The sequence below is a fragment of the Balaenoptera borealis genome, assembly GCF_965194805.1.
Source record: "Balaenoptera borealis genome assembly, chromosome: 3".
NCBI lineage: Eukaryota > Metazoa > Chordata > Mammalia > Artiodactyla > Balaenopteridae > Balaenoptera > Balaenoptera borealis.
In genome coordinates this window covers 66,902,712-67,191,069 of record NC_138866.1, presented here as the reverse complement: position 1 = coordinate 67,191,069, position 288,358 = coordinate 66,902,712, and the positions used below count along the sequence as shown (strand labels likewise).

At 36.3% G+C, this 288,358-nt stretch overlaps 3 protein-coding genes across 8 annotated transcripts in view; 2 read left to right on the top strand and 1 right to left on the bottom strand.

Moving 5' to 3' along the window:
* Positions 1-24,510: 24,510 nt before the first annotated feature.
* G2E3 (G2/M-phase specific E3 ubiquitin protein ligase) lies at positions 24,511-82,913 on the top strand. Its single transcript, XM_082384111.1, is given in 16 exon segments — positions 24,511-24,653; positions 40,971-41,011; positions 46,069-46,166; positions 48,822-48,923; positions 51,561-51,685; positions 52,717-52,882; positions 61,438-61,544; positions 62,233-62,349; positions 65,257-65,381; positions 65,488-65,617; positions 66,554-66,861; positions 68,696-68,877; positions 72,352-72,524; positions 80,923-81,113; positions 81,983-82,234; positions 82,237-82,913. Coding segments are annotated over 16 exon segments (2,220 nt in total). The 5' UTR covers positions 24,511-24,582; the 3' UTR covers positions 82,269-82,913.
* Positions 82,914-87,448: 4,535 nt separating this feature from the next.
* SCFD1 (sec1 family domain containing 1) lies at positions 87,449-226,172 on the top strand. 6 transcript variants are annotated; one of them, XM_082384117.1, is made up of 25 exons: positions 87,449-87,582; positions 90,556-90,626; positions 99,124-99,212; positions 102,116-102,206; positions 112,596-112,718; positions 113,987-114,074; positions 118,516-118,605; positions 120,727-120,782; positions 121,924-122,009; positions 124,352-124,451; positions 141,847-141,986; positions 145,048-145,138; positions 146,057-146,130; positions 146,819-146,900; positions 173,051-173,147; positions 183,455-183,525; positions 186,503-186,582; positions 195,467-195,529; positions 197,556-197,631; positions 205,715-205,768; positions 209,583-209,635; positions 211,832-211,865; positions 212,367-212,432; positions 220,072-220,140; positions 225,945-226,172. In XM_082384117.1, the coding sequence occupies exons 1-25, from the start codon at positions 87,525-87,527 to the stop codon at positions 225,966-225,968; spliced, it is 1,926 nt and encodes a 641-aa protein (XP_082240243.1). In that variant the 5' UTR covers positions 87,449-87,524; the 3' UTR covers positions 225,969-226,172. The 6 variants fall into 6 exon arrangements, 2 of the variants coding, with proteins under 2 accessions (XP_082240243.1, XP_082240244.1); XR_014242310.1 differs by having other exon boundaries at positions 87,474-87,582; positions 220,072-220,343; XR_014242311.1 differs by lacking the exons at positions 183,455-183,525; positions 186,503-186,582; positions 211,832-211,865; ... (1 more) ...; positions 220,072-220,140; positions 225,945-226,172.
* A 43,064-nt stretch (positions 226,173-269,236) lies between these two features.
* Positions 269,237-288,358, bottom strand: part of LOC309625854 (uncharacterized protein) — a gene marked incomplete at its 5' end in the record, with an annotated part of 100,260 nt that continues 81,138 nt past the window's right edge. Inside the window, 2 exons of the mRNA XM_082385912.1 lie at positions 269,237-273,815; positions 276,136-276,194. Of these exons, the coding sequence (XP_082242038.1) occupies positions 273,725-273,815; positions 276,136-276,194 (150 nt within the window). The 3' untranslated portion in view covers positions 269,237-273,724. The remainder of the gene's footprint in view (positions 273,816-276,135; positions 276,195-288,358) is intronic.

Sequence of the window (288,358 nt, the reverse complement as noted above, 5' to 3'; positions counted from 1 at the left end):
TACAACCTTTTATATAAAACAATAATCTAGTGAGTAAACAGGTGCCCTGAGTTCTGTGAGCCACAGGAACCTCTGATTTATAACCAGCTGGGCAGAAGCACAGGTGATAACCTGGACTTGGAACTAGTGTCTGAAGTTGGTGGAGGGGCACAGTATCAAGGAACTGAGCCCTTAATCTGTGGAAACCGATGCTCTCTTCATGTAGATAGTGTCAGAATTGAGTTGAATCGCAGGACACCCACCTGGGTCTGAGAGTTGCTTGGTAGTGTCGGAAACCACCACCACCACATACACACGCACATTGGAATTGGGTCCAGAACCTTTAGACCCCTTTGGACATCCTTTATGTCTCATTTTACATCCTCCCGCTCACTTTTTGGTTCCAGAACTGTTGCCACAACAAAATGTAGGAAGGCGTAGCCTGGCAGCTCCTTGTCTGGGCTGCAGCAAGTGTCTCTTTCTTTCTATGAGACTTTTCTTCTGTCACCACATAGGATGCCTTTGGAAGCACTCTCAGCCATTCTGGCGCACCTGAAAGAACCCTTGATAAATGGGAGGACAGTAGTTTGAAAATAAATATCCTCCTCTTCTGTCTCTCCAGCAGGTAATTTTAAGGCACATTCTCCACAGTTCTTATCTCACCTGCCACATGATGGAGAGAGAAAAATCTCAGAGAAACTACAGCTCAGGAAAACTTAGGTGGAGTAAGGAATGAAGATGAGGAAGAGGAGAAGAGCCTGGCATTCTCTCTAGGCTATGCCCAAATTTTACACATCTTCATAACCCTCCAATGTTCAGCTGAATGTAGCTGGTTAATAGCTGTGTTGAAAAAATGAGTATGTGTAGTACAGTAGGGGAAAAGTAAAGAAATACTTTTCTGGCATATATTTGACTAAATTCCTATGGATAATCTAATGTATTAGCAGTCTAGAAAAATCAGCTTTAAAATTTTCATTTAAAATCAGGAGCCTTAAAGTCCTGCAGCCTGTGAAAGGAAAATCACATTCACAGAAAGACAAATGAAAAAGGAGAGGGCTATGTACCAGATGAAGGACAAAGATAAAACCCCAGAAAAACAACTAAATGAAGTGGAGATAGGCAACCTTCCGGAAAAAGAATTCAGAAAAATGATAGTGAAGATGATCCAGGACCTTGGAAAAAGAATGGAAGCAAAGATCGAGAAGATGCAAGAAATGTTTAACAAAGACCTAGAAGAATTAAAGAACAAACAAACAGAGATGAACAATACAATAACTGAAATAAAAACTACATGAAAAGGAATCAATAGCAGAATAACTGAGGCAGAAGAATGGATAAGTGACCTGGAAGACAGAATGGTGGAATTCACTGCTGCGGAAGAGAATAAAGAAAAAAGAATGAAAAGAAATGAAGACAGCCTAAGAAACCTCTGGGACAACATTAAACGCAACAACATTCGCATTATAGGGGTCCCAGAAGGAGAAGATAGAGAGAGAAAGGACCCAAGAAAATATTTGAAGAGATTATAGTCAAAAACTTCCCTAACATGGGAAAGGAAATAGCCACCCAAGTCCAGGAAGCGCAGAGAGTCCCATACAGGATAAACCCAAGGAGAACCATGCCGAGACACATAGTAATCAAATTGGCAAAAATTAAAGACAAAGAAAAATTATTGAAAGCAGCAAGGGAAAAACGACAAATAACATACAAGGGAACTCCCATAAGGTTAACAGCTGATTTCTCAGCAGAAACTCTATAAGCCAGAAGGGAGTGGCATGATATACTTAAAGTGATGAAAGAGAAGGACCTACAACCAAGATTGCTCTACCTGGCAAGGATCTCATTCAGATTCGATGGACAAATCAAAAGCTTTACAGACAAGCAAAAGCTAAGAGAGTTCAGCACCACCAAACCAGCTCTACAACAAATGCTAAAGGAACTTCTCTAAGTGGGAAACACAAGAGAAGAAAAGGACCTACAAAAACAAACCCAAGACAACTAAGAAAATGGTAATAGTAACATAACTATCGATCATTACCTTAAATGTGAATGGATTAAATGCTCCAACCAAAAGACACAGGCTTGCTGAATGGATACAAAAACAAGACCCATATATATATGCTATCTACAAGAGACCCACTTCAGACCTAGGGACACATAATAGACTGAAAGGGGATGGAAAAAGATATTCCATGCAAATGGAAATCAAAAGAAAGCTGGAGTAGCAATACTCATATCAGATAAAATAGACTTTAAAATAAAGAATGTTACAAGAGACAAGGAAGGACACTACATAATGATCAAGGGATCAATCCAAGAAGAAGATATAACAATTATAAATACATATGCACACAACATAGGAGCACCTCAATACATAAGGCAACTGCTAACAGCTATAAAACAGGAAATCGACAGTGACACAATAATAGTGGGGGACTTTAACACCTCACTTACACCAATGGACAGATCATCCAAACAGAAAATTAATAAGGAAACACAAGCTTTAAATGACACAATAGACCAGATAGATTTAATTGATATTTGTAGGACATTCCATCCAAAAACAGAAGATTACACTTTCTTCTCAAGTGCACATGGAACATTCTCCAAGATAGATCACATCTTGGGTCACAAATCAAGCCTCAGTAAATTTAAGAAAATTGAAATCATATCAAGCATCTTTTCTGACCACAACACTATGAGATTAGAAATCAATTACAGGGAAAAAAACGTAAAAAACACAAACACATGGAGCCTAAATAATACGTTACTAAATAACCAAGTGATCACTGAAGAAATCAAAGAAGGAATCAAAAAATACCTAGAGACAAATGACAATGAAAACACGACGATCCAAAACCTATGGGATGCAGCAAAAGCAGTTCTAAGAGGGACATTTATATCTATACAAGCCTACCTCAAGAAACAAGAAAAATCTCAAATAAACAATCTTACCTTACACCTAAAGGAACTAGAGAAAGAAGAACAAACAAAACCCAAAGTTAGCAGAAGGAAAGAAATCAAGATCAGAGCAGAAATAAATGAAATAGAAACAAAGAAAACAATAGCAAAGATCAATGAAACTAAAAGCTGGTTCTTTGAGAAGATAAACAAAATTGATAAACCATTAGCCAGACTCATCAAGAAAAAGAAGGAGAGGACTCAAATCAATAAAATAAGAAATGAAAAAGGAGAAGTTACAACAGACACCGCAGAAATACAGAGCATCCTAAGAGACTACTACAAGCAACTCTATGCCAATAAAATGGACAACCGGAAAGAAATGGACAAGTTCTTACAAACATATAACCTTCCAAGACTGAACCAGGAAGAAATAGAAAACATGAACAGACCAATCACAAGTAATGAAATTGAAACTGTGATTAAAAATCTTCCAACTTGGACCACCCTGGTGGCACAGTGGTTAAGAATCCGCCTACCAATGCAAGGGACACGGGTTCGAGCCCTGGTGTGGGAAGATCCCACGTGCCGCGGAGCAACTAAGCCTGTGTGCCACGACTACTGAGCCTGCACTCTAGAGCCTGTGAGCCACAACTACTGAGCCCGCATACCACAACTACTGAAGCCCATGCACCTAGAGCCCATGCGCCACAACAAGAGAAGCCACTGCAATGAGAAGCCCGTGCACCACAACGAAGAGTAGCCCCTGCTCGGCGCAACTAAAGAAAGCTGACGTGCAGCAACGAAAACCCAACGCAGCCAAAAATAAATAAATAAATAAATTTATTTTTTTAAAAAAATCTTCCAACAAACAAAAGTCCAGAACCAGATGGCTTCACAGGTGAATTCTATCAAACATTTAGAGAAGAGCTAACACCTATCCTTCTCAAACTCTTCCAAAAAATTGCAGAGGAAGGAACACTCCCAAACTCATTCTACGAGGCCATCATTACCCTGATATCAAAACCAGACAAAGATACCACAAAAAAAGAAAATTACAGACCAGTATCACTGATGAATATAGACGCAAAAATCCTCAAGAAAATACTAGCAAACAGAATCCAACAACACATTAAAAGGATCATACACCATGATCAAGTGGGATTTAGCCCAGGGATGCAAGGATTCTTCAACATACACAAATCAATCAATGTGTGATACACCATATTAACAAATTGAAGAATAAAACCCATGTGATTCTCTCAACAGATGCAGAAAAAGCTTTTGACAAAATTCAACACCCATTTATGATAAAAACTTTCCAGAAAGTGGGCATAGAGGGAACCTACCTCAACATAATAAAGGCCGTATACAACAAACCCACAGCAAACATCATTCTCAATGGTGAAAAACTGAGAGCATTTCCTCTAAGATCAGGGACAAGACAAGGATGTCCACTCTCACCACCATTATTCAACATAGTTTTGGGAGTCCTAGCCAGGGCAATCAGAGAAGAAAAAGAACTAAAAGGAATACAAATTGGAAAAGAAGAAGTAAAACTGTCACTGTTTGCAGATGACATGATACTATACATAGAGAATCCTAAAGATGCCACCAGAAAACTACTAGAGATAATGAATTTGGTAAAGTTGCAGGATACAAAATTAATGCACAGAAATCTCTTGCATTCCTATACACTAATGATGAACATTCTGAAAGAGAAATTAAGGAAACACTCCCATTTACCATTGCAACAAAAAGAATAAAATACCTAGGAATAAACCTACCTAGGGAGACAAAAGACCTGTATGCAGAAAACTATAAGACACTGATGAAAGAAATAAAAGACGACACAAACAGATGGAGAGATATACCATGTTCTTGGATTGGAAGAATCAATATTGTGAAAATGACTATACTATACTATACTACCCAAAGCAATCTACAGATTCAATGAAATCCCTATCAAATTACCAATGGCATTTTTTACGGAGCTAGAACAAAAAATCTTAAAATTTGTATGGAAACACAAAAGACCCCGAATAGCCAAAGCAGTCTTGAGGGAAAAAAATGGAGCTGGAGGAATCAGACTCCCTGACTTCAGACTATACTACAAAGCTACAGTAATCAAGACAATATGGCACTGGCACAAAAAACAGAAACATAGATCAATGGAACAAGATAGAAAGCCCAGAGATAAACCCACGCACCTATGGTCAACTAATCTATGTCAAAGGAGACAAGGATATATGATGGAGAAAAGACAGTCTCTTCAATAAGTGGTGCTGGGAAAACTGGACAGCTACATGTAAAAGAATGAAATTAGAACACTCCCTAACACCATACACAAAAATAAACTCAAAATGGATTAGAGACCTAAATGTAAGATTGAACACTATAAAACTCTTAGAGGAAAACATAGAAAGAAGAAGAATACTCTTTGACATAAATCACAGCAAGATCTTTTTTTTTTTTAATTTATTAATTTATTTATTTATTTTTGGCTGTGTTGGGTCTTCGTTTCTGTGTATGGGCTTTCTCTAGTTGTGGTGAGCGGGGGCCACTCTTCATCGTGGTGCATGGGCCTCTCACTGTCGCGGCCTCTCTTGTTGCAGAGCACAGGCTCCAGACGCGCAGGCTCAGTAGTTGTGGTTCACGGGCTTTGTTGCTCCGCAGCATGTGGAATCTTCCCAGACCAGGGCTCGAACCCGTGTCCCCTGCATTGGCAGGCAGACTCTCAACCACTGTGCCACCAGGGAAGCCCAGCAAGATCTTTTTTGATCCACCTCCTCGAGTAATGGAAATAAAAACAAAAATAAATAAATGGGACCTAATGAAACTTCAAAGCTTTTCCACAGCAAAGGAAACCATAAACAAGACTAAAAGACAACCCTCAGAACGGGAGAAAGTATTTGCAAACGAATCAATGGACAAAGGATTAATCTCCAAATATATAAACAGCTCATGCAGCTCAATATTAAAAAAACAAAAAACCCAGTCCAAAAATGGGCAGAAGACCTAAATAGACATTTCTCCAAAGAAGACATACAGATGACCAAGAAACACATGAAAAGCTGCTCAACATCACTAATTATTAGAGAAATGCAAATCAAAACTACAATGAGGTATCACCTCATACCACTTAGAATGGGCATCCTCAGGAAATGTACAAACAACAAATGCTGGAGAGGGTGTGGAGAAAAGGGAACCCTCTTGCCCTGTTGGTGGGAATGTAAATTGATACAGCCACTATGGAGAACAGTATGGAGGTTCCTTAAAAAACTAAAAATAGAATTACCATATGATCCAGCAATCCCACTACTGGGCATATACCCAGAGAAAACTATAATTCGAAAAGACACATGCACCCCAATGTTCATTGCAGCACTATTTACAATAGCCAGCTCATGGAAGCAACCTAAATGCCCATCGACAGACATATGGATAAAGAAGATGTGGTACATATATACAATGGAATATTACTCAGCCATATAAAGGAATGAAATTGCGTCATTTTTTGAGACGTGGATGGATCTAGAGACTGTCATACAGAGTGAAGTAAGTCAGAAAGAGAAAAACAAATTTCGTATATTAACGCATATATGTGGAACCTAGAAAATCAGTACAGATGAACCGGTGTGCAGGGCAGTAACTGAGACACAGATGTAGAGAACAAACGTATGGATACCAAGGGGGAAAGCGGCGGGGGTGGGGTGGGGGTGGGGGTGTGATGAATTGGGCGATTGGGATTGACATGTATACACTGATGTGTATAAAATTGATGACTAATAAGAACCTGCTGTATTAAAAGTTTTTTTTAGTAAAAAAATATTAGGAACCTTAGACGCAAGAGGGAGGAGATATGGGGATGTATGTATATGTATAGCTGATTCACTTTGTTATACAGCAGAAACTAACACACCATTGTAAAGCAATTGTACTCCAATAAAGATGTTAATAATAATAATAATAATAAATAAATATATGGGAGCAGATATTCAAAGAAAAAAAAATTAGGAGCCTTGAAAAACACCATGTGTAGTATTTGGCTTCTGATCAGAATTTTTATTGGAATAGGCCTATTATTTCTTCTACAATGAAAATTTTTACTTACATCTTCTTTTTGCAAACAAAACGCTAGCAAGTGTTAGCATGGGTTGATTGGAGGCAAGAGAAGGAAAGCAGGAGGGAACCTGAATAAATGCTAGCAAGGACTTTCCTCCTGCTGATTTTACTATTTTCAAAAAGCAGATGAGGAAGTATGGAATTTATTTAGTGGAATGTTTAATAGTTTTTAAAGAGCTTACTTTCAGTTTAAAAACATTGACAAGGGCTACTGACATTAATTTACTGGAATAGATAGAAACATACTGAATCTTTTATTCCAGAATGTTATAAGCAATAAATTTCATGTGTATTTATTGCAAAATCTGCCAAATTGTAATTCTTTACAGTGTATTGTTCACCTAAATTTTCACTGTCATAAAGTCATAGCACAGTAAGAGTCTGGAATGCCTGGTATAAATATTTACTAAATGAATTAGAATCAGGGGTAGTTTCCTAACCATTCTGACTCCCTCTGATTCCACCAGGGCTTCTCCAGCTATACCATCACACCCAGAGGAACTCTAGGAGGTAAAGGACCCATCTTACAATACAGGAAGGAGCTCACTGGTGTTTTGTTAACAAGAGGTAAGTGTTCATTCAGTGCATTAAATTGGATCCTCAACAAAGTCTCAGGGCAGAAGTAGGTGTCCTGAGGAGGTGGCAAGGGGCCTTGGAAGGGATCAAGTATATCTGTATATACTTTAGTCTCTTATCTTTGATTTGGCACTAATTATGTATGTCTATCCTTTCAGGACCCTAATATTTTATTCTTAAGAGACTTAGCTGAAGTCTTAAAAATAATAAAACTTGCATTAATTTCTGCTATAACAGTTTTAGTTTTCCCCCAAGGTAATAAAGATAACACTGTCAACTAGATAGAGAACAAGTTGGAAAGTTCAAGAAAGAAAGAAAAGCACACGGAAAGAATGGATAGGTCAGAGAATCATAAAATCTTAGTGTTGGAAGATGCTGTACAATAGTGGTTCCTAACTACCGGTCAGTGGGCCAATGCAGAAGAGTGAGAGAGTTTTTACCAACCTTTGGTTAATGAGAGAGAGAGGGAAAGAAATAGAAGGAGAGCATAAAGAGGCGTCACTTTATTTAGAAGGTTTCTTTTCAGGTAATCATAATGTCTTAAAAAATGGACTATAGTGATTTTTGAGCAAATCTGTAAATATACTGTCATTACACTGTTTACCTAACATGAGTAAATTTTACAGCATGTGAATTACTTTTAAAAATAAAGATAATTTTAAAAGTTAAAATAAAAAGAAAAAAGACTGATAAATTCAAGAGTTTGCTGAGCACTGACAAAGTAGAGAAATGCATTGTTCTGCTGTCTGGAGAGATGAGTGGATTTCGAAGAGTTGATTTAGGGTTTTAGAGACATATTGACTAACAAATAGACCCCCACTTGCACTAGCTTTGCCGGAATGCTTTTCCCATTCTCCCACCCACCTCCACCTCCATATTCACAAGGCTGGCTCTTCTTTATCATTTGTATCTCTGGTTTAATATCACCTTTTCATAAAAGTCTTCTCTGACTGCTTAATCCACACTAACTACCATTCATTCTCTATCACATACTATATTTTAATTCTTGCACTGCTGTTTTAACTATCTAATGCGTTTGTGATTTTAAAAGATAACTATTGGTTTTAAAAATTGAAACCATATACAGCCATAACTTACCGTCTACATAAATATGACTTTACTATTCTGCCGTCTTCACTAACAAAACTTTATTCCTCCATCTTCATTGACATGGTTTATTTTTTCAGGAAACTCTTATCCAAAAAGATAAAAGTTACAAACAATATTTGTAAAGTGGCTTTATTGAAATATAATTTACATACCATAAAATTCACCCTTGCTAGATCTATAATGCAGTAGCAGTTATATTTATAGACTTGTACAAAAATCATCATCACAATCTAATTTTAGGATATTTTGGTCACTCCAGAAAGAAACCTTGTGCCCAGTCAATCTCCCTCTCCTCGTGACAGCCTTAGGCAACCACTAATCACTTTCTGTCTCTATAGATTGGCCTATTCTGGACATTTCATATAGATGGATTCATATAGTATGTGATCTTTTGTATCTACCTTCTTTCATTAAAGATAATGTCTTTGAGTCTCATCCATGTTGCAGCATGTATCAGTGCTTCATTCCTTTTAATTGCTAAATAGTATTCTTTGTGTGGATATACTAAATTTTGTTTATCCATTCACCAGCTGATGGACATTTGTATTGTTTTCACCTTTTAGCTATTATGAATAATACTGCTATGAACATTTGTGTAAAAGTTTCTATGTGAGCATATAATCTCACTTCTCTTACAGAAATTCCTAGGAGTAGAATTGTCAGTAACTCTGTTTAACGCTGTAGGAAACTGCCAAACTCTTTTCCAAAAAGTTGCACCATTTTACATTCCCACCAGCAATGCATGAGAGTTCTCATTTCTCCACATCTTTGCCAACACTTGTTATTTTCTATTTGTTTGTTTGATTATCACTATTCTAGTGGCTATATTTCTTGTGGTATCTTTTGAGGTTTCAATCAACATTTCCCTACTGCCTGATGATATTGAGCATTCTTTCATGAGCTTATTGGCCATTTGTGTATCTTCTTTGGAGAACTGTTTGTTCAAATCTTTTGTCCGTCTTTTAGTTGGGTTTTTTGTCTTTTTATTGTTGAGTTATAAGTTCTTAATATATTCTGGATACAAGTCCCTTATCAAATTATATGATTCATAAATATTTTCTTCTAGTTCGTGGGCTTGCCTTTTACCTTTCTTGTGGTGTTCTTTGAAGTGCAAATGTTCTTAATAATGATGAAGTTCAGTTTATCAAATTTTTCTTCTATCACCTGTGCTTTGATGTTGAATCTAAGAAATCATTGCCTAACCTAGGTAATTTTATAAGTTTTAATTTCTATTTATTCGTTGCTAGTATATAAAAATACAGTTCATTTTTGTGTACTGATCTTATATGCAAAGATCTTGTTAAATTCATGTATTAGCTCTAGTTGCTTGTTTATAGATGCCTTCAGAACTTTAGGCAATCATGTCAATCATGTCATCTGTAAACAAAGTTTTACTTCTTTCTTTTCTATCTAAATGCCTTTTATTTTTCTTTAAAGCCCTTCTTCTTAATATTAGTTTTTGTGCTTTTAGTCACTTGGTATGAATCTAACACCTGGCTGCAATTTACTCGTGAATTGACTAAAGTATACAATCTTCCTGACTCTTCGGTTTGTATACATTTTCCTTTGCGAGACACTCAGCTTTCCTTGGCACCAGTTTATTGTAATGAATCAGTTGGTTTCCTGGGCAACTGGACTCAATCATTATGTGAATATTTACATGGTAAACAACATAATAGGCCAGACAGCCATAAATCTAAAATCCCCCATCATACTGTCCCTACGATAGGAATGGAGTTTTGTATCTTTGCTGAAACAATAATTGGGGTGCTTTCATACGAGTTAGCTTTTGTAGTCAATTGTTTACAGAAAAAGAACTTCAAAGAGCTTTAAGGAGCAAGGAGCATACTACCTCTTTTTTGCTTTAGATCTATCTCAGCATCTTAGCACTACAAATAGCATTGCTTGGTACCAGACCATGAGTGATGCCAAAATGTTACCACAGTAGTTGACAGCTCCTCTGGGTATTTTGCCAGAAAACAGATCATCAAGTGGCTCTCAATGACTGGTATAGGGTTTGTGGTACAGAAGCCTACGGGCTTTTACCTAATAAATGGGCAGACATTGTACCTTGGTAAAATGATGTCAGACATCATTTGGGGTTCATTTTAGACATCAATACTGCCTCTTGGAAAAGGAAATCTTTAGATAACAATTAAATGAAGAGAAAAACTGGGGCTTAATTTGAGATCCAAACCCTATCTAATCAAGAGGAATTCTGGACTGCTCTCTTTTCACCTCAATTCTCTTGAATCTGTGCTTTAAAAAAGACCAGAAAGTTGGGAGGATTTTACATGCTATGAGTTGGAGAATAGTGAAAGTGTTAGACAATGCCATCTGGACTATTGAACTCCTCACTTTAGAAGTTCATAAAATTGGACAGGCGGTACTTCAGAATAGAGCCACACAGATATGATATTGGCCTCTCAAGGGGAAACAAGTGCTGTTTTAAGGGAAGAATGTTGTGCTTACATGCTTACAGATATCTGTTGAATCTTTAATATTACAAAAATGATCAAGAAAGTAAACAAACAAATCTGTGATATCTTCACATTAGGGATGAGATCTAGTCTCCTGGGTTAACTGTGGCACTTTTGATTCTTGATGAGAAGTGGACTTCAAGCACTGATCATGTGTTTATCCATGATGTAGAGTTCATATGTGTTGTCTGCAGTGTATTAAATGATGCTGCATAGCCAATGTGTCATCACATGATTCAGTAAATAATCATGCTAAAACAAAACAAAAACAACAGGGAACCCAGGTATTTATGGAGGTTGAAAAACCAAAACCACACCAGAAACCTAATTTGCATGCATGACACCTCAAATAGAGTGGAAAGTGTGGACTGATACGTCCCCAAATGTGAATGCTCTACCCTTCAGCTTAGACTGAAAATGACCACAAGGGGGGGATATTGAGAACAGGAACCATCTACCCAGCTTACTGTCTGTCTACATTAATATGACTTCACTAATATAACTTAACTTTTCCACTGTCTTCTTCAACTTGATTTTACAATTTCAGGAATCTCTTGCCCAGGAAGAAAAATATTACAAATGACTTTAATTTTGTTTCAGAAACTTTCCAGAAAAATCCATCTAAATGAAATCAAACTCTTCAAATTTTCAATAGATAGCATCAAATAACTATTAACCCACCAAATCTATTTGAAACCCTTGTTTCAACATCGTCGCCTTGCTTTATCCACCGGTCTTAAACTGTTACATTATGATCCTTACCGAATCTTAACCAAGTCTCCTCACCGCCATTAAAAGACCTCCTTTTTTTTTGTTTTAATATTTATTTATTTAGTTAGTTAGTTAGTTGTGCCAGGTCTCAGTTGCAACATGCGGGATCTTCCTTGCGGCGTGCGGGATCTTTTAGTTGCAGCATGTGGAATCTAGTTCCCTGACCAGGTATCAAACCTGGGGCCCCTGCGTTGGGAGCATGGAGTCTTAACTGCTGGACCACCAGGGAAGTCTGAAAGACCTCCTTTAACACATCTCTAAAACCTCTTGCTGTCTTCCTGTGGAGATGGAATGAAGACTCAGTCAAGGTTGTGCTGTCCCTTACTATGGTAAAAGTAAATCCAGTTTTGTCCTATCAACAAGTTGTTTCGCAATATTTGAGGCGAGCCTTTCAACAGTTTGAGCATAGTCTTTCTCTTTCACTATTATGTAGCCATGACAGTAGAGGCCTTGCCTTGCTTGTTAATTCTGAATCTACAATGCCTAGAATAGGCCCAGCAAATAGGGGAGCTGACTACTGTATATATTATTCATTTATATATTCATATTACTGTACTTGGGAATTAATGGGAATTTTTTAGAATAATGTTTACTATGCTTAATCTTAACCTTCTGTGCTAAATTTAAAACCTAATTCTCTTATGAAATATGATTTCACCAAATTGAATTTTTGCTAAATGATAAGCCTATCGAAGTGCGGTCTTCTTATTTCTTTACAACTTTTTTGATGGTAAAATACCCTATATTTTGTTTAAAAAATGCCCCTGATAATGACGGAAGAAGTTTCTTAATGTTCTTACTTGGTGTTATGGGTCGAATCATATGCCCCCCAAAATGATGTGTTGGAGTCCTAACTCCCCATACCTCAGAATGTGACTTCATTTGGAGCTAGGATCTTTACAGAGGTAATCAAATTAAAATGAGTTCATTCGTGTGGGGCCAGATCCAACATACCAAGTGTCCTTATAAAAAGGGGAAATTTGGACACAAACAAGCACACAGGGAGAATGCCATTTGAAGATGAAAGCAGAGGTGCTTCCACAAACCAAGGAATGCAAAGATAGCCAGCAAATCACCAGAAAAAGGGGTATAGTCATAGAAAAGATTCTTCCTCACAGCCCTCAGAAGAAACCAACTCTGGCAACACCTTGATTTCAGATTTCTAGCTACCAGAACTGTAAGACAATAAATTTCTGTTATCTGAGCCACTCAGTGTATGGTACTTTGTGAGCCACAGCGCTAGGAAACTCATAACACTTGGAAAAATAAGGAGTGTTGGTTCTCAAAATTTGGGAAAGACTTACTGCTTCTTTTTAGCTTGTGTTTATTGGCCCTAAAAATCGAAAGCCTAGAAATTATGCTTTAGATATTATGTAATTCTTCAGCTTTCAAACATTTTGGATTTCTTTTTGCTTTTAAAAACTGGGGGCCCCAAAAGTTTTTTGTTTATGTGGTTTACATCTAATGACATTTACCATATTAGAAATTTAAAAATGGATATTTAATTCATTTAATAATAGTAAACCCATTACATGTTAACATAAATATTTTTATTTTCCAGAACAAAAATAATTTAGTAAGAAGCATGGCATTGTTTTATATTTATGCATTAATGTATGACTTAATAAAAATAATTAGATCATTATATCAGTTATTGCATTCAATCTGTCACAATATTACACCACAGGTAGCCTCCAGAAAACTCAACTGTACACTTATGACAGAACTCAAGTGAAAAAAAGCAAAAAATCTTAGCATTATTATGTAAATGGTTTGATCTCATGGACCACATTTTAAGAATTGCTCTAACCTGGTACTGAAATCTTCTCTGTACTAATATTAATAATGCTTTTACCTATATATAGATTGCTATTTATATACCTCATGGTAACCACAAACCAAAAATCTGCAATAGATACAAGCACAAAAAAGAGAAAGGAATCCAAACATAACACTAAAGATAGTCATGAAATCACGAGGGAAGAGGACAAAAGAAGAAGAAAGGAACAAAAAAGGGCTACAAAAACAATTAACAAAATGACAATAAGTTTATACCTATCAATAATTACTTTAATTGTAAATGGATTAATGCTCCAATCAAAAGCACAGAGTGGCTGAATGGATACAAAAACAAGATCTATATACATGCTGCCTACAAGAAACTCACTTCAGATCTAAATACACACACAGACTGAAAGTGAGGGGATGGAATAAGGTTTTCCATGAAAATGGAAACAAAAAGAAAGCCACAGTAGCAATATTTATACAGACAAAACAGACTTTAAAACAAAGACTGTAACGAGACAAAGAAGGGCATTACATAATGATCAAGGGATCAATACAAGAAGAAGATGTAACAATTGTAAATATATATGCACCCAACATAGGAGCACCTAAATGCACAAAGCAAATATTAACAGACATAAAGGGAGAAATTGACAGTAACACAATAATATTAGGGTACTTTAGAATCCAAGGCAATCTACAGATTCAGTGTAATCCTTATCAAAATACCAATGGCATTTTTCACAGAAGTAGAACAAATAATTCTAAAATTTCTATGGAAACAAAAGACCCTGAATAGCCAAAACAATCTTGAGAAAGAAGAACAGAACTGGAGGCATCTTGCTTCCTGACTTCAAACTAGACTACAAAACTACAGTAATCAAAACAGTATGGTACTGACACCAAAACAGACACATAGACCAGTGGAACAGAATAGAGAGCCCAGAAATAAACCCACATGCTTATGGTCAGTTAATCCACAACAAAGAAAGCAAGAATATAGAGTGGGGAAATATAGTCCCTTCAATAAGTGGCACTGGGAAAACTGGACAGCTACATGTAAAAGAATGAGATTAGAACATTTTCTCACACCATTTGCAAATATAAACTCAAAATGGATTAAAGACCTAAATGTAAGACAGGAAACCATAAAATTCCTGGAAGAAAATACAGGCAGAACACTCTGACATAAATCGTAGCAACATTTTTGGGTCTGTCTCCTAAGGCAAAGGAAACAAAAACAAAAATAAACAAATGGGACCTAATTAAACATAAAAGCTTTTGCTCAACAAAGGAAACAAATGAAAAGACAACCTACTCAATGGGAGAAAATATTTGCAAATGATATGACCAATAAAGGGTTAATATCCAAAATATATAAACAGTTCATACAACTCAATATAAAAAATTAAACAACCTGATTTAAAAATGGGCAGAAGACCTAAATAGACAAAGAGGACATACAAATGGCCAATAGGCACACGCAATGATGCACAACATCTCTATCATCAGAGAAGTGCAATCAAAACCACAAAATGTCACCTCACATCTGTCAGAATGGCTGTCATCAAAAAGACCACAAATAATAAATGTTGGCGAGGATATGTAGAAAAGGGAAACCTCTTACACTGTTGGTGGGAATGTAAACTGTTTCAACCCCTATGGAAACTGTATGGAGGTTCCTCAAAAAACTAAAACAGAACTACTCAGGATGTATGAATTAAAATATTGTGAAGGAAAAAGAGCAGGCTTTATATACAAACAAGCTGGAATTAAAATATCAGTTCTGCCTACTGTGGCCTTGGGCAAATTACTTAGTCAAATTAAATCCTGGTTTCATCACCTATTATATTAGTCAGGATTAAGTAAATCAACTTTTGGATAGTTTTAGCACAGTGTTTGGAATACAGAAAGTATTGAACAAATGTTAGTTCCCTTTCCCTTTTCCAATTTCCTTTTGTTAGTTTACATTTACAAGAAATCTGATTGCCATTTATGATCTCTGTCCACATACTGAAATTTAATATCTGTTACTGTACAAATATCAAAGAAGACACAAGCCACTTCTGAGATACTAGCGTTGCAAACTGAAGTTAGTGAAAAGAAGAGGACGTAGCGATCATAACATCTGACTCCCCCAAATTCTCACTATCTACTTGAGCTGCAGATATAGCTTGTTAAAGCTAATCTATTATTAGCTCTGTATATGAACGTGGTTAACATTTTCAGGTTAGCTGCAAAGGTGGAAAGTAGAGAATGAGTCACTGAGGAATTTATTGTAGGCACTGAAGGGAAGAAGAAAGGAGTGAGGCTAAGATCCACTTGGGAGGAGAGTCCTGGGTGACTCTAAAGTGGACCACCAGCCGAAAGGAACTGGACATGGAATGCCACATGCCACCAAGAGGAGAAGGAAGGGGATGTTGACTGTATGGTTTGCCTAATCATAATTATCATTAAAAATATTCTCTCATTTCCAGTTCACAACATTGCTCATAAAAAAGAATGAAATAATGCCATTTGCAGCAACATGGATGGAACTAGAGATTATCACACTAAGTGAAGTAAGTCAGACAAAGACAAATATCATATGATATAGCTTATATGTGGAATCTAAAATACTACACAAATAAACTTATTTACAAAACAGAAACAGACTGACAGACATAGAATACAAATTTACAGTTACCAAAGGGGAAAGGGGGGGAGGGATAAATTAGAAGTTTGGGATTAAAATATACACACTACTATATATAGAATCGATAACCAGTAAGGACCTACTGTATAGCACAGGGAGCTATACTCACTATTTTGTAATAACCTGTAAGGGAAAAGAATCTGAAAAGGAATATATATATGTGTGTGTGTATATGTACGTATAACTGAATCACTGTGCTGTACACCTGAAACTAACACAATATTGTAAATCAACTGTATTTCAATAAAAATTAAAAGAATAAAGTTCACAACAAACCTGTGAGGTAGTTATTATGATTTACATTTTTTTTAACCAATAGTGATGCTCAGAGGGTCGGGTTGGGTTCTTCATACTTAGCTTGCAGGTAATAGTGCTAGCATTTAAATCCCAGCCTGTCTAGATCTAAAGTCCAGGCTCTTAACATTGTACTCTGGTGTCCTTGAAGAATTTTCCCTAAAGAACAGCCATAAAGGTCTAAGCCAAACTTTAAGCAATTGCCTGCTTCCTAAATGGTAATTCTATGTCCTGGACTTTTGTGAGAATTTGGTCTTTTTCCACCTTCGTCAAGATATGCTGGTGAGAATCGGGCTCATTATAACTGAATCACTTTATCGACACACTTGAGAGGTCATTTTCCTGGAGTATTCTGTCAGGGATTAAAAAATCAAAGTACACAAAATAAACTGAAAACAGTTTTGATTGCCAGCAATTGTATCCAAGAATTTTTAAGATTCTCTTCAAACATGTTGTTCATGACTTGATTTTTTTCTGGGTGGCATTACCAATGTGTATGCCTACGTTTGGAGTTACTCTTAACTGGAAAGAGGCTCTGATTTCTGTGCAAACACTTCAAGCCGAAAGACAGCAATTAAGAAAAGCAATCCGGACAATCATTTGTTTGAAACACCAACGTGGAGAGGAGGAAAGTTAACATAAACATATCATACCTTAGACCTATATTGGAACACCGTGTTTCATATTGGCTACAGGCAATCTTTGAGCCCTTTTTGCTAAAAATCATGTAGTTACCCAGCAGGAACGGTATCATTCCAAACACTGCTGTTAATAAACCTGCTTATTATCCAAACAACCCTGAAACAAGAGACCTGAAATTGATGTTTTGGGTGGTGCTTCCTGCTGCCAGGAGGTGGTGTGTTTGATTTAAAAGACACTGAACCAGGGTTAGATTAAAAATTTAGATCAAAACATTCATGTGAATGGGACATTGAGAAAAAGAATTCTGTTTGGCAGGAAACAACAACACACGTTTCCTAAAATCTATTTTGATTCAAGTTCAAAATTGATGTAAAAAGACTGGTCAGGCAAACTAATATAAGGAACATTTTAGAATACACTGTGAAAGCTCCATTCACAAATTTATTAACACTGCTGATAGCATAGAACATGCTTGACAAACACTTCCTGATCATGGAGCCATACACTAATAATGGTCATATGCTTATTTTGTACAGTATTCTCATTATGACCTGTACACGAGGTGATCAATTAAATCAACTAATTTGTTTTGCAACCATGGGATGGAAACTCTGTAGCACTAATGCCATAATTATAGATGTTAAATATATTCCAAAGTATTCAAATACTTTGCTGAGAAATAGAGAAGAAAGCTTTAGGAATAGACAAGGAGAGTGAGAATAGAGAGGGTAAGAAAAAAATTCATTAAAGGAGGAAGTGAAAAATACAAATCTGAGGAAAATATGGAAGCAGTGACAAGATCATGGTAGAGTAGGAATAATTAAAGCTGGGGGAAAGATAATTACTTCTATTTCATGCTTTCAAATGTTTGTTAGAAGTTGGTGAAATAGAATTTTGGGAACAGAGTCCCATGTTAGCCTGTATTCTTAGAAGGGAAAAACTGTGACATATTTTAAACTGTGCTGGCCAGTATGGTAGCCATTACCCATGTGTGGCTAATGAACACTTGAAATGTGGCTAGTACAAATTGAGATGGGCTGTAATGTAAAACATATACCAATTTCAAGACTTAGTACAAAAAAATGTAAAATGTCTCAATAATCTATTTCACTGATTGCATGTTAAAATGATAACATTATAGACATATTGGGTTAAATAAAATATATTACTTCAATTAATTTCACCTATTTCTTTCGATTTTTTAAAATATGACTACTAGAAAATTGCAAACTATATACGTGGCTAACACTTGTATTGGGCAGTGATGGTCTAAAGAATTGCTGAGGAGAGACTAGACGGACTCTATTCTAGAGTTCCTGAAAGGAGAACAGTCACCTTGCCTACCTATTGTTTTTACCCCTGTCTTTTAGTTGTTTTAGCACCATTGCACATGGTAGACTAGTAAGTGGAACAGAGAAAAACTGGCATGTAAGGGACAGAAGTAGGAGGGAGTAGGGAAGCTATTTGTTGCTCCCCTTGCATAGCCTCCAAAAGAAGTACTTTTTTGTAAGGCAGTATGTTGACATTAGACTTAAGTCTATAATGATATAATAAAAGATATTGAAGAAAGATGTGTAAAAGCCAAAGTGGGAAACATAAAAGTGTTTTTACATGTTTGCTCACTTCCTCAACATCTACCAACAGCCCCCTCCCTGGCCCCCTCCTCCTTCCCAACACACACCCACGCTCCATTTCTAGGTCAAGTAACATAAGAACCTGACTAGGCCGCTAATTAGACTTTTTTGAATGCTCCCTTTTAAAAGTGTATTTCTCATTGTGTGCCTCTGCTAGGGTTCTGAGTAGCAGGAAAATTAATATAATAAAAGTTTTGTTCCAAGATCTCAGGGATGATCACTAGTTAGGGGAGCAGATAGATGAGGTGACGTTGGGTGCTAGACAGAATGTTGACAGGAATTGATAAGGAGTGCTTTAAGGGCAAAAAGCTAGAAATTTATCCTCAAGGTAGACACACATTCAGGGACCTATCCTGGTAAGCAGGTAAGCAGATGAGACTAGGATCTGCCAAAAATATGGGTCAAGTATTTGTTTCAAGTGTGGGTAGGAGATGAGGATCAAGAAAATCTGCCCCATGTGAAAGACAAAAAGGGTTAGCAGAACTTCAGTAGGGCTAACCAGGGGAGGAATGGGTTGCTGTAAAGGACAGTTTAGTCCAACAATGTGAATTGATTCTAGGTGAGTGGTAATGTAAGAATTAGTGCCATGGTGCAGGGCCAGGCCTATCAGCATTATTGTATAGCAGAATATTGTTACTTTTCTAATTAAATAGTACCATTCTTCATTTTCATTTGTATGTCTTTGGGGGTTCAACAGCCCTAACTTTGGAGGCAGCAGTTTAGGGGGCAAAGCCACAGAGCTTTGTGAAGTCTCCTTAATAGTAGGGATGTACCCTAACTTATTCAATCACCTCCCTCCTGATAGACAGTTGTTTTTAATTAGAAGTGCTTCAAAAGCACTAGTATGTTTATTTCTATAGGAGAACCCCAAAGTTGAGAAGACTTGGTCAAAGAGTTCGTTTCCAAAAGAGTTGTAGCAGTGCATGCTCCCAGTATATGAGTATGTATATTTTACTACTACACCCTCCTGGTATTGGATGTTGTAAATTTAAAAAATTTTTGCCAATCCAAGAAAGGAAAATTAGTTTTTAGGTTGTGTGGTAGTGAGGTTGAGTATTTTTTTGTTTATTGTCCTTTCTCATTTCCTCTTCAGTGATTACTTGTTTGTTTCTTTTGATTATTTTCATTACTTTTTGAAAAAAATCAATAAAAATTGTTCACATTAGAGTTGTTAACCTTGTATTGTATGTACTATAAATATTTTCTCATGATCTCTCATTTATCTTTTGATGTTTTATGGTGAGTCTTGCCAAAGAAATACTTTAAACTTTAACATAGTTCTATGTCTTTATAGGGGAGGAAAATTTTTTACCTTTACCTTCTTATGTTCATTACTTGGAGTTCTGCAAATTAAACTGACAAATTAACAGGAGAAAAGTTATAAAATTTTTCTTTGTAATTTTACAGACACAGGGGGTCCACAGAAGAGTGAAAACCCAAAAAAGTGGTTGGGCTTGAGTGCTTATATACCATTTTAACAAAGGGTAATAAATTGTGGAGTGACTAGACAAAAGAGGAAGGATTTGGGCTTCTGGGAGTGGTAAATTGTGGGAAGGTAAATATGTGGGAGAAACTAATGGTAGACAAGGGTTATTTAGTAGGGCTTTTTTATGCAGACCCATCTGAGTGTCATCTCCATCACAGTGATAAGGGGTGTGAAGGAGGGGGACAGCTTCACAAAGGGAAATTTATGCCCTGCTTCTGGTTAGACAGGGGGGCAGAGAGTTCTTCCTGTGTCTGCTTTTTCTCAATTGTCTTCAGCTCAAAATAATCTTTATGCCAAAGTGGCATATTTTGGGGTGGCATATACACATCTTTCATTTTATGGCTTCTAAGTTTCCTTTCTTCTGTAAGAAGTCCCTTCTAACCTAAAGTCATAGTTATTCTTCTAATTTTTCTCCCATTTCATTTTAATTGTATTTTTTATATTTCAATCTATAATCCTTCTAGAATTTATTTTGGCCTATGGTGCAAGGTGGAGGCCTAACTCTGTATCTTCCGTATAGCCAGTTATTGCCATTTGTTGTTAATTTATGAACAAAAACATCCTTTTCCCACTAAACTGAAATGTCACCTTTGTATCAGCGTACAACTGAATTTTTCTGATTCTCTCTGCATTTGAATTTTTTTTCACTATCACTCTTTGATTATAGTAGCTTTGTGGTAAGTTTTTCTATTTAGTAATATAAATTTTCTACTCCCAGCTTTTGCTAATCTTCTTTTTTAAATGTCTTAACGATTCTTAAATACTCATTCTCCATTTACAAATACTGAAATTAGTTATGTTCACCAATTATATTTTTTAAAACATCAGGTCCTATACTTTTCTTTAAAATATATTTCTAGCCATTTTATTGTTATTGTAACTCAGTTGGTTGTAGTAAGAACCTTTCAAAGTAGGGTCCAGGAGTGCTTCTGCCAAAGTATTTTGTATTGGCTCTTGTGTGTGAGCTGAGGACCACTGGTCCCAGGAGTGCTTTTGTTTCGTTTTCTGCTGCCTAAGGAGTGAATAGAAGGAGAAAGGCAGGGAAGAGAGAAAGTTCCATTAGCTATGATTCAGATTTTCTATGAATTCAGTTCTCAGCTAGCTCAGACTCCTGAAGGGTTATCAGAAACTACATAAAATTCTTTGTTCTTTTTTTTTTCAGTTTTTGCAGCTTTTATTAAGTGCAATATTCACATCAATATATTTCAGTTAATTAAAAAAAATTATTAGCTATCAGAATGTCCAGTCCAATGGCCATATTTGTTAGATTTAAATATGTCCTGTAGTGAATATTTTCTTTAAAAAGTTCTTAAGTCTGGATTTACTCAGGCTCCTTGAAATAGTCAGTGGGTATTTATTGCAGATCTTCTTTGTTCATGAAATACTGTAACATTACTTGAATACTGATTGTATTCAAATTCACCTGCACTCACTCTTGGTAAAAAAGGGAATAACAGTTTAAATATGCAAATACCTTGATATTCCATTCAATAAACACTAGCCCTAGGCAATTTATACATTAAGCCTGACCAGTCCTACAAGAAAAATATGTCAGTGACTTTAAGGCGCTCTCTATTGCTGAGGAAAAATTAATCTCATTGGACTGACTGATGGCAGGGCTGCTGGGTGATGATAACTTTGTCAACATTTTGGTGGAAAAAACTGAAGAATTCATTAAGGGTCCTAAAGAAGGACTGACTAAAAAAAGAAAAACTCAGAGGACAAACATTAAAAAAACAAAACAAAACCTGCTTATATAGTCATATTTAAAAAATCATATATCTAGGGCTTCCCTGGTGGCGCAGTGGTTAAGAATCCACCTGCCAAGGCAGGGGACACGGGTTCGAGCCCTGGGCTGGGAAGATCCCACATGCTGCGGAGCAACTGAACCCGTGCGCCACAACTACTGAGCCTGCGCTCTAGAGCCCGTGAGCCACAACTACTGAGCCCGTGTGCCACAACTACTGAAGCCTGCGCGCCTAGAGCCCGTGCTCCGCAACAAGAGAAGCCACCGCATGAGAAGCCCATGCACCTCAACGAAGAGTAGCCCCCGCTTGCTGCAACCAGAGGAAAGCCCGCACGCAGCAACAAAGACCCAACACAGCCAAAAATAAAATAAAATAAAATAAAAAAATAATGTATCTATATATTCTATCTATATATACTATACATATTTTTATGATTGTTTGGGGAGTTTTTCAAGGGCACTTTGAGTACATTTAACTTTTTTTTTTTTGGCTGCACTGTGCAGCTTGCAGGATGTTAGTTCCCCGACCAGGGATTGAACGCTGGCCATGGCAGTGAAAGCACCCAGTCTTACCTAGTGGACCACCAGGGAATTCCCTGAGTACATTTAACTTTTGCTTGCAGATTAACTTGAGAATTTAATTCCTGTGAAGGATGGAACTTAATGGTGGGAAGGTGCCAAGAATTATGAAAAATATAGGAAAATATATGACATAGTTTCTGCCTTCAAGGAACTTGAAACAGCAATATATTTAATGGGGCAGTATTAAAAATGTGGGACATTAAGTAATACAGCATATCATGAATGACAAAATGTGTGGTCAAACCATTACTATGTAACTGCTGAATGAATTGATGAATGAATGAATGGACACAGATTATTCAAACATTATACATTTCCCCATTTATTAAACCTGATTCTTCATCTAGAATATACTCAATTTCTAGCAATCTTCTTTTAAAAGCAATTAAAATTGCAAGAGTAAAACATGCTTATTTAAAAAATTCAGCTGGTTATAGAGCAAAAGTTTCTTCCCGTCCCCATTCACCAATGGGGTAACATTTTACAGTTTATGTATCCAAATTTTGTATGCCATACACATACACATACTTTAAAAGGATGCTACATATATATATATATATATATATATATATATATATATATAGTCTTTCTGAAGCTGATTTTCAATTGAGTACCTACTGATCTACATCATTATTTTTAGTGCCTGCACAGTGTCAGTATATCAGCTACTAAATTATCATAACTTACAGTATTTAATCATTTCCTTATTGGTAAACACGTAAGTTATTTTCTACTTTCCACTGTTAAAAACAGTACATCACTTAATAGCTTTACACACCCTTATGTCAGATTATCTATAAAATAAATTCCCAGAAATCTAGTGAATCTTTCAAATTTCAGTTTGATAGAGTCTGAAGATGTTCTGTTATGGTTTGGTTTGAACTGATCAGTTTAGGTCAATCGATGCTCTTAGATGTGAGGATGATCTGGTGGTAACGTCAAGATCAGAGTTAGAGGGTTTTTTTGTTTGTTTGTTTTTGCCTAACAACATGTTGTCTGTCCTTCCTTTCCTTTCTGTACACTTTTCGGATCAAGGATACATTCGCGGTCCTTGGCAAAGGAAAATGACACTGTTGTCCCAAGAATCTCATAGGACAACCACATAGTAATCTTGTAAAATGGTCTGTAAGAGGGGGAAAAAAAATTTGTCGCTTTCTAACACTTATCCTCAAAAATGTTATTTGGGACCAGGAACCTTTCCGACCACTCCATTTTCAGTCTGTTGCTGGAATAAGGTGATTGGAGCACTTGGCTTTTTGTCTCCCTCAAACAGGGGAGGGAAAGAGGTTAAAAGCCCTGACTGTGCCGCGACAGGTCTCAGGAGACCCAAAGAAACCCCGTACTAAGTATGCGGAGGGTTCGTTTCTTCCTTCCGGCTGTAGCTCGTGTTTAAGAGACGGCAGAGGGGTAAAAACGTCCGGACTCGGTTAGTGCTTTTATTCTCTCCTTTCCTGGAAGTGAAGAAAATTCAGCATGTCTCGATCCACTTCAGAAACAAGAGGATCCTCTCACGAGCCACCCGGCAGCAACACCAACCCCGCTCCCGCACTTCTCTCTGGACCTAAGTAGGGAGAGAGACAAAAGAAACTGAACGGAAAAGGACCGAGCAGAGACGGCACTCCGCGGAATAACAGCGGTGGGCGCCTCGCCCTTCCACAACTCCCGCGTCGCCGCGGGCCCCGCCTTTGAGGGGCGGAGCTGAGCCCTCCTTCCGGGTTGCAGGCGGAAGTGGACGAATTTGAATTGTGTGGGCCGTTGGATGGGGCAGCTCCCGGATGGCGTGTGGCGCAGCGCGAGAAGGGAAAAGTGACACGGCCGCTCTGGAACTTCTGCCCAGCGCGCCTCGGTGAGTGGATGGCGAACGGCAAGGAACTGAGTATTTCAGGGGGAGAAGCGGAACCCTCGGATGGCACAGGGGGTCAGGAGGCGGGACAGTATAGCGGGGGCCTCGGAGTGCCTTTGGGGGTGCCGGGTTGTGGGGCCGGACGTGGGGACTTTGGGAAGTCGGGGCAGACGGTTGGCGCACACAGGCCAACTCTATAGAGTACTGAGGATTCAGAAGCCAGACCACCCCCGAGATTAAACCTTGTTTAATCTCTGACTTTCTGGTAATCGCAGTTCAGTATTTCCGCCAATTCGTCTCGAACGCTGAAGCTTCAACAGTAGTTATTGCGAAAGCTTTACCGTAAGCAAAAGAATCTTTCTTTATTAAAGATGGAAGGTTGGGGGCAGGTTTAGAATGAAGAGATCCTCTGGGGGAATCCGAGTACCTCCGAAGAGGAGTAGTCTTTATTACTCTGGACCGCAGGTAATTGACAGCCTTTGAAATGCCTGGTGGGGATTTAAACTGAAATCTGAGTATCCTTTGTGTTCAAAACACGGATATTTTTCTTTCACGGTTGACGTTTTTCACGTAACGCAAAAATCCGAGACTCTTGCTCATTTAAACTGGCTATGTTGTAACAGCGGTGATTCACAGGGGTCTTAGTTTGCTAACAATAGGGATGAGGTTTAGTTCCACAGACCTGCCTTTTCACCCCCTTCATTCATTGGCCAACTGGGTTATTGGGGAGTCATTTTGAAAGTACTCTACTAATGTTTCCAGCTTCGGGTTTTCTCTTTTTCGGTTTTTTGTTTTATTTATTTTTAATGACTAACTACCTCAGATATCAAACTCTAACCTTCTAACAAAGTCATGCTTTCTGGAATAATTTAAATGTTTATCCTACATGTAAACTATAAGTGAGCATTTAAGTGTGTAGAAATTTTATATCTTGCCTTATTGAAAACTGTCAGAGTAATTTTGTTGCTTTATAGGATCAGATATTTTATGCTTCTTTTAAGGTTTTAACACCAGGGTATCTTACCATATAAATGTATAAATTTCTTTTAAAAAGTAGGATTTAATAATATTCAGAATAAACGTTCCTTCATCCATGCTGGCTACTCCTACTCCCCCATCCCTGGTAATGAACTTTTGTTTCGTTATTAGCCAGGAAAAATAAATTTAAATATTCAGTAGTTATCGTTAAAATTTAAACATTTTGTGTAAGACTGCAGCAAAGATATAAGCTATACTTTGTTAAGTTTTGCTTATTCAAACCTTAAGGTTCTGTTTATTTCATATAAGCTACCAGCAAATGGTAATTTCCAAAAAAGGTTAGTCTCTACATTTTAATCTGTTCCTTTTCCTTACCTGGACTCTTTTCTTTGGATTTTTGCTCTATCTACCTAAATCAGTGAGTTTCAACTTTTATTGTGTACACATTACCTTGAAGGGTTTGTCAAGTGCTGATTCCTGTATTTCCGATCTCAGAGATTCTGATCCCATAGGTCTGGAGGATGGGGTTCTGTAAATTTAACTTGAAGGTTAGAAAACTTGACCAGAATTTTTAAAACACTGACTTGATCTTTCTTAGAGAGGCATTGTAATATGTTGGTTAAGGGCATGAAACTGGACCCAGATTGCTTGCATTTGAATTTCATCTCCACGACTTGGTAGTTGCCTGACCCTGAGGAAGCTGCTTAACCTTTCAGTGCTTCCGATTCCCTCAACTATAGTGGAGATAATAACAATACCTATCTTGTAGGGCTGTTGGGAGAATCAAATGAATCAGTACGTATTAAAATCTTAGAATAGTGTGTGGCACATAGTAAATGATACATATATCTCCTATTATATTGGGTAACTAAGCATTGTGCAGTATTTACATACATTATCTCATTAATCTTCGCAAATAACACTGAGATATGTACTGGAATTTTCACATAAGAAAACTGAGGCTAAGAGAGGTTCTGTAATTTGTTCTCACACAACTAGTAAAATGTTTAACTGGGGTCAAAAACTAGATTTAGTTAGAAAATTTATAACTCTTACTGATTGATTGATTGTAATGCTTCCTGCCCCTGTCTGCAATCTCTCCTTCCAAATGTTGCTCTATAAAAATCTCTGATGGCTTCCCATTGTCTACCATATATATTTCAAATTTCTTAGCTTTTTCTTTTTTCTTTTCTTTTTTTTTTTTTACAAAGCCCTTCTCAATCTGGTTCCAACCTCTGTTTTTAAGAATCAGCTTCATAATATTCCACCATTTTTTTCCAACCTGTGATGTTCTGTCATACTACCACAATTCTCCAAATCTATTCTCTATCATGTTTATGCATACTTAGCCATTGACCTTTTTTATTTCTCCTTAAAATTTTATCCAGTGGGTTTCACGTACTTTCCTAGACTTCCCCCAGTAGAGTGCTTCTTCCTCAGTGCAGTTTAGTTGCAAACAAAATAGCACTAGACTGAGAGCTCCCATCTTCTTTGTCTCTGTATCTGCAATTCTAGGTGCAGAACAGTAAGTATCCTTACAGTCTGAAACTGTGTATGTTCAGGGTGTGTAACAGTTTTAACACATTGTATCTTATTAAGCTGAAAAAGTTAAAAATTAAAAGATGACAATATAATTCTGTGTAGGTTAGTAGAGGGATTTTAGTGATAGCATATAGTTTGTAAATTTCACAACTATGGAAAAATAAGTATTGAAATTGTAGGCTCAGAAGACATGTCATGTGGGAAAAAATTTAGAGCAGTATTTGCTAATATTCACAGAACTCCAAATGCTTTATACATATTTCTCACTTAGCCTTTACAGCCGTTTTATTATTATCCCTATATTAAGGTGAAGAAACTGAAGCACTGAAAGATTTAGTAACTTTAAAAAAAAAAGCTTTTTTTTTTTTTGTCTGTTTGTTTTTGGGTTTTTTTTGCATTTAATTTCCTCCTGTGCAGGATTTTTTTTTATTATAAGAATGATATATGTTAAGTGTAATTTAAGAATTAACTTTATAACAGAGAATTAGCCTCATTTGTACATGAATGTTCACTTCTACAGTAATTCAATTCTATATATATATATATATATTTTTTTTTTTTTTTTTTTTTTTTTTTTTTGGCCACACCACACAGCATGCAGGATCTTAGTTCCCTGACCAGGGGTTGAACCTGCACCCCCTGCAGTGGAAGTGTGGAGTCTTAACCACTGGACTGCCAGGGAAGTCCCAACATTAATTCAATTCTAAATTAAGGAAATATTGGGAAATTAAAACCAGAAACGTTTGCCTTTCCTTTTCAGTTTGAACAGTTAAGACTGTTACCTGACCTCCTTGCCCACAACCTTTTCTTTAAAAACCTGCCAACGTTGTAGGCACATCATTCTAAGGACCAGTGGGCAGTGGGTAAGGGGTTGGACTAAGGAGCATATGATCCTAATAATGCTCTCATCCCACATACCTTCTCCAGCCAAAGTAGCACCATGTATTTGAATCAGAGCTGAATATCTGATGCAGGCTAAACCATTCACATTGTTTCTTCTTGAATTTGGAATTGGGATACCAAGAAACTATTGGTAACCAAGCTGGAAAGGTCTTTATGTGCTGAGATGACAATGGAGTGATGAAGAAACATGAACAGTGGGCACAGGGAGCCAATATATAGAGAGGGAGGGAGGGAAAACCTATTTCTGGAAGACTAGCTATAAAGTAAGTCAATATAAACATAACTTTATTGCTTTTCCTTTTTTTAAGACTATATTTTTATTTTTTAAGACAAAACATATAACTTTCGAATATTTTTTATAAACACATTTTACATGAAGCAAAAAAGTTTATTCATTACTGTATTAACTAATTAGGGTTTTCAACTGTTTTTTTTAAATTAATATTTATTGGAGTATAGTTGCTTTATAATGTTGTGCTAGTTTCTGCCGTACAGCAAAGTGAATCAGCTATATGTATACGTATATCCCCTCTTTTTTGGAGTTCCTTCCCATTTAGGTCTCCACAGAGCATTGAGTAGAGTTCCCTGAGCTGTACAGTGGGTTCTCATTAGTTATCTATTTTATACATAGTATCAGTAGTGTATTTATCTCAATCCCAATGTCCCAATTCATCCCACCCCCCTTCTTTCCCCCCTTGGTGTCCATATGTTTGTCCTCTACATCTTTGTCTCCATTTCTGCTTTGCTAATAAGAAGGAGTATATTTTTATAGGAGCAGTTTTAGGTTCACAGCAAAATTGAGGGGAAGATGGTAGAGATTTCCCGTGTACCCCACCCCCACACATGCATAACCTCTCCCATTATCAACATCCCCCGCTAGGGTGGTACATTTGTTATAACTGACGAGCTTACAATGACACAAGGTAATCACTCAAAGTCTATAGTTTAAATTATAGTTCACTCTGGCTGTTATACATTCTATGGGTTTGGACAAATGAATGATGACATGTATCTATTATTATGGTATCATACACAGTATTTTCACTGTTTTAAAAATCATATGTGCTTCACCTACTCATCCCTCCTTTGCCCTTTGTAACCACTGATCTTTTTACTATCTCCATAGTTTTGCCTCTTCCAGAATATCATATAGGTGGAATCATACAGTATGTAGCCTTTTCAGATTGGCTTCTTTAACTTAGTAATCTGCATTTAGGTTTCCCCCATGTCTTTTCATGGCTTGATAGCTTTTTTTTTTTTTTCTTAGCACTGAATAATATTTCATTGTCTGGGTGTACCATAGTTTGTTTATCTGGTCATCTACTGAAGGAGATCTTAGGTGCTTCCAGGTTTTGGCAATTATGAATAAAGATGCTGTAAACATCCGTGTGAAGGTTTTGATGTGGACATAAGTTTTTACCACCTTTGGGTAAACACCAAGGTGAGTGTTGTCCTTACTGATTCTCTTTGTGCCGGATCTATCCATTTCTGATAGAGGGGATGTTGAGGGCTCCAACTATGGTTGTGTATTCATCTGCTTCTCTTTGCAGTTCTATTAGTTTTTGCCTCATATATTTTAACATTCTGTTGTTAGGTACATACATGTTAAGTATTTTATACCTTCTTGGGAAATTGACCCCTTTATCATTATGTAATGTCCTTCTTTATTGCTGATAAATTTCCTTACTTTGAAGTCTGCTGTTTCTGAAATTAATATAGCTACTCCTGCTTTCTTTTGATTAATGTTAGCATGGTATATTTTCTCCATCTGTTTACTTTTAATCTATGTATAAAGTGGACATCTTGAGACAACGTATAGTTAGGTCTTATTTTTTGATCCACTCTGACAAATCTTTTTTTTTTTTTTAACATCTTTATTGGAGTATAATTGCTTTACAATGGTGTGTTAGTTTCTGCTTTATAACAGTGAATCAGTTATACATATACATGTATCCCCATATCTCTTCCCTCTTGTGTCTCCCTCCCTCCCACCCTCCCTATCCCACCCCTCTAGGTGGTTACAAAGCACTGAGCTGATCTCCCTGTGTTGTGCGGCTGCTTCCCACTAGCTATCGGTTTTACATTTGATAGTGTATATATATATGTCCATGCCACTCTCTCACTTTGTCCCAGCTTCCCCTTCCCCCTCCCCGCATCCTCAAGTCCATTCTCTAGTAGGTCTTCGTCTTTAAATCTGTCTTTTAATTGGTGCATTTAGACCATTGACGTTCAAAGTGATTATTGATATAGTTAGATTAATAGCTACCATATTTGTTACTGTTTTCTATTTGCTACCCTTGTTCTTTGTTCCTATATTTGTCTCTACTCTTTTTCTGTCTTTTGTGATTTTTTTTAAACAAGGATCTGTCTTTTCATTTATTTATTTTTATTTATTTATTTATTTTGGCTGCATTGGGTCTTTGTTGTGGCATCTGGGATCTTCGTTGCAGCATGCAGGATCTTTTTTTGTTGTTGCAGCACATGGGCTCTTTGTTGCAGTGTGTGAGCTTCTCTCTAGTTGTGGCCTGTGGGTTTTTTCTCTCTAGTTGTGGTGCACGGGCTCCAGAGCGTGTGGGTTCTGTAGGTTGCGGCATGTGGGCTCTCTAGTTGAGGTGCACGGGCTCAGTAGTTGTGGTGTGCACGGGCTTAGTTGCCCTGCGGCATGTGGGATCTTAGTTCCCCAACAAGGGATTGAACCTGCGTCCCCGGCATTTGAAGGCGGATTCTTTACCACTGGACCGCCAGGGAAGTCCCTGCTTTTTGTGATTTTAACTGAGCATTTTATATGATTTTCTCTCCTTTCTTAAGATATCAGTTATACTCTTTTAACTTTTTTTAGTGGTTGCCCTAGAGTTTGCAGTACACAACTAATACATAATCAAATACATTGGTGCTATTGTTATTTTGAAAAACTGTTAACTCATTATTAAGAATAAGAAAAATAAAACAGTTTATTTTACCTTTACTTATTCTTTGCCTGATACTTTATGTAGATCTGAATTTCTGATCTATATCATTTTCTTTCTCTCTCAAGAACTTTTAACATTTCTCACAAGGCAGGTCTACTGGCAAAATATTCCATCAGTTTTTGTTTGAGGAAGTCTTTATTTCTCTTACATTTCTGAAGGGTAATTTCACAGGATACAGAATTCTAGGTTGGTTTTTCTCCTCCCTCCCACCCCCCAATGCTTTAAATATTTCACTCCACTCTCTTTTTGCTTGCATTGTTTCTGAGAAGTTGGATATAATTCCTGCCTTTGTTCCTCTATAGGTAAGATTTTTTTTCCCCCTGTAGCTTTTTTTCAGGATTTTTTTCTTTACCGTTGATTTTCTGTAGTTTGAAATGATAGACCTAGGTGTAGTTTTTTGGCAGTTATCCTGCTTGGTTTTCTGGAACTTTCTGGATCTGTGGTTTGGTGTCTGACATTAATTTGTTATTGTTTCAAATATTTCTCCTGTTCCTTTCTCTCTTCTGGTATTCCTAGAACACTTTTGTTACACTCTCTGTGGTGTCTCACAGTCCTTGGATATTATGTTGTTTTTTTTCAGTTTTTGTCCTCTTTGCTTTTTAGTTTTCAAAGCTTCTGTCGAGTTATCTTTACGCTCAGAGGTCTCTCCTCAGCCTTGTCCCATCTACTAGTAATCCTATCAAACAATTCTTCGTTTCCATTAATATTTTTGATCTGTAGCATTTCTTTCTGATTCTTTCTTAGAATTTCCATTTCTCTGCTTACATTGCCTGTCTGGTCTTGTGTATTGTCTACTTTATCCATTAGCGCCCTTAGCATATTAATCATAATTTCAAATTCCTGTTCTGATAAATCCAACATCCCTGTCATGTTTGGTTCTGATGTTTGCTCTGCCTTTTCAAATTGTGCTTTTTGCTCTTTGATATGTCTTGTAAGTTTTTTCTTGATAGCCAGACATGAGGTACTGAGTAAAAGGAATTGTAAATAAGCCATTAGTACCATGGTGGTAAGGTGTGGAAGAAGGGGAAGTGTTTTATAGTCCTGTGATTTAAGTCTCAGTCTTTTTGTGAGCCTATGCCTCTGGACTTTGAAGTTCACAAGTATCTCAGCTTTTTTCTCCCCTCTTATGTGGGATGGCTACATTATGCTGGAGTTGGGTGTTTCCTTTCCCTGGGTCATTTAGGCTCTGATAATACCCCAGCAGCTTAGGCTCTGGTTAACTAGTTTCTCTTGAGGGCAGGCCTTATTAAGAAGAACAGAGTGCTTTGGTGTATTTCAAAATGGCACCTTTTCCCCTCCCCTTGCCAAAATCACAAGGGGATTTTTCTCTGATATTTACTGTGGACCCTCGCTGAGTTCCTGGTGATAAATCTCACAGTATTGTGAGAGGCCCCATGATTGGATGCCCCTTGAGTTTTTAACTCTCAAAGTTGTCCACACTGAGCCTCCAGCAATCAATTAGTCAATTATAGTTCAGGTTTTCCCACTGCAGTGCTGGATCCTACAGCAGTTTCAGCTGGTAACTCTGCTCAGGTAAGCTGTGACTCCCTGTATTCACCTTTTTCTCCAGTCTTGGAGGCAGTGGCTTGCTGTGTCCTCCCTTCTTACAGATCCAAGAAGTGTTGTTGGTTTTTCAGTCTTTTCAGCTCTTGCTCTTTGGATGGAGGGGTGACTTACAAGCTTCTTACCTGGTGCTTTTCCTTTTAATTTAAATAAATATCTTTATTTTTTAATGGTGGTTGTTAACTTTTAAACATCTGTCTGGTAATATAATAGTATAGAATAAAATTAACCCATTTTAAGAGTATATAGTTCAGTGAGTTTTAGTAATTGTATTTCATTATATGAATATTCCACTATTTGTTTTATCAGTTGTCTGTTGATGGGCATTTAGGTTGTTTATAGTTTTTGGCTATTACAGGTAAAACAGCTATGGACATTTGTGTACAGTGAACATATATGCCTTTATTTCTCTTGGTTGCGTCATATGGTAGGTGTCCATTTAACTTTTTTTATTGTAATAAAATTCACATTCATAAAATTAACCATTTTGAAGTATACAATTCAGTGCCATTTAGTACATTCACAGTGTTGTGCAACCATCACCTCTATCAAGTTCCAAAACATTTTCATCACCCCAAAAGGAAAACTCATACCCATTAGGCAGTCACTTCGCATTTCCTATTTCGCCATCCCTAGGAACCACAAATCTGCTTTATGTCTCTATGGATTTACCTATTCTAGATATTTCATATAAGTGGGATTATACAATATCTGACCTTTTGTTTCTGGCCTCTTTTACTTAGTATGTTTTTGAGGTTCATCCATGTTGTCGCATAAATCAGTACTACATATTTTTTAATAGCAGAATAATATTCTATTGTATGGATATACCACATTTTGTATACCTGTTAATCAGTTGACAGACAAATGAGTTGTTTCTGTTTTTTAGCTATAGTGAATAGTGCTGTTATGAACATCTTTGTACAAGTTTTTGTTTGAATACCTGTTTTCAAATCTTTTCAGTAAGTACAGGTTTCCCCAGCCATCTGAAAGTAGAACATTCCTGTGGAACCTTTTGTAGGCTGAAATGGCATAGAGTGAAGAAGTAATTATCTTTTTTTATAAAGGTGAAAATCTTTTTTTTGATTTCTTTGGTTAGCAAAAACAGGTATTAATATAGGTCTTTTGTAGAAGTGAAGTGGCATAAAGGGAACGTTTGACAAGTGGGGAATACCTGTACCTAGTGTGATTGTTGGGTGATGTGGCAACTCTCTGATGTGTTGAACAACTGCCAAACTGTTGGTCCATAGTAGCTGTACCATTTTACATTCCCATTAGCAATGTATGAGGGTTCCAATTTCTCCATATCCTTTGCAGTGCTTATTTTAAAAAATTATCATCACCTTAGCAGGCATCAAGTGGTATTCTCATTGTTGTTTTCATTTGCATATCCCTAAGGAGTAATGATGTTGAGCATTTTTTCATGTGCTTGTTGACCATTTAAGTATTTTCTTTGGAGAAATGTCTATTCAGATCCTTTCCCTATTTTTAAGTTCTGTTATTTGTCTTTTTGTTGTTGAGTTCTAAGAGTTTCTTACATATTCTGGATATTAGATCCTTATCAAGTATATGATTTTCAAATATTTTCTTCCATTTTGGGGATTGTGTTTTCACTGTCTTGATTACGTAGTCCAATTTATTTATTTATTTATTTGCTGCTATGATTTTGGTGTCATACATAAGGAACCGTTGCCAAATCCAAGGTCATGAAGATTTACATAATACTATGTTTTCTTTTAAGATTTTTATAGTTTTGGCTCTTACTTACTAAATCTTGAATCCATTTTGAGTTAATTTTTGTATCTAGTGTGAGGTAGAGGTCCAACTTTATTCCTTTACATGAGGCTACCCAATTGTCATAGCACCATTTGCTGAGGAGACTATTCTTTCTCCATTCAATGGTTTTGACATCCTTGTTGAAAATTAATTGATCATATATGTATGTGTTTATTTCTTGACTCTTAACTTTTTCTCTATGTTTTTCCTTATGCCAGTCCCATCCCACCTTTTTTAAATTACTGTAGCTTTGTAGTAAGTTTTCAAATTGGGAAGTATGATTCATTCAACTTTTTCTTTTTGCATTGTTTTGACTATTCAAGGTCCCTTGTAATTTCTTATGAATTTTAGGATCAGGTTTTCCATTTCTACAAAAATGGCCATTGGATTTTGATAAGGATTACACTGAATCTGTAGATTGCTTTGGGGAGTATGGCCATCTTAACAATATTAAGTCTTTCAACCATGAACAGAGTTCTTTCCATTTATTTGGGTTCTTTAATTTCTTTTTGCAATATTTAATGGCTTTCAGTGTACAAATCTTGCACCTCTTTGTTACATCTATTCCTAAGTAGTTCATTCTTTTTGATGGTATTGTAAATGAAATGGATTTCTTAATTTTCTTTATGGATTGTTCTTTGCTATCGTGTAGAAATTTGTCTGATTTTTTTGTGTGTTCACCTTGTGTCCTGCCACTTTGCTGAATTTGTTTATTAACTCACAGTGTTTTATGAATTCATTAGGATTTCCTGCATATAAGATCATGGCTTCTGCAAGAAGAGCTACTTCTTGCTTTCAGTTTGGATGCTTTTTATTTCTTTTCTTGCCTAATTGTTCTGGCTAGAACTTCTAGTACAATGTTGAATAGATATGGTGAGAGTGAACATCATTGTTTTGCTCTGGATCTTATGTGGAAAGTTTCCAGTTTTTCACCATTGAGTTTGATGTCAGCTGGGTTTTTCAAAGATGCTCTTTATCATGCTGAGGAAGTTGCCTTCTATTCCTAGATTGATGAGTATTTTTTATCATGAAAGAGTGTTGGATTTTGTCAAATGACTAGTCTAGCTAAAGGTTTGTCAATTTAGTTGATCTTTTTAAGGAACCAACTTTTGATTTTACTCTCTTTTTCTTTTCTTTACATTTATCTCCACTCTAATCTTTATGAATTCTTTCCTTCTACTAGGTTTGGTTTTAGTTTGCTCTTCTTTTTCTAGCTCCTTGAGGTATAAAGTTAAGTTATTGTTTTGGGATCTTCTTTTTCAGTGTCTGCATTACAGACATAAATTTCCCTCTGATCACTTTTTGCTGTATACTGTAGATTTTTAGTATGTTATGTTCTCATTTTCATCGGTCTCTAAGTATTTTCTAATTTCCCTGTGGTTTCTTCTTCCCTCTTTTGCTTGTTTAAGATTGTGTTGTTTTATCCCTACATTTTTGAGAATTTTTCAGTGTTCCTTCTTTCATTTGCTTGTTGGCCATGTCCTATTTCTTTTCTGAAGTGTATGTTCAACTCCCAAGCTCATTTTTTGAGGCCAACATTACCCTGATACCAAAGCCAGCTAAAGACACTACAAGAAAAGCAAACTATAGGCCAATATCCCTGATGAGTATAGATGCAGAAATTCTCAGCAAAACACTAGCAAACTAAATTCAGCAGCACATTAGAAGGATCATACATCATGACCAACCAGGATTTATCCCTGTGTGCACACTAATGGAAGGAGAAATAAAAATCAAAGTCATCTCAAAAGGTGCAGGAAAACGTTTAACAAAATTTAACATCCCTTCATGATAAAAATTCTCAACAAATTGGGTATAGAAGGGATGTACCTCAACATTATAAGGGCCGTACATGACAAGCCCACAGCTAACATCATACTCAACGGTAAAAGGTTGAAAACTTTTCCTGTAAGATCAGGAACAAGATAGGGTACCCACTCTCTCCACTCCTATTCAGTATAGTACTGGAAGTCCTAGCCAGGGCAGTCAGGCAAGAAAAAGTTATATCCATGAGAAAAAGAAAGTTTTTATCCATGTCGGAAAAGAAAGTTTATATCCATGTCGGAAAAGAGGAAGTAAAAATGTCTGTTTGCAGAGGACATGATCTTATTTATTGAAAATCCTAAGGATCCCACCAAAAAAACTGTAAGAACAGCCATGCAGCTAGAATGAGAGGGAGTTTGGCTTACTTTATTGTGTTAGTTATCTATTGCTGTGTAACAAATCACTCCAAAACTTGGTGCCTTAAAACAACAGACATTTATTATCTGACAGTTTCTGTGGGTCAGAAATTTGGGAGCAGCTTAGCTGTGTGGTCTGCCTTAGGGTCTCCCATGAAGTTGCTCTCAGGCTGTCAGCCAGGCTGCAGTCTTATGAAGGCCTGAGTGGGGCTGGACAATTTACTTCTAAAACGGCTCACTCGTATGATGTGGGTAAATGCCTCAGTTCTTTGCCAAGCAGACCTCGCCAAGCAGCACCTTAAAAGAAAGCCTTTATGACGTGGCAGCCAGTTTCCACCAGTGCAGGTGATCCATGACAGAGAGCAAGGAGAAAGTCATGATGCCTTTTATAACCTGGTTACACTTTGTCATTTCTGCCAGGCTTTTTGGTGGAAGTTACTAAGCATAGCCACAGTCAAGGAGAAGGAAATCAGGCTCCACATTTTGAAGGGGGAGGAGTATCAAACAGTGTCACTGACCAAGTGGAGGTAAGCAGTGCAAGAGACTCAGAATACCTCTTGATAGCGGCTTCCTGGAGCTCTTCATTAAATTGTTAATGATTTCTCAAGGAAGGGGGGAATGCTTTGATATTATTTCTAAGACCAAGACTGTTGTTAAGACTTGGGCTGTTATTGAGATATATACTTACCTAGCATTGTTTTCCTCCTTCCACTTAGGAAGTCTTAAAATTCATGTACTGGGAAGAAAACAAATGATAAAATCCAACTAAAAATATGTGAATTTTTTTTTTCTGAAGTTTTGGTTTGGAGACTGTTGATTGAAATAAAGAAATTCATCACCAGGATTTAGCAACAAAAGTTTTATTTCGGATGCTGTGGATTAGTAAGAAAGCTGATGTGAACCAGTCAAAAATATGAATTTTGTAATATCTTTAGAACATTATCCGATTCGGGGATAACTTTTTTTTCTTTTAATTTATTTATTTAATTTATTTATTTTTGGCTGCAATGGGTCTTTGTTGCCACGCGCCGGCTTTCTCTAGTTGTGGAGAGCGGGGGCTACTCTTCATCGTGGTGTGTGGGCTTCTCATTGCGGTGGCTTCTCTTGTTGCGGAGCACAGGCTCTAGGCGCGTGGGCTCAGTAGTTGTGGCTCTCGGGCTCTAGAGCGCAGGCTCAGTAGTTGTGGAGCACGGGCTTAGTTGCTCCAGGGTATGTGGGATCTTCCCAGACCAGGGCTTGAACCCGCGTCCCCTGCATTGGCAGGCGGACTCCTCACCACTACACTACCAGGGAAGCCCTCAGGGGTAACTTTTAATTTGATGTAATCTTTTTTATTTTAATAATTTATTTATATTTTTGGCTGCGTTGGGTCTTCGTTGCGGTGCGTGGGCTTCTCACCGTGATGGCCTCCTCCACTGCAGAGCACAGGCTCCAGGCGCACGGGCTTCAGCAGTTGCAGCACTCAGGCTTCAGCAGTTGTAGCACGCAGGCCCAGCAGCTGTGGCTCGCGGGCTCCAGAGCGCAGGCTGAGCAGCTGTGGCACATGGGCCCAGCCACTCCACGGCACGTGGGAGCCTCCCAGACCAGGGCCTGAACCTGAGTCCCCTGCACTGGCAGGGGGACTCCCAACCACTGCGCCACCAGGGAAGTCCCTAATTTGATATAATCTTAAACTTAGAAAAAAGTTATATGAATAGTAAAAGGAACTCCTATATACCCTTTAAACAGGTTCACCAATTATTTATGTTTTGTGACATTTGCCTTATTCTTTCACCTCTCCTAGCCTAGTCAGCCTAAAACCACCAGGGATAAATCTGTAGTCTGATAAAATTAGGTTTGTTGACTCATTGCAATGAGAGAGGTCGCAGACCCGAGGAACCACAAGACTTCGCACCAAGCAAAGGGTAAAATAGATTTCTTATAACATATTGGAGAAGGGTGGCATTGACGTGAAATTTAAATGAAGTAGTGTTTTAATGGGGTCAAAGCGAAGCCAAGGCTGTGTGTAAAAGAGTCAACATCAGATCTGAGCTACGAAGTGGGCCTAGGGTGTTTCCTTGAAAACTACAAAAGTAAGAGGAGGACTGTTGTGTTCAGAAAGCTCTTATCTGTAGTTCTGTACCTCCGTTAGAAACCGAGATTTTTTCTCTCTATCAAAGTTGCTTACTTAGATCCTCTTAGCAAAAGTAGGATATTTCAGAAAGTTTACTTAAGTCCCTTCCAGTCATCTTCCCACTTGAGAGACAAACACTAATATTTTTCATGATAGATTAGTTTTGCCTGTCCTAGAACTTCATATGAATGGAATGATGTGGATAAGAATAGTGTACAGTTTCTTTCACTTAGCATAATATTTATAAGATTCATCTGTTTTGTTGCATCCTGCAGCACTTGTTACCTTTTCATTGCTAAGTAGTATTGCATTTTATTAATATACTTCAATTTTTTTATCCATTTTCCTGTTGATAGACTTCTAGGCTGCCAGTTTTGGAGTATCATGAAGGTGGTTACTATGAACTTTTTTGTATAAAGTTTTTTGTCTATATGTTTTTTATTGCTCTTGGATGTATACCTGGGTGTGAAATTCCTACATCAAAGGCTAAGTTCATGGGCATATATGTTTAACTTCTATGAAACTACTAAAACTTTTCAAAATGATTATTCCATTTTGATTATTGTTGATTATTCACATCAACAGTTTATGAGAGTTCCCCAGTTGTTTCATATCCTGTCCAATGTTTGGTGTTGATAGTCTTTTTAATCTTAGCCATTATTACAGGTATAAAGTAGTCTTTCATAGTGGTTTTAATTTTTATCATCTTAACTACCAGTGATGTTGAGCATCTTTTCATTTGTTTATTGGCCATTTGTATATTTTCCTTCATGAAGTGTCTGTTCATGTCTTTTGCCCATTTCTTTAAATGTTTGCTTTATATTATTGTAGGAGTTCTTTATGTATTCTGGGTATAAGTCTTTGTCAGACACATCTTTTACAAATATTTTCTCCCAGTGTGTGGCATACATAATTCACTTTCTTAATGGTATCTTTTGATGAGTGGAAGCTTTTAGTTTTGATGAAGTATAATGCATTACTTTTTCTTTTAAAACTTTTATAGTTTTAGCTTTTACAGTAAGGTCTATGATCCACTTGAAATTAATTTTTATTTATGGTGTAAAGTGTGAATCTCAAGGTTCATTTGTTTTCCATGTGGAGATCCATTTTTTTCCAGCATCATTTGTTGAAAAGACTTTTCTTTTTCTCACTGAATTGCTTTGGTACCTTTGTTAAAAATCAAGTGACTGGAAAAGTCTGGGTCTGTTTCTAGGCTCTTTATTTTTGTTCCATTGGTCTATGTGGAATACTGTATATTAATACACTTTGAAAAACTATACAGAATACTTATTAGATTGGTACAAATAGGAAAAACCTTTCCCGTTCATGTTTTGATAGCACTGGAGAGCTTTCGTATGATCATCTTGTAGCCAGTGATATTTGGAGGCTTTTCAGCATGGTACTCTATATATTCCTATGCTACTTTTTTTGTGACATGCGAGATTGATGTTCACTTTTATTCTCTTCTATTGTAAAGATGAGAAAACGCTTGTGTAGTACAGAGTTCTGAGGCTAGTAAGTAAGAAACTTCAGGTACCTTTCTTTAAGTAGCATAGCTGTCTATACATATATTATAAAGATCTAGACAGAACTTCATTGCACTGTCCAACCAAGAGAGATGCCTTGGGTCCTTGTATTGATAGTTTGAAGGGAAAGAGGAGGAGAAGACAGAGCCACATAGAAATTGTGATTTCCTTATAAAGCAAAATTAGTCTATAACCGTGTAAGTTACCTATATTTTGGACCTCAATCATTATTCTGAATTACAGTAAACTTAAAAGTAAGCAGTAGTTGCAATTCATCTGCACAGGGGAGAGGGGTAAGAAATTAGAAGCTGGAGAGATTGGATCTCAAATATAAATCTGTGTTGTTGGGATACTAACTAAATATTATTTATAAGTTAAAATGTTTATGTTTACTCTAGGTGAAGGACTGTTATCGTGTGTTTATGGAATTTTCTGCAATAGATTTGTGAAACTGCTAGAAATTAGAAAGTGTAGGTCTCTTTGTTCCTGGTATGTCCTGCAGTCCTGGCTCCTTTCCACTAAATGCCAATAGTCATCTTAATCTTTTTGGTAACTAAAAAACATTCCCTCTAATTTCAACACTGTCCCCAGAATTTACCACCCTTGTTGAGAATTACTGGTCTTAGATCTGGAAAGGTGAGAAAATTAAGTACTAGAGTAAAAAATGATGCAACGTATTTGTAATCATACACTGACTAAATCTAATTAAAATGGATAATTTGAGAATTTTAAAATTAAAATGGCTGATTGTATATTCTTATTTTTCCTAGTAAAATGAATGAAAGTAAGCCTGGAGGCTCACAGAATCCCAGTAAGTAACCATATTTAAAATATTTTCAAATTTAATTTAAAATGTTAAGATATTTTACTCTTGCTTTTTTATTACAATGAATCTTTTTAGACTGGTACTCAAACAATAGGAATGAATTTCCTGATATTCTTAGTTCACGTTTCTGTATACTAAAATATAATGTTGTGTGTATTCATTTCAACAAAAATCTGCTAGAAAAGGATAATTTGCCAAATATTATTTGTATTCTCTATGTGTATTTATCAAGTATGGTTTGTATCTGAATAAAACAGTATTACTTATTTAATAAATATGATTTTTTTACCTTTTTGTGTGATTTTTCTTCTTACAAAAGATAAAATGCAGATGAGAACAATTTAAACAACGTATGAAAGTTTAACGTGAAAAGGAAAACTTGCCTATTAGCGCCCACAACAGCCTCCTCAAACAGATGTAGACCTTTGCTTTTAGTTGTTTTCTTCATTTATTAGTTATAAACAGTACATATTGATTAGCTACTATGGAAGATGAAAATTTTAAATTGTTACTTTATACTCCTTTGCCACTACTTCTCCTTGATCTACCCTTTATAAAATTTATTTTTTGATTCCCTCTCAAAGTATTACACTTAAAACTCTGTATCTTGACTCTCACTTATAGAGTATCTGTTAACTCCATATCATGTTGGATAAGGAAATTTGTGCTCTTAAACCTCCTCTACTTTGCTTTCCTGCTTTTACCTACAGACTTCTATCAACTGTGCTAATAGTTCTGAAACTTAGTAATTCACGGACTACCTTCATATATTTGCCAAATGGAAATACAACCTATTACTGTTATTAATATTTTTCTTAAGATTGACTCAGTTTTTTACTTACATGAATGTGTTCATTTTATTATTGTAACATAACCAGTATCATTTGCTGGAGTATAGTAGAAGATGGTCTTAATAAATATAATGAAGTCAGAACAATTTTACTGAATTTTAAACATTAAAATTAAACAACAGCAAAGTACAAATAAAAAGAAAGGTAACCTGCATGCCTGAAACCTAGTCTGTTCTGTGTCCAAGGGTCTCGGTACTGGGCAAAGGGAGGAGGAGAACAGATGGAAAGCACAGGTCCACAGCATATAGCAGATGCAGCTCCATCCAGCATTCACCTTAAGGACTCCTCTTATGTAATCTCAGCTAATTCCTTGTATTCCTCTTCCTCTTGATAGCTGCATGCACACTTACAGCTGAAAGTATAGGCACTGGGGATGAAGAAGTTAAGGCGGGAGCTACTGGTGTAAGATGTCCAGTAAACAAATGGCAATTTGCTGCAATTAATGTGGTCAGGTACTCTGTATGGGGGAGGAAGGGGAGCTGAAACCTTTTAAAAGATTGAGGGAAGGGCCTTTCAGTTATTGCTTATTAAGCTGGAGTGAGGGAGGACAAATATAGGGGGGATGTTTCACAATATTAAGTATTAGCTCATGCTGTTTCTTTCCAGTCCTGCAATCTATTTTCTGAGTAGCCTATTAAGAGATACAGTATATTTTCAACACATAACATCCATTCTTGATTACATGTATTAGTTAAGGTAAATAAGATTAGCTGCTGTAATAGGTAAACCCTGAAGTTTTAATGGTTAATACAGTAAACATTTATTACTGGCCATGTTACAGTTCAATGTGGAGTGGCTAGGGGAGATTGGACAGGTAGGGAGTTTCTGCTCCATGCAGTCATTTAGATTCACGTTCATTTCATCTTGTATTGGTTTGCCGCCTTGAGATGCTCAGAGTCTTTGCAGCTACTGATTTTCTTATTGTTTTATTAGTATGGTATTAGAAATTTGCTGAACAGGTAAATATCATAAGATAGAAAGGATTGGTAATTATAGTACTAACATTCAGTGCTATCTGTGTGCCATACCCTTTTAATTATATTGCTGTATACTCTCTCATTTAATCCTCATTAAGGCATAGTTTGAGGTAGGTGCTATTGTTGTCCTTATTTTTAAGATGAGGAACTGGAACGATAAAGTGTTTATGTGACTTGTTCAAGGTTACACAGCAAGAGTGTGGAGCCCAGTCTTAACTCAGATCTCCCTGGCTCTACAATTTGCCTTTAAGAAATTTTTTTTATTATTGTGGTAAAATACATATAACATATCAATAGAATTCATCATTTTAACTATTTTGAAGGGTACGATTTGATGGCACTTCATACATTCACAGTGTTGTGCAACCGTTACCACTATCTAGTTCCAAAACATTATCTTTCCCCCAAAAGAAAACTCTATCCATTAGGCAGTCACTTCTCATTTCCCCTGTCCTCAACCCGTGGAGACTACCAGCCTGCTTTTTGTCTGTCTCTGTGGATTTACCTATTTTGGATAATGTATCTATTGTATAAATGGAATCATATAATATGTGACCTTTTGTGCTTGTATTCTTTGACTTAGCATAATGTTTCTAGGCTCATCCGTGTTGTAGCATGTATCAGTATTTCATTGCTTTTTATAGCTGAAAGATACTCCATTGTATGGATATGGTATATTTTGTTTACCCATTCATCCATCCATTGATGGAAATTTGATTTGTTTTCCTTTTTGGCTATTGTGAACAGTGCTAATGTGAACATTAGTGTACAAATATTTGAACATCTGTTTTTAATTCTTTGGTATTATATATACTCAGGAGTGGAATTGTTATATCACATGGTAACTGTGTTTAACTTTTTGAGGAACTGCTGACTATTTTCCAAAGTGGCTGTACCATTTTACATTTCAACTAGCAGTATATGAGGGTTCTGATTTCACCAGCTCCTTGCCAGCATTTGTTATTATCTGACATTTTTATTGTAGCCATCTTAGTGGGTGTGAAGTGGTATCTCATTGTGGGATTTACATTTCCCTGATGACTGATGATATTAAGCATCTTTTAATGTGCTTATTGGCTATTTTATATCTTCTTTGGAGAAATGTTTATTCAGATCCTTTGTCCCGTTTTAAAATTGAGTTGTGTGTTTATTGTTGGGTTGTAATACTTATATACTCTGGACATTAGACCCTTAAAAGGTATATGATTTCCAAGTATATTTAACCATTCTGTAGATTATCTTTTCACTTTGTTGATAGTGTTCTTTGATGCACGAAAATTTTAAACTTTGATGAAGTCCAATTTATCTATTATTTTTAATTTTTTTTTTAAAGATTTATTTATTTATTGATTGATTGATTGCTATGTTGGGTCTTCGTTTCTGTGCTAGGGCTTTCTCCAGTTGTGGCAAGTGGGGGCCACTCTTCATCGCGGTGCGCGGGCCTCTCACTATCGCGGCCTCTCTTGTTGCGGAGCACAGGCTCCAGATGCGCAGGCTCAGTAGTTGTGGCTCACGGGCCTAGTTGCTCCGTGGCATGTGGGATCCTCCCAGACCAGGGCTCGAACCCGTGTCCCCTGCATTAGCAGGCAGATTCCAACCACTGCGCCACCAGGGAAGCCCCAATTTATCTATTATTACTTTTGCTTTTGGTGTCACGTGATATCTGAAAAACCATTCCCAAACCACGGTTTTGAAGATTTACCCCTGCATTTTCTTCTAAGAAAGAGTTTTATAGTTTTGGCTCTTATGTTTAAGTCTTTGATCTATTTTGAATTAATTTTTGTATAAGGTATGAGATAGGGATTTAATTTATTATCTTGCATGTGGCTATCCAATTGTCCCAGCCCCATTTGTTAAAGAGTCTATTCTTTCCCCATGGAATGATCTTGGAATACTTGTTCAAAATTAATTGACCATAGATGTATGGTCATTCTGGATTCTTTTCCATTGATCTATATGTCTATCTGTATGTCATTACCACACTTGATTTCTGTAGCTTTGTTATAAGTTTTGAGTCTTCTCTCTTTGTCTAGCTAAAGGTTTGCCAGTTTTGTTGACCTTTTCAAAGAACCAACTTTGTTTATATTTATTCTATTGTTTTCCTATTCTCTATGTCATTTATCTCTGTTCTAATCTTTATTATTTCCTTTCTTCTGCTAGTTTTGGGTTTAGTTTGTTCTTTTTCTGGTTCTTTAAGGTTAAAATAAAGTCATTGATTTGGGATCTTTCCTTTTTCATATAGGCTTGTTATATGAGTCTACAAGCCTAAAGATCAGCCAGAGGTGAAAGCTTGGAGTTTCTAGGGTCATTTCTGAGCATGCGTCCAGTCCTGGGCATGTGGTGTCCTTCTAGATTCCCTGGTATATTTGGGAGCTTGTCAAAGCCCTTATTTTCCTATGTATCTTCCTTTTCCAGACTCTTCTTTCCTAGCCTTTTTGGTCTGTGACCTGCTTACCCTGTCTGTTATCCTTTGCTTCAAGCTGCTGCCTCTAGTATATTTGTCTTAAATGTTTTTGACAGTCAGACTCCAGCCCTGAGAAAGTTCTGAGGCAGGTGGAACAAGGGCAGGCATCTGAGCCGGTCCCTTGGGGAGCCACCATACAGGTCAGAACACACAATCACATTTCTTTGACAAGGTCCATATTACCTCCTCTTAGACAATCCACACCAGGAACATGGGCCTAAGGAACAATACACATTGAACATGGGCCTAAGGCCATTGCCCAGCTGGAGAGTGGGGGATGGTTGGCAGGTAAGTTAAAATGCCACAAATCTCTCATCAAATTTTGGCAGCTTGTTTCTTTATTAAGCATTCTTTTGATTATTTTAAGTTTTTAAATCAGATTTCAGATTTTCTGAAAAGTTAATTCTGATGGTTTTGGCAGCATAACCAAATGCACAACCAGCATTTGGCAGGTTTTATTGCTTTAGAGAGATGGAGGAGTTTCAGAGTTTCCTAATCGGTTGTTTTCAATGAGTTGCCATTTTAACAACACACTGGGATTCATCATTAAAGATTAATGAAAAAAATGTAAAGTCACATTATTGTTTTAGAAGTACGTATTGGAAGTTTTACTTTACTGATAACAATATAAAGTGATTTGCTCTCTCAAAAAGAATTGAACACATCAATTGAGAGAAGCACCAATTCCATAGGGTTTTTTTTTGTTTTTGTTTAAAATATTTTTATATCTATTACTTTTTTCACTGTTAGCGTGTGTTTTCTGTCGAAAAAATGATGACTGTCCTATTAAATATGGAGAAAAGAAAACTAATGAGAAATGGAATCTCACTGTACATTACTATTGTTTGGTGAGTATAATTTTTAATTAAATCCTAGCAATCTGATATTCTTCTAAAGAAGAGAATTCGATCCTGATGGCTGGTTTCTGAGAAATGGATAAGTCATTTAACTTTTCTGGATCTCCTTTTGCTTATATGTAAAAATAAGATTTTTCATTTATCAAATTCTAAGATTCTGAAATTACTTGGTACGTAGAAATACCTGTCATCATTACCTGCTTATTTTTGTCTAACCCTTTAGGGCCTCAGTGGAAAAAAGGAGAAAATGGTTAGGTCTCTAAGGGAGTTGTTCATTTTACTACTTTGTTTTCATTGTTGCTAGTGATAAATCTCAGAAAAGACTTGTTTGAAGGCTTAAGAAGTAAAAGAAAAGTATTTTATTTCACAGAGAACCTGGAAAGAAAAGTTCTGACTAAAGGTAATAAATATTTGTGTAAAAGGAAATAGGTTAATTTATGTGTCACTCAGAAGAAAGAAAAATTGATGTCATATTGAGAATTAGTCTCTCATTTGTTCCGCATTCCCTCTACCAACTTCTCACCTCACTGAATCTGCCTTAAGATATTAGTGGCACCATGAGCACATGCAGCATTTCTTGGCTCTTGTATTAGTTATATATTGCTGCTTAACTAATTATCCTGAAATTTAGCAGCTTAAGCAACATTTATTATCTCAAATGGTTTCTTTTTTTTAATTAATTTTTATTTTTATAGTTGATTTACAATGTTGTGTTAGTTTCTGCTGTACAGCAAAGTGAATCAGTTATACATATACATATATTCACTCTTTTTTAGATTCTTTTCCCATATAGGTCATTACAGAGTATTGAGTAGAGTTCTCTGTGCTATGTGGTAGGTTCTTATTATCTATTTTATATATAGTAGTGTGTATGTGTCAATCCCAATCTCCCAATTTAGCCCTCCCTCCCCCCCACTTCCCCCTTGGTAACCATAAGTTTGTTTTCTACATCTGTGACTATTTCTGTTCTCAAATGGTTTCTGAAGGACGGGAATCTGGTATTGGCTGAGCTGGGTGGTTCTGACTCAGGGTCTCTCATGAGGATGCAATTGAGATGTCAGCTATGGTTCAGTCATCTGAAAGCTTGACTGGGCTGGAGTATCCATCTCCAGTGGCTCACTCACGTGGCTTTTGGCCTCAGTTCCTCCTAACTGTTGGCAGAAGGTCTCAGTTCCGTACTTCCTGGGCTATAGGGCTGCTCACAGCACGACATCTGCCTTCTCCCAGAGGAAGTGATAAAAGAGAGAGACAGAGGGATAGATATACACCAAGATGGAACCATATGACCTAGTTTTTACAGTTGCATACCACTGTTACTTTTGCTTTATTCTGTTAGAGGTGAGTCGTTAATTCTAGCCCACACTTAAGGGGAAGGAATTGGTTCCCACCACTTTAAGGAAGGAGTATCAACAAATTTGTGGACATATTTTTATACCCGCAACAGCATCCATGTTAAAACTCTTTAGATGCTTCCTTGAGAAATCATCTAACATAAATTCTTGGTGGTTCTCTAAAATTTGTAGACTGGTCTAGGAACCTACCTACTTTGTACCAAGATTTAAGGGACCATGAAGTTGACATTCCAAACGTATTTGTAAGTTAGAGCCTTATAGTTTGCATCACAAAAGAAAACCTTTTCATTTTTCTAAAGAGTGTATTTTACTTTTTATGTAGTAGAGTTAGGAGAACTATTTTATTAGTCAGTGGGTTATTTTTTCAGAATTCTTACGTAACATATATCACTTTTGGGTTTTTTTAAGGATATATTATACTGATTAAAATAAAACTCTGATCACACATCTGAAGTATGTTGGAGTTATTTAATATGCTTAAGTTGGTCATATCAAAATTTCCCTTATTTATTAATGAGTATATTAATCCTGAAACATACTGACCCTAGGCTCAACACTTATAAGATTCTATTTCATTGTGAACACGAAAGTATAGTAATGTTATAAATGGTAATGGAATGTTAGAGCTGAAAGAGACTTGGAAACAACCTAGTCTGTTGTTTTTATTTCTGTGTTTAATGTCAGAAACATTAAATTACTTGCCTAGGCTTTCAGAAAGTTGAACACAGAGCCTCGTTTGCAAAGTCAGGATTTCTTATTCACAGTCTCATGCTTTTTCTTGATTCATGTTCCTTTAACATATTTAAATTGAAGTTAAAACAGATTTTTCAAAATTCGTTTGCATTAACTACAATTCAGTAGATTCCCTATAAATATGCCTTTTATGATTCAGAATCCAGCGAGATTTCAAGTTAACCTGAAATATCACTGATAATTATCTCCATAGTATTCATTATTATTACATATACACCTTTAAGTATTTGCCACTTTTTTTTCCCCTAAAGCTTGATTATAAGTGTTTTTTGTTGTTTTTCTTCCTTTGTTTTTCTGTTATTTTCTGTAATACTTTTTAGAAACCAGTTTGGTTACATGAACTGTTAATATACAGTGTCTTCCAAATCAAAGAATGTGAGTAGCCTCTTACTTTGACCATGAAAAATAACTATTATAGGTAAGAGATACTTAAAATTTGAGTTGTTTTATGCCCATTTTTTATTGGAATATTATAGGTATATATTTTTTATTCCAAACTAGTTTCTTAGAGTTTATTTTCTAATTGAGAATATATTCATAGCTGATGTCAAGTGGAATTTGGCAGAGGGGTAAAGAAGAAGAAGGAGTTTATGGTTTTCTAATAGAAGATATCAGGAAAGAAGTGACTAGGGCTTCGAAACTGGTAAGTAAATTATTTTACTCATTACACCTAATACCATAAATATTGTCAATACTAAGGAAGTCTATTCTATCACTTTCTTTACTAGAAATCTGTAAGATATTGTTTTTACATTCCAATGCTTATTTTTGTCAAATACATTAAATCTTAGAAGAACATTTTGCTAAACCAACCCTGGATAAGATATGTGATGATACTGATTTCACTTCCTTATCTTCTTCCGACCTACCCATCATTTCATCCACTCTTACCATCAGAATTATGACCATACTTCCACTCAGCTGTTATTCAGACCTTCAATCCTGAGGCAACCCAACTATTCACTTTTCATTCTTATACCTCATTTGTTGGGTTGGAATGAAAGATTGACATGGAAATTACACAACTATACAGACTAATAATTTATGATCTCCACATCTCTTGTGGCTCTTCTGTGACATGGTGTTCTTGTGTTCCATGCCTTCTGTTCTCCAAGATAGATACTCTAAACCTTAACTCCTTACTCATTCAGTTATAATTTGTGAATCTTCTGTGTGATAGCTTACTATATTATGTGCAAGGAACAGACTATAGGTCTCCATGTGGCCTGAGTAGAAATAATGAGAGTTAAGAGAATGAGAAGATTGGAAGTACAGTGGCATCTGTTCAGAGAATGTGATAATGGAATTGATGATTTCCATGGTGGAGCAGTTTTGGGTGATGAGAGGATTCTTCGTTACACTGGAGTGGTGATGAAGTGCATTGACACATTTTAGTTGAGGAAGTCAAAGAAAGGTTGTCCCATCAGTGCAGAAGTCATTTAGAATGACAGCAAGAATTAAAATACAGAGAAAGGTGCCAAAGTCTGGAGGTGGAGAACTGACCAGGAAATTATTAGATGGCAGAGAGTAGATGTCATTAGGTTCAAAGGACCAGATCTTTTTAAGTCTGATAGAGTAGTGGCCTACAATCTGCAACACAGAACTAAAATAATGTTCTGCTTGTCCTCCTTCCTGCCTCTATCCATATCCCACTCCCACTCCTTGCCAAGTCTGGAAATTAAGGAGGATGGAAAAGTAAGCAGCTTCATTCAAGAGATTCTATAAGGGAAGCATGCAGAGACCTTTATTTTAGTTGAGACAAAGAAATGGAAGCAATTATTTTTAAAGATGTTGAAGATGCAGAGGAGTTAACAGTAAAATAGAGGTTCTAAGGCACAAGGGAAAACCTTGGGAAAAAGGTTAACAGTGGCATTTATCTAAGGGCCATGTGGGAGTATTAGTATCAAAATTTCTCAATCTTCTGGTGATAGTGAACTTGTCATGAAACATGGCCTCTAAGGGTCCCCTTGCAGTTTGGAAATGTTTTCTTAAGACATCTGTAACCTCTCTGAGTATACTGTGAACCTTTGAGAATATCTTGATACTGAAGAGGCGTCTCTATTTGTGACCTTATAGTAGAATTCCATACGTCAGTTTACAGGGAGAGCCTCAGGTTGGCAAAGTATACAACCTGGTGTTGCTTGACGGGTCAGCAGTATAATCCCTCCATCAGTGGCCATTATAATTGTCATCTCAAGGGTTCCAAGATATTTTAGGTACTGTTCTGTTTTTTACTAATGATTGATTCATCTAATAGTCTTTCTCTTTATATACCACCGTTATATTTAAGTTAGTGGCAGTGGTATTGTATTTGTTTGCTAGGGCTGCTGTAATAGATTACCACAGACTGGGTTGCTTGAAACAGAAATTTATTCTCTCACAATTCTGGAGACTGAAAGTTCCAAATCAAGATGTTAGAGGGATTGATTCTTTCTGGAAGCTCTGAGGGATAATCTGTTCCATGCTTCTCTTCGAACTTCTGATGCCTGCTTGGCAACCTTTGGCATTCCTTGGTTTGTGGCAGCATAACTCCAATCTCTGCTTCCATCTTCATGTGGCCTCCCCTTGTGTGTGTGTCTTAAATGTCCCTCTCCTTTTACTTATAAGGACACCAGCCTTTTGATTGAGGGACCGCTCTAAATCCAAGATGAACTCATCTTGAAATCTTTAGCTTTCAAGATACTTGTAAGCTAAAGATAGCTTTGTAGATACTTGTAAATCAAGTATCTACAAAGACCTTGTTTCCAAATAAGGTCACATTCAAAGGTACCAGGAATTAGGACTTGAACATATCTTTTGAGGGAATCACTACTTAACCTACTGTGGGTATCTAACACTTTTTCATTTGGTTAGGATAGAGTGATCCTAGCCAATATCTTACAGATTGGTTTTTAGTATTGTTTTGATGTTGTCCTTAATAAATATTTCCTAACTATGTGTTTTCTATTGAAATTTGAATGACACTTTCATGTATAACCATTATGTTTGCAAACCCTTCAGTTTAAAATATTTTAGCAGATAGGAAGGAAACGAAGCTTCTTGGGTTAGAGGTTTCCTTTACCAGAAATTGTTATGGGAGTGAATCTTTAGTCCCTTTAGATTGTTTCTGGGTAGAACAGTTTTTTTCAGGAAATTTCTTTAATATAATATCTTCACAGCTGTTGTATGATGAAAATAATTTTCAGACTCTCCACAAAGAATATACATTTATACCTCGGTCTTATCTATAGTACTCAAGTTTTGTACATGTTATAACTCCTATTCTTATACTTTCTTTTAGAAATGCTGTATTTGCAAGAAAACCGGTGCTTCAATTGGATGTGTCGCACCCCGATGTAAACGAAGTTATCATTTCCCATGCGGACTTCAGAGAGAATGTATTTTCCAGTTCACTGGCAATTTTGCGTGAGTTAATTAACTGTTGAATATGAAAGAAAATGTAAAAGAAAAATGGAAAATGGGTATGGATCTCCCAATTATGTAATTCCTTTGTCAAATTTCTTTTCAAAGCTGCATTGAGGTTATATGTATACTTTAGATATGTGTGTGTGGGTGTGTGTACATATATATATATAATTTCTGTCCCCTTCCTTTATGATCATTTCTATTTGCAAAGTCTGGAGAATTGCAATATCTGTAATGGACTTAATGATTAATATTCACCTCTAGCTTTCAGCTCTAGGATATAATATGGAACTGTTAATATACTCATATTCAGTGAAAATTTCCACCTTACATAATTCTAGATTTCATGTCATTCTTTAGATTTAATAGTTTACTTTTCTTTCACAGGGACATATGTGTTTCTCATTGAGTAAAGTGAAGGCATGTAAATTTGGTGGAGTCCAAAAAATAAATATTATGCCCTGGGATGCCCCTAAAAATATTTGCTTCTTGACTTCAGCTCTAAGCATCAAGATTTTATGAATTTTGGTATTTGGTATCATGAGTGCTCTATTTCTTTTAGTCTTTGTGCTCTTGACCTATTTAATGTATTGTTATCTATGAAAATTGCAGTTTAGAAAATACAAATGGAAATACATTTAGTGGGTTAAGAATAAGTTATTATTTGCATTTTATTTGTTATATTATTAATATATTATTTTTAAGTTTAAGTTCCTTCCTTTGATTTTGTGCAAGGTTGAGTACAGTGGTGTGTATACTCTGTTGCTAACAGTATTACATAGGATTCTCAACATAATATTAGTTACTGAAATTCTGTGAAGTAAATCTCACCAGCAAAAGGTTCACATTTTGAAAATTCAGCTCTCCTTAGTTATAGCTTATGAGACTGATTTATAGTGCCGTTGTTCCAGTCTGTTGTAGGTTAATTACGAGAGAGACGAATGAATTTTCTCTTATAAATGTGAATTGTAAAGCTAGTCTAGTTGTGCTGTATAATTTATTAGATGTTTTAAAATAATATATGTTTTTAGGTCATTTTGTTGGAACCATCGACCTGTTCAGATAATTACATCTAATAATTATAGAGACTCCTTACCATGCACCATTTGCTTGGAATTTATTGAGCCTATTCCAACTTACAGCATATTACGAAGTCCTTGTTGTAAGAATGCTTGGTTCCATAGAGACTGTTTACAGGTAAGATGTTTTGTCAGCTTTTTCTGGTATAAAATTTGTTGCTTGCTGATTTGAATTTTAAATTAGAAAAAATTGATGTGTATTTTAGCTCTTACTACTTGTAACTTTTTAAAACAGCTTTATTGAATCAAATTTTACATATAAAATTCACCCTATTGAAGTGTACAATTAATGTTTTAATAAATACTTTAGATACTACCTTTTAATGTATATTTACACTTTTAAAATTTTGTTTTTACCCAAGGATTTTGTTGTATTTCACAATGAATAATACACAGATTTTAATTCCCAAGTTCATTTATATATTTAAGCTTAGAAAACCAAGATATGTGAAATAATTAACTGTAAACTAAGATAATTTAATGTTAAGAGGTCTGTTTTTTTAGCTGTAGTAAACACTTTATCATAACTTTTTGACAGTAAACTGATTACTGTCTAATGAATTGATATTAATATTAGTTCTTTGAGAGCCACCTTGTATGTCAAACCTGACGACAAGTTTTCAAGTAAATGAAATATCATAAAACGCACATTAAACAATTTAGTTTCTTCAATTCAGAAGATAATTTAAAATTTTAAAAAGATCCCAGTTATTAATAATGTCCAATATATAGTATAAATGTGTGAAAGTGCCAATTGATAGACAATTATAGTTGATAGAATGCCAAGTGACAAAGGGTTCACTTAAGTTTATACTGTTTTTTAAAGCTTGGCTTTTATTATTGTTCAGTAAAATGAAATGTTATTATTGATTACAAATTAACTACAAAAGTTCTTTTTTTTAAGTTAGGAGATGTAAATCCTCTTATATTTCAACAAAATCTTAAAAGTACTACCAGTAGTCAAAGTAGTAAAGCTTGATTACTTTCTGTTTTTTTGTATGAGCCTTGAACTCTTATTCTTAGTATTAGTTAGTTATTATTAGTTATCAGTTAAAAGTGGTAGGATGAAGCCTATTTTGTTGGGTAAATATTAGAAATCCTGTTCATTCTTACAAAGAAGTGTTTGTAAAGGGATCTAGAGAGTGCAGTTCATAAACATCATGAAGTGCTATCTTTACCTATTGAGGAAGAATTTCACATTATGTGAGAATCTTTAAAAGGTAATTTATCTTAATTCAGGGTTTGTATTTGAATGAATTGAATGTAATTGCTGCCAAATGTATCATCTTGTTAACTTTGTAATAATAGTATGTTATTTTTCAGGACAAATAAGATTTGCCTCATTATGCATTAATAATGAAACAGAGAGAGGTTCTCAAATTTGACCTAGTATTCATAGGACTTTTTGTGAACTCCAAAAATACCAAGTTTCTAATTCTGTCATTAAAAACTAGAAATAGTACTACTAACAAAAATGTAGGTCTACTTTATGCAGATATAAGGTCATGGCCCCATGGACACCTGTCTGTGATATAAATATTAACAAGCAAGCAATTATTACTTGGTTAGAGCACACCAGGACAGAGCTAATTCTTGAGTCATGTTCCTTAAAGGAACTCCAGTGGCTTTTCCACTCTGATACAAGTCTTAACTGAAATAGTAAATGGAGTCTACCCTGTTTAGGTAGGTATAATAATACCCAAAGAAATTTTTTTTTTTAATCTCTGAACTCTATTAATATAAAAGAGTTGAAGGAAGAACAAACCTATGCAGTAGGATGAGAATTGTATGTGGTTAAGCAAATTTCATTTGTGATCACTACAAATGCTATATACATTGGGATTTTGTGAGGAGAGACTATAGATTAATAGCAAAGAAATTGATTTTTCACTCTGTATGCAGAGAATTGTCACTATTCTTGTTTAGTTTGGATGTCTCCATCATTGCTGTGGCCTTGTTGGTATCTTTCGTATGTCCTATGCTGTTTTTCTTTTCTCCGTGCTAGACACTTCCTTGTATCATATCCTATACTTAGTAAGATCTTGGTATCTGTGTACAATTGCTCAAAGATCCTTTAGGTTCAGCAGAGATTTCATTAACTTGTTGCTTCCCTCTCACATGTTATGTGTGTGCTACCTGCTAGTTGTTTGAACCTGGATTCCTCTTTGTCCACTTCTTTCTTCACCATCCACAAATCATTCTCCAAGTCTGTCAGGTCTGCTTAATATTTTTGGTGTATCCTTTTTTGTTGCTACCCTCTGCCTTAAACCCTTTGTGATTTCACTAAAGACACTTTTTTTTTTAAACTAGACTTTTGCCAGAGGCCACTAACTCCTGCATGCCTTATTCTCTGTCAATTCTTCACACTACTGACTTTGATTTACCTGTCTATTTTAATTACCTAGTTCAGTATGATCAGCATGTAATTTCTAAGTATATTATTATTAGTTCCCCAATCACATGTACTCTTTTGCCACTGAGACTTGATATATGCTATTCCCTCTCCTTGTATCGTCTTTTGTCCTATTTTCCTGGCAAACCCCTACTTCTTTCAAACTTAGCTTTGACCGTACCATCCCTGTGACATTTTTGTCAGGCTCTTACATAAACTTAAGTACTTCTTCCTTTCTCTTCTGTATATACTTTTTATTTTTTGTTTAGTTATTTTAAAATAAATTTATTTATTTATTTTTGGCTGTGTTGGGTCTTCGTTGCTGCGCACGGGCTTTCTCTGGTTGCAGTGAGCAGGGGCTACTCTTCGTTGCAGTGCGCGGGCTTCTCATTGCGATGGCTTCTCTTGTTGCAGAGCACGGGCTCTAGGCACGCAGGCTTCAGTAGTTGTGGCTCGTGGGCTCTAGAGCGCAGGCTCAGTAGTTGTGGCGCATGGGCTTAGTTGTTCTGCGGCATGTGGGATCTTCCCGGACCAGGTCTCGAACCCGTGTCCCCTGCATTGGCAGGTGGATTCTTAACCACTGCGCCACCAGGGAAGCCCTCTCTTCCATAGATACTTTTTTTTTTTTTTTTAAAACATCTTTATTGAAGTATAATTGCCTTACAATAGTGTGTTAGCTTCTGCTTTATAACAAAGTGAATCAGTTATACATATACAATATGTTCCCATTTCTCTTCCCTCTTGCATCTCCCTCCCTCCCACCCTCCCCATCCCACCCCTCTAGGTGGTCACAAAGCACCGAGCTGATCTCCCTGTGCTACGCTGCTGCTTCCCACTAGCTATCTATTTTACATTTGGTAGTGTATATATGTCCATGACACTCTCTTACCCTGTCACATCTCACCCCACCCCCTCCCCATATCCTCAAGTCCATTCTCTAGTAGGTCTGTGTCTTTATTCCCGTCTTGCCACTAGGTTCTTCATGGCCTTTTTTTTTTTTTTTTTTCCCTTAGATTCCGTATATATGTGTTAGCATACTGTATTTGTTTTTCTCTTTCTGACTTACTTCACTCTGTATGACAGACTCTAACTCCATCCACCTCATTACAAATACCTCCATTTCATTTCTTTTTATGGCTGAGTAATATTCCATTGTATATATGTGCCACATCTTCTTTATCCATTCATCTGTCGATGGACATTTAGGTTGCTTCCAGGTCCTGGCTATTGTAAATAGAGCTGCAATGAACATTGTGGTACATGACACTTTTTGACCTATGGTTTTCTCAGGGTATATGCCCAGTAGTGGGATTGCTGGGTCGTATGGTAGTTCTATTTGTAGTTTTTTAAGGAACCTCCATACTGTTCTCCATAGTGGCTGTATCAATTTACATTCCCACCAACAGTGCAAGAGTGTTCCCTTTCCTCCACACCCTCTCCAGCATTTATTGTTTCTAGATTTTTTGATGATGGCCATTCTGACCGGTGTGAGATGATATCTCATTGTAGTTTTGATTTGCATTTCTCTAATGATTAATGATGTTGAGCATTCTTTCATGTGTCTGTAGGCCATCTGTATATCTTCTTTGGAGAAATGTCTATTTAGGTCTTCTGCCCATTTTTGGATTGGGTTGTTCGTTTTTTTGTTATTGAGCTGCATGAGCTGCTTGTAAATCTTGGAGATTAATCCTTTGTCAGTTGCTTCATTTGCAAATATTTTCTCCCATTCTAAGGGTTGTCTTTTGGTCTTGTTTATGGTTTCCTTTGCTGTGCAAAAGCTTTTAAGTTTCATTAGGTCCCATTTGTTTATTTGTGTTCTTATTTCCATTTCTCTGGGAGCTGGGTCAAAAAGAATCTTGCTGTGATGTATGTCATAGAGTGTTCTGCCTATGTTTTCCTCTAAGAGTTTGATAGTGTCTGGCCTTACACTTAGGTCTTTAATCCATTTTGAGTTTATTTTTGTGCATGGTGTCAGGGAGTGTTCTAATTTCATACTTTTACATGTACCTGTCCAATTTTCCCAGCACCACTTATTGAAGAGGCTGTCTTTTCTCCACTGTATATGCTTGCCTCCTTTATCAAAGATAAGGTGACCATATGTGTGTGGGTTTATCTCTGGGCTTTCTATCCTGTTCCATTGATCTATATTTCTGTTTTTGTGCCAGTACCAAACTGTCTTGATTACTGAAGCTTTGTAGTATAGTCTGAAGTCAGGGAGCCTGATTCCCCCAGCTCCATTTTTCGTTCTCAAGATTGCTTTGGCTATTCGGGGTCTTTTGTGTTTCCATACAAATTGTGAAATTTTTTGTTCTAGTTCTGTGAAAAATGCCAGTGGTAGTTTGATAGGGATTGCATTGAATCTGTAGATTGCTTTGGGTAGTAGAGTCATTTTCACAATGTTGATTCTTCCAATCCAGGAACATGGTATATCTCTCCATCTATTTGTATCATCTTTAATTTCTTTCATCAGTGTCTTATAATTTTCTGCATACAGGTCTTTTGTCTCCTTAGGTAGGTTTATTCCTAGATATCTTATTCTTTTTGTTGCAATGGTAAACGGGAGTGTTTTCTTAATTTCACTTTCAGACTTTTCGTCATTAGTGTATAGAAATGCAAGCGATTTCTGTGCATTAATTTTGTATCCTGCTACTTTACCAAATTCATTGATTAGCTCTAGGAGTTTTCTGGTAGCCTCTTTAGGATTCTCTATGTATAGTATCATGTCATCTGCAAATAGTGACAGCTTTACTTCTTCTTTTCTGATTTGGATTCCTTTTATTTCTTTGTCTTCTCTGATTGCTGTGGCTAACACTTCCAAAACTATGTTGAATAATAGTGGTGAGAGTGGGCAACCTTGTCTTGTTCCTGATCTTAGTGGAAATGGTTTCAGTTTTTCACCATTGAGGACAATGTTGGCTGTGGGTTTGTCATATATGGCCTTTATTATGTTGAGGAAAGTTCCCTCTATGCCTACTTTCTGCAGGGCTTTTATCATAAATGGGTGTTGAATTTTGTCGAAAGCTTTCTCTGCATCTATTGAGATGATCATATGGTTTTTCTCCTTCAATTTGTTAATATGGTGTATCACATTGATTGATTTGCGTATATTGAAGAATCCTTGCATTCCTGGGATAAACCCCACTTGATCATGGTGTATGATCCTTTTAATGTGCTGTTGGATTCTGTTTGCGAGTATTTTGTTGAGGATTTTTGCATCTATGTTCATCAGTGATTTTGGCCTGTAGTTTTCTTTCTTTGTGACATCTTTGTCTGGTTTTGGTATCAGGGTGATGGTGGCCTCGTAGAATGAGTTTGGGAGTGTTCCTCCCTCTGCAATATTTTGGAAGAGTTTGAGAAGGATAGGTGTTAGCTCTTCTCTAAATGTTTGATAGAATTCACCTGTGAAGCCATCTGGTCCTGGGCTTTTGTTTGTTGGAAGGTTTTTAATCACAGTTTCAATTTCAGTGCTTGTGATTGGTCTGTTCATATTTTCTCTTTCTTCCTGGTTCAGTCTCGGCAGTTTGTGCATTTCTAAGAATCTGTCCATTTCTTCCAGGTTGTCCATTTTATTGGCGTAGAGTTGCTTGTAGTAATCTCTCATGATCTTTTGTATTTCTGCAGTGTCAGTGGTTATTTCTCCTTTTTCATTTCTAATTCTATTGATTTGAGTCTTCTCCCTTTTTCTCTTGATGAGTCTGGCTAATGGTTTATCAATTTTGTTTATCTTCTCAAAGAACCAGCTTTTAGTTTCATTGATTTTTGCTATTGTTTCCTTCATTTCTTTTTCATTTATTTCTGACCTGATCTTTATAATTTCTTTCCTTCTGCTGGCTTTGGGGTTTTTTTGTTCTTCTTTCTCTAATTGCTTTAGGTGCAAGGTTAGGTTGTTTATTCGAGATGTTTCCTGTTTCTTGAGGTAGGCTTGTATTGCTATAAACTTCCCTCTTAGCACTGCTTTTGCTGCGTCCCATAGGTTTTGGGTCGTCGTATCTCCATTGTCATTTATTTCTAGGTATTTTTCGATTTCCCCTTTGATTTCTTCAGTAATCACTTCATTATTAAGTAATGTATTGTGTAGCCTCCATGTGTTTGTATTTTTTACAGATCTTTTCCTGTAATTGATATCTAGTCTCATAGCGTTGTGGTCGGAAAAGATACTTGATACGATTTCAATTTTCTTAAATTTACCAAGGTTTGATTTGTGACCCAAGATATGATCTATCCTGGAGAATGTTCCATGAGCACTTGAGAAAAATGTGTATTCTGTTGTTTTTGGGTGGAATGTCCTATAAATATCAATTAAGTCCATCTTGTTTAATGTATCATTTAAAGCTTGTGTTTCCTTATTTATTTTCATTTTGGATGATCTGTCCATTGGTGAAAGTGGGGTGTTAAAGTCCCCTACTATGATTGTGTTGCTGTCGATTTCCCCTTTTATGGCTGTTAGTACTTGCCTTATGTATTGAGGTGCTCCTATGTTGGGTGCATAAATATTTACAATTGTTATACCTTCCTCTTGGATCGATCCCTTGATCATTATATAGTGTCCTTCTTTGTCTCTTGTGATAGTCTTTATTTTAAAGTCTATTTTGTCTGATATGAGAATTGCTACTGCAGCTTTCTTTTGATTTCCATTTGCATGGAATATCTTTTTCCATCCCCTCACTTTCAGTCTGTATGTGTCTCTAGGTCTGAAGTGGGTCTCTTGTAGACAGCATATATATGGGTCTTGTTTTTGTATCCATTCAGCCAGTCTGTGTCTTTTGGTGGGAGCATTTAATCCATTTACATTCAAGGTAATTATCGAAATGTATGTTCCTATTCCCATTTTCTTAAATGTTTTGGGTTTGTTATTGTAGGTGTTTTCCTTCTCTTGTGTTTCTTGCCTAGAGAAGTTCCTTTAGCATTTGTTGTAAAGCTGGTTTGGTAGTGCTGAACTCTCTCAGCTTTTGCTTGTCTGTAAAGGTTTTAATTTCTCCATCACATTTGAATGAGATCCTTGCTGGGTAGAGTAATCTTGGTTGTAGGTTCTTCTCCTTCATCACTTTAAGTATATCCTGCCACTCCCTTCTGGCTTGCAGAGTTTCCGCTGAAAGATCAGATGTTAACCTTATGGGGATTCCCTTGTGTGTTATTTGTTTTTTTTCCCTTGCTGCCTTTAATATGTTTTCCTTATATTTAATTTTTGACAGTTTGATTAATATGTGTCTTGGCGTGTTTCTCCTTGGGTTTATCCTGTATGGGACTCTCTGTGCTTCCTGGACTTGATTAACTATTTCCTTTCATAGATACTTTTTAAAAAATACTTTTAGGACTTCCCTGGTGGCGCAGTGGTTAAGAATCCACCTGCCAATGCAGGGGACACGGGTTCGAGACCTGGTCCGGGAAGGTCCCACATGCCGCAGAACAACTAAGCCCATGTGCCACAACTACTCAAGCCTGCACGCCTAGAGCCCATGCTCCGCAACAAGAGAAGCCACCGCAATGAGAAGCCCGTGCACCGCAACAAAGAGTAGCCCCCACTCGCTGCAACTAGAGAAAGCCCGCGTGCAGCAGCAAAGACCCAATGCAGCCATAAATAAATAAATAAATGCATAAAAAAACTAATAATACTTTTATAGTATATGCCTACTCACAAGAATTCCTTGAAACAGGATCTAAGTCATTTTATGTTTCTATTTTTGGTACTAGCATAGTGTTTGGCGCCTATATAGTAGGGATTAAATATTTATTAAATGAGTGTGTGCTACTAGCTTTTTAAACTGGTGATTGGCTACTCTTTCTCTCTTTCTGCTGCTTCTGTATTTTTATTTGCTGAAGCAGTGAGAATAGGTTTTATGCTTCTCCCCCTTAGGAAGAAAACTTACAGAGATTGAGTTAAAAACAGAACTAATGATGCTTTATATGTAACATTTATTTAAACGTCCTTCCTAGATGAAGTAACTGAAGATGTTTACTGTTTTATTCACAGAGAGTGATGGACAACACAATATTTGGGAACAGAAATGACATTAGATACAAAGGGTTGAGAAACACATATGGGTGATAGATGTAAAGAACAGTCAATTCATTAGCTTACTTTTTTTTCCCATTGGGAGAAATATCCCCAAATTTTAGCAGTGGGGTAACTTAGTTTATCAAAGTTTATGAACCACAAACATAAAAAATAAGTTTCCATAATATATATGTGAAAAGTAGCACACACGTTCTATTAGCTATATAATTCATAACCTGATAACCTGTTAAATTATTAATCATATATTTTCTATTTTCCACTATAGGTTCAAGCAATAAATGCAGGAGTGTTTTTCTTTAGGTGCACAATATGCAATAATAGTGATATATTTCAGGAAGAGATGTTGAGAATGGGAATTCATATTCCTGAAAAGTGAGTAACATTTAGCCTTTTGATGAAAAGAGGTTTTAAATATAGGATTTAATAACAATGGAAATAATCATTTATGTCTGATTAATGACTCATGGACAAGCAGCCATTTCAAATAGGGAAATGTAAAACCATCCCCGCCACCTTTCCTCCTCCCCAGATTGCTAGTTCTTGAGAACCAGGTACTGTGACTTAAACGTCTCATTAGTTGTTTATAGTCTCTTAATAATTGTACACCTCACTTGTGTACAATATTGATTGATTGATTGATACACAAGTATAATAGGCTTCAAAATGGTATGTATAAATTATTTGAGAGAATCAAGATGTGGTTTAAAATGTATAAGAAGAATTTTCTTAATACTTAAAGGTGAGGAATCCAGAAATATGGTACTAAACTTGAAATTCAAAAAATTGGAAGTAAAATATTAGGAAAAATGTAAGTTTCAGAAAATTTCTACTTAATTTTTCATTTAGCATTTGAAATTCACTGTGAGACTAATTAACTGTAGGATAAAATGACACTAAGGGATTTATATCTTGAAGTGAATGATTAATCCTAAAAAGAACAAGTTTTATCCTTGTTCCTAAGTTTTTATTTTTAGAAGAGTTTTTATTTTTAGATTCATTATCAGTCCTTATATGTAACATTTTAGGCCAAAGTATATCTTATATCTTGCTTCATTTACAGAGATGCATCTTGGGAATTAGAGGAAAATGCTTATCAAGAGCTTCTGCAGCACTATGAGCATTGTGATGTCCGAAGATGTCGTTGCAAAGAAGGGCGAGACTATAACGTGCCTGACAGGTATATGGGGAAGTTCAGTTGTGCTTAGTGTCCTTTTTTAAACCTTCAGCTTGAGAAAGTAGGTTTTCTAGTTACTGAAATGTACTTTTGCTCTTAGGATGTTTGAAATTTTAACTTGAGATGAGGTATATTTATTAAGTGTATATTTGCATCTGTTTACAGAGAAATTATTGCAGTTGGCATAACTGTAACTTTTGTGGTGTGTTTTCATGAGGCTCTGTTTTCTAGAGCTCTACTGTGGTAGCCAGTAACCACAGGTGGCTGTTGAGCACTTTAAATGTGGCTATTCCAAATTGAGAGGTGTCGTAAGTGTAAAATACACACCAAAGACTAATGTGTGTCTGAGTTTACTAGGACTGCCATAACAAAATACCACAAACCGGGTGGCTTAAACAACAGAAATTTTTCTTCTCAGAATCCTAGAGGCTAGACATCCAAGATAAAGACATTGGCAGGTTTGATTTCTTTTGAAGCCTCTCTCCTTGGCTTGCACATGGCTCCCTTCCAGCTGTGTCCTTCTGTCTGTGCCTTAATCTTTTTTTCTTATTAGGATACCAGTCATATTGGATTAGGACCCACGCATATGGCCTCATTTTATCTTAATTATCCCTTTAAAGGCCCTATCTCCAACTACAGTCACATTATGAAGTACTGGGTGTTAGGTCTTCAACATATGAATTCTGGGCGTGACAGAATTCAGCCCGTAACAGTAAGAAAAAAAGACCTTAAAATATCTTGTTAATAATTTTTTAAATTGATTACATGCCAAACAAAATGACTATGTTTTGGAAATACTCAAATTTATTTCACCTGTTTCTTTTACCTTTTTAAATCTGGTTACTAGGAAAGTTTAAATTACATATATGATTTACATTATATTTCTATTGGAAGACACTGTTCTAGAGGTTAAGAAACTAGATTAATCTATCAGTGTTTGTTTTGGATCACTATAAAAAGGATTTGGCATTTGAAATTTATTGATTACTCTTTTGTAGTATCCGTAGACATTGGCTATAATGTTAACAATCGTTTTTTGCCTTCTCTGTACACTATACTGTGTGGGGTATTAGAAATCAAGAGTATCTTTATTTTTTAAGATGCAGGATAAAAAGTAACAAATCTAATTTTGTTGAAATTTTTATAGGAAATTTTGATAAATTTTTATCCCTGTTATATAGTCTTAATGAATATGACAAACTGAAACTTAAAGTGCAGAGCAGAATATTGGGAGCCTTATCTCTTATGGAAAGTGATTTGGCTAGGTGAGGTACTACTTATTTTGGAAGACTCAGCTGAAGTCTTGTAAGCTTTGGAAAGTTTCCCCTAAGAAACTCTTACTATTCCTGATTCCCTGTTCTGGGCTGGGTTTTCCCTTCATTGTGCTTGTTACAATAGAGTTGACATTGTTTAAATTTGTCTTTGCCATTAGCCTAAAGATTCATTAAGGGTGGAGGTCTCATTGAAGATGTCAAGTAATGTGTATTCTTGCCTAAGTTACTTGATCTGGTGACCCTGATTATTCATCTGTAAACACTAATAATACCCTGCTCAAGGGTTGTGCTGAGGTAGAGATGAGATTAATGTATATAAATGTGCTTTGTAGACAGTAAAGCACTTTAGAGTTCTAAGAAGCAATATATTCATTAATAATGATATTTTCTAAATTCATTTTAGGCTATTTTGATTAACTAATATACATATTTCTTGTATACCTCTGGTCACCTAATCATTTGCTACCAAACTCCCTTTTCTTTCTGGCAGCTACTTTGCCTTTTCTCCTAGGACACGGAGTCCTGCTATCTGAATGCTTTCTTTGCAGTCTCACTCCCTCTCATCCTAGTGATAGGAAGGTAATTTTGCTGAAAGGCAGCATGGTGGAGTGGTTAGGAGCATGGGTCTGAAGCCAGGTAAACTGGATTGGAAGCCTCACTCTGAGACTTACTAGCAGTGTGAACTTGTTTGGGCAAGCAATTTACCCCTCTATGCTTTGGTTTCCTCTTCTTCAAAATGGAGGTAACCTTCTGAAATTTTCCAACCTTCTGAAATTTTTCCAACCTTCTGAAACTTTACATGTAAAGAGTGAGAACTGGGCCTGGTGTATAAGCACTCGTTAGCTGTCATCTTTCTTTCTCTTCATCATCAGTTGGCAGAACTGTCTGGGGAAGAGAGGGAGACACATAGAGGACATACCCCTACACACCCATACCCACACAGAGGGAGATTCACCCACACCTTCCAGAGGTGAAGTTATGCAACTAAGTCTCCTATCACCCACATATCCACACACTCAGGGAGTATATCCATTTCTGTACAGACGGATGTATTCATAACCAAACAAAGAGGAGGCTGCACGCTATAACCCACACCCGTACAGAAAATGTGAATGCTGACTGGCACGTGTCACACAACACAGTGAGGAAACATTGGGAGTGGGGGATTGAGGGGAAAAGATGAGAGAGAATATGAATGCGGGTCAGGTAGTAAGTCTGGATCCTGTTGAGCTGCACAGTACTTGGGGTGTCTGAGCAAGCTTGTTACAGGAAATAATTCCTCACCTTGAATGGGAAAGATAGTATTTTAGGTAAGATAATGTACTTACTGAATGCTTCTTCCATTTCAGACATACTTTGGGTATATGTGCATGTACATGCTGATATTTAGTTTAGGTATTTTAAGATAGAGAATATTTAAAGAAAGAAGTTACCAACATAATAAATGAAATGGGGAAAAAAACTACTTTAGGAAAAAGTAATGCAGTATCAAAGCAAATAATTTATTTTCCTTCCTTGGGTAAAAGGGTTGGTTGTGTGTGTGAGGTGGCCAGTGAGGTGTGCAGTGGTGCTGATGGTCGGAATTAGACTAAGTTAATACCACATGTAAATAATCTGCTTCTCTTTATGTCCCCAGCAAATGGGAAATAAAGCGCTGTCAGTGTTGTGGTTCTCGCGGAACACATTTAGCCTGTTCCTCACTACAATCATGGGAACAAAATTGGGAATGTTTGGAATGTAGAGGTATTCTTTACAATTCAGGTAATATTTTGTCATTTTGAATAAAGATGTTTTTATTTAAATGCATATTATTAAAAAGTTTCTACCTATATTCCTATTATACTAACATTGGGTTTTAAATCTGTAGGTGATTTCCAAAAAGCCAAAAAACACACATTACCCAACACTAATGTGGGAATAACTGATTGTTTGTTGGAGGAATCCTCACCTAAATTACCCAGACAGTCTCCTGGAGCCCAGCGTAAAGATCTGCTGAGGTGTGTATTTTGAATTGGAGAAAAATATAAAACTCTTGTTTTGAGAAAATTATAACAGGAAGTAGCTATATACACTTAGAGTATTAGCTGTTCTCAGAGTAGTTTGGAAGGGTATTTTTCAAACTGCAGTCCCTAATCTGATGTAGAAGGATGATCCATGGACATTGCCCCTAACAGGTTTATTTTGAGTACATTAATTCCAATTACAGATGGAGAAACTGAGGCAGGGAACAATTGAGTTAGCCCCGATAATTGTCTGGAGGTCTTGTTAGGACACAGGTTGCCTGGCCTCATGCTCAGAGGTTCTGATTCTGTGTATCTGCTGCGGGGCTTAAGAAGCTGCATTTCTGACAAGCTTCCAGGCGCGGCAGCTGCTGCTGTCGCTGGTCTGGGGCCACACTTTGAGAATTAATAGTATAAACTGAAAAGTACTATTTAAAGGAGTGTGAGTTCTGTTTAAAATATGTGACCTCTTAAAAATATAGTTCTCTCATACAGTAAGCAGAGATTACATTTGCTCTAGTTTTAAAGGATCTGGTGAAAATGAAATAAGATGCAGTTAAAAGCAGAAACTAACACACCATTGTAAAGCAATTATACTCCAATAAAGATGTTAGGAAAAAAAAAAAAAAGATGCAGTTAAGCAAGTATGTCCAGAGAGCTAAGAGTTTGAACTTTTGACTCTTATACCTAAATCCAGTGAATTGTATAACGTTAGGTGATTTTAATTTGGTAGAAGATTGGATAGAGGGAATCAAGAATTTAGAACTAAGGTTATCAAATAACTTTTTGGTTCCACTGGCGGCCATTGTTTGCTTTTGGGTGGGAGTTGGGGAAGAACTTCTTTCTATTCTTTTTTTATTTGGCTGTGTAACTGCTGTGACACGTAAAGTACTTTAGAGTACTTACCTCTATGTTTAAATTCATGTTTTATAGGCAAGGCAGCAAATTTAGAAGAGATATTTCGACTCTAATAATAGAGCTAGGATTCCAAATTAAAAAAAAAACTAAAAGATTATTTATCAACAAAGCCAATATCTGGAATAGTGCCTTAGATGGATTCAGAAATCAAAACTTTAATCCTTCATATACAATTGAAATAGCATATGTTAATGAAAATGATCATTTTGGAAAAGAGCAGCCTGGATCAAAGCAAGAATTCCTAAGTCTCTTAATGCAGCAACTTGAGAACTCACCATTGTTTGAAGGGTCCTTGTCAAAGAACTTGTCTCTCAATTCTCAAGGTAACTATTTTCTTTATTATTGTACATACTGAATACACCATGTGTTAAGAAAGAGATAGCAGGTTAGAATCGATACTCAATACCTGTGGTCAAAATGTATAATCACTTTGTTACTAAAATAATGATAGAATCACAGAAAAGGGGGGAAGTGATGTTTTTTAAAATAAATTTTTTAGTGAAACATTTTTTATTTTAGAATATCCTTAATTTCTTTATGACAATATCCTCCTTAAAGTGATTCCATAATTAAGTATAACTTCTTAAAAATGTACTTTATTTTAATTTTAATTCATTTGAATAGAGTGGCCAAATGGGATGAATGAGTTTTTGAGCTCTTCTTGTTCATATATTTGAAATTTGCAGTTGGCATGTTTCTTCACAACCTAGGATTTGTATAACATATTTTTTGGTTCACATATAACAGATTTTTAGCATACTTTTGCTTTCAAGAGTTTTTTTTTATTATTTAACAGAATTATGTATATGGTACTTTTCTGTCTTTACTTCTGGTAAGGAATTAATGTGGTTAAAACAGGCATCTCAAAACACTGGTTAATTCTAGCATTCTTTTTTTAGGAGTTTTTATAACCGCTTTTGCTGTAATAGGAATTTGAGAGAGAGTGAGAAGACATATCATCCCATTTGACTTCCTTCTATGTTTTCTTTAGAACTTCCTCACCATTGCCTGAAGTATCATTGAAATAATTGAGAAACTACCAAGGATCATTAGTACTATGTATAGTACACACAGTTTAATTCTATACTCCCTTTAAAAAAAAACAAAAACGCTCCAAGTAATCAGTATGTTAACTCATGGCAGTTTTGGTACAGTGGAGAGAGTACATGGAATTTAAGTCACAAAATCTGAGTTCAGTTTGTACACATCTACTTCAGTAGCTTTATTTCCCTAGATTAATTGCATAACCTCTCTGGATCTCAGTTTCTTCATCTGTAAGATGTGACTACTAATATGTAGTATATAAGGTTATTGTTGAGGAGATTTTATTATTATTTCAGGTATTGTTAATGTTACTTATTAATAAATTACTTTGAATTTTTAGAAAAAATAAAGGAAAATTTACATGATATCTTTTGACTTATCAAAGTAGCTAAAACATTTTAAATGACAGATTGAAAAATATTGTGATGATACGGTAAGATAGCATATAGTGTTGAGAGTTAATTTGTATCATTTTGTATATCAACAACCTTAAAATTGTTCATATCCTTTGAACCACTAATACCGTATGTAGGAATCTATCCTAATATTTGAAGATATATAAACAAGAATGTGTAAATAGATGTTGAATGTAACATTGTGTCTCATGTAGTTGAAACTGGGCTAGCCAGTAATAAGGGGATGGTTTACATTGCAGCACATCTGTAAATTAGTTTGAATGCATTCATTAACTGTATATTTGAATAATTTCAAGTATATTTTAAAAATTTACAATACGGTAAGTGGAAAAAGACAGAAGCCAAACTATTTATGTATATATTTATATGCACATGAGACATATTATAAATACACCAAAGTGTGTACACTTGTTATTATGGTGGTAGGATTATAGGTGATTTTATAAAAAGATTTTCTGTATTTACATATTTTTCTACAATAGATTATTACTTTGAATTCAGAAAAAAAATTTGTAAAATTGTATATTTTAGTTGAAATTTATATTTTATACATTATTATACCTTCTATGAATTAGGTTATTTTACATTTGTCTAATGCTTGGATTTTTTAATTTTTAATTTATTATACATGTATTAATTACATATGATGGTTATATAATAATGAAGTGTATTTGATATATTTTATCTGTATTTACAGCTCTGAAAGAGAATCTTTACTATGAAGCTGGCAAAATGCTTGCCATTTCTTTGGTTCATGGTGGTCCTTCACCTGGTTTCTTTTCTAAAACCTTGTTTAACTGCCTTGTTTATGGACCAGAAAGTACCCAACCAATTTTAGATGACGTCTCAGACTTTGATGTGGCACAGATTATAATCAGGGTAAGAAATGTACCTGTCTGTTCAGATGTAGACTATGTTCTAGGTGTATTTGAATATAAATGATGGATCTGCAATAGAATAATACTCTTTGTGGAGTAGTTAAGAGGTGTCAATATTTTTGTTTACCAACAAAGTTAACAACCATTTAAGAGACAGATGTAAAGGGCAGGCAGCTAGAGATCAAAGTGCCGTGTTTAATGTTGATAAAATCAATTGGATAATGTGACTTAGATCTGTGGTCAGAATGGCTTGCTAACACTCCTCAGAACTAGATGGATTTATCTGCCCTGCCAGGGACAACATAAGGCAGGTTCCTTGTTGCATGCTCAAGAGCAGATGAAAGTGCACTTTCCTGTCGTCAGTGGAGCTGAAGAAAGGATGGTTACCAGCAGAAAATTTATCCTTCCTCCTACAGGGAGATATGAGTGATGGGTGGAGAGAAAGACCAGGCTGAATTTTCTTCTCTGTGGAAACAGTTGGGGAGACTCAGTGTTCCTCCCCTCAAAATAGTTACCATTTATTAAGCCCTGTACTACACGTTATCTGTACAAACTCAGTTTACTTATCATAATACCCTATAAGTAACATTGCCCATGTGTTACTGATTTAGAAAGTAATGAAACAGTTGAGAAAATGAAATCCAATTCAACTTTTCTTCCTTTAACTTGTCCCATACTTAAGCCTACTCTATCCATTGTCTCAGTTAATAGGCAGTATAGTTAAATGGTTAAAAACAAATGCTCAGAAGTCAGATTTTACTTTGAAATAACTGATATAAGCTATGTGACCTTGGGCATGTTGGGTTAATCTTGTTAAGCCTCAAGTTTCTAAACCAGAAAGTAAGAAACCTCGAAATGTGTTATTTTAATAATTCTATGTATTTTGCCCAAGACTCCTCATTCTAAAATGGTATTTTAAACTGACCCTTTAACCCTTCAATCTAGTTTTTCTTTTCTCCTCTTTACCAGAAAAAATGTACTTTAACTTCATTGTCTCCACTTCCTCTTTCCTACTCATTTAACTTGCAGTCAGACTTCTGTTCCCACCACTACTCTTCTGAGTTAGCTAGTTCATTGCTGATATGCAGGGATCTAAATCTCCACATGCAAAGGCCTTTCTTTCCTAATTCCTCATCTCCTCTGACTTCTGCAATCACCACTGTATTTGAATTCATCTCTATTGTTTTCTATAATATCTACTCCCTCCTACTTTCGACTACTACTGTCTTTTTTGATGCTTCTTCCTCCTACCCCTAAAACTTAGGTAATTTTCAGTGTTGTCTTAACAGTCCTCCTTCTATACTATTTGGAAAGAGTTTCCTCATCTATAACCTTTCTGATGATTTCCAGACCTGTATTTTTGAGCCCCTAGATGTTTATATCCAGATAAGATCTGGGTCTTCCTACCAAACTGAGCACAGCATGTTTAGGACGGAACTAATTTTTTTCCCAGAATTTGGTTTTTTGCCTGATTTTCCTTTTCTTTTCAAGAGATTTCTTATTTCCAAGTTATTCTGGAGACAGGGTTGTTTTCATTCTTCCATACTCCATTTATCAGTTTGTGTCAAGTCATCTGTCTCTAACAGTGGCCTTTCCTTCTTATTTCTAGTATGCTTACTATACCAAACTCAGATTATATCTAAGTTTAAACAATTAAGATATTATTCTAATCATCTTCTTCAGTATGATTCTTTCACCTGATTCTCTATTGAATGGAGTTCGAGTTCTTCATTAGGGCACTTAGAGCTCTCCTCATGGCTTTACTAACTCCAGTTTTTGTACTCCTAGCCAGTGTTCTTTCACTGATTTAGTCAACAGATATATCTACAAGGTGCTATGTACCCCATACGGTTTTTTGTTTGTTTTTATTATTTATTTGGTTCTGCCAGGTCTTAGTTGTGGCAGGCGGGCTCCTTGGTTGCAGCCGGTGGGCTCCTTAGTTGTGGCATGGGAACTCTTAGTTGCGACATGCATGTGGGATCTAGTTCCCCGACCGGGGATCGAACCCAGGGCCCCCTGCATTGGGAACGCGGAATCTTAACTACTGTGCCACCAGGGAACTCCCTGTATCCCATACTGTTTTATCACTGAAGATAAAGTAGTGAACCAAACAAAGCCCCTGCCTTCTTGGAATTTACATATTAGAGGAACGACAAGGTAAATAAATATATAATATACTGTCATGTAGTAAAATATATTATAAAAATAGAACAGAATAAGAGGAAGGATATCTTTTCCAAGATAATGCTTGGGGTATAGTAAGTTAAAGCATAGGCTAAGCTTCTGTAACAAAGAGACCCAAAAGACAATGGCTCAAAAAAGGCAGATATTTATTTTTTTCTAAAATCTAGATTTTAGATTAGGGGTTGGTAAACTATAGCCGTAGGCCAAGTCTTGCCTGCTGCCTTTTTAAAGTTTTATTGGAACACAAACACACCCATTTGTTATGAGTCTGTGACTGCTTTTACACTACAGTTGTGGAGTTTAGTAGTTGTGACAAGCACCATATGGCCCACAAAGCATAAAATGCTATCTGGCCTTTACAGAAATGGCTCCTGTTTTAGAGGTACAATTGTGATACACCAAGTCACCCAGAGAATTGGATTCCTTCCTCTTGTTTTGTAACCATTTAGGATATTTTCTTCACAGCTGAAGTTTGCTGTACAGGGAGAAAGTGGAAGTAAGAGTGCAGGAAAATTTGACACATTTTCACTCATGTCCCATTGGACAGCTCTTAGTCACATAAGGCCACACTAGCTTTAAGGAAAGTTTGACCATATGCCCAGCTAAAACTTAGGGTGATGGGTTTGGGAGGATGAGAACATATACCCAACTATTAGAGTGTGAAGGTAGTTTGAACAAGGGTAGTCAGGAAAAACTTCTGAGATCACAGGAGAGATCTGAAATAATTGAGGGAATCATGTAAATACCTGGAAGAAGAGTTTTTTGGAAGAAAGAAATACCAAGGAGATTTTCCATTCAAATGGACTTTGACTGCCTTCTAATTTTATCTTTCTCCCTCTGTAACTTTGTTCAAGAGCTAACCTATGTGGAAGTGTCTGGCACATAAATGGTTAAGTATATCTTTGTTTATGCTGTTCCCTCAAATACTCTTGAGTGTATCCATTTTTTTGTCTCAGCTATTCTTTCTTTCATGAAATCTCTGCAGGTCCTCTTTCTTGCCTCTCTAGTGCTATGTAACTGTTCTATGTCAGTTACCGCCTTTTATGGAAGTAATTTCCTATATTAAAGTGGCATTATAGTCTAGATTTCTTGAAACCTAGGTTTTGGCAGAAATATACAGTATTTATTAAACTGGATTATCAGACATTTATTCTAGGAAAATAATTCTTAGTATACTTTCACTTCACCCAGGTGTACTCAAGAATTGAGTATAAAGTAATGTGTCATTTGAAATGTAAATATCTTTCACAAGTAAATGAGTCAACTGGGTGTATTTTCTTCTTCATTACAGATAAATACTGCAGCAACTATGACTGACTTAAACTCTTTAATAAATGAATATTATAACTACCTAGAGCTTATTGGATGCCTAAGACTTATAACATCATTAAGTGATAAATATATGTTGGCAAAAGACATACTTGTTTATCATGTAATTAAGAGAGTCCAAGCACCTTTTGAAAGGTAAGTTGTTCATATGTTAAGGATTCTCTCAAATTACACGTTTAAAGTGGTTAATTGTCTTACAATGTGAGATATATTTGATAAAATGTAAATGCTATTTTAAACTAGTGCTTTAAAACTAACCTCTTAAGGATGAATACTGTTCTTACCATTCTACACAGAATTGCTTAAATGTATACTGCTTAGGTAGGAAAAGTAATCGTTATCTCAATTTATAATTAATTTTTCTAAATAAAAATTATTTTTATGTCCTCACACGCTATTTTTTTAATAGTGGGAAATCTAAAATATATATGAAAGTAGGCAGAGTGATACACCATGTAATCACCACCCAGATCTAACAGTTATCAACCAACCGGTGGCCAGTCTCGTTTAGCTAGCCTTCCCTTGTTATTGACTCCAGTTTTATTTTCAAGCAAATTTTAAAATTTCAGTATCATTAATCTATGTATTTAATGTATTCAAAACTGTTATAGTTGCTATCCTTACTGAAGTTCAGAATGTCTCATCTTTAACCAGTATAAACCTCTTTATGTTGTTTCTTTTGAGTTCTTTTGATGTTGACCCTTAATGGTCTTTGATAGCCTTCTTGCTATATGGTATGACAAGGTGTTTCATGCTCCTTTTGTACATTCTGACCTAATGAGCTTTGTTTCTTTGAATGGGAAATGGTATTTCAAATCCACAATCTGGATGCTAGGGATGCTTGTTTTTGCCATGTTGGTCATAGTTTCTAGGCCTTTTCAGTGGACTAAAAGAAGAAATATAGAGGTTTTTTGTTGGGTTTTTTTTTTTATTTTTTTAAGGTAAAATACATCATGGGTTTCTACTGATACTTCAGATTCACTACTACAAGATTTTTGACTTTTTCTTTGTCCCATGTTCATAATCCCAGTTCTCAAAGACATTGGTGAATTAGAGTATGAAGTAATTCCTTGATTTATTCCACATTTCGTAAATAATAGTCACAGAATAATAATGCCAACATTATCATCAGTAACATAACATTATTAAAAATAGGTTAAACTTGTTTTTCTAATTCTTTTTGTTCTAGGGCTATGCAGTCAAATTACTGTGTTTTAAAGTCATTTGGCATAGTTATTTTCTTTGTTGTATATTACTAACTGGGTATACATTTTATTTTCATTTTTTATCTTATTTTTTCTTTTTACTGACTTTTATTAAAGTTTGATTTTATTTTAAAATTATATAAAATGTTTGTATGATTCCAAAGTCAAATCTATAATGAAAGTACATTGAAAGAACTCAGCTCTGTCATACAAATTATATTAAGATAAGTATAGCTTTCATCCTTATCACATCTACCTTCCATCCCCTATGAAGTAATTATTTTAGTGGCTTTTACTGTTTATCCTTCCATTATTTTTTTTAAATGATAGCAGATAAATATATGAGTATATGTGTGTGTGTATATTCATTTCTTTTATTAGATAAATAGTAACATACCATCCACCCTTTTTCCTCCTCATTTTTTACTTGACAGTATATAGTCCTCATTCTTTTTTTAGAGCTCTACAGAACTTTAGCACTCTTCCAAATTAAAATTTAATATGACATCGTAAGCTTAAACAGTTGTAAAGGATATAATTTCCAATACATATATTATTTTAATAAATTTATTTATTTATTTATTTTTGGCTGCATTGGGTCCTCATTGCTGTGCGCGGGCTTTCTCTAGTTGCGGCAAGCGGGGGCTACTCTTCGTTGCAGTGTGCGGGCCTGTCATTGCGGTGGCTTCTCTTGTTGTGGAGCATGGGCTCTAGGCGTGCGGGCCTCAGCAGTTGTGGCGCACAGACTCATCAGTTGTGGCTCGCAGGCTCTAGAACACAGGCTCAGCAGTTGTAGCACACAGGCCCAGCTACTCCACGGCAATGTGGGATCTTCCCAGACCAGGGCTCAAACCCATGTCCCCTGCATTGGCAGGTGGACTCTTAACCACTGAGCCACCAGGGAAGCCCTCCGATGTATTTTTAATACTGCAATTAAAGTAACAGTGTTACATAACTGTTTAAAATATATCCAAGTGTCTTCTGACTATAAGACTCTTACATAACAAAATTTTCTTACAGTTAGAATTACCATTCATAATTATGATTAATACACAGAATAATCCAAATATACTATAAATTTTGATACAGTTATTTAAAAACTTATTTGAAATGTATCTCTTAATGACATAGATGTACAAAATATTTTTTCCCAAGGAATTCATATGTCTACAGATGTATTTTTTCTCATTGCTAAGTTAGATAATTCATTGCTGTTTGTTTATTTTGTGTGTGTGTGTGTTTATAGGTATGAGTAGTCTAGTTGTCAGGAAAGGCTTCCCTATCTGTATAAGTGGTGTTTAAATTAAACCCTGATTTATAAACAGGAGTTAGGCAGATCAAGATGAAGAGGGCAAGAGAAAAGAAGCTGAAGACTGATCCCTCCTTTTATGTGAAAGATAAATCATATAGCAAAAAACAATGTTTTAAATATATCTGAGCTCAAGAGTCCTGTAGATGTCAGAAATAACAAGGAAATCAAAAGCCATAGTACCTCTTTATTCCTGCCCTGCAACTAGGTTCATCATGGGGTAGGAGGGCGAAGTTGTGGGGGAAGTGAGAGTAGCATCGACATATATACACTACCGAATGTAAAATAGTTGGCTGGTGGGAAGCTGCAGCATAGTACAGGGAGATTGGCTCAGTGCTTTGAGATGACCTAGAGGGGTGGGTTAGGGAGGATGGGAGGGAGGCTCAAGAAGGAGGGGATATGGGGACATGTGTATGCATATGGCTGATTCGCTTATGTTGTGCAACAGAAACTAACACAGTATTGTGAAGTAATTATACTCCAATAAAGATCTATTAAAAAAAAAAAAGCCATAGTACCCTAAATGTCATATGAAATCAGAACCCTCAGTTTGCCCCAAACTTGGGTTTGGCATTCTGAATGGACCCCCCAGTCCGAACCAAAGACATTAACAAAGTAATCGGTCTTAGGATTCATAGTACTTATAGAGTGCCAGGCAAAAGCAAATACATAACAGTGTTTAGGGAAATTTCTACATCTGAGCCTGATGGGAATGCTAAAGTTACATTGCTAAAGAAGAGGAGGTTCCAATAAAAGACAAAACACAACCATCCTAAACAGCAAGTATTGGGAATAGCACATCAAGGATTTAAATAACAGGACAAACTGAGACATAAAAAGTGTTATTACAGTGATTTAAAAGAAAAAAAAAACCCCAAACATAAAATGTGAAATGAATCAAATAGTGCTTCTAAGTTGAAAAATGATCATAGACTTCCAGTTGTGGATAACATGGAATAGACACTCTTCTCTCTATTCTTCCTGATAAGTACAGTTAAAAACCCTGAACAGTGTTTATAAAACAAACTTAAGAAGACTTTTGAAAGGTAGAGAGATGAAAGCAGACCAGCTGGGGATCTCAGCAAGGACACAGCAGAGAGAAGTCTGGACATTCTTATTTGAAGGAAAACTAAACGATCTGTCACCAGCAGATCTACCCTAAAAGAATGCCTATGGGAATTTTTTGAAATAGAAAGCAAATTATTAAAGGTGGAATCTTGGAACATCAGGAAGGAAGAAAGAATAATTAAAAGAATAAAAGCATGTTTCCTTCTCCTCTTGTGTCTACTAAATTATGTTTGACGGTTGAGGCAAAAATTACAACATTCTCTAATGTGGTTCACAATGTATATAAAAGAAATACTTAGGAAATTATAAACAGCAAAAGGCAAAGGGACATGAAGGGAAGTAATGTTTCTATAGTTGAACTGATAAAATGTTGGCAGCAGTAAATTATTACATTTTTTTAAAAATCTGCTCATAGAGATACACTCAAAACACTATAGATAAAGATGGAATCTAAAAAAATATTCAAGCAGCCAACAGGAAAACAAGGAAAATGAAACAGAAACAAAAATGATCATGGAAATGAAACTTGGTGGTTGTTAAATGCTAGGCCATTGAAGAGAAAAGAGAGAAAAAGACTGAAACAAGAAATGTCATGAAAGTTAGAATAAGAGCACCCACATATATATTTGACAAAAGAGACGGAGGCTGGGCAATATTATAGAAAATGCTGCTTGAGAAGTTCTTCAGGTTCACAGGGTTTAACACGCTGAAGTGTAGTGTACTTTGTGATGAAATAGTGTTCTGAGCAAAAAGACATTATTGTAAAAATGAGCATCAATTATACTGGACGCCTTTTTTTCAGTGACATCAACGTTAAAAACAGACAGCCAAGATAGTAACTTCACAGAGCTAGTTACGTTATCATTCAAGAGAAAGGAGGAAATAAAGACATTTTGAGACAGATTTACTTCTCTCCTGAAGAGATTAATAAAGTACCTACTTAAGGAAGAAAGAAATTGAACCCAGAAGGAAAAAGTAAGATACAAGCACCAGGAGTAAGCAAAGAAATGAAAAAACCTGAATAAATAAAAACAAGCATTGGCCATTTAAAAGACAACTAAATTTTGGTAAGAAATGGTTAAAATAATTAAAATACTAGCTAAAGGTTCATCTGTAAGAAGAGAATGGACATTGTATTTATTGTTTTAAGGAACTTGTATTCTTGAGGTAGTAGTGGGGAAGCATTAATTACCTTTAGATTGTTAAGCCAAGTATATATATTTTAAGGGAAAACTCTAAACAGGAACAGAGTGTGTAACTTCCAAACCAGTTTGATGGGGGTGGGGGTAGAAATAAAGAAAACATATTTAATCATACAGTGAACAGAAAAAGAGGGATGAAAACAAGCAAGGAAAAACACATGTTCAAAGAAAACATAAGACAGAAAACATATAGGTAATTATATTACATGTAAATAGCTTAGATTCATATTAAAAAAACAGAGGATCTTAAATTGCATTGCAAATAAATGACTTTAAAGCAAAAAAAGAGAGAAGGAAATTCTAATAATCTTTTTAAAAAGCCTTGTCCTTAAATGACCCTAATAGTGTTAAAAAGAACAAATTCTTTAGGATTCAGCAGTCTTGAATCTATTTGTACCTAGCAACATGGCCTCAAAATTTACTAACAATTCTGAGGACTGTTTATAAAAGGAAGCAAGGCAGGTAGAACATCAAAAAAAAAATCTTGCTTTAGTGCACTCCACTAATAGATTAAAAGAGAAAAATCAAACAATCTTCATACAGTTATACATGCGAAAAAAGCAATTGCTACATTTAAACATTTATACATAATTTTAAACTAACAATTTGAAATATCCTTATAAAGATTATCTAGTAAAGATTCAGCAAACATTATCCTTAATGAAGTGTGATAGACATTCCTCTTAAGGCCATGACAAGCCTGGGATACATATAATTACCCCCTTCATTTCTACAATATGCAGGAGGTCCTAGTAGAGCAGCAAGACTAAATGAGTAAGTGAATGTTATTAAGGATTGGAAGAATTAAAATTATCATTGGTAGTCTACATGACTGTCCAACTAAAATAATCTTAGAACTTCTTCTGTAAAGAGTGTAGCAAGGTTACAAGAGGTAAAGGACTCTAACAGGGAGGTGTGCAAGTGAGAAGGAATGGTAAAGAAAGTTGTTAATTTTAGAGTAACTAAACAGTGATTGTACAAAAAATTAATGTTTACTTTGGGGATTTATGATACAAGGTGGAACAAAATGTTTAAGTAGCATAGGAAGAGAGAGCTACCAGAATTGCAAGTGTTCTAAGGTCTTTGTATTGTTCAGGAAGAGGGTAAATACCTGATTCACTTTAGATTTCAAATATGCCAATTAAAATTTTGAGGTAACCATTTAAAAAATAAGAACTAGTATAACTTTTTAAATAGAAGGTAACTTGGAATTTTTTTTAAAAAATACAAAAATTGGCAGGAAGGAATAAAATATTTTTTTGTAATTCAGTACAGTTGCCCAAAATAAAGTGACAGAACTAGTTTCCTAAATGTAGTAATAACTATTACTATATAACAATTAGAAAAAATTACTCTCAAAAAAGCAAATTGCAGAAAAATAAGTATACAGTATGGTACCATTATTGGAAAGTTTCAAAACAAGCAAACCAATACTAGTTATTTTTTAGGGATACATATAGAGTGAAACTAAAATGAAATGCAGGCTATAGTAAAAATTTCAGAATAGGTAAATAGCAGTTTCAGATAGTTTTCTTTGTAAAAGGAGAGAAGGGAAACTGATGAATGGGCAGATTTAGTTGAGTGAATAGAATGTTTTCTTAAAAATAATCTGAGCAAATATAAAATGTTGATGTCTTTCAAAATCAAGTTACAGTCGTGGTTTTCTGTTATTTCCTGGATTTTTATATAAGCTTGAAATATTTCATTTTAATTAAAAGTAAAATTATAAAGGTGAACTTAAGTTTGGCTGAAATTTGCTTCAAAGGTAGGTGTAAGGTGAAAGTTAAAAGCAAGCAAGAAAGGCAGCAATTGTATTGTGGAGGACCTTAAAAGCCATGTTAAGGAGTTTGGACTTTATTTCATGTGCAGAGTGTGTATTATTAGTTTTCTATGGCAGTTGTAAAAAATTATCACAAACTGAGTGGCTTAAAACAACAGAAATTTATTCTCCCATAGTTTTGGAGGCTAGAAGTCCAAAGTCTTGGTGTTGGCAGGGCTTCATTCTTTCTGGGAATTTAGGAAGAAAATCCATTCTTTGCTTCTTTTAGCTTCTGGTGGCTTGTGGTTGCATAACTCCAATCTCTGAATCTATATCACATGGCCTTTTCCTCTCTGTGTATCTTTTATAAAGACAGTTGTCATTGGACTTAGGGTGAGCCCAGATAACCTAGGTAGAATGATTTCAAGATCGTTAACTTAATTACATCTGCCTGGACCCTTTTTCCAACTAAGATCACATTCACAGGTTCCAGGGAATAGGATGTGGACATATGTTTTGGGGGCCTCCATCCAACATACCTAAGGATGAATGACAATATGGGGGTTTACATGGAAAATCAACTTGGAAGCTTACACACCTGGTACAACAACAGTTCCACTGGTATATGGAGAAATGAGCAGATAAAAGGGATTTCAAAAAAGGAAATTCATAGGATTTGTAATTAGGAGTGGCAGAGGGAAGAGTTAAGAATGACTTTCAGATTTAGCTACACTAATAGGATGAATAATGGAGGCATTTGTTGTCACTTAACGGTTCTGATTTTGGTAGTAAGGTAATTAGCTTTCTTTTGGACTTAATAAGTTTGGGTGCTTGGAATATGTGGTACCCAGTAGTCTGTTGGGTATATATTCTGGGCTGGAAATAATAGATTTTATAGTTAATGAACATAAACCTGCTTAAATAAACCCATGGGATATGGTAAGAAAAAAGAGAAATTTGCCTTGTTACAGATCCATGAGGGACAAACAGTAACATTTAAGGCAAAGCAAAGAAAGAAGAAGCTTTGTAAGAGACTCGGAAAGTCTGGCCAGAGATATAAGGGGAAACCAGGAGACTGGTCCCATACGTCATTCATGCACTTAGGGCAGTTATTCCTGAGATGTAGAAAGGAGTGGAGGGAAAGTGAATAGGAAATTTAAAAAAGGAGACAGTAAATGTAGGTAAGTCTTTCACATAGGTTGTCTCAAAGGAAAGCAGATGGGATTGAGTGAATTTTTTCCCTTATTCAAAAATGGGAAAGATAGGCATGTTTTTGTGCTCTTGAGGAAGAGCTAATAGAAGGGAAGATGAGTCAGTGTAGCAGGGTACCTGAGGAGGTGGATAGGGAATCCAGAGCCACAGTTAGGGCTTAGTCAGTCTGGTAGGCAAAAATGGTATCTTCTTCATTCTTTGCTTATTAGTGAGAATGTGCATTTTTAAAAATTCATTTGTTACTTGTATTTTCTTAATAATGCATTCATATTTTGTATTTCCTATTGAGTTCTTGTAGAAAAATGATTTGTATTTTTGTTATATTAGAGAAATTAGTGCTCTATCATGTATCAGTGTTTTCCCACTTTGTTTTGTCTTTGTTAATTTCTTTTTAGCAATACATAAGTTTTAAATTTTTATGTGGCTCAAGTTTATGATTCTTTTTCTTTGCAGTCTTTCATTTTATACTAACTAGCTTTGAAGTGTAAAATTTTAGATATCTACTTTTTTCCTCTTAATAAAAAATTGTTAGCTTAATTTTAAAACTATTCCATAAAGCCGAACAATGTAGGCATGTAAAATATTCATTTTATATTAATACATTTGCTTGTTATTGATTTGAAAATATCATATCACATAAAGTGTATCCATAGTTTTCTGTGTTTTTCCTTTTTTTTTTCTGTCTTTTTCACACATATATGTGATAGTAAATTAGCTAGAAATGTTCATTCCAAACATATGTGTATGAATGTTGGCTCATTATTTTTCTTCTCTTAAGTTTTAAACAGGGTCTGAAAACTCTTGGTGTTTTGGAGAAAATTCAGACTTATCCAGAAGCATTTTGTAACATCTTCTGTCATAAACCTGAGAATCTTTCCACAAAAATTCTTAGTGATCTTTTTACAGTACACACATTATCTGACGTACAGGCTTTGGGGTTTTGGAACAGTTACTTACAGGCTGTTGAGGGTATGTTGATGTTTTATTTTTATTTAACTGTCTTAGAAACTTTGTTTTGGGATATTTATTTCTTTGAGTTTTGCTTTTTATAGTAAGACTTTAACTACTTATTTACAAAACTTGTTTCAAAACAAGTTTATATGACTGAGTTGAAAGTGATAGGAAAGGTTACATAGTAAAGTTATATTTTTCGGTTGTTTTCCTCTAGGTAATTTGAAGTGAGAGGCATTCTTCCTAGAAAACTTTAAATATACGGGTGATTGCCACAGCACAGGATAGTCTCAAAGCTAGTCATTTACTTCACCTTTTTAAATTTTAAGTTAAATTGAATTATTCCTCATCCATTGGTCAGCATGGTAATGATATTTATCATCAAGCCTTAGCAATGTAAATTCATTCTGTTTAATATGGTATAAAACAATTTAACTTTTAGTTGAAAATTTTTTAGCTAGGTTGTTTGGGTGTTTTATACCATCTTAGTTTTTCCTTTGTTGAAATAGTTTATCAAATAGCAATGGTCTAGAAGTGGTTTAAAATTGTTTGTAGGATCATATCCCCGAAAGATGGAGGTTCAAAACCTACTGAACCTCTTGGACTATATGATAATTTTATATTAAGGAAGACATTTAAATATACAGTGAGTAGGTCAACCAAATGATTGTATGAGTCCTACTTTGAAATTCAAATAAACATGTATTCAGTATACCATTTTCCTATTACTACACTTAGTGATTTAGTTTGCCTCTTATGCATCTACTGTTAATGTGGGTGTCTCTGCCTTTCAACATGTCTAGTCTAGTTGGGGAAGAGTCTATGATGGTAGCAATATATAACATGGATTTTTTTTTCTTTTTTTCCTTTTTTGGTATTCTTTTCAGATGGTAAATCTACAGTAACAATGGAAGACATTCTTATTTTTGCTACTGGTTGCAGTTCCATTCCACCTGCTGGATTTAAACCCACTCCATCAATTGAGTGCCTTCATATGGATTTTCCTGTTGGAAACAAGTGTAATAACTGCTTAGCTCTTCCTATCACCAGTACATATAAAGAATTTCAAGAAAATATGGACTTTGCCATAAAAAACACTCTAAGATTAGAAAAGGAAGAAAATTCTCACTTCATTGGACATTAACTGTTTTGAACAAAGAGACGCTTCTTTAAAAGCTGCTGTTGATACTTTTTGTTTCAGAAATCTGTCCATCATCACTTTTGAGCAAACTTGGCCCAATAAAATATATGATATGAACATAAAGGAATATTTTGGCTACTTAAGCTAAAAAGTTTTTTTGTTAAGGTGTACCAGAGTTGATACTTTTCTATTTTCTTAATATACATGCTTCATAAACCTCAATATAAATACTTTTAGAATGGCTGTACAGACTTTCAAATATAGTGGCATGCTATATATAAGAAGAAAACTTGTACTCACTGTTTTTGTAAATTGGGATTAGCTATAGGATGCCACAGTGATTTTTCTAGTTTTATGCAATTTTCAAATTATTACTTATTTTATTTTAAAGCATTAAATAGGAAAGCTAAATGATAAATCTTGTTATATAAATCAAAGGCATATATTTTGGGGTATGTGTTATATGTATCCTTTTCTAGGATGGCACTAAATTCGTTGTTAAAAATGTTTTTAGATTATTAAGTTATGTTAAAATAGATCCACACTGCAATTAGATTATGCCTAAGGGGAAGTATTATATTAAAAAGCAGAATTGCACAAATATTCTAGAATCTATGGACATTCCATAGTCTTAAAACACTTCTGAGGTGGATTAAAATACAGTTGAAAATCCCTAAGTAAGTGTCTTCTTTAAAGCCTTTGGCTTTAATCATAGGAATTTTTTTTTTTTCCTGTATCCCATGTGTGGCATTAGACCACATTATGTCTGATCCACATTTTAGGTTATCTGAATAGAATGATCTCTGTGGATTGCCATTTGGTAGGTTTGGCTATTTGACATTTATTATCAAGATGGTTGTATGAAAGGTAAGCTGGCACCATTGCATTATATAGTTATCTTCTTTGCTTTTGAAAGACCTGTTATACAAACAATGTAGAAATGTGTAAGAAAGAATTACAAATAGAATGAAAAACCCACTCTAATCTCAACCATGCAGAATTAACTGTTATCCTTCTATAAACCTTCCATTTCCTTTCTTTTTTAACTTTATTAATGCTACTAAAAGTCAAAGAATACCTAGAAGTAACAAGGGATTATGTAATAACAATTTGAAGATACCTAATCCCGTAGTTGTGTCACCATATTTGTACTCTTGCAAAAGAAGAAACTGGAAAAGTCTAATGTCCCTAATCTGTTACTGAATATAAATGGGTTTTTCACCAGAATAAATCGTATGAGAGGTAAAATGCTTGATTTTAAGCACATTTTTCTTGCTACATAAAGCAGGTATCAGCCATCATATTCTCATCCTCTCTAAGAAGCATCCTTAAATTATTGATATTTTTAAAGACAAATGACAGGATTGGTTTGATACTGGTAATAAATCTCTTATTAATACCAAAGGAAAACTAAAACATAATCCTAGTATAATTTTGTTACATTTTCTAAGAGACCCCGCAAATTAAAGTTTAACTTGAAGGTTTTAAAACATTAAACAAGGCATTTCTTTGTCTTGTGTTGAATTCTGTTAAATTATCAAAAGTAATTAAAGGATCAATTATCAAAAAAGGTTTAACCTCACCATACAGCTTTTATTCCAAATGTGTTGATAAACTGGATATTTTATTTCTTAACCTACCTAGTTTTTATAAAATTTTAAAAGCCATTAAACCAATACAAACCAGAAAACCTAATTAAAGCTATTTTCTGGTTATCTGTAGTTTGAATTCATTTAATTACAGTGGTAATTAAAGCTGTTAAAGCTCACATGCTTTTTGGGTGGGGAGGGCTGGTGGGGAGGCAGTGTGCTTGGGTTGGCTACAATTAAAAACAGTGTTTCAGTTCTTTTATGTGTAGACAGGGCCTTAGGGATAAGGTGATGTAAATTACTTAGTATATTCACATTTTAAAGTGAAGTGTAAATATTCATATTGCAAAATATTTTCTGGCTTTAAGGATGTTCCATCAGTATGATTTTAGATTAATCTTTACAGTCAAGATATGTCAGAGAAACCTGTAGGTTATTTTCTGCATTGTTACTATGTCAAATGGTTGGTATTATGTTTGTTCTTTTTCTGTTCATTGTTATAGCCAATGCATAGTTCCTACTGACAGATTTTAAAAAGGAATTATGCTATAAACCTTTATAAATGTGTATATGTATTTCTTAAATATTTCAATGGTCTAAATGCCATATATTTCAAGCTTGTTTTCTGTTACTCTCATTATCAAGAAAAAGCATAAATTCGCCTTGTATGCATCTACTGTTAATGGTCTTAGGTTAGTTTTATACTCATTTTTTTTAAACAATTTTAAATTTTTTGGTGTGAGAACTGCATCTGAAGGCATTTTATACAATTCTCTACTATTCTTGTACTTAGTCATTTTACTATTTTAGTATTTAAGGTAAAGATTCTTTAAAATATCTCATCAGAAACTAGCTCATGACTTTATACTTTGTAATATTTAATTTCCATATTATAAATTAGTCATTATTTGTTTGGGTCAAGTAAAAAGCTTTCATTTGATTACTAACTTGAGAATTTACTTTGGCTTCTGCTTTATTCCAAACTTCTTATAATTTTTTCCCCTAATTATATGGAAGCTCTTGGAACTTTTGTACTCAATGCTAAATGTGCAGTAAAGGAGAATGTGATATAATAGGTAAGTTTTCTCGGTGACTTTGCCTTTTACATTCAGTCATTATAAGAAAATGATTAGAACAAGATTCTATTTATAAATGTGTAATTCTTATATATAGTGCTTATCACAGCTTTGTTGCTAATTTTACAATAAGCTATTAAACTAGGTTTATGCTCTAAGTGATGCAATGTAAAGCATAAAACACATTGATGGATTACTTGAATGTGTATTATGTATAGTTCAGGAAAATTTGGATTGCTTTGAAGAAATCCTATTTTCAAGTTCTCATTTTGACTGTTATCTTTTCAAATTGCCAAACATATTCCAATGTCTACTGTATGCCAGGTATTATGTTAGGTGATAGTTTATGTCAGCCTAGTTTCCCTTTTTTTAAAAGACTTCAGATACAACAAAAAAAATGACACTTATAATGAAGTTTTCTAAATAAATGTGTTTCTGCTACTAAATGTGAAGTGCTTATATAAACTAAATCAAGTAACTTGTTAGGATTTAACAAGGTTAAGATTCTGACAATACTGTGTAGATAATAGATCCTTTCCCCATTTGAGAGATCCTGCAAGCAGTTATTGGCTGACACCTAGGAACCTCTCTTGAATGAGCTGTCCTGAGGTATTCTCTGTTAAAACTATCCCCTGATGTAAAATAATAGTTTGCCAGAATAATTATATTATTTTAGCCAAAAATCTGGATAGGTAGAGTCAGTTAAATGGCTAAAAAAATTAGGTTAACTAACACTCTAACAGCCATAGTTTAATCCTTTCCTTATTCTAATAACACATTACAAATACCTTACTCAGTCTTAGCATTACAGGGACTGTTTGTTTACTGCCACTGTTCTGTGGGACATATATTTCCTGTACATTTGTTTGCCCACACTATGTGCACTCCTTGGTCAGGACAGTTTTTATCATTTCAAATGTATATACTGTACACAAATGTTAAACATGCCTTAGTGTTCTATGTCATATGAGTCATATATTTTGGGAGGTCTATGCTGGAGCTCTGAAATGGTTAGATAGATTTGCATTTGAAAGTAGAAGTAACCAAATGAACAAGATTGGGCTCTCCGATGTTGACAGTGGGAAAGCCTGTTTATTTTATATTCCATGAAGACAAAAAATTAAGTAGAACTTTCCCATAGGGCAGGAACTGTCATCTCTGTTTAAATGCAACACACCTAGTTCATTGGTGATTCCACTTTTTTTTATTCCACATATAGGAAGCAGTAAAAAATCAGCTATAAGATGAGTATGGTCTGAGGATCTAATATATAACGTGACTGTAGTTAACTGTACTGTATAATTGAAATATGCTAAGAGAGTAGAATGCAAAAGTTTTCACCAAAAAATAAATATATATATATATGTGTGTGTGAGATGATAGATGTGGTAAATAACTAAGTGGGGGGAATTCTTTCACAATGTATACATATATATCATATCATCACAATGTACCTTTCAGATATGTTGCCAGATTTATCAATTATACCCTCAAAAAAGGTGAAAAAAATTTACAGAAGGAAAAAAAAAGAATGTAGGTCCAGTTCTAGGGTGTTCCCTAATGGCATTAAGAATGAGATCACCTGTCTTTAAGTTTCATAAAAATAAACTTTTGTGTTTTGTTTAAAAAATTTGCTCTTTATGTAATTGTTGGGGTAACTTAATTTCTCATAAATTCAAAAAGTTAAGTTTTCAGACCAGTTTTTGAGGCACAGGGTCTATAATTTCATTTCAGAATTTGGTGAAGCTTCAGAATGAACATATTCAATAACTAATGCAATATCCTAAGTGAACTCTGTTGACCATATGGGAAATGAGTTGTGTCCATTTTTGACATCCAGTAAAAAAATCTATGGATTAAATTAGAAATCATTAATATTGGATACATTTTGTCATCACATGGCTTTGTGTACATTAAGACACCTGCACTATCCACTTACACCCTCTGCCAAAGTAATGTTTTGTGATTTTGCAGTTACTAAAAGGAGGAAAATACGAACTGCCATTTTGCGCCTTCCTGGCTTCTGTGTCCATGCAGGCAAAACAACCCCATGCAGCTAGACCATTATGCCTAACAGATGAGATTAAGAAACCTGCCTGATTAGAGCAATGCTCCGAAGCCGCCTGTTTCCCAGAAAAGGAGCAAACGGGAGACCCCTCCTGCTGCACTGGGGAAACAGAAGGGAGCTAGCATTTAAGTGCCAATTTTGTTCCAGGAGCTTCATTTACTTTAGTCCTGTGATCCTTAAGCTCCTAGATTATTATCACCACAAGAGATCTGTAGACGACCAAACTAACAGTTCAGTACTTAGGTCCTTAGCACTACAACACGCTCCTGCCCTAAGAGCTCACTTTAAAGCAGCTACCCTTTGAGCAGCTGTGGCTTGATTAGACAGGATAAAAATTCCTACTATTCCGCCGCTGGAAAGTAAACACTGCCAGGTGTTCGGGTATTATTCCCACGTTGGGTCTCTAAGTTTTGTGGAGAGAGCTGAGAGTATGGGAGGGTCACCCTGGAGGAGGCGGGGTTCGGCCTTCTATGGTCCCGCCCCTCCGATCTTTGCTTCCGGGGCGGTCGGGGAGGCCACGTCAACATCGGGCTCTGCTCTCAAGCCGGGCAGTGTATGGTGGGAGTCAAGATGGCGGCGGCCGCAGCAGCCAGTATCCGAGAGAGACAAACAGGTACCGACTTATTCCCGTCTCTTCCCTGCGGTTTTGTGCTTGCCGTGAGGACATATTCCTCCTCTTGTCGCCCTCACTTGGTCGCGGTGCGTGCAGTTCGGAGACGGACCTCCAATAGTTTAATCCCGTTCACAGACCATCGAGAGCCCTTCCCCTTTTGAGTTTTTAGGGAAGAGATGCCATTAGCTTGAGAACTCGGCTCTCAGATGTGGTGCCGGAGAGGGGGCTTCAGGGGTGAGCGGGTTGCTGCGGTCCTGCTCTTGTCTCTTTCCTACTGGGCCTCAAAAGGCCATGGCGACCAGATCTGGCACCTGGCATTTCCCACCCCGTGTTGCCACTTATGAGGTCTTCAGGTTTGTTTCTGCGCGTGGTTAAGTTCTCTCCCATTTTAATGTTGAGAGTTTCATTTTCCGGCACTTACACCACAGTTAAAAATTTAGATGCTCTTTTCAGAGCAGATTACATTCTGCCATTTCTCTCCTGTGGACCAGTCTTTGGGGGTACCTGAAGAGAAACGCCTTGTGATAAAGATTTCCGTCTTCAGCATGCTGGAATGGGATATAAGAATGGCAAAACGCATGAATTAATACCTTTCCCATTTTAATTATTTGGCAAATTAGTGTTTTTAAACTACGCATTATTAGTTTCATGTTTAGCAGAGCATGGTTATATAGCTTCCATTTATACCGTGAAGTATAGTTTTTAAAAATACATATTCTTTCCCTTGAGCTTTGATATTTTTTCCACCTTAGATAATTTTAGTTTTGCCTTATTTTTTGGAAACTTCTGATGGCAACTTGGTTTATACCTGTTAGCTAATTGTCTTGAAAGCTGGCAAACTGTTAATTCTGAGAAGCTAATAGAGATAAGCCATTAAGAATTTGCATATTTGGAAGTTCTGTCTCTTTTAATTATGTTCTTTTGCATATAAATCGGAATAGGAATATAACTGGTTACAATTAATATGACCTACAGAAAGGATTTTGGCTGTACTTGATTCCTTCCTTTGGAATTCAAAGAAAAATTAATGATAGACTTCAATCTACTAACGACACACAGTGCATAATGAGTTGTGTTCTGCATTTCCCCAATAGATAATGTAGTGTAAGCTATCAGATGAAGTCAGGTGTAACTTAAATATATGAAAGTCCAAATAAAATTTGGGAAATAACTGCCATTCATTACATCTGTGTAAACAAATAGAAGCCCCACTTGTCTTTGCACTATGGTTCTGACAGCTTAATGAACCTCAATGAATTAGGTCATACTACATATTAAAATAAAAAATAACATGTTAAGGGAGACTCTGTACCAATATAAGGGAGCTTTTTGAAAAATGAAGTTTGGGTGGTAGTAATTTTTATATGCAGAAACTTTGTAGAATGTTAAAGTCTAGTAGTATAATATGGATTTCTGCAGAAATAAACTTCATTGTAGCAAGATTTCACATCATTACTACATAGGTTATGCCAGGTTTATCAAATTAGTACTCCAGTTGAGTTCTGTCTTACTTTGGGAGAAAGGTAAACTATGTTCTATAGTAGGACAAGTAAACATTTCCCTGATGCCTATTGAGAATGTTTTGGGAAATAAATCACAATTGAGTCTTAGACCATGTACTTTATTAACAAATCCATTGTGTCAAAATCCCTGTTAACAAGTTAGCCAAGGCTCAGAAATGGGGAAATTCACCAAGATGGAGCTGAGAAGGCAAGCGTGGGAATACCTGCTGATAGGGGCTTCTTTCAGTTACCGAAGCTCTGGAGAACACCATGTACCTGGAACTCATATGTACCACAGGCTGTGATTCTTCCTAGGTGTCCTCTGTGAACTATTGTCACATCTGTGAGCTTCTGAAGTAGGTCTAAATTATGGGCGATGTATATTATTGGCTGGACATTAGGTACTAACATTTTACCAATAAATCACCTCTGTATCTCTACACATATATAAATATATCACTGAAGTGCAATCTCTTATTATTTTAACCTGCTTCAGGAAATAAGCATTGAATAGAAGTTTTTCTAGTGAGTGAATATGCTATAAATTGATACGCAGGTGATTTGAGTATTATAATCTTCTCTGGTAGGTGTTTAGCTTGTAGATTATTCTGTATTACTTAATAAAACCTAATCCAAATGCTTTTTAAAAATCAACCAAGTAGATTTTAGGGTTACCAATCATTTAAACATTTAATCAGATAACTACTACCCTCCCTTGAATATTTGGCCGTCTCAACTTCACATAAAAGTGTATCAAGATTTTTATTTCCCTTAGAAAATATTTGAGTCTGCTGTAACACATGAACAGATGAGCAGTAAAAACCACAAAATACTGTAAGACATAGAGTGTAACTGCTATGATTATAGAATTGTATATTTTTTAAGCAGGAGTTATCAGTTACCTACCACATCTATAGGAAAGTCTCACTAGTGAATCTGACAGGATAAATTGGCCGTAGAATGCACTCCAGGATAACTAAAAAATAGATCTGCTGTATTTAGGTTTTAAACCATTTAAATATGAACCAATTAAATATATCATAGAGGATTTTGGGTTTTAGAAAAACTTATCTTAATCTATGCTTTCAGCCACACAGTAAATAGACAACAGCACCAGTTATCTATCGAGGCCACTGCAAGGTCGTGATTGACAATTTCTTTTTGCATCTATATAAAATGTAGTGTAGTATCATCAGGAGACATGGAAAAGACTTCTTCCTGAACATTTTTCACATTTTAATCTGGGCAAAGACGCTTAAATTAGAAAATCTCCCAGACAACATCCCTTTAGTTGTTGATGAAACTGTCTTACAAAGTCTGATCCTACTTCTACATATGCATTAATATTGATTAATCAGTTTTACTAGAGTGATTTGTGCATTTTGTTTTGAGGTAATAAGTAATAAGTGTGGTGGAAAAATGAAATCCTAAAAACATTGGTAATATTTAATAAGACTGTTTTCATTTCCAGTGGCTTTGAAGCGTATGTTGAATTTTAATGTGCCTCATATTAAAAACAGCACTGGAGAACCAGTATGGAAGGTAAGAGACTTTATGTTAATGGGGATTATTTTCTTTCTCTCAGCCCTTATTGGTGGTGATTGGAGGGAATTTCTTGTTAATACTGAACAGTAGCACATTTTAGTTGTAATGCCTGAATATTTTACTTTTACTTAGCATGGCTTATTAATGTGAATCTTTTTTTTTAAAACTGAAGTATAGTTGATGTACAATATTGTGTTCATTTCAGGTGTACAGCAAAGTGATTCAGTTATACATATAGAATTTTTTCAGATTATTTTCCATTATAGGTTATTACAAGATATTGAATGTATTTCCCTATGTTATACAGTAAATGCTTGTTGTGTATCTATTTTACATACAGTAGTTTGTATCTGTTAATCCGTACTCCTGATTTATCCCTCCCCCCCTTCCCTTTCCCATTTGGTAACCATTAGTTTGTTTTCTATGTCTGTGAGTCTGTTTCTCTTTTTTATATAGATTCATTTCTATTATTTTTTAGATTCCACATATAAGTGATATCATATAATATTTGTCTTTCTCTCTCTGACTTACTTCACTTAGTGTGATATTCTCTAGGTCCATCCATCTTGCTGCAAATAGCATTATTTCATTCTTTTTTATGACTGACTAATATTTCATTGTATACATATACCACATCCTCTTTTTGTTTTTCCTAGTATTGGGAAAATTTTTATTTTATTTTTGAATTTAATTTTATTTATTTGTTTTTTATACAGCAGGTTCTTATTAGTTCTTTATTATATATATATTAGTGTATATATGTCAATCCCAATCTCCCAATTCATCCCGCCACCACCACCACCTCCCTCCCCACCTCGCTATCCCCCCTTGATGTCCATACGTTGGTTCTCTACATCTGTGTCTCTATTTCTGCCTTGCAAACCAGTTCATCGGTGCCATTCTTCTAGATTCCATATATATGCGTTAATATACGGTATTTGTTTTTCCCTTTCAGTCTTACTTCACTCTCTATGACACTCTCTAGGTCCATCCACGTCTCTACAAATGACCCAATTTCGTTCCTTTTTATGGCTGATTAATATTCCATTGTATGTACGTACCACATCTGCTTTATCCATTCTTCTGTCGATGGGCATTTAGGTTGCTTCCATGACCTGGGTATTGTAAATAGTGCTGCAATGAACATTGGGGTACATGACTCTTTTTGAATTATGGTTTTCTCTGGGTATATGCCCAGTAGTGGGATTGCTGGGTCATATGGTAATTCCGCTTTTAGTTTTTTAAGGCTGTCCTCCATAGGGGCTGTATCAGTTTACATTCCCACCAACAGTGCAATAGGGTTCCCTTTTCTCCACACCCTCTCCAGCATTTGCTGTTTGTAGATTTTCTGATGATGCCCTTTCTAACCAGTGTGAGGTGATACCTCATTGTAGTTTTGATTTCCATTTCTCTAATAATTAGTGATGTTGTGCAGCTTTTCATGTGCCTGTGGCCATCTGTATGTCTTCTTTGGAGAATTGTCTATTTAGGTCTTCTGCCCAGTTTTTGATTGGGTTTTTTTTTTTTTTTTATATTGAGCTGCATGAGCTGTTTATATAGTTTGGAGATTAATCCTTTGTCCATTGATTCATTTGCAAATATTTTCTCCCATTCTGAGGGCTGTCTTTTTGTCTTATTTATAGTTTCCTTTGCTGTGCAAAAGCTTTTAAGTTTCATTAGGTCCCATTTGTTTATTTTTGGTTTTATTTCCATTACTCTAGGAGGTGGGTCAAAAAGATTTTGCTGTGATTTATGTCAGAGAGTGTTCTTCGTATGTTTTCCTCTAAGAGTTTTATGGTGTCCAGTCTTACATTTAGGTCTTTAATCCATTTTGAGTTTATTTTTGTATATGGTGTTAGGGAGTGTTCTAATTTCATTTTACATGTAGCTGTCCAGTTTTCCCAGCACCACTTATTGACGAGACTGTCTTTTCTCCACTGTATATTCTTGCCTCTTTTATCACAGCTTAGTTGACCATAGGTGCGTGGGTTTATTTCTGGGCTTTTTATCCTATTCCATTGATCTATATTTCTGTTTTTGTGCCAGTACCGTACTGTCCTGATGACTGTAGCTATGTGGTATAGTCTGAAGTCAGGGAGCCTGATTCCTCCAGCTCCGTTTTTTTCCTTCAAGGCTGCGTTGGCTATTCAGGGTCTTTTGTGTCTCCATATAAATTTTAACATTTTTTCTTCTAGTTCTGTAAAAAATGCCATTGGTAATTTGATAGGGATTGCATTGAATCTGTAGATTGCTTTGGGTAGTATAGTCATTTTCACAATGTTGATTCTTCCAATCCAAGAACATGGTATATCTGTCCATCTGTTTCTGTCATCTTTGATTTCTTTCATCAGTGTCTTATAGTTTTCTGAGTACAGGTCTTTTAGGTAGGTTTATTCCTAGCTATTTTATTCTTTTTGTTGCAGTGGTGAATGGGATTGTTTCCTTAATTTCTCTTTCTGATCTTTTGTTGTTAGTGTATAGTAATGCAAGAGATTTCTGTGCATTAATTTTGTATCCTACAACTTTACCGGATTCATTGATTAGCTCTATTAGTTTTCTCGTGGCATCTTTAGGATTATCTATGTGTAGTATCATGTCATCTGCAAACAGTGACAGTTTTACTTTTTCTTTTCCAATTTGTATTCCTTTTATTTCTTTTTCTTCTCTGATTGCCGTGGCTAGGACTTCCAAAACTATGTTGAATAATGGTGGCAAGAATAGACATCCTTGTCTATTTCCTGATCTTAGAGGACATGCTTTCAGTTTTTCATCATTGAGAATGATGTTTGCTGTGGGTTTGTCACATATGGCTTCTATTATGTTGAGGTAGGTTCCCTCTATGCCCACTTTCTGGAGAGTTTTTATCAGAAATGGGTGTTGATTTTTGTCAAAAGCTTTTTCTGCATCTGTTGAGAGAATCACATGGTTTTTATTCTTCAATTTGTTAATATGGTGTATCACATTGATTGATTTGCGTATGTTGAAGAATCCTTGCATCCCTGGGCTAAATCCCACTTGATCATGGTGTATGATCCTTTTAATGTGTTGTTGGATTCTGTTTGCTAGTATTTTCTTGAGGATTTTTGCGTCTAAATTCATCAGTGATATTGGTCTGTAATTTTCTTTTTTTGTGGTATCTTTGTCTGGTTTTGATATCAGGGTGATGATGACCTCGTAGAATGAGTTTGGGAGTGTTCCTTCCTCTGCAGTTTTTTGGAAGAGTTTGAGAAGGATAGGTGTTAGCTCTTCTCTAAATGTTTGACAGAATTCCCCTGTGACCATCTGGTCCTGGACTTCTGTTTGTTGGAAGATTTTTAATCACAGTTTCAATTTCATTACTTGTGATTGGTCTGTTCATATTTTCTATTTCTTCCTGCTTTGGTCTTGGTAGGTTATACCTTTGTAAGAATTTGTCCATTTCTTTCAGGTTGTCCATTTTATTGGCATAGAGTTCCTTGTAGCAGTCTCTTACGATGCTTTGTATTTCTGCGGTGTCCGTTGTAACTTCTCCTTTTTCATTTCTAATTTTATTTATTTGAGTCCTGTCCCTCTTTTTCTTGATGAGTCTGGCTAAAGGTTTATCAATTTTGTTTATCTTCTCAAAGAACCAGCTTTTAATTTTATTGATCTTTGATATTGTTTTCTTTGTTTCTATTCCATTTATTTCTGCTTTGATCTTTATGATTTCTTTCCTTCTACTAACTTCGGGTTTTGTTTGTTTTTCTTTCTCTAGTTCCTTTAGGTGTAAGGTTAGATTGTTTATTTGAGATTTTTCTTGTTCCTTGAGGTAGGATTGTATTGCCATAAACTTCCCTCTTAGAACTGCTCTTGCTACATCCCATAGACTTTGGATCGTTGTGTTTTTGTTGTCATTTGTCTCTAGGTATATTTTGATTTCCTCTTTGATTTCTTCAGTGATATCTTGGTTATTTAGTAATGTATTGTTTAGCCTCCATGTGTTTGTGATTTTTACGGGGTTTTTTCCCTGTAATTTATTTCCAATCTCATAGTGTTGTGGTCAGAAAAGTTGCTTGATATGATTTCAATTTTCTTAAATTTACCAAGGCTTGATTTATGACCCAAGATGTGATGTATCCTGGAGAATGTTCCGTGTGCACTTGAGAAGAAAGTGTAATCTGCTGTTTTTGGATGGAATGTCCTACAAATATCAATTAAGTCTATGTGGTCTATTGTGTTATTTAAAACTTGTGTTTCCTTATTAATTTTCTGTCTGGATGATCCGTTCATTGGTGTAGGTGAGGTGTTAAAGTCCCCCATTATTATTGTGTCACTGTTTATTTCCTCTTTTATAGCTGTTAGCATTTGCCTTATGTATTGAGGTGCTCCTATGTTGTGTGCATATGTATTTATAATTGTTATATCTTCTTCTTGGATTGATCCCTTGATCGTTATGTAGTGTCCTTCCTTGTCTCTTGTAACATTCTCTATTTTAAAGTCTATTTTATCTGATATTAGAATTGCTACTCCAGCTTTCTTTTCATTTCCATTTGCATGGAATATTGTTTTCAATCCCCTCACTTTCAGTCTATATGTGTCCCTAGGTCTGAAGTGGGTCTCTTGTAGATAGCATACATATGGGTCTTGTTTTTGTATTCAGCAAACCTGTGTCTTTTGGTTGGAGTATTTAATCCATTCACATTTAAGGTAATTATTGATATGTATGTTCCTATGACCATTTTCTTAATTGTTTTGGGTTGTTTTTGTAGGTCCTTTTCTTCTCTTGTGTTTCCCACTCAGAGAAGTTCCTTTAGCATTTGTTTTAGAGCTGGTTTTGCAGTGCTGAATTCTCTTATCTTTTGCTTGTCTGTAAAGCTTTTGATTTCTCCTTCGAATCTGAATGAGATCCCTGCTGGGTAGAGTAATCTTGATTGTAGGTTCTTCCCTTTCATCACTTTAAATATATTGTGCCACTCCCTTCTGGCTTGTAGAGTTTCTGCTGAGAAATCAGCTGTTAACCTTTTGGGAATTCCCTTTTATGTTATTTGTCGTTTTTCCCTTGTTGCTTTCAATAATTTTTCTTTGTCTTTAATTTTTGCCAATTTGATTACTATGTGTCTCGGCATGTTTCTCCTTGGGTTTATCCTGCCTGGGACTCTCTGTGTTTCCTAGACTTGGGTGGCTATTTCCTTTCCCATGTTAGGGAATTTTTTGACTATAATCTCTTCAAATATTTTCTCGGGTCCTTTCTCTCTCTCTTCTCCTTCTGGCACCCCTATAATGTGAATGTTGTTGTGTTTAATGTTTTTCCAGAGGTCTCAGGCTGTCTTCATTTCTTTTCATTCTTTTTTCTTAATTTTGTTCTGCAGCAGTGTATTCCACCATTCTTTCAGGTCACTTATCCATTCTTCTACCTCAGTTATTCTGCTATTGATTCCTTCTAGTGTATTTTTCATTTCAGTTATCATATTGTTCATCTCTGTTTGTTTGTTCTTTAATACTTCTAGGTCTTTGTTAAACATTTTTTGCATCTTCTTGATCTTTGCCTCCATTCTTTTTCCGAGGTCCTGGATCATCTTCACTATCATGATTCTGAATTCTTTTTCTGGCAGGTTGCCTATCTCCACTTCATTTATTGTTTTTCTGGGGTTTTATCTTGTTCCTTCATCTGGTACATAGCCTTCTGCCTTTTTATTTTGTCTGTCTTTCTGTGAATGTGGTTTTTGTTCCACAGGCTGCAGGATTGTGGTTCTTCTTGTTTCTCCTCATACCACATCCTCTTAAACCAGTCATCTGTTTATGGGCCCTTGGGTTGTTTCCACATCTTGGCTATTGTAAATAGTGCTGCTATGAACATTGGGGTACATATATCTTTTCAAATTAGAGTTTTCATTTTTTCCAGATATATACCCAGGAGTGGGAATCCTGGATCATATTGTAGCTCTATTTTTAGTTTTTTAAGGAACCTCTGTACTGTTTTCCATAGTGGCTGTACCAGTTTACATTACCACCAGCAGTGTATGAGGGTTCCCTTTTCTCCACACTCTCTCCAGCATTTATTTGTCGACTTTATGATGATAGCCATTCTGACCAATGTGAGGCGATACCTCATTGTGGGTTTGATTTGCATTTTTCTAATGATTAGTGGTGTTGAGCATCTTTTCATGTGCCTGTTTGCCATCTGTATGTCTTCTTTGGAGAGATGTCTATTTAGATCTTCTGCCCATTTTTTGATTGAATTGTTGGTTTTTTTGATATTGAGTTGTATGAGCTGTTAGTATATTTTGGATATTAACCCACTGTTGGCCGCATTACTTGCAAATATTTTCTCTCATAACATTTTTCACAGAACTAGAACAAATAATCCTAAAATTTATATGGAACCAAAAGACCCAGGATTGCCAAAGCAATCCTGAGAAAAAAGAACAAAGCTGGAGGCATAACCCTCCCAGACTTCAGACAATACTACAAAGTTACAGTAGTCCAACAGCATGGTATTGGCACAAAAACAGACAAATAGATCAATGGATCAGAATAGAGAGCCCAGAAAGAGACCCACACACCTACGGTCAATCTATGACAAAGGAGGCAAGAACATACAATGGAGAAAAGACAGTGTCTTCAACAAGTGATGGACAGGTATATGTAAATCAGTGAAATTAGAACATTCCCTCATACCACATACAAAAATAAGTTCAAAATGGTTTAAAGACCTAAATGTCAGACATGACACCATAAAACTCCTAGAAGAGAATATAGGCAAAACATTCTCTGACATAAATCATAGCAGTATTTTCTTATCAATCTCCCAAGGCAAAGGAAATAAAAGCAAAAATAAACAAATGGGACCTAATCAAACTTAAAAGCTTTTGCACAGCTAAGGAAACCATCAACAAAATGAAAAGACAACCTGCAGAATGGGAGGAAATGTAAATCCTTTTTGATAAATATTTTATGGAATGACACAGGCAATGATAATAATATTCATCTAGAGAATCCAGCTGATTTCTTAGGTGGGGCCTCACTGATAGGTCTTTATTCCAGTTGAAGTTTTGTTCCTTAGCTTTACAAATCCAGAATTTTGATCTTGCAAGCTTTCTTAAGGTTACTCAGACTTAGGGATACTGGTCCATTTTAATCAACTAATGAGAGAGTGATCTGTAAACCAGAATGCATTTTATTAATTTATGATATATAAAACTGTCAGTAAAAATGTTAATTGGACCAGAAAGCAATCTATAATCTTTTTCCTTTGAGAAATGCTGGAGAATCTTTTAAAATTCCTATTCTTTGAGCTCCTTCATTCTAAACTTCATGATCACTGTTTCTTTTTCTTCAAAGAGATTATAATACAGTTGATTAGGTCTAAACTTGTTAGATTATAGTCAGTTTATACTTCTCTCTTTGTAAGAATCAACAACAGATCAACTTGGTTACAGTTTGGGGTGTTTTGAAAACTCTCATGAGTCTTGCTAAGTCCTTTGGATTAACTCTAAAGGTGATTAAAGTCATCTGAAAAATGATTTATAATTTAAGCTTTAGCGTGTCCCCTCATTTTCCTCTTCCTTCCTGTTTATTTGTAGTCATCTTCTTATTGCCCTTTGCGTAAACTATACTTGTTTATTCTTTCTAGTGCCTATGTTCAGCATTTGAATTAAATAACTTGAGAATTTCTGGGGTATAGATTTGTGTCAGATTCTTTCCCTACCCATCACTTCTCTATCACAAGATTAATAATACAGATATATTGAGGTGTAAGGAAGGAAGATTTTTGAAGGATATAACATCCAGCCTTTTGTAACTGGAGCAGGAAGATTTTTAGCTTTTCTATCCTTTGTTTGAATGCTGGCATTCAAACAAACCATGTTTTTGTATGACAGTATGTTTCATCCTCTCATTAGCAATTTCTTACTCCATTAAGAATTATTGATTTAGTAGTGGAAAACACCTATTAGTTGAAGGGTCTCTTTTATTTGCCTAAACTCTAAAACTAATTCTGAGTTAGAAGACCCAGTTGGAATACTTACTACTCATTAGAGGTGTCAGTTTTAACACTTTCAGAATGTGAGGAAATGCATGAGATACTTAAATTACTAAATTTTCTTTACAGTCTTGGAACTTGTTAAGCGTTAGTTTTGAAAGTGACTAATTTTTACTTCTCTTTTTAGAAAGGATATATGTGAATGGGATAGGGGAGTGTAAGTGAGTCTGCTGTATGTTCCAAGTCCTTTATTATAAACTAAGATGAAGATTTTATAGTCTCTGGTATGTTTTTTAACTTAGAAAAAGTATTTTATAAGAAAAAATTTATATTATAATAATTTATTTTAGCCCAAGTAATAATGCTTTTAAGAATGGATTACTAGATGAATGGACATTTTGGTAAATAATTATGGAAAATATTAAATTGAGGTAAGTATAAGAATTCAGTATATTAAAATAAAATGTACTTGAACATAATCTTAATATTGGGTTCTCTGTTGACTGTTCACTGATAATAATGTTTAAAAAAACGCATGACTTTTGTTTCTGCTAGGTGCTCATTTATGACAGATTTGGCCAAGATATCATCTCTCCTCTGCTATCTGTGAAGGAGCTGAGAGACATGGGAATCACTCTGCATCTGTGAGTTTTAACGTGTTTCTAGTAATGGCATTTGTTTTCAAATACATTGTTTTGTTTTCTTTTGTTTTAATAAATGTATTTATATCTTATTTATTTTTGGCTGCATTGGGTCTTTGTTGCTGCACACGGGCTTTCTCTAGTTGTGGCGAGCGGGGACTACTCTTTGTTGCAGTGCACGGGCTTCTTACTGCGTTGGCTTCTCTTGTTGCAAAGCACAGGCTCTAGGCACATGGCCTTCAGTAGTTGTGGCCTGTGGGCTCTAGAGCGCAGGCTCAGTAGTTGTGATGCACGGACTTAGTTGCTCTGAGGCATGTGGGATCTTCCCGGACCAGGGCTTGAACCCATGTCCCCTGCATTGGCAGGCGGATTCTTAAGTATTACACCACCAAGGAAGTCCCTCAAATACATTTTTAAAAATGTCTTTAGCCACCCTGAAATCAAATTACTAAGGGACATTTATCAAGAAAATAGTATTAGGTTATAGTACTTGCATATAGAGAACATTTTTTCCATTATCTTGTTTTATTTAACCCTTTATTTCTGAAGTTAAAAATAATCCTCAGTCTGAGAATTTGAAATTTCATAATTTAAATTTTCTCTCTTGTGTCTTTTCCTACAGACTGGTTTACTCTCTTATGTAAAGGAAAATAACTGGTTGTTTCAAGGTCTCTTTCAGCTCTGAAAATTTTTTATTTCTTTAATTCAAATACACTTTTTAAAAAGAGGAATACCTAAATTAGTATATCATTAATATGAAAAATTTAAGTAACTAGGAAGTAATGACTTAATCACCATAGGGAACTATCTATGTTGTCTTCTTAACTACTAAATTTATTTGATTATATTCCTTATGGTACGTCTCATAAATAAAACAAATTGCATTACTTTGTAGACTTGGCCTAATAGAACAATAGAGCATTTAAAGAGGGGCTGTATACATGAATAGGTACTAATACTTTTATGTACTGAAGGAGTCCAGTTTTACGGTGTTCTAACTTAGCTGCATTTTGTTCTTTTATGACGTTATAATCAGTTTTCAGTCTGTGATATTTTAATATATTGAATTATAGTCTGCTCTTTTATTGGGAATGTGGTTTTAGATTTCCAGTGAGTAACGTATCAGAATCTTGTTAAATTCTTCAATTCTTCAATTTTATATTGAATATTTGTTTTAAATTAATAGAATATTGCATTAATTCTAAAATATACTTTTTACTTTTTAATTTAATATTTCTGAAATTAAGGTCTACTTAATAATGCCATGACATAGTTTAATTGGCAGCATTTTCTGCCTGTTTTAATAATATGTTTTAAAATTGATAGCACCTTAGGTTTGATGAAACGTGGTATTTGGCAGGTTCTTCCTCTCATTTTTATGTCAGACTTAAACTACACATTTGTTGGTGGTGACATGTTAATGCTTATGACCTAAACTGGAGTTAAGCTTGATGCCATCCTTGAAAATGATGGTTTATTATAAGCATTGGTTACTATTGCTACCTTACTATTTAACTCCTTTATTTTATTTTACTAATAAAAAGACTAAAGTTTGTAGAGTTCGAGTGATTGTCCCATGATTGTACAGGTAATTAATAGCAGAGTCGTGGCCAGATTGCTTGACCACTGTTTCTGGGCTGTTTGTCTACTGAACCATAGTGACTCAGAAACAGTGACTAATAACAGTGAGGCCTCAGAACTTCCTTAAGGAGTGACAAGATATTCTGCCAGTTTGAGAGTTGTGCATTCTTGCTGCCCACCTGTTGCTATTGCCATCAGAGCATGAAAGGATTACACAGCTACTCTGGTAAATTCCTGTGCACCTTGCCTCTGACTATTCTTCCTTTTTTGCTGGAGAATACTTCATCAGTTACTTTATATTCTGCAAGCTGGTTTAGGCTGATTTGTAGGAAACAATAATTACAGTTTCCAGAACATGAATTGGTGGTTGTAGCCCTTTAGGTAGTTGGACAGCCAGTGTAAGAAGACAACAAACAATGGCTGCCAGCACATTATAATCCTTCTGGTGTTAGCAGCAGCCAAACAGAGGGAAAAAAGTTATCAAATGCAGGCTCACTGGCAGCATGTGCCTCTTTGACTCTCTCCTTTATAAGGATGACTGAAATAATTGTATATATAGAAGGATGTATGTAGATTGTGTATGGAATATTGCGTATAGAAGGATGACTAGAATATTGTAGAAATAGAACATTTCTCATATTTCCTGATATAAGCATGGTGAAATCTTACAGTGGAGAATAAAGATATTTTCTCAGTTGATATTGGGATATTTGAATGAATATACTTCCTGAACTGTAAAAGAGAAAACTATCAAGTGGTACAATCTATAAGATGCTTAGCCGATCTCTTATGCATTCTCTTACGAAGCAACAAGTAGAACAATATAGATTGTCTTAAAGTTTTAAGGAAGCATTCGTATACCTTTCATTTAAAAAATATATTTGATTTTATTTATGGTTAAATTTTTTCATTGCTTCTAAAGATAGTTCCAGCTTTCTGTTTTCCCTCTCAGAGAACTGTACTTTCCTCCCTCTTACCTCCCCCCACCATATTTCTATGAAAAATGGGAATAAAATTGATTTTGAATGTGCTTTAGTTCTCATTCAAGGAGAATATTGGTAGAAGAGACTGACCATAAGAGGTATTAGAAATAAGGTGATTGGAATACAAGAAATGAAGACTGAGATTAGGATCTTACTAATAAATAATATTAACATTGATATAAGGAGAAAGCTGGGTTAAATAATTAATTGCATCAAGAGCTTTTAGAGTACTGGTCACTGTCCTTGAACTGGTGAACTAGTTTGAGAAATACTGTAAAATTTTTAGCTATCTTTTTAGATAAGTGACTAAGAAAAAAGTTTTATATTCTTTATGTGTCCTAGGCTTTTGCACTCTGATCGAGATCCTATTCCAGATGTTCCTGCAGTGTACTTCGTAATGCCAACTGAAGAAAATATTGACAGAATGTGTCAGGTAATATGAGTTCTTATTTTCCTTATTCTTGAAGGTGGAAACAGATTTTTTTTTCAAAAAAAAAAATCTTAGATATCCAGTGCGAAAAATCAGAAATTTCCTTAACCCAATTTCCCACTTCGATTTTTGAGACTATCTTTGAATTTTAAATAGACTGAAAGATTTAAAATTTTTTGGCTGAGGAAACATTATTTTGATTGAGACTGAGTCTGGCTTTAAAAAACAGAAAACCTAACTATATGAGCTTTTAAAAATAAGGTTTTATTTTTCTAAGATAATAGAAAGTCTGAATAGGAAGTCCAGCTTGGTATAGCAGCTCTTTTAAGTAATCAAAGATCCAGGCCCCTTCTGTCTTTTTGAGCTGTCATCTTTAGTTTGTTGTTTTTCACTGTCTTGCTCCTTGCTTCACGGATGCAAGATGGCAGCTGCAACTTTAGACATCACAATATATGTTCAAGGCAAGAAGAAGGGAGAAATTAACTATGCCATCCCTGACTGTTGATTTTGGTCAGGAAAGCTAAGCTTTCCCAGAAGCTCCCAGAAGACTTTCATTTATGTCTCACTGGATAGAATTAGCATCAAGGGAGGCCACAAAAGTTAATATTTAGATGAGTGTATTGTCACCCCCAAATAAAATCTGTATTCTTTTAGCAAGGAAGAAGGGGAAAATAGATATTGGATAGGTAGCTAACGGTGTCTGCTGTAAGTCACAAGCATCTTTACTTGTTATTGACCGTTGAATCAAATTACTTTGTTTGTTAGTGAAGGTCACAAATTTTGTGTCCTATAGAGCTAATAATGCCCAGCTTTCTCTTTTACCCTGCATAAACCCAACTATGCCATTTTTAAAAGAAGTACGATTTACCAATCCCTTCTTCTTTCCTTGTTTTAAAACATCTTTATTGACATATAATTTACATACCATACAATTTACCCAAAGCAGTTCATTGGTTTTTAGTATATTCGCACAGGTGTGCAGCCATCACCATAATGAATTAAAGAACATTTTCATCACCTTAACTATTACATCCCCAACCCCTGAACCCCCATCCCTAAGGTACTATTTGTTTCTGTATATTTGCCTGTTCAGCCTATTACATATGAATGGAATCATATACATGGTCTGTTGTATCTGGCTTCTTTCTCTTAGCATAATGTTTTCAAAATTCATCCATACTGTAGATGTTATCAGTACTTCTTTCCTTTTTATTGCTGAATCATATTCCATTGTATGGATATACCAAATTTTGTTTATCCATTTATCATTTGGGTTGTTTCCACCTTTTGGCTGTTGTAAGTAATGCTACTATAAACATTTGTGTACAAGTTTCTGTGTAGGCATATGTTTTCATTTCTCCTGTGTGCATGAACACCTAGGAATGGAATTGCTACGTCAAATGGTAACACCATGGTTAACCTTTTGAGGAATTGCCAGACTATTTTCTGAGGTGGTTGCATCATTTTCTATTCCCTCCAGCAGTGTTTGAGTGTTCCAGTTCCCCCAGATCCTCGCTAGTACTTCTTATTATCTGACATTTTGATTGTAGTCATCCTACTGGGTGTAAAATGGTATCTCGCTGTGGTTTTGATTTGCATTTCCCTGATGACTAGTGATATTAAGCATCTTTTCATGTGTTTATTGGCAGTTTGTATCTTTGGAGAAATGTCAATTCAGATCCCTTGTCCAGTTTTAAATTGGGTTGTCTTTTTATTGTTGTTAGAGTACTTTATATATTTTGAATACTGGACCTTTATCAAGTGTATTATTTGCAGATGTTTTCTCCCATCCTGTGGGTTATCTTTTCACTTTCTTAATAGTATCCTGTGGAGCACAAAAATTTTTAATTGTGGTTTTAAACTTAATTTCATTTTTTCTTTAGTTGCCTGTGCTTTTGGTGTCATATTTAAGAAACCATTGCCAGCTCATAATTGCTACTGAACTTGCGGTATTGAAAATACAAATAAATGTGTATTTCTTAGAAAAAGAAAAAGAAACCATTGCCAAATCTCTGTTTTGTTTGAAGATTTTTATAGTTTTGGGGCTTGTATTTAGGTATTTCATACTTTTTGAGTTAATTTTTATATGTGCTATAAGGTAGGTATCCAACTTCATTCTTTTGCATGTGGCTATCCAGTTCTCCCAGCATCCTTTTTTGAAGAGACTGTTCTTTCCCCAATAAAGTCTTGGCAGCCTTGTCAGAAATTAATTAAAAATAGATAAATTGGTTTATTTCTGGACTGTCAGTTCTTTTCCATTGATTTCTGTGTCTGTCCTTATGCCAGTACCACCCTGTCTTGATTAGTCTTGCTTTGTGGCAAGTTTTTTATTTTTTTGTTTTTGTTTTTTTTAGTGTGAGAGAAAACAGATGGAAATAGAAAATCAGAGGTTAAGAAATAACCCTATACTCTTAAACTTGAATTGGAAATATCAGTATGAACTCATGATATATTATCTCCTTAAAAAAAAAAAAAAAAGGATTTCCTTACTCTGCCCACTGAAAAAGCATAGAAACAGTGACAAACCCATTAACAGTGCACATGCTAGCACATAGACTGCTGTTGACCTGAGACAAAAACACTGCCAAATATTTCTCCAGCAAAGATGGGTTTATTCAGTATTAGCAGAGAATTGCAATTTGGGGTCTGCAACCATGCCAAACCACATGCAAGTCCCGGCATGGCGAAGGAAGGAGAGCACATATATAGAGAGGAAAAGGACTTGTCAAAAAGCACCTGGCCAGTAAGATGGGTACCTCAGAGTTCTAGAGGAGTTCCCCAGGTAAGGATAACCTTTTCTAAAAAGACTTTAGCCAAAAAAGAGGTAGTCTGTCTTCAAGGAAAGTCGTCAGTCCGGTGTGAAAATATACAGACCATAACTAAAACAAAGAGCTCATGGCTTTGCATTGGCTGAGTCCTTGCCAGGAAAGGAGTCTGTCTTCTTCCTGTTAGGTTCTATCATCACACGGTGTGAGAGCTCCCCCTTCTGGTCTCCCAACTCTATTTAATTGAGATTTTTGTTTATTAACTTATTACATTTTCCTTTTTTTAAATTTAATTTAATTAATTTATTTTTTATACAGCAGGTTCTTATTAGTTATGTATTTTATACATATTAGTGTATATATGTCAATTCCAATCTCCCAATTCATCCCACCAGCACCACCCCCCACCCCACCCCCACTTGCCCCGCTTGGTGTCCAAAAGTTCTCTACATCTGTGTCTCTTATTTCTGCCTTGCAAACCGAATCATCTGTACCATTTTTCTAGATACCACATACATGCGTTAATGTACGATATTTGTTTTTCTCTTTCTGGCTTACTTCACTCTATATGATGGTCTATAGGTCCATCCAAGTCTCTACAAATGACCCAATTTCGTTCCTTTATATGGCTGAGTAATATTCCATTGTATATATGTACCACATCTGCTTTATCCATTCGTCTGTCAATGGACATTTAGGTTGCTTCCAAGACCTGGGTATTGTAAATAGTGCTGCAGTGAACATTGGGGTGCATGTGTCTTTTTGAATTACGGTTTTCTCTGGGTATATGCCCAGTAGTGGGATTGCTGGGTCATATGGTAATTCTGTTTTTAGTTTTTTAAGGCTGTTCTCCATAGTGGCTGTATCAGTTTACATTCCCGCCAACAGTGCAAGAGGGTTCCCTTTTCTCCATACCCTCTCCAGCATTTGTTGTTTGTAGATTTTCTAATGATGCCCATTCTAAACAGTGTGAGGTGATACCTCATTGTAGTTTTGCTTTGCACTTCTCTAATAATTAGTGATGTTGCACAGCTTTTCATGTGCCTGTGGCCATCTGTATGTCTTCTTTGGAGAATTGTCTATTTAGGTCTTCTGCCCATTTTTTGATTGGGTGGTTTGTTTTTTTCATATTGAGCTGCCTGAGCTGTTTATATATTTTAGAGATTAATCCTTTGTCCATTGATTCATTTGCAAATATTTTCTCCCATTCTGAGGGCTGTCTTTTTGTCTTGTTTATGGTTTCCTTTGCTGTGCAAAAGCTTTGAAGTTTCATTGGGTCCCATTTGTTTATTTTTGTTTTTATTTCCATTACTCTAAGAGATGGATCAAAAAAGATCTTGCTGTGATTTATGTCAAAGAGTGTTCCTCCTATGGTTTCTTCTAAGAGTTTTATAGTGTCCTGTCTTACATTTAGGTCTCTAATCCATTTTGAGTTTATTTTTGTGTATAGTGTTAGGGAATGTTCTAATTTCATTCTTTTATATGTAGCTGTCCAGTTTTCCCAGCACCACTTATTGACGAGACTGTCTTGTCTCCATTGTATATCCTTGCCTCCTTTGTCATAGATTAGTTGACCATAGGTGTGTGGGTTTATCTCTGGGCTTTCTATCTTGTTCCATTGATCTATGTTTCTGTTTTTGTGCCAGTACCATATTGTCTTGATTACTGTAGTTTTGTAGTATAGTCTGACATCAGGGAGTCTGATTCCTCCAGTTCCATATTTTTCCCTCCAGAGTGCTTTGGCTATTCAGGGTCGTTTGTGTCTCCATAGAAATTTTAAGACTTTTTGTTCTAGTTCTGTAAAAAATGCCATTGGTAAATTGATAGGGATTGCATTGAATCTGTAGATTACTCTGGGTAGTATAGCAATTTTCACAATATTGATTCTTCCAATCCAAGAATGTGGTATATCTGTCCATCTGTTGGTATCATCTTTAATTTCTTTCATCAGTGTCTTATAGTTTTCTGCATACAGGTCTTTTGTCTCCCTAGGTAAGTTTATTCCTAGGTATTTTATTTTTTTTGTTGCAATGGTAAATGGGAGTGTTTTGGTAATTTCTCTTTCAGATTTTGCATCATTAGTGTATAGGAATGCAAGAGATTTCTGTGCATTAATTTTGTATCCTGCAACTTTACCGAATTTATTGATTAGCTCTAGTAGTTTTCTGGTGACATCTTTAGGATTCTGTATGTATAGTATCATGCCATCTGCAAACAGTGACAGTTTTACTTCTTCTTTTCCAATTTGTGTTCCTTTTATTTCTTTTTCTTCTCTGATTGCTGTGGCTAGGACTTCCAAAACTATGTTGAATAATAGTGGTGAGAGTGGACATCCTTGTCTTGTTCCTGATCTTAGAGGAAATGCTTTCAGTGTTTCACCATTGAGAATGATATTTGCTGTGGGTTTGTCATATATGGCCTTTATTATGTTGAGGTAGGTTCCCTCTAAGCCCATTTTCTGGAGAGTTTTTATCATAAATTGGTGTTGAATTTTATCAAAAGGTTTTTCTGCATCTATTGAGATGATCATATGCTTTTTATTCTGCAATTTGTTTATATGGTTTATCACATTGATTGATTTACATATATTGAAGAATCCTTCCATCCCTGGGATAAATCCCACTTGATCATGGTGTATGATCCTTTTAATGTGTTGTTGGATTCTGTTTGCTAGCATTTTGTTGAGGATTTTTGCGTCTATATTCATCAGTGATATTGGTCTGTAATTTTCTTTTTTTGTAGTATCTCTGTCTGGTTTTGGTATCAGGGTGATGGTGGCCTCATAGAATGAGTTTGGGAATATTCCTTCCTTCGCAATTTTTGGAAGAGTTTGAGAAGGATGGCTGTTAGCTCTTTAAATGATTGATAGAATTCACCTGTGAAGCCATCTGGTCCTGGGCTTTTGTTTTGTTGGATGATTTTTAATCACAGTTTCAATTTCATTACTTGTGATTGGTCTGTTCATATTTTCTATTTCTTCCTGCTTTGGTCTTGGAAGGTTGTACCTTTCTAAGAATTTGTCCATTTCTTCCAGGTTGTCCATTTTATTGTAATAGAGTTGCTTGTAGTAGTCTCTTTGGATGCTTTGTATTTCTGCAGTATCTGTTACCTTTTCCTTTTTCATTTCTAATTTTATTGATTTGAGTCCTCTCCCTCTTTTTCTTGATGAGTCTGGCTAATGGTTTATCAATTTTGTTTATCTTCTCAAAGAACAATCTTTTAGTTTTATTGATCTTTGCTATTGTTTTCTCTGTTTCTATTCCATTTATTTCTGCTCTGATCTTTATGATTTCTTTCCTTCTGCTAACTTTGGGTTTTGTTTGTTCTTCTTTCTCTAGTTCCTTTAGGTGAAAGGTTAGGTTGTTTATTTGAGATTTTTCTTGTTTCTTGAGGTAGGCTTGTATAGCTATAAACTTCCCTCTTAGAACTGCTCTTGCTGCATCCCATAGGTTTTGGATCGTTGCGTTTTCATTGTCATTTGTCCCTAGGTATTTTTTGATTTCCTCTTTGATTTCTTCAGTGATCTCTTGATTATTTAGTAACATATTGTTTAGCGTCCATGTGTTTGTGTTTTTTACTTTTTTTCCCCTGTATTTCATTTCTCATCTCATAGTGTTGTGGTCAGAAAAGATGCTTGATATGATTTCAATTTTCTTAAATTTACTGAGGCTTGATTTGTGACCCAAGATGTGATCTGTCCTGGAGAATATTCCATGTGCACTTGAGAAGAAAGTGTAAACTGCTGTTTTTGGATGGAATGTCCTTTAAATATCAATTAAATCTATCTGGTCTATTATGTCATTTAAAACTTGTTTTTCCGTATTAATTTTCTGTTTGGTTGATCTGACCATTGGTGTAAGTGAGGTATTAACGTCCCCCACTATTATTGTGTTACAGTCAATTTCCTCTTTTATAGCTGTTAGCAGTTATGCATTGAGCTGTTGCCTTATGTATTGAGGTGCTCCTTTGTTGGGTGCATATATATTTTTAATTGTTATATCTTCTTCTTGGATCGATCCCTTGATCATTATGTAGTGTCTTTCTTTGCTTCTTGTAATAGTCTTTATTTTAAAGTCTATTTTATCTGATATGAGTATTGCCACTCCAGCTTTCTTTTGATTTCCATTTGAATGGAATATCTTTTTCCATCCCCTCACTTTCAGTCTGTATCTGTCCCTAGATCTGAAGTGGGTCTCTTGTAGACAGCATATATATGGGTCTTGTTTTTGTATCCATTCAGCAAGCCTGTGTGTTTTGGTTTGGAACATTTAATCCATTCACGTTTAAGGTAATTATCGATATGTATGTTCCTATTACCATTTTCTTAACTGTTTTGGGTTTGTTTTTGTAGGTCCTTGTCTTTTCTTGTGTTTCCCACTTAGAGAAGTTCCTTTAGCATTTGTTGAAGAGCTTGGTTGGTGGTGCTGGATTCTCTTAGCTTTTGCTTGTCTGTAAAGCTTTTGATTTCTCCATCGAATCTGAATGAGATCCTTGCCGGATAGCACAGTCTTGGTCGTAGGTCCTTCCCTTTCATCACTTTAAGTATATCATGCCACTCCCTTCTGGCTTATAGAGTTTCTGCTGAGAAATCAGCTGTTAACCTTATGGGAGTTCCCTTGTATGTTATTTGTCATTTTTCCCTTGCTGCTTTCAATAATTTTTCTTTGTCTTTAATTTTTGCCAATTTGATTACTGTGTGTCTCGGCATGTTTCTCCTTGGGTTTATCCTGCCTGGAACTCTCTGTGCTTCCTGGAGTTGGGTAGCTATTTCCTTTCCCATGTTAGGGAAGTTTTCAACTATAATCTCTTCAGATATTTTCTCGGGTCCTTTCTCTCTCTCTTCTCCTTCTTGGACCCCTATAATGCGAAAGTTGTTGCATTTAATGTTGTCCCAGAGCTCTCTTAGGCTGTCTTCATTTCTTTTCATTCTTTTTTCTTTATTCTCTTCTGCAGCAGTGAATTCCACTATTCTGTCCTCCAGATCACTTATCCGTTCTTCTGCCTCAGTTATTCTGCTATTGATTCCTTCCAGTGTAGTTTTCATTTCAGTTATTGTATTGTTCATCTCTGTTTGTTCTTTAATTCTTCTAGGTATTTGTTAAACATTTCTTGCATCTTCTCGATCTTTGCCTTCATTCTTTTTCCGAGATCCTGGATCATCTTCACTATCATTATTCTGAATTCTTTTTCTGGCAGGTTGCCTATCTCCACTTCATTTAGTTGTTTTTCTGGGGTTTTATCTTGTTCCTTCATCTGGTGCATAGCGCTCTGCCTTTTCATCTTGTCTATCTTTCTGTGAAAGTGGTTTTTGTTCCACAGGCTGCAAGATTGTAGTTCTTCTTGCTTCTGCTGTCTGCCCTCTGGTGGATGTCGCTATCTAAGAGGCTTGTGCAAGTTTCCTGATGGGAGCGACTGGTGGTGGGTAGAGCTGACCTTTGTTCTGGTGGGCAGAGCTCAGTAAAACTTTAATCCGCTTGACTGCAGATGGGTGCGGCTGGGTTCCCTCCCTGTTGGTTTTTTGGCCTGAGGCAAGCCAACACTGGAGCCTACCTGGGCTCTTTGGTGGGGCTAATGGCGGACTCTGGGAGGGCTCATGCCATGGAGTACTTCCCAGAACTTCTGCTGCCAGTGTCCTTGTCCCCATGGTGAGCCACAGCCACCGCCCGCCTCTGCAGGAGACCCTTCAACACTAGCAGGTAGGTCTGGTTCAGTCTCCCCTGTGGTCACTGCTCCTTCCCCTGGGTCCTGATGCACACACTACTTTGTGTGTGCCCTCCAAGATTTGAGTCTCTGTTTCCCCCAGTCCTGTCAAAGTCCTTCAATCAAATCCCACTAGCCTTCAAAGTCTGATTCTCTAGGAATTCCTCCTCCTGTTGCCGGACCCCCAGGTTGGGAACCTGATGTGGGTCTCAGAACCTTCACTCCAGTGGGTGGACTTCTGTGGTATAAGTGTTCTCCAGTCTGTGAGTCACCCACCCAGCAAGTATGGGATTTGATTTTACTGTGATTGTGCCCTCCTATTGTTCCATTGTGGCTTCTCCTTTGTCTTTGGATGTGGGGCATCTTTTTTGGTGAGTTCCAGTGTCTTCCTGTTGATGATTGTCAGCCATCTTAACAATATTAAATTTTCTGATCTGTGAGCATGGGATATCTTTCTATTTATTTCAATCTTTTAATAATATTTTATACTGTGCAGAATGTAAGTTTTGTACTTCTTTTGCTGAATTTATTCCTTTGTATCTTTTTAATGCTATTGTGAATGGAATCGTTTTCTTAATTTCATTTTTAGTGTTGCTCATTGCAAGTGTGTAAATACCCAGTTGACTTTTATGTATTGATTTTACATTCTGCAACATTGCTCAACTTCTTTTGAAATGTCTCCCTCATTCTTTGATCACTTCCTTACTTTTTTCCATAATAAAATATTCCAGTCTCATCTTGTACTTTCTCTGTCCGACCCCAAGTTTCAGCCATTTGTCTAAGGAGCCCTGGTTGCTTTTTGTGGAGAATGGTGTTTAGAAATCAGTGTCTGAGCATTAGGTACTCATTGCTGCTAGGATGTCACAGTTCTTGGGTCCTCTCAATGGACAGAGCTGAGAAATACATGTATATCAATATTTATACCAATATTTAATGCTATAAATCTTCCTGCTTATCTCTCTATTTAGACAGATAGATAACCTCTGAAATTGTTTCAATTCAGAAATACAGGATTCATTCTAGCTTTTCCTTCTCCCTTTAAAAATTTATAATTTCTTTTGCTGACAGTGAGAAACATGGCTCCCAACATCCTCAACATAATTACTTATTTATCAATTCTCAATTCCTTAACCAATCTCCCAGTCTTTGTTGAACCACTGCTCTGCTCAGCCACCTTCCTCACACAGGCTCCAGACCCTCAGGTTTTCACATTTCAGCATCTTTGAAATCATATGTATCTTAAAATTGATGGTGTGTTACAGAATTTTATTGGCAGCATTCATTCTTCCTTAGTGCTACATAAAACAGCAGTGCCTGTTATAATGACATTATCTTAGATTTGAAGAAATATGCTTATTTAGATATTTAGTTGCCTAGAGTTTAAGAATCTAAGTAAATTTGATTTAAGAATTAACATAAGTTTAAATGACACTGTTTTTGGGTGATTGAGAAGGAATAGTTCTAGAATTGGTCATTAGAATTATAACATGTCTGTGTACAGTGAAGGAAATATTTGTTGTATCATCACATGACTAGAAACAGTAGAAGGTAGTGTCTGCCAATTATAATAAGCATTTAAGCTATATAAGAGAGCCACTTCTGGATTTTTTTTAAGAAGAATACAAGTATGGTAATTCAAAGCAGTTTTGTATACTACTGTAATGAATAGGATTTTATTGATAATATAATTATAGTATCATAACTTTAATTATGAAAATACATGTCAGTTATATCTGGTAATCAAGTAACCAGTACCTCTTCATAACTTTATTCTCCTGAGATACTTTTTTTGTATCATTTGTATAACCTGTCTTGTAAATATGCATATTATCCTCTAAAACCTTGCTCTTATTGTATCTAAAAGATTTGCATTGGTCATCATCCTTTATACTATCCTATAAGAATGAAGTATTCATTGTATTCATAGGATCTTCGCAATCAACTCTATGAATCATATTATTTAAATTTTATTTCTGCTATTTCAAGAAGTAAACTGGAAGATATTGCAAATGCAGCATTAGCAGCTAGTGCAGTAACACAAGTAGCCAAGGTAAGAGGTTTTGGTTGGCTGATAACATTTTGTTAATGTAAAATTTAGTAATATTCTGAAACCTATAAATCAACATTGGTGTCTAATTTACAAAGGACTGGAACAACCTAAGGAATATTTAGACCCAATACTTCTAGAAAGAGTTCTGATAGTGTAAATTATCTTCAACTTGAACTAGGCAAAATAAACCAAACTAAAGGAACTTATTACTTAATTAATTTGAAAGACATAAATAAAAAGCTGAATCAATTTTTGTTTTGGGCTGGGATTTGTATAATTTTTTTAGCTGAGCTTAGAAATAGTTTGACAGTTGTGTTGTCACAAATTATACCCAAAATATTTTGACATTGTTTTATCAGTGATCACTATAGTCACCATACTATCTTCAGATATTTTGTTAGTTAGGAGAGAGTATCCAAGGGGGCTATATTGCATATTATAAGAAAGAAGGCCAGCAATTCTATATCATAGTCACTTTTAGTCATGTTCGGCTTAATTATAAATAAATCTGTAAAATATTTTCTTGGTTGTAGCCCTGTTTTGCCCTTTGTTTCTTGAATTTGGACAAGATATAACTGAAAATTCTACAGAATGATATAGGGCGAATAAAAGACTAAACAACCATGCATTTAATTCCCATTCTTTCATACTAATAGATTTTTCATTCTTAGATAGTCCACTAACTACTTCTGATTAGTTTTTAAGGCTTGTGTCTTATTATTCTTTCTCTTCCAAAATTTATCATTAGTTTTACATGAAATAATAGGAACAGTTTTCGATTTAACTACATTTAACATATCTCAGATAGTTTTCTTCATTTTTCTCCTGATTTACACTTCTAAAGAACTAGTGTAACTTTTCCCCACCTATAAATATAGTTCACAGTGTAAAAACAGTTACTATGACTTTCTTAGAGAAGTATGATTAAAATGAATATAAAAATTATAATTGTGGTGTTTCTTCATATTTGATATCCATTCCCATCCCAACCACAATTTGCTTTAAAATTTTATATCTTCTTAAATTTTGTTTTCAGAAACTGTTACTCTCCTTGATAATTTATTGCCCAGAGTCTTGTTTTTTTTATTGCTTTTTAATGTTAATTTCTCATTCTTGCCCAATTAGGCAATCTACATGCTACATGGTATAATTTTTAGTTATTGAATATAATTATAATTTTTTTCATTTTATCATTAGTAGATTAAATCAAACTAAATGTGCATTCAATATTGTAAAATTGATTTGAAAACCTTTTCTTTTGTTTCTAGGTTTTCGATCAGTATCTCAATTTTATTACTTTGGAAGATGATATGTTTGTATTATGTAATCAAAATAAGGAGCTTGTTTCATATCGTGGTATGTAAAAATAGGAATTTTATAATTCATTGTTAACAAAATGAACAGTGTACTGTAAAAAAACAATAGTAAACATGTTTAGTGCACTCCAAAACCAGCTTTGTTTACAGTACATGAAGAAAACAAGTCTCAGACTGAGTTCTGTCACATGTAGACAACACTTACTAAATCTGTTTTGTAAGCTCAGTGAAGGACCAATTATCTGACCTTTTAGTTACCCCACAGCAACTTGCATGAATGGTTCACTCATGGTGAGTAAGACAGTATTTTAGTAGTAAGATTCAGTTAATCTTTTAGTACTTTGACCCTTGGACAAGAACAAGTTTACTTTGCTTCTCTGTGCTTTAGTTTCCAAATCTGTAAAACGGGAATAATAATACTATCTACCTCAGAGTTTTTATGGGAGTTAAATGCATTAGTGTATGTAAAATGCTTGGAAAAGTTACTGGCATATCGTAAGTACTCAGAAAAGGTTGGTTAATGTTGCTATTTGTCAAGATCAGACAACAACAAAGAGTCAGCAGCTACTAATGTCCTATTATGGAATGAAGTATTGATGTAAGTACCATTCTCAAATATAGGTTGTTAGACACCCTTGATTCTTACACCCTGTTCATGCAGTGGTAGGATTGAGTATTGGTATTTGATCAAATGCTATCTAACCACCTCTGAAGTTTGTATTCCCAGCTTTGATTAACTGACCATTCCTTGGATGTAGATTAAACTTAACAGACGCACACGCATACACACAGTTAACAGACACACATGCATACACACACACACATGCACGCACGCACACGGACACCCACACCATGTTTTATTGTCTATGCTGATTCTTTTTCTTCGTAAAAACACTTAACATGAGATCTACCCTCTTAACATTTTTAAGTATATAATACAGTATTGTTGATTTAGGTACAATGTTGTATGGCAGATCTCTAGAACTTATTCATCTTGCCTAGCTGAAACTTTGTGCCCATTGATTAGTTATGTCAAATATTTTAAAGAAAATTGCAGACTATAGAAGATGTGATTAGCCAATTCATAGAAATAATTATTAATTTGATACCTAAGGATTGAGATGTTTGGGGATGACTAGAGTTTCAGAGGTTCTAAAGTAGGGGCCTCCCATGGGGGCATTTGGAAATGTGCAAGGACATTTTTGATTGTCACAATTAGCACTAGCATTTAGTGAGCAGGGACTAGGGATGCTAAATCTTCTGCAGTGTGTAAACCATACTCACACAGAAAATTGTTCTGCTCAAAATGCTAGTGGTATCCTATCATAACACACTGGACCAGGTGGTAAGCTCCCAAGAGAAGAGAGCATGAATCTTTTGGTTTCACTGAGCTCCATAGTATGCCTTCTTGTTGAAATTAAGCAACATCTCTAAATGGGTGTAAGTATTTGCTGAATTGCCCATGTAAGAGATTTTTGACACTACTCTAGTTATTTACAGAAGTCTATTTACATTTAACTGACCTTTAACTTAATTAGCTACTTAAGTTCCATGTTTAAAACCTAGTTTCCCTTAAGCCTTTAAGCTAAACTTGTAAATTTTGTTTATAAATCTGTTTATTTGAAAACAAGCACCTTTACTTTTTCTTTGATTAACTCAGATTGAACTGACTAAATTCTAATCAGTCTCATTTAACAAACTTAGTCAACAAACTTAGTTTGTTAAATTTCCTTAAACAGTTTAAGTTGCATTTATAAATTCAGCCTATTAATTTTTTAATTATTTGTTTTTTAATTGATGTATAGTCGATGTACAATATTATGTAAGTTACAGGTGTATAATATAGTGATTCACAATTTTTAAAGGTTGTATTCCATTTATAGTTATTATAAAATATTGGCTGTATTCCCTATGCTGTACAATGTATTCTTGTAGCTTATTTTATACATAATAATTTGCACCTCTTAATCCCTACCCCTAAATTGCCCCCCCTTCCCTCTCCCCACTGGTAACCACTTATTTGTTATCTGCAGCTGTGAGTCTGCTTCTTTTCTGTTACATTCACTAGTTTGTTGCATTTTTTAGATTCCACTTATAAGTGATACCATGCAGTATTTGTCTTTCTGTCTGACTTATTTCACTTAACATAATACTCTCCAAGTCCATCCATGTTGCTGCAAACAGCAAAATTTCATGATTTTTTATGGCTGAGTAGTTTTAAGTACTTCAAACACCAGACCAGGCAACTTTATAAATCTAACAAACAAAATCTGCCCCAATGTTTAAATAATTATTAAAAATAATTAAATTTATAGGGAGTCTAAATTCATTAAACATTCAAGTGTTTATAAATTTGTTTTCTTATATCTCTCAACTTAAAAATCACAAGTCTGAAATTAATAATTATTGAATTAAAAGTATAAATTTAGTTTATTAATTTTAAAGTATAATCACATGCATAATCACCCAGATTCTCAGTAGTATAATTATAATTATTGGGCTAATAATTATTATATTAATAATATAATTATTAATTATTATAATATTACAATTATAATATAATTATAATCTATATAATAGATTGCCCTATACACATTTTACAATATAAGCTCATTTACTCCTCAGAATAACTTAATGAAGTAGGAATTAATATTATTTCTGTTTTCTAGATGAAAAAACTGAGGCACAGATACTAAGTAACTTGATAAGGAAATGGCAAAACCGGGTTACTAAATCCAGGCACTCACTCCAGAGTTAGTGCTCTTAATTATTATGTAATTATGTGGCAAATCCTCTCAAACATTACAAGTGCTTTAATTAATAATCTAAAACAGATTATTCAAAACATAAATCAACCATATTGATATCATGGATTCAATTTTTATCACCTGTTTTCCACGGATTGGGAATTTATCCAATAAAGGACGCAGACTTGTCACCTTAGTTAGACTTAGGCTAATGTCTCAGACCAAGTTGTTGTTGAAAGTGAGTTGAAGTTAGTGATGGACAGTGTTTTGACTGTTGAGGTCAGTTGTTTCAGAGGTGTGGGACTGAAGGGTATGAACCTGAAGGATGGAGGCTTCATATAGATTTTACCTGAACCAGTGACTGGCAGAATGAGCTGAGTATTTCACTGGATTGGTATCCCCTGAATTTACATAATTCACGTTGTATCTTTATGCCATTTCTGTCATCTGATTTGGATAGATGGCAGTCTGCAACACTGAATAGCAGCACGTTTCCTCATCCAGATTATGGTTAAAGTCTTTGTTATTTTTATGTTCTCTGCATGTACCATACTTTCTTTGAACACTCTGATGTATCCAGTTGGATTCTGATTTCCTCTTATGCTGATCACAAGTTGTATTGAATTTTATATTTGTTTTCACATTCAAGATGCTGGGAAATTAAACATATTATATAGATAATATTTTAGTCCATTCAGTCTTTTAACAAATAGTTACTGAGCACCTACTTGTCAGACACTGAGCCTAGGTACTCTGAGAGATAGGAAGATGAATAAGGCAAGGTCTTTGACTGTCAAGGAAAGTCTTCACAGCGATGTTTCTTAAAGTGTAGCCCCAACAACCTGTTTTTCAAATGTGGAAGCCATCGCGTAGTAGAGCAGCCAGGATAGCAAAGTCACTGGTTGTCAACCTAGTGAGTAGGCTTGCCACCTTTCCGTTTATTCTTCCCTCCTGGCTAGGGACCATTATTACTCTTACCTTTTAAAAACATTTGACATGTTGCTTCTTAAAGTTCCAAGAAAGAAATGGGACAGAAAAGAAAAAAACGTGTAGCCGCAAGTATCACCTGAGGTGTTTGTCAGAATTGTAGATTACCTAGAATTATCCCAAATCTATTGAATTGAATCCCTGAGGGAAAGGGCTAAGAATCTTTCATTTTTAATAGCTTCCAGAGAAACTTCTTTCTCTTCTCTCCTATTCTTAGAATGATTCTTCTATCCACTGAAGTTTGAGAACCACTTAAGTACAGTCTAGTAGATCAGAAAAGAAATTTATATAATTTGTTATAATACAAAGAAAATGTATGTGATGTTGGTCTTGCCGTAGTTGATTTATTGATACATTGTCCTTTTCTGGCAGTATTTGGATAGTAAGATCAGTAGTTTCTTGAGGCCATTTAATGTTTGTGAATAAAATTATGGAAGACGATATTTATTTTCCTATTTGCTCTGGCAAAAATTTTGTATAATTTATGTGGTGGGTTTTTTCTTCTTATTACTGCTCTAATATTGATACTACTCATTACTACTACTGATATTGAGGTGGTATTTTTTTTGAAGTATTATAATTTTTGTGGATACTTCTTCACTTAAAATTTAAAGCATAAAAATTTTTACTTCTTTAACTATTACAAATATTATCAAACTGAATATTGATAGGTGTTGAGTAATAATTTTAACAAAAATAAGGGGTAAATTTTGGTCGCTTTCTTCTCCTTTATCTATGTCATTTTAGCCATTAACAGACCAGATATCACAGACACGGAAATGGAAACTGTTATGGACACTATTGTTGACAGCCTCTTTTGCTTTTTTGTTACACTGGGTAAGTTTTCAAACCTTTGTTTATTTCTTGAAAGTAAATTAATTATTTAACAGCTCATTTTAACCTGTTACACTGCAATATGATCCCTTATTATCTATCTAGATCTCTACAGTCCCTCTCTCCAGAGTTGAGATAAAATATACATTCTGTACTATATAAAACCACAATTCTTCTAATAATTTGATGAAGTTAGCATTTAGCAGCTCTCTTGAGTTGTCGCCTTAGATGTCTTTGGTAATTGTAACCTCCTAATATATTGTTTGAATGTTTGCTGGTGGCTTCACCTATGTGCCTGATAATTTTCTTTTAATATTTCATTTTGAAAAATTTCAAATGCACTTCTAATTGGAGAGATATATGCCTGGTAAGTATTAAGGCAAACTCCCAAGGCTCCAGAAAACATTAAATTTACGTAAAACACTTATCCAACATATTCTCAAAATTTTAAACATTTCTTTGGAGTATCTAAATTTACTTACAGCTACATTGTGTTTAGTGTCTAATGTATGATTTTATTCGTTACTATTAATAATGGATATGTTTAGAAATCCTCTAATTGCAATTTTAATTTTGCAGACACTGAAAACTTTTCAGTTAAAATGATCCTCACACTACATTAATAAAATTTCTCTCTTTTTCACAAATGAGAAAATTGAGAGATACATGCATAGTTTAGGATATAGACAAAAGCTTGAGGAGAATTTGCATACAGATTTCACAGGTCCCTCCTTTCAGGGATTTTTCCCTTTAATTTCCAGCCCTGAACTCCAGGCTTTGATTTCCCAGCTCAGTGAGTCGTCTGTTTTCTGCTTGAGCTCTTTCTCCTCTGTGCCATGCAAACTGGAAAGTACCCTCAAGAGGAAAGCTGGTTAAAAGTGTCTCTCATTGTTCAAGTATTTCTCTTCTTTCAAGAGTTTTACCCTCCTCCACTTTCTGCTTGCTCTCGATTGCTCTCAGTACCTTCAAATGGAGTTGTTGGGTCTTTTTTTGTTTGTTAAAGAACGCACATGTATAACACTTTTAGTCATTAAACAGACATAATTAATCTTTCTATTTTTGCACACAGTCTCCAGAATTTTGCTGAATGCTAGGGTTATTGTGGACATTAAGGTTATTTTTGCTTGATGATAACTATATTTTCAAGGTTAAGGTAGATTGAAAAAGAAGTGTACAGACCACTGAAGTATTAGAGCCACTTTTATTATGTAGAGTATCAGAAAGTGATTTTTCTCAAAGGAAAAGTTGAAATTACTGCCAACCTGATATAGAAAGATATCAACAGTAAATTAAGTGGAAAAAAAGCAAATTTAAGGATGGTATGCAAAGTATCCTATTTTTGTTTTTTATGCACTCCACACACACACTTATTTAGACTATATGTAGAATATAACCTGGAAACATTCATATCTAATTCTTAATGGGGATTATTTTGGGGTGCTTGAATCAAGAGGATTAACTTTATACATTTCTAATATTATTTGGATTTTCTTAGGACAGACATGTATAGCTTGCCATCAGAAGAAAACAAAGTTTTAAAAAATGTACTAATATTTCACGTTTTTACTTTTACAACTGACTGAGCATGCTTTGTATAGAATCTAAAATGTAAGAATTTCAGCATATAAATATTACAATGTTCTTTGTTTTATGAGATTTTCAGTGCAGTTTGATTTTTTTTCTCATTTTAGGATTTCAGCCTCCAATAAAACTTGGAATAATAGAGAGAAATTTAGAAGTCTAAAATGAGTTGATTTGATAATAAATTGAGACCAACTTTTAGGAGCATTTTACATTATGCAAAGAATGTGTTTTCTATTGATATTATCTTTTAAATTAGTCAGAGTGCTGATTTAGTCAGTCCATTGAAAAAATATCGTCACACTGATTTACCCACACAATATAAAAACCATGTTTTTCTGACTCCCTCATGTTGTCTTTATAAATGGTAAGGTCTATTTCTGAAACCTTGCTTTTATTCTCAAGATTATAAATCCTTTTATGTTTGTAGCCTGAAATTGTATATATCTATTGTATGTTATTATTTGATGCTGATGTATTTTATAAGTATCCATTTTAATTATTAAGAACTGAAATCATTGCTAACATCTGTTGTTAAAATAGGTGCTGTCCCTATAATCAGATGTTCAAGAGGAACAGCAGCAGAAATGGTAGCAGTGGTGAGTTCATGCAAATATCCATTGGGGATAAATAATGTGTCAGTTGTTTTCCCTAAATACCTCAAGTATTTTTGTTAATATTAAGTATATATACTAATACAGTTGTTATGGGTTATATATTAAGTGCCAAAGGCAAATATTTTTATTTTATAACATTGGGATTCCACCAAAAATAAAAAGTAATCATTGTGATCATGTGATGAAGTAAAATGATTTATTCCAATGTGAATGTGCTATTCCAGCCCTGTTTCTTTTTTACTCAAATAAATATTCCTCATTTAGCTTTGTCTCTCTAAGTAGTATTTTACACTTATTTGATTCCCCAAATCATTTAATATTTAACTTCATTTAGCAAACATTTATTAACAATTATAATCATTTTTAACATGATGAAGTGTATTTTGCTCTCCCAAAATACTGGAGTAGAACATTCTGTGTAAAATGAGCATTCAAGAATTTGCTTTAAAGATTGAAAAATAATATATTAGAGAAATTACAGAGTTACTGAAAAGAAGGTAAATGGTATGGAAAGATGGAGGAAGATACACTAACATTTTTGAGTTTTAGTAGCCCAAATGAATCATTGACAGATGGAAGGCTAGTTTCTTTCACATATTCCATTTCTATTCTGGAGCCTCTTGTAACCACCACTATTGAGATAGCTTCCTCGGTGCAGCAAGTTATGCTTTGGGAGAGAGTGTGGGTTATTACTGCAAAACGTTTCCCATACCTAAAGTAAAAATAGTCAACAAAAGTGATTATTAGTGAAATCAGGTCTGAGTCACAATAGAAAAAGCATTGGTCTTTTCAAGTCCAAGTTAGGATAATATTGAATAGTAAAGAAGCTAAAATGTGAGAATTGCTGTTTTGTAAAGGAATTCTAAATTTCTTAGTTCCAAAATTAAGAATACCTTGTGTATTACCAACTGTTCTTCAAGAGTTAATGTAGCACAGGGAACTCTACTCAATATTCTGTGATAGCCTATATAAGAAAAGAATCTAAAAAAAAGATGAATATATGTATATGTATAACTGAATCACTTTGCTGTACACCTGAAACTAACACAACATTGTAAATCAACTATGCTCCAATAAAATTAAATATTTTTAGAAAAAGTTAATGTAAAATTTCGTTTTTCAGAAACTAGATAAGAAACTTCGGGAAAATCTGAGAGATGCAAGAAACAGTCTTTTTACAGGTGACACACTTGGAGCTGGCCAGTTCAGGTATTATGTTAGTTAATACACCTTATATGCTTGAAAATGAAACATTTTTAGAGTTTTTTGGGTTGTTTTTCCTTGTCTGGTAGAATACCCTTATACTGGAAAGTCTAGATCAGGGTTTTGATTCAAATCGTTCTTAAAAATACAAATGGAATATTTTATTTAATTTAACTTCTTTTGTTAGAATTTTCTGTTTTTCATTTTTATCATCTGTAGGATAAATTTTTCTGTTTATACGGCTTTTGAAGTGAGAAGCCACTTCCTTTTAATTATCATTAAGTCTCTTGGTAATGAAAAAAAGTAAGTTGAATAACTTGTGATGCCTATGTCTATTTCTACCTGTCTATTAACTGGTTTCCATTTTTACATTAAAATACTGGCAAAGTATTTTTGTCTTTGTTACCATGTCTAGCATGAGTAGATAATGCCAAAGTTACTGACTGCTCAATTATTATTGAATAGAAATATTTTTTTCAAACTGTCCATTATAGTGTATTTAACTTTTGTTTATTAAAAATAATGGACAGTTTTGGGGGGAGGAAGTAAAGAAACCCACACCAATGGCTGAAAATTATTTCAAGGGGAATAGACAGTATTTTGGAAAATTAATTATTATCCCTAGTTTTAGGTGAATTAATAAGTAAAGCCTGTGAAAATAAACTGATACTCAGTATAACTGCCTTCCAGGAATTATACTCTTATGGTAACCTTTCATAGACTTCATTTTAAGTCAACTTGATGGCTCTTACAGTTTTATATACTATTCCTATAATTTGCAGTTGATACTAACATTGTGTTTCAATTGTTTGTTCAACTGTTTGACCTCCCATGTTACTTTAAACTGTTTTGCAATTTCATTGCTGGTCTAAATATTCTTCTAAATAATGATATTTCTTATTAAGTAGAGCAGAGACATCAAATTCTCATCTGATTTTTTTTTCAACAGAAGCAACCACTATGTCATACCTTACTGAACAGTTTCTTTTTTATTGTGCTCTGGTATAAGCCTTAGAAACCAATATAAAGGCACTGTTTTATTTAGATAAATTTTTTTTAGTGTATTCACATAATCATAATATAGTTGTCTTACTTTTAGTTTGTTGTATGCATTTCTAAATTACTTGAATTAGGGGTCAGCAACCTTGTCAGACTATTTATTGTTAAATGTATTTGAATCCAATTGTAGGCTAATGATTCTCAACGAGAATTTGGTAATGTCTAGAGACATGTCAGTCGTCACAACTGGTTAGTTGCTACTGGAATCTAGTGGGGTGCATTATGGGATGCTGCTACACATCCTACACTGCACAGGACAACTCCCCATAATAAGAAATTATCCAGCCACAAATGTCAGTAGTGCTGAGTTAAGAAACCCTGCCGTAGGCTATCCTCCCTGCCCTCCACCTAGCTCTGGAATAATAAACGATAGTAGGTGGTGGTAAGGGTGCCACTCCTACCTTTTTATCGCCAAGTCTTATAATTAATGCAGTTGGGAGTTCACTGTCTTACACCCAGTAGGGTGTAATGAGTTACTGAAATTGTCAGAGGTCTTTCAGGAGAAAATACATATAGTAAATAAAATCAGATAGCAATGCCTATTGAAAATTGACGTGTACTCTTGATACAGTAGTGCCTCTAAAGCGAAATCTCTATGCCTTTTGGAGACACATGGTAACCAGATGACTTTGTGCCTCAATTTGCTTTAAATGTAGTTTATTTCATATCTAAATGATAGTGATGGAGTTAAACAATATATGACGTGTCTGGTAAGTGAGTAATTATATAATTAGTTACTGTTATAGTATAATGTTTTAGTTTCATATCTTATAATGGGATAGGGTTTTGTGAGCCTCTTCTCTTGAGTCTGCTTTTTTGAATTTGTGTTTTCAGGAAAAAATTGGAATTTGTAATTTATGAAACTGTTGAACATTTGTATAAATTCGTAAGATCCTACTCTCTGTAATTGTTTTCCCTGAACCTGACAAAGGGTTTTCTTTTTTTCCTTTTATTCAAAAATGTAAAACATAAATCTGAGCAAAAGGAACTTATTCTTACTTTGATAACTATAAAAATTATTCTGTAGAAGTATTTGTATAGATTTTTTCCTTTAAGAAAGTTCCCTAAGTAAGACTTATAATCTAGCATTATACACAGGCTCTAGGTAGTACAAAACATTGCTTTACTTGATTGTACTAGAAAATTTTTTAGAAAGCAAAGTATTATGGAATGTCAATATTAGTATACTTATTGTTCATATGAAAATGACATATACTGAAAGTAGTAGAAGAATGTAGATGTATACACAGGTATTAAGAGTTACATAATTTTTTTTAATATATTTACAGCTTCCAAAGGCCTTTATTAGTCCTTGTTGACAGAAACATAGATTTGGCAACTCCTTTACACCATACTTGGACATATCAAGCCTTGGTGCATGACGTACTGGTAAGAGGCTAAATATTACCACTTTTTGCTAGAATGTAGTAACATTCAATGGTCTTAATTTAAAATTAACATCATGGCTACAGAAATACAGATGAGAAGGATGGAGCTGACAAATAGAAACAAAAAAGGTGATGGAATTTGGTATCACTAGATGTGGATGCTGGAGAATAGTGAAGCCTTGAGGTTTAAAGTTCCAAATTTATGGTCTTTAAATTACAGGATAAATCAGTGGTATTGTTGGAATGATGGGGAACAAAAGAATGGAGGAAAATGAGTGGCAGGGTTTTTTTTTAATTTTTCATACTGAGTAAGTAAATAAATTTGTTCTCCTTGGGAGAAAAGATGTAATTTCTCCTTTTTTTCCTGGGAATCTGTTAAGCCTCATTTTATGGTAAAAATAAATAGTATTTTTTATATTACATCATACGTTTTTTGAAGTAATTCCACATAGGTAATTTCATGCTTAAAACTAAAATCTGTTTTATCCATGCATATATTGATCTACTAAACATTGTAAATAGCATGTGATATACACAGATAAATAAAAACAGCCCCAATCTTCAAAGATAATGGAAAGAAAAGATGTATACAAATAATTTCTGTATAAGACACTATGTAAAAGGGCCAGAATGGTCCCCATTTGTAAGATAGAAAAATTCAGACACAGAAGTTAAAGGATATGAACCTAAATTACTGGCTTTGCCAAGACCAGCACTCTAATTTACTAAATCCTAGCCCAAGCCTCTAGGGATTATAGTATATAATAGCATCATTATTGCAAAGATTGCCTGAAATGTCATACAGAAAGGAAATGAAAGACATGCAATAGATGGTTTTGGTTTAATGGTTTATTTCTTTAAAACACAGACTCTAACTGTAAAGTATTTCTTTTAATAAATCAGATTTTAGGATTACTGATGGAAATTGGCAGTTCTGCACACTTCTCTATCCTAGAGTCCTCTGCGATTCTGGACTCAAGGATAAGTGTCAATGATAGTAGTCAACTCTGATTCAGTAGAGAGAGTGAGAAGAATCAAAGGGACACTGGATCCAACCCTGAGTAACAGAACATGGAAAGTAGTTTTCATAGGTCAATAAGAGGCTGAAGGACCACTATTGGAGTGCCTACTCTTTTTTTTTTTTTTTAATTTATTTATTTATTTATTTATTTTTGGCTGTGTTGGGTCTTCGTTTCTGTGCGAGGGCTTTCTCTAGTTGTGGCAAGCGGGCGCCACTCTTCATTGCCGTGCACGGGCCTCTCACTATCGTGGGCTCTCTTGTTGGGAGCACAGGCTCCAGACGCACAGGCTCAGTAGTTGTGGCTCACGGGCCTAGTCGCTCCGCGGCATGTGCGATCCTCCCAGACCAGGGCTCGAAGCCGTGTCCCCTGCATTGGCAGGCAGACTTTCAACCACTGCGCCACCAGGGAAGCCCTGGAGTGCCTACTCTTTGACAGAACATTCTAGACCCTGGTTTTAGCAATAAATAAAGCAAATGAAAATATTCCTTTCTTCCTGTATCTTACATTCTAGTAGGAGGGACAGGCAATGAATAAAATAAAATACATAATATTTCCTAAGGTGAAAAATACTCTCGAGAAAAGTAAAGTTAAGTAATGATGAACAGGATTGCAGTTTTTTGTTTTCTTTTTAACATCTTTATTAGAGTATAATTGCTTTACAATGGTGCGTTAGTTTCTGCTTTATAACAAAGTGAATCAGTTATACATATGTTCCCATATCTCTTCCCTCTTGCGTCTCCCTCCCTCCCACCCTCCCTATCCCACCCATCTAGGTGGTCACAAAGCACTGAGCTGATCTCACTGTGCTATGCGGCTGCTTCCCACTAGCTATCTATTTTACGTTTGATAGTGTATATGTCCATGCCACTCTCTCACTTTGTCCCAGCTTACCCTTCCCCCTCCACATATCCTCAAGTCCATTCTCTAGTGGGTCTGTGTCTTTATTCCTGTCTTGCCCCTAGGTTCTTCATGACATTTTTTTTCTTTTTTTTTTCTTTTCCTTTAGATTCCATATATATGTGTTAGCATATGGTATTTATTTTTCTCTTTCTGACTTACTTCACTCTGTATGACAGACTCTAGGTCCATCCACCTCACTACAAATACCTCAATTTCGTTTCTTTTTATGGCTGAGAAATATTCCATTGTATATATGTGCCACATCTTCTTTATCCATTCATCTGTTGATGGACACTTAGGTTGCTTCCATGTCCTGGCTATTGTAAATAGAGCTGCAATGAACATTTTGGTACATGACTCTTTCTGAATTATGGTTTTCTCAGGGTATATGCCCAGTAGTGGGATTACTGGGTCATATGGTTGTTCTATTTTTAGTTTTTTAAGGAACCTCCATACTGTTCTCCATAGTGGCTGTATCAATTTACATTCCCACCAACAGTGCAAGAGTGTTCCCTTTCCTCCACACCCTCTCCAGCATTTATTGTTTCTAGATTTCTTGATGATGGCCATTCTGACCAGTGTGAGATGATATCTCATTGTAGTTTTGATTTGCATTTCTCTAATGATTAATGATGTTGAGCATTTTTTCATGTGTTTGTTGGCAATCTGTATATGTTCTTTGGAGAAATGTCTATTTAGATCTTCTGCCCATTTTAGGATTCGGTTGTTTGTTTTTTTCATATTGAGCTGCATGAGCTACTTTTAAATTTTGGAGATTAATCCTTTGTCAGTTGCTTCATTTGCAAATATTTTCTCCCATTCTGAGGGTTGTCGTTTGGTCTTGTTTATGGTTTCCTTTGCTGTGCAAAAGCTTTGAAGGTTCATTAGGTCCCATTTGATTATTTTTGTTTTTATTTCCATTTCTTTAGGAGGTGGGTCAAAAAGGATCTTGCTGTGATTTATGTCATATACTACCTATGTTTTCCTCTAAGAGTTTGATGATGCCTGGCCTTACATTTAGGTCTTTAATCCATTTTGAGTTTATTTTTGTGTATGGTGTTAGGGAGTGTTCTAATTTCATACTTTTCCATGTACCTGTCCAGTTTTCCCAGCACCACTTATTAAAGAGGCTGTCTTTCCTCCACTGTATATTCTTACCCCCTTTATCAAAGATAAGGTGACCATATGTGCGTGGGTTTATCTCTGGTCTTTCTATCCTGTTCCATTGATCTGTATTTCTGTTTTTGTGCCAGTACCATACTGTCTTGATTACTGTAGGTTTTTAGTATAGTCTGAAGTCAGGGAGCCTGATTCCTCCAGCTCCATTTTTCTTTCTCAAGGTTGCTTTGGCTATTCAGGGTCTTTTGTGTTTCCATACAAATTGTGAAATTTTTTGTTCTAGTTCTGTGAAAAATGTCATTGGTAGTTTGATAGGGATTGCATTGAATCTGTAGATTGCTTTGGGTAGTAGAGTCATTTTCACAATGTTGATTCTTCCAATCCAAGAACGTGGTATATTTCTCCATCTATTTGTATCATCTTTAATTTCTTTCATCAGTGTCTTATAATTTTCTGCATACAGGTCTTTTGTCTCCTTCGGTAGGTTTATTCCTAAACATTTTATTCTTTTTGTTGCAGTGGTAAATGGGAGTGTTTTCTTAATTTCACTTTCAGACTTTTCATCATTAATGTATAGGAATGCAAGAGAATTCTGTGCATTAATTTTGTATCCTGCTACTTTACCAAATTCATTGATTAGCTCTAGTAGTTTTCTGGTAGCATCTTTAGGATTCTCTATGTATAGTATCATGTCATCTGCACACAGTGACAGCTTTACTTCTTCTTTTCTAATTTGGATTCCTTTTATTTCTTTTTCTTCTCTGATTGCTGTGGCTAACACTTCCAAAACTATGTTGAATAATAGTGGTGAGAGTGGGCAGCCTTGTCTTGTTCCTGATCTTAGTGGAAATGGTTTCAGCTTTTCACCATTGAGGACGATGTTGGCTGTGTGTGTGTCATCTATGGCCCTTATTATGTTGAGGGAAGTTCCCTCTATGCCTACTTTCTGGAGGGTTTTTATCATAAATGGGTGCTGAATTTTGTCGAAAGCTTCCTCTGCATCGATAGAGATGATCATATGGTTTTTCTCCTTCAATTTGTTAATATGGTGTATCACATTGATTGATTTGCGTATATTGAAGAATCCTTGCATTCCTGGAATAAACCCCACTTGATCATGGTGTATGATCCTTGTAATGTGCTGTTGGATTCTGTTTGCTAGTATTTTGCTGAGGATTTTTGCATCTATGTTCATCAGTGATATTGGCCTGTAGTTTTCTTTCTTTGTGACATCTTTGTCTGGTTTTGGTATCAGGGTGATGGTGGCCTCGTAGAATGAGTTTGGGAGTGTTCCTCCCTCTGCTGTATTTTGGAAGAGTTTGAGAAGGATAGGTGTTAGCTCTTCTCTAAATGTTTGATAGAATTCTCCTGTGAAGCCATCTGGTCCTGGGCTTTTGTTTGTTGGAAGATTTCTCATCACAGTTTCAATTTCAGTGCTTGTGATTGGTCTGTTCATATTTTCTCTTTCTTCCTGGTTCAGTCTCCGCAGGTTGTGCATTTCTAAGAAATTGTCCATTTCTTCCAGGTTGTCCATATTATTGGCATAGAGTTGCTTGTAGTAATCTCTCATAATCCTTTGTATTTCTGCAGTGTCAGTTGTTACTTCTCCTTTTTCATTTCTAATTCTATTGATTTGAGTCTTCTCCCTTTTTTTCTTGATGAGTCTGGCTAATGGTTTATCAATTTTGTTTATCTTCTCAAAGAACCAGCTTTTAATTTTATTGATCTTTGCTATCGTTTCCTTCCTTTCTTTTTCATTTATTTCTGATCTGATCTTTATGATTTCTTTCTTTCTGCTAACTTTGGGGTTTATTTGTTCTTCTTTCTCTAATTGCTTTAGGTGCAAGGTTAGGTTGTTTATTTGAGATGTTTCCTGTTTCTTAAGGTAGGCTTGTATTGCCATAAACTTCCCTCTTAGCACTGCTTTTCCTGCATCCCATAGGTTTTGGGTCGTTGTGTCTCCATTGTCATTTGTTTCTAGGTATTTTTTGATTTCCTCTTTGATTTCTTCAGTGATCACTTGGTTATTAAGTAGTGTATTGTTTAGCCTCCATGTGTTTGTATTTTTTACAGATCTTTTCCTGTAATTGATATCTAGTCTCATAGCGTTGTGGTCGGAAAAGGTACTTGATATGATTTCAGTTTTCTTAAATTTACCAAGGCTTGATTTGTGACCCATGATATGATCTATGCTGGAGAATATTCCATGAGCACTTGAGAAGAATGTGTATTCTGTTGTTTTTGGGTGGAATGTCCTATAAATATCAATTAAGTCCATCTTGTTTAATGTATCATTTAAAGCTTGTGTTTCCTTATTTATTTTCATTTTGGATGATCTGTCCATTGGTGAAAGTGGGGTGTTAAAGTCCCCTACTATGACTGTGTTACTGTCGATTTCCCCTCTTATGGCTGTTAGCATTTGCCATATGTATTGAGGTGCTCCTATGGTGGGTGCATAAATATTTACAATTGTTATATCTTCTTCTTGGATCGATCCCTTGATCATTATGTAGTGTCCTTCTTTGTCTCTTGTCATAGTCTTTATTTTAAAGTCTATTTTGTCTGATATGAGAATTGCTCCTCCAGCTTTCTTTTGATTTCCATTTGCATGGAATATCTTTTTCCATCCCCTCACTTTCAGTCTGTATGTGTCCCTAGGTCTGAAGTGGGTCTCTTGTAGACAGCATATATACGGGTCTTGTTTTTGTATCCATTCAGCGAGTCTGTGTCTTCTGATGGGAGCATTTAATCCATTTACATTTAAGGTAATTATCGATATGTATGTTCCTATTCCCATTTTCTTAATTGTTTTGGGTTTGTTATTGTTGGTCTTTTCCTTCTCTTGTGTTTCCTGCCTAGAGAAGTTCCTTTAGCATTTGTTGTAAAGCTGGTTTGGTGGTGCTGAACTCTCTCAGCTTTTGTTTGTCTGTACAGGTTTTAATTTCTCCATCGAATCTGAATGAGATCCTTGCTGGGTAGAGTAATCTTGGTTGTAGGTTTTTCTCCTTCATCACTTTAAATGTGTTCTGCCACTCCCTTCTGGCTTGCAGAGTTTCTGCTGAAAGATCAGCTGTTACCCTTATGGGGATTCCCTTGCATGTTATTTGCTGTTTTCCCCTTGCTGCTTTTAATAATTTTTCTTCGTATTTAATTTTTGATAGTTTGATTAATATGTGTCTTGGCGTGTTTCTCCTTGGATTTATCCTGTATGGGACTCTCTGTGCTTCCTGGACTTGATTAACTATTTCCTTTCCCATATTAGGGAAATTTTCACCTATAATCTCTTCAAATATTTTCTCAGTCCCTTTCTTTTTCTCTTCTTCTTCTGGGACCCCTATAATTCGAATGTTGGTGCGTTTAATGTTGTCCCAGAGGTCTCTGAGACTGTCCTCAGTTCTTTTCATTCTTTTTTCTTTATTCTGCTCTGCAGTAGTTATTTCCACTATTTTATCTTCCAGGTCACTTATCCATTCTTCTCCCTCAGTTATTCCGCTATTGATCCCGTCTAGAGTATTTTTAATTTCATTTATTGTGTTGTTCATCATTGTTTGTTTGCTGTTTAGTTCTTCTAGGTCCTTGTTAAACGTTTCTTCTATTTTGTCTATTCTATTTCCAAGATTTTGGATCATCTTTACTATGATTTTTCTGAATTCTTTTTCAGGTAGACTGCCTATTTCCTCTTCGTTTATTAGGTCTGGTGGGGTTTTACTTTGCTCCTTCATCTACAGTGTGTTTTTCTGTCTTCTCATTTTGCTTAACTTACTTTGTTTGGGGTCTCCTTTTCGCAGGCTGCAGGTTCGTAGTTCCTGTTGTTTTTGGTGTCTGTCCCCAGTGGCTAAGGTTGGTTCAGTGGGTTGTGTAGGCTTCCTGGTGGAGGAGACTAGTGCCTGTGTTCTGGTGGATGAGGCTGGATCTTGTCTTTCTGGTGGGCAGGTCCACGTCTGGTGGTGTGTTTTGGGGTGTCTGTGGCCTTATTATGATTTTAGGCAGCCTCTCTGCTAGTGGATGGGGCTGTGTTCCTATCTTGCTAGTTGTTTGGCATAGGGTGTCCAGCACTGTAGTTTGCTGATCGTTGAGTGAAGCTGGGTCTTGGCGTTGAGATGGAGATCTCTGGGAGATTTTTGCCGTTTCATATTATGTGGAGCTGGGAGGTCTCGTGTGGACCAGTGTCCTGAAGTTGGCTCTCCCACCTCAGAGGCACAGCACTGACTCCTGACTGCAGCACCAAGAGCTTTTCATCAACACGGCTCAGAATAAAAGGGAGAAAAAATAGAAAGAAAGAGAGAAAGAGGATAAAATAAAATAAAGTAAAGTAAAATAAAATAAAGTTATTAAAATAAAGAATAAAAAATAATTATTACGAAAAAAAATTTTTTTAATTAAAAAAATTTTTAAAAGACAAAAAAATGGACAGACAGAACCCTAGGACAAATGGTGAAAGCAGAGCTATACAGACAAAGTCACACACAGAAGCATACACATACACACTCACAAAAAGAGAAAAAGGGGATAAAATAATATATCTTTGCTCCCAAAGTCCACCTCCTCAATTTGGGATGATTCGTTGTCTATTCAGGTATTCCACAGATGCAGGATACATCTCGTTGATTGTGGAGATTTAATCCTCTGCTCCTGAGGCTGCTGGGAGAGATTTCCCTTTCTCTTCTTTGTTCGCACAGCTCCTGGGGTTCAGCTTTGGATTTGGCCCCACCTCTGCGTGTAGGTTGCCTGAGGGCATCTGTTCTGTGCTCAGACAGGACGGGGTTAAAGGAGCAGCTGATTCAGGGGCTCTGGCTCACTCAGGCCAGGGGGTGGGAGGGGTATGGATGCGGGGCGAGCCTGCGGCGGCAGAGGCTGGCAGGACGTTGCACCAGCCTGAGGTGCGCTGTGTGTTCTCCTGGGGAAGTTGTCCCTGGATCACGTGACCCTGGCAGTGGCGGGCTGCACAGGCTCCTGAGAGGGGCGGTGTGGATAGTGACCTGTGCTTGCACACAGGCTTCTTGGTGGCGGCAGCAGCAGCCTTAGCATCTCATGCCCATCTCTGGGGTCTGTGCTGATAGCCACGGCTCGCGCCCATCTCTGGAGCTCGTTTAGGCGGCGCTCTGAATCCCCTCTCCTCGCGCACCAGGAAACAAAGAGGTAAGGAAAAGTCTCTTCCCTCTTCGGCCGTTCCAGACCTTTTCCTGGACTCCTTCCCGGCTAGCCGTGGTGCACCAGCCCCCTTCAGGCTGTGTTCACGCAGCCAACCCCAGTCCTCTCCCTGGGATCTGACCTCTGAAGCCGGAGCCTCAGCTCCCAGCCCCGCCTCACCCAGGCGGGTGAGCAGACAAGCCTCTCGGGCTGGTGAGTGCTGGTCAGCACCGATTCTCTGTGCGGGAACCTCTCCGCTTTGCCCTCTGCACCCCTGTTGCTGCGCTCTCCTCCATGGCTCCAAAGCTTCCCCCCTCCGCCACCCACAGTCTCTGCCTGCAAAGGGCCTTCCTAGTGTGTGGAAACCTTTCCTCCCCAACAGCTCCCTCCCTCTGGTGCAGGTCCCGTCCCTATTCTTTGTCTCTGTTTTTTCTTTTTTCTTTTGCCCTACCCAGGTACATGGGGATTTTCTTGCCTTTTGGGAGGTCTGAGGTCTTCCGCCAGCGTTCAGTAGGTGTTTTATAGGAGCAGTTCCACCTGTAGATGTATTTCTGATGTATCTGTGGGTAGGAAGGTGATCTCCGCGTCTTACTCTTCTGCCATCTTGAAGCTGCCCCCAGGATTGCAGTTTTAAAATTGGGAAGACCTCGCTGAAAAAGAGACATTTGAGGAAAGATCTAATGGAGAGAAGGTAGTGAATTATGTAGCTATTTGGGAGAATAGCATTCCAGGCAGAAGGATGCCTGATATGTTTAAAAGATGGCAAGGCAGCCAAAGTGGCCAGAGCAAGTAAGGCAGGGAAAAGTAGCAGGAGATGAAGTTAAATAGAACACGGGATGCAATGTAGCATAGGACATTAAAGGCCACTGTAAGGATATTGATTTTAATTTGAGGGAAGCAGAGAGCCTCACATAGTTTTGAGTAAAGGAATGACATCTGATACACATTTTAAGAGTATCATCCTAGCTACTATATTGAAAAAGACTCTTTGGGGGCATAGGAAGAGTCAAGGAGACCAGTTAGGAGTTGCAGTTATCTTAGCAAGAGATGATGGTGTTTTACACCAAGATGGAAATGGTGAGGGTTGTGATAATCTATTGAATGTAGAGTATAGGATTGACCGATGAATTGGATGTGAGATGTAAGAGAGAGGAGCCAAAGATGACTCCAAAGTTTTGGCCTTTGCAAATGGACAGATGTTCTTTATTGAGATGGGAAAGACGTGGGAGAAGCAGTTTTCGGAGGAAGATCAGAGGTTGAGTTTTGGACATGTTAAATGTGAGATGCCCATTAAGATATTCAAGTGTAGATATCATTAGATAGTTAGATATATGAGCCTGGAGTTAAGGAGAAACATCTAGTCTAGAGAAATAAATTTAGAAGTAGTTCATATATAGATGGCATTTAAAGCCAAGAGGTAAGATGAGATCACCAAGGGAGTGAGTATAGATAGAAGAGAGAAGAGGTCTGAGAACTGATCTCTGAGGCATTTCAGCATTTAGATATTGGCGTGGTGAGTAGGAATGAGCAATATAATATAGGAAGTAGCAGCCAGTGAGGTATGAGAACTAGGTCTGTGTTGTTTTGGAAGCCAGTGAATTAAATGTTTCAAACAGGAGACAGAAATTAACTTGTACAAATGCTGAGGACTAAGAAGTCACCATTGCATGTGGCAGTGTCAGGGTTATTAGTGAATTTGGTAAGAGTGGCTTCTGATCACTCTGATACCAAAACCAGACAAAGATGTCACAAAGAAAGAAAACTACAGGCCAATATCACTGATGAACGTAGATGCAAAAATCCTCAACAAAATACTAGCAAACAGAATCCAACAGCACATTAAAAGGATCATACACTGTGATCAAGTGGGGTTTATCCCAGGAATGCAAGGATTCTTCAATATACGCAAATCAATCAATGTGATACACTATATTAACAAATTGAAGGAGAAAAACTATATGATCATCTCAATCGATGCAGAGAAAGCTTTTGACAAAATTCAACACCTATTTATGGTAAAAAACCCTCCAGAAAGTTGGCATAGAGGGAACTTTCCTCAACATAATAAAGGCCATATGTGACAAACGCACAGCCAACATCGTCCTCAATGGTGAAAAGCTGAAACCATTTCCACTAAGATCAGGAACAAGACAAGGTTGCCCACTCTCACCACTATTATTCAACATAGTTTTGGAAGTTTTAGCCACAGCAGTCAGAGAAGAAAAAGAAATAAAAGGAATCCAAATTAGAAAAGAAGAAGTAAAGCTGTCACTGTTTGTAGATGACATGATACTATACATAGAGAATCCTAAAGATGCTACCAGACAACTGCTAGAGCTAATCAATGAATTTGGTAAAGTAGCAGGATACAAAATTAATGCACAGAAATCTCTTGCATTCCTACACACTAATGATGAAAAATCGGAAAGTGAAATTAAGAAAACACTCCCATTAACATAGCACCAAAAGGAATAAAATATCTAGGAATAAACCTACCGAAGGAGACAAAAGACCTGTATGTAGAAAATTATAAGACACTGATGAAAGAAATTAAAGATGATACAAATAGATGGAGAAATATACCACGTTCTTGGATTGGAAGAATCAACATTGTGAAAATGACTCTACTCCCCAAAGCAATCTACAGATTCAGTGCAATCCCTATCAAACTACCAATGACATTTTTCACAGAACTAGAACAAAAAATTTCACAATTTGTATGGAAACACAAAAGACCCTGAATAGCCAAAGCAACCTTGAGAAAGAAAAATGGAGCTGGAGGAATCAGGCTCCCTGACTTCAGACTATACTACAAAGCTACAGTAATCAAGACAGTATGGTACTGGCACAAAAACAGAAATACAGATCAATGGAACAGGATAGAAAGACCAGAGATAAACCCACGCACATATGGTCACCTTATCTTTGACAAAGGAGGCAAGAATATACAGTGGCGAAAAGACAGCCTCTTCAATAAGTGGTGCTGGGAAAACTGGACAGCTACATGTAAAAGAATGAAATTAGAACACTCCCTAACACCATACACAAAAATAAACTCAAAATGGATTAAAGACCTAAATGTAAGGCCAGGCATCATCAAACTCTTAGAGGAAAACATAGGCAGAACACTGTATGACATAAATCACAGCAAGGTCCTTTTTGACCCACCTCCTAGAGAAATGGAAATAAAAACAAAAATAAACAAATGAGACCTAATGAAACTTAAAAGCTTTTGCACAGCAAAGGAAACCATAAACAAGATGAAAAGACAGCCCTCAGAATGGGAGAAAATATTTGCAAATGAAGCAACTGACAAAGGATTAATCTCCAAAACATACAAGCAACTCATGCAGCTCAATATCAAAAAAACAAACAACCCAATCAAAAAATGGGCAGAAGACCTAAATAGAGATTTCTCCAAAGAAGATATACAGATTGTCAGCAAACACATGAAAGAATGCCCAACATCATTAATCATTAGAGAAATGCAAATCAAAACTACAATGAGATATCATCTCACACCAGTCAGAATGGCCATCATCAAAAAATCTACAAACAATAAATGCTGGAGAGGGTATGGAGAAAAGGGAACCCTCTTGCACTGTTGCTGGGAATGTAAATTGGTACAGCCACTATGGAGAACAGTGTGGAGGTTCCTTAAAAACTAAAAATAGAACTACCATATGACCCAGTAATCCCACTACTGGGCATATACCCTGAGAAAACCATAATTCAGAAAGAGTCATGTACCAAAATGTTCATTGCAGCTCTATTTACAATAGCCAAGACATGGAAGCAACCTGAGTGTCCATCAACAGATGAATGGATAAAGAAGATGTGGCACATATATACAATGGAATATTACTCAGCCATAAAAAGGAACAAAACTGAATTATTTGTAGTGAGGTGGATGGACCTAGAGACTGTCATCCAGAGTGAAATAAGTCAGAAAGAGAAAAACAAATACCATATACTAGCACGTATATATGGGATCTAAAAAAAAAAAAAAAAAAGATTGTCAGAAGAACCTAGGGGCAAGACAGGAATAAAGATGCAGACCTACTAGAGAATGGACTTGAGGATACGGGGAAGGGGAAGGGGAAGCTGGGACAAAGTGAGAGAGTGGCATCGACATATATACACTACCAAACGTAAAATAGATAGCTAGTGGGAAGCAGCCGCATAGCACAGTGAGATCAGCTCGGTGCTTTGTGACCACCTAGAGGGGTAGGATAAGGAGAGTAGGAGGGAGGGAGATGCACGAGGGAAGAGATATGGGGACATATGTATATGTATAACTGATTCACTTTGTTATAAAGCAGAAACTGACACACCATTGTAAAGCAATTATACTCTAATAAAGATGTTAAAAAAAAAAAGAGTGGCTTCTGTAGTGTAGGGGTTAAACACTGAAGTGGGTATAAGAGAGATTGGAAGAAGAGGCATAGGTGAGAGAATATAGACAAACCTTGAAAGAGTTTTACTGTATAGGAGAGCTGAGAAAAGGGGTGACTGCTGCAAGGGCACGTGAAGTCAAAAAAAGATTTTTAAATGAGAGAAAGTACAGCATGTTTGTGTATTCCCTATTGGGGAATGATCGAAAGAGAAGAGTTGGTTGTGGAGATAAGAGTGTCCTGCAGGTCTGTATGAGGCATTAGTGACCAGGATGACTACAGACCAGGATTTCTCAACCTTGGCATTATTGACATTTTGGGCCTGATAATTCTTTGCTGTAGGGGGCTGTCCTGTGTATTGTAGGATGTTTAGCAGCATCCCTGACCTCTACCCTCTAGATACCAGTAGCAATCCTTAGTTCTGGACAACCAAAATGTCTTCATTGTCAAATATTCCCATGGGGTGGAGAGGGGCAAAATTGTCTCTGATGAAGAATTACGGTTATAGGCTGATGATGGGAGTTTCAAAGCTGGAGTTGTTTTAGGGAAGAGGACAAGTGAAGAGTCTGGGAGTAACAAGGACGACACCTAGCCCAATCCTGGGTCCAGTGGTTTGAGATGTGTGACAAGTAAAAAAAAAAAAAAAAAGGTTGTGGTCTGAGAAGGCTACAGGGGATAGCCAGTTGGTGTTCAACTAGAGCAAGAAAGTGTTCAGTGGAAGTTGAGAGTAGATGTTCAGAATAGGAGATTTTGCTGATGACTGAGTATGAGTTCCAGAGGGTAGACAGAATGGTTTCAGGAATCCAGTAAGAATGAGAGATGGAATCTGAAAAGGGGTGGCATGATGAGATAGTTTTGGTAGTCTCAAATTAGATTTGGTTGGTGGGGCCCTGCCTGTTGGGTGGGAGCAAGGATCTTAGAGCATACACATCAGGGGTCACCTCTTCATTCCTGCCAGTGGTGTGTGGAGGCCATATAGCGCATCAAGATACCGGGATCCTTTCTAATTCCTAAACTTGAAGAGTTCCTGGGGGAAATTAAAGTACATGATGCTTTGAGTGCAGGCGATAAGATGTGTGTACAGGTAATTGCAATGTAAAGGAATATGCTGAGTCCCCATTGTCAGAAGAGAAATTGGGAAACATAAGTTATGGCAGACATTCCCCAAAACTAGACAAGGCTAATACTGATTTTGAGGGTTTTACTATTGCAGAGTGAAATGAGAATAATAAGGAATATGAAATGAGTTTTTACAACTGACCTTGTATCCTTGTGAGATATACTAATTTTTATTTTCTACTATTTGAAGTTAAAATATTATTTTAAAAATACAAGACGGTAAAAGTATATGGTAGGGGTTTGGGGGGCTTTGTTCTAATCTTCTTCACTTCACAGAATAAAAAGTTGGAAACCATGTGTTTCCAAGGAATTCAATTCAACAAATATTTATTAAGTGCCTCCTCTGTACCAGACACTGCTGGTCACTGGGCTACAAGGTAAACAAAGGAGACATGATCCCTGCTTGCGTGGAGGTTACAATAGTGGATTCCTGTGGACATTTGGGTTATTGTTGTTTTTATTTTTTGTTATAAATAATAGAGCAATGCACATCTCTAGTTAACTTTCTTTCTTAGACGAGGTTCTCAGATTCCATATTACCCTTTAAGCCGTCTTTTCTCAGTAACATTATTATTAGAATATTTAGGTCTTGTGAAAATAGTCTCTGAGAAAATTGGATATAACAACCTATACAACTTACAATGAGTTAATCCTGTTCATTAATTTTAATACACTTTCTAGATGTGAAAAAACTACAACTGAGATATCATAACCAATTGTAAGCAAGCCATTTTTTATTGATTGTTAAAACTGCAGCTTTTTGAGGTTTCTTCCGAGTTTTCAAAATTCTTAATAGTTATACCCTCCACCTCCACAAGATGGAGTAAAAGTTGTAGATGGGAGTTTCAAGTTTAACTTGAAATTGGAGCTTGCTTTTTATATTAAATATCTTTGCCTGAAAATCCAGAACATTGATAATATTTATATATCAGGCCCTGGAAACTGCTGTGAAAATTCACACAGCCTCTCTGTGTGTCAGAAAGGTGATTGTTGTCCTTTAACATGGGAGATACACTCTTCTGATGAAAAACTTTGCAGTGTCCCTTTCCTTTTCTCAGGACATAAGAAGCAAAATTAGTAATTAGAAAGTCATGATTCCTTTTTGTCGTGTCTTGGTTGCAAGGGCTGTGGATCTGATTGTTCAACTGCAATGAGTAGTTTTAGGCAAAGGGTGGACATTATTTCATTGCCGTGTCTTGTCCTTTAGTTGGCCTTTGTTTTTTTGAATCTTAGGTGCCTTTGTTTGTGCCTTTGGCCCTCTGCTACTGACCCTCATTATTTAAAATATTAAATCAGAATTTGTACTAATTACATAAGGACTTTAGTAAAGTTTATTTTGTTCTTGCCACTCAAGAAGAGAAAAGGAAGTCATTTCCAAGTTAATATATACTTTTAAAAGGTTATTAGAAAAACATTTTAGAAGCACTCGTTTTCTTAAAGATATATGACATTCTGCATTTGGTTGATTGTATCTTTGTGGGGTACAATTTGACATTATTTCTCTTTTTTCCAGTATTTCCTGTAAACTGATAGATCTAGAGACTTAATTAGATTTGGCGCAATTCCTTGCCAAAATAAAAGTTACTTTTACTTTGCTTGGCTTTTTTTCTCATGTGAATATAAATCTTAGCTCTGCATAAATAGGTGTTAACCTATATTACCCAAATGTAACTTTGTTAATATTAGCTCTGTCTGCCTCTCCTGGTCTGCTTTAACTCATGAAAGGAAAACAAGACCACTGAAGACTTACCCATGTTTTCCCAGTGGGATTTACTTATATCTGGTGATTTGGCACACCCTTGTCCAGTTTTCTAAGTCAGGAAAGTGTGAATATCAGTGGGAATAGATTAGACTTTACCATGTGAAAACTAATTCTGTTGTCTTCTATACCCATGTCTTCAGTTCCTTTAACATGATTGAGTACAGCACAGAATGTTCTGATTTCCCAATTTTCAAGACTGAAATTACTTTTCCTTATTTGCCTGGCTATTAGTGTAAACAATAGGAATGTTTCTTGCCGCTATTATGTTATTTCTCAAAACTCTTAACATCTTTGATTCCTTTATCATTTTGTGTTTTAAGTATTCCATCAATACTTTAGTAATAATATGCTGTCCTATTTTTAGAGCAGTAATTTTGCTAACAAGTTACTTGTGTTTTGAATGAGCTGTGTGTCATCACCACGGAAATAGTACTTCACTAGAAATTCTAGTTAATAAAGCTTAACTATTTAAAAATGTTTCTTTTCTTCAGTATCTTTGTTTTGTTAGATAACTTTTAAAAACAAAAGTTCTTCTCAGATGTAGTTGTTAACACCTGTTTATTGTACTTTCTTCCTATGTGGATGATTTGCTGTGCCAAGGTGAGGTTAAGGTATGGGATGGGAAAAGGGATTAAATAGGGTTATATTATGTTATGTGTATCCTATGATAATATAAGGAGCCCATAAGAAAGACATAATACTAACAGGTTGAAATACAATATAGTATACTCTTCTTTGTCAAGAGGCTTGTTACTCTACTGGCAGTTAGACATCTATATATTTTGCACTCTTTTTTTTTATGTCATAGGGGAAAATGACAAGGAAGTAAGCTATTATAAAGGATTTATTTGAGAAAGTTACAGGGTATGGTCTAAGGATCCAATCTCAGTATTAATGACCTTTTCCTGTCAAGAGGAAATTAAATTATATTCAGTACAGTTAATTTGCTAAGACCTAGAAGTTTAATCATTAAGAACTTATATCTTAGAACGAAGATGATAGTATCACAGTCATGCTAGATAATTTCTCCATATAATTTCTTTTGCTCATCATTCATTTGCTTATTGATATCCATATTTTATCTCTAGCTCACTATTCTTCAGAGTAGAGTTGAACCATAAAATACTGCTATTACATAAAGGAACCCACAAGTCTAATGCAAGAAGGAGGGAGAAAGAATAGAAAAGATAGCTCACTTTTGTTTTGTTTTTTTGTATGTTTGTTTTTTGAGAAAGGGCAAAAAAAATGAAGCCTCACGTGAGTAAAATTATGTCTACGCAGAAAAGCTTAGCAACTATTAGTATGACTGGCTCTTAGCATTTATGTGAAAGGGAGTGCTATTGTTATTGTAGCTTCTGTTGTAATTTTTTTTTTAAATGCGATCCATCAAGTAACAGGTCAGACTGTTAAGACTCGCTAAGAGTTTAAAAATTACATTTAAGGTTATGTTTGTTACTGGAAACAATTAAGCATCAAGAGATGTGGTCAAATAAATGTAGCCAAATATTTGTCTACTATGTAGACATGATAAAAATGAGGTAGATGTGCATATTCAAATACAGGAAGAGCTCAAAATATTGATACATTATTAAATGAGAAAAGTAAAGTACAAAGTATGTATAATGTAATCGCATTCTTTAAAATTTAAAGGATATGTTTGCTGACATATACAAAAATATTTTTCTAGAAGGATACACAAGAACCTTAACACGGTTTTATGTGTTTTTTGAAATTGTAATCATATGCATCTACTACTAAATTAAAATACATAAACAATTAAAGGTACCTTTATGTAACAAAACATTGGATGGAGGTCTTTTAATTTCAGATCTGTATTTTGTCCTTGGAAATAGTAGAAAAGGCAGTAAGAATCTGTGTTATTTTTCTTATTGTAGGCAATGTTCTTAAATTCAGAAAACTGTTATTTAAAACAGAATTACTTTTTCCTAGGATTTCCACTTGAACAGAGTTAATTTGGAAGAGTCTTCAGGAGTGGAGAATTCCCCAGCTGGTGCTAGACCAAAGAGAAAAAACAAGAAGTCTTATGATTTAACTCCAGCTGATAAATTTTGGCAGAAACATAAAGGAAGGTAAATAAGAAAAACAATAAGTAAAAGATTCACCCCCTAAAAAGATATGCAGATGTCATATGACTTAATGGGTTTATAAAAAAAAAAATCAAAACAGGTCACAGTGGTTCATCTACACCATGAATAAGAACTATAATTAAATAGTCTATGGAGCTCTGTTTTATTGCTTAATTTCCTAGTTCTTATGTTGTTTTTGTTAGTTGTTTTGTGGGGGCCACTTCCCTTTTCAATAAGTTCACACCATATGATTTTATAGATTTTACAGATAGTCTTTCTGAATTTCATTTCTATCCCCATTGACCCTCAGCAGCACCATTTCTACCTTTCATTAAAATCGGTTTTTGTGATAGGGAAACATCAAGGTGTGATTTTCCTTTTTTGTTCCATGTTTGCCTTCATACAAACCCAATTTTAGATATCTGTGGAGAAAATACCTAAGCCTGAAAACAAGATTTATTCAAAGTACATTAGAAATAATAGGTGAAAAAATTGTAACAATTTGCCATGTGATTTATTATAGGTAGATATGCAGATCCCATGTGTTGCTATGACCCCTTAAAGTTGAGGTACTTCATGAGCTCAGTAACTGCTATAAAAGTTGTCTAGTGGTCATTATGGCTAGAGGAATCATTCTAAAAAACAAACAAAAAAAATCATTCCTCTGAGAGAAAAAGAATGTTGCTCATCAACAATTATGGAAATACAATGTTATTTATTATAATCTGGACTATTTCAACTGTTACTGTATCTATCTATCTGTCTACATATATATATATATGTATATCTCCTTGATATGGCTGTTCTTTTTGGTCTCATTTATGTTTAAAGAGAAATAGGATGTAGACTTGGTTCAATACAATTGGTTGTTTTGTACGTTTTATCTTTTTTTTATTTATAACTTTTTTTTTAAACACTGGAAAATCACATTGCTATAACAAAGAATTTTAGTTTCTCTGCAATGAAAAGTCACTATCTTTCTTTCTGACTAATGCAATTTTGGGTACTGTTATGATTTATTTTAAATTATTTTCTTCTCTTTGGAATCCTATATATAGTCTACATTTCCTTTTAGAATGGTAAAGTATAAGAATTTACATTATTTATAGAGGATGCAGGATATTTTAAAGTTAATTTTAAAGTTCACATTCCCTAATAGAAAAACAAAAGCTTAAGAAAACAATTTCTTTATTCATATATGGAAATTTTGAATATTTTCTTTAGACCATATGTTTAGGAACAACTTAAGAGGTCAATTGAATAGTAAGAACTTTAGTTTTTTGTTTGTCAGGTAGGAATAGCCCTCACTCTGAATGTCATGCTACAATAGCAATGTGGGCACAGATGCTGGGAGACAGCATAGAGTTAAACAAGCTACTTAAATCTCTCTGAGCTTCATTTTCCTCATCAGTAAAATGTGGGATGATACTTCTACCTATTGTCCTATTTCAGAAGGTTGTTGTGAAGATTGACATAATATAAAGAAGTAACTTGCCCCAAATCATCCAGCTTTCATTGGTAAAACCAGGTATAAAAACCAGTTCTGGCAGATTCTAAAGTCCCTGGTCTTAGCTGTCAGTAGTGTATATGTACCTCACCAAGACTGTGGTCAGAATTAAATGAGACAATAGAGACAGATTCTTAGGATAGTGTTTGTCATACAGTCAACACTCAATAAATACAAGCAGTTATTATCATCTGTTAGCCCTGAGGCCTAAAGACACTAGAGATTTTAAGGATCATTTAGTTTAACCAGCACATTTTACCTGCTCACTGCTGTTTTCTGACAACATAGACTCTGCTGGACCTCCGTTAGGGCCTGCAGTTGTCATGTAAAACTGGACTGTGTTTCTCAAAATCCTTTCAGGAGCTTTTGTCATTTCTGTGCTGATCATTAGTGAAGTGTTATCAAGTGTCAGCGTGGAGGAAGGGGGACGTGACCATTTCTTTCTTAAAGGAGAAAAAGCTTCTGGCCTCCCCTAAGGCTGTAGATGAAAAATACTCATGTTATAGCAGAGGGAGATCAGCTCAGTGCTCTATGACCACCTAGAGGGGTGGGATAGGGAGGGTGGGAGGGAGATGCAAGAGGGAAGGGATATGGGGATGTATGTATACATATAGCTGATTCACTTTGTTATGCAGCAGAAACTAACACAACATTGTAAAGCAATTATACTCCAATAAAGATGTTAAAAAAAGAAAAAAGAAAAATACTCATGTTAGGAACCATTTCATGGTCAGCATACATTCATCTAGATATATTCAAGATTGATGCTGCATGACACTTTTTCTACCTGAGCTGCTCAGTGATTGCAGATCAGTTGTCTCTGAAGTCTGGAAATCGCTGCTAAACTGCACTTACTGGGAAGATATCAAGGACTGGACCAACAAAACTGTGGCCTAATGTATAACTGATTCACTTTGCTGTATAGCGGAAACTAACACAACATTGTTAAGCAGCTATACTCCAGTAAAAATTAATAAAAACAAAACAAACAAACAAAAACTGGGCCCACATTCTATTTTTACCAGTGGTGTTCTAGATATTGAATTTACAGAATTAAAAGATTTTTTTTCACAGTTACGGTTTTTTTCACAGCATGTAATATTTTTTAGTACATCTTTGTAGTTACATGGACCCTTTGACACTGTATGTTAATTTGGCTGGTAATATTTAATTGATGTTTGATATACTGTGGTTTCTCTTCCTTTGTTTTTCAGTCACTTAAATATCTTTTTATTTTTTCTAATAGTGTATAGGTGAAGAGAAAATTGATACAGTTAATGAAAAGAATAGAAATAAAATTTAAATTTGTTTATATGTATAAGTATTATGATATGCATTTTAAAGAAATAGTATTTACAATGTAAATAGATATCACAAGGATATATAGTTGTATTTATCCTAAATGTTTTCTGCCTGTGTTATATATAATATACATTCAAATCTAAATGAATACATTTGAAATAATAATAAATCCTCATTGTATATATTTCAAAATTCACACAAAAATCAATCTTCTAATCTCATACTTATAGTTCCTCTTGTGCAATACTGTTTCAGTCCATTCCCAGAAGTTGCAGAATCAGTTCAGCAAGAACTAGAGTCTTACAGAGCACAGGAAGATGAGGTTAAACGACTTAAAAGCATTATGGTAAGATTCTGTTTACTTTCTTGGAAATATAGGGAAGCAGAAGGACATCTGGAGGGAGAAAGAGGTTAACTTTTTTTCCTTACAAAAATTCAAGGCCATTCATTGCTTTAATAACAAAAAAAAATATTCTCAACTTACATAAAAGATCTTTTTTAAAAAGAAATCTAAGTTCTAAGGAGAAGAGTGAACTCTTTAAAAAAAATATGAATTTATGATTTGAAAAAATGTATAATGTGAGTATATTTTAGAGATGTATGTTCCAGTGCTGCTCATTTTACTATATTTTTGATCTAACTTCAAATTTCAGCTGTACTATTTATTACTGTGTGACCTGTGGCAAGTCTCTGGGCCTACTTCTTTTTCTTTTTGCTTTTTTTTAAATAAATTTATTTATTTATTTTTGGCTGCGTGTGGGCTTTCTCTAGTTATGGCGAGCGGGGGCTACTCTTTGTTGCGGTACACGGGCTTCTCATTGCGGTGGCTTCTCTTATTATGGAGCACGGGCTCTAGGCGCACGGGCTTCAGTAGTCATGGGACGTGGGCTCAGTAGTTGTGGCGCATGGACTTAGTTGCTCCGCGGCATGTGGGATCTTCCTGGACCAGGGCTCGAACCCGTGTCCCCTGCATAGGCAGGTGGATTCTTAACCACTGTGCCACCAGGCAAGTCTCTGGGCCTATTTCTTTATCTGAAAATGCCAGCTGGTCCTTTTTTTAGTCATCCAACCATTCATTAGATTGGTGGTGACTAGAACTTTTCTATAACTGTCAAAAATGCAGATGCTTGCTCCTTAGAAGGGAAGAATTATTATCCTGGGTGACCAGAATCTTACTGTTTATCAGTGATCTTAGGAATATATTGATTTTCATGCTTGGGCTTGGGATTTCTGAGTAGTTACTGGGACCTTTTTTTCCTTCCAGGGACTAGAAGGGGAAGATGAAGGAGCCATAAGTATGCTGTCTGACAATACTGCTAAGTTAACATCAGCCGTTAGGTAAGCAGGCAGTTTATCCTCTTTGAAATCTTTCTGTTGATAAGATTTATTTTGGAGGTTCAAAAATGGATTAATATTTTTCATGATAGGAAATAATAGTAATAGCATATACCTTTAAGACTAAAGAACTAAATTGTGTTTTTAATATGTTCAAGCTGATTTAAGTTCCCTCCTTTTTATATAGCAGATCATTTGTTCCTTTTACTAGTTAGAATTGTATAATGGGGGTAATTTTGCCACCGAGATAGTATCGCTGATAAAGTAAGGTGAGTTATTGTTAATTTTATCATTGCTGCTATTACTTTATTAGCTAAAGTTTAAGCAGTATCTTTTTCATACTTTAAATGCCATCAAGGAGAGAGAGTTTCGTGTTTTAGAAATTTCACATTAATCTGATTTTATTCTAAACCTCCAAATTTTGGAATCAGAAAGTTAAATGGTAGAATAATGATATTTGGGAGGCAGGTTATTTTAAAATAAGAAGCATTTCAACTGTATTAAAGTGGTAAATACTGTATGTGTTCAAGCCTAGAGATTAAGTTCAGTTGATAGTTTAACATGTAATTTTGTCCCTGTTTTACCGTTCCAAGTATCCTCAGAGGAAGCAACCAGGTGTGTGTTTTATTAAAATTTATGTCATTTCCTTAGAGAATTTAATGGTTAATTTTCAATTTTTTGATACTTGTAGTTCTTTGCCAGAACTCCTTGAAAAAAAAAGACTTATTGATCTCCATACAAATGTTGCCACTGCTGTTTTAGAACATATAAAGGTAAATTTAGCTTTTCCTTCCCCACAATATGGCTACTATTTTTGTAGGGTTGTAGACTTTGTAAGATTCTTTCATATTCATTATCTCATTGAGCCCTCACTGTAAAGTTAAGAGATATAATTATTGAAGGCAGCATTATTACCTTCATTTTTGCAAATGAGGAAACCAATCCAGGAAGATTAGTGATTTGCCCAAGGTCACATGTTCAGTAAAGAGAAGTTAGCATCTGTGATATTTTTATTTACGTTTTATCGTATTACTCTGTTAATAGTAGACCTGTATCTAAACATCAGTAATACAGATTTAGACATCCCTTTTACTATAGTACTATCTAAAATATCTATTAATAACATCACTTCATTATGTAACTTGGTTCTGAACTTTTTAGTTTTAGATTAGTCTGTTAGCATTATTGCTTCTTACTGTTACCTGCTGTACTGTGATTTTGAAACATATGTATTGGATATTCTGTATGTTGTTATCATAGTTCTTTTTTCTCATTACTTCATTCATGGTAACTCTGTATCAGCTGGACTTAATCCATTCTTCAGTATTCTACTGTCATTTATTCTCTGGACATGGAACTGAATTCCAGTGACAGATTGATGGTATACTAGAATGTGGCTATCACTGACCCCTACTTTCCATTTGAGATGATACATTTGAAAAAGCAATGTAAAAAAGCTGAATATGCTTGCTTCCTGTCCAAAGTATTGAGAACAACTTGGATTTATGGAAAAGGGGATTAAACATTTTTCTTTTTTAATGATTTAAAAAGCCTTAGAGCATTAGAAAGGAGCTAATATAGATAGATAATGGACATTGTACAGCATAGAATTTAAACCTGCATAATTTCTATTAAGCTGACAACCCGATTTTTTTTTTCCCCACATCTTGATAGTGATGCTTGCTATTTTCATGTACCTACAGGAATAGAAACATAACTGAGCAGTCTATAGATGATTTCTGCTGCTGATATTTTCACTTCAATATGTTGCATCTCTGTAAAGTGGGAAAACGCTGATCAAATTTTTTTACCTGAGATCATTGTCTCCTGTGGAGATAATTTATATAACCAGTAAAATGCAACAGAGAGCTATATTGAGAATTTACTTCACTAGGAAAGTAAAAGCTTTGCTTACAAGGCTAAATATGAAGACTATGAATCTAATATAAAAAGTTAAACAAAAATTTATTGCATTAAAACAAAATATAGGTTCTGCTTTACATCTACTGAACTATAATTATGTAATCAAGATCTTATGATTCATTAAACAAATGTTTCTTGATTACATGCTGTTTTTGACAGTTGTTAATAGTCCTATGTGTACCTTGAGATTTAAACTGTTCCGTGGATTTTTTTGACATATAGTTTTTCATTAATTTTTTTCATTATTAAATGTTTATTAATTCTTGTATTTTACTTTCTGAATTCAGTTCTCACAGTTGTAAAACCAGGAAAGTGCCAAGCTTAGCTTCTACTTCCAGACTGAATTGTGTAACCCAAAGTAACTAATTATCATACCAATGGAAAGTGCACAGTTTCATCTTATTCATAAAACTTTACAAACATTATCCTGCCACAAATTTATATGAATATACTCTAGGTCAGAGACTAGCGCTTATGGTTTGAGAAAATTCTGGTTAAAGTAATTTACTTACTCAATTATGTTAAGTGGCTCTGTAGGTGTTTTGCTGGGCCCTAGAGATTCTGTAATAAACAGGACAGACAAGTTCTTTGTTCTCTTGGAGCTAATATAGTAGTGACAACAAACAAAGTAAGCAAGTTAGGAAACAGGATAACATCAGGCATTTAGGTGATATGAAAACACCAAATTAGGGTGATATATGATAGACACTGGCTCAGAGGGCTGTTCTAGAGTAAGTGAAATCACCATCAAAGGAAATCACCTTTGATAAGGTGATGTTTTAATTGAGACCCGAATCACACGAAGGAACCAGTTAGTGAAAATTTCAGGGCCACGTATTCCAGGCAGAGGGACTAATATGTGCCGCAAAGGCCTTAAGGCAGGAACAAATTGTTTTGGAGGACCTAGAAGAAGACTGATGTACTTATAGTGAGGAGAGAAAGAGTGATAGACTATGGGGTCAAGAGAAATAGGGATTTAAGTATGATGAGGTTAATGCCATGATATGATTTATGTTTTAACAAGAGAATGGTCTGAGCTGTGTGAGGGATGGGTGAGTTCTGGAAGTAAGTGGAGAACTGGAAGATGGCTATTATACCTGACTAGGTGAAAAATGGTGTTTTTTAAGGCAAAATTTGCCTACGAAGTTCTTTATGATGCTTATTTATGATTGTATATGAGTTTTTGAGAATCAGTTTGTTCTAATAGATGCCGTCTGTCTGAGATACTTTAATAAGCCACCATGCCTGACCCAAAAATTCTGCTTTAAGACCTGGTTGCTTAGCTCTCCTTATAAAGGAACTTGTTTCTTCCAGGGCTGCTAATTGTCTGGCAGAGCATCTTATGCTAAGAAACTAATTTGTCATTCAGGGTGTTAAATACTTGTATATGAAATCTACATATTTTGGAATGATTTTTGTGCTGTAACTCAAGGAAGACACCATATTCCTAGTAGGATCTGATATAAAGAAACTATAAAGGACATTATATATAAGGTCATTCACTTGCAGAGGGAAAATAATGTCATGTATAGAACACAGTATTCCTCATTGGATCATTCTAGGAAACCCAATTAACAGTAGAAGTTTTTTTTTTAAATCATAGATAAAGGAGCATATTTATTTTAAATATTTACATATAAATTATAGTTGTATTTAATAAGCCACATACTCTGAGTTGTTCTGATATAAGAAATTCTACTAGGGCTTCCCTGGTGGTGCAGTGGTTAGGAATCCGCCTGCCAATGCAGGGGACACAGGTTCGAGCCCTGGTCCAGGAAGATCCCACATGCCGCAGAGCAACTAAACCCGTGCGCCACAACTACTGACCCTGCTCTCTAGAGCCCGTGAGCCACAACTACTGAGCCTGCGCACCTAGAGCTCATGCTCTGCAACAAGGGAAGCCACCCAATGAGAAGCCCGCACACCACAACAAAGAGTAGCCCCCGCTCACTGCAACTGGAGAAAAGCCCACAGGCAGCAACAAAAGACCCAATGCAGCCAAAAATTAAATAAATAAATAATAATAAAAAAGAAATTCTATTAGTATAGAAAAATTGGGATGTCTTCTGTGAAGAGTCCTGTTTTAGTGTTAACCATCTTTCTTAAGTTATTCTCCCTTGTCAAAACTAGCATGTAAATGCTATTGTTTCCATTTTTTCTCATTACTTCTAGTTATAAAATTTTTTCTTACAGTTTTTCATAATTATTAAATTTCCAGTTTTAAAATATTTACTTTTAAGTGGCATGTTTATTTGTGCCATTATTATGTTACACCATCTACCCCTGGCTATATAATGTTAATAATAATTAAAGAATTATTTTTCTCCATTATCTCTTTTTTTTTTTTAATTTTTATTGGAGTATAGTTGCTTAACAATGTTGTGTTAGTTTCTTGCTGTACAGCAAAGTGAATCAGTCATATGTATACATATATCCCCTTTTTTTTGGTTTTCCTTCCCATTTAGATCACTACAGAGCATTGAGTAGAGTTCCCTGTGCTATATAGTATGTTCTCATTAGTTATCTATTTTATACATAGTATCAATAGTGTATATATGTCAATCCCAATCTCCCAATTCATCCCACCCCCCCATCATCTCTTACTCTTTTCATTAGAATTTGTTGACCACCTGAACTTTATTTACTTCTTTGTAAACATTTATTCACCTGAGTAGTAAATACTTATTATTAGCAAGAATATTATGACTTTTAATGCAGAGATCTCAGAACACTTCTCTTGGTATTTGTCTTGCAATTTTGCATATTCTTTTGGGGTGTTTAGATTATAGCTGCTTCTTACATTTCTTTAGATGGTTTTCTGAAGCAGAATACTAGAAGAGAAGTCCTGGCAGTTACCCAGTAGTTGATGTTTCAGTGGAAAGATAGAAGGAGCACAGCAGTTTGCAACAAGTTTGGCAAATATTATCATGTAAATGTATTGATATTCTAAGGATTTTAGTGGCTTGGGTCGTTAGCGTTGGTCTACTAGATTAAATTGTTGAATCCTCATTTGTTTAAAGTAAACCTTATCTTTTGAAACCTCTTTAGCAATTTTTTCATTTCTAATACAAGTAAGATTTTCCCCCACTTGCTGGTTGTTACAGAATGGATTCTGAGATTACTTAAATAATTTGTAGACAAATTTTAATTTATTTTACTTATTGTTGTCTCACCTGCATAATCACACTGAATTAATTACTCTCTAGCATCAGAAACCTAAGAAAAGGAAAAGTTACCTAGCTGGAAGTCATAGTAGATGAGAGAGAGAAATGGCATTATATGCTTTTTCCCCTAATGCTCTTACATCTGAATGCACCTTCCCGAGGTAGCCGGCAAAGAATTAGCTGTTAATAAGCTGTTGTGGATCAAGGCTTCATTGGTGCTGAATCTTAATTTTTGTTCTTCTTGTGGAGGAAGTTAAGAGGTACTGAATTAGATCTAAAGACATCATCTGGTCAAGCAAACATGTACTGCCTTAGGTCTACACTCTGAACAAGGTTTAGCCCTTGCTAGTGATGCTAGCTTTTAACTGGAGCCCCTCCTTCAGGGGACTAATTTTTCTTTGGTTCAACTTCACTATCTTTCTTAGGGGAAAATAAGCTTTCAAAATGAAGTAGAAACTGAACTGATCTTCACTAGTCAACACATCAAATTAGCTGATGCCCTTTATTCCCTTGGTAAAACAGTGGTTGCTGACCACATTATTGACGTGCTGACATTTGACAGCTAGTATGTTTGCAAGTTGAATTTTTTGCTTACCAATGAGTTTTTTGTATTTGATTCCAATCTGTTTATGTCAATGGTATGAGTAGGAAAAGAAGATTGTTTCTCTAAAACTAAGTTACATGCCTTAGACTCAATGAAGATGGTGATTTAATTATTGCTTAATTTAGTAGCAGGTAAAAAAAAAACACAGAAAAACTGTAAGACATTAGAAAATCTTGAAAAATACTAAAACTGCTTTGTAAATGTTTATAAGTTTTTTTATTTCAATTCAAAGAAACAAACTAGAAGTTGTAGGTGATCCCTTATAGGTGTGCATTATGCAAGAAAGAAAAAAATTTCAGTCAGTGAACCTCAGTACTCAAGGGAAAGGTCTTGGATCTACGTCAAGATTGACAGACAATTATACATTTTAGACCTTAAGTTAAAAGGTAATGTTTAGGAGTAGGGGCAAGATGGCGGAAGAGTAAGACGCGGAGATCACCTTCCTTCCCACAGATACAGTAGAAATACATCTACACGTGGAACTGCTCCTACAGAACACCCACTGAACGCTGGCAGAAGACGTCAGACCTCCCAAAAGGCAAGAAAATCCCCACGTACTTGGGTAGGGTAAAAGAAAAAAGAAATAACAGAGACAAAAGAATAGGGACGGGACCTGCGCCAGTGGGAGGGAGCCGTGAAGGAGGAAAGGTTTCCAGGCACTAGGAAGCCCCTTTGCGGGCAGAGACTGCGGGTGGCAGAGGGGGGAAGCTTCGGAGCCACGGAGGAGAGCGCAGCCACAGGGATGCGGAGGGCAAAGCGGAGAGACTCCCACACAGAGGCTCGGCGCCAACCAGCACTCACCAGCCCGAGAGGCTTGTCTGCTCACCCGCCGGGGCGGGCGGGGGCTGGGAGCTGAGGCTCGGGCTTTGGTGCTAGCCGGGAGGGAGTCCGGGAAAAAGTCTGCAGCTGCCGAAGAGGCAAGAGACTTTTTCTTGCCTCTTTGTTTCGCGGCGCGCAAGGAGAGGGGATTCAGAGCGCTGCCTAAACGAAATCCAGAGACGGGTGCGAGCCGCGGCTATCAGCGCGGATCCCACAGCAACAGGGGCGCAGAGGGAAAAACGGAGAGATTCCCGCACAGAGGCTCGGCGCCAAGCAGCGCTCACCAGCCTGAGAGGCTTGTCTGCTCACCCGCCGGGGCGGGCGGGGCTGGGAGCTGAGGCGCAGGCTTCGGTCGGATCGCAGGGAGAGGACTGGGGTTGGCGGCGTGAACACAGCCTGAAGGGGTTGGCGTGCCGCGGCGAGCCGGGAGGGAGCCGGAGAGGAGGTCTGCAGCCGCCGAAGAGGCAAGAGACTTTTTCTTGCCTCTTTGATTCGCGGCGCGCAAGGAGAGGGGATTCAGAGCGCCGCCTAGACGAACTCCAGAGGCGGGCGCAAGCCGCGGCTAACAGCGTGGACCCCAGAGACGGGCGCGAGCCGTGGCCATCAGCGCGGACCCCAGAGACTGGTAGGAGACGCTAAGGCTGCTGCTGCCGCCACCAAGAAGCCTGTGTGCGAGCACAGGTCACTCTCCACACCGCCCCTCCCGGGAGCCGGTGCAGCTCGCCACTGCCAGGCTCCCATGATCCGGGGACAACTTCCCCGGGAGAACACACAGCGCGCCTCAGGCTGCTGCAACGTCACGACGCCTCTGACGCCGCAGGCTCGCCCCGCCTCCTCCGTACTGCTCCCTCCCCAGGCCTGAGTGAGCCAGAGCCCCCGAAGCAGCTGCTCCTTTAACCCCGTTCTGTCTGGGCGGGGAACGGACGCCCTCAGGCGACGTACATGCAGAGGCGGGTCCAAATCCAAAGCTGACCGCTGGGAGCTGTACGAACAAAGAAGAGAAAGGGAAATCTCTCCCAGCAGCCTCAGAAGCAGCGGATTAAAGCTCCACAAACAACTTGATGTGCCTGCATCTGTTGAATACCTGAATAGACAACGAATCATCCCAAATTCAAAAGGTGGACTTTAGGAGCAGGATATATTAATTTCCCCTTTTCCTTTTTTTGTGAGTGTATATGTGTATGCTTCTGGGTGAGATTTTGTCTGTATAGCTTTGCTTTCACCATTAGTCCCAGGGTTAGGTCCGTCCATTTTTTTCTTTTTTTTTACTTAAAAAAATTTTTTTTCCTAATATATGTTTTCTTAATAATTTTTTCCGTATTTTCTATTTTTAGAAATTAAAAAAATTTTTAATAAGTTTTTTCATATTTTTTATTTTAAAAAATTAAAATTTTTTTTCTTAATAAATTTTTTTCTTAAAAATTTTTTTCTTATTTTTTACTATAAAAACTTAATAAATCTATTTTTAAAAATTAAAAAAAAATTCTTTTCTGAATACATTTACTCTTAATAATTTTTTTTCTTATTTTTTATTATAATAGCTTTATTTTATTTTATTTTATCCTCTTTCTTTCTTTCTATTTTTTTCTCCCTTATATTCTGAGCTGTGTGGATGAAAGGCTCTTGGTGCTCCAGCCAGGCATCAGGGCTGTGCCTCTGAGGTGGGAGAGCCAACTTCAGGACACTGGTCCACAAGAGACCTACCAGCTCCACGTAATACCAAATGGCAAAAATCTCTCAGAGATCTCCATCTCAACATCAAGAACCAGCTTCACTCAACGACCAGCAAGCTACAGTGCTGGACACCCTATGCCAAACAACTAGCAAGACAAGAACACAGCCCCATCCATTAGCAGGGAGGCTGCCTAAAATCATAAGGCCACAGACACCCCAAAACACACCACCAGACGTGGACGTGCCCACCAGAAAGACAAGATTCAACCTCATCCACCAGAACACAGGCAATAGTCCCCTCCACCAGGAAGCCTACACAACCCACTGAACCAACCTTACCCACTGGGGACAGATACCAAAAACAACGGGAACTACGAACCTGCAGCCTGTGAAAAGGAGACCCCAAACACAGTAAGATAAGCAAAATGAGACGACAGAAAAACACACAGCAGATGAAGGAGCAGGGTCAAAACACACCAGACCTAACAAATGAAGAGGAAATAGGTAGTCTACCTGAAAAAGAATTCAGAATAATGATAGTAAGGATGATCCAAAATCTTGGAAATAGAATAGACAAAATGCAAGAAACATTTAACAAGGACGTAGAAGAACTAAAGAGGAACCAAGCAATGATGAAAAACACAATAAATGAAATTAAAAATACTCTAGATGGGATCAATAGCAGAATAACTGAGGCAGAAGAAAGGATAAGTGACCTGGAAGATAAAATGGTGGAAATAACTACTGCAGAGCAGGATAAAGAAAAAAGAATGAAAAGAACTGAGGACAGTCTCAGAGACCTCTGGGACAACATTAAACGCACCAACATTCGAATTAGGGGTCGAATAGGGGTCCCAGAAGAAGAAGAGAAAAAGAAAGGGACTGAGAAAATATTTGAAGAGATTATAGTTGAAAACTTCCCTAATATGGGAAAGGAAATAGTTAATCAAGTCCAGGAAGCACAGAGAGTCCCATACAGGATAAACCCAAGGAGAAACACGCCAAGACACATATTAATCAAACTGTCAAAAATTAAATATAAAGAAAACATATTAAAAGCAGCAAGGGAAAAACAACAAATAACACACAAGGGAATCCCCATAAGGTTAACATCTGATCTTTCAGCAGAAACTCTGCAAGCCAGAAGGGAGTGGCAGGATATACTTAAAGTGATGAAGGAGAAAAACCTACAACCAAGATTACTCTACCCAGCAAAGATCTCATTCAGATGTGATGGAGAAATTAAAACCTTTACAGACAAGCAAAAGCTGAGAGAGTTCAGCACCACCAAACCAGCTTTACAACAAATGCTAGAGGAACTTCTCTAGGCAAGAAACACAAGAGAAGGAAAACACCTACAATAACAAACCCAAAACATTTAAGAAAATGGGAATAGGAACATACATATCGATAATTACCTTGAATGTAAATGGATTAAATGCTCCCACCAAAAGACACAGACTGGCTGAATGGATACAAAAACAAGACCCATATATATGCTGTCTACAAGAGACCCACTTCAGACCTAGAGACACATACAGACTGAAAGTGAGGGGATGGAAAAAGATATTCCATGCAAATGGAAATCAAAAGAAAGCTGGAGGAGCAATTCTCATATCAGACAAAATAGACTTTAAAATAAAGAATATTATAAGAGACAAAGAAGGACACTATATAATGATCAAGGGATCGATCCAAGAGGAAGGTATAACAATTGTAAATATTTATGCACCCAACATAGGAGCACCTCAATACATAAGGCAAATACTAACAGCCATAAAAGGGGAAATCGACAGCAACACAATCATATTAGGGGATTTTAACACCCCACTTTCACCAATGGACAGATCATCCAAAATGAAAATAAATAAGGAAACACAAGCTTTAAATGATACATTAAACAAGATGGACTTAATTGATATTTATAGGACATTCCACCCAAAAACAACAGAATACACATTTTTCTCAAGTGCGCATGGAACATTCTCCAGGATAGATCATATCTTGGGTCACAAATCAAGCCTTGGTAAATTTAAGAAAATTGAAATCGTATCAAGTATCTTTTCCGACCACAACGCTATGAGACTAGATATCAATTACAGGAAAAGATGTGTAAAAAATACAAACACATGGAGGCTACACAATACACTACTTAATAACGAAGTGATCACTGAAGAAATCAAAGGGGAAATCAAAAAATACCTAGAAACAAATGACAATGGAGATACGACGACCCAAAACCTATGGGACGCAGCAAAAGCAGTGCTAAGAGGGAAGTTTATAGCAATACAAGCCTACCTCAAGAAACAGGAAACATCTCGAATAAACAACCTAACCTTGCACCTAAAGCAATTAGAGAAAGAAGAACAAAAAACCCCAAAGCTAGCAGAAGGAAAGAAATCATAAAGATCAGGTCAGAAATAAATGAAAAAGAAATGAAGGAAACAATAGCAAAAATCAATAAAACTAAAAGCTGGTTCTTTGAGAAGATAAACAAAATTGATAAACCATTAGCCAGACTCATCAAGAGAAAAAGGGAGAAGACTCAAATCAATAGAATTAGAAATGAAAAAGGAGAAGTAACCACTGACACTGCAGAAATACAAAAGATCATGAGAGATTACTACAAGCAACTCTACGCCAATAAAATGGACAACCTGGAAGAAATGGACAGATTCTTAGAAATGCACAAACTGCCGAGACTGAACCAGGAAGAAATAGAAAATATGAACAGACCAATCACAAGCACTGAAATTGAAACTGTGATTAAAAACCTTCCAACAAACAAAAGCCCAGGACCAGATGGCTTCACAGGTGAATTCTATCAAACATTTAGAGAAGAGCTAACACCTATCCTTCTCAAACTCTTCCAAAATATTGCAGAGGGAGGAACACTCCCAAACTCATTCTATGAGGCCACCATCACCCTGATACCAAAACCAGACAAAGATGTCACAAAGAAAGAAAACTACAGGCCAATATCACTGATGAACATAGATGCAAAAATCCTCCACAAAATACTAGCAAACAGAATCCAACAGCACATTAAAAGGATCATACACCATGATCAAGTGGGGTTTATCCCAGGAATGCAAGGATTCTTCAATATACGCAAATCAATCAATGTGATACACCATATTAACAAATTGAAGGAGAAAAACCATATGATCATCTCAATAGATGCAGAGAAAGCTTTCGACAAAATTCAACACCCATTTATGATAAAAGCCCTGCAGAAAGTAGGCATAGAGGGAACTTTCCTCAACATAATAAAGGCCATATATGACAAACCCACAGCCAACATTGTCCTCAGTGGTGAAAAACTGAAACCATTTCCACTAAGATCAGGAACAAGACAAGGCTGCCCACTCTCAACACTATTATTCAACATAGTTTTGGAAGTGTTAGCCACAGCAATCAGAGAAGACAAAGAAATAAAAGGAATCCAAATCGGAAAAGAAGAAGTAAAGCTGTCACTGTTTGCAGATGACATGATACTATACATAGAGAATCCTAAAGATGCTACCAGAAAACTCCTAGAGCTAATCAATGAATTTGGTAAAGTAGCAGGATACAAAATTAATGCACAGAAATCTCTTGCATTTCTATACACTAATGACGAAAAATCTGAAAGTGAAATTAAGAAAACACTCCCGTTTACCATTGCAACAAAAAGAATAAAATATCTAGGAATAAACCTACCTAAGGAGACAAAAGACCTGTATGCAGAAAATTATAAGACACTGATGAAAGAAATTAAAGATGATACAAATAGATGGAAAGATATACCATGTTCCTGGATTGGAAGAATCAATATTGTGAAAATGACTCTACTACCCAAAGCAATCTACAGATTCAATGCAATCCCTATCAAACTACCACTGGCATTTTTCACAGAACTAGAACAAAAAATTTCACAATTTGTATGGAAACACAAAAGACCCCGAATAGCCAAAGCAATCTTGAGAACGAAAAATGGAGCTGGGGGAATCAGGCTCCCTGACTTCAGACTATATTACAAAGCTACAGTAATCAAGACAGGTTGGTACTGGCACAAAAACAGAAATATAGATCAATGGAACAGGATAGAAAGCCCAGAGATAAACCCACGCACATATGGTCACCTTATCTTTGATAAAGGAGGCAAGCATATACAGTGGAGAAAAGACAGCCTCTTCAATAAGTGGTGCTGGGAAAATTGGACAGGTACATGTAAAAGTATGAAATTAGAACACTCCCTGACACCATGCACAAAAATAAACTCAAAATGGATTAAAGACCTAAGTGTAAGACCAGACACTATCAAACTCTTAGAGGAAAACATAGGCAGAACACTCTATGACATACATCACAGCAAGATTCTTTTTGACCCAGCTCCCAGAGAAATGGAAATAAGAACACAAATAAACAAATGGGACCTAATGAAACTTAAAAGCTTTTGCACAGCAAAGGAAACCATAAACAAGACCAAAAGACAACCCTCAGAATGGGAGAAAATATTTGCAAATGAAGCAACTGACAAAGGATTAATCTCCAAGATTTACAAGCAGCTCATGCAGCTCAATAACAAAAAAACGAACAACCCAATCCAAAAATGGGCAGAAGACCTAAATAGACATTTCTCCAAAGAAGATATACAGATGGCCTACAGACACATGAAAGAATGCTCAACATCATTAATCATTAGAGAAATGCAAATCAAAACTACAATGAGATATCATCTCACACCGGTCAGAATGGCCATCATCAAAAAATCTAGAAACAATAAATGCTGGAGAGGGTGTGGAGGAAAGGGAACTCTCTTGCACTGTTGGTGGGAATGTAAATTGATACAGCCACTATGGAGAACAGTATGGAGGTTCCTTAAAAAACTACAAATAGAACTACCATACGATCCAGCAATCCCACTACTGGGCATATACCCTGAGAAAACCATAGTTCAAAAAGAGTCATGTACCAAAATGTTCATTGCAGCTCTATTTACAATAGCCAGGACATGGAAGCAACCTAAATGTCCATCGACAGATGAATGGATAAAGAAGATGTGGCACATATATACAATGGAATATTACTCAGCCATAAAAAGAAATGAAATGGAGGTATTTGTAATGAGGTGGATGGAGTTAGAGTCTGTCATACAGAGTGAAGTAAGTCAGAAAGAGAAAAACAAATACAGTATGCTAACACATATATACGGAATCTAAGGGAAAAAAAAAAAAAAGGCCATGAAGAACCTAGTGGCAAGACGGGAATAAAGACACAGACCTACTAGAGAATGGACTTGAGGATATGGGGAGGGGGTGGGGTGAGATGTGACAGGGTGAGAGAGTGTCATGGACATATATACACTACCAAATGTAAAACAGATAGCTAGTGGGAAGCAGCCGCATAGCACAGGGAGATCAGCTCGGTGCTTTGTGACCACCTAGAGGGGTGGGATGGGGAGGGTGGGAGGGAGGGAGATGCAAGAGGGAAGAGATATGGGAACATATTGTATATGTATAACTGATTCACTTTGTTATAAAGCAGAAGCTAACACACCATTGTAAGGCAATTATACTTCAATAAAGATGTTTAAAAAAAAAAAAAGGTAATGTTTAAAATGTTTATATACAACACAGGTCCTTTTTTATTCTTTACATTAACTGACTTTGATTAACTGATCACTACTCTCCTGATCACAGTAGGGAAGAAATTTTACTGTACTGTAAATCAGAACATTTCTCTGGCTGGATTTTGACTGATCTCTTTTAAATGATCTCTTGTCCAGTACACATACCAAGTGAATGTTCATATGACCTTGGTGTCTTTTCTTCAAGGCAGGGGAAAATATATCTTGTAGCAGGAAGTCCCCAATGGACATACTGTCGCTATCTTCTACCTCTTTTCATCCCAATTATGATTAGTCACTATCAGAACTTAAAGTTTTCTTGACTCCAAGTATGACCAAAGACAGCTCTTGAGTGAGTGAAATATCCTTCAGTTTCTTACTCACTATGAATTTCTGGAGGCTACTTCCACATCCTCAACAAACAAAGTGTGAAATTACCTTTTCCTAGCTCTTTGCTCTCACTTTTCTGCCATCTGCTTTCATGAAGATGAAGCATTGTCATTTAGCAAGACCCAGTTTAATAGATTCATAAACGTTAAATTCGTAGAAATAAAGACTTCTCAAAACTCAATAAAGGGAAAATGAACAACCCAATTTTTAAAAGGGTAAAAGATTTGAACAAAGATTTGACTAAAAAGATACACGGTTGGCAAATAAGTTCAGTGTCAACAATCATTAGAAAAATACAACTAAAACCATAGTGAGATACCTCTATACATCTATTAAAATGTCTAAAATTTAAAATATTGATCATGCCAACCTTTGGCAAGGATGCAGAAGAACTAGAACTCTCATATATTGCTGGTAGGAATCTAAAATGGTACACCCACTTTGGAAAACAGTATCTCTGTTCCTTAAAATGTTAAACACAAACCCATTTTATGCTCCAGCCATTCTACTCCTAGGTGTTTACTCAAGATAAATGAAATCATATACGTTCATTGTATATGAATATTTATAGCAGCTCTTTGTCATAGCCCAAAACTGGAAACAACCCAAATGTCTATCAACAGGTGAATTGAATGAACAAATTATGGTATATCTATACAATGGGATATTCTACAATTAAAAGGAAGATACTATTAATACATACAGTATGTATTGTTGGATGAATCTCAGAGTAATTGCACTGAGTGAAAGATGAATGGATGAATCTCAGAGTAATTACACTGAGTGAAAGAAGCCACACACACAAAAAAAGTACATAATCTATAATTGCACTTACATAAAATTCATAAAAATGCAAGCTAATCTATAGTGACAGAAAGCAGGACATAGAGAAGGGTGTTGGAGGGCCAAAAGGAAAGAAGTACATTGAGAAAATTTCCTTGGGTGATGAATGATATGTTCAGTGTCTGGATTGTGTTCATGGTTTCATGGGTATATACATATGTTAAAACTGAACAAATTCTGTGTATTGTGTGTCATTATACATCAATAAAAGTGAAAAATTCAAACAAAGCTTAGTGTTCATCTATTTCAGGTCTTTTATAGATAAGAAAACAGATTTTAATTAAGTCATTGAGAAAGCCAAAGACTAATTTTGGTAATGTGAATTTTTGGCATTGCGTTTTAAGTGACATAGAATATTAAGAAACAGAGAATATGCTACGTAATTTGTGAGTGGGTAAACCCGGGAGTTTTTTACAGACTTTTCCCTTATAGGAATATGCAGTAGGTTAAATGCAGAGAGTAGAAGCAGAATTGAGATGAACAGTCAAATGTTTAAAATAAAAGGAGAGGACAGATGCATTCCTTACTTTTTTAAATAGATTTCTCACATTTTATTTATTTATTTATACCTTGACTTGTTCTACAGAATTTGAGGTCACTTACAATGACAACACATAGAATAACAGAACAGAGAATAATTCATGAGCACCAGGGATATACAAATCAAAGTAGAAAGTAAAAAATCAAACATAGCCCTTATAATTCCTCAGTCCTGTAGCACCCACTTTCCAAAGTCCTTCACGAACCTCCTGTGGAACTAGGATTTTCAAGCGAGAAGGAACGGTGGGACAGAGTTTTTAGTAGATTCCACAAATTAGTGAGGTTTCTTCCTTGGTGAAATAAGGTTAAAAATAAAATTTACTGTATCCCCCTCTTGGAGATTCATAATGCAGTATAATATACACATTTTATTTTATTTTTAAAAATTTATTTATTTATTTATTTTTGGCTGCATTGGGTCTTCGTTGCTGCACGCGAGCTTTCTCTAGCTACGGCGAGTGGGGGCTACTCTTCGTTGCATAGCACGGGCTTCTTATTGTGGTGGCTTCTCTTGTTGCACAGCATGGGCTCTAGACGCGCGGACTTCAGTAGTTGTGGCTCACGGGCTCTAGAGCACAGGCTCAGTAGTTATGGCACACGGGCTTAGTTGCTCCACGGCACGTGGGATCTTCCCAGACCAGGGCTCAAGCCCGTGTCCCCTGCATTGGCAGGTGGATTCTTAACCGCTGTGCCACCAGGGAAGCCCAATATATGCATTTTAAAAACTTATTTAGCCAATATTTCTCAAACTCCGTTGACTTTGGAACACCTCTAGGGATTATTTCTTATAACCAACTCTGAGAACTAGCATTCTGCAGAACATGTTTTGTGAAATATTCTTCATTTAATCAGTGAAGGAAATAAGATACACTTCTCATATCTCCAGAAAAGGTTAAATGTTCCCTAGTTAATGGCAGAGTTGGAACTCAAACCTGGAACTTTTTGTATTTTGTCTTGTTATCTCTTTACCATACCATTTATCATTGTTATTCAGTTTCAGTCCGGTTCAGTTTATCAAGTAAAGTCACGAAATGTTTCATTTAAAGAAATGCCTTAAAGAATTTTGCATTCTTTTACCTGACTCCTTCTGATACTGCCATTTTTGCTTTCTTTTCTCTATACTTATTGATCACCTACAATGTACAGTTCTGTAGACGGTTCTTATTTTAATCGAGTGAAAATATTTACACCCTGATTGTTATGTGAGTACTAGAGCACCTTTAAAAAACATGTATTTTAAGATACTATGTAAATGAATGTGTTTTTACTACAGTGCCTTATAGAGTGCTTTACACTTCACAAATATTTTATTATCAAACATAGCATCCTCAGATCATGATCGTTGGCTGAAAAATATGAACATGTGATGTATTTTTTTCCTTTTAAAGAGAACAAACTTCTTTTGTGCACTTGTATATCAGATAATTTAACATAATAGATATGTTCTGTCATTCTACAGAGGAAAACGAATCTCAGAGGTACTGAGTACATGACTTGAGACCAACTGCCAGAGCCTGAACTTGAACTTTGGCTTTTGACTTTTAAATCCCGTACTCTGTCTACCGTGCTGTAGTTCCTTAAAACATAATCACCAAAAATGTAATGAGAATGGTTTTGCTCTTTTATAATCCCTTTAGAGTAACCATGGGTCCAAAAGTAATGTAAACAAGCAAAAAGTAGAAGTAGGGAGCCCCAGTTGTCTTATTAAAATATTTGACCAATGTGTTCATTCATTCATTTTAAAAATACTCAGTTGGCCTAGTCTTTTATGTCCATGAATGCTTAAATAGGAAATGAAAATTTAGTCAACTTTTAAATTGTTTCGTAAAACAAGTATACTTTTTTAAATAATGGATTTGTTTTAAAGGTCAGTTATGTTGAAATACCAATAAATACCTCAAGAAAAATTCCATGCTAGGGTTACTTATTGACTGTCATAGCGAACATGAATACATACAAATATATGTATGTATTATATGCTTTGTGTATTCATTGTCAGTGTAAGACTACAATCCTAAAGCTATCTTTTTTTTGAAGCACATGCAAAATCATATCTGTGTTGTTTTCCTTTGGTTTGAGTTATTTTATATAATATCTATGGAGAAGTAAAAGTGAAAGGTGTTATTATTCAAAGCTACGCAAATCTTTCCAAGATATTGCAAACAGTTTATTAAATGTAGCCCTTTCTTTTGTTTTACATTAGATGCATGTCTTTTTTGGCTTTAGTTTTTTTTTAATTAATAGACTATTTTTTTAGAGCAGTTTTATGTTTGCAGGAAAATGAGTGAAAAGTACAGAGGATTTCCATGTATCTTCTTACCCACCCGTCCCCAGTTTCCCCTGTTATTAATCTCTTGCATTAATGTGGTACATTTGTTACAATTGATAAGCCAGTATTAATACATTATTAATACCAACTAAAGTCTGTAGTTACATTAGGGTTCACTCTTTGTGTTGTACATTCTGTGGGTTTTGACAAATGTATAATGACATGTATCCATCATTACAATATCATACTGTTCAACTGCTCTAAAATCCCCTGTGCTCCACCTATATATCCCTCCCCCCAATCCCTGACAACCACTGATTTTTTACTGTCTCCACAGTATTGTTTTCCAGAATATCAGATAGTTGGAATCATACAGTATGTAACTTTTTCAGAGTAGTTTCTTTTATTTAGTAAAATGCATTTAAGACCCTTCTGTGTCTTTTCATGACTTAATAGCTCATTTCTTTTTATTGCTAATTAATATTCTATTGTCTGGATGTACCATAGTTTATTTATTCATTCAGTTATTGAAGGACATCTTGGTTGCTCCCAACTCTTGGCATTTATGAATAAAGCTGCTATAAATATCCATGTGGTGGTTTTGGGGTGGACATAAGTTTTCAACTCCTTCCAGTAACTATCTAAGAGCATGATTGCTGGATCATATGGCCAGAGTATGTTTAGAATTGTAAAAAACTGCCAACTGCCAAACTGTCTTCCAAGGTGGCTGTACCATTTTGCATTCCCATCAGCAGTGAATGAGAGTTCCTGTTGCTTCATATCTTCACCAGCATCTGGTGTTGCCAGTGTTGGATTTTAGTCATTCTGATAGGTATGTAGTGTGTCTTTTTTTTATATATGATGTCCTATTTTTTGTACATACTTTATTTTTATTGAAGTATAGTTGATTTATATACAATGTCGTGTTAGTTACATGTGTACAGCACAGTGATTGAGTTATATACACACTCTTTTTCAGATTCTTTTCCCTTATAGGTTATTACATGTACATACATTTATTATTTATTTAATTTTATTTATTTATTTATTTTATTTTTGGCCGCTCCGCAGCAGCATGCGGGATCTTAGTTCCCCGACCAGGGATCGAACCCACGCCCTCTGCATTGGAAGGGTGGAGTCTTAACCACTGGACTGCCAGGGAAGTCCCAAGTGTGTCTTATTTCAATTTGCAATTTTCTGATGTCATACGATGTGAAGCATCTCTTCATACACTTACTTGCCGTCTGCCTATCTTCTTTCGTGAAACGTCTGTTCAGGTCTTTGGCCCATCTTTAAATTGTATTTTGTTTTCTTATTGCTGAATTTTAAGAGTACTTTGTATTTGGGGTCGGGGCGGGGGCGATTAGAATCCCTTCATGGATGTGTCTTTGCAAATTATCTTATCCCAGTCTATGGCTTGTCTTCTCATTCTCTTGGTAGTATCTTTCACAGAACAGAGGCCTCTAATTTTAATCAAGACCATCTTTTTAATTATTTCTTTCATGGATCATACCTTTGGTGTTCTATCTAAAAAGTCATCACTATACCCAGGTCATCTAAATTTTCTCCTGGTATCTTTTAGGAGTTTTAGTTTTGCATTTACATTTAGGTCTGTGATCCATTTTGAGTCAATTTTTGTGAAAAGTGTTGGGTATATCATTTTTTTTTTGCATGTGAGTGTCTGGTTGTTCCTTCACCATTTGTTGAAAAGACTTTCCTCCTCCATTGAATTGCATTTGCGCTTCTGTCAAAGATTAGTCAACTGTATTTGCGTGAGTCTGTTTCTGTACTATCACTGATATATTTGTCTGGGTTTTTTTCACAAACACCACACTGTCTTAATTATTGCAGCTTTTAAGTTAAGCATTAAAATCAGGTGTTGTCAGTCCTCCATCCTTTTTTTTTCCCTCCTTCAATAATGTGTTGACTATTTATTCTGGGTCTTTCCTGTCTCCATATAAACCTTAGAATGAGTTTGTCAATATCCACCAAATAACCTGCTGAGATTTTGACTGGAATTGTGTTGAATCTATAGATCAAGTGGGAAGAACTGACATCTTGACAATAATGAGTCTACCTATTCATAAATAAGAAATATCTCTTCATTTATTTTTTGAGTCCTAATGAAAATGGTATTTCCTTTAATTTCAAAGTTCAATTGTCCATTGCTAGTATATTGGAAATCGGTTGACTTTTGTATATTAACCTTGTGTCCTACAATCTTGCTATAATCACTTATTAGTTCCAGGAGATTTTTTGGTGTTTCTTTGGGATTTTCTACATAGACAGTAGTGTCATCTGCAAACAAAGACAGCTTTATTCTTCCTTCCCAATCTGTATGCTTTTTATTTCCTTTTCTTGTTTATTGCATTAGCTAGGACTTCTAGTACAAGGTTGAGTAGGGGTGTGAGAGGGAACATCTTTACCTTGTTCCTGATCTTAGCAAGAAAACATCTAGTTCTTTTGCATTCTATTTTCTGGAAGAGATTTTAGAGATTTGGAATGATTTCTTTCTTAAATATTTGGTAGAATTCACTAGTAACTCACCTAGACCTGACACTTTCTATTTTGGAAAGCTATTCATTATTGATCAATTTCTTTAATAATATAGGCCTGTTCATTTCATAAGTGAGTTTTGATAGATTGTGTCTTTCAAGGAATTGGTTCATTTCATCTAGGTTATCAAATTTATGGGCACAGAGTTGTTTAAAATATTTTTATTATCCTTTTAATGTCATGGGATCAGTAATGATGGCCCCTCTTTCATTTCTGATACTATTTATGTCTTCTCTTCTTTATTCTTAGTTAACCTGGCTAGAAGTTTTACCAATTTGTTTGATCATTGTTGATCAAGAACCAGCTTTTGGTTCCAGTGATTTTTCTCTAGTGATTTCTTGTTTTTAATTTCATTGATTTCTGCTCTGATTTTTATCATTTCTTTTCTTCTGTTTACTTGGATTTAATTTGCCGTTCTTTTCCTGGGTATATCTTTTGAGAGTTCAACACATTTGTGAGATAAAACTAAATGAGAGTTATGATAAAATAAGACATAATAGTTTACAGGTGCCATATAAACCTCTGTTTTCTCCAGAAATATTATAGATAAAGCAATTTTTTGTATTTCATTATAATAAGGTTGCTAATATTAGTATTTTAATATTTGTCATCTATAAAGATCATTTCATATACATTTAAAATTTCTTATTACATAGATCATTTTTGTTAGAATTTAAATATTTTTAGGAGTCAATATATATGATAAATTTATAGATTAAATAAACTTGTTTTCTTATTCTAAAACAGATTTAAGTCAGCAGAAATCATGAAATAGAAACTCACAATAGTTTCTATATAGTTATAATTGTAATTCTCAAATTTGGCTTTGAATTTTCTGGCAACCACAGTAAAGAGATACGATTAAATTCTTGAAAAATTTCTCAGAAAGAATTTGTTTTTTATTCTAAGCAAAGTGTTCCTTAGTATTGTGTTACAAAAGACATTGTTCATATTGGGCATTATCTAGAGTAAATTTAGTGATGTAACAATGCAATATTTTAATATCAGTTACTGTCATGGATTTTACACGGCAACTTAATGAATGTTAAGGGCATAATATTAAAATATAATTCATTGAGGGCAGTTTTATGAGTGACCAATGTAATAAAGTCTAAGTTTATAGCACTTTAGTGTTTTTTTCCTTACACTAAGAATAGAATTTTTAGTATCTAAAGTGGGAATATTTTGCATTCTTCAAATAATATAATAATATCACTTTTTTAAATTGGCTGGATTTAGATAGCAGAGAAGTTGAGGTTACGCCTTCTGATTTGGGCCTGGAATGCTAGAAACTCAGTGTTCTTGGTAGAGAGAAAAATGCATATATTTGGAAATGAGATAACTAACTAGTAAGGTTGATAGCCTGTTGTAGAAATTGAAGATCCTAATCAGGTTCCTCACCTTGACAGTATACTGTCCCATCTCTGCACAGAAGTGAGGTAGAAGTATAATGATGAATTTTATTCAAGATTTCTAAGTCACTGTGGCATATGAGTACATGCTCCAGAATAAATATTCTCAGCCAGCTGTGCTATAGAACACCTTAAATATTTTCATGGAACATCCAGTTTTAGTGCAACATAATTTTTCACGTTAGCAAACCCATATAAACCCACTGACATGAAATGCAGCAGAAAATACACCTAAATAACTAAAAATATATTAACATGCTATTGTGTTATATTATGAAAGGCAATTGAGTTTTAGAGAATTCCAGTCATCTTGAGGGGCACAGGCGTAAAATAATGAACAAATAGCTAGTATAATCTAGACTTTATACTCTAGTGACATATACAGACCACAGACTATTATAATACAGCATACAGAGGCCATTCACCTGGAGGAAGAATTATCCAAAACAGCCTTGAATGATGATAGAAACTGCACATTTAAAAAAGAAAGGAAAAACAAGAAAAGGCTAGAGTATAAAGGATCTTCAACTTAAGATTAGGTTATATCCTAAAAGTATAGTTCTAAGTTCATTTTAGCTTAAGGATATACTTTCCTATAGACGTTAACATGGCAGATAGGTCCCTGTCCTACAAACCCTATTTAATTCATAATCTGGAATGTTTCAAATGTTGTGTTGCAGCAAAGAAGGGTTTATCATCCCCTCTCTCTCCTGTAAGAAGTACTGGTAGAAGAATATTGGGATTCTTAGTAGTGAAAGGGAGTAATAACTGTCTAATCCCTTCTTGTCTTTACTTTTACTGCTGACTAGGGAATAGAATTGGGGCTTGGAGAAGAAGGAAGACCAAGAAATAGCACTCTAGTCTTTGTCATCACCTCAGTCTATGACTGAGGTTGTAGCTAGCAGTGAATAGGGAGTCCCAGAATGGTGGTGTCTGTAGCTAGGATAAACAGAGGAATGGTAAAAGAGAAGGAAAAAAAATCCCCCACAGTCGTAGGAAGGAAAAAGGAATTCCTTTTATGTCCTGTATGGGTCATCCATATATCTTCCTAGGTAATGGGTTCTCAAAAGGCAAGAAATGCATACTACTTATACATCCCGAATGACTTGAGGGTTTTTAGAAGTGTCCCTTCTTTTGTTCTTTTTAAACCCAGTAGACTATTGGCTGTCACCAGTCAAAAAATGCCATACACACAGACATATACATAACACTTTACACTTTATTTCAAATTAACAAAATTATAAACACAGTTACAGGTAAATGACAATTCAGTACATTTAGTTGGATAATATATATAAAATGCATATATATGTGGTTAATTTGATGTGAATGTTGACACAGTGCACTGAGAAATGAAAAACATCAGCCTGATTGTCCACTGATAACTCTGAAATTGGGAGAAAAACACTAGAATTTTTTTTTTTTAATCAGATTCTTCTCTTATCTCTTCTAAAGGGATTTTTAGGAAATTCATGGCTCTCAGAGTTTATATTCACTAGATATAATTTGTATTCTATATATAGTCTTATTTTTCTGTAATAGTCCCTTCTTGGTCATTTATTCTTGATATTTATTGAAGCTACCAAAAATCTGTTTATTATCTTGACCTTGTTATTTTGTTTTATATTTTTAATTTGTCTATTTTCTATGTAACTCTTGTTATCCAATTTTTGTCGTCCTTTGAATCCATATTGTAGAAGAATAATCAATCTTTGGGACAGAAGTTGTTTCTCTTAGTATTTTCCCTTATTTCAAAGAAGTGAAAAAGGACCGACCTATAGATATTATGTCTCTGGACAAAGTAACCTTTTACCACATATATGTAAATTGTGTGTATTACCAAAAAACCCCAAATATATACTAATTGACACATATACTTTCTTTCATAAAGCATATACAAAGGAAGCAATAAATTGTTCTTGAGGAAAATGTAATTTTCCCTACTCTTTATCTGTGGTGTACATTGGAGTCTGACCTGGATTTGAATCTCAACTCTCTACTACTTCTACTCTGGTAACCTTGAATAAATTTATGTTTCTTTGTGTCTGTTTCTTTATCTTTAAAACGGGACTAATAATTCCTAGCTCATAGTGTTATCTGGAGAATTAAATGAGATAATCTAAGTTTGTAGTTTTTAAACACTGTTCTCTGGTACCCTAGAGCTCAATAGAGACATTTAATGGGTCACTTGTATCTTTATGTTTAGGGTTCTGCAGAAGATTTGGTTTGAGAAAGAGGGTCCTGAGGTTCTCTGTTTAAAAACATTTGAAAGCCATAGCTGTAAGTAAAGTGCCTTGCACATAATAGATACTGAACAGATACTAGTTCTTTCATGCAGGTTAGAAAATCTCCACTCCTTTCTCTCCCACATGAGGCTCCCTTACAAGCAGTATATTGAAATGCTATGTTATTTTTCTTTAACTCCTTTATTGAGATATAATTCACATACCATACAATTCACCTATTTAAAGTGTACAATTTAGTGGTTTTTAGTATATTCACAGAGTTATGCAACCATAATCACAATGCAATTTTAGAACATTATCATCACCTTCAAAAGAAACTCCACCCATTAGCAGTCGAATTAACTTGTTTTTTGAATTCTGTTTCCATTGTTAATTAGAAGTTAAACTGTGGGTAAGTTAATACATCAAGAAGAGCAAAATGAATCTAATGTCTGTACCTCCATAAATCAGTGAACCGTGTTTCTTCATTGATTTATGTAGGTACAGACATTAGATTCCATTATGGCATTTAGCCTACTTAATTTTATATATTAAATCACTAGAGACTTGATTCTTTACATTTTTCACTTCTAGAAGTTCATTTATCTACTCTCATAACTTTTAAAGAGGACTACTTGGTCTGTATGTCCTGCTCTTAGCTTAGACATTCAACAAATATTTTATCAAGTACTTGTTATGAGCCAGGTGCTGTGTTAGACTCCTAGGCTTAAACAATTAATTAGACACACTTTAAGGAGTTTACAGTTTTAGAAGGGTAACAGGTAAACCAAAGACAGTAATGTGCTGTGATCATTATTATGGAGAAGTGTACAAAGTGCTGTCGGTACACACTTAAGGGATTAATAAATTCTCCCAGTGAAGAAGATTGGGGGAGGGGCAGGAAAGGGAAAGAACAGAGACTGAAGAGTTACAGAGAGGCTGCAAAGAGGCTGGACCTTGAAAAATGAGTAGAATTCACTGGGCAGGTGATGGAGGAGAAATACATTCTGAAAAAGCTAAGAGTATAATCCAAGCCTAAGCCTTGAGGATTAAAAGCATACACTACGTTTAATGAAAGTCAGTGAGTTAATTGATGTGACTAGAGGGAAATGAACCTAGTGAATAGTGATAAAACAGAAAAGTTGGCTGGAGCAGATTGTGAGGGCCCAAAAGTCAGCCTAACACCTTATTTTATCACCTTCCCCCTTCCATTCCTAGCTTTACTCTACAGATAATTAGCCTTTCCCAATCTAATATTTATGTTAACATAGTTCCTACTACTATTATCCTAGTTCCCCAGGAGTTATCTTTGACTTTTTTCACTAGCTTCCTTTCCATATACATTCTCATGTTAATTATTAAGTATCTGTCTCTTCCTTTCCATTCACACTGTCACCACCATGTTCTCTTTCCTAGGATCTCCTTTCTATTTCTTTTGCTCATTTTAGATATTACATTTTTCCATTCCTAGGACTTTACCTCTCATCTACTTTGTTATTCAAAGTAGCTTTATACAGTAGTTAAAATGGTTCCTGTATCAGGGAATCTGAAGAATATGAAGAGCCATTTATAAAAAGGAAAACTCTGACAGAGTTTATTAACTCTTATCTAGGCTTCACTAATAAGGAAATTCTCCATGTACTGGTTATATTGAGTGAAAACAAGGGACAGAAGAGTATAGTATATTACCTTTTGTGGCAGAAAGCAGAGGGATCTTAGGGTATAGATACTATTTGCATAGAGAAAGTGAAAAACTATAGGAGAAATAAAGAATATCCAAAGAAGCAGGTGGAAATTGGGTGGAAAAGGACAGGAGTGAAGACAGGTCTCAATGTATTTACCTTTTCATGTTGTTTGGATTTTCAAACGGAATATTTCATCTGTTTAAAGCTCTGGCCTTGTGTGCCGCTGCAGGGGAGTGGGGTTGAGGGACTCTGGTTGATTGCCTGTTGCCTCATATATGAAATCACTCCTGAGTCTGCCACTCAGATCTATCCACTCTGATTATGCCTTGGTATGATCCCTTTAACTGAAATGAACTCTGTCTGTCCATGTCCCCAAATCACTTTCAAAACAATTCAAAACTCATCGCTTCCTTCTCCACAATTGGTTAATTATTTATTTCATTCTATCATCTGAGCTTGATATATTTATTTATATTCTATATTTATATGTTGGTTCTTTGTTGGTATCTCATAAGTATTCTCATTTATTTCATGAATGGTTTCTACTTAGATTGGTAATACCTTCAGTAGTAAAGCATGTTCTTTTCTCTCTTTTGTCTTATTTGAAGCATAATTTAATAGATACTCGATAATTTTTATTTACCTTGGATTATCCTAACATGTTAATTTCATTTGGATAATTTTAATCAACGAATTTTAAATTAGAAAAGCTGCCATACGGAAAAGCTAAGTTTGACTACTTTTCCATTATCTAAACTTCAAAGTATTAAGTAGGAAAATAGTTTATTTAAAAACCATTGAAAATAATTAGGGTAACTTTCCGGTTAGGATGAAAATATCTGAATTTACTCACTAAAAAAGTAAATGTAACACGACCACTTGACATTAATTTGCATGGAATACAGTGTTATTTGTATGCTAGTTACTAATTAATACAATAATTGAGATTTGTGTGATTTTTTCTTTGCTAATATATGACATGCAGAGTTAATTCTGAATTTATAAGTAAAATATGATAAATATAATAGTCAATCTATCATTTTTTTTACATTAACTATATGATCAAAAGTAAGAAACTTTAAATTCTACTAGGAAATGAACATTTGTTTTTCAAATTGGTCATAGAAAATAGAAACTTGTAAGCTGAGAGTCCTTTAGTATGCTTTTATTACTTGATGTATTCTAATCTGACACTTATTTTGAAACAGGCAAGAAAATTGGATGTATATTTTGAATATGAAGAAAAAATAATGAGCAAAACTACTCTGGATAAATCTCTTCTAGATATAATATCAGACCCTGATGGTATGTACCATGAATTTGAGGTTAATGTAAGTTTTACTTCTGATGAATCCAGCATTTTCAATTTGAGTAAAATCTGAATAGAATCATTGTTTTTCTCACAATCTTTGCTATTAATGAGATAATTAAATGAGCTATTTCCTGTTGAGAAGTTTGTAGCATAGCAGTTACTAAGGTTGAAAAATGATTTACATTTTATTTTATTGAACTTTTCTTTGATGGTATGTAAGTGTTTTTTTTGTGGGGGGAGAGGTATTTAAGCACTTTTTATATTCATTTGTTTAAAGTGATACATTTGAAGCTCAATTTCTGCTGGCTCCAGGAAGATTTGAAGGTAAAATATTCAAAGCAAGCGTCTCTAAGTGATGCAGTTTCTAATTACTTTGGTTTTACCCTAAAGAGTTTCCTAAAAAAATGTATCTAAAACTGAATTTTGTTTTAAATATTTAGGGAACTCGCTTTTTTTAAACACCTTTATTGGAGTATAATTGCTTTACAATGGTGTGTTAGTTGCTGCTTTATAACAAAGTGAATCAGCTATACATATACATATATCCCCATATCTCCTCCCCCTTGCGTCTCCTTCCCACCCTCCCTATCCCACCCCTCTAGGTGGTCACAAAGCACCGAGCTGATCTCCCTGTGCTATGAGGCTGCTTCCCAATAGCTATCTACTTTACATTGGTTAGTATACATAAGTCCATGCCACTCTCTCACTTTGTCCCAGCTTACCCTTCCCCCTCCCCGTGTCCTCAACTCCATTCTCTACATCTGTGTCTTTATTCCTGTCCTGCCTCTAGGTTCTTCAGAACCTTTTTTTTTTTTTTTTTTTTTAGATTCCATATATAGGTGTTAGCATACAGTATTTATTTTTCTCTTTCTAACTTACTTCACTCTGTATGGCAGTCTCTAGGTTCCTCCACCTCACTACAGATAACTCAATTTCGTTTCTTTTTATGGCTAATATTCCATTGTGTATATGTGCCACATCTTCTTTATCCATTCATCTGTTGATGGACACTTAGGTTGCTTCCATGTCCTGGCTATTGTAAATAGAGCTGCAATGAACATTGTGGTGCATGGCTTTTTTTTTTTTTTTTCGTATATGGCCTTTATTATGTTGAGGTAGTTTCCCTCTATGCCCACTTTCTGGAGAGTTTTTATCATAAATGGGTGTTGAATTTTGTCAAAAGCTTTTTCTGCATCTATTGAGATAATCATATGGGTTTTCTCCTTCAATTTGTTGATATGGTATGTCACATTGATTGATTTGCGTATATTGAAGAATCCTTGCATCCCTGGGATAAATCCCACTTGATCATGGTGTATGATCCTTTTAATGTGTTGTTGGATTCTGTTTGCTAGTATTTTGTAGAGGATTTTTACATCTATATTCGTCAATGATATTGGTCTGTAATTTTCTGTTTTTGTAGTATGTTTGTCTGGTTTTGGTATAAGGGTGATGGTGACTTCACAGAATGAGTTTGGGAGTGTTCCTTCGTCTGCAATTTTTTGGAAGAGTTTGAGAAGGATAGGTGTTAGCTCTTCTCTAAATGTTTGATAGAATTCACCTGTGAAGCCATCTGGTCCTGGACTTTTGTTTCTTGGAAGATTTCTTGCATCTTCTCAATCTTTGCCTCCATTCTTTTTCCGAGGTCCTGGATCATCTTCACTCTCATTATTCTGAATTCTTTTTCTGGAAGATTGCCTATCTCCATTTCATTTAGTTGTTTTTCTGGGGTTCTATCTTGTTCCTTCATCTGGTACATAGCCCTCTGCCTTTTCATCTTGTCTATCTTTCTGTGAATGTGGTTTTTGTTCCACAGGCTGCAGGATTGTAGTTCTTCTTGCTTCTGCTCTCTGCCCTCTGGTGGATGAGGATATATAAGAGGCTTGTCCATGACTCTTTTTGAATTATGGTTTTCTCAGGATATATGCCCAGTAGTGGGATTGCTGGGTCGTATAGTAGTTCTGTTTTTAGTTTTCTAAGGAACCTCCATACTGTTCTCCATAGTGGCTGTATCAATTTACATTCCCACCAACAGTGCAGGAGGGTTCCCTTTTCTCCACACGCTCTCCAGCATTTATTGTTTGTAGATTTTTTGATAATGGCCATTCTGACTGGTGTGAGGTGATACCTCATTGTAGTTTTGACTTGCATTTCTCTAATGATTAGTAATGTAGAGCAGCCTTTCATGTGTTTGTTGGCAATCTGTATATCTTCTTTGGAGAAATGTCTGTTTAGCTCTTCTGCCCATTTTTGGATTGGGTTGTTTGTGTTTTTGATATTGAGCTGCATGAGCTGCTTGTAAATTTTGGAGATTAATCCTTTGTTAGTTGCTTCAATTGCAAATATTTTCTCCCATTCTAAGAGTTGTCTTTTCGTCTTGTTTATGGTTTCCTTTGCTGTGCAAAAGCTTTTAAGTTTCATTAGGTCCCATTTGTTTGTTTTTGTTTTTATTTCCATTTCTCTAGGAGGTGGGTCAAAAAGGATCTTGCTGTGATTTATGTCATAGAGTGTTCTGCCTATGCTTTTTCCTTTAAGAGTTTTGTAGTATCTGGTCTTACATTTAGGTTTTTAATCCATTTTAAGTTTATTTTTGTGTATGGTATTAGGGAGTGTTCTAATTTCATTTTTTTACATGTAGCTGTCCAGGTTTCCCAGCACCACTTATTGAAGATGCTGTCTTTTCTCCATTGTATATTCTTGCCTCCTTTATCAAAAATAAGGTGACCATATGTGCGTGGGTTTATCTCTGTGCTTTCTATCCAGTTCCATTGATCTATATTTCTGTTTTTGTGCCAGTACCATATTGTCTTGATTACTGTAGCTTTGTACTATAGTCTGAAGTCTGGGAGCCTGATTCCTCCAGCTCTGTTTTTCTTTCCAAGATTGCTTTGGCTATTCGGGGTCTTTTGTGTTCCAAACAAATTGTGCAACTTTTTGTTGTAGATCTGTGAAAAATGCCATTGGTAGTTTGATAGGGATTGCATTGAATCTGTAGATTGCTTTGGGTAGTACAGTCATTTTCACAATGTTGATTCTTCCAAGAACATGGTATATCTTTCTATCTGTTTGTATCATCTTTAATTTCTTTCATCAGTGTCTCATAGTTTTCTGCATACAGGTCTTTTGTCTCCTTAGGTAGGTTTATTCCTAGGTGTTTTATTCTTTTTGTTGCAATGGTAAGTGAGAGTGTTTCCTTAATTTGTCTTTCAGGTTTTTCATCATTAGTGTGTAGGAATGCAAGAGATTTCTGTGCATTAATTTTGTACCCCGTTACTTTACCAAATTCATTGGTTAGCTCTAGTAGTTTTCTGGTAACATCTTTAGGATGCTGTATGTATAGTATCATGTCATCTGTAAACAGTGACAGCTTTACTTCTTCTTTTCCGATTTGGATTCCTTTTATATCTTTTTTTTCTCTGATTGCCATGGCTAAAACTTCTAAAACTATGTTGAATAATAGTGGTGAGAGTGGACAACCTTGTCTTGTTCCTGATATTAGAGGAAATGGTTTCAGTTTTTCATCATTGCGAATGATGTTGGCTGTGCGTTTGTCATATATGGCCTTTATTAGGTTGAGGGAAGTTCCCTCTATGCCTACTATATGGAGAGTTTTTATCATAAATGGGTGTTGAATTTTGTTGAAAGCTTTTTCTGCATCTATTGAGATGATCATATGGTTTTTATTCTTCAATTTGTTATTATGGTGTGTCACATTGATTGATTTGCGTATAGTGAAGAATCCTTGCATTCCTGGGATAAACCCCACTTGATCATGGTGTATGATCCTTTTAATGTGTTGTTGGATTCTGTTTGCTAGTATTTTGTTGGGTATTTTTGCATCTATGTTCATCAGTGATAATTGGCCTGTAGTTTTCTTTCTTTGTGACATCTTTGTCTGGTTTTGGTATCAGCGTTATGGTGGCCTTGTAGAATGAGTTTGGGAGTGTTCCTCCCTCTGCTATATTTTGGAAGAGTTTGAGAAGGATAGGTGTTAGCTCTTCTCTAAATGTTTGATAGAATTCACCTGTGAATCCATCTGGTCATGGGCTTTTGTTTTTTGGAAGATTTTTAATCACAGTTTCAATTTCAGTACTTGTGATTGGTCAGTTTATATTTTCTATTTCTTCCTGGTTCAGTCTCGGAAGGTTGTGCTTTTCTAAGAATTTGTCCATTTTTCCACGTTGTTCATTTTATTGGCATAGAGTTGCTTGTAGTAATCTCTTGTGATCCTCTGTTTTTCTGCAATGTCAGTTGTTACCTCTCCTTTTTCATTTCTAATTGTATTGATTTGAGTCGTCTCCCTTTTTTTCTTAATGAGTCTGGCTAATGGTTTGTCAACTTTTAGTTTTATTGATCTTTGCTATCGTTTCCTTCATTTCTTTTTCATTTATTTCTGATCTGATCTTTATGATTTGTTTCCTTCTGCTAACTGTGGGGTTTTTTTGTTCTTCTTTCTCTAATTGCTTTAGGTGTAAGGTTAGGTTGTTTATTTGAGATGTTTCCTGTTTCTTGAGGTAGGATTATATTGCTATAAACGTCCCTCTTAGAACTGCTTTTGCTGCATCCCATAGATTTTGGGTCATCGTGTTTTCATTGTCATTTGTTTCTAGGTATTTTTTGATTTCCTCTTTGATTTCTTCAGTGATCTCTTGGTTATTTACTAGTGTATTGTTTAGCCTGATGTGTTTGTATTTTTTACAGTTTTTTTCCTGTAATTGATACCTAGTCTCATAGCGTTGTGGTCGGAAAATATACTTGATACAATTTCAATTTTCTTAAATTTACCAAGCCTTGATTTGTGACCCATGATATGATCTATCCTGGAGAATGTTCCATGAGCACTTGAGAAGAAAGTGTATCCTGTTGTTTTTGGATGGAATGTCCTATGAATATCAACGAAGTCCATTTTGTTTAATGTATCATTTAAAACTTGTGTTTCCTTATTTATTTTCATTTTGGATAATCTGTCCATTAGAGAAAGTGGGGTGTTAAAGTCCCCTACTATGATTGTGTTACTGTCGATTTCCCCTTTTATGGCTATTAGCATTTGCCTTAGGTATTGAGGTGCTCCTATGTTGGGTGCATAAATATTTCCAATTCTTATATCTTCTCCTTGGATTGATCCCTTGATCATTATGTAGTGTCCTTCTTTGTCTCTTGTAATAGTCTTTATTTTAAAGTCTATTTTGTCTGATATGAGAATTGCTACTCCAGCTTTCTTTTGATTTCCATTTGCATGGAATATCTTTTTCCATCCCCTCCCTTTCAGTCTGTATGTGTCCCTAGGTCTGAAGTGGGTCTCTTGTAGACAGCATATATACGGGTCGTGTTTTTGTATCCATTCAGCCAGTCTGTATCTTTTGGTGGGAGCATTTAATCTATTTACATTTAAGGTAGTTATTGATATTTATGTGCCTATTACCATTTTCTTAATAGTTTTCAGTTTGTTATTGTAGGTCTTTTCCTTCTCTTGTGTTTCCTGCCTAGAGAAGTTCCTTTAGCATTTGTTGTACAGCTGGTTTGGTGGTGGTGAATTCTCTTAGCTTTTGCTTGTCTGTAAAGGTTTTAATTTCTCTGTCGAATCTGAATGAGATCCTTGCTGGGTAGAGTAATCTTGGTTGTAGGTTTTTCCCGTTCTTCACTTTAAATATGTCCTGCCACTCCCTTCTGGCTTGCAGAGTTTCTGCTGAAAGTTCAGCTGTTAACCTTATGGGGATTCCCTTGTATGTTATTTGTTGTTTTTCCCTTGCTGCTTTTAATATTTTTTCTTTGTACTTAATTTTTAATAGTTTGACTAATATGTGTCTTAGCGTGTTTCTCCTTGGATTTTTCCTGTATCGGACTCTCTGTGCTTCCTGGACTTGATTGACTATTTACTTTCCCATATTAGAGAAGTTTTCAACTATAATCTCTTCAAATATTGTCTCAGTCCCTTTCTTTTTCTCTTCTTCTTCTGGGACCCCTATAATTCGAATATTGGTGTGTTTAATGTTGTCCCAGAGGTCTCTGAGACTGTCCTCAATTCTTTTCATTCTTTTTTCTTTATTCTGCTTTGCAGTAGTTATTTCCACTATTTTATGTTCCAGGTCACTTATCCGTTCTTCTGCCTCGGTTATTCTGCTATTGATTCCTTCTAGAGAATGTTTAATTTTATTTGTTGTGTTGTTCATCATTGTTTGTTTGCTCTTTAGTTTTTCCAGGTCCTTGTTAAACGTTTCTTGTAATTTCTCCATTCTATTTCCAAGATTTTGGATCATCTTTACTGTCCTTATTCTGAATTCTTTTTCATGTAGACTGCCTATTTCCCCTTCATTTGTTTGGTGTGGTGGGTTTTTACCTTGCTTCTTCATCTGCTGTGTGTTTCTCTGTCTTCTCATTTTGCTTAACTTACTGTGTTTGGGGTCTCCTTTTCACAGGCTGCAGGTTCATAGTTCCTGTTGTTTTTGGTGTCTGCCCCTAGTGGCTAAGGTTGGTTCAGTGGGTTGTGTAGGCTTCCTGGTGGAGAGGACTGGTGCCTGTGTTCTGGTGGATGAGGCTGGATCTTGTCTTTCTGGTGGGCAGGTCCATGTCTGGTGGTGTGTTTTGGGGTGTCTGTGGCCTTATTATGATTTTAGGCAGCCTCTCTGCTATTGGGTGGGGTTGTTTTTCTATCTTGCTAGTTGTTTGACATAGGGTGTCCAGCACTGTAGCTTGCTGGTCGTTGAGTGGAGCTGGGTCTTTGCATTGAGATGGAGATCTCTGGGAGAGCTTTCGCTGTTTGATATTACATGGAGCTGAGAGGTCTCTGTTGGACCAGTGTCCTGAAGTTGGCTCTCCCACCTCAGAGGCACAGGCCTGACACCCCACCAGAGCACCAAGACCCTGTCAGCCACATGGCATGTGGCAGGCGAAGTAATGGTCCCCCAAAGACAGGAACATCCAAATCCCTGGAACCTTCTGGTTGGTGTGCAGCCATGGGGACCCGGAGCTGCCGGAGGGGCAGGGCGGTGGCCTGAGGTGCACAGGGTGACCTGGTGTCCTCGGGGTCAGAGCCGGGCCATCTGCACCACCTGCGCCGCCCAGTGCGCCAGGGACTCCACCTGAGCTTGACAGGCGTCTGCACCCTGGATTCACGTCCGAAGCCCCTGGGAATTCACTTTTAGAGAAACTCTGTAGACAATCCCTTTATATTTATATTTATCTAAATATGTGTTTGTTAGATTTTCTTAAAACAAGATATAACTATTTGTACTTAGAAAATATAATCTAATCATTGTTTTCAATCATAATGATTATAAGATCTTCTTAGGGTTTTAGCCACTAAAATTCTCTAAACTTTACAGGCTTGATAATTTCAGAAGAGTTTTCAATTCAAATCTCAGCTCTTTTGAAAAATGAATAAAAAGCATATAAGCTATTTAGCTTATATTTTACATATAAGCTCTTCAAATAAATAATAGTGGTTTTTGAGTTACAGTTTTGGTATGACTTTTAGATTTTATATCACGTTGGAAAGTAAGTTTAAAATTTTTTTTGACTTGTTTGTAATTAAAGGGTTGTATTCATAAAAACTTCTGAGAAACCATAGTATTTCTCACACTTTTAAAACGTTAGATTTGTGGAGAGAACATAACATTTTGAAGATATGTGTACTTTACAATTAAAAATATGAAAAATACATCTAAGTCCATCACTTCTGAGCTATTCCTTGTTATTTACAATAAGTTTTGAGCAAAGTTGAAGCAATTCAGTGTGTTGATTAAAAAAAGCAATCAGAACCTTTCTTTTTCCTTTCCCTTACTTTCTCAAACCATTTATTATTAAAGACATTAAGTAGAGCAGAGCAAGGTAGGCATTCATGCAAAGTAGCAGTGTAGTACCACTTCAGCCCAGAACAAGATGTCAGAACCTGAACAGGATGAGAAGGGCATCCACATATCTGGTAGAGGGAGGGTTGGTAATCCAGCCTGAAGTGTCAAAGTCCAAGTGAAGTGAGTGGAGTGTCCACATGTGGGAGCAGTTCCGCACAGGGTATAGGAGTCCTATCAGATTAAGGAGGGTGACCCTGCATAGGACAAACCAAACATTGGCTCAGGTGGGGTGAGAATTATAGCCAGGCATGTGGGTGAGTCCATTGTAGAGAATCAGAGCCCAAGTGAAGGAGACGACGTCCATGCAGGCAAGGGGACAGTGGCAGAGATAAGATATTTGTTACATACAGAGGACTGGATAAGTAAGTAAATATATTGGGTAATAAAAAGGGAGCCAGGTTTCCCACTGTCAGAAATGGAAGTTATAACTATGGAAACGAAGAAAACTAGAATGAACCCTTGTAATATTGGATTGGAATTGGAGGTGCTGATGTAGACTTGGTGTTTTTGTTAAATACTTGCCAAATAGAGAAATATATATAGATATGCGTGTGTGTGTGTACACATATATATGTATTCCCTAACTCTACCAACTGAGAAGGGCTAGGAGCAACAGTTCCCCAGTAGTAAAAATTTTAGCCTTATATATTCCACTTTCCACTAGGACTCATTGGAGTATGGTTGATTCCAGGGAGAGAAAGTACAAAATGAGCCTGAAACATTTTCTTGTGTCAGAAAGCAAGAAAGGTACTTAAAACATGATGGAACATGTCCAAAGGACCCAGAAGTCAGCTTGAAGAGGCTATGCTCTGTGCTGCGGATATTAAAAGCACCAGCAGGAACCCACAGGCCCCTAAAACTCTGAGGGAGGGGAACCTTTCTCTTGTATCTTAGGAGCCATTGCCCCAAGAGCCTACAGCAAGCCCCGTTCCTCTTTTTCTTTTTGTCCTCTAACTGCTTCGTCATAGTTGCAGGAAATACACAGTGGAGCAGGGTACCTAAAGCCAAAGCTTTCTGGCTGGAGCACTAAAAAGGGAAGGCCAAGGAAACTGGAAAGTACCAGGGAGATTGCAGAAGGAAGGAGCTCAGGAAAGCAACCCCGTAAAGTTGTTTATGAATTCCTGGGCTCACCTCTGAGTTGTACGTGCATGAATCTGATCCTAAAGAGCATTCCAAAGACTGAGAGGTGAAGGACTAGATGACCTCCAAGTTCCCGTACTGGCTGCTGGGCAGTGGGACAGATCCCAGTAGCACTGCAAACATTTTAAAAATAGAATCCATGATGGAAACGGCTCACAGAGGCTGGTAGGAGCTTTGGCCTGAACCCATCGAGGCTAATTACCTGCTAAAACAAAAATATCAGCTTTCTCCTAGGATTTAAACAAAACCCTGAATCCAGTAACCTACTTCAGTATATCTAAAATACAATATTTATTTGTAAGCATGAGAATGTTGGAGAACCTGTCATTGATCTTTATTACCAGTCTTTGTCATATTTAGGGAGTAAGGATAATTTGAAGATAGAAAATCAATGGGTCATCAGTCAATATGTTTTGAAAAAATTATTCTTGTTTTTATTCTATAATAAAGTATAACAATTCTGAGTTCTTACGTATTGGGACACACTTTGAAGTGAGAGTGCATATTGGTATTTGTTGAATAGTGAAACTGAGTTACCCATGACCAGTGCCTTATCACTTTGCATCGAAGTACACCCAGTAACTGAGGGGAAAATAAAAGGATTCTCTGGACAGTCTCGGGCTTTGGATAATAGGAGTAGTAGCTCAAAGGATGCACTGCAAGCAAGAAATCTCTCTGAAATCTTTTGTTTTGTCTTAAAATTTCAGGCAGATATAATCTGCATAATACAATGGTGTTTATTATACTATAGACATATGGTTTTTCCAAATCTTCATAGACCCTTCAGAAAGGGGAGAAATGTATATTTAGTGGCTCCAGTTTCAAAAGTATGACCTTAGGCTCAGTTAGATGATTTTAGCCAGCAGGTTTTCATAACCCAGTACCTAAGGGGACCATGCAACTGGTTTCCCAGGGTAGTCCCATTTATATACCAGTTGTCCTTACATACTTATTACTAGCATCCCCCTTTTCATCTCAAAAGTGTGCTATTTTAGAATTGTATGATTATCCTACCTATACCTTTTTGAGTTTAGATCTGAAACATAAATCACAACGCTATAGACAGTTTGGAAGATAGAATAGAGATGCTTCCATAGCTCATCCCTGTAATCCCATAGTATTTAATCTTTTTCCATATCTATGTTTTACATGGTTGTAATTTAGTGCCTATAATGTTAAATCATTTGAATCAAGAACCTTAGTTTGTCTTGTCACATTTATGTATGCCTTGAGTTAATAGTGTTGACTATAATACATAACAACCAGAATTATGAAAGTCTTTTTTTCCTTATCTATTTTCCCCTTTGTAGCAGGAACTCCAGAAGATAAAATGCGGCTGTTTCTTATCTATTACATAAGTGCACAGCAAGCACCTTCTGAGGTATGTCCTCTGCATTCAGTTATTGGGAGGAAGGGAGAATACTCGCTTGTTTCAGAAAATAGAAGTAAAAATCACTGTAACCAAATAATTACTTCATTCCTTCCTTTAAAAGAAAAACAATTTCTTAAGGCTAGTTCTATTTACCGCTGGATATTATAGCAGTATTTATTGTCACCAAGAGAACTATTTACTCTTGAAATATCTCACCACTTTTAAGTTGTTAGAATATGAACTGAATTCGTGACCAAAATTCTTATTTCTGGAAAATAACTATTCTAAACTAAGTTAACTAAGTTTGCTCTGCCTTTTGAAAGATTGATCTTATCATTTCTCATGATGTGATGATCCTAGAAGTTCCATTTCTTTAAGCTATAGCCACTAATACTTATTTTCCTTAGAAGGAATTTAGCTTTAACCTAAAGTAAAAGTTTGGTAATATTTTGCAGTTGTTTTAAAACTAATGTCCAGGGACTTCCCTGGTGGCATAGTGGTTAAGAATCCGCCTGCCAGTGCAGGGGGATACGAGTTTGATCCCTGGCCCAGGAAGATCCCACGTGCCGCGGAGCAACTAAGCCCGTGCACCACAGCTACTGAGCCTACGCTCTAGAGCCTGTGAGCCACAACTACTGAGCCCTCAACTACTGAAGCCCGTGTGCCTAGAGCCCGTGCTCCGCAACAAGAGAAGCCACCACAATGAGAAGCACCTGCACTGCAGATAGAGAAACCCCACGCGCAGCAACGAAGACCCAACGCAGCCAAAAATAAACAAACAAATTTTTAAAAAAAACAGAAAAATACTAGTGTCCATTATAGAATATAGAGAAGTCACTTGGAGGAAAATATCTAAATTTCCAAAAGTTATATAAATATTGTATCAATAATTTCCTAAGATTAAACTTCAGATTCACATCTATCATTTGATCCATATAAAAATAAAGTTGAGAAGACTGTATTGCAGTAAAAAAGCTACTTTTTATATCAATAAATTTCTAAGAATGATTGGAAAATAATCTATCTTCCTTTCTAGATTTTTTTCTCACTGGAAGAGTAGATTGTGGGATATTTTGTTGCTTTCTTTTTCTGTAATAAGCCATCAATTGCTTTTGATGAAAAAAATTTTTTTAAGTATGTAGAGGTAATACTCTACTCTGAAGGAAAGCAGTGATTTTGCTATCAGTCTTGTTGCTGGGTTAGAGACCTGTTAACTCTTTCTAATGTTAACTTCGTATAATTTTACTGGATGAGCAACTAGCATAAGGAACTTGGGAATGATACCTAGAATGATATGGCTGTTGTAAACTCCTTTCCTTTGCTGGTAGCAATTATTTTTCTAATGTCGGTAGATTGTAAGGCTTCTTTTTGTTTGGCATGTTAAAACAGCAAAGTAAACTCAATATTTGCTTTAGGTCAATTCTGCTTTATCCTAAGAATACATTTCTTGACTTTTATTTTAATTCAGTAAGAAAGTTCAGTAGTCCCCCCTTATCCAAGGGAGATATGTTCCAGGACCCACAGTGGATGCCTGAAACCATGGAGAGTACCAAACGCCCCCCCCCCCACTACCATATATACTGTTTTTCTTCTATACATACATACATACCTATGATAAAGTTTAATTTATAAATTAGGCACAGTAAGAGATTAACAACAATAACTAATAATAAAATAGAATAATTATAACAATATGCTATAATAAAAGTTATGTTAATGTGGACTCTCAAAATATATTGTACTGTAGTCATCCTTCCTATGATGATGATGTGAGCTGATAAAATGCCTGCATGATGAGATGAAGTGAGGTGAATGACACAGGCATGGTGATGTAGCATTAGGCTACTATTGACCTTCTGACTGAAGGAGGATCATCTGCTTCAGATGATCCTGTGTCATCAAGCCATGATGGTGTCAATTGTTAGATGTCAGGAGCAGATGATGTCAATGGTTGGGGCAGGACTGATCAGGAAAGCACAAGTTTTCATCACACTACTCAAAACGGCACACAATATGAATTGTTTATTTCTGGGAATTTCCATTTAGTATTTTCAGACCTCAGTTGACCACAGCAACTGAAACCATGGAAAGCAAAACTGCTGAAGGGAGGGGATTACTGTATAGTTTTCTTTCTAGAAACATCTCTGTCATTAATGGGGGTATCCCTTTAAGGGATTCTAATAGCCTATTTATATTTTCTTCTTAGGAATATATGATTTTAAAACTTAATGCAATTTCCCTTAATTTGACCACATTATTTTATTTCATTTATTTTTGGTAAGAATTATGTCTTTTCATAAGTTTAAGTGGTCATTAAGAGACTTGAAGCAAATTTTGACTACTGATGTAATAGCCCCCAAAATGCAAAGTAGTGAACATCTCTGATTTGATGGTGAGCTTAAGAGTTTCTTTCTTTTAAATTTTTATAATGGAGTCACTGTGATGATAGGCTCCTGTGACATATACGAGTTCAACTAGACTTTACTCATCAGGAAATAAAAAAAGAGTAAGAAAGAAAACTATTTAAAAAGTGTAGGACACGTGCTGTTCAGTTAATAAATTTGGACGTCTGCAGTGAATATGAGATGGGATAACCTGAATCTGCAGGTCCCCTAAGTCAACGTCATTCCCCTCATGTTTCCAATTTTGGAATATTCTTGATCAAGCCAGATCTTTCATTTAATGCTTATCCCAAGGACAAGCAATCTATGTCAACAGTGGAGGAAAAACTGACTCTGTTGGGCTTACTGAGGGATGACAAAATACTGTACTTTATAGGTGATTTGGGAGCCTGTCAAAGGTAATTTTCATTATACGTGATTTTTATCTCAGATGCTCATTTGGGTACTCCCTTAAGATACCACTCCACTCTACTTAGGTGCTCATGCCTTTAATCTAACTTTCTGATTAATCCAATGACAACAAACAAAATGGTCTCTTTCATGAAAGTAAAATTTTTTGTCATATGATTCTTTTCTTATTTCAGGCTGATTTGGAGCAATACAAAAAAGCTTTAACTGATGCTGGATGCAACCTTAATCCCTTACAATATATCAAACAGTGGAAGTAAGTTTTATTCTTCAGTTCTTACCATTTAAGAGAGTACAATGGAAGTTGAGTTCCCAAGAAAATGGGAATGTTACTAAGAAAACTGAACAGTGCCTTAGTATTTTTTTTTATTCAATGGCATAAATATTTCCTTATCTCCCCCACCCTTTCCACAACTTTATATAAAATAGTGATGCCTTTCTTTCCCAGACATATTTCTTCCTATATTTTCTTCAAAGATGTGAGATGAGAAAGACTGAAATGTTGTGGGTCAAATGTCTCAAAAACATTTTTAAAATGTTTTAATTTCACTAATAATCAGAGAAATGCAGATTAATATAATGCAAAGATTTAGAAAATATTGTGCCAAGGATCCAGGAAAATTAACTGATGCATTTATACTCTACTATTAGAAATATAAATTGTCAAAATTTTGCTGGCTGGTATAAAAAGTTTTTTAAAAGAATAGCTTTGACCTAGCACTTCTCTTAAGAATTAATCCCGAAGAAGAAATTGGAGTTGTAAGATCTTAGAAGCAATTGTAATAATCAAATTTTGGAAATCAACCTGAATGTCAAGGATTGAAATTATGTCATTTCCACAGGAATGCAACTGAGTCATTAAAAATCTTGTTGTGGAAGACTTATTCTAATGACCATTGAGAAATGGCCATGTTATGTTACAAAGTGAAATATAGTTTACTATTCAATGATTTGTTTGATAAATAACTTCCTTTGTCTCAGTGACTAAGGACTCTTCTAGACATTAAGAATACAATAGTGGGGCTTCCCTGGTGTCGCAGTGGTTAAGAATCCTCCTGCCAATGCAGGGGACACGGGTTCGAGCCCTTGCCCGGGAAGATCCCACATGCTGCAGAGCAACTAAGCCCATGCACCACAACTACTGAGCCCACGTGCCACAACTACAGAAGCCCGTGCGCCTAGAGCCCGTGCTCTGCAACAAGAGAAGCCACTGCAATGAGAAGCCCGCACACCGCAACAAAGAGTAACCCCTGCTCGCCACAACCAGAGAAAGCCCATGCACAGCAACAAAGACCCAATGCAGCCAAAAATAAAAATAAATAAATAAATAAATAAAATTTTTTTAAAAAAGAATACAATAGTAAACATGCTATGGAAGGCTCCTACTTTCACTGAATTTACATTTGTGTTGAGGGAACAATAAGTCAACAGATAAGCAAACAAATGAACAGAGTTCTGTTAAACCATATTCACCATATTAAGTGATATAAAGAAAATAAAACTAAGTGATAAGATCTTAATTTGTTGGGGTATTAGCTAAATTTGTTTAGGAGATCAGGGTAAACCTCTGGGTAGGTGACACTTGAGCCAAAACTTAGATGACATTTTTTACATTACGATCCCTATTATATATCCATTTATCCATCCATTTGTGTGTGTGTGTGTGTATGGACATACACATATATACATATAACTGCATAGCTAAAATGCTGTTCACTTAAATGCTAATAGTGGGTAACTCCGAGTAGTAGAATTTTTTTTCCTTTTGGATTCTTTTCTTTATTTTCAAATTTTCTACAACGGTATCTTCAGATTATTTCTTAAAATAATTTTTTTTTAAGACTAGAGGATGGAATATGCTTCTGATCTCACGTGTATCAAAAAAATATGCATAGAAGAGAAATATACCAAATTATTAACAGGGGATACCTCTGAGTTGTGAGTTTATGCTTGCGTTTTATTTTCTATATTTCTGTTTGGTTTTTTTTCCAATTTGCTTTTATTTCACTGTTTTCTTTTTTTTTTTTTTTGAGTTTTATTTTATTTATTTTTTATACAGCAGGTTCTTATTAGTTATCTATTTTTTACATATTAGTATATATATGTCAATCCCAATCTCCCAATTCATCCTACCACCACCACAACCCCCCGCCACTTTCCCCCTTTGGTGTCCATACGTTTGTTCTCTACATCTGTGTCTCTGTTTCTACCCTGCAAACCAGTTCATCTGTACCATTTTTCTAGGTTCCATATATGCGTTAATATACAATATTTGTTTTTCTCTTTCTGACTTCACTCTGTATGACAGTCTCTAGATCCATCCACGTCTCTGCAAATAACCCAATTTCGTACCTTTTATGGCTGAGTAATATTCCATTGTATATATGTACCACATCTTCTTTATCCATTCGTCTGTCAGTGAACATGTAGGTTGCTTCCATGAACTGGCTATTGTAAATAGTGCTGCAATGAACATTGGGGTGCATGTGTCTTTTTGAATTATGGTTTTCTCTGGGTATGTGCCCAGTAGTGGGATTGCTGGGTCATATGGTAATTCTATTTTTAGTTTTTTAAGGAACCTCCATGCTGTTCTCCATAGTGGCTGTATCAATTTACATTCCCACCAACAGTGCAAGAGGGTTCCCTTTTCTCCACACCCTCTCCAGCATTTGTTGTTTGTAGATTTTCTAATGATGCCCATTCTAACTGGTGTGAGGTGATACATCATTGTAGTTTTGATTTGCATTTCTCTAATAGTGATGAGCAGCTTTTCATGTGCTTCTGGCCATCTCTATGTCTTCTCTGGAGAAATGTCTATTTAGGTCTTCTGCCCATTTTTTGATTGGGTTGTTAGTTTTTTTAATATTGAGTTGCATGAGCTGTTTATATATTTTGGAGATTAATCCATTGTCCGTTGATTCTTTTGCAAATATTTTCTCCCATTATGAGGGTTGTCTTTTCGACTTGTTTGTAGTTTCCTTTGCTTTGCAAAAGCTTTTAAGTTTCATTAGGTCCCATTTTTTTATTTTTGTTTTTATTTTCATTACTCTAGGAGGTGGATCCAAAAAGATCTTGCTGTGATTTATGTCAAAGAGTGTTCTTCTTCTTCCTATGTTTTCCTCTAAGAGTTTTATAGTGTCCAGTCTTACATTTATGTCTCTAATCATTTTGAGTTTATTTTTGTGTATGGTGTTAGGGAGTGTTCTAATTTCATTATTTTACATGTAGCTGTCCATTTTTCCCAGCACCACTTATTGAAGAGACTGTCTTTTCTACATTGTATATCCTTGCCTCCTTTGTCGTAGATTAGTTGACCATAAGTGCATGGGTTTATCTCTGGGCTTTCTATCCTGTCCATTGATCTATATTTCTGTTTTTGTGCCAGTACCATATTGTCTTGATTACTGTAGCTTTGTAGTATAGTCTGAAGTCAGGGAGTCTGATTTCTCCAGCTCCGTTTTTTTCCCTCAAGACTGCTTTGGCTATTCGGGGTCTTTTGTGTCTCCATACAAATTTTAAGATTTTTTGTTCTAGTTCTGTAAAACATGCCACTGGTACTTTGATAGGGATTGCACTGAATCTGTAGATTGCTTTGGGTAGTATAGTCATTTTCACAGTATTGATTATTCCAATCCAAGAACATGGTATATCTCCATCTGTTTGTGTCATCTTTCGTTTCTTTCATCAGTGTCTTATAGTCTTCTGAGTACAGGTCTTTTACCTCCTTAGGTAGGTTTATTCCTAAGTATTTTATTCTTTTTGTTGCAATGGTGAGTGGGATTGTTTCCTTATTTCTCTTTCTGATCTTTCGTTGTTAGTGCGTAGGAATGCAAGAGATTTCTGTGCATTAATTTTGTATCCTGCAACTTTACCAAATTCATTGATTAGCTCCAGTAGTTTTCTGGTGGCATCTTTAGGATTCTCTATGTATAGTATCATGTCATCTGCAAACAGTGACAGTTTTACTTCTTCTTTTCCAATTTATATTCCTTTTATTTCTTTTTCTTCTTTGATTGCCGTGGCTAAAACTTCCTAAATTATGTTGAATAATAGTGGTGAGAGTGGGCACCCTTGTCTTGTTCCTGATCTAAGAGAAAATGCTTTCAGTTTTTCACCATTGAGAATGATGTTGGCTGTGGGTTTGTCATATATGGCTTTTATTATGTTGAGGTAGGTTCCCTCTATGCCTACTTTCTGGAGAGTTTTTATCATAAATGGGTGTTGACTTTTGTCAAAAGCTTTTCTGCATCTGTTGAGATGATCATATGGTTTTTCTCCTTCAATTTGTTAATATGTTGTATCACATTGATTGATTTGCATATATTGAAGAATCCTTGCATTCCTGGCATAAATCCCACTTGACCATGGTGTATGATCCTTTTAATGTTTTGTTGGATTCTGTTTGCTAGTATTTTGTTGAGGATTTTTGTGTCTATATTCATCAGTGATACAGGTCTGTAATTTTCTTTTTTTGTAGTATCCTTGTCTGGTTTTGGTATCAGGTTGATGGTGGCCTCGTAGAATGAGTTTGGGAGTGTTCCTTCCTCTGCAATTTTTGGTAAAGTTTGAGAAGGATGGGTGTTAGCTCTTCTCTAAATGTTTGATAGAATTCCCTGTGGAGCCATCTGGTCCTGGACTTTTGTTTGTTGGAAGATTTTTAATCACAGTTTCAATTTCAGTGCTTGTGATTGGTCTGTTCATATTTTCTATTTCTTCCTGGTTCAGTCTTGGAAGGTTATACCTTTCTAAGAATTTGTCCATTTCTTCCAGGTTGTCCATTTTATTGTAATAGAGTTGCTTGTAGTAGTCTCTTATGATGCTTTGTATTTCTGCGGTGTCCGTTGTAACTTCTCCTTTTTCATTTCTAATTTTATTGATTTGAGTCCTCTCCCTCTTTTTCTTGATGAGTAGCTAAAGGTTTATCAATTTTGTTTATCTTCTCAAACAACCAGCTTTTAGTTTTATTGATTTTTGCTCTTGTTTTCTTTGTTTCTATTTCATTTATTTCTGCTGTGATCTTTATGATTTCTTTCCTTCTACTAACTCTGGGTTTTGTTTGTTCTTTCTCTAGTTCCTTTAAGTATAAGGTTAGATTGTTTATTTGAGATTTTTCTTGTTTTTTGAGGTAGGCTTGTATTGCTGTAAACTTCCCTCTTACAACTGCTTTTGTTGCATCCCATAGGTTTTTCATCATTGTGTTTTTGTTGTAATTTGTCTCTAGGTATTTTTTGATTTCCTCTTTGATTTCTTCAGTGATCTCCTGGTTATTTAATAGCATACTGTTTAGCCTCCATGTGTTTGTGTTTTTTACGTTTTTTTCCCCTGTAATTGATTTCTAATCTCATAACATTGTGGTCGGAAAAGATGTTTGATATGATTTCAATTTTCTTATATTTACCGAGGCTTGATTTGTAACCCAAGATGTTATCTATCTTGTCGAATGTTCCATGTGCACTTGAGAAGAAAGTGTAATCTGCTGTTTTTGGATGGAATGCCCTATAAATATTAATTAAATCTATCTGGTCTATTGTGTCATTTAAAGCTTGTGTTTCCTTATTAATTTTCTGTCTGGATGATCTGTCCATTGGTGTAAGTGAGCTGTTAAAGTCCCCCACTATTATTGTGTTACTATCAATTTTCTCTTTTATAGCTGTCAGCAGTTGTCTTATGTATTGAGGTGCTCCTGTGTTGGGTGCATATATATTTATAATTGTTATATCTTCTTCTTGGATCGATCCCTTGATCATTATGTAGTGTCTTTCTTTGCTTCTTGTAATAGTCTTTATTTTAAAGTCTATTTTATCTGATATTAGAATTGCTACTCCAGCTTTCTTTTGATTTCCATTTGCATGGAATATCTTTTTCCATCCCCTCACTTTCAGTCTGTTATGTGTCCCTAGGTCTGAAGTGGGTCTCTTGTAGATAGCATATATATGGGTCTTGTTTTTGTATCCATTCAGCAAGCCTGTGTCTTTTGGTTGGAGCATTAATCCATTCACGTTTAAGGTAATTATCAATATGTATGTTCCTATTACCATTTTCGTAATTATTATGGGTTTGTTTTCGTAGGTCCTTTTCTTCTCTTGTGTTTCCGACTTAGCATTTGTTATAGAGCTGGTTTGGTGGTGCAGAATTCTCTTAGCTTTTGCTTGTCTGTAAAGCTTTTGATTTCTCCGTTGAATCTGAATGAGATCTTTGCTGGGTAGAGTAATCTTGGTTGTAGGTTCTTCCCTTTCATCACTTTAAATATATCATGCCACTCCCTTCTGGCTTGTAGAGTTTCTGCTGAGAAATCAGCTGTTAACCTTATGGGAGTTCCCTTGTATGTTATTTGTCATTTTTCCCTTGTTGCTTTTAATAATTTTTCTTTGTCTTTAATTTTTGTCAATTTGATTACTGTGTGTCTCGGCATGTTTCTCCTTGGTTTTATCCTGTATGGGACTCTCTGTGCTTCCTGGACTTGGGTGGCTATTTCCTTTCCCATGTTAGGGAAGTTTTTGACTATAATCTCTTCAAATATTTTATCGGGTCCTTTCTCTCTTTTTCTCCTTCTGGGACTTCTATAATGCGAAAGTTGTTGCGTTTAATGTTGTCCCAGAGGTCTCTTAGGCTGTCTTCATTTCTTTTCATTCTTTTTTCTTTATTCTGTTCCACAGCAGTGAATTCCACCATTCTGTCTTCCAGGTCACTTATCCATTCTTCTGCCCCAGTTATTCTGCTATTGATTCCTTCTAGTGTATTCTTCATTTCAGTTATTGTATTGTTCATCTCTGTTTGTTTGTTTTTTAATTCTTCTAGGCCTTTGTTAAACATTTCTTGGTATCTTCTCGATCTTTGCCTCCATTCTTTTTCCGAGGTCCTGGATCATCTTCACTATCATTATCCTGAATTTTTTTTCTGGAAGGTTGCCTATCTCCACTTCATTTAGTTGTTTTTCTGGGGTTTTATCTTGTTCTTTCATCTGGTACATAGTCCTCTGCGTTTTCATTTTGTCTATCTTTCTGTGAATGTGGTTGTCCTTCCACAGGCTGCAGAATTGTAGTTCTTCTTGCTTCTGCTGTCTGCCCTCTTCACTGTGTTCTTATGATAAGAAAAAAGTAGACAACAAACCTTAGTTTAACAAAAGAAACCGAAAACTGTCTTTTCCAATTTTTATAACATATACACTTAAATATTTGGCTGTGTCGTATGTGTCATTGTGTTTTACATTATGACTTATGTGGAACTCCCTAATCAAATATTTGGTGTTAAAAGAGGAAAGGCAGTCTTGGGCATCATTTTACCTGGTTACAAAATACTCAATATATAATTTCTAATTTGTAACATTCTTCTTTCTAATTATAAGGGTTATATCAGTTTATTGAAGAAAATTTTAGAAAACTCAGAAAGGTATAAAGAAAGTAAAAATTTACCTGTAGTCTCCCCATTCAGAGTCTACAGTAAACTGTAGTGTGTATCCTTCTATATGCATATTACATATTTATATTTTTAATCAGGAAATCATTGTTATAGATGCAGTTTGTATTCTAGTTTTCCAATAACTTTCATTATGCCAGTTTTTCATCGTCTTAAATACAGCTGACCCTAGAACAACTTGGGGGTTAGGGACACCAACCCTCTGCACAGTTAGAAATCCAAGTATTACTTTACAGTGGGCTGGCCCTCTGTATCCCTGGTTCCGCATCCATGGATTCAACCAACCACAGATCATGTAGTACTGTAGTATTTATTGATAAAAATATAAGTGGACCTGCGTAGTTCAAACCCATGTTGCTCAAGGTTCCAGCTGCAGTCTCCAATGGTAGTATTTAGTGTTTGCATGATATTCAGCCATATAAATGTATTATTCTTTATTTAACCCTTTATTAATTAGAGACAGTTAGATACATATTATTTATATTTAGATATTGCTATTTCTGGTGAAAAATAAATTTTTGTTAAAGACAGAAATTCCAGCCTACTGCTGAAAACAGCTGATTCAAATCCTCCTTTCAGAACAAAATTGTGATTTTTGTGTTTGGGATTTCTCTAATGGTATCAGCAAATTTTGTCCAGATTGAAATAGAATATTTTAAGCGTTTCATCTTCCACATCTTAGTGATTCCCATTCTTTTTTTACTCTCATAATGTTTTCTTATATTTAGGTAGGATTTTTTTCCATTTACAAAAGCATTTGAAATGATTAGGAATTATAAAAATATTGATTCACATAAAAATGTTTATGGCATGCTATTATTAAAATGTTATAGAACAGTATGTACAATATACTAATTTTGTTTTTAAAGTACATATGTTATATATGCATATGTTCAAAGATTAGAAGAATATATGCCGAAATCCTAACAGTGGTTACTTCTTAGTGGTAGGGTTCTTCTGGGAGCATTCTGTTTTCTGGATTCTCTACAGTGAACATACTCCCAGAAGGAAAATATTTTTTAAAACATAGCTAAGTGCCATATTTTTGCAGAGCTGTCAAGAATTCTATAGTTTAGTTAAAGACATTCTAGACATTCATTTAGAAAGATGTGAAAATAAATGACTATATGCAATTCAGTATAAAAGTGTATATGTAACTAAAAGGAAATATCATTGAGTAGTAGAATTAGAATAGTGTTAATGAAGAAAGTGGTGGTTTTGAGCTGAATCTTAAAAGGAAATGTACAGTTTCTTATTGGAGAAGACAGTGAGTTTATACCCCCAAAGGACAGCATCCCAAAGGCATGTATCTGGGAATGAGAGAGTATAGAATGTGGAGAATAGTAAAGAGACTAAACTTAATCAGTATGTGATTGTTCTTTTAAACAGAAAGTCTCTATTTCATGTTAATGATCAGATATTTAAAAAAGAAAAGAGAAATCCTGAAGTTTGGGGAACTAATGCATTTGTGTTTTTTAAAGAATTTCACTGTTTTAGTACCAGTTGCTCTCTACTTGAACATTATTTTTCATGGTTACAAATTATACAATCAATGTTTGTATAATTGTTTCAGTGTTAATTGTACTGAAACACTATTAGTTGAAAAATTTCTTTTCAGAAACTGCATAGTAAAACTTATGGTTAGTCAGTAGATATTTTAATGCCATGATACTAAATGTTAGCTCAAATAATCAGAGTTTAAATATAACTTACTTATGTCATAGGGCGTTTGCCAAGATGGCTTCAGCTCCTACCAGCTATGGCAACACTACCACTAAACCAATGGGGTAAGTATTTTTAATAATTCTGATTGAATAAGTCTGGTACTCCAGACCATAATTGGACTTTCGTGCCTTAAAAACACAGTGTGACACTTTGGATGCAGAAAGTTTTCATTGTGATACAGAACAACTGTCAGCATGCCTTTAGCTTCTGTAGGTAGTTTAAATTCTGTATTTTACATGGTATGGCTTTGTATGCTTCCTTGTTCTTAAAACATGTTTTTCATTTTCAGAAGATACATGAAGTTTAAAAACTGTTTTTATATCAATATTGATAATATAGACTTGAAGCTAGACACTCAAGACCTAGCTTCAAGATGGAACTAGGCATACTGCTAAATGATAGAGAGGAAATCCTCAGGGCTGGGTATGACTTCTGACTCCAGAAAATCCTGTACAGTATGTGTGGTTTTCAGAGGAGCTGAACAAAGTGATTCTAACCGCTCTTTTCCATACCATACTAGCTTCAAATTCCTAGCTTATTTTTGGAGCTTAGAACAAAAGCATGAAACTGGAGGAAAACCAGTTTACCTACCCCGAGCTGCCAGTTTTAATGAAACAGTTTCCAAAAAGTAAAAGTACTTGGCCTAAGGCTGGGCCTTGTAAGCGCTTGGCAAAATGAATCCATCTGGCCTCACCTTCAGACAGTGCTGTGCAGGTGAGCCCAATAACTCCCTGAGAGTTACCTGGTACCTGGGAATTGCCTCAGAACTGTCCACTCCAACAGAGATTACTTTCTCTTGTTTTTGTCAAAGAAATGATTTCCATCCTGTCCATCTCTTCATTTCAGAGGGGAGTAGGACAAGATAGGAAAAATGAAAATATATTTGGAAAATTACTCTCATGCATTTAATGAAACAGACTTTCCAGTTCTTTGTCTTAAAATCTTACTGAATCTTAAAAGCCTGTTAGATGTCTTATGGATTTTGTAGTTGAGGATTTTAATAAAATGTGTTATAAGAAAACCTTGGATGATTTGAAGGCTTTCCCTAACCTTCTTTTTTTTTAAATTAATTTTTATTGGAATATAGTGCTTTACAATGTGTTAGTTTCTACTGTACAGCAAAGTGAATCAACTATACGTATACATATATCCTCTCTTTTTTGGATTTCCTTCCCATTTAGGTCACCACAGAGCATTGAGTAGAGTTCCCTGTGCTAAACAGTAGGTTCTCGTTAGTTATCTCCCTAGCCTTCTAATATCAAAATGCAAAATTACCATTCTGTCCCACAAAGCATCCTTTGATTCCATGTGAGAGACTTTTTGAACCACAAATATAAAACCAATATGGCAAGTCATTTGTGTTATTTTTGTTGTTAAAAATTCAGACACTAAACAGTCTTCTGAGTTGAGGTAGATTTCATCAAGTATGTTGTGCTTCACATTTTTATATGATAGATTTTGTGTATGAGGGGAGAAAGTATACAATGCAGGATTAGGTCTAGCAGCTATGATATAGAGAACACAGTAACTTTTGACCTATTCATAATACTTATAGACATATATGTTTTGAATATGTCAGTGTGTTTTGAACTCCTAAAGTGAGTCATCTGAATTACTATCTTTTTTTTAATTGACGTATTGTTGATTTACAATGCTGTGTTAATTTTTGCTGTACAGTAAAGTGATTCAGTTATACATACATATACATTTTTTAATATTTTAGATTACTATCTTTAATTTATTGTTTTAACATTAAGACAGTCAGGAAAGCAAGGAATTCTCTTCAGTTAATAATTTGCTTAAATACTATAGCTAAGGCTTAGCAATTAAAATGTTTATATTGAGGGCAGCTCTCAATTTTTATATTTTATTAATATAGACTAGTCAGAAAGTTTTATTACTATTTCATTGTTAAATAAAATTGTGGCAGTGATGTCCATGGAAGCAGAAATTGGTCACTTCTGTTTAGTGAAAACAAAGGTGGTAGGCACAGAGAGCATCAGCATGTATTGTGTAATCAGACAAGTATTCTATCTGTAATTGGAGAGTTAATTTGTACTTAGTGCAGTCCTCTTCTTTTGCACCTAGTCTCTTATCACGAGTCATGAATACAGGATCACAATTTGTGATGGAAGGAGTGAAGAACCTGGTATTGAAACAGCAAGTAAGTACAATTGTTAGAAAACACACTGGTAACTTTTGAATATAAATGTTGGCAGGTTGATTGCTCAGATAGAGCAACTTCTACATATATTCAAGTACAAATATTAGGAATAAAATAAAATCAAGGGGTCCTTTACTGGTATATTTAAGGATGTGAGGATGTTTTACAGGTATAGTTCACAACTCTGTAATTTTATGCTTTTTTTTTTTTTAATTTGCTAATTGGACTTTACTGACATTTTGGTTTCCTTTAACTATTAGAAGGTTTGTGAAAGTATATTAATTGAAAAAAAATGAACTTAACCTTAGAATAATGAACTGTTACATAAATGCATATCATTTAAGTTTTAATTTATATTAGGAGAATATTAATAAGCTAATAGCCTTAATAGTCTAAAAGCCTGTGTAAATTAAAATAAAAATATTTTAAGTAGAATATATGTTTTGAAATAATGTAACTATAGCTTGATTTCATGCTTCATTTTGGAATAACAGTCTTAGTTTTAAACATAAGACCTTTTTTAATGACTTTTGTATTTTTGTTGTTTTCCTGTTATTCTCATATACAGATATTTCTGCTTCAGAGTCATCATTAATTGATTTGGTTTGTTTTCAAACTGGACTTGTTTTTAACTTTTTGTTATGGAAATTTTCAAATACATGTTAGTATGTCAAACTCTCCTGAGCCCTTCACCAAGCTTCAATACTCAACATAGTGCCATTCTTGTTTCATCTTCCCCACTTATATTATTTTATTTGATTTATTTTTAACTGGGATATTTTAAGGCAAATCTGAGATATAATATTTCACACAAAAATACTACAGTTTGTAGTGAGAAGGATTTTAAAGGCCAAATTAAGAAAAGAAATAGAGTTACTTATCAGTTATTCAGATCTGAATATTAAGTGTTTACTTACTTGTTTTCAGAATAAACTAGATCTTTTGTTTCTCTGAACGTCTTCCACACTTTTTATCTTTCTTATGATGTTTACCGGTGGTATTTTGTATTAACATTATTTATATTTTACTTCTTTTTTTTCCAGTTTTATTGAGATACAATTGATACATATTGTTTTACTTTTTTTTTTTTAAACATTTCTAGTTATTTGCTGGGACTCAATGCTAAATTATATGGTTCCTGAGCTTTTTTTTTTTTTTTTTTTTAATTTATTAATTTATTTATTTATTTTTGGCTGTGTTGGGTCTTCGTTTCTGTGCGAGGGCTTTCTCTAGTTGCGGCAAGCGGGGGCCACGCTTCATCACAGTGCGCGGGCCTCTCACTATCGTGGCCTTTCTGGTTGCGGAGCACAGGCTCCAGACGCACAGGCTCAGTAGTTGTGGCTCACGAGCCTAGTTGCTCCGCGGCATGTGGGATCTTCCCAGACCAGGGCTCGAACCCGTGTCCCCTGCATTAGCAGGCAGATTTTCAACCACTGCGCCACCAGGGAAACCCCTGTTTTACTTATTGATGGCAAAGAATTTCTTTCCCCATCTTTGAATTTTCCATAGCAGTTTGCAGAAAGTAGGTATTCAATTTTTGTTTGAATAAGTGAATAAGATTTTATTGTAAAAAAAAAATGTAGTGTTAATAAAGAACAGTGAAAAATCCTAATTTGCTGTCTTTAACTAAAAGGCTGATTACTTCCTAACTTTCCTTCAGAAACATTCCAGATTGCTTTATTTCCTAAGTACTTGGGAAGACTTTTTAGCTTCATTATCACTCTTAGGAATTATTTTCAGTCCTTCCCATTCTGTCTCTCTTCTCGTAAGAGGCTACTACTAAATACTTAATCCACTTTTTTACTGGTTCACAGTACTTCCCTGAGTCAGTTTATCTTTACTCTCTTAGACTACTGAAGGTGAAGAGACATAAAAATAGGAGATTGGGCACATTAGTGACCAACATACTGTACTTACAGTTTAACCTAGCACCTGTTAAAGAAAAAATTACTCATGGCACTCATTAAAGTACAGTAAGGCAGACTTTATTCAGGGGGACCATTGAGAAAGATGTTGGGACCACCACAATGGAGTTTTGAAGTCTGGGAGAGAGACTGGGCTTAAGTACAAATATAACAAGGAAAAGTGGGAATTCATAGCCAAGGAGCAGGGTGTAGGGTATCAGTGGTTGGAAAATTACTAAGAGGAAATATCAGGGATAAAGGGGGATCCTGGCTAAACCAACCTAACAGAATTCTTGCTGAAAGCAGGCTAATGTGATTGGACATCACCTGGGAGGTGGTAGAAGGTGAGGAACCCGATGAGATACCGAGGATGGTTAGATACCGAGGATGGAGGTGCTGGCTATAAACTGACTTTAGCAGGATTCTTTCTAAAATTGGACAATGCAGAGATGGACACAGAAGTCCACAGGTCGAGGCCCAGTTGAAAAAGTTCAAAGAGCCTGAGTAGAATCTCGTCTAGGAGAGAATCTTTGTCATAGCACTCTATTTATTATCAACTATGGACAAGATGATTTCATATGTGAGACAAAGGGGGAACCACCACTTTCTAAGACTACGTCTGCCTTTTGCTAGATAGACTGGCTATTGTATAACTACGTATAGTTAAATTTAGTTTTAAGGAAAATTACATATTTTACTTAACATGTCACTGTTAGAAGGAAATCCCAGTAGTAAGATTCCCTAAACAAAGGAATCCTTATCACAAATAACTGATAGCATTGAGAAATTACAGGCTTTAATCTTTTTTTAAAATATTTATTTATTTTTGGCTGCATTGGGTCTTCCTTGCTGCACGCGGACTTTCTCTAGTTGGAGTGAGTGGGGGCTACTCTTCCTTGCAGTGTGCGGGCTTCTCATTGTGGTGGCTTCTCTTGTTGCGGAGCACAGGCTCTAGGCGCATGGGCTTCAGTAGTTGTGGCACGTGGGCCCAGTAGTTGTGGCACACGGGCCCTAGAGCACAGGCCCAGTAGTTGTGGCACACGGGCTTAGTTGCTCCATGGCATGTGGGATCTTCCCAGACCAGGGATCGAACCCGTGTCCCCTGCATTAGCAGGTGGATTCTTAACCACTGTGCCACCAGGGAAGTCCTTTTAATCTTTTAAATGATCAAATTTACTTTTTGAACTTATTACCTTAGAGTCACATGATATACATCCCCAAATGATGCCTGTAAGAAGGGTCTAAAGTGATCGACTTAAATATTTTATTGTGCTAACACAACAGTGTGTTTTATTTAAAGTTAAGTTTATAAAATATAAAAACAGATTATCCTCTGTGACCTCAAATCCTTTTGCTTTTCTTAACATTGCAAATAACATACTGCTTTGATATAGGCAGTTTCTCACTTACAGAAGTAAAATTTGAAATGACTGGTGGTTACCTCTTTCTACATCACATTTCTATCACCACTGCTAAGAGAGCCAGGCCGGTTTTTTAAATAGATGTTAATAAGACTTTTTAGGAAATATTTATTGATTTGGGGGACACTGGTTATTGATTGGGGATAGTGATTCATTATATATTGTGAAGTAAAAATAAAAGTCATTATAAAACAGTAAATTCAATATGATCTTTTTGTTTTTGTTTAAAAAAAGAAAAAAAATAGAAGATACTCAAGGATATATAACTAGGTTTTAAATGTTAGTTTTTCTAGGTGAGAGTATTCACCTCTGATTACTTCCATATGATAAATTACTAGACTTGAATTATGGAATCAAAAGAGTGAACATTCTAATTGTTCTTAGTAAATGTTACCAAATTGCTGTCCAGAAAAGTTGTACCAATTTGCAGTGATTTACAGCACCTGTTTCTCTATATCCCTCCCAGACTTTGACCTGTGTGTATGTGTATGTGTGTAATCTTTGTAAATTTAATACTTTTAAAAAGTCTCTTGTTCTAGAAATATTTAAACTCGTAGAAAGCCATTTTTAAAGTTACACTGTCCTAACGTTCTAAAATTTAGAGGAACTGCTACAGGTAGATATAGGGCAGGTTGGGAACTGAGAAAAATGTCAGAGAAGAGACTGGAAGAGATGAATTCTTTGTTTCACACTTGTAAAATTCTGTTTAATTTATGCCTCTTAAGTCTCTAAGTATTTGTTCCAATTTTTTATCAGAATAAACATTTTAAGCTATAAAAAAATTAGATAGAATAGGATGTCTTGTCATGTCCAGTTTTCTAGGTCACTTATAAGAGCCTTTTATACTTTTTTGTTTCTTGGGCAGCATAAGTTTTATATATCACAAGTATTAGCTATCACATAAAACCATTTGAATGATATTCGCAGATTTGAAATATATTTATGTGAGGATAATTGTACAAGAACGTGATGATGAATAATGTAGTGCTAAGTTGCATAATTAAAAAGTCTTCTATTTCACTTTCTTTGGCTTGTTTGCTTAAATAATCCCTCTTTTAAAAATGAATTAACAACAAATAAATTGCAAGCAGTGGAATTCAGTAAATTAAAAAAGACTTAAAAGATATATCACCTAATTGCAATGTATAGCCCTTATTAACATTATAATTTGAACAATGAAACTGTAAGAAATAAATTTATGGAGCAGGAAAATTTTGATACTGACTAGATATTGAGCTGTATTAAGAAATATTTGCTGATTATTTTAGGTGCAATAGTAGTGTTATAGGGTGTTTTTTTCTTTTAGGAGTTCTTATATTGTGGAGATATATATACTGAAATAGTTATTGATAAAATGATTTGATATCGGGGACTAGTTTTAAAACAGCCTAGGGAGTGGGGAGTGAGAGTATAGATAAAATAAGAATTTGCCATGAGCTGATAATTGTTGAACCTGAATGATGGAAATTGGATGTGTTTTGTTGAGTCTAGGTAATCCTGTTTCTTGATTTTATTGCCATTAATATGCTATGGTTTTGGAAAAAATACCACTTTATATATTTTATTCTTTCCTCATCTGTAAGATGTGGATATTAGATTCACTCTGTAGATCCCTTCTGATTTATAATTTTAAACTTTTGGAAATAGATGATCCATCTTATTCCCCTTCCTCCTATCTACTTCACTGACAACTTTCCAATATCCGCATACTCCATCTTATTCTTTACTTGGCTAATACAGTCTTCCAGATAAGTATTCTCTTCAAGAAGGTACACATACTGCTTTTCATTCTTCAGGACTTTGATAATCAAGACAGCAGCAACTCTTGTCCCAACTTCACTGCCTAGTTCATTGTCAGAGTATCATCCCAAATCCAAGGCTACCGGCTGGGGGGGGGTGGTGGCGAGGGGGGGGGAGTTGGAAATAGTCACCATAGACCAGATGGCAATACAGGGCAACAAGTGGCTAATCCTAGGAGAATTAGAGGGGAAAAATGTTTTTAACTGTTTTGGATATAGGACTGTATTACGTTTTTTAGATTGTCTGTTTTTTAATTTCTTTGCATATTTTATTTTTATTTTGTTTTTAAGCAATTATGCCATCAGAGACAAAATTAACATTGTTTTTATTTAAACTTTTCCAGTGACTAAAATCATAAAATGTGACTATGGTCATAAAACTATTAAGGATTTTTAGAAATTAATTTCTCACTGTATTTTTTTTCTCCCAGTAATGTTTCTAGTTCATATATTTGAAATTTGAACATCTTGGAAATAGTGATCCTTAATTTAGGCTATTCACATGTATGGGACTCTGTCTCTCAAATCTAAATATATATAGAGGCTTTCTACTAATAAAAATTTAGTTAGTAACCTAGACAATAACATTTTTCATTTTATTTCTGAAACAGTTTCTAAAAACAATGAAAAATATGCTTGGGAATTTTTAAAATAATGGGCTTTCATTTGATTAAATTTTATTTGTACCTCTGTTACCGAGGTACACAATTTTTTTGTGTCTTTAAAGATGAGTGAACAGACCATTTGTTGAGTGAAGAAAATTGTATGGTTTTGTTCTGCTGTTTTCTCTCTGTTAGCTGCCACGGTTCAGTTTTTTCAATTAGTAGAACTTAGTTATCTTGTATATAAATTATTATCAATATAAAATTCATTTTAAAATGATTAAGTCTTCATGTAGGCCAGATAGAGCATTAGTTGATGACAGAGCTCTCAGAAGTTGTTTCCTGAAGTACTCTTTCTTAGGCCTTTAAAGACATTGTGTATTTCCTTTATCATTTTCTACACTGCAAGTTTTCCTTAATGTGTGACAGTGTGTGAATTATTGTGTGGTGTGGCAGTAGTAGATGACTCTTTTGGTGTTATCTGGTTGTAAAGACCAAACAAAAACATAAAGAATTGTCTCTGGGCTCTTAAACTTTTGAACTGTACTGCTAGAAAGAAATTTTTCTTGTGTTATTTAATGACCTATTCACTGGCAGGCTTATCTTCAGATACAGCAGAGATATGAAATGCAAAGTAAAATTTAACTGTACCTTTTAGAAAAATCTTATTTTTATACTAAATGAAATATTCAAATTTCCAGTTATTTTCACAAATACAATGAAAGTAATATGACTCATATGGCTTTATCAATTATATAAAATCTTTTCTGAACTTTTCTCCATTGCACATGTCTAATACCGTAGTACAATTCAGAGAGCTAAACGGATAATTAAAAGTAAATAGAGAAATGGATATAAAATTAATTTTAGTAAAATTTTATAATGTTGCCTTGCTCCAGAATTCTTTTTATTGTTCCTGTTATGTTGCAAAGTACTTCATCTTTTGTTGGTGTTACTTAGAACAAATTTGTAACTGTAGTTTTCTCTTTTGAATAAAGCATTTTTATAGATTTAAATCTGGACCCAGTTATTCTTTAGAGAAAGTTATGGTTTAGACTTACATTCTTAAGTGAACAAACTCAAGTTTATTTGAAACAAAACTTAAAAGGTAAAATTTTGAGCTCTCTTTTTCAAATTCTAAATAGAATTCAGGAAGTACATTCAGTTATCTTGAACATTTGGTGCTTGTGTTTATATTAAGAAGTTCCTGGCCAACAAAAATATCAGAGAATAATGAAATAGCTTTAATTTTACTTGCCTAAGATTATCTTGAAAGATTTTTACTTGCCGATCTAGAGAAAGAGAAAGGAAAAAGAAATGCTTATTTTCTGTCTGGGCAAAGCAGCATTTTCCTTAGTGATGGTCCATTTTAGTAACAATAAAATGTTTTATGACCTAAAGAAAATAAAACTTGTAAAATAGTAATGTGTTATCTACAGTTATTTGAATAATGAGATTTAATGTTGCCTCTGTTGTATGAAATCTCTAAGATACAAAACTATTCTTTCCAGAATATTCTGTACAGTTCACAAAGGAAATATCAGTTCAAAGTGGGCAGAATACCATCCCAGTAGGAAGGTACTTTGAATAGGCATAATAGTCACTTAGTAAATTTTCTGTACCCAATGTGTTGTTACGTTCAAAATAATGGTTAAAATGGTCAGATTGAAACATAGCAATAGTATTTCATATCCCCATGCATGTAAGCATGTCAAGGGGCAATCTTCTGTCAGCACCAGTGTTATACATTTTATGTTCAAAGTGGAATGTGTTTTGTAAGAAGATAACGTAGTATGTCACTGAAAATTTGGAATTTATCCCAGGCAAAATTAAAGCGGTCAATAAAGTGTGTGCATCCATTTCCCCATTTTTTCAAAGAACACAAGTATCTTTTTGGCTAGAAGAATATACATTAGAAATGAAAAAACTCTGTTAGGTCATTTAATCTCATATATTTCTGCAAACTTAAAGTACTATTTTTTAAATAAACAAACCTGCAGAAAGGAAATGAAAAAAAGGGGGTGGGGATTCTTACTCAATTAAAACAAAAGCTTACAATTACTGGTGTTAAAAAGCAGACATCCAACAAAGTAAAAAGCCCAAATATGTATTTGTACTAAAACCTGGATACACCTACACATTTTTAAAAATTACGTTTTTTCTATGAAACCTTGAGTAATGCCAAGGGTATTTACAACTATGACACCATTCACAGAATACTTAATCTTAGAATGTGTTTAATTGAAAGGTAAGCATACTGAACTATAGAATGATTAGGTTGTTTTGCTACTAGAGAAGAATTTTGGTTTGTTATTTCTTCTAATATTTAACAAAATACTCACTGATCTCTTCCACAGAATCTACCTGTTACTCGTATTTTAGACAATCTCATGGAGATGAAGTCAAACCCTGTGAGTAGCATATAACACTGTACTTATAAATTCTTGAACATACCAGACTATATACAGAAAGTGATAAGCTCAGAGTTTGTTGTGGGCTTAATCACAGCAGACTACATGATGGAAAGGAAAGAGTCCATGTTCTCAAACAGCCTTTTTTAGCCATTATCACAGATAATGGGAATTGGTTTCTCGGCTGCTACATCACTCTGGCCAGCTTTCATCCGAAGTAAATGTAGATTATATCCTATATATGTCCTAAGGAGCAAGTTTCTATAAATAAAAAAGAACTAGTGAGCATCAGTTGGTGTACTATAAAGAGTACCAGATCAGTTTAATTTTATGAAATTAAATTAGGAGAGGAGTGCATAGTAAAAATTTTAAGTGCATGTATTCAGATGGCACTAAGTTCTTTGGGCTGAAAAGTAAATTGAGAGAGATAAATTGTTTGATGAAGAGATAAATGGGTAAATAAATATGAGCATTTACTTAAAGAATGGGTTTTCAAGCTATCTGTTTATAATTCAAGAAAGGAATGTAAAAATCAACACAATCTGTTTCATAAAAGAGCCCATCCTGTTACTGTGGCAACTAGAAAGAGAGTGGTTATTTGGAATAGAGAAAAGCCGCATGATCAAAACCCTCGTTTGGGTTGATCTGGATCACTATAGACTTGACATCAAGACTTAGGATACCAGGCTGAGAGAAAGAGTGAGAACAGAATCTTCAGTTAAATATGTCATTATTTTGTAATTGTTAAAACATTATTATAACATTAAAGGAAATTAGCAAAAACAAATTTTAAAATCTGTCCATGTGAAAACAAAGATATAGTGTTATAAAAAAGCCCAAAAAGGGGCAATTACAGTTATGAAAGGAATGACAGAATTGTGTATAATGATAAGCTAAAAAGGATTGGATTCTTCTATCTGGGAATCAATATAGAGAAAGTGGTATACAATGTAGTAAAAATAGATTTATTACTACATCCTAGAATATATGAAGAAGGAATGCTTCTTTTTTTTTTTTAATTTTTTCCCTGGTCATTTTAATTTTATGGGATTTTTTAAAAATTTATTTTTGGGTGTGACGTGCAGGCTCAGTAGTTGTGGCTCACGGGCCCAGTTGCTCCGCGGCATGTGGGATCTTCCCAGACCAGGGCTCGAACCCGTGTCCCCTGCATTGGCAGGCAGATTCTCAACCACTGCGCCACCAGGGAAGCCCAGGAATGATTCTTGAAAAGCCTGAGAGAAGTATGATTTATGATTAATTGTCTTATAGACTACTACTTCATAATAGGCAGTAAATTTCTGGAAGATATTATCCCAAATGATAATAAAGATTAAAAATATAAACAAATGCAAAATTTTAGACACCATGTCCACAAGGGGTTAGGCAAGTTCAGGATATTTTGTTGCTGTCCCTAATCTAGAAGTCGAGATGATGGATAAGGACAATAATAATGATAATAGCTAACATTTATTGTGCATTTCTTTAGCCAGGAACCAGTCAAAACATTTTTCATATAGCTCATTTAATCCTCATTCGAACCTTCTAAGAAAAATAGTATTTTTTTAAATTATTCTCATTTTTATAGGTGAAGAAACTGTGGCACAATTAACTTGCCCAAGGATACACAGCTAATAAATGGCAGAGCTGGACAGGCCACATTTTTCACCACTGTGCTATATTGATTAGGGCAAGAGCCATGCCCTTCATAGAATCATAGAACTTTAGAGTTTAATGAAACTGTAGAATCTTAACTGTGAAGGAGAGGAAACGAAGAGATATTAAGTGACTTTTCCCAAGGCACACTATTTTTAATAACAGAATTGGAACCAAAAACCCACTACTTCTGAATTCCTGCCTACTACTCATTCCAACATATACACACCTTCCACATTTCTGTCATAGACATACAGATGGCTAAATTATGGGTCTTATTCAGATGTTTCTCCAAGTTCTGTAAGTTCATTTATCAGTTCTATTGACTTTGACTGTATAACTGAAGGCACATTACTACAGACAGATATTTTTTAATTAATTAGAAAAAGTAAAAATTTTCAGCTTTGAAAGCATTTTTTCATCCATCTGCTAGATGAGACAGATACCTGCTCCCTCTCTTATCCCTGTCTTGTTCCCATATTGACAAATTGATTTGGAGGCTTTGAAGAGATTAACAAAGTGTACTAAATTAGACCTGACTAATCATCTTGAGTATATCATATCTCAAAGGCTTTAAAATGCTATAACCTAATTCTAGATGAATTCTTATCACTAACGTTTATTAAGTGTTCTTTGATTTGTCTTGATTGGATATAATGAAAGAAAGGGATTAGGCAAGATATGAGGTAAGTTTCATCTTCCCTTGTACATCTGGCTAGTAGTGGTTTCCTGGAGCAAAGTGTTGAAGGATTATGGCACTGCCTTTGGGTTCAGGGAGAGTTCTGTGATTGATTAGCATCGTCCACCATTGAATGCAGGACTAGGTAGTGGCAACAATGCATGGTTTGTCATTGATCACGTTTGGGTAGGTTCATCCAGAAAAGAACCAGAAAACATTTCAGAAAAGAATGAGTTCCTTTGGCTGATTGTACCATGGAGGGCAAAGGAGGCAGAGATTAGGAAGTGACTACATTATTAGGAAGTGACTACATTATAAACAGTAAAGCAGTACTTTCCAGCTCCTTTAATATCAAGAAGCTAGTTTCCAATGTAGTATGGAGGTCAGCAACCCCTTATCCACAACTTCTGAAGTCCAAAGAGTTCTGAAAACTAAGAGATTTTATATAACTCATTTGGTGGCAAAACCTAACCTTAACTCAAGTTGAGGTTCTTCGTAGTTTTGATTTATCCTACTTTTTGTTAATGTTCATCTATTTAGCTCCAGAAATATTAACGTGTTAGATGATGGGGTGCTGCCCGCTAGGAATATTATATTATATATAGTTTGTGCATGATATTATCTATCTGCAATTTTTTAAATTCAGAATTCCAAAATACATCTAACTGCAGAGGTTTCAATTATGAGAGACTGTGAACCTGTATTAGGTATTCTGGACATTCAGTAAAATCATAGACATATAATAATAATATAATAAATTCTAAAAGCAAAAATATTTAAGTACATTAGGTAATAAAACAGGTATATTTATTTTTCTTAGTTACTCTTTTTTGAAGTATAGTTGATTTTACAGTGTTGTGTTAGTTTCAGGTATACAGCAAAGTGATTCAGTTATATATATATATTCTTTTTCAGATTCTTTTCCCTTACAGATTATTACAGAATATTGAATATAGTTCCCTGTGCTATACAGTAGGTCCTTGTTGGTTATCTATTTTATATATAGTAGTATTCTTATGTTAATCCTAAACTCCTAATTTATCCCTCCGCCCCTTCCCCACCTTGGTAACCATAAATTTGTTGTCTATGTCAAAACAGGTATATTTTTGAGAAGCAATATGCATAGTGGTTAAGAGCTGGGGCATTGAAACTAGACTACCTGGGTTCAAATCCTGGAGTTCCCACACTTACTTGTCATGTGACTTTAGGAAAGTTAAAATAACTTCTCTGTACCCCAACTTGCCCATCTGAAAAATAGGGATAATAATAACTACCTCATAGGTGATACGGGATTATGTAATTTTACTTAGAACAATGTTTAACACACAGTAAGTGCTCGGTAAATGTTGATGGTGGTTACCCACTCTACCAAATTAATAGATTCATTAGTAGATTCATCAGGTATTCTTAAAATAAGCCAAACTTGAACTTTCTAAAGAAAAATTCCATAGTCATGGTAAAGTTCTCTTTTTTTTTTAATAGGAAACTGATGACTATAGATATTTTGATCCCAAAATGCTGCGGGGCAATGACAGGTAAGCAGCTCTTGTCTCGTGTAATTTGTTGTAGGTTTCCCCACCCTCACCAAGAATGGAAATAACTTTACTGATTTTTTGTTATAAATCAGTAACTCCTTATTATTAAAAATTCAAACTATATAGAAAACTGGTAAGTAAACAGTATGTATAATCTCTTTACCCAGAGGTAATCACTGGTAATTATACTTAACACTTTGATGCTTTTCCTTCCAAGTGTATACATGCAAAAAAATACATTTAGATGTTTGTTGTTTTTAATGAAATGATGAGGGTATTACAAACTGTGTGTGGGTGAAGAGAATTTGGATAATCTGTGTGTTTTTAAATGAATATTCTTATTGGACAAAATGAAAAGATGGGAGCTTTATGTTGGATACCAGTTGTTGGCTTTTTATTTAACTGATCCATAAAATCTAAGCCCCTGGGAATCATTGCTGTGAATACTTTTTTATAGCAATGAAACATTCTGCAAATAATTTATATACTTTATGACAAACATGGTATGGTATTTGTTAACTTTATTCTGGATATTATTTTTTAAGATTTAATCCATGGTGGTATGAAAAATAGCCTACAAGATACAGAAAAAGAATAGGCAGAATTAGGAGGGAAAAACCTTCCTGGAGGGATGGTCTTTAGCACCAAAACTTGGGTGAAGCTTCTTTATTGCCTATACCCTGTGTTTGGGATCTTTAGAACTTTGTCTTTTCTCTATCCCAAGCTTTCACATCTTTGTAGGTAGTCAGAACAGATAATCTAGTCACTAGAAAGTTGATTATTAGATTGTTTTGGTAACCTAAAAGATTATTCTTTTTTCTGAACTTATCAGAAACACTACCAAAGTTACAAAAGAAGCTGCTGGTAGCAACTGCAGCTGGCAAGAAAGAATTTGACAAAGAATAAATTATAGAAGGGAGAGAATGAGGAGTGACAACTAATGGGTATGGGGCTTCTTTGGCGAGTGATTAAAATGTTCTGAAATGAGACAGTGGTGATGGTTGTACAACTCTGCAAATATTCTAAAAACCACTGATTGTACACTTTAAAATGGTGGATTTGCAACTCTTGATGTTCTCAAGCTTACAATTTTTCCTTCCTTGTATTTGCATCAGTAGATATATTTTGCTTTTTAGAAACTTCTGAGAAATTCTTTTAATCTTCCCTATAGTTTATGCATGATAATGAGGAGGAATATTAGCATTGATAAGACAGTGAAACACAGTTTCATTTTTTAATAGACTCAGCCTTCTCTTGAGCTGTCTCATCACAATTACATCTTGGTTTTTAATAACTAGTAATGCTGTGCTATTTAAGTCTCACTTCTCATCTCATGTCTACCCTTAGAGGAACTTAAAGCACTAGAAGGAAGTTTGTGAGGCGTTTCTGTCAAGGCAGCTACTGGCTCCTTCTATGGAATGTTGACACAGGCCACAGAAATGAGGAAAAGATGGAACTGTGGAATCAGCCTCTGAATAATTGAGAGGTTATAATAGCTCTCTCCCCTTGGTTGAGATTTTCAAAAATGGCTTGTGAGGAAAACCTAAGTTATCTTTGTAAAGCCTATTTTAGCACTCAAATATATATTTGACTCACAAAAGCTTTGAAAATTGTGTTTATTAAAAGATCTCTTTGACACCAAGAAAGTATTTTTGAAATATATTACAAATATATAAATGTGTAATTAATATATAAATATAAAAAAGCTATAGCAAAATACACATCCCTTCTTCCATCCCCTCTTTCCTTCCTAAATTGTTATCCTTCACATACATGCGTTTGCACAGTTTTTTCACAAATGTAGATACCCACAAACTAATCTGTTGAGTATGGTAAAAATTTTACATAATTTACTACTAAAGTATATATTTTATTAATTCACCTTATACCCAGATTTCCACTCCTCGTGGGAACTGTTGCTCAGTCTTTCCTTTTCCCTCTCAGTCTTCTCCTAGAATTTTATTTTTAAATCAACAAGTTGTCCCATTCCCTTTTAGACACTGAGATATGTACTTCATCTAGCTGTTCCTCTGAATCCCACTTCACTACCTGGCTCAAAGAAGGTGAAGGAAGGAGAATTGTAAATACATAGCTAATAGTGCGTGCGTGCGTGTGTGTGTTTCCCATGCCTATTTTATCCTTAAGTAAAGCTTTGGGTGAAATTGTTGTGTGTGTTTTTTGTTGTTGTTCTTACAGCTCAGTTCCAAGGAACAAAAATCCATTCCAAGAGGTAAGTTCATATAAAAATCCTCTGTCCCTGAAATGGAAGGATGAAAGGTAACCAAGCAGTATTGAAGAATATCTTTGTCCTAAACATAGCTTTATGATGGTTACTGTATGGCAGTCTTGATAAATCCAATTCTATGTACCTAAGATTCTTTATAAATGACAAATTCAAAAATGACTTTTGGAAAAAGCCCTTTGGATTTATTTTGTATTGTTTAATTGAAGGATGAAGTTTATTTTCCTCAGAATTGTTTCTGAAAAATCTCTACTTCATTTCACTACTCAATAGAAATTAGAAATTTATAAATTTATAGACTTTTTTAAGAAATAAATTTCTTTATAATTGAAGTAGCATCAGGCACTTAGGTAAAAAAATACTAGCTAGCAAGGGATCACATCCTAAGTTGTGGAATGGGCTCCAGACTAAACCCCATGTTTGAGAGTTAAAATACTGTTTTAACTATTTCTTTTAACTTACCTATTTTTTTTCTGTTTGCATTTTTAGGCAATTGTTTTTGTGGTGGGAGGAGGCAACTACATTGAATATCAAAATCTTGTTGACTACATAAAGGTACATTTGACCTTTATATTCTTTTATCATTTGAGGTTTCACAGTTGTTCCATGTCTTTCACATACTAACATTGTCTGGTGGCTCCCCTGATTCTTACATAAGCCCTTTTCTAGAGGTAGTTTAAAAATCCAGCAGATAGGGAAAAATGCCCATATGTTCATTGTTTCCCTGTCACATTCATTTCTGGCCTAAAATTTTACTTGATTTGGAAAATAATGTATCTTATTGATGTAATGTACTTTGCAGCTCTCTCATTTTGACTTTAAATGTTTAGATACCTCAAATAAGCCCCTGTTCCAAAAAAGTCTCCCTTGGTGAGATGATTTACTGAGCCCCATTTACCTGAATAATAAGCACTTTTCTCTCATCTTATTGACCTAAGTCAACAACATACTTCGAACAAACTTGGAATGTCTGCTTTTTCAGCAAACAGGTGCTTTAGAGGTAGCACATTAGAAGTGGTGTGCTATTCAAAACTGACAGCAGCAGGGAGTGACAGACAACTAAGCAAAAGAATATGAAGGGAAAAGTGTAACTTGAAGAGCAAAAACACCATTTAAAATGTAGAGGCAACAGAACTAGTGACTGTTGCAATGACATTTTGTAATCTTCATTTATTCACTTAATATTGAATAATGATTATTCCTTATGTCCTGTATTACATAAGACTTCAATAAAGGTAGAGGTTTTGGTACAGCAGGAGAAAAAAATACATAGGCAGATGTCGCAGAGCTTCAAAACCACCAGGTACCTCCAAGGATCCTAGCTCAGTTGCACGTAACATGCTTCAGAATGTGAACCACCACTAAGATCTATACCTTGGTCTCAGGGGAGCATCCGTCTTATACTAGGAGAGGTCTTTTATACCTCTCTGTTCACATAGCCAGCATCAGGCTGCATGACTAGGCTCAAAGGCAAAAACCAAGGGAACATAACAGAAACTAGGTGTAAACCATCAATCTGTACAATTTTTATTTTTAAACAGTGCTGACAAGCTAGTGCAAGTTGTCCCTTGGTCTGTCTGTGAACCTTGGGCAGGACTATATTAATCTATTTCATTCAAGGTTGGCCAAGGGTCAACAACATGATTGATTCCAGGTGTGTTCCCAAGGATAAACACAGGGTTACAACAGACCAGCTGAAATTAATCCTGTACTTATACCCCCATCCTTGGTTAAGCTTTCATAATTACATTTGTCAGCATTCTTTCTGCTTTTTTTTTTTTTTACATTATAGGACAGAAAAACAGGAAGGATAAAAAACCAAAATACTAACCATTTGTATAGTGTAGTGACTGAAACACAGGTATAACTTTAAAGAAACATTGCAGTTTACCAGATATTCCAGTGCAAACTTGTTTTTAATCATGTATAGGCCTCAGAACTCTTACCTCTCTCCACCACAGAAATTTTAATTTTGTGAATGTATTAATAAGTTGAATCAATGTAGCAATTAATTGTTTAACTAAGTCTAGTTCTTTCTCTGATCAATCACCTCCATCAGAACAACATCAGGGTTATCAGTGGTAGATATGTAAGCCCACCAAGTTATTCTTTACTTGGTTTCAGGTTACAAAATATTTTTTTTACCTTGATTATTACCCTCCACCCACAAAAACATGGTGTATAGGTAGTAGGGCACATGATACTATGACTCATCAGGCATGTAACAGGTATTTTATGTCCCTGTATCCAGGCACCTTTCTTAACAGATCATCACTCAGGTTCATATTTACACAATGGTCTTTGGCTCTTTTGTTGAACAGTTTCTTTTGTACACATTTGAGCAGCAACAATATCCTAATTTTGCCTCCCGAAAGGGGTGCCCTGGAATATATAAAACCTATAAAATGAGAATACGTAAAACAAAAGGAAGCATTAGAATTATTCTAGGTGTTTATCCCCTAGATGTTATTGGCATCATCAAAACATAGCACGTGAATAAGCCCAGATTAAATCCTTCATAAACCTCCCAGAACCCATCTTGGACCTTCAGCTTCAAATAAAGGAGGCTATTTCTGCAGGTGTTATGGGCATCTATAAATATAGGTAAGAGTATTATTCTGTTGCTCTCAGCCTCTTGCAAGGTACCAAGATGATATTAGCTTTTTCTTTTCTTTTTTTGGTATTATTTACTTATTGGCTACATTCCTGAGAATCAAGACTTCTCCATCATCCATGTGTCATTAATTCTTACCCAGAATTTGGCCCTTGGTTTAGAAGACAATCAGATTCAGCAAGACGCTTGATCCATAGAGCTGGCAACAGTGAGATTGGCCAGTACTTTCCCCTTTCTTCATTCCCAGTCATAGGAGGCAGGTAGGGTAAGTGCGAGTTTATAGGACTGTGTTATCCACTGGTTAGTATAGATGCAGAAACTATTAATCCCAGTTTACACAGATGAAAAGAAGAAACATCCCATACCATCATTCCTCAGACAGATTTAGAGGTATTGTCTTGATGTCTTGCTTGCAGTTAATCCTTTCTTCAGACCTTGTAAATGTGATTCATGTCCCTGTACTACAGGATCAGGCAGAGAAAAAGAAACATTTTTAGAATTGCAGGAGAAATTTTTAGTGGTTTCTGTGTTACTACTCCACTTCCTCCCTCCCCTGTTTTTCCTATGGTATCTCAACAATCTCTTCCTTTAATTAAATGCCTGTGATGTTTTAACACACATTCTGTCATGCAAGCCACTCTTTCTATCTCTTATTAGAAAGAGATGTGCCTAATTTAGAAAGTAGATGTTTCAAATGTCAGTTTCAGTTTTCAGTCAGTCCACTACTTTGTGTTTGGTAAGGTATATGATGTCGGTCTATTGTGTATGCTTCTTAGCATGCTGTTGAACTGCACCTGCAGCAAAATGGGTTCCTTTGTCAAGTGATGTATATAAAGGAAGTCCAAATTGAAACAGTTTCTGCTGTGATGTTAAAGGTGTTAAAGGTATTTGCTTTAGTCACCAGGTGTATCAGTCCAAATCCAAAATGAGTGTCTATTCTGGGTAAAACCTATTGCTGTCCACCTGGAACCATAGGTAATGGGCCAGTGTAATTCTATGTAAACATGTATTTGGAATTGCTGGGTCATAATAACTGTGTTTAACCATGTGAGGAACTACCAGATTGTTTCCAAAAACAATGTAAAATGCACCATTTTACATTCCCACCAGCAGTGTATGAGGGTTCTGATTTCTCCACATCATTGCCAGGACTTACCTGACTTTTTGATTTCGGCCTTACTAGTGGGTGTGAAGTGGTATCTCATTGTGGTTTTGATTGCATTTCCATGATGACTTAAATGATGTCAAGCATCTTTGCATGTGCTTATTGGCCATTTGTATATCTTCTTTGGAGAAATGTCTGTTGAGATCCTTTGCCCATTTTTTAATTGGGTTATTTTGCCTTTTTACTACTGACTTGTAAGAGTTCTTTATATAATCTAGATACAAGTCCCTTATCTTGATATATGATTGCAAATATTTTCTCCCATTCTTTGATCTTTTCACCTTCTATCTGGTGTCCTTTAAAGTACAAACCTTTATTTTTTCTTTTGTTGTGTGTGCTTTTGGTGTCATATCTAGGAATTCTTTGCCAAAGCCAAGGTCATGAAAATTTACTCCTGTGTTTTCTTCTATAGGTTTTATAGTTTTTGCTCTTACATTTAGGTCTTTGATCCATTTTGAGTTAATTTTTGTGTATAGAATAAAGTCCAGCTTCATTCTTTTACATATGGCTATCCAGGTTGTCCTAGCACCATTTATTGAAAAGACTATTTTTCCCCACTGAGTGGTCTTGTAATAGAGGGAGGCAGTGTGCAGCCCTTAGCACGCAGCCTTTGCTGGGTGCCATTACTGGGCAACCCATTACCAGGCAACGGTTACTGAGAGACCACTAACTAGAGCCGGGGTTAGGAGGTCCCACTCAGTCATTGGTCGGCAGAGTGGTGGTCATCAGGTGGAGCGAGGTAAGAGGCAGATCCTGGCCTCCTCCCTGGGGCCCTCCAGCTCACCCAGCCTCAGGCCAGCGGATGAGCTAGAGGGCCCCAGGGAACAGGCTGGGGGCTGTGTCCTGCAGAGCTCTAGAGCCCTCGCCAAGGCCACCCACTGGCCAGGCACAGGCCTTGAGGCGGCAGTGAACCTCTCCTCCATCCCTACCTCCACGACCTGATGGCGGCGGCAGTCTGCATGGGACACAGGCTGCGGGACCTGGCCCTGAGGGAGCCACCAACTGAGATCTGCCTCCTCTTAGCCAGGACCTGGACCTTGGAAGGTGAAAGTTGTGCCTTGGGACCTTGCCCTTTCTTGTCAGAACAGAGAATAACATTTGTTTGGTGGAGATTTACAGGAACATTGTTACCTGACCATGACCTGACCTCAAGAACAAAGGATCTGACACCAAGAAGTTTGCAACAACTAACCAAGCCCTCCCTCACTTCTCCTATAAAAAGGTCTTTGCTGAAAGCTTTCGGGGAGTTTGGGGGTTTTAAGGCATGAGCCACCCATCTCCTTGCATGGCCCTGCAATAAACCTTTCTCTGTTCCAAACTTCGACGTCTTGGTATTGTTTGGCCTCACTGTGCGTCAGGCACATGGACTTGCGTTTTGGTAACAGTCTTGGCAGGCTTGTTGAAAATCAGTTGACCATACATGTATGGGTTTATTCCTGGACTCTCAAATCTATCCCATTGATCCATAGGTCTATCCTTGAGCCGGGACTACACTGTAGTAAGTTTTGAAATCAGGATATGTGAGTCCTCCTACTTTATCCTTTTTCAAGATTGTTTTGGATTTTCTGGGTTCCTTGCAATTCCATATGAATTTGAGGATCAGCTGTTAATGGCAGTTGGATTCTGATTAATAGGGATTGCATTGAACCTATAGATAAGATGAAAATACTCCCCAAAACTTAACACTATTAAGTCTTCTAATCCATGACATGGACTGTTTTTCCGTTTATTTACATCTTTTTCTTTCAACATTTTTTGGTTCCTTTGCAGTTTGTTGTTATTTTCAGAGTTTAAGCTTTGTATTTCTTTGAGGTTTACTCCTATGTATTTTTTATGCTATTATGGATGGAATTGTTTGCATTTCATTTTTGCAACAGTATAGAAATCTGATTGTTATATATTGATCTTGTGTCCAGCAACCCTATTGAACTCATTTATTAGTTCTGATAGTTGTTGTGTTTTTTTTGGATTTTTAGGATTTTCTATATACAAGATCATGTTAACTCTGAATAGAATTAGTTTAACTTCTTCCTTAACCTATCTGGAATGTTTTTCTTGCCTAGCCACCCTGGCTAGAACCTCCAGTACAATATTTAATAGAAGAGTCCAGAGCAGACCTCTTTATCTTCTTCCTGATCTTAGGGATAAAGCATCCAATCTTTCACCATTAAGTTTGCTGTTACCTATGGGTTTTTAATAGAGCCATTAATGTTTAGTAGCTGCTAAGACATGTAGTTTAATTATCCTGAGAATTCTCTGTTTTTTAATCCCGTTTGGTCTTACTGTTTCCTTTGTTCTGAGTAATCTTCATCTTCATCTTCTTCCTATCATTCAGCCCCATTCAGGGGAAACTGAGCTAGTAGGTCTATGACAGCCTCCCTCATGACACTGGAAACCCATGTTAGTGCAACCTTGTACTATGAAACAAAACTTATGGCTTATGCCTACAAGAGACTTGTAATTGAGAATTTATCTAACATGGCACTTGATTTATACCAGTTCACAAAACAACGGGCAAGTGCCATTTTTGTTGGGAAGGCAAAGAAAATACTATAATGGTTCTAGGTGATTTATTTAGTAATGATGTTAGTCTAACTTACAATGTAACTGCTATTTGGTATAACACTGATGTATTTGATAAAAATTAATTGGATTGATTTTTAACAAGACATTTGATAATACTGATATCAATGACCAAATGTATTGGGAATTTTACTTAAAGCCACCACAAGTTGTTCTTTTGATGGAAGGTGATTGGCTAGAAAATTAACTAGATTTAGTTAATAATTAATTGTTACATTGAATCAAGGTATTAGTACATTAGTTCAATTTTTAATGGAAGGAAGAAATATCAAATTTGTGCATAATTAAGAATAAATTTACACTGAAATATTACTAAACTGCAGTGTTAAAAATTAAAGCTATACCTACCTTACTGGATGATACAAAAGATTAGAATTTTTGTGTTTATCTTTGTTTTTGTATTCTATAAATGCTATAAAAGATGAAAAATGATGACAAATAATTAGAATTAAGAAAGCTTGTCAAGAGTGGAGAGGGAATGTACTTATATAAGCACAAGATTAATCTCAGCTAGTTAATATACCCTGTGCTAACGTTTGGCCAACCCTGAATGAAATGTATTAACTAGTGTTTAAAATAGGCCTGTGCTAGGGTCCAAGATAGACTAGGGGGCAACTTGCACTAGCTTGTCAACATTCTTTAACGGAAAATGTAAAGATTGATTTGCACCTGGTTTCTGTCATGTTTTCTTGTTTCTGCTGTTAAGCCTAGTCACGGAGCCTGATTCTGGCTATGTGATCAGAGAGGTATAAAAGACCCTTTCTTGGACAAGACTGGGGCTCCACTGAGACCAGGGTATCTCCACTGTATCTTGGTGGTTCACAACTGAAAATGAAATGTGTCATATTACTGAGATGGGGTCCTGGGAGCTGTGCCTAGAAGTTTTGGACCCCTCTCATGTTTCCCTATGTACTGTGACCTCTACCCTTTTGTGAGTATAGCCTCGAGAATCCCAATTATATGACCCTATTTAATGGCTGCACGTACCATCTCATTTTGAAGAAAAGGAGAGTGAGGTGTGACTTTCGTTTTACTTGTTCTCAGAGAAGGTCAGCTAGAACATTTATTAAGCCCGTGATGTTATTCGGCTCATACATCACAGAGAAATGTCCTTATCTTGTATTACAAAGCTGTAATTCTTTTTGTTCCTGATTAATTAATCATATTTGCTTTGTTATGGAATAAACTTTTTACTTTACAAAAGAAATCTTACAAATTTGCCTTCAAGTTCACAATACATGTAAGAATTTCAGCATTAAGAACTTACCAAAATTCTCCAGTCACAAAGTTTTGACTGCTTGTAATTGGGTTCCAACATTCTGTCAAAATTCAGAATGAAATTCACAGAGTTACAGAATGGAATAGGGTATATTAAGACATAAATACTGTATTATCACAAATGAGTCTGAAATGACAGTCCATGCTACTCACACCATATCCTACTTTCAGTGTAACAAAACTTGAAGAATGTTTTCTTCAAGTAGTTACAGATCTTACATTGGAAGAATGTTGGCCTAAGATTTTATAAATAATTGTGGCTCCCATGAAATGTGTCAGTAATCACATTCCTTCTATTTTCAGTGTAAATGGCACTAGAAGTGTACCTACCACCTATATTTTGAGGAAAAAAAAAAAAACTATGCCCATTTCACTCCTTTATTCCATGTAATTTTAGGATAGACATGTGTACACTAAAATCCAATACTCCCCCCCCAAAAAATTAAAACTTTTAAGAATAACAAAAAGTCTTACTAGGTTTAACCCCTCTTCTTGGGAATATTGAAAATATTACTTGTTACTTGCATCTGAGTTCTGTATCTGATTTTTTACAGGGGAAACAAGGCAAGCACATCTTATATGGCTGCAGTGAACTTTTTAATGCTACACAGTTCATAAAACAGGTAAAGTGTACTTTTTAGATTGTTTCTGTTAACGTACCCTAAGTTGCTGTTGATATTTTTCAGAAGAGAGCAAGATAATCATGTTCATCTGAACCAGCTGAAACTAAAAGCCATAGAGCTAAAAGAATGTAAGGTTTTACCATGGACAACTATAAAGGAAACTCTTATAAGTAACATTTCCATTATCCCAAATCTATGAAAAGGTAAATTTAATTCAGAAAATTTTTAATTGGAGTAGTGTTACTCACTTAGGCTAAATTCGGTTCAGCATTTCCTTGACATACTGTCCACATTTCTGACTTTGCCAAGCTGAGAAATTAAGTAACCTTATTAAGGGGTTTTATGTGCTCAGTTAATACAGCAGAATTACATTCACCTTGCAAGTTAATGACAGCAGTAGCTGAGGTGTACAGTCTTTACATTCTTTTACTATTGTTCCCACTACTGTTCTCAGTAATTACATTAACTTCAACTTTTTAAAGCTTAAACTACCTGAGATGCTCAATAGGCTGACCAATAATATCCATTCACCTTTGCCTTGGCTGCCATAAAAATCATAACTGTACCCTGTGTTCGTTTTTAGCAGCTCTTCCTAGCATCTTTTTCTAGCACAAGTTTCTTACCCACATTATATGGTTCTTGTATTTTTAACCTTAATGTGGTGGCCCAGTAGTATTATGAGAATTTCAGACATACAGAAAAACTGAAGAGAATTTGCATTGAACACGTGCATACTCCCCATTAACATTTTATTGTACTTGCTTTATAAGATACCTGTCCATCTTTCCATTCTTCATTCTATTCCTTGCTCCACCTTTATTAATTTCAGAGTAAATTGTAACTATCAGTACACTTCCCCCTTAATACTTCATTGCCAATATCATTAACTAGATTTCATTATTTGTTTAGTTTGTTGTTGTTGTTGTTTTACCTTTGGAGATAAAATTTACAATAGTGAAATACACGTATCTTAAGTGTACATTCCTAACTTTGTCAGATGTTTCGTTCACCTGAGTATAACCCAAACCCCTATCAAGATACAGAACCATTACACCACAGAGTTCCTTTATGGCCTTTGCCAGCCAATCCTTGCTCCTAGTCGAAGCCTGCTCCCAAAACACTGTCTTGATGTTTTTCCACCATAGATTAGTCTTGCCTATTTTAGAACATCATGTAAATGGAATTTTTCTTCGTTAGGTTAACTAGAAGATTCTCAATTTTATTAATCCTTTTAATGAACCAGATGGTGTTAATGCTAATTTCCTCTATTTGTTTTCTTTTTTTTTAACCCTTGAATTGTATTTTATTTTTTTTGAATTTTACTTATTTTTTTTTACACTGGAGATTCTTATTACTTATCTATTTTATACTCTATTTGTTTTCTGTTCATTGGTTTCTACTTTTTATTATTTCCTTTGTGTTGATTGTTTTGGGTTTACTTTGTTCTTCTTTTACTAGCTTCTGATATTGGATAATCATTAAGTCATTAACTTTAGTTTTTCTTTTCTAAAATAAGCATTGAAAATCATAAAATTTAAACTCTTGCCAAACACTGCTTTAGCCACATTCTACAAATGTTGATGTTATGTTTTTATTACCATTGTTGAAAATATTTTTAATTTACCTGGTAGTTTATTCTTTAGCAAATGTATAGAGATTTATTGTTGTTTCAAGTATTTGTGGGTTTCTAGATATCTTACTCATACTGATTTCTAATTTAATTCCCTTTTTGTCATAGAACATTCTATACATAAGTTCATTATTTCAGAATTTATTTAAATTCCTCTTCTGGCCCAACATATGGTCTATCTTGTTAAGCACTCCATATGCACTTAAAAAAGAACATGCATTATGCAGAAGTTGAAGGAAGGGTTCTATAAACATTAATTTGGTCAAGGTAGTTGATAGCATTACTTAGATCCTCTATGTCTTTATTTTTTTTTTTTTTTGGTCTAGTTCTATCAGGTATTGAAAAATTGGTATTAAAATCTCTGACTGTGATTGCGGAATTGTCTCTTCCTTTAGTTCTGTCAATTTCTGCTTTTTGTGTTTTTAAGTTCTGTTATTAGGTACATACAGACTTATGATTATTGTATATTCCTGATGAATGGATTCTTTTATATGCAATATTCCTCTACATATCTGGTAATGCTCTTTGTCTTGAGGTCTGCTTTATCTGACATTAATATAGCCACCCTAGCATTCTTACACTTAGTTTGCATCTTATAACTTTTCCATCTGTTTACTTTCAACTTGTCTATGAATTTATATTTAAAGCATATATCTTGTAGGTAGAATATAATTGGATCTTGTGTTGTTTTTTTTTAAAACCATTATACAGTCTCTTTTAATTGGAGTCTATTGGTCTTTTAACATCTAATGTAATTATTAATATGATTAGATTTAGGTCTAGCACTTTACTATTTCCTCTGTTCCCCTTTCCTACCTTTCTTTGTATTACTTGAACACTTTTTAGAATTCTACTTTAATTCATCCACAGATTTTTTTTTTAGCTATATCTCTGCATTACGAATTTAGGGTTGCTCTGTTATGCCACTTGCGTTAAATGTAGAAACCTTGCAACCATACATACCCTCAACATTTATGCTGTGATTGTCATATTTTACATCTACATACATCATTAACCTCACAAGACAGTAGACAGTGTTACCATTTGTGCTTCAGTCATGTTTATAATAAAGACATAAATCTTTGCATTTATATGGATATAAATTCCAGTGCTCTTCATCCCTACTTATAGCTTTTCTTTTTTTTCTTTTTTTTTGGCTGCATTGGGTCTGCATTGCTGCACGTGGGCTTTCTCTAGTTGCCATAAGCGGAGTCTACTCATTGTTGCGATGCACGGAAATTCTCATTGCAGTGGCTTCTCTTGTTGCGGAGCACGGGCTCTAGGTGCGTGGGCTTCAGTAGTTGTGGCACGCAGGCTCTAGTGCACAGGCTCAGTAGTTGTGGTGCACGGGCTTAGTTGCTCCGCGGCATGTAGGATCTTCCTGGACCAGGGCTCGAACCCTGTGTCCCCTCCATTGGCAGGTGGATTCTTAACCACTGTGCCACCAGGGAAGTCCCCCTACTTAAAGATTTTAATTTCCATCTGTTGACTGAAAAACTTTTAGCATTCACTGTAGCTCTGGTATGCTAGCAGTGAGTTCTCTTAATTTTTTATTAGATGAAAATGTCTTTATTTCACCTTTATTCTTAAATAATTATATATATATATATATATATATATACACACACACACACATCTGTACATATATATATTTTTTCTGGATACAAAATTCTGATAGACAGTTTTTCAGCACTTTAAAGATGTCAGTCCGCTGTCTTCTGTCCTTCATTGTTTCTTATAGGAAGTCAGCAGCCATTCAGATCAGTGTAAATTTTTTTTTTAACATCTTTATTGGAGTATAATTGCTTTACAATGGTGTGTTAGTTTCTGCTTTATAACAAAGTGAATCAGTTATACATATACATATATCCCTGTATCTCTTGCATCTCCCTCCCTCCCACCCTCCCTATCCCACCCCTCTAGGTGGTCACAAAGCACCAAGCTGATCTCCCTGTGCTATGAGGCTGCTTCCCACTAGCTATCTATTTTACGTTTGGTAGTGTATATATGTCCATGCCACTCTCTCACTTTGTCCCAGCTTACCCTTACCCCTTCCCGTATCCTCAAGTCCATTCTCTAGTAGGTCTGCGTCTTTATTCCGATCTTGCCCCTAGGTTCTTCATGACCTTTTTTTTTAGATTCCATATATATATGTTAGCATATGATATTTGTTTTTCTCTTTCTGACTTACTTCGCTCTGTATGACAGACTCTAGGTCCATCCACCTCATTACAAATAACTAAATTTCGTTTCTTTTTATGGCTGAGTAATATTCCATTGTATATATGTGCCACATCTTCTTTATCCATTCATCTGTTGTGGACACTTAGGTTGCTTCCATGTCCTGGCTATTGTAAATAGAGCTGCAATGAACATTTTGGTACATAACCCTTTTTGAATTATGGTTTTCTCAGGGTCAGATCAGTGTAAATTTATATGTAATGCATAATCTCTCTCTGGTGCTTTCAAGATTTTATCATTATCTTTGGTTTTCAGCAATTTAATTATAATGTATCTATGCATGACTTCTGTGTATCTTGCTTGGGGATCACTGAGCTTCCTGAATCTATAAATTTATACCTTCACCAAATTTAGGGAATTTTCAGCTGTTAGTTCTTCAAGAATTTTTATGCCCATTTTTGTCTCTCCTTTTGGGACTCCATTTACATTTATGTTTAACTTTTTATAGTGTCCCACAAATCCCTGAGGATTCTGTTCTTTAACATCTATAAGTTGCTCTGTCTTCAGATTCAATAAGTCTTTCTTCTGCTATCTCCATTCTGCTGTTTGATGTATTTACCAGTTCTTTAATTTTCACTTGTATTTTTAAAAAATGTAGTTTATATTTTTATGTTGAGATTTCCTTTTTTCATTCATTGTGAGCCTATTTTTCATTATTTCATTGAGGATATTGTCCTAGCTGCTTTTAAAACGTGGTCTACTATGGGCCCACCCTTGGGGTCCAGTGGTTAAGACACTGCACTTCCAATGCAAGGGGTACAGGTTCAATCCCTGGTTGGGGAAGTAGGATCCCATATGCCATGCAGCATGGCCAAAAAAAAACCCTGGTCTATTATTACTACATGTGGATCATCTCACTGTTGGTTTCCATTGTCTTTCCCCCTAGAGAATGGCTCCATTTTCCTGTTTCTTCATATGTTTACTAATTTTAGATTGTATCCTTTACATTGTGAATGTTATATTTTGGAAACTGAATTCTATTTCTCTGAAGAGTGTTGGTCAGAACCGAAGTTCAAACTCTGTCTCTTGGGCAGCAGTTCAAATCTCACCTGTTTGTTAGTCTCTCTCATTCATGAGTGGTTCAGGGTTTCACCATAGATTTAGGAAGTCTATATACAGAATTTAGGGCTCCCTCACATTGGCCCTCTCCAGGATTTCCCCCTCACTTTCCAGTAGCTTTAGTTGCCCCCAAACTCTTTCCTCTGGTTTTTCAGGCCAGAAAGACTGCAGGTTTTCTGTCAGTTTTAGCTGCCAGTATAGCACCAACTGTGGCCTGCCTTCAGGCTAAGAGCCACAGAACCAGAGAACTCAGTCCGTGCTATTCCCTCCTTCCAAGTGTTGATTCTGTTCCAGAAGCCACCTGCTTTCAGTTGCTCCCTGTTGCCTACAGGTAGTTGGTTTTTGTATTTGTTTAAAGTTTATAATTTCTATCTCTCTCTCTCTCATAGACTTGGTGCAATAGTTTACCCAGCCTTCCAGAATTGAAAGCCTTTTCCCTTCCTTTTAATTATCTTTAGAAATATATTAAATGTATTTCTAATTTCTTTTAGAAATAAAATGTATAGAAAAGTAAACTGTCAGCAGTAAAGTCACACATGATGTTGCTTTTCTTTACATTTTCATACTGAGTTAATATTAATTTTTTTATTCTCAGGTTTTTGTTTTCCATTACTTGAATTTACTCCTATATAATGTTTACACATCTTTTTGCCATGACAGTTTTTAAATATCTACGAATCTTAAACATTTGAGTTAGTGGTGAATATTGAATGAAAGTGTATTATTCTAGAAATGCAGTGCATGAAATAGAAAGCCTGGATTTTACCATGATAAAAGTGTGCATTTAAGGTGTTTGCAAGTATAATTGAAGCCCAAGTTTCTTTTGTGATTAAAAACAGTAATATTTATGATTTTATGTTTTGTTTTGTTTTAGCTGTCACAACTTGGACAAAAATAACACAGAAGAACCTTAACATGAGAATCTATTTAGAACTTGGATAAATGTAAAAAGTCAAAAGAGCCAGATGTTTCCTTTCTTCATATCAATGTCCTAACAGTGAAACTTAGAGTTATTTGTTAATTTTTAAGGAAATTCTATACTTAATATAATGTGTACTGATTAAAACAATAAAGCATTTCAGAAATAAATTTTAACATTGTACATTATCTCTCCTGTTATGTTTGACAAATGAGAAAGAAACTACTTTGGAAGGAAGGAAAGCTCTGTCTGAATATAATGTTAAAATATTAATATAATAACCAATATGTTATGATTGAAGCTAGTAAAAGTTTAAGAATGTACTATACAAGTGTTATTTGATTGGTTCATGAATCTCCTACATCTCCTAAATTGTATGCATTTTAATTGTAAAATTACCTTCCCATGGTTTGTTTCCCATGTTGCCTCTAGATTTTATAGCCACTTTAATGTCTCTTCTCTGTCTGGCACACCTACATACATTTTATCACATAAAATCCCTCCTTTATATAATGTCAAAAGTCAAACATTAACATCTGGAATGGACAAATACAAAATATTATCCTGTAAAGTTCTAAATAATATGTAAAAGTAAGTGTTAAATTTGATTCTAACCTTCCTATCTGCCTGGCACGCAGCACTAAAAAGGAATGTTGATCAGTTATATATCTCAAGGCAGTCATAAGATAAAAGCAAACCAATTGCTCCAGAGAAAAAAACTGTTCCTATTATAAAGGCCAGGGAGCTTTTCCTCCTAATGAGCCTCATCAAGAGAAATCTGTAGTGTTACAGACAACATCCTGATGATAATAGATAAAACAACAGATTAATTAACAGAACTGCTTCTTTCTGCACCCCCACCTACCATGAGTCAATGCCATGGTACCAAAGCACAGGTCAAGAAAAATAATTCTAGGTGGGTAGTAGTTGGCTAATCTGACTTATTCCTGGGATGAAATTTAAAGCACGTTTGGACTGCTATAACAAATTACCATAGGCTGGGTGGCTTATACAACAAACATGTATTTCTCACAATTCTGGATGCTGGGAATTCTAAGATCAAGGTACCAGCAGATCCACTGTCTGGTGAGAACCTTCTTCCTGATTTGCAGACAGCCATGTGTCCTCACATGGTGGAGCATACAGAGCAAGCTCTGGTCCCTCCATCCCCTTTTAAAGGCACTAATCCCATTGTGGGGACTTCACCCCATGACCTCATCCAAACCCAGTTACCTCCCAAAGACCCTACCTCCAAATACCATTACATTGGGGAAAAGACAGTCTCTTCAATAAATGGTGCTGGGAAAACTGGACAGCTACACGTAAAAGAATGAAATTAGAACATTCTTTAACACCATACACAAAAACAAACTCAAAATGGATTAAAGACCTAAATGTAAGACCTAATACTATAAAGCTCTTAGAGGAAAACATAGGCAGAACATTTTTGACATAAATGGCGCAATATCTTTTTTGATCTGTCTCCTAGAGCAATGGAGATAAAGACAAAAATAAACAAACGGGACCTAATTAAACTCAAAAGCTTTTTTGCACACAAAGGAAACCATAAAAAAAATGAAAAGACAACCCACATAATGGGAGAAAATATTCGCAAACAATGTTACCGAGGAGGGATTCATTTCCAAAATTTACAAACAGCTCATCCAGCTCAATATCAAAAAAACAAACAACCCAATCAGAAAGTGGACAGAAGACCTGAATAGACATTTCTCCAAAGAAAACATACCGATGGCCAACAGGCACATGAGAAGATGCTGAATATTGCTGATTATTAAAGAAATGCAAATCAAAACTACAATGAGACATCACCTCACACCAGTCAGAATGACCGTCATCAAAAAGTCTACAAACAATAAATGCTGGAGTGGGTGTGGAGGAAAGGGAACATAAATGTCCCTAAGTGCAAACTAAATGTCCATCAACAGAGGAATGGATAAGGAAGATGTGGTACATACATACAATGGAATATTATTCAGCCATTAAAAATAATGAAATAATGCCATACTGCCATTTGCAGCAACATGAATAGACCTGGAGATTATCATAATAGGTGAAATAAATCAGAGAAAGACAAATATCATATGATATCGCTTATATGGGAAAGCTAAAAAAAAAAAATTTATACAAATGAACTTATTTACAAAACAGAAACAGACTCAAAGACTTAGAAAACAAACTTATGGTTACCAAAGGGGAAAGGTGGGGGGGAGGGATAAATTGGGAGTTTGGGATTGACATATACACACTACTACATTTAAAATAAACAACAAACAAGGACTGTATAGCACAGGGAACTCTGATCAATATTCTGTAACAACCTAAATGGGAAAAGAATTTGAAAAAGAATAGATACGTGTATACGTATAACAGAATCACTTTGCTGTACACCTGAAACTAACACAACATTGTAAATCAACGGTACTCCAATACAAAATAAAGATAAATACCATTACATTGGTGATTAAGGCTTCAGCATTTGAATTTGTGGGAGACACATTCAGTCCATAGCACTACATCTGCCAAAGTGGCTGGCACTCAGGGCTTCAGGAGAGACCATTATGCAAAGACAATAAGGCTAATCAAGGTGATAAGCTACAGAGGAGAAAAAGCAACGTCCCTGTCTCCTTAGAAATGGAGAAGTCAGACTCTAAATAAATGTTCAGAATGCTCTTTTCTTGTTACCTTTGCATTTTAAAATGAGTTAGGGTCAGAATGGCCATCATTAAAAAGTCTACAATTGAATGCTGGAGAGGGTGTGGAGAAAAGGGAACCCTCCTGCACTGTTGGTGGGAATGTAAATTGATACAGCCACTATGGAGAACAGTATGGAGGTTCCTTAAAAAACTAAAACTACAACTACCATATGACCCAGCAATCCTACTACTGGGCATATACCCTGAGAAAAACATAATTCAAAAAGATACACGTACCACAATGTTCATTGCAGCACTATTTACAATAGCCAGGACATGGAAGCAACCTAGATGTCCATTGACAGATGAATGGATAAAGAAGATGTGGCACATATATACAATGGAATATTACTCAGCCATAAAAAGGAACGAAACTGAGTTATTTGTAATGAGGTGGATGGACCTAGAGTCTGTCATACAGAGTGAAGTAAGTCAGAAAGAAAAAAACAAATACTGTATGCTAACGCACATATATGGAATCTAAAAAAACGGTACTGATGAACCTAGTGGCAGGGCAGGAATAAAGACACAGATGTAGAGAAGGGGCTTGAGGACATGGGGAAGGGGAAGCTGGGACAAAATGAGAGAGTAGCATTGACATATATATGCTACCAAATATAATATGGATAGCTAGTGGGAAGCTGCTGCATAGCACAGGGAGATCAGCTCGGTGCTTTGTGACCACCTAGAGGGGTGGGATAGGGAGGGTGGGAGGGAGGCTCAAGAGGGGATATGGGGATATATGTATACATATAGCTGATTCACTTTGTTGTGTGGCAGAAACTAACACAACATTGTAAAGGAATTATACTCCAATAAAGATTAAAAAAACTAAACAACAACAAAAAAAACATAATCCACTGTTTGAAGCAAATATAAAACAGTATATTAAAAAAAAAACAAAAAAGCAAAAAGATACATGCACCCTTGTGTTCATAGTAGCACTAGTCACAATAGCCAAAACATGGAAACAACCTAAATGTCCATCAACTGATGAATGGATAAAGAAGATGTGGTACATATACACAATGGCCATTAAGAGAGAATGAAATAATGCCATTTGCAGCAACATGGATGCAGCTAGGGATTATCATACTAAGTGAAGTAAGTCAGAAAGAGAAAGACAAATACCATACGATATCACTTATATGTGGAATCTAAAATATGGCACAATGAACCTATCTACAAAACAGAAACAGACTCACAGACATAGAGAACAGACCTGTGGTTGCCAGGGGGGGGGGGGGGGAGGGAGAGGGATGGACTGGGAGTTTGGGGTTAGTAGATGCAAACTATTACATTTAGAATGGATAAACAACAAGGTCCTACTGTAAAGCACAGGGAACTATATTCAATATCCTGTGATAAACCATAATGGAAAAGAATATAAATATATATATGTATATGTGTGTGTGTATAACTGAATCACTTTGCTGTACAGCAGAGATTACCACAACACTGTAAATCAACTCTACTTCAATTTTAAAAATTGAAGAAAAAAATGAGTTAGAAAAATAGTCTTGTCAATGAATATACAATAATTTCTTTCAAACTTGCCTTAAGTTCATATAAAATGTTCTGATACAGAAACCTTTTTGTGGGACTGTAAAGGTTTTGGGCCTTTTAAAGAAATCTCTGGGGAAACTTTGGTCTTTCTCAAACTATCCAAGCTTAGTCCCATCTGTCCTGGTGTGCGTTACCTAGCATGGTCATCCACAATATTGCCAGGGTCACAGTTGCTGCTATCTTGGGCTAGGGAGCTCAGCAAGTCTGAACCAGCAAGGCCAGAGCTTGACTGATTCAGAAACCAGTTTCATCTGTCTCCACAAGGGTTATTCTCTTCAGAGGAATTGATTCCTGCCCCGAGAAAGCTCAGATGAGAGGCAAAGATCAATAGGAAAGGGAACTGCTCTGCCAGGTGATTTACAAAAGTTGCATGCATCAATTAATCCTCACAACAGCACTGTCAAGTAGGTGGTACAGCTCCGATTTTATAGATGGAAGCAAAACTCAAAGGGTTAAATACCCTGCTCAAAGTCATGGCTGGTACATCGTGGAGCCAAAGACAGCATGCACATCTGTCTGCTCCAAGTCCCACTGCTGAAAATCTCCTGGCTGGCTGAGGAAGCAGGAAGCTTGGAGTCTTGCCAAGCCACTCCTCACCGATCAACCTGAGTCAGTCACTTTACCCCTCTTTTTCCTCCTCTGCATAATGAGTGGTACAGAGCAGGGGCATCTAACATGGGGCCCTCCAGGCCATGCAGCTCACCTGAACCAGCCAGCTCAGGATGTTCAACAAAACAAACACCTTACCAATGAGCTCACACACAGGAACTGGCAGAGTCAGCCGCCTGTCTGAAAGAATTTGAGTAGTTTGGCATAAACGTGGGAAAGGTCAGATGGGGCTCTGCAATGAAAGGGAAAGGCAAAATTAAAAAGGACTGAGAGGAAATTCAAGTCAAGACGGAAGTTTGCCCTGAAATGGAAGCTTCTGTTTCCTCACCATTGGGTACTATTTTGTGCTGTGACAAACTGCAAGACAGACCCCATCGTAGTGTGATCTAAACTGTGAATTTTCAACTCATGCCCTTAAAATTCACAATTTTTAGGTAATATTCAAAAGAAGGTGAATAGAAGTTGTGTGAAGACTTTTTAACTTACTTCAATAGACCCAGATCATCGCACCATAGACATTTGGAGAAATTTTTTCACGATTTTTTAAGATTGCAAGGCACAGAGCAACCTGACTCCAGGGGCTGATGAGACTGTACTGAGGTGACATGTGACTAAAGAAAACTGGAAACTGAATTTCTGATTTGTTATAGTGACCACATCAAATTGGACATAGACTTAGCAGAGAGAACTAGGGAATATTCAACTTCGCTTTGTTGAATTGCCCTGGGTTCAACAGAATCATAAATCTCAAAAGTTTATATCCAGCATTATTTACAATAGCCAAGACAAGGAGGCAACCCAAGTGTCCATCAACAGGCGAATGGACAAAGAAGATGTGGTACATATATACAATGGAATATTACTCGGCCATAAAAAAGAATGAAATTTTGCCATTTTCAGCAACAGGGATGGACTTGAAGGTTATTATGCTAAGTGAAATAAGTCAGACACAGAAAGACAATACAGTATGATATCACTTATATGTGGAATCTAAAAATACAACAAACTAGTGAATATAGCAAAAAAGTAACAGATTCACAAATATAGAGAACAAACCAGTGGTTACCAGTGGGGAGAGTGAAGGGGAGAGGGGCAATATAGGGGTAGGGGATTAAGAGGTACAAACTATTAAACTATTATGCATAAAATAAGCTATATGGATATATTATACAATTCAGGGAATATAGCAAATATTTTATAATAACTATAATGGAGTATAACCTTTAGAAATTGTGAATCACTATACTGTACACCTGTAACATATAATATTATACATCAACTATACTTCAATTTTAAAAAGTTTATATCCAAAGAAGTTTCTGGATGTTGATGAGTGTGTACCAGGCTTTAAATGTTTGTAGCTACTACCACCGGCATTTTTCACAGAACTAGAACAAAAAATTTCACAATTTGTATGGAAACACAAAAGACCCTGAATAGCCAAAGCAATCTTCAGAACGAAAAATAGAGCTGGAGGAATCAGGCTCCCTGACTTCAGACTATATTACAAAGCTACAGTAATCAAGACAGTATGGTACTGGCACAAAAACAGAAATATAGATCAATGGAACAGGATAGAAAGCCCAGAGATAAACCCACGCACATATGGTCACCTTATCTTTGATAAAGGAGGCAAGCATATACAGTGGAGAAAAGACAGCCTCTTCAATAAGTGGTGCTAGGAAAACTGGACAGCTACATGTAAAAGTATGAAATTAGAACACTCCCTAACACCATACACAAAAATAAACTCAAAATGGATTAATGACCTAAATAAAAGGCCAGACACTATCAAACTCTTAGAGGAAAACATAGGCAGAACACTCTATGACATAAATCACAGCAAGATCCTTTTTGACCCACCTCCTAGAGAAATGGAAATAAAAACAAAAATAAACAAATGGGACCTAATGAAACTTAAAAGCTTTTGCACAGCAAAGGAAACCATAAACAAGACCAGGAGACAACCCTCAGAATGGGAGAAAATATTTGCAAATGAAGCAACTGACAAAGGATTAATCTCCAAGATTTACAAGCAGCTCATGCAGCTCAATAACAAAAAAACAAACAACCCAATCCAAAAATGGGCAGAAGACCTAAATAGACATTTCTCCAAAGAAGATATACAGATTGCCAACAAACACATGAAAAAATGCTCAACATCATTAATCATTAGAGAAATGCAAATCAAAACTACAATGAGGTATCATCTCACACCAGTCAGAATGACCATCATCAAAAAATCTACAAACAATAAATGCTGGAGAGGGTGTAGAGAAAAGGGGACACTCTTGCACTGTTGGTGGGAATGAAAATTGATACAGCCACTATGGAGAACAGTATGGAGGTTTCTTAAAAAACTAAAAATAGAACTACCATACGACCCAGCAATCCCACTACTGGGCATATACCCTGAGAAAAACATAATTCAAAAAGAGTCATGTACCAAAATGTTCATTGCAGCTCTATTTACAATAGCCAGGACATGGACGCAACCTAAGTGTCCATCATCGGATGAATGGATAAAGAAGATGTGGCACATATATACAATGGAATATTACTCAGCCATAAAAAGAAACGAAATTGAGTTATTTGTAGTGAGGTGGATGGAGTTAGAGTCTGTCATACAGGGTGAAGTAAGTTAGAAAGAGAAAAACAAATACAGTATGCTAACGCATATATATGGAATCTAAGGAGAAAAAAAAAAGGTCATGAAAAACCTAGTGGTAAGACGGGAATAAAGACACAGACCTACTAGAGAATGGACTTGAGGATATGGGGAGGGGAAAGGGTAAGCTGTGACAAAGTGAGAGAGTGGCATGGACATATATACACTACCAAATGTAAAATAGATAGCTAGTGGGAAGCAGCTGCATAGCACAGGGAGATCAGCTCGGTGCTTTGTGACCACCTAGAGGGGTGGGATAGGGAGGGAGGGAGGGAGGGAGATGCAAGAGGATAGAGATATGGGAACATATGTATATGTATAACTGATTCACTTTGTTATAAAGCAGAAACTAACACACCATTGTAAAGAAATTATACTCCAATAAAGATGTTAAAAAAAAAAAGAAGGAAAAAATTAAGGTAGAAAAAAAAATGTTTGTAGCTGCTTTTATCATGGAAACCTCAGGATGATTCTAAATTATCAATCATCAACCCCATCAATGTGACTCAGTTTCAAGAGGAACAGCAGATTGTGCTAAAAGCAAGCTCTATGTACGAAGATGACACGGTATCCTAAGAATCCAGAGACAGCTACATCAACTCCAGGACTCTTCTGAAGGACCATGGCTAAGTGGCTGTAATAACATGTTGACTTTTCTGCCAGTATCCTATTCCCTGATTTTTGTCACCCCAATCTTTTCTTCCTCTTCTTTCACCATGTGACTCAGGTGGAGCCGACACCATTCCTGACAAGTAAATGGTTAAGGGATAGATAAGTAAACAAATCCAGCCAAGGAGAGGCAATTAGATTCCTGCTGAGACCAAACAGGGCCACTCTCTTTTCTGCTGGACTTAAACTGGACGGCCTTAAATATGAGGTTGTCGATATTGCCACAAGATGCATGAGAATGAAACCAATGCAGAGCCCAGAGATGTCCTAATGACATCATTTGAACCTGCTGGGTTCAAATCTGAGTGTTGGAGCCAGAGGCAGACACAGTAAAATGCAATGGATGATTGCAACATCCTTTGAAAGCCAAAGAAATGTAAACCAGACAAAACATAAGAAACAGTGATGTTTCAGACAATGGATGTCAGGAAGCACAGGACAGGGATCCCTAAGAGAAGAAAACAAACAAGATGAGCCCTACAATTGCACCAGCTTACTTCCTGGAGAGACTTCTTTCAGGGTGCAGCACAGGCAGGGCTGGTCCAGAGGAGACAGAGTTGGACATCTGGGAAGGTTGAGGCAGCTTGAGGTCATAGGGTAGAATAATGGAAAGAAGAAAGCTACACAGGTAGAGAGTTCTAGAGATCTTCAGAGGGTCAGATCAATACTGATCAGTACCTGTGTGTGAAGAAACTACCCAAGGTAGGGAAAGAACTACCTAAAAGAGTTATACAGGGAGCAGGAACAATTGTCTTTGCTCATGTGGGGTCAGAAATAGTCTGTTCCCATCAACCAATTACCTCATAAATCATGCAGGGATTGGCAAAGTACTCTAAAGGGTTTTGCCTCAGTAGTGGGGAAAATTAGCCTGACTAAATGCTATTGTGGTCCCATCTAACGAACCTTAAAAGAAAAATTCAAAAGGATTGTTTCTAAGTAACTTAACCTTGTGCAAAAAAGCTCAAGAATAGAGAAATACAAACATATCTAAGCCACCAACAAGATACAAGTTACAGCATCTAATAAATCATACTAATGTTTTCTTAGGTCAGTCTACCAAAGCAATAGAAATAAAAGCAAAAATAAACAAATGGGACCTAATCAAAATTATAAGCTTTTGCACAGCAAAGGAAAGCATAAAAAAAAGAAAAGAACCTACGGACTGGGAGAAAATATTTGCAAATGATGTGACCAATAAGGAGTTAATTTCCAAAATATACCAATACCTCATACAACTCAACAACAAAAAACAAACAACCCAATCAAAACATGGGCAGAAGACCTAAATAGACATTTCTCCAAAGAAGACATACAGATGGCCAACAGGAATATGAAAAGATGCTCAACATCACTAATTATTAGAGAAATGCAAATCAAAACTACAGTGAGGTATCACCTAACACCTGTCAGAATGTCCATGATTAAAAAGAGTCTAAAAATAAGAAATGCTGAAAAGGGTGAGGAGAAAAGGGAACCCTCCTACACTGTTGGTGAGAATGTAAATTGGTGCAGACACTATGCAGAACAGTGTGGAGGTTCCTCAAAAAACTAAAAATAGAGTTGCCATATGATCCAGCAATCCCACTCCTGGGTATATATCTGAAGAACACTCTAACTTGAAAAGATACATGCACCCCCAATGTTCATAGCAGCACTATTACAATAGCCAAGACATGGAAACAACCTAAATGTCCATCGACAGATGAATGGATAAAGAAGATGTGGTGCGTATATATAATGGCTTACTACTCAGCCATAAAAAAGAAGAAATGATGCCATTTGTAGCAACATGGATGAACCTAGAGATTATCATACCAAGCAAAGTAAGTCAGACAGAGAAAGACAAATATCATATGATATCACTTACATGTGGAATCTAAAATATGACACAAATGAACTTATCTACAAAACAGACTCACAGACATAGAAGAACAGACTTGCAGTTGCCAAGAGGGAGGGGAGTGGGGAAAGGTTGGATTGGGCGTTTGGGACTAGCAGATGCAAGCTACTGCATATAGAATAGATAAACAACAAGGTGCTATTGTATAGCATGGGGAACTATATTCAATATCCTGTAATAAACCATAATGGAAAAGAATATGAAAAAGAATATATATATATATATATATATATATATATATATATATATATATATATATATATAACTGAATCACTTTGCTGTACACCAGAAACTAACACAACATTCTACATCAACTATACTTCAATAAAAAAAAAATTAGTGTCTAAAATCCAATCAAAACTTATCAGATAAGATTATAGGACAATAAAGCACACAATGAAGAGAAAAATTCTCAACAGAAACCTACCCAGAAATGCCAGGGCTGACAGAATTAAGAGACAAAGACATTAAAACAATTATTATAACTACATTCCATATATTCAAGAAGGTAGAAGAAAGTTTAAGCATTTTTAAGTAGCGATGTAGAGGATATTTTTTAAAAGGCCCCAATTGAACTTAATAGAAATAAAACATTCAATGTCTCAGATTAAAAATTTGCTAGATATATTTGTAGAATAATCATATTTATAAATTGAACTTAAAGCTTAAGAAGACCTGGGCTTTTTCAGTTTTGGGTTTAATGAACCAAAAGTCAACTTTTTAAACAAAAGTGTTTTCTATGACCAAAAACTTACAGTGACAGCCTTAAGACATACCTGAAGCTCTTTTATGCCAATTACCTGAGTCAATAAATTCACTTTTTGGCTTAAGACAGTTTGAGAGGACTTTCTGTCATTTGCAAAACAAAACGAAACAGAAACAAAAACAAACAAACAAAAAAGTCATGAAATAGTTGCCAAATTCTGGAAATTATATCAGTCTAACTGATTCTGGGAAAACACATTCTCTTTCACAGAACTGCTAAAACCAATGCTGACACCTACTATCAACAGAAACGTGGATGTAGATTCAGAATTGAGATGTGTCTGCAGAATACAAGCCATAAATCAAGAACTCCCTAGTCTGTTAGATATAAGAATTCTCATTAATTTTCATATTTGACCAGTTACTTACACTAGGCCTAAAACTATGAACCTTTGTGAGAATAAAATTCATTAAACTGTTTATGGACTACTTTCTGTTTGTGCTGCTAAAATGTTTTTAATTGTTAATTCTGTGAGTAATTTTTTACATTATGCAGTTTACACACAAACAAATTTCTGATCATGTATCCTCTACTTAAAAAACAAAAGACAACTTGGATTAGACAATCCTCAAGTGCCCTACCAAAATTAATATTCTAAGATTACAACCAAACTTATAGAAAACTGATTTATAAACCTGTATTCCAATTTATTGATAAGTTAACATACTAAAAATCAGCAGTGGTCAATGGCATGGGTCATACCTTATAAGAGGCAGAAGACCAAAGAAGAGGAAATTAACAGCTTTAAACTTCCGTTATCGGACAAGGACTTTCTTAGGTGTTTTAAATATTAGCTCATTTAATCCTCATAAAACCCCTAAGAAAATAGGTAATACTATTCCTGCTTTGCAGATGAGGAAATATAAGTTCAGAATTCAACCACTATACAAGGTCACTCAGTTAGTAAGTGGTGGAATTTGTACTGCTCAGATCTGAGTCTGGAGCCTTTTCTTTTGAAATGAGGAATTAGAGGATATTAGGAAAATTAGGATATTAGAAATTAGAGGACATAAAGGTTAGAGATACTAAGAGATACTTCTACCAAGTTATTTCAGCCTGATGACTTGTCTAAGTATAGTTGTCCCTTGGTATCCATGGGGATGGGTTCCAGGACCCCCATAGATACCAAAATCCACGAATGCTCAAGTCCCTTATATAAAATGGTATAGTATCTGCATATAACCTAAGCACATCCTCCTCTATACTTTAAATCATCTCTAGATTACTTATAATACCTTATACAATGTAAGTGCTATGTAAATAGTTGCCAGTGTGGAGCAAATTCAAGTTTTGCTTTTTAGAACTTTCTGGAATTTTTTTAAAAAATATTTTTGATACACAGCTGGTTGAATTCACAGATGCAGAACCAGAGGATATAGAGGGCCAAATGTATACGTTTGCTCAATAACCAGGACTGACTAGCAGAGGCTGGTACTTACAGTAAATGTTTGATGGGAGGTTAGATGATAGATGAATGAAAATTCTAGCCACAAACCCTCATTCACTGACTCTGTTTCAGAAATCCAATGTGGCCATGTGCCCTCATTCATTCATTCAAGTAAACAAACATTTATTAAAAGCCTCTTATGTGCAAAATACTCTGGGGATGCTAGAGTTACAAAGTCAAAAAGACACAATTATAACTTCCCTCATTTCCCAAAAGATTGGAGACAGTATCTTGACTTCTTCTAGCCAGTGTATAAGGAGTTACACCATTTTCAGAAATGAAGTTTCTAAATCATAGTGCAGGGTGGTAGGTTGTACGAAAACCCTTGAGCAATAAACTAGTTCTTGTTGGGTTCAATTAGACCTAGTACAGCCAACCCTTAGCACATGAATGGTCCTCAGCTCTATCTACTTCCTTCAGATAGTTGCCTTTCTTTCCTTGAAAGAGAAAGTCCTTTCCAGTTATCTTTCCTAGATGTTGGTGCTTTTTCAGGGCAAGCTGAAAACATATCTTCATTAAATAAATGAGAACACATCCATACCGTGGAACCCTGTGCATCTGCAAAAAGTAATAAAGAAACTCTTGCTGTACTATTATGGGATAGTCTACAAGACTACAGATATATTGTTAAGTTAAAAAAAAAAAGATGCAGAACACTGCATATAGTATTCTATGTGTAAAAAAAGAAAAAAGAAAGTATGTACACTTATTATATGTCTATAGAATAGCTCAGGAAGGATACACAAGAAATTGGTAATAGTGTTTGCTTCCTGGAAAGGGTGCCTGGGGTACAGGTATGTGAGGGAGACCTAGAGGCTTTTCATTGTCTACCTTTTATATATTTTGAATTTAGTACCATATGTGCATTATGTATTTCATTAAAATTGAGTGGGGGGGAGAGACCTTTTGTGGTATACCAGGAGACAATAGATTGTTTTAGGTCACAAAATCTAATTGCAAATCTGATAGGATCTTTTAAGTTCCCATTTTACTTTCTCTCTCCATAGCATTTAGCATTGTTGTCTACTCCCTTCTTAAAATTCTCCTTCTTTAGCCTCCATGACTTAAAAGTACCATTTGATTTGCCATCTGTTCCTGTCATTCCTGAGATTCAGACACCCTGGATAAGAATCAAGGGAAGAAAGTATCATTGGCTTTGTCATAGAATACTTTGTATAGGAACAGCTGGTTTTTACCACATCTTGCCATTTGTGAAAAATCAAGAACAGCTATGCAACACTACACAGATTGATATTAACATCTATATTAAAAAATACTAATCTACAACAGAGCATTGGAGCCAGGCTGCCTGAATTCAACCCCAGCCTTATCTCCTCTTACCTGTGTGGCCCCAGGCAAGCTCCTTAATTTCTGAAAGCTTCAACCTCCTCACCTCTACAAAGGGGAAATAATTTTACAATGTCATAAAATTGTCGTGCAGATTAAATGACATAGTCCATGAAAGTGCTAGTTACAAGGTCTGAAGCTCGGTCCATGTCAGCTATGACTAAGTCCCACGATGTAAGTTTCTTGAGGGCAGGACTCTGTGATCCACTCAGGGGACAGCTAAGTGGTCCAGCAGAGACCTTTCCTGCCACAAGGTGCTATGAGCGCCTTGGGAGTGGTTCTCACAAACAAGAACCCAGGAGCCAGGCCCTCAACACTGCAACCTTTGGGCTCCATGTGGCTACATCAGGGACGTGCCCGAGACCTTCCTAAAGACTCTGGTGTCACTCTGTTGTTCAAGAAGCCTGCTGTGGCCAAGACACAAGTCCCCGGGCATAGGAGCAAGATTATATAGACAGCAAAGCAAAGTTCTCTGCCCCATTCTACACTTCTCTCAGCTGCTAAAAGTTGGTGTCAAAGGTGCAGCCCTCCTCTGTGTACACAATCCTATTCCTCCAGTCAGGAAGGTAAGACCCTCACCAGCCTCTCTGTAGCCACCAGTTCAAATATTCCTCTTGGAGAACCACAAAATGTCCCAAGTTGTCCCCTATGCTGTAGTAACAGGAAGGGAAGGAAATAAATCAACCAATTTTCTTGTTCCTCAGATGTCATCTGTGATTTGCTCTGCCTCTCTCCTGGCACAGTGTCTGATGTGATCCCCCCGTGTGGTCTGCAGGTGGGTAATGCGTGCCAGCTATCACCTCTCTCCTGGCTGCCCATGTGGCAAACCTGCCAAGGTCTACACCCGTGGATCTGCCTTGGCATGAACTCTGAATCCTAACATGACACCAAGAGGCTGCTCCTGCGTCTCAACAAAGACCAGGATTCAGCCTCACGATCCCCAACATTCAGGCGCCCTGAATTCAGAGAAATGTTTGGTGGCCCAAGACCCTGATGCTGACATCAGAATCCAGCCCTGGAAACAATCCTTTGGCTCCAGAGTGTTTGGTATTCAGGTTTCTAATAAACTGCTTGTGTTTAGAAGGAAAGCTGTCCAAAGGCGAGAGTGAAAGAGACCACTTTGATTTTGAAGTTGGTAAAAATAAGGATAATAGTTTACAAAATGTAGAAATAAGCTCCCACTTCAAGGAGACCTTTGTCCTTTGTCCTCTTTAGGCAAACGCCCTTCTCAGCTGATGTTTTCTTTCCTTCTTCCACCTCCTCACAAACCCCACCTTTCATATCAATAGGGAACTCCAAGGTTGATAGATTTAGCCCAAATGTATCCAGAAAATAGATGCCCAAGGATAAGAAAAATTAAAGAAGCTTTTCCCAACTGCTTTTAAATATTCCAATTTAATTTACCTTCTAACTCCCATGTCCCTGTGCACGCTTACTAAGGAGCTAGAGCATTGTATCATCTGACCTCAGGCTATGTCCTCATCTCTGCCCATCGGGACTGGATGTCTTGTTTTCAAAAATTATAATGAAATTATTTCATTTTAACAGAAGGAAAAAGAGAGGATGGTAATAAGTGAATAGAGAGCATTGGGGTTTGGGAGCCATTGCCTTATTCTCTCAAACGAAAACTTCTGGAACTGTAAGACAGAAGAAGCTCAGGATTGAAGGGGCCTCCAAGTGGCCCAGTCTAACTGTTCAAATCCCCTCTATTACACCTGCACCAACCCGGCCCCCACCCAGCCCAGCAGTCCTTCAGGGTCAGGGCTGTACCTTCTTTCTGAGGCAATCAGACACATCCTTGGACAGCTGAGTCAGACTATAGGAAAGCTCAGGAAATTCCACCTTCACACATGCATGAGCAGGTCAAACTTCTGACACCATGCTTCTTTTCATCACCTAATTATAAAGGTACCAACCTGTCTTCAAGGAAATGCTTATCAATCAGCCATCAGAGAGCAGGCAATCTGAGAACTGCAGGTGCACATATAAGCAGAAGTCTTCTTAAAGAGAGAAGCCTCACTAATTCTCCAAAAGTCTTCACTTTCGAAGCCACCCTAGATCCTGACACAGTGTTTATCAGTCCCACTTACTAAAAGCATCTCTTCTGCAGAGTAACATGGTTATACACAAAGAATAGCATCCACCATATTCATATAATAAATAGGTCTGCTGGCATCCTCCCAGATGAAAGGCACTCACCACGAGGAGGCAAACACTAGGAAGGCTTTGTCAGCACAGTAAAACTCAGGCATCAGATTGAAGCCAACCTTCCTTTTGCTGGTCTTTTGTTTTCTGTGGTGCACCCATGTACCTAAAGAAATGGGCCTTGTGGTCATCAGCAGGCAAAGACCACAGCAGGCTCAGCATTTCACTCACTTTCAGTTTCAGTGGATATGTTCAATTGTGTATAAAGGAGAAAAGAAAGAGGAAAATCCAAATACCCTGGAAAAGTTCTGCCTATTCTAAACTCTAAGGTTTCTGTCAGAAGAAATTATATCAGGTAGATACACATACACACACACAAAAAATGATGAAGATCTTTCACTTAATTCCTCCTTAAGAAATTTATGCCTCATATAAGAGTTGCAAAAGTAATAAAAGCTTAATATAGACCACCTACAAAGCCATGAAATACACCAATGGACATATCATCGAGACAGAAAATAAATCTGGAAATACAGGCCTTAAATGACACATTAGAACAGATGGACTTAATTGACATTTATAGAACATTCCATCCAAAAGCAGCAGAATACACTTTCTTCTCAACTGCACACAGAACATTCTCCAGGATAGATCACATCTTGGGCCACAGATCAAGCCTTGGTAAATTAAAAAAAAAAAAACTGAAATCATATCAAGCATCTTTTCCAATGACAACGCTATGAGATTAGAAATAAATTACAGGGAAAAAAACACAAACACTTGGAAGCTAAACAATATGTTACTAAACAACGAATGGATCACTGAATAAATCAAAGAGGAAATTAAAAAACGCCTAGAAACAAATGAAAATGAAAGCACAATGATCCAAAACCTATGGGATGCAACAAAAGCAGTTCTAAGAGGGAAGTTTATAGCAATACAATCTTACCTCAGGAAACAAGAAAAATCTCAAATAAACAACCTAACCTTACACCTAAAGCAACTAGAGAAAGAAGAACAAACAAAACCCAGAGGTAGTAGAAGGAAAGAAATCATAAAGTTCAAAGCAGAAATAAATAGAGATGAAGAAAACAATAGAAAAAATCCATGAAACTAAAAGCTGGTTCTTTGAAAAGATAAACAAAGTTGATGAACCTTTAGCCAGACTGATCAGGAAAAAAAGGGAGACGGCTCAAATCTGTAAAATTAGAAAAGAAAAAGGAGAAGTTACAACTGACACCACAGAAATACAGAGGATCATAAGAGATTACTGCAAACAACTATATGCCAATAAAATGGACAACCTAGAAGAAATAGACAAATTCTTAGCAAGGTACAACCTTCCAAGAATGATCCAGGAAGAAACAGAAAATATGAACAGACCAACCATTCGAAACTGTGATTTTAAAAATTCCAACAGGAGAGAGACCTTCAAGATGGTGGAGGAGTAAGACGTGGAGATCACCTCCCTCCCCACAAATACATCAGAAATACATCTACACGTGGAACAACTCCTACAGAACACCTACTGAATGCTGGCAGAAGACCTCAGACTTCCCAAAAGGCAAGAAACTCCCCCACGTACCTGGGTAGGTCAAAAGAAAAAACAGAGACAAAAGAATAGGGACAGGGCCTGCACCTCGGGGAGGGAGCTGTGAAGGAGGAAAAGTTTCCACACACTAAGAAGCCCCTTCACTGGTGGAGATGGCAGGTGGGTGGGGGGGAAGCTTCAGAGCAATGGAGGAGAGCACAGCAACAGGGGTGCAGAGGACAAAGCGGAGAGATTCCCACACAGAGGATCACTGCCGACAAGCACTCACTAGCTTGAGAGGCTTGTCTGCTCAACCTGTGGGGTGGGGCGGGGCTGGGAGCTGAGGCTCGGGCTTCGGAGGTCAGATCCCAGGGAGAGGACTGGGGTTGGCTGCGTGAAAACAGCCTGAAGGGGGCTAGTGTGCCACAGCTAGCGGGGAGGGAGTCCGGGAAAAAGTCTGGACCTGCCTAAGAGGCAAGAGACAACTGTTTCAGGGTGCATGAGGAGAGGGAATTCAGAGCACTGCCTAAACAAGCTCTAGAGATGGGTGTGAGCCACGGCTATCAGTGCGGACACCAGAGACGGGCATGAGATGCTAAGGCTGCTGCTGCCACCACCAAGAAGCCTGCGTGCAAGCACAGGTCACTCTCCACACCGCCCCTCCCGGGAGCCTCTACAGCCTGCCACTGCCAGGGTCCCGTGATCCAGGGACAACTTCCCTGGAAGAACACATGGCGTGCCTCAGGCTGTTGCAACGTCATGCTGGCCTCTGCCACTGCAGGCTTGCCCCGCATTCCATACCCCTCCCTCCCCATGGCCTGAGTGAACCAGAGCCACCTAATCAGCTGCTACTTTAACCCCCCCGTCCTGTTTGAGCAAAGAACAGACACCCGCAGGTGACCTACATGCAGAGGCGGGTCTAAATCCAAAGGTGAACCCCAGGAGCTGTGCGAACAAAGAAGAGAAAGAGAAATTTCTCCCAGCAGCCTCAGGAGCAGCAGATGAAATCTCCAGAATCAACTTGATGTACCCTGCATCTCTGAAATACCTGAATAGACAACAGGTCATCCCAAAATTGAGATGGTGGACTTTGGGAGCAACTGTAGACTTGGGGTTTTCTTTCTGCATCTAATTTATTTCTGGTTTTATGTTTATCTTAGTTTAGTATTTAGAGTTTATTATCATTGGTAGATTTGTTTATTGATTTGATTGCTCTCTTTCTTTTTTTTTTTAATATATAGATATGTATGGGGTTTTTTTCTCTTTTTGTGAGTGTGTATGTGTATGCTTCTTTGTGAGAGTTTGTCTGTATAGCTTTACTTTTACCATTTGTCCTAGGGTTCTGTCTGTCCGTTTTGTATTGTTTGTAGTATAGTTTTTAAGCACTTGTTATCACTGGTGGATTTGTTTTTTGGCTTGGTTGTTCTCTTCTTTCTTTCTTTCTCTTTTATTTTTATTACTTTTTAATTTTTTTATTTTTAATAATTATTTTTTTATTTTAATAACTTTCTTTTCTTTTCTCTTTCCTTCCTTTCTTACCTTCTTTCTTTCCTTCTTTCTTTCCTTCTCTCTTTCCTTCTCTCTTTCCTTCTTTCTCTCTTTCCTTCTTTCTCTCCTTCCTTCTTTCTCTCCTTCTTTCCTTCTTTCTTTCCTTCTTTCCTTCTTTCCTTCTTTCTTTCCTTCCTTCCTTCCTTCCTTCCTTCTCCCTTTTCTTCTGAGCCGTGTGGCTGACAGGGTCTTGGTGATCCGGCCGGGTGTCAGGCCTGTGCTCTGAGGTGGGAGAGCCAAGTTCAAGACCTTGGACCACAAGAGAACTCCTGGCTCCACATAATAACAAATGGCGAAAGCTTTCCCAGAGATCTCCATTTCAACGCTAAGACCCAGCTCCACTCAACAACCAGCAAGCTACAGCGCTGAACACTCTATGCCAAACAACTAGCAAGACAGGAACACAACGTCACCCATTAGCAGAGAGGCTGCCTAAAATCATAATAAGGTCAAAGACACCCCAAAACATACCACCGGGCATGGTCCTGCCCACCAGAAAGACAAGATCCAGCCTCATCTATGAAAACACAAGCACCAGTCCCCTCCACCAGGAAGCCTACACAACCCACTGAACTAACCTTAGCCACTGGGAGCAGACACCAAAAACAACAGGAACTACGAACCTTCAGCCTGGGAAAAGAAGACCCCAAACACAGTAAGTTAAGCAAAATGAGAAGACAGAGAAACACACAGCAGATGAAGGAGCAATGCAAAAACCCACCAGACCAACAATGAAGAGGAGATAGGCAGTCTACCTGAAAAATAATTCAGTGTAATGATAGTAAAGATGATCCAAATCTTGGAAATAGAATGGAGAAAATACAAGAAATGATTAACAAGGACCTAGAAGAACTAAAGAGCAAACAAACAATAATGAACAACACAATAAATGAAATTAAAAATTCTCTAGAAGAAATCAATAGCAGAATAACTGAGACAGAGGAACAGATAAGTGACCGGGAAGATAAAATAGTGGAAATAACTACCGCAGAGCAGAATAAAGAAAAAAGAATGAAAAGAATTGAGGAAAGTCTCAGAGATCTCTGGGACAATATTAAATGCACCAACATTTGAATTATAGGGGTCCCAGAAGAAGAAGAGAAAAGGAAAAGGACTGAGAAAATGTTTGAAGAGATTATAGTTGAAAACTTCCCTAATATGGGAAAGGAAATAGTCAATCAAGTCCAGGAAGAACAGAGAGTCCCATACAGCATATATCCAAGGAGAAACATGCCAAGACACATATTAAACAAGCTACCAAAAATTAAATACAAAGAAAAAATATTAAAAGCAGCAAGGGTAAAACAACAAACAACATACAAGGGAATCCCCATAAGGTTAACAGCAGATCTTTCAGCAGAAACTCTGCAAGTGAGAAGCGAGTAGCAGGACATATTTAAAGTGATGAAAGGGAAAAACCTAAAACCAAGATTACTCTACCCAGCAAGGATCTCTTTCAGATTCAACGGAGAAATTAAAACTGTTACAGAGAAGCAAAAGCTAAGAGAATTCAGCACCACAAAACCAGCTCTACAACAAATGCCAAAGGAACTCCGCTAGGCAGGAAACACAAGAGGAGGAAAAGACCTACAATAACAAACCCCAAACAATTAAGAAAATGGTCATAGGAACATACATATCGATAACTACCTTAAATGTAAATGGATTAAATGCTCCAACCAAAAGACATAGACTGGCTGAATGGATACAAAAACAAGACCTGTATATCTGCATCTATAGGAGACCCACTTCAGACCTAGGGACACATACAGACTGAAAGTGAGGGGATGGAAAAAGATATTCCATGCAAATGGAAATAAGCTGGAGTAGCAATTCTCATATCAGACAAAGTAGACTTTAAAATAAGGACTATTACAAGAGACAAAGATGGACACTACATAATGATCAAGGGATAAACCCAAAAAGAAGATATAACAATTGTAAGTATTTATGCACCCAACACAGGAGCACCTCAATACATAAGGCAAATGCTAATAGCCATAAATGGGGAAATCAACAGTAACACAATCATAGCAAGGAACATTAACACCCCACTTTCACCAATGGACAGATCATCCAAAATGAAAATAAATATGGAAACACAAGCTTTAAATTATACATTAAAAAAGATGGACTTAATTGATATTTATAGGACATTCCACCCAAAAACAACAGAATACACTTTCTTCTCAAGTGCTCATGGAACATTCTCCAGCATAGATCATATCCTGGGTCAAAAATCAGGCCATGGTAAATTTAAGAAAATTGAAATCGTATCAAGTATCTTTTCTGACCACAACGCTATGAGACTAGTTATGAATTACAGGAAAAAATCTGTAAAAAATACAAACACATGGAGGTTAAACAATGCACTACTTAATAACCAAGAGATCACTGAAGAAATCAAAGAGGAAAACACAAAATACCTAGAAGAAAGTGACAATGAACACAAGACGATCCAAAACCTATGGGATGCAGCAAAAGCAGTTCTAAGAGGGAAGTTTATAGCTATACAAGCCTACCTCAAGAAACAAGAAACATCTCAAATAAACAACGTAACCTTACACCTAAAGCAATTAGAGAAAGAAGAACAAAAAACCCCCAAAGTTAGCAGAAGGAAACAAATCATAAAGATCAGATTAGAAATAAATGAAAAAGAAATGAAGGAAACAATAGCAAAGATCAATAAATCTAAAAGCTGGTTCTTTGAGAAGATAAACAAAACTGACAAACCATTAGCCAGACTCATCAAGAAAAAAAGGGAGAAGACTCAAATCAATAGAATTAGAAATTAAAAAGAGGAAGTAACAAATGACACTGCAGAAATACAAAGGATCATGAGAGATTACTACAAGCAACTCTATGCCAATAAAATGGACAACCTGGAAGAAATGGACAAATTCTTAGAAAAGCAACCTTCCAAGACTGAACCAGGAAGAAGTAGAAAATATAAACAGACCAATCACAAGCACTGAGATTGAAACTGTGATTAAAAATCTTCCAACAAACAAAAGCCCAGGACCAGATGGCTTCACAGGCGAATTCTATCAAACATTTAGAGAAGAGCTAACACCTATCCTTCTCAAACTCTTCCAAAATATAGCAGAGGGAGGAACACTCCCAAAGTCATTCTACAAGGCCACCATCACCCTGATACCAAAATCAGAAAAAGATGTTACAGAGAAAGAAAACTACAGGCCAATATCACTGATGAACATAGATGCAAAAATCCTCAACAAAATACTGGCAAACAGAATCCAACAGCACATTAAAAGGATCATACATTATGATCAAGTGGGGTTTATCCCAGGAATGCAAGGAGTCTTTAATATAGGCGAATCAATCAATGTGATACACCATATTAACAAATTGAAGAAGAAAAACCATATGATCATCTCAATAGATGCAGAAAAAGCTTTCAACAAAATTCAACACCCATTTATATAAAAACCCTCCAGAAAGTAGGAATAGAAGGAACTTACCTCAACATAATAAAGGCCATATATGACAAACCCACAGCCAACATTGTTCTCAATGGTGAAAAACTGAAACCATTTCCTCTAAGATCAGGAACAAGACAAGGTTGTCCACTCTCACCACTACTATTCAACATAGTTTTGGAAGTTTTAGCCATGGCAATCAGAGAAGAAAAAGAAATAAAAGGAATCCAAATTGGAAAAGAAGAAGTAAAGCTGTCACTGTTTGCAGATAACATGATACTATACATAGAGAATCCTAAAGATGCTACCAGAAAACTACTGGAGCTAATCAATGAATTCGGTAAAGTAGCAGGATACAAAATTAAGGCACAGAAATCTCTTGCATTCCTATATGGTAATGATGAAAATCTGAAAGAGAAATTAAGGAAACACTCCCATTTACCACTGCAACAAAAAGAATAAAGTACCTAGGAATAAGCCTATCTAAGGAGACAAAAGACCTGCATGCAGAAAACTATAAGACACTGATGAAAGAAATTAAAGATGATACAGACAGATGGAGAGATATACCATGTTCTTGGATTGGAAGAATCAACATTGTGAAAATGACTCTACTACCCAAAGCAATCTACAAATTCAATGCAATACCTATCAAACTACCAATGGCATTTTCACAGAACTAGAACAAAAAATTTCACAATTTGTATGGAAACACAAAAGACTCCAAATAGCCAAAGCAATCTTGAGAAAGAAAAACACAGCTGGAAGAATCAGACCCCCAGACTTCAAACTATACTACAAAGCTACAGTAATCAATACAGTATGGTACTGGCACAAAAACAGAAATATAGATCAATGGAACAAGAAAACCCAGATATAAAACCATGCACATATGGTCACCTTATTTTTGATAAAGAATGCAAGAATATACAATGGAGAAAAGACAGCCTCTTCAATAAGTAGTGCTGGGATAATTGGATAGCTACATGTAAAAGAATGAAATTGGAACACTCCCTAACACCATACACAAAAATAAACTCAAAATGGATTAACGACCTAAATGAAAGGCCAGACACTATCAAACTCTTAGAGGAAAACATAGGCAGAACACTCTATGACATAAATCACAGAAAGATCCTTTTTGACCCAGCTCCTAGAGAAATGGAAATAAAAACAAAAATAAACATATGGAACCTAATGAAACTTAAAAGCTTTTGCACAGCAAGGAAACCATAAACAAGAGGAAAAGACAACCCACAGAATGGGAGAAAATATTTGCAAATGAAGCAACTGACAAAGGATTAATCTCCAAAATTTACAAGCAGCTCATGTAGCTCAATATCAAAAAAACAAACAACCCAATCCAAAAATGGGCAGAAGACCTAAATAGACATTTCTCCCAAGAAGATATACAGATTGCCCACAAACACATGAAAGAATGCTCAACATCATTAATCATTAGAGAAATGCAAATCAGAACTACAATGAGATATCATCTCACACCGGTCAGAATGGCCATCATCAATAAATCTACAAACAATAAATGCTGGAGAGGGTGTGGAGAAAAGGGAACACTCTTGCACTGTTGGTGGGAATGTCAATTGATACAGCCACTATGGAGAAGTATAGAGGTTCCTTAAAAAACTAAAAATAGAACTACCCTACTACCCAGCAATCCCACTAGTGGGCATATACCCTGAGAAAACCATAATTCAAAAGGAGTCATGTACCAAAATGTTCACTGCAGCTCTATTTACAATAGCCAGGACATGGAAGCAACCTAAGTGTCCATCAACAGATGAATGGATAAAGGAGATATGGCACATATATACAATGGAATATTACTCAGCCATAAAAAGAAACGAAGTTGAGTTATTTGTAGTGAGGTGGATGGACCTAGAGTCTGTCATACAGAGTGAAGGAAGTCAGAAAGAGAAAAACAAATACCGTATGCTAACACATATATATGGAATCTAAAAAAAAAAAAAAAGGTCATGAAGAACCTAGGGACAAAATGGGAATAAAGACACAGACCTACTAGAGAATGGACTTGAGGATATGGGGAGGGGAAAGGGTAAGCTGTGACAAAGTGAGAGAGTGGCATGGATATATATACACTACCAAATGTAAAATAGATAGCTAGAGGCAAGCAGCCGCATAGCACAGGGAGATCAGCTCAGTGCTTTGTGAACACCTAGAGGGGTGGGATAGGGAGGGTGGGAGGGAGGGAGACGCAAGAGGGAAGAGATATGGGAACATATGTATATGTATAACTGATTCACTTTCTTATAAAGCAGAAACTAACACACCATTGTAAAGCAATTATACTCCAATAAAGATGTTATAAAATAAATAAATAAATAAAAATTAAAAAACAAAAAACAAAACAAAACAAATGGGACCTAAGGAAACTTAAAAGCTTTTACACAGCAAAGTAAGACATAAACAAGATGAAAAGACAACCCTCAGAATGGGAGAAAGTATTTGCAAATGAAGCAACTGACAAAGGATTATTCTACAAAATTTGTATGCCACTTATGCAGCTCAATATCAAAAAAACAAACAACCCAATCCAAAAATGGGCAGAAGACCTAAATAAAAATCTCTCCAAAGAACATATACAGATTGCCAACAAACACATGAAAGGATGCTCAACATCACTAATCATTAGAGAAATGCAAATCAAAACTACAATGAGGTATCACCTCACATCGGTCAGAATGGCCATCATCAAAAAACCTACAAACAATAAATGCTGGAGAGGGTTTGGAGAAAAGGGTACCCTCCTGAACTGTTAGTAGGAATGTAAATTGATACAGTGACTATGGAGAACAGTATGGAGGTTCCTTACAAAACTAAAAATACAACTACCATATGACCCAGCAATCCCACTACTAGGCATATGCCCTGAGAAAACCATAATTCAAAAAGTGTAATGTACCACAATGTTCATTGCAGCTCTTTTTACAATAGCCAGGAAATGGAAGCAACTTAAGTGCCCATCAACAGATGAATGGATAAAGAAGATGTGGCACACATACACAATGGAATATTACTCAGCCATAAAAAGAAACGAAATTGAGTTATTTGTAGTGAGGTGGATGGACCTAGAGTCTGTCATACAGAGTGAAGGAAGTCAGAAAGAGAAAAACAAATACTGTATCCTAACACATATGTATGGGATCTTAAAGAGAAAAAAAAAGATTCTGAAGAACCTAGGGGCAGGACAGGAATAAGCCACAGACATAGAGAATAGACTTGAGGACACTGGGATGGGGAAGGGTAAGCTGGGACGAAGTGAGAGAGTGGCATGGACATATACATACTACGAAATGTAAAATAGATAGCTCGTGGGAAGCAGCCACATAGCACAGGGAGATCAGGTCGTTGCTTTGTGACCACCTAGACGGGTGGGATAGAGAGAGTGGGAGGGAGATGCAAGAGGGAGGAGATATGGGGATATATGTATATGTATAGCTGATTCACTTTGTTATAAAGCAGAAACTAACACACCATTGTAAAGCAATTATACTGCAATAAAGATGTTAAAAAAAATAAATGAATAAATAAAAATAAAAACTTCCAAGAAACAAAAGTCTAGGACCAGATGGATTCACATGCAAATTCTAACAAACATCAAGAGAAGAGTTAACACCTATCCTTCTGAAACTATTTCAAAAAAATTCAGAGAAAGGAATACTCCCAAGCTCATTCTACAAGGCCACGATCATCCTGATACCAAAACCAGACAAAGATACCACAAAAAAAGAAAAGCACAGGCCAAAATCACTGATGAACACAGAGGCAAAACTCCTCAACAAAATACTAGCAAACTGAATCCAACACATTGAAAGGATCATACACCATGATCAAGTGGGATTTATCCAAGGGATGCAAGAATTGTTTAACATAAGCAAATCAATCAACGTGATATACTATATTAACAAACTGAAGAATAAAAACCATATGATAATCTCAATAGATGCAGAAAAATATTTTGACAAAATTCAACACCCATTTATGATAAAAACTCTCCAGAAAGTGGGTAGAGGGAACATACCTCAACATAATAAAGGCCATATATGACAAACCCACAGCTAACATCATTCTCTATGGTGAAAAACTTAAAGCATTTCCTCTAAGATCAGGAAGACAAGGATGTCCACTCTCACCACTATTATTCAACTTAGTTTTGGAAGTCCTAGCCATGGCAATCAGAGAAGGAAAAGAAATTAAAGGAATACGAATTAGAAAAGAAGAAGTAAAACTGTCACTGTTTGCAGGTGACATGATACTATACATAGAGAATCCTAAAGATGCTACCAGAAAACTGCTAGAGCTAAGTAATCAATTTGGTAAAGTTGCAGGATACAAAATTAATACACAGAAATCTCTTGAATTCCTATCCACTAAGAAAAGATCAGAAGGAGAAATTAAGGAAACAATCCCATTTACCATCGCATCAATACGAATAAAATACCTAGGAACAAACCTACCTAAGGAGGCAAAAGACCTGTACTCGGAAATCTATAAGATGCTGATGAAAGAAATCAAAGATGACACAAACAGATGGAGAGATATACCATGTTCTTACATTGAAAGAATCAAGATTGTCAAAATGACTATACTACCCAAAGCAATCTACAGGTTCAAAGCAATCCCTATCAAATTACCAATGGCATTTTTCACAGAACTAGAACAAAAAATTTCACAGTTCGTATGGAAACACAAAAAGACCCTGAAGAGCCAAAGCAATCTTGAGAAAGAAAAACGGAGCTGGAGGAATCAGGCTTCCTGACTTCAGACTATGCTACAAAGCTACAGTCATCAAAACAGTGTGGTAGTGGCACAAAAAGAGAAATATAGATCTATGGAACAGGATAGAAAGTCCAGAGATTACACCCAAGCACCTATGGTCAGCTAATCTATGACAAAGAGGCAAAAATATACAATGGATTAAAGACAGTCTCTTCAATAAGTGGTGCTGGGAAAAGTGGACAGCTACATGTAAAAGAATGAAATTAGAACACTCCTTCACCCCATACACAAAAATAAACTCAAAATGAATTAAAGACCTAAATATAAGGTCACACACTATAAAACTCTTAGAGGAAAACATAAGCAGAACACTCTTTGATATAAATCACAGCAATAACTTTTTTGATTCTCCTACTAGAGTTATGAAAATAAAAACAAAAATAAACAAATTAAACTTAAAATCTCTTGCAGAGCAAAGGAAACCATAAACAAAATGAAAAGATAACACACAGACTGGGAGAAAATATTTGCAAACAAAGAGACTAACGGGGATTAATCTCCAAAATATACAAACACCTCATGCAGCTCAATATCAAAAAAAAACAAACAATCCAATCAAAAAATGGGCAGAAGATCTAATGTTTAAATAGACATTTCTCCAAAGAAGACATATAGATGGTCAGAAAGTACATGAAAAAATGCTCAACATCACTAATTATTAGAGAAATGCAAATCAAAACTATAACGAGGTGTCACCTCACAAAAACCAGTCAGAATGTCCATCATCAAAAAATCTACAAACAATAAATGCTGGCTAGAGTGTGGAGAAAGGAACCCTCCTACATTGTTGGTGGGAATGTAAGTTGGTACAACCATTATGGAGAAGAGTATGGAGGTTCCTTAAAAAACTAAATATAGAACTACCATATGATCTAGCAATCCCACCCCTAGGCACATATCTGGAGAAAACTCTAATTTGAAAATATACATGCACCCCCAATATTCATGGCAGCACTATTAACAATAGCCAAGACATGGAAGCAACCTAAATGTCCATCAAGAGACAAATGGATAAAGAAAATGTGGTACATATATACAGTGGAATATTAGTCAGCCATAAAAAAGCACAAAATAATGCCATTTGCAGCAACATGAAATGGACCTAGAGATTATCATACTAAGTGAAGTAAGTCAGACAAAGACAAATATGATATCACTTACATGCGGAATCTAATTTTTAAAATGAAACAAATGAACTTATTTACAAAACGGAAACAGACTCATAGATCTTGAAATCAAACTTATGGTTACCAAAGGGGAAACATGGGGGGAAATGATAAATTAGGAGTTTGTGATTAACATATACACACTACCATATATAAAAAAGATAACAAATAAGGACCTACTGTATAGCACAGGGAACTCTACTCAATATTCTGTAATAACCTATATGGGAAAAGAATCAGAAAAAGAATGGATATATATAGACAGCTGATTCACTTTGTTGTACACCTGAAACTAACACAACATTGTAAATCAACTATACTCCAATAAAAATGTTAAAAGTTAAAAATTAAAAAAAAAAAAGAAAGCCATGAAAATACCAAGTATGATGAGGAGCCAGCAGGAGTGGCAGTATTTCAAAGAAAAACTGATTGCAAGTAGATGTGTGTGCATGTGACCATTTATGTGTGTGTGTGTGTGTATATATATATATATATATATATATATATATATATAATGTGTGTGTGTGTGTGTGTGTGTATTCTTGATATATATATATACATACACACACAAACCAGATATCATGATGGCATGATGGTTAATTTTGTGTCAACCACGGGGTGTCCAGATTAAACATTATTTCTGGGTATGTCTCTGAGGGTGTTTCTTGATGAGATTAGCATTTGAATCTGTGGGATCAGTAAAGCAGATTGCCCTCCCCAGTGTGGGTGGGCAGTGGTGTTGATTCTGTTTCCTGTTCCCTGTTTCCCTGGATAACTATAACATAGGTAGATGATGGATGGATGGATGGATAGATACATAGACAAACAAACAGACAGAAAGAAAGATATAAACAGAGAGCAATACTTACAAAGCAGGCCTGAGGCATCAATAAAAATAATGATTGTAACAACCACTGACTAAGCATCTCGCATGTGCTGGGAACTGGCCAAGCATTTTACATATGCGCCCTGGGGTTGCAGGTGGGCAGGAGAGGATTTAAAGTCGCTGGCTGTGAAGTTAAAGCATCACCATTCAAGAGTTCTTCTGGGTGCACAACACAGCCAACGACTCTTTGCCGGTATGGAGCACCTCACTGGTTTTCCCTGAGCCACATAAGAGAAAAATGAATCCCTGTCCATTGCTTGAATTCTGACATGGGTAATGAAGAAGGGTGAGAGCCAAGAGAAGTAACTTGAGGAAGGAAATCACCATTAAATGAGGAAGAAATATAGGGAAAACAGCCCTCTGGGGACTATCTGGGGGTCCTGGAAAGGAAGGATCCTGGGGTAAAAATAAACTATGCCACTAAAGCCCAACCCATGCTGTTGGAAGTGCCCCATTCCAAGGAGGTGAGGTGGGTGATAAAAGTTGCTACCACTATGGGTCCTGCCATCTCTCAACTAGAACTGGACAAAAAGGGGGAAAGGTATTTTCCTTCTGGTTGGAGAGAAAGAGTTCAGTGGGAAGATGGTGAGGTGGCTGGAAGAAAGACCCTAAAAAACTATCATGTCAAAAGAATTACAGATTCACAGGAAGTAGCCTAGACACAGTGGATGACCACCTCAGGCCCACTGGGGACTCCCAAATGGCACAAGAATAGGCAGACAAGGGTCTGCCCAGGTGACATTAGAGGCATTGAGCAGCAGACCATATGTTTTACACTATGCTGGGGAGCCTGTAACATTCAAAATACATACTTTCTCTCCTCTGGCCTTACTACAACTCCATGAGACAGGTACTCATATAACCACTTTACAAGTGAGAAAAACTGAGGAATGGAGAAGTTTTCTAGCATCACAGGTATAGAAAGGTAAGTCACAGTGCTGAGATTAGAAGCCAAGACTATGATTCCAAAGACTCAGCCCTTCACCTCACTTTGCTGCCCATCCTCTTAGCAGCATTCGGATTATCTGGACGAAGGCCCAGACATGTGTAGGGAGACAAGTGATATATTAGTGTGAATTCTGTGTTATCATAGCTTATTTATGAATAGCAGGGTCTGACATCCTGGCCGTCCCTGACCACCTGTATGTGATCTACTTCACCCTACCCTGGGCATGAGATGGCTAGATGCCTTCCAGTCACAGTGAAGTGGCTCCAGCAAGAACCTTGAGCACCTAACTCTTGTTTGGCTCTTTCTGAGGGAGAACACGATATTTACAGGCCCTGCTACCCTACACGCGTTCTACAGCACATGACCTACCACCCTGGCCATCGGTGATTAGATTGGAGTGGCCTCAACCTATAAGCTGGCGTGGAGCAATCTCAGCCCGAGAAGGGAATCCCGTACTGGATGGTGGCTGAATCAAACGATCTTCTCTCTTAAGAGGTTTGCAGAAGAAGAAGCAGTTGGTAGCAGGCGCAAAAGAAGAAAGACATTCAGAGGCAGTCAGAACAAACAGCGCTAGAGTGACTGAACCTGGGTGACGGCGGGCAGCTAGCTACTCTCGTGAAGTCCTGATGCTGAAGGGAAAAGAAAAGACTCTGCCACTAGAGTCACGGGCATCCTGATTGACCTTCTGGTGACTGAATATTTTCCAGACTCAAGAGGCCCAGCTGCAGGATGGTTCCTGGGTGTCTGTGGGCCTGGCAATGTGACTACAACCTAGGTCTGTGTGAATCCTTGGGGTGAAGCCATCCAGTCTTTGAGTTAGTCTGAGTGAGTCTCCAATCATGCAGCTAGCAACCATCAAAAGAATTATACTGTTAAACCAACAATCAACCAGTGTCACTTAATATTTCAATAAAAATATTTTGGGAATGGTCACTTCTTCCAATATAACCTCAAGACCCAGCAGTGGCAAAGCCAGACACAGACAATAGCTGCAGACAGCACGATTTATGGGGAGCGCACCTGGCTTTGCTTTTCCATGCTGTTATCGCCTTGTTAGTATTCCTGGTCCTCTTCCTAAATTAGTCCCCATATCTCCATCAACTTATCCACACTCATGACCTTGTTCTCCATCTGACAATGAGATTCTGACACTCCTGGGAGTTGGGAAGCAAAAAAACACTGAAAAAAAAAACCTATTACATTAGCTGGAGTCTTCTACTGCCATCTCCTTCTTAAGAACTTTGCCCTGTCTTTGTTGGTTTTTGTCTACTTCCTTGGGCCAATCAACAACCAAAGGCAACAGTGTTCTGGCCTCCTTTCAGGCACTGCAGAACACGACATGCTAGTCAAGGTTTACCACTAATGTGTTTATTTTCTTCTGAATTTTAACAAACATGACTGCTGTCATACCTTCAAGGCACACAGCTGGCCTCAACCAAGAATCACATTGTGCTTTTCTCATGCCTGGGACTTTGCATAGCTATGGGGCTAGGAAAATCTCAGTGAACCCCTTGGCCTGGACTCTGATTTATTGCTGTTATTAGGAAGGCCCAAAAATATTTAAGACTTTATTTTGAAGAAAATAATGTTTCTTCAGGTGTGAGAGATTGTTAATGTACTATTTCTAAGTCTCTTTCCACCATACCAGATCTTGACAATGCCTGTTATAGAATCTAAGCGGTAAAAGTTTGCAGTATACTAACTTTACCTACTCATTACACTGTAAGTTGTTACTACACTGTGAGTCTCTTTAGTATAGAGACAAAGTTTAATTCATCTCAGTCTCCCAGTCTCCCCCACCCCAGCATGATGCCTGATACATGAAATGATGGAATGATGGAGGGAGAGAGAAAGGGAAGAAGAGGGAGAGCTGAATGAATGAATGAATTTCAGGACCATACAACAAAACTGTAAATTTCATACTATACAATCTCCTGAACACATCCATCACCAGGTAAAAAGGTGATAAAGCACAAACTGCCTGTCTTAGTCCTGACTTTTCCTGACCCCCACAGTCTTCTTTCAGGTCAAATTAACCTTTGAAATATGCAAGTTTTGTGATGTGAAAAAATAGACTAAATCATCAAAGTCCTCAGCCTCTAAGAAGGACCAGAACTGCCCTGTTTATGTCTATAACAATGGGGCTATTCTCTTCATGTTTTTAAGGAAATGTTTGGAAATTTCACTGAGCTATGTAGCCTTACTGGATGTCCTCCTAAATGCCCTCCACTAAGAGTTATTCTAGAACAGGGCTATGCTAGCTATAATAAGCACATGAATTACTTTTAAGCTAAAATTTAAATGTTAAATTATGTAGCTGAAACTTCAAAAAAAGAGTGACTCTTACTAGCCAAACAAGCTATTTTAAGAATTGGCAACATCTTTATCTAGTTTTTCCAATGTGGTTGGAAATTTGTACATACTGCACTTTCAACTATTTCACTGAAGTTCAAAATCAACATTATTAACATGTAAAATAAAAGCTAATTTTTGAGAAGACTTCCACAGAAGTCAGATGTCTCTGAACTGGGTTTCCAGCAGTATTGACCTTGGTGAGATGAACAGTGAGAACGGTATCCCTGACAGCTCATATAGCAGGATGACATTATGTAGGTAAAGTCATCTCTAAGTTGGCAGAAGGTCAATACAATTTACACTGCGAAGGATACCAATTCCTCACAAGTGAAGTTTCACCCTCATAGAGTTGATATTCTAGAGAGGGAACATAGAAAATAAACAACAAATTGGATAAATTACCTATTATATTAAAAGATTATAAATTCTACTGGAAAAAGAAAAAGTGCTGCAAGGTCGGTGGTGGGAAATGTGTTGGAGAGAGTAGTATTAAGTAGTCCAGGGCTGGCTTTGTTAAAAAGGTCAGAGTTAACCAAAGACTTGAAGGAGATGAAGCTTTGAAGAAATGCTGTGAGATTTTTTCATAAAAGGAGTCCCACCACCATGACCCAGACATCTAGGATAAGTTGGCCCTCAGGATTCCAATAGCGACGCTGGGGGTGAAGACAAGAAGACAGGCGAACAATCCCAGCATTCCTCTGCTCTTCCTCAGGGTAAGATGCTGGCCCTGGTTCCCAGTCATGCACATCCGAGTTGTTAGTGAGCTGGGACACAAGCAGGTGTTCTAATGACAAAGCCCCTTCCCTTCCTACTGCTCCCGGCTGCCTCTGTAGTAATTATGGGCCCCTAGCATCATCTTCCATGGATAATTGTCAGAGAAGCTTTATCCTAGGTCCATTCTTATTAAATAAATTTGTATATCCATCCTTGAGATACAGTCATGGCAATGAAGATTGATATCCGGTCGTATTTACATATTCACGAAACTGAATTTTGATCTGAGAATTTTACCACTGAGCAGACTTAAACCATACCCGCAATTGATAATGCTTATTAGACTGAGTGATCACCCAACTCTCTGTCTTGTCAGTTGGGCTGCTATATAACAAATTACCACAGGCTGGGTGGCTTAAGTAACAAACACTTATTTCTCACAGTTCTGGAGGCTGGGAAGCCCAAGATCAAAGTGCCGGCTGATCCAATGTCCGACAAGGGGCTGCTTCCTAATTTGCCAACGGCCATTTTCTCATTGTACCCTCACACAGTGAAGAGCAGAGGGAGGAAGCAAGCTCTCTCAAGTCTCTTCTTCAAAGGACGCTGATGCCATCCGTGAAGGCTCCACCCTCGTGACCTAATTATCTCCCTAAGGCCCCACCTTTGAACACCATTGCATAGGGGATTAGGATTTCAACATATGAATTCTGAAGAAACACAAACATTCAGTTCATGGCACTATACAAAATCATTTTTAATAATGTTGTAAACTTAGATTAACAGTAAGTCTATAAATGTCTATACACTTTGGATTTCATTATAGTCCACAGCATTCAGATGTTGTTTACCCTTTCAAATTTAAAAAACCCTCTATAACGTTCTCCTTTCTCTTTGGGTCTTCATCAGGGCTTCCAGGGATCTGGTTAACCTTGGCCCAAACCCCAGTGCCTTAGGCTAAAATAGCCAAAAGCCTTCCACTTCTTTCTAGGTGTTCTTGTAGTTTACTTCCTCTCAGTTTCCATGTTCCCTCGTCTGCCCTGGCTGCCCTCTCCAATGCATGTATGTTCAGAGCCTAGTCCCTACATTGTGTGTGTGTGTGTGTGTGTGTGTGTGTGTGTGTGTGTGTGTGTGTGTTAAAATACAAAACAAAATTTACCCTTTTAAAGTGTTCAATTGCGTGATATTAAGTACATTCTCAATGTTGTACAACTTTCACCACTATCTAGTTCCAGAACTTTCTCATCACCCCAAACAGAAACCCCATAACCATTAAGCAGTCAATCCATATTACATACTAGCAACCAGTAGTAATCTGCTTTATATCCCTATGAATTTGCCTAGTTTGGTTATTTCATATAAATGGTATGATATAACATGTGGCATTTTGTGTCTGGCTTCTTGCACTTAGCATAGTGTTTTCATGGTTTATCCATGTTGTAGCCTGTAACAGTACTTCATTCCTTTCAATGGCTAAATAATATTCCATTGTATGGATGTACCACATTTTATTTGTCCATTCATCCATTGATGGACATTTGGGTTACTTCCAACATTCATGTAAAAGTTTTTTAGTTGAACACCTGTTTTCAATTCTTTCCTACATTAATTTTGTTTCTTTTTTAAAGCCTCTCATTCCAAGCATGATATGAAGTTGGTAACTTTACTGATGACATGGGACATCATGAGGAGGAGTCATGAGGTGTCACATTACAAACAAGCTGCTTCCCACCATCTCTCTGGCTCCAGATCCTTGGTCTCCTGCAGGGGCCATGGACAAATCTCCCATCTTTTCACTAAGATTTGTTCTCTTCTCAGTGAGGTTCCATGAGGTCTCATTTTTTTTTTAACCCAAGAAAGTTTGTCAAGGAAGTTCTTCTAAACAAAACTTCCCTCTTGCTGAAAGGAATTCTGCTGAGTACAATTTCTTTCTCTTGTTACATAAAGACCTTTGCAGAACTGGCATAGGGCAATAAACTGATAAACCCAAGAAGGCAGAAATCACACAACCTTCATGGATTTCCTATGCTGAGGGAAAGGATTTCTGCACTAATTTCTGCCCCTCAGGTAACCCATTAGTTAATTGTGCACTAATAGTCAATAAAATTGGGACTTAAATCAAGAAAAGCATCTTTGCGGAATCTGACATAACAGTATAAAGCTCCCAAACAAAGCAGTGGGATGGTCTAGCTGTTTGATTTGGGCCTAGGTCCCTGATGCATTTCACAGTTAGCCTCCGTCCTCTCCTTGTCTTTCTTTACAGAACACCAAGAGATAGGACAAGATCACCAGAAAATCTAGGATCTAGCTAGAATTAAAATGGAAAAGTTACTCAGCTTGACACTGCTACTGGGATGGAAAAGGTCCAACAATTGTACATTCAACTACAGACAATCTGAACAGTGGCTATAGTAGCAAGAAACAGAAGAGAGCAACTTTCTTATTGAGTTTAATGTAACAAACTTGCTGATGCTATTATATGCCAGACACTGTATGAAGCACTAGGAATACACTAATGAATCAGATTTGGCCCATCCCTCAAAGGATTCCCATTTAGTAGACAAAGAAAGACATCCAAACAAACAATTATAAGGTTATGTGATACTAGACTGAACAAAAGTTAATGGAGAAGGTAGAGAAGTAGAGGGAAGATGGAAGAACAAACACATGACAGCACACGAGAGGACTGTTAATCACTGAGTCCACCTCTTCCATTTCCTTTGTTGAAGCCCTATTTCAACCCCTCATGACTTTCATCTGACCTTCTGAATTTATTTGCTAACTGGCCTTGTAGTCTCTTAGGCTCTCCTCCCTACAGACTACTCTCCACTCTGTCACCAGGCTTACTCATATAAAATTCAAGTCTGATAATAATGATCATTCACTAAGCACTTTTAGGGGTCAGGAGTTGTGTTAAGCATTTCACATATATTATTTTCTTCCATCCTTATCTAACAAATGAGGAAGCTGAGTGATAGTTTGCTCAAGATCACCTAGCAAGTAAAGTTAGTGATAAGGTAAGTGGTAGAGATGGCATTCAAAATCAGTTGTGTCTGAACCCTTTTTCGTTTGACCTTAACTACTACCATACATTGTCTCTTCTATCAGCCAAAATCCTTTGTTGCATAAAACTGATTTAAATAGAAAAGGAGTTTATTAAAAGAATATTAAGTGTTGTTCTGCTTCCACTTAAGATGTAGAAAATCACAAGACACCCTAACAATATAGAAAACTGAATAATGTAGTGTAAAAATTTTTACTTTTGGTGAGCCTATCAGATCAAAAGTGCCTGCTAAAAGCTACAGGTAGAAGACATAGACTGAGAAAAGCTCTCCAGCGTTCTGAGCCACTGACAAAGCATAAGGTAACAGTAGCCCATCACCAGAGGAATTTGAAGTCTGTGGTACACTGAATGTAACCATAGAAACAACAAAATTCAAGCCCATCTAAACTACTGACAAGACTGACTCAACCCTCCACAACAATGGCCTGGCAGAATAAAAATTATACCTGATTCTGATTTACCTCACTCTCTGCTGTTCTATATACAGTGTCCAGCATCTAGGGATAATTACAAGTATTACCAAAAGCAAGAAAATATAAGCCATTTTCAAGACACATAACAATAAACAGAACCAGACCCATAAGCCAGATACAGTATACCAGATATTGAAACTACTGGAAAGGAATTTTAAAGTCGCTATAAGTAATGTGTTAAAAGATCCAGTGGAACAGGTAAACAATATACATAACAGATGTAGAATTTCAGCCAATAGATGGAAATTAATTTTTAAAAATGTCAAATGGAAATTCTGGAAAAAAAAACCCTTTAATGGGTATATCAGTAGACTACACACAACAGAGAAATGAATTAGTGAACTTGAAAATAGGTAAATTGGAATTATGCAACCTGAAGCATGAGAAGAAAAAAGAGTAAGGGGAAAAAGAGCATCTAAGATATTGTGGAATAATATCAAATAAGAGTAATTGAAGATGCAAAAATAGAAGACATAAAGAATGGGGCAGAAAGAATATTTGAAGAGATTATGGCCATTTTCCAAAATTAACAAGCCACAGAACCAAGGAGCTCAGAGAACCCTAAACAGAATAAATTTAAAACACACACACACTCAAGCATACACACACATAACTAAACACATCAGAATCAAACTGCTAGAAATCAAGGTTAAAGACAAAAGCTAGATAGCATCCAGAAAAATAAGAAACATTACATAATAAGAAAGAGAGATAAGATATACAGCAAGCTCTTGTCAGAAAATATGAAAGCCAGAAGACAACAGAAGTGACAATGTGTTTTTTTACTAAAAAACAAAAACAAAAAAAGTCAACTGAGAACTTTGCACCCAGCAATAATCTTTCAAAAGTAATAATTAAATAAAGACCTTTCCAGACAAATAAAAACAGAGAATTCATTGCTAGCACTGATGCACTACAATAATGTTCTCTAGGCAGAAAGATTGAAATTAGATGAAAATTTGGATTTATACAAAGAACTGAAGAGTCCTGAAGATGGTAAAAAATAGATGTAAAATTTTTAAAGTTTCTTCCTTAGTTTTAAACTTTTAAAAAGATTATTGACTGTCTAAAGCATAAATAGTAACTATACATTTGGGGGTTAATAACATATACAGAAGCAACAGGTGAAACAGTAGCACAAAAGATGGAAGAAAAGAAATGAAAGTATATAGTTATAAGATATTATTTGAAGGTTAAGTGTGAAAAGTTAAAGATGTATCTTGTGATCCCAAGAGTAAAGCTTTTAAAAAAATACAGGTAACTAATGAGCCAATAGTAGAGACAAATAGAATTATTTTTAAAAACCCAATAACTTTGAAAGAACACAGGAAAAGAATAAAAACAGAGAAAAGATGGGACAAGTGGAAAATCACTAGCAAGATGGTAGATGTAAATCCAACCACATAAATGATTACATAAAATGCACATGGTCTAACATAATTAAGAGGTAGAGATTGTAAGATTGAAAGAAAAAAGCCATTGAAAAGGATGTCACTTTAAATATAAAGACATAGATACATTAAAAGTAAACTAATGGGAAAAGATATACTATAATATGCAAGTACTACTAAAAAGGGAGCTAGAGTAACTATATTAATGTCCAACAAAGTAGACTTTACAGAAAAGAATATTTCCAGAGGTAAAGAGAAATATTACCTATAGATAATGGGGACAATTAATCAAGAAGACATAGTAATCTTAAATGTCTTTGTAGCTAATAACAGAGCCTTCAAAATATATGAGGGACAATTGATGTAACTAAAAGGAAAAATAGACAAATTCTCAACTATATTTAAAGACTTCAACACACTCTTCTCTTAGTATTCGATAGAAGAAGCTGCCAAATAAACATTTTTCAAGTGAACATGGAGCATTCATCAGGATGGACCATATTTTGGGCCATAAAACAACTTTCAACAAATATAAAAGCACTGAATCACACAAAGTATGTCCTCTGAACATGTTGGAATTAGATGAGAAATCAATAATAGAAAGATTCCTGAAGATTTAGAAACTAAACAACCCACTCTTAGATAACCCTTGAACCAAAGAAGAAATCATAAGAAATTAGTAAATATTTTGAATGGAATAAAAATGAAAATACAGTGTATCAAAATTTGTTGAATGCAGCTAAAACAGTACCTGGAGGGAAATTTATAGCATTAAATGCTTATATTAGAAAAAAAAAAAAAAGAAAAGCCTTAAATCAATAATCTAAGTTTCTATATTAAAAAACTAAGAAGAGTAGGTTATCAAAATAAGCTGAAGGAGCAAATGATAAAGAGCAGAAACCAAAGAAATAAAAAAGTGAAAATTAATACAGGAAACTCATAAAACTAAAAGCTAGTTCTTTGAAAAGTTCAATAAAATGTATAAACCTTTAGCCAGACTAATCAAGAAAAAAGAAGGAAGATACAAATTATCAATATTAGGAATTAAAGAAGAAACATCACTAGAGAGCTTACAGATATTGAAAGGATAATAAGGAAAAATTTGAATCAATTAAGGCAAATAAATTTGATAACAGATAAAATGGATGACATAATTTATTTGAAAGTTCACTTTTTAAAAAGATAACACGAATAACCCTATATTTATTAAGCCTAGGGCTCTAGGATTGGAGCCCTAGTTTTAAAACTTCCCTCAAAGAACATTTCATGCCCAGATGAGTTCATTGATGAATTGTACCAAACTTTTAAGGAAGAAATAATATCAGTTATACACAGTCTCTTCCTAATTCATCCTATGAGATCAGCATTGCCTTGATACCAAAACCAGAAAAAGACATTACAAGAAAAGAAAACTAACTATGAAAATTCCTTCCCAAAATATAAGCAAATTGAATCCAGCAGAAAAAAGAAATATATTACATCAGGACCAAGTAGCGTCAATGCAAAGTTGGTTCAACATTTGAACCAACTTTTGAAAAAAATCAATTGTAATTCACCATATTAACAGAAAGAGAAAAATTCCAATGATGATCTCAATAAATGCAGAAAAAACATTTGGCAACATTCAACATTCATTCATGATAAAAGCTATCAGCAAACTAGTATAACTGGCATTTCTGAAACTGGTAAAGAACACATATGAAAACTTACAGTTATCATCATAGTGGTGAAAAACCAAATGCTTTCCCTTTAAAAGTAAGTCTGATCCATAGAATAGATAGACAGCAAGGACAGCAAGGACCTACTCTATAACACAGGGAACTGTATTCAATATCTTGTAATAACTATAATGGAAAAGAATCTGAAAATATATATATATATATACACAAATATGAACCACTTTGCTGTACACCTGAAACTGACACAGCATTGTAAATCAACTACACTTCAAATACACACACACACACACACGCACACACACACAAATTAGGTCTGCTCTCCATCAGCAACTCTCATAAGGCTCATGTGTACCATTCTCCACTCAAAGGAGGGGCACTAAGCCCACATCTTGGGGGAAACCAAATCAGGCTAGATGGCATTGGAGCATCCTCTTGTCAGAAAGCCATAAGGCTTTAAACACCAGCCGTGCTAATAGGACAAAGCAACCAACCTCACTCTGTAGCATCAATAATTATATGATAATTATTTTATTATTGTTATTGTCATTCTTATTGGATGAGTTGAATCTGTGAAAGACCATGAGTTGATGATGACAATCCAAAAAGGAAAGTTCCAAATAGAAAAAGAGTGCAAAAAATGTAGTTGTAACACACAAGAATGATGACTGTAATAGGATAGGTTTAACTTTTTAATTTTGATACATAATGTTAACACACATGGGTACTTTGCTTTTTTATTAAGTAGACATCTGTTTATAAAGTATATGTACTTACTTGTCCCCACCGGGTAAGGAAAGCAACTCACAGACCTGTGAGAAATCAAATAGTCCCAGACAACAGGAACTGTGAGCTGCTTACATACAATAACCAAGGAGAAGGTGAGGACGACAGCATGTTCTGAGAACTAATTAGCCAACTCTCCTAGAGTCCTGCTAACTCCACAAACTCAATTCCTCCTCGTCTAGGAAATGAAGCCTTCAGGTGACCAAATAAATGTAACAAAATAATATATCGGTGGGAATACATGAATTTTCAAAACTGCAAAAGTCCCCATCAATGTATCAAACAGGACAACAGGTTATATACTGCTGCCCAAGTGAGAATGAAAGCCCATGATTTTGAGGAAAGACATCAGGTTGCAAAAAATTAAAACCCATGAGACATTTAGGTTGCTTCCATGACCTGACTATTGTAAATAGTGCTGCAATGAACATTGGGGTGCATGTGTCTTTTTGAATTATGGTTTTCTCAGGGTATATACCCAGTAGTGGGATTGCTGGGTCGTATGGTAGTTCTATTTTTAGTTTTTTAAGGAACCGCCATACTATTCTCCACAGTGGCTAAATGTCCATCGACAGATGAATGGATAAAGCAGATGTGGTACATATATACAATGGAATATTACTCAGCCATAAAAAGGAATGAAACTAGGTCATTTGTAGAGATGTGGATGGACCTAGAGAGTGTTATACAGAGTGAAGTAAGTCAGAAAGAGAAAAACAAATATCGTATATTAACACATATGTATATATGTAACACAAATATCATATATTCCACATATTGGAATCTAGAATAATGGTATAGATGATCTTATTTGCAAAGCAGAAATAGAGACACAGACGTAGAGAACAAACGTATGGACACCAAGGGGGAAAGCGGGGGTGGCGGGGGTGGGATGAATTGGGAGATTGGGAATGACATATATACACTATTGATACTATGTGTAAAATAGATAACTAATGAGAACCTGTTGTATAGCACAGGGAACTCTACTCGATGGTCTGCAGTGACCTAAATGGGAAGGAAATCCAAAAAAAGAGGGGATATATGTATACATATAGCTGATTCACTTCGCTGTACAGCAGAAACTAACACAACATTGTAAAGCAACTATACCCACCCCCCAAAAAAAAAACCTATGAGAAAGGTATGACTTAAGAAGTCTTACAGACATAACAGAAAGGAAGCTCAGCTGGTGACCCGCGGCCTGGTGACAGTCCCCTTGGACCACCAGAGCAAGTTTTGAGTCCTGACCAAGAATCAATTGATCAAACACCCAGTTCCAGTAACCTCAGCTGGACTAAGATGACATTTCTTTTTCTTTTCAGTCTGATCAGATTTTTGAAAGCCCAGAAAAGATTAAAAATAATATTACAGAAAGCCTAGGAGGATAACCAAATAAATAAAGCAATGATCCAAGGAAGCAGAGGGCAGGAGACGCCAGATTTGGTGGGGACTGACGCTTTTACAATTCGCCTTCTTTTTCTTAAATAGGGTCACACAAAGTAAGGTATAAAAGTAAATATACCTTACTTATAAAAGTAAGGTATAAAAGTATAAAACTAAATATGCATCTAGACAAAAGAAGGAGCCTTGTAAGAAGCTGTACAAGTGAAGAAGCTGTACAAGTAAAGAAGCTGTACAAACTTCACGAAAATGAAGTCTGCTCCCACTGATTCCATTCAACAGTCTTCAAAAAGAGGTCTTAGCCAGAGCAATAAGGAAATAAAAATCATATAGATTACAAAGGAGCAGATATAACTATCTTTATTTACAGTTGACAAGATTATCTTCACAGAGAATCTTAAAGAATCTATAAAAAAAAAAAGAGCTATAAAAATTGATAGGTGAGTGTACCAAGGTTGCAGGATACAAAATCAATTGCAAAAATCAGGGACTTCCCTGGTGGCCCAGTGGTTAAGACTCCGTGCTCCCAATGCAGGGGGCCCAGGTTCGATCCCTGGTCAGGGAACTAGATCCCACATTCATGCCGCAACCAAGAGTTTGCATGCCACAACGAAGGAGCCCTCGAGCCACAACTAAGGAGCCCGCCTGCTGCAACTAAGATCTGGTGCAACCAAATAAATAAATAAATATTTTTAAAAATTCAATTGTATATACTAGTCATGAACCACTGAAAACTGAAATTTAAAAACTATATCATTTACAAGTATAAGACATAAGAAATGAAAACTATCATGAGACATCACTACATACCTACTAAATGATTAAAATTAATATAACTGACAATATCAAATGTCATAGAGGATGCAGAGCAACTGGGAATGCAAAATGATACAACCACTCTGGAAAACAGTTTGGCAGTTTCTTTTTTTTTTTTTTTTTTAATTTATTTATTTATTTTTGGCTGCATTGGGTCTTCGTTGCTGCACGTGGGCTTTCTCTAGTTGTGGCGAGCGGGGGCTACTCTTCATTGCATTGCTCAGGCACGCGGGCTTCAGTAGTTGTGGCTCATGGGCTCTAGAACACAGGCTCAGTAGTTGTGGCGCACGGGCTTAGTTGCTCCACGGCATGTGGGATCTTCCTGGATCAGGGCTCGAACCCGTGAGTCCTGCACTGGCAGGTGGATTCTTAACCACTGCGCCACCAGGGAGGCCCTGGCAGTTTCTTTTAAAGTTTAATATATACTTACTATATAACCCAGTGATTTCATTCCTAGGTATTTATCTAAGAAAAATAAATACATATGTCTACACAAGGACTTGTACATGAACATTCACAGCAGTTTGTATGTAATAGGCAGAAACTGGAAAGAAACCAAATGTCCATCAACTGGTGAATGGATAAACCAATTATGATATAATCAAATATTATTCAACAATAAAAAGGAATGAATTGTTACACACAACATGGATGAATCTCAAAAGCATTATACTAAGTGAAAAAAAAGTCAGACACAAAAGCCTCATATTGTATGATCCATTTATATGAGGGTTTGGAAAAGGCAAAACTCCTAGGACAAAGAGATCAAATGACGGGCTGGGAACAGGGAGAGAGGACTGACTATAAAGGGGCATAAAGGAACTTTCTGGGGTGATGGGAATAGTCTGTATTATGATATAGGTTACACATCTGAATACACTTGGCAAAACTCACTGAATTATAAACTTTAAAAGGGTATATCTTATTGTCAGTGAGTTATACCTCAATAGACATGACATGGAAGGAAGAAAGGAAAGAAAGAATGAAGGGAAGAAGGGGAAAGAATGACGAGGAAAGGAAAGAAAGAAAACTGGATAGGATAGTTCACAGGATCTCTTGGAAAGTTGGAGAAACCAGCTTTAGAGGCTATGTAGCCAGCAGTCATGTCCAAAATCATGCTGGGGTGACAGTGAGGTAATAACATCATTGCTGATGCTGGGCAGAGACACTACAGCTTCCACCACTACCCCAAAACAGCGGACACTAGGCCTTGACCCTCAGGTGCTTGCCCGCTGCTGCCTCTAGGAATGAATGCTCCATCTCCAGAAATGGATTTTTCTTGGTGTCCCTGCTTCTTCACGTCACGATTTAGGTCTGGAGTGGAGACATCTGACTGGCAGAGCCTAGGTCATATGCCCACTCCTCAACTGCATGTGAGACTGGGAGACAGAGTACACAACACTTTCAGCTTCTGCAGAGACGCAGACTCTGCATCGCAAGGTGGGGAACTCCTCTAACCCAGGAAGCAGGTTCCCTACTGTCTCTCCAGCATAATTCTGGAAGAGTGAAAAGTGTGCACTACGCCTCCCACATCATGACACTGATGAAGAATTTTAGATGATTGCCCAGTGCCTGACCCTGATCTGTCTTCCTAACTTCAGCATCCTCTCGCCCCACCACCTGACTGGCTCTAATCACTTAGGAATTGTCACTGCCCCTTGCAGCTTGTTCATTTTCATGGACTCGGCTATGCTCTCAATGTCCTCCTCCCCCATCTCCATCTAAGGAGCTCCTACTCATTTATCGAAGCCCACTTCAGGTAAGCCTTACCCAAATCTATGGGCAATACGAACCAGGCCCTTTCCATATTCTGCTCTACGATAGAATTTAGCAGGTACGAAATTAATAGATGCTTGGTAGATGAGAACTGTCTTTCTCCAAAATAAAAGAAGAGAAAGATGTACTTTTAAAATAAAATAAAATAACTAACATTTAAAGCTCTACTCATATAGTCAAAGGTAATAACAACATTTTTTATGTTTTCCAGAAATTCTGAACCAACAGATGACCTTTGGCCCAGTATCTTTATTCCTCACCCTGTCCTGAAAGATTCTCCCTTAACAAATGAGTCAAGTTAAGACATATCTGCAAACTCTCCCTAAGCCAAGAAACACAGAGCAATGAAACACCCTCAGATCCCAAAGAGGCCCAAGACCAGGTCCAGTCTAAGCCTGAAGCCAAGATGAAAACATGGTATACAGCTGACACTTGTTGTGAAATGCTTCTCACTGACAACTAACAAAGTCAACAATTTGATTGCACATCCTAAATTACTCTTGCAAAACAAACAAATGAAATATAGCTAATAGATACAGCTGACCTGAAACAGAAATAACTGCCTTAGTCACTTCTGTCCCCACTAACTGACCAGGCGACCAGCATGAAGGAGGGTAGTCCCAGGGCACAGCATTCTGGGGATTGCGCCCACTGGAAGCCCATGAATGCCTGGTGTGGAGGCTAGATCCCACAGCCTCCCATATTTCACATCCCCTGGCTGTCACTGGTCTTGTGCTAGGTGAGAAGTCACTGACCCATCAACTCCATTTCACCTGGACCTCAAGTCAGCTTTGTGTTCATCTCTCTGTTTGGACATTCTTCCCTCTACAAAGATCCCTTCACAGCAATTTATTCTGACTTCCTTGTTTAAGATGGCAGTGCGCCCTTTGCTCCCTTTCATCTTTGCTTTTCCCTCTACAGTAGCCTTCTGAGCACATAAGGGTTTTGAATCTCTTATTTGTGCATTTTTACATTTTCAATTCCATTTTTAAGGCTGCATGAAGTCTATTATGAAGTCCCTCCCTCCCCCAACACATTTGTTAATCTCAACAACTGACGGGCTGCTAGCAGAAGCTGACGGCCAAGGAGAGGTAAGAAAAGGGAAATCTGAAAGAAAAATGTGTTCGGCCCAGGTTAAATGAGTCACAGTGGGCATCCAGAGCTGCTGCAACCACCCTGCCACACCTTGTCCCACTTCAACAAAGATCACCCCTGCTTGTCCACCTCATGGGACCTGAGAACAGCTCCCAGGGGCAAGAGAGGCCATTCCACTTACCCAGCTCCCAACAACCATTCCTAAGGACTTTCAGAGTGGAACATTAAAAAAAATTTTTTTCCACAAGGGAGAGAGAGTCTGAAATCGTTAGCAAAGGAAAATCCCAAGAGATCGCATAGCTTTCCCAAACAAACTCTCTAGACTTGGGAACACATACTGTACCCATTTTGTACGTAGAGAGAAAAACGTTTTATAACCTGACAAAGAAGTTACATAAACAACACTATCCCCTTTGTTGGTTTCTTTTTTTAAAAGGATTGTTTTGAAAATAGATAATTTTACTGATCCAGGAGCCAAGAATTGTTGTTCTGTCTTGAGGAGTTGTTGGATGTCCCTTCTGGCAGGACTGTTTGTTTGCCTAAGATTATGCGTGCTTGCTGGGGACATAAAAATGAGCTCCTCCAAGCGCTCGGGATTGGACAGAGCTGCACCTGCGTGGAGCTTGGTGCATGTTGGCCCTGGCTCTCAAGGAGAACCAGCTTGCTCTCACCCACTCAACTTAGGATTTCCTCAAATCAAAACTTTTTCTTATTGAGGCTACAGAGGTGGATGAGAGTGCAGGGTTGAGGCTATCTTTACATGCAGCCTGACCAGGTAAATGATACTCAGAAAAGGAACATACAGCCTGACGGTGTCCAGAGCAAGCAGGCAAAGGGCAAGAAAAGATAAGAGAAAAGGTCAACTGCCAGGTAAAACACATCAAAATAGAGCTAATTATCTTGAGGCTAGTATTTCTGGTAAAAGGACATACCAAAAAAAGAAATGAAGAAAGCTCCAAGAGAACACTGGTTGTAAACAAGTACACTCCACAGAAATCTGGTTCCATCCCTGCTCAATCTCAAATGAGATGTTTCAGATGAACCTGAGGAAATAGTTACGGAATCCCCGCTGCTCTAAAGTATGGTTGCTCTTTTGCAAAATAATAGGGTACAACCTAGCGGGAAGGAAACGAACAGTACATAATGCTTATGCTTCATGTATGTAAATCTGCTTGAAATAGAAGTACAGAAACTTCTACAAATGGCTGCTCCTCAATCCAACAACACAGAACAGGTGGCTCTAAGAAAGAGGACCAAAGCTAAACTTCCTTGCCATGAGAATGCATCCCATGGATGCACTCTGTGAAGCAGATATCTGAAAAAAAATTTCTTCTGCTACAATCACAAGCCTCTGTGGTTTGAGTTTTCTCCTCTTTAATTATGTCCACTCAGAATAGTAATTTTGACATTAAATGTTCTTCCCCAAGAAAACGATGAGAAACAAGTCTTTGAGAAGTTATACGTGGTGTGTAATGCCACACAATGTTTTTAAACCCACAATGTCAGTGTTCAGTTTTTCTATGCAATACCACCTCAAAAATATCCAAGTCCTTTCCTTAAATATCGAAGCTTCTCAGGGTGGAAACTCATTCACTGCCCTGATCCCACTACCAACCACAGAGCCTGACTCATAGCAGCGCTCAAGAAATATTAGTTGAATTATCATTAATATGAACAAACGTACACAAAGTTACAACTATCTACTTCCAGTTTCTGGACAATGCCTTTCCTGCAAATGCTGTCAGCAGAGTAATGTTTTCAGCAGAGGGGAATGTTTTTAAATTGGCACATCAATATTTAAAGAAGGAGTGGAGGGTCTATACTTGTTGATTTACAAAAACACATTGATTTTATTCATTTTGAGCTGAGAATCAACTTGGGAACATGAGAGGAGGTAGAAATGTGGGCATGTTGATTCTTGAGAGACCTTGCCAGTCAGCGACTGCTGTACCTCAACACAAGTGCATTCTTTGCTATTTTTCTTGGAAAATGATGAGAGAGGGCAGTGAGCATGTCTTATCAGCTTCCAGGTGTAGGCAGTCCGCCCAGCTGCTTCAAACAGGGAAGGAGGGACGTGGAGGGACAGCCAGTAATGGAACCCAGGATGCGCCTGCTGGGGCAAGAGCCTTTTCAGATACAATCCCCGATTATTCCCATGTCACCTGGACTTCCCACTGTTCCCTTTGATTTTTAAAATATCCCAAGCAACACACATAAGGGAAGGTTTTGTTTACATTAGAGAGGAAATAACTGAAAACAAACAACTAGGCTGCACTATTTCTCTCTCTTTCAAACCTGTTAACCCTTGTGATGGTAATGATGGAAACAAAAGAAAGAAAAAAAGAAAAACAATCGTCCTCCAGTTGAAAGCAGACATGCCTTCTATGAGGATTTGATCATTAGGCAGTGTTTAAAGTCTATTTTACACTGATCTGAAATCATCTACCTCTCCCTTCTTCCCTAGTGTCCAGGATGAGGTAGATGATTCTTCCTGTGTCCCTTTCACGTGTAGTAAATTTGCTGGGGAAGGATGGCACGTTTCTGACTCTTCCCTGTCCTCTTAGTTTTGGTCCTTATGTCTTCCATAGTTGCCACTGAAGCACTGGCTTTTCCCTAGGGAATCCTCTTCTGAACGTATTATTTTTCTGACACCTTTTAAGTGGCTGTGCCCTTTCACGCTGAGAGAAAGCTGTTCCTGCAGGCTTTCTCTCCAACAGTTTCAAAACCTATAACAAACTTCTGAAAACAACAATATTTTCCTTGATATGTCAACAAAGTCTAGCAGTGACACACATATGGTACTGAATTTTGAGCTGATGATTCCCATGTGTGAGTTACTACTGAATTTTACTCTCCTGAGTTCTCAGAGGTATTTTGCTATTTTCTGCAGTGTTGAGATGAGTAGCCCTCTTCTAATCTCAGTTAAATTCTCAGAAGGCACTGGAAGTCATGTTCCTTTCCTCTCTAAAATCCCTGGAGAAAGTCTCCTGGATTAGTTTCTCAATATCAGTTGCTGAAAAACATTCTGTAGCTTCAGACTACAAAATAGTTGGGCAATGTGATATTTGCTACATAACAGGTAGACGAAAATGGCAAGGCTTTCTGGAGATTTTTAATACAATTTGCAGGACAAGACTTTGAGAGTTACTAATTAACTTTGTTCATTTGTTCACACATAGTTTGAGTGCATATTCATTGTCATACATTGTGCTAGGAGCTGGGGAACAGCTTCTGTGATTCATCTGCCAGCATAATAATCTTCCCCAGCATTATCTGATTGCACATGTAAAATTTAGAGTGCTCTAACTTCATCAACACAACAATATTGTGGTGTAATAGATTTTATTTAATCAACACTATGTCATCTCCCTTGGGAGTACAAGTTTGCACATTTCCAGACACTGGGGAAACAGCTTTCTCCTTAAGCTACTGAGATTGTCAAGATACTCTGAAACTGCCCTGTTGTGTTGACTGTATACAGACTAGAATACAAACAACTGACCCAGGCCCATTTGGAGCATCAGCTTGGTAACAAGGATTGAAGTCTAAGACCAACAAGGGACATGTAGCACCCAACTCATTTAAGGGCTCTGTCAGCAATGCTTTCTGGTAACACAGAGCTTAACGGTGCCAATAAACTCTGCCACACAGGCAGTATACTGTCCAAGATACATGGGTCATCCAAAAAATATGAAGTCAAATTAAGAAGACCAGAATTCCCTTTGAAAGGCCAGCAGACAGCATGGCACCAGCATGACATCAAGCTCCAGACCAACATCAACTTCTATAAAATCAGTGGTAGCATCTAACCTCTTCTGGTACAGGGCAAAACTTGGACCTACCACAGATGCCACGTCTGACTTCTCCAGCAGTTCCACTAGTGTCACCTTTCAGCACCCTGAATATTAAATACGAGGACGGATCCAGATTCACTTAAATCCTGGGATGTGATTGGTCTACCAAAATTAAAGCCATATTTATTGCAGTATACGCCCACAGAATGGACAGCAACAACACCAAATCATTCCAGCATAACCTTTGGGAGGTTAGTGGCTTCTGGATGGTGGTTACAGAGGTGATACACACACACACACACACACACACATACACACACACACACACGTGCAATTTCTAACTAGCACAACATCAATTTCACATTAATTGTATCTTAGAAAGAGAAGCAGAAAGTTCGGGTTGGGTTTCTAGGTAGATTATTTGGGGGCGGGGAGGGCAGGCGAATCTTAATATCTTGCTCTACTAAATACCTCCCAGCTCTTCTCCTCTGCTCCTCACTGAAACAGCTAATGAGTGAAAGCTAATACTGCGCCCAACAACAGAACTGTCAGATTATGAGGACAAGAACATAAGAGCATATCTCTGCTATTTGACTTTTTTCCCTTGAGGAATCTGAAAAATAGTCACTCACTTACCTAGAACAGAGTAAGAACTCCTTTCCAAGTTTCCAGGTCTTCACCCAAAGGCCCTTCTGCTAGATAAGGGCAAAGGAGAGAGTTTTAAAACTAAGCCAGCTGAACTACTTAACTGATGAGGCATTCCCAGTAAGGCCTGCAACCTATAACATTTAATTGTAGGTTACAAACTAGGAAATTAAGGACTCTCAGCTCAGGTATGTGGGGGTAAAAGAAAGCACACTAATTAGACGTAATGCCTGATTGTATTCAGGTGCTCTATTTAGGAATCATAGTCCTTAATCAAAAAGTGAGGGGGTTTGTTTTTAAAAAATCATTCCAACAGAGTGAAGTTCAGTACAGAAAAGAGATGGGGAAAATGGAAAAACAAGTTCACAAGCATGGTGCGTTTGGCTTGTATTGAATTCATAATTTTGAAAAACCGGTGTATGACATTTCACTGCATAACTCCCAAAATGATAGCAATGTTAATATGTAAATTCACAATGAAAAAGTCCCAAGGAAAGGGTGAGCTGTAAATTCCATTAGAATTCATCTAGTTCATCCACCCTAACTTTATAGATGAAAAGACCAGAAGCCATGTCTATGGATTAGTAAAAACCATGGGCAATGCAGGCTGTAGTCAAGCAAACACAGCAACCCTAATCCTGCACAAAACCTGAGGACCTCTGAGACAGCCTCCCCACTACACCGGCTCTGCCATCTTTCCAAAACTACATCTGGTTTGTGGAAGACTTGAAGATGGTCCAGAGAAGAGAACAAAAGTTACTGGAAGAATAGAAAAAGGGGCCACAAAGAAAGATGAGAAACAAATGGAAGTAGAGCAAAGAATGTTGTGGAAGATGACATTGCTGGGTAATGGTTTCTCTGATATCCCCACAGGGTAAAGATAGGCCTCGCGTTGCATGTAAGGAAGTGTTTAACCATTTGAACTATTTTTAAATATTCACTTCCGCAGCATTAAGTACATTCACATTGTTGTGCTACCATAACTGCATCCAAAGAACTCTTTTCATCTTGCGAAATTGAAACTCTTTATCCATTAAACACTGATTCCCCATTGCCCCCTCCCCCCAGGCCCTGGCAACCACCATTCTACTTTCTGTCCTACCAGTTTGACTACCCTAGGTACCTCACTGAAGTAGAATCATACAGTATTTGTCCTCTGTGACTGGTTTATTTCACTTAGCATAATGTCCTCAAGCTAAAGGATTATTTTTCAGAAGGCATTTAACAAGTATTAGTTGAGGATGCTGACCAGCTGTTTTCCATCTTCCATAAGAACAAAGAAAACAAGAGAAAATTAGTTTAAATGGCAAGGGTAGAAAAAGCTGTCAGATGCTGGAATATAAACTCATTTAAAGAAAAGACTATGCTTTTTCTTTAGCACTTACAGAAGTGCTGTAAACAATGAGTTAACATATTTAAGTTGACTTATTTCCTTATGATAAGATCTCTTAAAATTATTAAATTAATTCAACAAGCCCTAATTGAGCCTCTGATTGTAATGGTGTGGAAAGTACTAAAGAAATAGAACATATTGTCCTTTTCCTTGAAAAACATACAATTTATTCCAGGAAACAGTATAACTTTCTTCTAGTTCTTACGGTACTTACCATCTCTGCCATAAGCCAGGGATGGCAAATAGCTTTCAATTTAAGCACCAACTCATCAACTGTTAGAGACGGCCAAGAACACTGGGATGAATCATGTGCCCAAGACTGGGTCACAGAAAAGACACTGTAATTAGTTATTGTTGTTTGTTGTGGGTCAAGAAGGGACAAGCAAGGGTAAAAGTGTCATATTCTGGCCATTCCTCTCAAAACCCTTGTAATTTGTTATGCATTATTGATTGCTTAACACCCATCAATATTTGTTTCATGGGCTTCCCTGGTGGCGCAGTGGTTGGGAGTCTGCCTGCCAATGCAGGGGACACGGATTCGAGCCCTGGTCTGGGAGGAGCCCACATGCCACAGAGCAACTAAGCCCGTGAGCCACAACTACTGAGCCTGCGCGTCTGGAGCCTGTGCCCCGCAACAAGAGAGGCTGCGATGGTGAGAGGCCCGTGCATCGCGATGAAGAGTGGCCCCCACTTGCCGCAACTAGAGAAAGCCCTCGCACGAAAAGAAAACCCAACACAGCCAAAAATAAATAAATAAATAAATAAATAAAGTAGCTATTAATTAAAAAAAAAAAATTTGTTTCATGTCTGTCTCTCCAGCTAAAATTAGCTTCACAATAGTCATTGGTACTGTAGCTTCTATTGGGTTGGCCAAAAAGTGCCTTCTGTTTTTAAGTAAAAACAAAAGACACATTTTTCATTTTTACCAAGAACTTTATTGCACAACGTATTCACCCTTTTTCCCACTACCGTCTGCCATTTTCCAGGCAACTTCATAATTCCATCTTCCCAAAACATTTTAATTTTTTGAGCAAAGAACTGGTCCAGGTGCCTTTTACAGTCTTCTGGGGAATTGAAATCTTTTCCATTAAGAGAATTTTGTAAAGACTGAAATAAATGGAAATCTGAAGGTGCAATATCTGGTGAATACAGCGGATGAATCAGAACTTCCCAGCCAAGCTGTAACAGTTTTTGCTTTGTCATCAAAGAAACATGCGGTCTTGCATTATCCTGATGGAAGATTTTGTGTTTTCTGTTGACTACTTCTGGATGCTTTTCGTCGAGTGCTGCTTTCAGTTGTTCTAATTGGGAGCAGTACTTGTTGGAATTAATCATTTGGTTTTCGGGAAGGAGCTCATAATAGAGGACTCCCTTCCAATCCCACCATATACACAACATCACGTTCTTTGGATGAAGACTGGACTTTGGTGCGGTTGCTGGTAGTTCATTTTGCTTGCCCCACGATCTCTTCCATTCCACATTATTGTACACTATCCACTTTTCATCTCCCGTCACAATTTGTTTTAAAAACAGAACCTTTTTGTTACATTTAAGTAGAGAATTCCAGGCAGAAATACAGCCAAGAAGGTTTTTTTCCCTTAACTTATGTGGAACCCAAACATCAAAGTGATTAACATAACCAAGCTAATGCAGATGATTTTCAACACTTGATTTGGATATTTTGAGTATGTCGGCTATCTCCCGCATGGTATAACATTGATTGTTCTCAATTAATGTCTCAGTTTGATTGCTATCAACTTCAACTGGTCTACCCCACCTTGGAGCAATGTCCAGCGAGAAATCTCCAGCACAAAACTTTGCAAACCACTTTTGACACGTTTGATCAGTCCCAGCACTTTCTCCATACACTGCACAAATCTTTTTTTGCGTTTCAGTTGCATTTTTACCTTTCTTGAAATAATAAAGCATAATATGCTAAAAATGTTGCTTTTTTTCTTCCATCCTCAATATTAAAATGGCTACACAAAAATTCACCAATTTTGATAAGTTCCTTTTTAAATGCACACTGATGTGAGAGCTGTCACAATACAATCTAACAAAATTGTTTCGAATGAAGTTAAAGACAACTAAGTGCCACTAAAGCCATCTTACAGAAAGAAACGAATGAACATTTTGGCCAAGCCAATACATATTCAGTATGCCCACAAAATAGGACAGTACTAGGAACTATATAAACACACAACAATGTGACAAGAAATAGTTAGGGAGAGGGCTTCTGGGAAGATGGCAGAGTAGGAAGCACCAGGAATCTCTCTCCCCACCTAGACAGCAATTGCACCAGCAGAATCTGCCTGATGTAACCATTTTGGAATCCTGGAGCATGCTGAAGTTCTGCAACCTCCAGGGGAAGACTTGGATGGCAAATTGTGGTCCATTTCAGTCCATTGCAGCTCTTACCACAGCAGCAGCTACCTATCTCCCACCTTCAGCCATGTGTCAGGCACTTGTGCATGTGTGCCTGGAGCAGGTTGCACACAGCGTACAGGAGTTAGGGTGGGCAAAAAGACCCTGTCCTCCAAATACCAGTGATCTGTGCTCTGCTTGATTGCTGACTGCTGATTGTGCAAACGAAAAGGTGGGCAGCCATTGTTGTTGCACCTCCCCCCCCATTATTGCAAACCCCTCTCCTTGTGGCTAAAGTGATTCCCACAGGATTTAAAAGGCTGGTGCTCATCCCCTTATCTCTGTCATTTTTCTTTTTTAATCCTTTTAGGAACCAGGTATTAGCAAACTAGGATATTCATAAATAACTGTATGTATGGGGGAAATTAGAAAGTGACTACATGTGCCCAGGGAAAGTCTCACAAAAGAGAGAGAAAAGGGCTGAGAGAATATTTGAAAAAAAAAGTGGCTGAAAACTTACCAAATTTGATGAAAGATGTGAATGTAAGTATCCAAGAATCTCAATGAACTCCAAGTAAAATGGACTTGAAAAGACCCATACCTAGGCACATTATAATCAAACTTTTGAAAGACAGGAGAGAATCTTGAAAGCAGCAAGAGAGAAGCACTCATCACAGTCAAGGGATCTTTAGTAAGATTATAAGCAGATTTCTCATCAGAAACTTTGGAGGCCAGAAGACAGTGGGCCAATATATTCTAAGTGCTCAAAGAAAAAAATCAATCAAGAATCCTATGTCTGTTGAGGACACAGGGAGGGGGAAGGGTAAGCTGGGATGAAGTGAGAGAGTGTCATGGACTTACATATACTACCAAATGTAAAATAGATAGCTAGTGGGAAGCAGCCACATAGCACAGGCAGATCAACTCAGTGTTTTGTGACCACCTAGAGGGGTGGGATAGGGAGGGTGGGAGGGAGATGCAAGAGGGATGAGATATAGGGATATATGTATATGTATAGCTGATTCACTTTGTTATAAAGCAGAAACTAACACACCATTGTAAAACAACTATACTCCAATAAAGATGTTAAAAAAAAAAAAAAGAATCCTATGTCTGGCAAAACGGTCCTCCAAAAGTGAGGGAGAAATTAAGACATTCCTCTGTAAACAAATGCTGAGGGAGCTCATGATCACTAGACCTGCCCTGAAAGATATGCTCAAGGGAGTCCTGTAGGAGGAAATGAAAGGATACTAGACAGTAACCCAAAGCCACATGAAGAAATGCAATCTCAATAAAGGTAAATACATGGGCAATTATAAAAGCTGGGATTATTGTAACAACTTTTTAAACTCTGTCTTTTCTACACGGTTTAAGAAGCTGATACATTTTTTAAAAATTTTGTCTAAAAGCTAGTATTATTTTAACTTTGGTTTATAATTCCACATTTTTGTTTTCTACATATTTTAAGAGACTAATGCATTTAAAAGAATTATTAGGGACTTCCCTGGTGGTCCAGTGGTAAAGAATCTGCCTGACAATGCAGGGGACGCAAGTTCAATCCCTGGTCAGGGAACTAAGATTGCACATGCCACAGGGCAAATAAGCCTGTGTGTCACAACTAGAGCCCACGTGCTGCAAACTACAGAGCCCACACACCCTGGAGCCTGCGCACCACAACTAGAGAAGAGAAAGCCCGAACACCACAGCTAGAGAGAAGCCCGCACACCACAATGAAGAGCCCGCACTCCGCAACGAAAGATCCCACATGCCTCAACAAAGATCCCGCCTGCCGCAACTAAGACCCGATGCAGCCAAAAATAGATTAAATAAATAAATAATAAATCTTTAAAATAAAATAAAAGAATTATTAGTTTGTGTTTTAGGGCACAGTGTATAAAGATGAAACTTTGTGACATCAACAACTGAAAGGTGTGGGGATAGAGCTATAAAGGAGCAGATTTTTTGTATGTTATTTTAGTGAAGCTGGTATAAATTCAAATTACAGTGTTATAACTTTAGGGTGTTGAATGTAGCCCCCATGGTAACTACAAAATAAAAATGATAGAATATACACAAAAATAAATGAGAAAGGAATTTAAACATTTCATTACCAATAATATCAACTAAACACAAAAGGAGACAGTAATAGAGGAAATGAGGGACAAAAAAGCTCTAGACATACAGAAAACAAATAGCAAAATGACAAAAGTAAGTCCCTTCTTAACAAGAATTACTTTGAATATAAGTGGGTTAAACTCTTCAATCAAAAGACAGAGATTGTCAGAATGGATAAAAATACATACTCCAACTGTATGCTGTCTACAAGAGACTCACTTGAGATCCAAATATGCGAATACATTGAGAGTGAAAGAATGGAAAAAGATATTCCATGTATATAGTAACCAAAAGAGAGCAGGGGTGGCTGTACTAATATCAGACAAAATAGACTTTAAATCTAAAAAGTTTCCAAGAGACGAAGGACATTATATATTAATAAAAAGTTTAATACTGCAAGAAGATATAACAATTATAAACACTTATCCACCTAATGACAGGCCAAATGGGATTTATTACAGGAATGTAAGGATGGTTTGACATATGAAAATTGATCAATGTAATATACCACATTAACCACATTATCATCTCAATTGATGCCAAAAAGCTTTTGACAAAACTCAACATCCTTTCATGATAAAAACACTTAACAGATTAGGAACAGAAGAAAACCACTGCAACATAATAAAAGCCAGATATGGAAGACCCACAACAAACATCATGCTCAATGGTGAAAGACTGAAAGCTTTTCCGCTAAGGTCAGGAACAAGACAAGGATGCCCACTTTCACCACTTCTATTAAACATGGCACTGGAAGTTCTATCCAGAGCCACTAGGCAAGAAAAACAGATAGAAGGAGTCCAAATTGGAAAGAAAGAAGTAAAATTATCTCTGTTCACAGATAATATAATGTTATATCCAAAAAACCCTGACGATTATACACACACACACACACACACACACACACACACACACACACACACACACAAACTGTTAGAACCAATAAAAAAATTCAGCAAAGTAGCAGGATACAAAGTCAACACACAAAAATCAGTTGCATTTCTATACACTAACAATGAACAATCTGAAAAGGAAATTACAAAAACAATTCCAGTTAGAATAACATTGAAAAGAATAAAATACTTAGGAATTAACCAAAGAGGTGAAACACATGAAAACTACAAAACACTGCTAAAAGAAATTAGAGAAGACATAAATAGATGGAAACACATCTCATGTTCATGGACTGAAAGACTTGATATTGTTAAGATGTTAATACTACCCAATGCAATCTACAGACTGAAAGCAATCCCTGCCAAAATCCCATGAAGTTTTTTCAGAGATAGAGAAACCCAACCTAAAATTCATATGGAATCTCAAGGGATCCTGAATAACCAAAATTACTTTGAAAAAGAAGAACAAAGCTGATGACTCACACTTCCTGATTTCAAAACTTACCATAAAGCTATAGTAATCAAAACAGTGTGGTACTGGCATAATGACAAACATACAGACCAATGGAATAGAACAGAGAACCCAGAAATAAATCCTCACAAATGTGGTCAAATGATTTTTGACAAGGGTGCCAAGACCATTCAATGGGGATAGGACATTCTTTTCAATAAAGGGTCCTGGGAAGACTGGGTATCTACATGCAAGAGAATGAAATTGGACTGTTAACCTAACACCATATTCATAAATTAAAATGGATTAAAGACCTATATGCAAGAACTAAAATTATAAGACTCTTAGAAGAAAACATAGGGAAAAACTTCACGACATTGGATTTGGCAGTGTTTCTTGGAAATGACACAAAAGGCAGAGGCAACAACAACAAACAATAGACAAATTGGACTTCATGAAAATTTTAAATGTTGTGCACAAAAGACACTATCAACAGAATAAAAAAGCAACCCACCTTTTTGGGAGAAAATGTTAGCAAACACCTCATAAAGGATTAATATTCTGAATATACAGTGAACTCCTAAAACTCAACAACAAAACCTGATTCAAAAATGGGCAAAAGACTTGAATAGACATTTCTCCAAAGAATATATACAAATGGCTAATAAGAACATGAAAAGATACTCAATATCATTAATCATTAGGGAAATGTAAATCAAAACTACAATGAGATATCATCTCATACCCATTATGATGGCTACTATCAGAACAACAGAAAATAACAAGCACTGGTAAGAATGTAGAGAAATTGAACCCTTGTACACTGTTGATGGGAATGTATAAATGGTACAACTGCTGTGGAAAACAGTATGGCAGTTCCTCAAAATATTAAAAATAGAAATACCATATGACTCAGCAATTCAACTTCTGGATATATACCCAAAAGAATTGAAATCAGGCTCTTGAAGAGATATTTGTACACCCATGTCCATAGCACAATTATTCACAGTAGCTAAAATGTGAAAGCAACCCAAGTGTCCATAAAGCAAACTGTGGTATATATATTGAAATATTATCCAGCCTTAAAAAGGAAGGAAATTCTGACATATGCTACAACATGAATGAACCTTGAGGACATTATGCTAAATGCAATAAGCCAATCACAAAAAGACAAATACTGTAATGATTCCACTTATATGAGATACTTAGAGTAGTCAAAATCATAGAGACAGAAAGTAGAATGGTGGTTGCCACGGGCTGGGAGAAGGGGGGGAATAGGGAGTTATCATTTAATGTTTATAGAGTTTCTGTTTCATAAGATGAAAAGAGCTATGGAGATGGATGGTAGTGATGTTGCACAGCATTATGAATGTATTTAATACCAGTAAACTGTATCTTTAAAATGATTATGATGGTACATTTTAAGTTATGTGTATTTTACCAAAACTTTAAAAAAACTAGAAGAAAAAAGAAATGGCTACCAGGTCAACTACCTTGTCCATTACTCATCCCTTTACCTGCTCTCTGGATCCTATCCTCATCTCCATCCTCTTGGTCCCTGCTCCATTAATATTCTTCCTCTTTCCTTTATCTTCATCCTTTTCTTCTCCATTTACTCTTTCTTCAAAGCACATGAACATGCTTCATCTCTTCCATAAGTGAAAAACAACTACCGTTCCTAGGCCTATGTGCTCCCAATTTCTGGACTATTTTTTCTCTTGTCCTTCACAGTGAAACAGAGAAAAACTGGTCAAAAAAGGCTACCTCATCTCCCAGTCCTCTTTGGAGCCTTGCAGTCTGAGCCTTACATCATGGAGCCCCCTGAAAACATTTTTTGCACTCATCACCAGTTACCTATTAGTGTCCAGATTCAATGCACTCTTTTCAGCTCTTATAAAATTGCCTCTCTGGAATATCAGATGCCCTTAATCTCTCCATCCTTCTTAGAGTTATTTCACTCTTGATTTTGGTTATGACATCTCCCTGGTTATTTCTCTTCCCTCTCTGGCTGCTCCTTCTAACCACAATTTTAAATGGCTGTGTCCCCATGGGTCAGTTCCTCTTCCTTTCTCACCACACAAACTCTTTCTGAGTAATCTCTCAACAACCACATTTTATATCTGATTGTCCAACTGCCTCCCGCATAAGCCAACTGAATAACCCATGCACTTTTATTTTAACACATCCAAAATTAAACTCATTGTCTTTCTTCCCATTGTCCTCCCTCCACACACCCTATTTCCCATCAGCTTTTTTAAATAAATTTATTTATTATTTTATTTATTTATTTTGGCTGTGTTGGGTCTTCGTTGCTGCGTACGGGCTTCTAATTGCGGTGGCTTCTCTTGTTGCAGAGCACAGGCTATAGGCGTGCAGTCTTCAGTAGTTGTGGTGTGTGGGCTCAGTAGCTGTGGCTCACGGGTTCTAGAGCACAGGCTCAGTAGTTGTGGTGCACGGGCTTAGTTGCTCCGCAGCCTGTGGGATCTTCCCGGACCAGGGCTCAAACCCATGTCCCCTGCCTTGGCAGGTGGATTCTTAACCACTGTGCCACCAGGGAAGCCCTATTTCCTATCATCTTGATGATTAGCACCTTCATCCATACAGCTGTCCAAGCCAGAAAACTGAGATTCATCCAAATTTCTCCCTGTTCTTTTATTCTCCCATCTAGTCACTCTACCATTGTTAGTTCTTTCTCCTTGATATTTTTCATATATATTTTCTTCTCTGCATTCCCACTGTCAGTGTCCTAGCTCAGGCTTTCATCATCTCTCACCTGGACAACAGCAACTAACCTATAACTGGTGTTCTTGCCTCCATTCTGGTTCCATCGTGCCACCTTTAGAGCAAACATCCTAGCCCACAAATCTGTTCATATTGCTCCCTTGCTCAAAATTCTTTAATGGCTCCTCATTGCCTATTATCCTTTGAATCTCAATGCCAAGATGAAATCCTCTCTATTAGCTAGGACTCTTTAAGCAAAAAGAAATGCATCTTTTTTTTCAATTAATTTATTTATTTTTGGCTGCATTGGGTCTTCGTTGCTGTATGCAGGCTTTCTCTAGTTGTGGTGAGTCAGGGCTACTCTTCATTGTGGTGCACAGGCTTCTCATTGTGGTGGCTTCTCTTGTTGCGGAGCACGGGCTCTAGGCACACGGGCTTCAGTAGTTGTGGCATGCGCGCTCAGTAGTTGTGGTGCACGAGCTTAGTTGCTCCATGGCATGTGGGATCTTCCCAGACCAGGGATTGAACCCTTGTCCCCTGCATTGGCAGGTGGATTCTTAACCACTGCGCCACCAGGGAAGTCCCAAGAAATGCATCTTGACTGGCTTAAGCTCAAGGGGAATTTACTGGGTTATGTAGCTAGAAAGTATACTAGAGAAGATCACAAATGTGATTCAGCAATTCCTCAAAACCATGCCCCAGCCTAGTCTCTCAACCCAAAAGGTTATTCACTTAATGCTTCTGCTTTACTCTAAATTTTTATTCAGTTAATGTGCTTAAAGAGTATTTTTTTAAAATTTATTTTATGTATTTATTTTTGGCTGCGTTGGGTCTTCGTTGCTGCACGCGGGCTTTCTCTAGTTGTGGCGAGTGGGGGCTACTCTTCGTTGTGGTGCGTGGGCTTCTCACTGTGGTGGCTTCTCTTGTTGTGGAGCACGGGCTGTAGGCATGCGGGCTTCAGTAGCTGTAGCGCGTGGGCTCTAAAGCACAGGCTCAGTAGTTGTGACGCATGGGCTCAGTTGCTCCACGGCATGTGGGTCTTCCCGGACCAGGGCTTGAACCCATGTCCCCTGCATTGGCAGGTGGATTCTTAACCACTGCGCCACCAGGAAAGCCCTTAAAGAGTAGTTTTAAAGACAAGAGCTGTAGTAATCTAGTTATAGTAATGAGGTGTAAAAGAGTTTTCTCCTAGTTAGCTGTCCTATTATGTCTATCAATAACTAGTATTTTTTTATGGACTCTTTCACTGTAATAGAAATAAGAGAAGCACATGAAAGAGTTTAAGCTGATCAAAAATAACTGATGAAATTAATGGAATAAGTAAATAAATATTTCTGTGATATCAGACTTAAAAAAAAAAAAAAACAGAAGCAGTCAATAATGAAAATAATTGTTCCTAAAGGTGACTCTGAAATTCTCTCTGATCTAGTTTTAAATACCTCAAAGACACTGTTCTAGCAATAACAAGATAAAATTTAAAAAGGAAAGAGACAGGGAATTCCCTGGCAGTCTAGTGGTTAGGACTCCACGCTCTCACTGCTGAAGGCCTGGGTTCAATCCCTGGTAAACTAAAAATCCCATAAGCTACAGGGCGTGGACAAAGAAATAAAAAACAAACAAAAACCAAAAAAAAAAAAAACCAACAGCAAAAAAAAAAAAAGAGGAAAGAGGAAAGAGACATTATTAGAATGCAATCACATCCATTTGTTTATGTATTATCTATGGCTGCCTTTGCTCTACAACTGCAGGGTTCAGTAACTAAAACAGAAACTCTATGATTCACAAAGTTATAAATATTTACTATCTGACTTTTTATAGAAAAAGCTTGCTGATCCCTGCCTACACAAATAGAAGAAGAAATTTCTTTATTTACTAGTGACCATGAAGAGGGGCTTTGGATCTATGATTCAAGATTTCTACAGTAATACATGATTGCACTTATTGTATCAAATCAAGTCATGAATTTCTATGGAGTCTCTTACTGAGATACCAACCCCTCTCTTTGTCTTTTTATTTTTTGTAATTTTGGGCAGGGTGTGAGTGATGTAATATGTAGTGACATGTGATCAATATGTGTATTAGATCAGAAACAATGACCTAGAGCACAAATTGATGAGATTACAGGGGCTGAAGGAAATGAGTAAGTCCACTTGCCTTCACTGTTCATGTCTGTTTCAGGAAGACCTTGAAGGTTCAGGCAAATGCACTCCAAAAGCAACATGCCAATAGGCCATTTGCAGATTGTTTCCTATCTTTAAATCTCCCAGATCCTGTCTG

What these genes read in the sequence shown, in the direction of transcription:
- SCFD1 (XM_082384117.1), top strand. Translation starts at nt 87,525, where the DNA reads ATGGTGGGAGTCAAGATGGCGGCGGCCGCAGCAGCCAGTATCCGAGAG. An exon ending in CTTGGAGCTGGCCAGTTCAG is followed by an intron (nt 122,010 to 124,351) that starts GTATTATGTTAG and finishes ATATATTTACAG; the next exon opens with CTTCCAAAGGCCTTTATTAG. An exon ending in AACGACTTAAAAGCATTATG is followed by an intron (nt 145,139 to 146,056) that starts GTAAGATTCTGT and finishes TTTTCCTTCCAG; the next exon opens with GGACTAGAAGGGGAAGATGA.